This window comes from Homo sapiens, chromosome 5 (assembly GCF_000001405.40).
Source record: "Homo sapiens chromosome 5, GRCh38.p14 Primary Assembly".
Lineage (NCBI taxonomy): Eukaryota > Metazoa > Chordata > Mammalia > Primates > Hominidae > Homo > Homo sapiens.
The window spans coordinates 70,364,925-70,608,717 of NC_000005.10; the positions used below are offsets into that span (position 1 = coordinate 70,364,925).

A 243,793-nucleotide genomic window follows, 5' to 3' on the forward strand; every position below is an offset into this window, starting at 1 on the left:
GTTTTTTGAAATTTGTTCTTATTGAGTACATCAGTGGTCAGCTCCTTATTATTGCTTAGTGTATTTCATTTTAAAAGTATAATTATTACATATTGTGTGGAAAGATTTAAACATTCAGAAAATATAAAACTCAGTGCAACTATTTTTTCCTACTCTTCATGTATTATAATTCAGTCTTTTTGATAATTTTATATATATAGAAGGTATGATATTTATATTACATTTAAAATTTAGTACAACTTTTATTAAAGTGTACATATTATTTATACAATGCTTTTTTCTTTTCTATATCTATACAGCTTACCCATTTTTGAGAAGGCTGCATTTTTTTCTATAACATGTATATGTTGTACTTTACTTGTCTATATCCCCATTAAGAGATATGTTGCTTCCAGGTTTCATTATTATAAATACTGTTTCAGTGAACAGCTTTCAATATACATCTTTGTGCCCATGTGACAATAAAAGTATTTTTGTATGCATCTGCAAGTATAATAGTTATAGTGTCCATGCATTTTCAATTGGGTAGTTGTTTCAAAATAGCCCTACATTTTTCAAATAATTCTAATTCAAAGGACTGCTCCCCTTTCAAACCTGGTAAATATTGAAGTCCTTAATGCTTTTGCCAGAATTAGGCTGAATTGACAGAGCACTGATATGTAGAAGATATATATATATATATATATATATACATGTATATTATATATATATTATAAATATAATATATATATATAAAATTCTTAAAATTTAGCAAGTAACTGAACAACAAAAATGACAGATAAAAGAAGCAGGTCATGCATAGCCTATCTGCCTGAGATTTATTTAACCCTTCTTCAGAAGAGGCTTTGATTCTTGTCTCTCTGTGTCTACCTATAGACAGCATTTCTCCCAGGAAGCTTGCCCTGACCTCCTAGAATTGGTTATGTACCATTTATATATTTTTCATATTCCAATGTACATAACTCATAACAGAAATTATCACAAGGGAACAGCTGTGGTTTTATTGTTATGTCTAGCTATCCAGCTATCATCTTCACCAGACTGTAAGCTCCTTGAAGGCAGAAGCCAGATTTATCTTCATGACCTCTGTGTTTTAGATGAGGTCTCAGAGATAGAGGTCAGAATTTTCCCTCTAGGTAAATTAATTAGATTAACCTCAACTTATACAAAACAGTAGTCATTAAATTTATCCCCAGCCATCAGGAGCTTAACTACTCTGGAGAGAGAGCCAGGTGTTGGAGTAGGCAATTAAGACATCAAGACAAAAGGACATTAACAAACCTTTGAGGTTAAACTGGAAAAAGCCCTGACGGTCCAGTCCCCATCCTTTTTTTCCTTCATGAAACAGCTCTATCAAGGATCACATGGGTCAGCACAGATGTGGAGTTGTCTCACTATCAAAGGAACCCTGAACAACAGGCTCCTGCAGTTTTATGGAAGGTCAGGAAAAGGCTGGGAGCGGAAAAGCACTGAGTATTGAATCAGAAGGAAGACAATTGTCTTCAAGACTCCTCCTCCTCTCCCCATGAAAAGGAGGTCTTGGGCAAACATGCCTGGGGAAGGTCTGCCAAGGTCCCACAGTGGAGAGGCCTCCAGGGGAGGCACCAGTCAAGTGATGCTGATCTGTGTGTGAGCATGGCCCTGCAGCCCTTACTGAAACTGCCATTAGAGGACTATGCACTAGTGTGGGGAGGGCAGCTCTCCCTGTGGGACCCACTTGGTCAAGTCTTTGTCATTGTTTATGGATGGGCCCAAAAATCACATATAGGATTGAGTCTGGGGCTGAACTCTTTACTGCTCTGTCTGTATTCCCTGTCTTGGTTGACACCTAATACATGACTAAGAAACTAAGAAATCATTTTAGACGTCGTTTTTGTGTCTGTGTTTTATGCTTTGTTGGCTTGAAAACTTCATCCAATAAAACTTTAGTTATTTTTATTACCATTTCTTCCTTTATGACCCCACAGCATCCTCCATGTGCCAGGGTCCAAATCATCTTTAACCCGGACTATTGTATCAGTACCCAAATATATTCTTTCATCAAAATATATTCTTTCTCTTCTCTGGCTGTAATCTCATTCATTTCCAGGCTACTTCTTTTCAAACTAAAAAGCAAATATAATCACACTATTCTCTTTCTTCAAACACTTTCCCAATTCCTAGAGTAAAATCCCCCTTTTATAACATATAAGGCCTCAGTGACCTACCCTCAGGACTTCTTTAATTATTCTCCCATATTGTCCTATTATGTACCTGTTCCATCATCCTTACAACCCTCAGAACTCCCTAATCTGTTTTAATGCCACATTGTTATGCTCTTAATTTCCTTTGATAAAATGATTCTTTCCATTCATAAACTAGTTGATTACCACAACTTCTTAAGTATTCTATTGAAGTTTATCTTATTAGTCCATTTCACACTGCTATAAAGATACTACCTGAGAATGGATAATTTATAAACAAAAGAGGCTTACTTGACTCACAATTCCACATGGCTGAACTTATAAGTGAACTTATAATTAAACTTATAATCATGGTGGAAGGTGAAGGGAAAGCAAGGCAAGTCTTACACTGTGGCAGGTAAGAGAGAGAGCATGCAGGGGAAACTGCCACTTATAAAACCATCAGATCTCCTGAGAACCCCCTCACTATCACAAGAACAGCATAGAAAACCACCCTTTTGAGCTAATCACCTCCCACCAGGTCCCTCCCCATGACACATGGGGATTACAATTCGAGTTGAGATTTGGGTGGGGACACAGAGCCAAATCATAACATGTATCTTCTTTGCCAAGATTTTCCTTACAACGCAAAGTAGATTGACATATTTTAATTTCTTCCATCCCACCTCACCATAATATTCTTACCTCTATGACAGTGCTCATCAAAATTTGTAGCTATTATTTGTTTAAATGACTTCATTATGCTTCTTAAGAGGCATAAACTTTCTGCTATATTCATCTTTGTATGCCTGTCACACATTACATTGGCTGAGACAAGGTAAATATTTAATACATATCTATTAAATAAGAAACTTAAAAAAATAAAAGAGTGAATGAATAACTGTATCTAGGAAGTATGAAAGTGACTTATCTTTTAGCATTTTTCATCAAGGAATTAAGAAATGTGTGGGGAAAAAGTTAAGAGGCCCCAGTTAAAATGGCTTTTATCCCAAATTCAGGCAATAACAAAAGTTGGCGAGGATATACAGAAAAAGGAACCCTTGCACACTGTCAGTGGGAATGTACATTAGTATGACCCTTAAGGAGAACAGTCTGGAGGTTTCTCAAAAAGCAAAAATTGAGCTATCATATGATCCAGCAATCCCACTCCTGGGTGTATAACCAAAAGAAAGGACATAGTATATCAGAGAGATATCTGCACTCCATGTTTATTTCAGCACTACTCACAATAGCCAAAATTTGGAATCAACCTAAGTATCCATCAAGAGATGAATGAATGAAGAAAATATAGTACATATACAAAATGGAATACCATTCAGCCATAAAAAACAATGAGTTCCTGTCATCTGCTACAATGTGGATAGAACTGGAGGTCATTATGTTAAGTGAAACAAGCCAGGCGCAGAAAGACAAACTTCGGATGCTCTCACTTATTTGTGGGAGCTAAGGCTTAAAACAATTGAACTCATGGAGATAAACAGTATAAAGGTTAACAGGCTGAGAAGGGTAGTGAGGGTTTGGGAGGAAAGCGGGGCACACTAATAGGTACAAAAACATAGTTAGAAAGAATGAATAAGACCTAGCATTTGCTAGCACAACAGGGTGACTATAGTCAAAAATAATTTAATCGTACATTTAAAAATAACTAGAAGAGTATAATCAGATTGTTTGTAACACAAAGGATAACTGTGTGAAGTGATGCATATTCAATTTACCCTGATGTGATTATTATGCATGTATCAAAACATCTCATGTACTCCATAAATTTTCAAAAGAAGTATGTATAGCATAATGCTTAAAATAATATACTGTAATAGTCTACAACTTGGCAAGAAATTAAGCTTTCGTTTATTTTTGTCACAACAGGTATACTACATGCAGATTAAAATATATATTTTATATATATATATATATACCATTTATCTTTTAAGGGCATTTTTCATAACCTTGAAATATAAACAATAAAAATTATGAAGCAATAATTTATTTTTTTAAAAAAATCCACTTGCCAAACAAACAAGATACTCCTTCCAGGATGTCAGTAATATCAAGATAAAATGCCAGAGAATTTTAGCTGAGTATAGTAAATCAAACAGCTAATTTTTAACTTTGATGGAGGAGAAAATTAGATAAATTCTGAAAATTCATCCATCATTTTTAGAGCACTAACCTTATGTCGCTGCCAACAGAGTTGTAATGGGCTTTCTCGTTCATCTAGTTGGTTTTAGTTTTTTTCTGTTCCAGCAGACCTTCCTCGCTCTAGTCCTATAGGACCCTATCTGTCCCTATCTGTCCCTGTCTGTTCCTCCAAATCTCTCCTAGTCTTTGCTAGTCTCTACTTTTGTACCTCTTTAGGACACAGACCAGTACCTCTTCAGGGCACTGACCTTATATTGCTAGTCTTTATCTATTCCTATCTGTCTCTGTCTGTCCCTATGGTACCTGTTAGTTCCTGCAAGTCCCCGTCTTTCCCTACCTATCTCTACTTTTCTCTACTTACTTATCTCTACTTACTTTTCTGTACTTACCTCCACTTATCTCTGTTTATCCCTGCAGGCCTCTTCAGGTCCCTCCAGGTCCTTTCAGGTCTCTGTATGTCCCTGATAGTCTCTGAAATGTCCCTGTTCAGGCACCATTTGTAGTTGACTGTCACTGCTACTACATGAGACCATCACAAGTATGTTGAATTGAGCCTGGAACTCCTAGATGATAAACATTTTTTTATACCAACCTTCAACTTTTTCATTAAAATTAGATTGGGTAGATACTATAAATAGTGTCCCAAGCACTAGTGGAAAGATTCTACCATGTCTTACACTGGTTACTATGAGTTTGGAGTCAGAGGTATAAGGCTTGAAGAAAAAAGCACAATGAAATACAATTTTATCCACCAATCTGACATTTTTAAGTTTTAGGAAAATTGTGTCTTAATTCAAGCTGCTATAACAACAACAAAAACAACATACACTGACTGGTTTAAACAATAGAAATTTACTTCTCGGAGTTCTGGAGGCTGAGAGTCCAAGATAAAGTTGCCAGTCAATGGTTACAGGTAAAACCTCCATTCCTTGTCATGTCCTCATAAAGAGACAGAGAGAGAGACCAGATAGAGAGAGAGAGAGAGAGAGAGAGAGAAAGAGAGAGAGAGACTCATGACCTAATTATTTCCCAAAGGCCCTGTTTCCAAATATCATCTCAGTGGAATTAGGGTTTTAACATACAAATTTTGGGGGCGACGCAAGTATTTTTAGTCCATACCAAGTTAGATGCAACTTTACCAAAATTATTGTGGGTAATTTGACAAGGTAAGAGAGGTCAGTGAAACGCAAATTATATGATAACTTCTTGGTGCTCAGGCAGTATACCTGCCAGGTTGTCTCCTGGCTAGAGGAATGAAACAAGTAGTATTCAACAAGACTTTGGTAGTGAGTAAAACATGGCATATAAGTTGTTTTTTGTGGGAATGACATAGTCTAAATATTATTTTGATGACATACCTGTGTATTGACCTCTCTTGCATCAAAATGACATAAACATGGAGAAATAATTCTGAAAGTCAGCAGGAACTTGCAACTCACTTCTGGGAGGGGACCACTTAGGGGAACTATGATATTAGACTGTGGCAATGTCGACCTCCACACAGGAGGAAAGAGTAGTCACATACCCTAAATCTTGCGTAACGTGGTGTCTTAAAATTTCAATAAATCTACTGAGTTAAATTAACAGCAAAGCAGAAAAATTTGCCAAAGCTATTTATAGCTCCATTAAAATGGAAGACAAGTTAAGAAAATGTGTGTTCTAAATAATCATGTCAGAAGTTAGTGTTTCCTTCAAATATAATCATAGGCCTAAGAATTTTTATCCAAGATTGATGAAATTTTATTTTACGCAACAATAAATGGAACACAAAGGCTGCACATCATTTTTTTGTCTTCTGTACATATCACTAAAAAAAAAAAGCATCAAACTAAAACAATGAATATAATATTAAATAGGGATTTGTTAATTGCTAATATTTTTAATATAGAGAAAGAATAATGTTTAATGATTAATTACAAAATTGATGAACTAGAATAGTGAGAAATCAAGGAGAGCTGAAATTTATGGAACTTTATGATAAACTAATAAAGGACAATTTTATTCCTAGCATTTTAATTATTTGCTTTATCATTGCATTTTAAATGCAATTATCAAAAATAAAGGTTATAACTAAGAATTTCAAAAATTCTAATTATAGCAGAATTGGTAACAAAGAATTGAATACAGAGGGTGAATCTTATATTGCTTTATTATTATTAAAACTAAGGAAATATTTAGAATTTTGTGTACTAATTTAGCTACGAAGGAAAAGGAGGGCGTCATCATTTTAAAAATGTTTCCACATTGTCTACAGAAGCCTAGATTATTAAAAAAAAGAGTGGCCTCAGATAGATATCTGATTGGAATACACTACAAAATCTAGTAGTCAACTTGTTAAGATATCTGAAGATTCCATTTAAGACAGATTGTGAAAAAATATACTGGAAGAAATAGATTTTATTTAATATCCTTAAACATAAAACTTTGTTACCTTCTAAAACACTATATTTAGTTTTATTTCTATTTTATAATATTGTATATGATGTGCTTTCTTTTCCAGGTAAAACTAACAAAAGACAATAAAATGTTATTAACTTGAGTTATGGTTAAAGTAGAAGAGCTGTGGATATTACACTACATGAAAAAAAATTCTTCCACAGATATTATTTGTGTATGCATACATCGATAGAGATACACATAGATAGATACAGATACAGATAGATATCGATATAGATATAGACTTGGCTATAGAGACTGTGGGTTTTTTAATACAGCAAGAAAAGAGAAATATTTATTTACACTGGATCAACAAAGGAACTAGGCTATTAACTCAGATTGTAATAGTCTAAAATTTTTCCAAAAATTAGGAAAAATAAAATATTTATATGAATTTTACCTGGAAGTGTTTCAAAATAGTTTGCAAAGAGTGAGAATGAATTTCAACTTGTGAGTAAAGGGTAAAACTGAAATGAAAGTTAAAACAAATAGTTTCCCCCTTTCATTATTAGATCATGATTTATTGAAAACAATCTTGATTGTTAAATATTGATTAAAATTAATGAAGGTGCAGAGTTCCTAAGACCTTGTCATTTGAACGTTATGAATATCTTCACAATGAAAACATTATTCGTGTTATTTATGTGAGCTTATATGTACTTTTCCGCATAAATAATTTGTACTCTTAGTTAGAAACAAATGAACTATGGCTTTTGGTTTGGTTTTGTTTATTTATGAATAAACATTAAGAACTGTGCTTATGAAATTTTCAGGAAATATACTGAATGCTTTAATGTACTCTGTAACATTGCAACATATAATTTCCCCTCTTCCCTCACTTTTTGATGTAGCTATCATTGCTTTGAGTTTTTATTTACTGGTTATTTTAAAGAGCTTAATGGTCTCATTTACTTAAAAGTGGAATAATATTGGACTACTATTTTCTTTTTTTAACCTCTCTAGGTCATTCTACAGTCATTACCTTCCAGCCTATTTGTTTCTGCAGAATCTACGTATGTAATACCTATAAATTTTCTTTTCATATTTGTTCACTCATCCACATCATTAATAAAGTTATTAAGTGAAGACGAACCCAGCAGTAGCACTCCCTTACCACCTTGAAATATTGTGCTGATGTAGAGGTTGTATCTGATTTAATTCTTCAAGGATTATTAATGTATGTGGAACTAGCTTTTCAGCCATGGAAATCTTTAGTACGTATTTAAGAAAAAGTGATTTAATGCTCAGTAGGGAAATGTTGTCCAAAACAGTGCCTGAAAAAAGCAGGTATGTGTCCACATTGGGCACACTGCAGGTGGGGTATATTGTTGAGATAGGAAGGAAAAATAAAATGTGAGAAAAGGCAAGAGACAGAAAACAAAGTGCAGGTCGGGAAGAGACAACTTTAACTTCCACCATTTGTTAATCAATTCTGAAATATTTTCATTTTTACAGCCTAAAATTATGCATGTGTTGGCATTTTTTTAAATGGATGATATTACAGTTTTCATTCAAGCATTGGTATAGAGCCTAACCTTTTGTTATGGATGAGATGTTTAGATTGTTAATCTGGAAAATCTATTTTCCTGTTATTGAAGTCACATATATACATATATGTATATATACTTTTATATATGTGTCTATATATAGTAAAAATGTGTATATTTATTTTAAAAAGTATTTTGGTTCATGTTTTTGTTCTTAATGTTGTCCTACTAAAATTACTTAATCATAAATCTTTCTACTAACAGTAAGGCAGAAACAGAGTAACAAGGGATTTTTTTTTTCTATTAAACTGAAGACAGAGAAGTTTGGTATTTATTTTTACCTAATATAGCAAACTTCAAAAAACAATCTATTTCAATAAAAATATTTTCCCCAGCTACAGAAATAAACAAGGGATAATATATAATCTAAAAATGTAATGGAAGAAAAGGCACAGCATTAAGAGATTGCCTTATTTTCCTTTCTAGCACATCTTGCTCTTAAAATATCCATGAGTCTATAAAGGGTGCTATTTACAAGGATCAGTTTCCCTGTATTTCTGGGTTGAATGATCCTCTACTTTTACTATCCTTTGCTAAACATGACAAAATAAGAAAATAAAAGATAAATATGAGATGAAGACCTCAAATGACATCAATTTCATTGCCTCTAAAAAGTTGTGATGATGAATGTTACCACTACTCAACTGAGTTTATGAAAAGGCAAATATACTTTTAAAAATGTAGGGGTGCTTATACAAAGACTTATGTGTTTACGTTTACTTTTTTTATAAAGCTGATTTAATCAAAAGATTTAGTTAAGGCCGGGCGCGGTGGCTCACGCCTGTAATCCCAGCACTTTGGGAGGCCGAGGCGGGCGGATCACGAGGTCAGGAGATCGAGACCATCCCGGCTAAAACAGTGAAACCCCGTCTCTACTAAAAATACAAAAAATTAGCCGGGCGTAGTGGCGGGCGCCTGTAGTCCCAGCTACTTGGGAGGCTGAGGCAGGAGAATGGCGTGAACCCGGGAGGCGGAGCTTGCAGTGAGCCGAGATCCCGCCACTGCACTCCAGCCTGGGCGACAGAGCGAGACTCCGTCTCAAAAAAAAAAAAAAAAAAAAAAAGATTTAGTTAGTAATTTATTGACTCAAATACTTTATGCCTTCTATTTCACATTTTTTACAGGTTTATAAGTCTAGATACCTATGTCAATTAGTGAATTTTCTACCAAGAGTTCATGTTTTGTTGCTTAAAGGCAGATAATTTTTTTATTTAAATAATATTAAAAAGAGGAAAATATTTCAAAATACCAAGATTGGGAGGTGTCTGGGAGATTTATATGTATTGCTTTTATTAACTGTCTAGCACTGGATTTATAAACCAGCTTATTTTTTTAATTTAAAAGCTCTCTGCCTTGCAATTTAATTCACATGATCTGCATTAACCATGCCATATTCAAAATTTCATTGATAAATTCTATCCAGTAGTCAATATCGAATTGTAAACTGATGTAATGTGCTTTAAAATATGAAGATTTAATCTTTAAAATATGAATATTTGATTGAATAATTACTACCACTAAAATCATGTTTACTTATTAGAATTATCATATAGGAATTGTTTTATAATGTATATGTTAATTGAATGTGATTTCTTAATACTTAGGATATACGTTAAGTATACATAAACAAATTGGAAATAAAGTTCTGATATACTGTTCCATGAAAGTTTCAAATCTTTATATTAAAGATTACCATTTGAGTCAGAGGCAATGATAGGATTTTCTGTACTTTATCCACATGTTTATATATACACATATATATATGTTTTCATATAACCTTTCATAAGGATAGAAAAGAACTATGAATGTTTCTCCATCAGGCATCTTTCAAATACAACATAACAATAACTTCCTTAAGTATTTTATTTAGGCAAAAACTATAAAATGATGGAATGGAAAAAGAATTCTCAATGATCAAACCAAAGCAATTATATTTGATTCTGAATTTTAAAAGATTAGTCCATCAATTTATATTTAGAGGTTAGAAAACACATTCTGAGAGACAGAAAATTATATTACTTTTCTAACTTCCTGGAGAATATTGTGCTTTGTCAAATTTTACATTTATGAGAAGTTTTATATTAAAGCTATAAAATCTATCAGGGTAAGTTAATATGAGTATTTGAAAGTTTCACTGTTAAATTTATATTATCACATATTAAATGAAAGAACTGTTAACTGTGTACTGAATTCAAAAGTTAATATAGCTTCTCTCCTTTTTAAGAAATGGGACACAATATTAAAAAATTAAAGAGTTTTCAAATATTTATACTTAAATTTATATCTAAGGAATTATATATAGAATGCATACCTTTCAAGTAGATACTATTGTTGCTGTTAAGATTATTGTCAACAAAATTTAAATACACAGACTATTAAATAAAGAAATTAAAACAACAAAAAATAACCTCTAGGCCAGGTGTCCTGGTTAACCTGTAATCCCAGCACTTTAGAAGCTTGAGGCAAGAGGATTGCTTGAGACCAATAGTTTGAGACCAGCCTGAGCAGCAAACTGAGACTCTATGTGTATCAAAAAATGTTTTAAAAGTAGCCGGGTACTGAGGCAGGCACTTGTAATCCCAGCTACTTGGGAGGCTGAGGTGGGAGGTATGCTTGGGCCCAGGATTTTGAGGCTGCAGTGAGCTGTGATTGCACCACAGCCCTCCAGCCTGGGAGAGAGAGGAGACCTTGTTTCTAAAAACTAACTAAATAAACAATAATGTAAAAAATCTCTCTTTAGGTGTATGCTTCTCTTTGCCAGTGTTTAAGGGTTAAAAAAATCAATATGAGAGATTAACTAAAGTACCAATTTAGAGTTAAATGAGTGCATTTGCCACTTGAGTGCCGATTGCCTCGCATGACAGACAATATTAAGTGCTGATGACTTTAACTTTCACAAGTTTTATGCGATAGTGGGATAAATTTTTACTTAAAATGTGTTAAACTTCGGTTTAATTGCACTAATTAATGTCTCAATAGATATACTGTTGTATCTACCTCAAAATGCAAACACCAATGAAGTAATTCATCAGAAGACTTGATATGAATAAAGAATGGAACAGTAAAGTTGAAGATAAAAAACATAGAAATTGAATAACAAATACAAGTAAGAAACAAGAAGAGTGATAAATAGCAGAACATGGCATCCAAGAGCTGAAGGACAGCTCTGGATGCCTAACTTGAACGGATTCATGAAAGAGAACAAGGATGATAAATACTTAAAAACAAAATGAATGAGAATTTTCCAAAAGAAGTGAAGGCAATCAAATCGTAAATCCAAGAAACATTTCTAGAGATATAGGGGCTACGTAAACAAACTAAAAAAAAGGTAAAAAATTATATGAAGACAAACATAGTTGTGTTGTATGTATTATATAGTTAAATATACGTTATACACAGGCACGAAGAAAAGAAGTACAGGAAACCTGTCCTCAAGAACTATTTAACTGTATACTGGAAATTTTAACCAGTGTACTAAAGTAAGAAAAATAAACAAAAGGCATACAAATTGGATACGAAGAAATAAAACTCTATTTGATTCGTGGATGGTCTATGCACAGTATTCCATTATGTACAAAATAATTAAAATTATTAGCAGTGAAGCTGCTAGAAATAAATTGTGAGTACAAAATAATTAAAATTATTAAAAGTGAAGCTACTAGAAATAAATTGTGAGTTTTGTAATTTCACACTATGCACTATAACACTATAATGTTAATATACAGAATTATTTTTTATATATAATTGTTGCAGGAAAAACCCAGACCTGTGTAGAAGAACATCCTTCTGCCAAAGAGATAGTGCTGAAATAACAAAGAAGGACTCAGACAAGTCCAGCTTCACGAGAAGATGAGTTTATTAGGACTTACGTAAAGGGCAGCGGGATAACTCCAGAGATCCGCCTGCTGCCCACCATCTTCCTCTAAGCTGCTTTTAAGCTTCTTTTCTCTTCTCTTCTCTTCTCTTCTCTTCTCTTCTCTTCTCTTCTCTTCTCTTCTCTTCTCTTCTCTTCTCTTCTCTTTTTTTCTTTTCTTTTCTTTTCTTTTCTTTTCTTGACGGAGTCTCGCTCTGTCGCCCAGGCTGCAGTGCAGTGGCGGGATCTCGGCTCACTGCAAGCTCCGCCTCCCAGGTTCACGCCATTCTCCTGCCTCAGCCTCCCGAGTAGCTGGGACTATAGGCGCCTTCCACCACGCCCGGCTAATCTTTTGTATTTTTAGTAGAGACGGGGTTTCGCCACGTTAGCCAGGATGGTCTTGATTTCCTGACCTCGTGATCCGCCCGCCTTGGCCTCTCAAAGTGCTGGGATTACAGGCATGAGCCACCGCGCCCGGCCAAAGCTACTTTTCTGGCTCTTTGCTTACTACATGTGATGAAACTGTTCTTCTTGGTATGTACCTAGATATGCTCCCGGATGTTTTGGTTTTCAGCGACATCTGCTCCTCGGCTGAGCACCATGAACTTTGCTCACCATCTAGCCTTCAGGACTCAAGCAGTCAACATATGCCCTTAAATTCCCTGGTGGGGGACCCGCTACTTTACAACACTATTAATGAACAATTGGAAATTAGAATTTTTTAAAGTTACATTTAAAGTAGCACAAGAAACATTAAATTCTTAATCTAAAAAAACATGGAGAAAGGGTAACAAAAACTAAAAAAAACACTGGTAAAAGAAATCAAAGAAGAAGTAAATAAGTAAAGAGCTTGGTAGCCAATATTGACAATAAATTAATTCTGTTCAAACCAATCAAAAAATTCAATACAAAAATTCAATCCAGTTAAAATTCCTAACAGGATATTTGCAACTAACAAACAAGCTCATTCTAAAACTTTCAACAGAGAAGCAAAGGAATTATAATGGAAAAATCATTTTGACAATAAAAAAATTGAAGAATCCACTGATTTATATGTATACTATATACATATATGTAATATACATATGTATATCTGTTGGTGACTTTAACCATATGATTCATAATTTCAAAAACTGGTGAATAGTCAAAAAGTTATATACTGTATCTATTTAATATCACGTTAGGAAGAAAAAGAAACAAATCTGATAACATAACAACATGAATGTGTCTCAGATTTATTATGCTATTTAAAAAGCCAGATTTAAAGGCCTATTCAGGATGCTGTTTGCTCCCTTGTGTATGACATTCTAGAAAATATAAAACCATAGGGACAAAGAACAGCGATTTCCAAAGACTGAGGGCAGCAGAAATACTGATTCAAAAGGCACAAAAGGGAATTTTTCTAGGTGATGGTACTGTTCTATATCTTGAGGATGGTATTTGTTATATAACCATCTATGTTTTCAACACACTGCATACTTAAAAAGATGACTTTTGGCATATATAAATTTTAATTCGATAAACCTGAGTTTTTAAAACAAAGATTTTCTGTAACCAGTAGACTCATAACACTGTCTTCCTGCCATTGACTAAGATGGTTTCGATAGTGGATTCCTCTTGTTCATGCCAGCCAATGTGTCTTTTGTTTAACCAAAACCCTTGAAATATCTTTGCCTCAGGCTTTTATTGAAATTTCCTGTAATTTAAAGACTTCACCCTCCTATTCACAGGAGTTAGTATCTTGAAATGGTAATAACTTGAAAACAGCTATGGTGGGAGGACTTACTCTTTGAAGTGTAACTTACATACATGCAGCATACACCATGTATCAAGACTTTCTTTTTTTCTGGTTTTTTTTTTTTTTTTTTTTTTTGAGATGGCGTCTCACTCTGTTGCCCAGTCTGGAGTGCAGTGGTGTGGTCTCAGCTCGCTGCAACCTCCACCTCCCTGGTTCAAGCGATTCTCCTGCCTCAGCCTCCTGAGTAGCTGTGACTACAGGCACCATGCCACCACGCTGGGCTAATTTGTGTATTTTTTATTAGAGACGGGGTTTCACAATATTGGCCGGGCTGGTCTCGAACTCCTGACCTTGTGATCCACCCGCCTTGGCCTCCCAAAGTGCTGGGATTACAGGCGTGAGCCACCGTGCCCAGCCGACTTTCTTTTCATTTGGATCACTAGTTTACCAACATCACTGCCTTTAGATCCCATTGTCAATTTTGGCTTTTGTTGCAATTGCTTTTGGCATTTTTGTCATGAAGTCTTTGCCCACCCTGCCTATGTCCTGAATGTTGTTGCCTAGGTTTTCTTCTAGGGTTTTTACGGTTTGGGGTTTTACATTTAAGTCTTTAATCCATCTTGAGTTAATTTTTGTATAAGGTGTAAGGAAGGGGTCCAGTTTCAGTTTCCTGCATATGGCTAGCCAGATTTCCCACATTATTACTGAATATGAGATCCTTTCCCATTGCTTGTTTTTGTCAGGTTTGTTGAAGATCAGGTGGTTGTAGACGTGTGGTGTATTTCTGAGGTCTATGTTCACCTTCATTGGTCTATATGTCTGTTTTGGTACCAGTTCCATGCTGTTTTGGTTACTGAGGCCCTGCAGTAATGAAGTCAGGTAGTGTGATGCCTCCAGTTTTGTTCTTTATGCTTAGGATTGTCTTGGCTATATGGGGTCTTCTTTGATTCCATATGAAATTTCAAATAGGTTTTTCTAATTCTGTGAAGAATGCCAACGGTAGTTTGATGGGGAACTTCACCTTTTACCCTTAAAAAAGCTTCGGCTCCCCCAGCTTTTTCAAATGTGCCTATGGTTCAGTACGGTACACATATCCCAAATTGCAGTTCATTGCTCTTCCCAGATAAACTATTTTGAAAAGTCAGTCTCTCTGCTGTTTATTTTAATAATTTTTAATAGAAGTACATCTTTCTTAAAAGCATAGCAAAAATTTTAAGTACATTCACAATAATAATAATTAGGAAACAAATGATCATTGCTTTGATTTTAAGAATTATTAATTTCTTTAATTTTTCAAGTTGAAATATAGAACATGTTTTATTTAGTTACCAATTTATTTCTGTATTTTTCATGAAACAATTTACTTTGGTAAGAAATTTCAAGGAATCTGTGGCATAAATACATATTTGGTCAATGTTCCTTGACCCAAAGTATTAAGGCTGGGTTGTATTTAATTCAGTGACTAAGTAATTTAGTCAGGTTATTCAATAAATTAATGAGGTAATAATCTATAAATTGTTATAATCTGTCAATCTATAAATCATATGTAAAATTGTATTATAAAAAGCAAATGAGTCTTTCTAACAATAGCTAGTTCCGACAATAAAATAACTTCACTTTTAGTTAGCAAGCCCGTATTACATTTCTAAATATTGAAGTCTGTGCAGTAGTTAATGAACTTTTAGTCAATTATTGAGAAAAAAACTTTTAGTACAGTAGAAGATATAAAAAACATGATTGAGCTCAATTTCTCTTTTTTAAAAAATCACTGATTTCTTGGTCAAACTTTTGCTTCTTTTGGAACTTTTGAACTTTGTGGCCATGTGAAATGGCACTCTGAAACTTCTAGTAGACTCAAATTGAGGTAACTTTCTTGCTCACGACAATTTTATGTCCAGTTTCTAATATAAGCCATTATTTCTAACACATGCCATGGTTCCATGTTTGAACTAATGTTAATACCACCTGCCCCTACATGACTGAGTCTGAGCACATCCCTGGGCCACATCAAGCACCATGGCAGATTAATCATTCCTTATGGTTTTAACAGGCAAGCTGGGGAAAAAAAATAACTGTCTCCTCCAACTTTGGTTATGAGTGAGTTTCTTACCTTTTAATGGTGAAAAATAAACTTATCTGTCATAGGAGAAAATAACATTACACTCATATGGAAGCAGAGGTGAGAAGTGAAGCCTTAGTAGTGATGTCATCGTTGCCAATTACTGAAGCCAGGAAGTTAGGAATCATCAGTCTTTTTCTTTTGAATTAATGTGACAGTAGTCGAGAGAGAGAAAAAAGTAGGCATGCTGTATGTTATTTAGAGGATAAGATCTATAGATTTGAAATTGATTTGGCATAAACCCACAGGAAAGTGAAGAATCAAGCATGTATTCTAAGCTTCTGGCTTGAGCAAGTGAGCAATCAGCAACATCAGCCCTATGACTTACTAGATTTTTACTGAGGTATACTTTGTAATGTAATAGCTGCGAGAAACTGAATATCATTGAAATTTAGAAAAGGTTATGACAATGTCATTGGGTTAATAGATAGCCTTTTCTTACAAAGATTTGTAAAAAATGAGAGGCCCTAGACATTTGCTGTGTATATTATGCATAAAAATACCACCTCCAGTGAATTCGTTTGGAAAAGAAACTCAAAGCAAGGCCAGACAAAGGAAACAAAAAGAAAAGAAACGAAAGGGAAAGGACAGGGAAGAAAAGGCAAGAAAAAACAAGACAGACAAAAAATTGGAAAAATATGACAGAGAGAGCAAGAATTGTATATATCATAATTTTATAATATTTTAAATTTATAAAATTATTTTTTGACTTTTTTTAATTCAAGAAGACCCTGGATATAAGTCCATCAGTACATAAATAATTGCTAAGAACTGGGACTAAATTTTAAATAAACTACACTGTTGAAAAAGCCAATATTTTCAAGAAAATTGACCAAAAGGTATCCTTGTCTTCATTTCCACTGACATCTTATGACTGCCATATTTTTTCAGCTATGGCTCTTTTTCTACCAATGGCATGTCACAAAAATGTGTGAACCTCTGGTCACTCTAATTAGTCATACCAATATTGCATAATTTTACCTCAGAATGCTTTTTCCAACTACATTCTTTCTCCAGGGGCATTTATATTCAATGTTTTTTCCAGGGGCATTTACATTCTGAATACCGTGCCTCAAAGTCAAACTGGTTAGCATTACAATCTTGTCTGGTATTATATATGCATTTATTAATGTACAAATTGACCTCAGAAATAGAATATATTTGTCAGGAGTTTTAGGTCTTGTGTTCCCAACACCTAACAATAGATACTTGTTGAATAAATTATGAAAGGGAAAAATAATTTTTAAGAAATTTTGAAAAATTAAAAAGGAAACAAAGGTGTCACAATGGAAACAAAATTTCACTTTTTTTCCTCTGAGTTTAGAGTAAATCTCAGATTCAAACACATCTGAGGATGTACAATTATCAATTATGTAATTCCAAGGGAAAGTAATTTGTACTTACAGGTTAGATATGATAATCAATTCACTTAATTCTACTCGTTTCCTTTAAAAAAAAAAAAAAAGAGGCTGTCAGAAATAATACATCACAGTAAAACCTCCTATCAAACAAGAAAAGATTGTATTTGGGAAAACATTTTCATAGACCTAAATTGAGTAACGTTTCCAACTTACATTTCACCAGTTAAGCTTCCCATTAGAAAATGTGTTTGTATGACACCAGTTCCACTTGCATTTTTTTCCCATAGGTTTCCCAGCAGACGTTTACAATCCTTTAGTGATGTTATAGCCAGAATTGTATTAGGTAATAATATAAAATCCCTAAATTTTATGTACAAACCTTCACTGATATTTTTAGTTATCATGAAAGAATCCTTGTATTTATTTCTATTCTAATTCTCCTCATGTCATTGGTATTTTATATGTATTCATTGTAAACATGTGTTGAATGTTCCAAATTTATACAAGCAAAACAATGTACATATTCTAGAGCTTAATATTTTCCCTCTCCCTGTTTTTTTTTCCGTGGCTTTCTCTTGCTTTCACTATTGCAAACTCTGACCCTGAGAGGCAAGAGTCGTGACCATTTAGTAAGATGTATCGTTGAGTATCATAAAATAGTTGGATAGTCTGCTATTTTTTTATAGTAGCAAAAATAGAATGTTCATATGCTTGCCCATGATTTTTATACATTTTTAAATTTGTCTACCACATGCCTAAATTTACCAAATTAAGTCCGTGTATATAAAACATTTGCACAAATGTTACTCAAGTTGTCTGAAATAAAAATACATGTATTTTGCAATTTAGAGCACATGACACTAAAGATGTATAGCTCCGTTAACTCACCTTCTGAACAAATTTCAGCAAGAAATTTCAGAATGAATATAAAAAAGTTAAGAAATATTCTAATATATAGTAGCTGAAAAGTTTACAGAAGTAAAGAAGAAAGACACAAATTAGTAGATTCTGAAGAATTATCTATACGAACCCATAACTATTCTCTTTATTTTGGATATTCTATTGTTTCCTTATAATTTGTTTATAAGTTTCCTTATAAATAAACAAATTATAAGGAAACAGTGGAATATCCAAAACAGAATATGCAAGCCAATTAACAATCACCATTTTTACCAACAAAAATATTGAAAGTCAGAAAATTGTGGAATATCTTTGAAGTGCTAATAAATGATAACGGCAAATCTAGAATTTTATGTCAATTAGATTTAGAATTCAAGAGCAGATCAAAATAGAGACATCTTCAGACAATCCAAAAACTGAGAGTTTACTACCAAGAATAGTAACTTTTACAGTATGTACCATAGAATAAAGGATAATTAACTGGATGTAAATTCCAAAATATTAGAAGAAGAAAGGATGTGAAAAAACATATATAAGCAGTCACAATTTTATTTAACAAACACACCAACAATATGTGATTTGTGGGAATAAGAAAAACAACATGAATATAAAATAATGAACAATTTGTAGCAAATATTTTTAAATAATTGCAATTAAAGAGCCCTAAGACTTTGTATTGTTTGGGCTTGGTGTTAGTAAACTTTATATTTTATGTTAATAATGTTTATTAGAATATCAAAATTGCCTAGCAAAAGAAAACTGATAATGTGAATAATTTCCAAAATAAAAGAGATAAGTTACAAAAAATGTTAAAGTAAACAAATGCAAAACAAGGCAAAAAAAAAAAAATCAAAGTGAGAAAGACCAGCAAAGTGAATAAAAGGAAGAAAATATGACTTTAAATATAAAAAAATAAATAAATGAAAACCTAAAAAATAACATGCAAGTTGCCAAAAGAAAACGATTTACTTGACTGAATAAAGGTCGTTAAAGGATTTCTTCAGCTGGTGAGCACCAGGCAAACCTGAAGACTAGGTGGTTCCAGACTGAAGTAGGATCAGGCGTCTAACAGAAGTCTGTGGAGTATGCCTGGTTTAGGCTGGACAGATATTTTCTGCTTTAACTGAAGTTGAGTTTAGGTTTTTGGGTTCTTTTCTGTTTGTTTTTGTTTTATCTGTTTATGTTCCACTTTCAGAGTCTCATTATCCATCAGAACAATATTATATGAGAACAATCTTTGCAGCTGATGGGCTAACCACGTTCCCTGGGTGGGGCAGGGGAAGTAGACAAGAATAAGAATGAAGTGGATGTAAAGGAAGAAGGCAAGGGGCGGGGGATTATTACCCTCTAGTATGTTTGTTTTAATCGCTTTACACGGTTACTAGTTTTCAAATTTACTAAATATTTTATATGATTCAAATCATTAACTGAGAAATTTCTTTCAAATTCAGTGCTCTTTGCAGAGTACTGGCTAGATGTTGGAATCCAAAAATGAACTGTGAAAAAAGGCCCGTGTCCTCAGGAACTTATGTTCAGAAGAAATGGAAAAACAAAATTAAATAAGTGGATAAATACATGTGTGTTGTTTTACTAAGACCTTATTTATTAAATATTTTGCTAAGCCTATAATATTAAATCAGCTATTTATATATCTCTATATAACAATGGTTCTAGAGTCAGGAGGTTAACCTTGTGGATTCCTCAGTGACCTTGAGTAATCACTCAACCAAAATACATTTGTATTTAAATACGAACATAAGTTCGAACATTACGTTGTTACCCTAGCCACTTCACAAAATACGTTCGAACACTAGGTTGTTACCCTAGACACTTCACAAAATATTTGAAAAACACATGGATAGACAATTTGATGATTCTATAAATCTGGTAAATGAATTAGAAATATTATAAAAGGTTTTTCTGAGAGGATACCATCGAGCAAAAAGAAAATGACTAGCATTTGACACTATGTAACTTTAAATCTATATTTCAGGGACCTCTGTCACTTTCTTGGGGAATTGAATCACCTATTCCTACTTAGCAGCATGAAAATGAGTTGACTCTCCAGGTTATAGCATTTGAAGGCATGCCTGAGAGGAGCAGATTCAAAAATCAACAGGTGGTTGATGTTTTCTGTGGGGAGCATTCCTGCCTCAGTCCTGCTGCTGTGACCCATTCCTAAACAGCTTTGGGGTCTACAGTCCCCCTTGGTACCTGCTGGGGATTTGTTCCAGGACCACCACCAATCCTACCACCATCATCCCTTCATAGCAAAAGCCAGAGATGCTCAAGTTTCTTATATAAAATGGCCTAGTATTTGCATATAACTTACACAACCCTCTTGTATACTTTCTATCATTTCCAGATTATTACTTACATTAATAATACTGAATACAATATAAATGCTATGCACATAATTGTTATAAGGATTGTTTTTTATTTGCATTGTTTTATTGTTGTATTTCTTTTTAAAAATTATTCTTGGTATTTCTTTTAACAAATATGTTTGATTCATGGTTAGTTAAATCCACCCACAATGGGGGTATGGAGGGTCAGCTGTATTCAGGAATTTGCATTAACAGACTTAAGAGCCTAGTAGATTCTTTGCTTAAATGAACTCTGTGCAGACACAGCATTCAACATTTCTATTTTGATACTTTAAGCAGACTGCAGTGTTTGACAAGCTATTTCAGTAATATGCAATAATCTTTACAAAATAGACATAGATGTTCTGTGACCCCAAATTCTCTGAAACTCTAAACTCAATTATTGAATCTATAGTGGTGTTTCTGATCAGATTACAAGATGAAGGAAGCAATGGAACTTGGCCTAATGTAATGAAAAATATTGCTATCTCTCCACTGATTATTTTGGATGATGGGAGAGCTGTATAGCCATTTAACTAAAGAGGAATCCTTTCAGGAACTACTCTGAAGTACTTTAAGAGATGGAGTTGCTGAAGAAAAAAGATTGAAAACAATTGGCTTAGCTGTTCAGAGCATGGCAAGAATGTAACTATAATCTGTCATTGTGTGGGCAGACAGATGGCCTGAAAATTGAATAAATTGGAAATCACTGGAAGGCAGCTATTTTGTCCTTGAGTGCATTAGGTATCTTGGAAAAATGTTATTAAATGGTGAACAATTGCTATCGAAAAGTTTCTAGTTGTTTGGAACATAGAGTTACATAAAGTCAAGATTCTATTATTATTCTAATAATAGATAAAATCCGAATGTAAAGAAAATGTTTCCTATGAACTATGTAATTTAATTCTTATCAGAGCAATACTTTAAACAATTATTTGATTAGCCTGTGTTTGTGAATGTATATAAAGTAAGCAATAACCTTATTTTCTCCTCTTTGTAATTTAATTCATTAGAAATTGAGAATCTCAGACTTCTCTCCAGCCCTATTAAATCTGCATCTTCATTTCCAGGTCACTCATACACTGTTTAACCTTGAGAAGCACTGTTGTATATTGTCTTGAGAGTCCACACTATGAAATAAATTGGCCCTTATTTACTCCTCAATTGAAATTCTTCAGACTTTCTTAAAGTTTCTAAATAAGTCCCAGTTAGTGGAAATGAACTGAATTTAGTTTAATTTTTTTTATCATGCATTGCTGTCCAAAAGAAGAAAGCTTATTTCTGCCAACTTCTTCTTATCCTCAACTTCCAACCACTGTCACGTCTGTCTTCTTTCTTTTTAATATTTTCAGGTGAATTAGAGGTTTGTCAACCGTAAGAATGAAATATATGGTTTATGGCCTATTTTTATGTAACTGGTCATTCTGAGATCTGGAAAACACTACCTGTGTTTATCTGCAACTAAAATCTAGACACCTGAGCCTACACTGCATAGCGAAACAGGTCACTAGAAAAACACAAGCAATTTAGAAAGGCTTTTAATATTGAACAGTTGCATTTTGTTTCTATTCATGTCTATCGCTTTCTCTTTTTTATTCTAAATTGCTTTATTATATTCTATATTTAATATTCTATCATTAACATGTCAATGACAGTCAATAATAATTGAGGACTCAGGTTTTGTCAATACACTGATTTATAATTAGTACAATATGTTATGAGTTTCCTTCGCACATTAATATTATCAGCTCTTCATTTTTTGTTGTTCACAATATATCTTCAACTACCTTTTTATTTTTAGGCAATGTACATATTACAATTTAAGAATAATATCTTCTTTGTTAAATATTTATTTCCACCCCTTTTCAGAAAATTAGATGGTTTACATTTATTGTTAGAAATAATATAAAGCTTTTCTGGTTTTGTGCTTCTAAATAATATTATTAATATATTCTTTTGTAATTACAAAAGCTCCTTGTTTTTGTTTTGTAATTACTTTCTCAATAAAATAGAGCTGCAAATATTTTGTTCCTTTAAATATTTCAAATAAATAATTTTCATTTATAATAAAAAATATAAAATATGCCAAAGAATTTATTATTTCAAAAAATATGTCATTCACCAATTTGCTTTTAGATTTGTGAATACAGTCTCATTTTATTTTAATACTTTAATCATAGATCTTAACTTTTTTATAATTAATTTTAATTTGTATTTAACATGGTAATAACATTTTTACTTAATTTTATATTGTTGGGTTAGTAGTCACTGTTAGTACACATAACTATTTTACTTTTTCAACATGTAATTTTCATTAATCTTATTCAGATAAAGTTCATTTTCACTATTTTTCTTCAATTGGAAATATTTCATATTTTAAAGACTTCCATTCCTAACAAATGTGGAATACAACATTTTTAGCTCAAAATATTTTTCAAAACAAAACAGAATTTTTCCAGTCTTCACATATAAAACTAAAGCAACAAGCTCAAGTCTATCCAGACATTTTATACTTCAGAAACGAAAATACTAATCTTACGTGTTTATGGCGGATGTTTTTCTTATAATTTTAGTTAAAAAATATTTGTAGAAGGTTTTTATAGTAATATAGTCAGAAAATTAGTCTGCATTTTTACCTACAAATTAAGCAGTATTTTAAAAATTAGCTCAGGAAATTTTATTTTATATTGTATTTTAGTCTGTATTTGAATGATATTTAAATTCTTAGATTTTCACTTTAGATGTGGGAACTCAGGTGCTTAATTCTATCCTCTTTAATTTTATATCTGTGATTTCTTCTGCTTTGTTTTCAGTTCTATTTTTTTCCTGCACTGCAAAAGAGTTTCTAAAGATTGTATTTAATATTACAAGCTTCATTTAGTGCTCTATCATTTGGCATTTACATTTTTACATAGTTTTAAAATTATATATATTTCTTTGTATTTTTTATCTAATTTTATACAATTTTAAAAATCATGCACCTCTAATATCTATTGACTAGGTTTAGCTTTCATTTCAGAGATAACATTAATAGTGAAAAATATTATCTTAAATGCAAAGATATTCATTATTTAAAAATTGATCAATGACATTCACTAAATTATCACAGGGACGAAAACATAAAATGATCATCTGTAGAGATGCAGAAAAATAATTTGACAAAATTCAGCACTGATTTATAAGAATTATCAGCAAAATAAGAACAGAAATGAAAATTGACCAACAACCAGAAATGACAGCAACAACAAAATACCAAGTCAGTAAAGATGGAGAGAAATAGGGAAGCAGTGAAGGTAGATGTCATTTCTGTTTTTAGTGGTGGAGTACAAGGTGTTCTTGTGCTTAAAGGTCATGTTCTTGTGATAAAACGCACTGCAGAGACAACACAGTTTAATTGGCTGAGGCAGGTGACTCCCTTTAAGCATCAGGGTGGAACAAACTACACGACAAAATGTAATTTTAAAGACCACTCTCATTCAAATGTAATAATATCAAAGCACCCTTAACTCATTAATGAGTGAAACAATGAGTGTCATGGTCTGAACTGTGTTCCCCTCCCCAAACCCGTATGTTCAAGCCCTAACCCCTAGTTATACACATAAGGTAAATGAAACCTCATTTGGACACAAAGTTTTTGCAGATGTAATCAAGCTAAAATTATGTCTGTAGGTGGGACTTAAAATAACATGGGTTGTCTTTATAAGAAGAGGGAACAGAAACAGATAGGATGTGGAGAGGACCATGTGAAGAGAGAAGCTGAGACTGAAAAGGATTTATGTATTAATATTGACAGAAGCCAAGGAACACCATCTGAAGTTCTGATGGCAACATCAGAAGCTAAGAGAAAGGCATGGAAAAGATTCTCACCTAGAGCATCCAGAGGAGAGGTTGGTCCTGCAGACACCTTGTTTTCTGACCTCTGACCTCCGCAACTGTGAGGGAAGAAATTTCTGTTGCTTAAAGACACACAGCTTGTGGTACTTCATTATAGCAGCCCAAGGTAACTAATATAGATGACAAAATTGGTTCCAAGGGTGTTTGAGGAACTGGACCTTTATAGGCATTATTTTCATAATACTGCATTAAGCTATGATAACTGGACTAGATTCAAAATTGGATAATGCCCTAAATGCAATAAAGCTATAATTTTGAGATAAAATTTTAATAGCTTTATGAGATATAATTAACATCTGGTATACTGCACATTTTTGAGGTGTGAAATTTTTAAACATTAACATACGTATATACTTGTAAAACCATCACACTAGAAAGAGATCTCAAGCCTCTTCTTTTGACTTTCAACACATTGTCAATCCAGTACTAATCTGGTTTTATTACCATATATTAGCTTTTATTTTCTACAATTATATATCAGTAGAATTATAGAGTATGAATTCTTTTTGTCTTTTTTCCTTAAGCATAATATTTTTGAGATTCAACAATTTCTTGCATGTTGAAGTAGCACCTTTTTTTATTGTTACGTATTATTTCATTTCATAGACATACCACTATAATTTATTTACTAAACTCTTGACCAGAGGTTCTCAAATGAGGGACATTTTACCTGCCGGGGACATTTCCAATGTTTGGGGACACTTTTGGTTATCAGAGGTTTGTGGAGGAGGGGATAGAGTGTCCACAGGCCAGGGTTCCACAAAGGATAGCTCCCCACAACAAAGAATTAAGCCACTTCAACAGCTAATAGTGCTGAACTTGAGAACGCCGCTCTTGGTGGACAGTTGCATGGTGTCTGTTTTTGACAATAATGAATAAAGGTACTTGTGCAAGCCTTTTTACAGACTTATGCTTTTCTCCCCCCTAGGATAAATGCCTAGGGGTAGAATTGGTACATGTAAGGTAGATTTAGTTATCCAAAGTAGCTGTACTGTGTTACACTCCCACCGTCGATGTATGCAAACTCTAGAGTCTGGTTTCTTGACATCTATGCCAAATATTGGTAACACAATTTTTAAAATAGTAGCTTTTCTAGTAGATGTGTATAATTATCTCATTTTATTTTTTATTACTAACGATATTAAGAAATTTTTCATTTGCTTATTTGCTATTATATCATTTTTGTGTAGCATCTGTTAGTTTTTATAGCTCTCTTGTTTCTATGTTGTACATTATATTTATATATTCTTGCTCTTATTCATAATAAATAGTATATATAATTGTGTAATTAAAAATAAACATTAAAGTATAAATATATTTACACATTTCTGTAGTTTATCATTATATAATTATTGCTTTCTGAATAAAAAGAAATGTATCCACAGTTTGGATAAAAAGAAGTGCTTTCATGTAGTTTACTAAGACATTTTCTGTGCTTTATATTTGAAGCCTATGCTTTCACTTTTACACATTGTTCCATAATATATTTTGGACTCCTTTAATTTTGAACTCATTCACGCTTTTGTTGTGAGGAAGGACTTGAGGTTTGTTTTCTTCACATTTATCTCGTAGTTCTGCACACTTTGTTAAATAAAATTATCTTTCCCCTTTGAATAACTGCAGTATCTTTGATATTATATTATTCATATAAGCATGGATCTATTTGTGAACTCTATTCCATTCCATTACTCTAATTGTTTATCCATCTACTAATAACACATTCTCTCGATGACTATAGCTTTAAGTTATTGCATGGTGTTAGGAAGTGTGAGTATTCCAACTTTTTTTTCAGCTTTCTATCATTTGTTTTTGCTCTCTTGATGTACATTTTTAAATCAGTGTGTCAATTTATATAAAAATATCTTTTGTGATTATGGTGAGGATTTCTAGAATGATTAATTTGGAAAAACCAAAACCTTTTACACACTAAAATTCACTGAACTTTCAAGCCATGATTATTGTATTAGTTTGTTCCGGCATTGCTATAGAGAAATACAGAAGATTCGACAATTTATGAAGAAAAGAGGTTTAATTGCCCCACTGTTCTGCAGGCTATACAGGAAGGATGATGCTGGCATCTACTTAGCTTCTGGGAAGACTCAGGAAACGCACAATCATGGCAGAAAGCAAAGGGGGACAGGCACGTCACATGGCCAGAACAGCAAGAGAGTGAAAGGGGAAGCTGCTACACACTTTTAAATGACCAGATCTCATGAGAACTCACTCACTCACTATTATGAGAACAGTATCAAGAGGGATGATGCTGAACCACTCATGAGAAATCCACCCCATGATCCAATCACTTCCCATCAGGCCTCACCTCTAACATTGGAGATTACATCATACCAGATTTGGGCAGGGACACACATCAAAACCATCAATTATTGTATGCGACTCCATTTATTTAGAACTTTCCTACATCTCCCAACACTTTTGCTAGTTTCCTATTTAGAGAGATCTTGCATGTAATTTGTTAAAATCATATATACATATTTTATTTTTATTAGTATTTTACATGGATTTGATTTTTATCATTAATTGCTCATTGGAAATATATAGAAATAAGTTAATGGGTTGACTTATTTTTTCTATGATGTGGCTAAAATTACTAGTTTATTCCAGCAGCTGATTTTTACAGTCACTAGAAGTTTATGTGTAGGTAATGGAGTTGTTTAAAAATTTAGAAGTGTATTTTTCATTTCTTAACTGTGTATGTTTTACTTATTTATTTGATTTGTCTCACTGGTTAATTCCTCCCATACAGTAGAGAGAACAATAGTGAAAGAGGACACTTTGTCTTCTTCTGGATCTTAAATGAATAATTTATTAGTTCACACTTCAGTGTGATATTTCCGTAGATGCCTTCTATTTGCTTAAGGATGCTTCTTTGTATTCTATTGGGGCGAGATATTTTTATTATAATTCTATCTTGAAAATGCCAAATGTTTTTTCTGCCTCAGAGGAAGTTTATATATTTTTTTCATTTTACTCAGTTAATGTGGTGAGTTTGAAAATTCAAATACTTGAAAAATCACGTTCCCATCAAACACTGCTTCTTACTGTCCCTTTCTAAGAGGACTACCTTCAACTTGGGCATTTAGAGGATACTTCCCTTCCTATAGCTCAGGGTTTTTTTGTATTTTTTTTATGTTTAAATTTTAGTGATATTTCTTTTATGTGTTTTTAAAATATTTTATGGGCTACTGCATTGACCCATTTGTTTCAACTTTACAGCTCTAGTTAAATATAAAAATTAATAAAATGTCAACACTCAAGTATTACATATATCCCTTGATCTGGTGATTTAGGACTATGAGAAAAATGCTCAATTTCCCTCGATAGAAGGAAGTATGAACTTTTTTATTTATTTATTACTGTAGTCTCACAGCCTAAAAATCAGTAGGTCTCCACTGGTCAGCAAGCAAATGATCATGATTATTTTTCTGAATTTTTGACAATTTCAGAATAGGCAAGAAAGCTAAGTTTTAAAAATAAAATGCCAACATCAAGAATTTAAAATCAAATTCGTCACAGTGAATCCCAACAGGAAATAGTTCTTCATTTTATGATTACTCAGAGATTTTGCTTGTTGTAGTGGTCTTCCTTCTGGCTCATAATTTTTTGCTACTCTGCAGCAGAAATAATAAGAAATATTTTCCCAGTCCACAGCGGTGAAGGAGAAGAAAACTATAAATCAAAAGTAGCATATTCTGTGGATCATTTATTGAAATAAACACAGTGAGTACAAGATGGGTAATCTATTTGCATAATCAAAGACACCCTTCATCTGTGTCTATTTTTCTCTTTTCTTTTCTTTTCTTTTCTTTTTTTTTTTTTTTGAGACAGAGTCTCACTCTGTTACCCAGGTTGGAGTGCAGTGGCATGATCTTGTCTCACTGCAGACTCCGCCTCTCGGGTTCCAGCAATCTTCCTGCCACAGCTTCCTGAGTAGCTGGCATTACAAGGTATGGGCCACCATGCCCGGCTAATTTTTGTATTTTTATTAGAGATGGGGTTTCGCTATGTTGGCCAGACTGGTCTTGAACTCCTGGCCTCAAGTGATCTGCCCGCCTCAGCCTACCAAAGTGCTGGGTTACAGGCATGAGCGACTTGCCTGGCTATGTCTATTTTTAACATAGTTATAGTGAACTATAATTATTTTTACACAAAAACTATTCTTACAAATGTTATATGTATTTTAAGAGCATACAAACTTACAGGTTTTTTTATTTAATAAAAACCAGTGGCAGATTGATAATGCAGAATATATTATTTATAAAAAATCATTTGTTGTCATACAAACATATATTTTATTTGAAAATTATACTTTTGAATAGCTTTTTGGAAAGTTAAAGTATTCTCATTTATTGCATACGTTTGTCACCAAAATTATACGAAAGAGTGTTTGATTCAAAATGTGTGTGTGTGTGTGTTCCTATATAGGACCCAGATAACACATATATATTAAATAAATAAATACATGTATATATATATATCATGCACACACATTTAAATATAATGTAAATGTGTGTGTGTGTGTGTGTGTGTGTGTGTATGTGTATGTGTATGTGTATGCAGATGCCCCTCTGGAAACAAATTTAAAAAGAATCCCCTCTTTTGAGTGTATAAAGAAGTTCCTTTCTTAAGGAATGGATAACAGGGGTTGGTACTTTGGCTGAATTCCTCTTCCTCTTACTTTCATTAGACTTGGCACTGTTGCATAGAACACAATTTTCCAAAATGTAATGTCTGTGTTATGCCTACAAATGTACCATACATAACAATTTGTCATTTTCTGTAATTACATACTGACCTATTTAACATTTATCTAACCACTTATATATCTTAATCAAAATAAATCAACCCATGTAAATTGTTTATTTCTATTGTCTTTCTCAGTATAATGCACAAGATACCTTTCTATCTCTATATGTATTTGTCATTTTCATGTCTGTCCCTACATGAGTTGACTCTATTTTTCTGTTACATAGATATGTGATGTTAGTACAATATATGTTAACTAAAAATGGATGATGCAACCTTTTAAAATTATGACCATCGCAGTGAAAATTATGTCTCTAAAATATCAGGGGCTTAGGTATTTTCAGATTAAATTAGGAAAAATAGAGTATCTTTCCATTTATTTATGTGGGCAAATTTCCCATTTGTTCACATTAAATCTTTTAATGGCATATTGCCTAAATCTTTCTCAGAAAAGCTTAGCCAAATTGCCTAGGATGTTTCCTTTCTCCCATATTACCATCACTGTTTACCATCATATTTCTAATAATTTTAATTTTGGAACATGAAAATGGTATTTCAATTTAAATGCGTATGTTTTTCTATTTGCAAAGAGATTAAACATCTCTTCAAGTTTTTAAACTATATGCAGCCCTTCTTTTCTGCCATACCTGTTCATTTCCTCAAGCTATTTTTCCATCAGACAGTTTCATGTTTTCTCATTGATTTGAAGCTTCTATTAAAGTATTGTATACACATGGGTAAATGCACATAAGTTTAAAGCTTAGTGAGTTTTAAAATACTATGATCATCCAGAATAAGAAAATGTAATAGTCACACACCTGATTTCCACCCATCCCTCCTAACATAACACTATTCTAACTTTTACCAGTAAGGAATCAAATAGTGTGTGTAGTGTTTTGAACCACATTTTTTTGCTTAATATTATATTTGTGAGACGAATTGACTATATGACCTGCAAATGAAACTATTTATATTTATTTCTCTAATATTTTATTAGGTGATCATATTACAACTTATTTGTTTACTGTACTCTTTATAAGTATTTTAGTCCACTTTTGGGCCACAGTTTGGGGTTATTTTGGTGTTATTCTGAAAAGTGTTTTCATGAGTACACATTTTTTTTTAGCTATATATATGCATGCATTTCTGGAGAAACCATCTTTACAAGTAGAATTTTGGGGCCTAATACATATCTTTATCCAAATTATTTGAACTAAGTTATGCCAATAACATCAATTTGAGTGTTCTAATTAGTCAACATTCTCATCAATACTTTGCACTTTCTCTTCAACTTAGAATTCTAAAATATTCCTTTCAAATTCAGGATTCTGAATGACAAGTACTTACATCTCATTGTGGTTTGAATTATTTTTTCAGGTAACCAATATAAATAAAAACCTTTTAATAAGTTCATTGGTTATTTGAATATTTTATTTTTGAAGTGTCTAAAGTATTTTCTTTCTAATCCAGTCCAGTTATTTTTCTGTGGTTTGCTTCTTGTTGTCTTATTGAGTTCATTGCCTTTTTAATATTCTTTTCCGGTTAACATTTCCCCCTCACTGATCTGAAATGTTTTCATTATATACCACCTTTCCATATCTGTCAATGTCTTGATTTTCTATATGATCTTCATCTATCTGTAGTTATAACTCATTTTAATCATAGAAGCTTTAAGAATTGCTTAATATTTTGTATTGACTCCAAATTCCATTGATTTTATAGGATATTTCTAGCTATTCTTGCTTCTTTATTCCTCCAAGTAAATTTGTCTATTTTTCTAAATCTGGAAAAAGAAATTCTAGAAAATGTCGTTTTGTTATGACACAGAAGATATAAGTTTATTTAAAGAACTGGCACATTTATGATTTTAAGGCTTTTTCAAGAGCATGGAATTTCTTTCCCCGTGCTCAAGTCCAAATTTGTGCCATTCAGAAGTGTTTTCTAGTTTTTTTTATATATAGGTTTTAAACATTTCTGGTTAAGTTTATGCCCTCACATTTTATTTTAGTTTGGTTAATGACGTTTTACATGTGTGAGTTCCCTCAATTATTTGTTTTAAATGTTCTGATTCAATAGGAACACTCTCCTTAGTATCCTTAACAGAAATGATTCTTGTTTATAGAATTGCTAAATAAGTAAAGAAATTTTAAGTTAAATCATGGCAAGGAGTTATAATTATACTAAGCTTTTTTGTTCCTAGAGGTTTTGGCTCACTCATATGGTAATCTATATGAAAATTTTTCTGTGATATCTAATATTAGAAAGATCCTCAGTGATAGAATAGTGTTTCTTCCTAGCTGATTCATACATCTTTCTCTGCCAACATTTTGTTTGTTGAAGTGTTCCCCAACATATGACTCATTGCTTACTAAATCCCTATTGAGCAGCCAAAGCCCTGGTGACTAATTATGTCATTAATTTGGGAAAGTCAGAGACAATAAGACTGTCAGTTGAAACTTTGTAGGAGGTAAAAAAGTCACTGCTGTCAGCTGCAAAGATCCTTAAAACGGTCTTCAGTAAAGTCAAATTTTGTGACAAGAATTATTGCATCAAAGTCGGGGAAATACCTCTTAGATCAAATAAGATACATTGAAAAGCCAAAAATTATTTTTATCTCACTTTGGGTTCTCATAAGGTCTACCCACTGTTACTTGGATATGAGACTTAACAAATGGAAAAGAAGACAGGGGTACTGTCACACTGTATTTTCCTACGGCCTAATGACCACAATGGTTGATGAACTGCAGTAAAGTTTCTATAATATTTTCCATCTATTCATTTGCTCAATCACCTTGTAATGGTTATGTTGGTTAATTCCAGTCTTTCATGGGTAAGCAACAAAATGAGACTTAATTTGAAATATCCAGTATTTTTCTATTCTTACAAATAATTTTCAGGATCAATGCACTGAGGATTAGGAATGGCAATGTGTATTACTACTTTGATACCAACTATATCCAATCTAATGTTGGAATTTGTTTGACAAAGTGTTATGTATTTGAAAACAGGCAGCACTGAATAAAAAGAATATGGGCAAAAGAAAAATGGAAGTGTTTTGAATGGAAGTCTAAAATATTTATTGATCAATGCTGAACTGAGTAAGCAGGAGATGCCTGTACATAAATGACATTATCCTGATCTAGTAACAGGGAGAAGCAGAATATCTGAAAGCTGTTTATTAATTTGATAATAATAAGATTAGAAACATGCAAATCAAGATTAATAGTATTCACTTCTAATTGGGTTTAGGTAGACTTTGACTATTTTGCTTCTGATGTTCTTATATTTTTAATTTTCTATAATGATCATATAACATATAATATTTTCATAATATTAAACATTTTAGAATTAAACTCCATTAGAGTGTATCTTTCCTAAAATAATATAAACATCCAATCTTGTCCTTAACAATTCTGTTCTCAAACATTAGCCTATTCCCTCAAGCCAGTGTTGCTTTCGACCCATATTGTCCATCATTTCAATTTATCTCAAAGTTTTTTATTGCAACAATTAAATGCTTTGAATGATACCCAAGGCATAGTTCTATTTCAACAAAATTTCAAAGTTAATAGTTACATCAAATTTTGTTGGTGCTCATTGAATTTGGTTATTAAAACCATAAGTAGTATGTTTTATGCTGACTGAGGGAGATAAAAGTAGTAATGTTTAATATTCAAACTGTGATGACTGAAAAAAAAATGAGGCCTGTAAAATCTTATTTAACGTCAAATTTTAATTAAACAGGCTTAGCAGACCAAAATTAAAATCTCAATTATTTTTAAATTATTAATGACAGACAACTAGATTGAGTGAACACTGGCATCTCTTTTCAAATAACTTAGTTTAGTGGATGAGTTAAACATAAACTAGTTATTATAATGCAGCGAAGTATGTGAAAAATTTAATTTGAACCCTACTTAGCTTAAAATCCTGACATTCTAGGATGCAAGTCCTGCAAACTTTCCATATGTAATCAACAATTTTCTAAACATGCATGCTGTATCTCTCCTGTGTGACTTTGCATACATCATTCCCACATTCTAGATCATCCCGACCCACCTTAAGTGACTGCTTTTGCATAATCTCCCTTAAAATTCTAACTCAAGCACTGCATCTTTTGAGTCCTTCCCTAACATCTTAACATCTTCCTTCTTTCATTCATTATTAACTATAGTTAGTTATTATAGCACCTGTTAGCACTGTAAAATTATGTGTGTTACACAAGTACAACATGCAGACTAAGGTCGTGTATTACCTAGCCTCATACCAGCGTCACCTAGAACAGCAAAAATGTATGCAGATTAATCACAATATATTTGGATGTACAAAATATATTGAGAGCAAAATATGATGGAAATTTAGGTGATGCTCTTTGAGCATTGCTTCCATTTTCCAATAATGTAACCAGGAATCACTGTTCATGTAATTAAAGAACAATAAGTCTATGTGAATCAAAATATACATATACATGCAAATGTTAAACCTCAGCAGGAAGAGGCCCATTCTCTTGCTTGCTGATATATATATATATATATATATATATATATACACACACACACACACACACACACACATATATGTATGTTGTGTGTATATGTATATACACACAACAATCTATAGGCTTGCCTTTTAAAATAGTATAAGCAACAAATTTTAAGAGAAACAATAATGAGTGTGTAAAACATTAGATATGTGTATGTACCTTTGCTATTATTTGTGGAAATGGGGCTATAAAATAAGCTCCTTTATTTTCTTTTGTAAAACATTTCTTTAATATGAAGTAATGCAATACGTATTTATGTTCTAAGTGTTAATTTCCTTGGATATAAAATAATATCTTGTTCCTTTGATTCTCTTACATATAAGTGTATTTACTCAGATATTACTCCAAATACACCAGATATATTCAAAGTTGAAAAAATATATACTTTGGAATGTATTATCACCTTATTTCACATGAAGAAATCAAAATCTCTGGCATCCAAGTGCATTCCAGCCTGAAAAAAATTATGCAATTGTGAATTTAACAGAAAGCAAATTGCTCACATATGGAGTCAACGTGAAGCTATATCAATATTTATTAAAAGTTTATATATTACTTTTGATCCCCTGGAGAGAAATACAAAATTCAAATAATTATTCTATTTTTATATCCCAATTTGTAATTATGAAACTCTAGCATTTTAATTTTTCTCTTTCAAGTTTACCTGAAGCTTCACAAAATTCTGTGAGGAATCTATTATAACAGGTATTTTGCTTATTTCCACACAAACAGAAGGAAATGTGTATTTTCTATGCCCTGAAGAATTTACTCTTTTCTGTAAATGACATATGGTAGTTAATTCTTTTTGGTAATAAAATATTCCTGTTTTTAGGCCGAACAGCCTTTTCTTTAAATTCAGGGCAACATATCAAAGCTTTGCCGTAATAATACAGAGTAATCGACTAAAGTAATATAGAATTTAAATAACAAAGAGTTTAAACAATTTAATATGTCTTCTATTAATTTCAAACTGAAATTTTACAGAAATTATTTGGAATATGCTGCCAGAGTACACACACACACACACACACACACACACACACACAATCACACGCTCACATCACACACTCACACCCAGCTAAAGGAAATTACCACAGCTATAATGATTTCATTAAATATCTGAAATTAAAGTTTCTTTTGGATTTTCAGCTGAAGCTCATAGTAAATAAAAGTAATATGATCATTGTTGCATACTGTGAATCAACAGCACCCAGAAACCTTCGACTTTCTATATTTACACAGCTTAATTATCCGAACTGAAACCTGAGGCCATCTGTGTCAACATGATTTCACAATTCATTCCAGAAAATTATTTTTCAGGAAAGTAAGGCTGCAAACCAATAAATAACTTATTGTTTGCTTCAGGAAATTTCTGCAAATCAATTTATGTCAGTAAGCAACTCTCCTCTGGGCCAACAGATTGCTCACCTGGGCAGGTAGCAGCTTGTGTCAATTAACAGTTTACTTATGAAGACTTCTGTCATGGCCCTTAACTCACAGTGTCCCCCAATCCTAAACTCTATGTCCTGAACATTACCTATTCTTATCAGTCATTGGTCTTGAAAGGCCCCGGGCAACCATTTGAGCCCAGACTTCAATACTCTATCAATACCACCTTATCATCTACTTTTCTAACATGACCCCTCAAGGTGGTGACCCCACTTACAGTCGTCTTTTATTGAATTTAGCTTTCCCTAATCAACATGCTAGTCTATTGGATGCAGTGTCGGAGGCAAAAATCACAGAGGTTCTGAAAGCATCAGCCCATGGTTTTCTAAACATCATGGTTCAAGACCCTTAACACGAAACAGAAAGTTTCCCCGAGGCGCCGTAAACAACCCATTTGGGCGCTTCCCTGATAATTATAGTGAAATCTGGCATCTAATTTTTTTTGGTGGACTCTCAAATTTTATATTTATGTTTTGATTCCTAGAAATAAAAAATGTTTTTATAAGGAATTCTTTGATCGTTTATGTTTTATTCTTGATAGAAACCTACTACTTTATAACTTCGTTTATGTTTTACTCTTGATAGAAACCTACTACTTTATAACTTCGAACATTATTGATGTTCTTCCTGTATTTCTGAGAGGTGACAGCTTGCTGGCATCCCTCGCTGGCTCTCGGCACCTCCTCGGCCTCAGCCCACTCTGGCCGCGCTTGAGGAGCCCTTCAGCCCGCAGCTGCACCGTGGGAGCCCCTCTCTGTGCTGGCTGAGGCCTGAGCGGGCTCCCTCTGCTGGCGGGGAGGTGTGGAGGGAGAGGCGCGGGCCGGAACCTGGGCTGCCTGCGGGGCTCGCCGGTCCAGCGCGACTTCCGGGTGGGCGCGGGCTCGGCGCGACTTCCGGGTGGGCGCGGGCTCGGCGCAACTTCCGGGTGGGCGCGGGCTCGGCGCGCCCCGCACTCTTGAGCGGTCGGCTGGCGCCGCCGGCCCTGGGCAGTGAGAGGCTTAGCACCCGGGCCAGCAGCTGCGGAGGGTGCACTGGGTCCTCCAACAGTGATGGCCCGCCGGCGCCGCGCTCGAATTTTCGCTGGGCCTCAGCCACCTCCCCGCGGGGCAAGGGGGCAGGGCTCGGGACCTGCAGCCTGCCATACTGGAGCCCTCACCCTCCTCCCCGCCCCCGTCCCCTGCCCCCCGCCCCCCGCCCCCCAACCGCAGGCTCCCGCGCACCACCCCGAGGGGACGGGCGCCACCTCCTGCTACGCGGCACCCGGTCCCGTCAACCGCCCAACGGCTGAGGAGTGCGGCAGTGCGCCAGAGACTGGCGGGCAGCTCCGCCCGCGGCCGGGATGCACTAGGCAAAGCCAGCTGGGCTCCTGAGTCCGGTGGGTACTTGGAGAACTTACTGCGTCTAGCTGGAGGATTGTAAATGCACCAATCAGCATGCTGTGTCTAGCTCAAGGTATGTGAACGCACTAATCAGTGCTCTGTGTCTAGCTAATCTGGTGGGGACTTGGAGAACTTTTGTGTCTAGCTAAAGGATTGTAAACAGACCAAGCAGCTCTCTGTAAAATGAACCCATCAGCTCTCTATGAAATGGACCGATCATCAGGATGTGGGTGGGGTGAGATAAGGGAATAAAAGCAGCTGCCAGAGCCAGCAACAGCAACGTGCTAGGGTCCCTTTCCACAGTGTGGAGGCTTTGTTCTTTTGCTCTTTGCAGTCTTGCTGCTGCTCACTGTTTGGCTCTGCGCAGAACTGTAACACTCACCAAGAAGGTCTGCAGCTTCACCCAAAGATATTCCAAAGATACAGAAAACTATATAGAGACATTTTGTATAGTTCTAATAGCATATAATCCACAGGTCCCTGATCTATAATATGGGTTTTTTATAAAATTGTTTTTTTGTATGCTATGAGGAATTTTACTTGTTAAAAAGAAGAGGTGGAAAGGCAGAATATGAAAACTATGAAAATGACATAAGAGACTATGAATTAGGTGAGAAACCAGAGAGGTTTAGAAACCTGTAGACATTGTGCATCCCCCAATGCCTTTCCCCTTAAAAAAATATTATATTCTAATCCAGTCCATCAAATAAAGTCTACATTCATTAGAAACATATTCTCTTGGTTTTTATAATTTCAGTTTTTTCCAGACACAGATAGTGCATATGCAGATTTGTTACTTTTGTACAGTGCACCCTGGTAGTGAGCATAGTACCCAGTAGGTAGTTATTCAGCCCATGCTCCCCTCTCTCCCCCACCCCCATAGCCTGCAGCATGTCTTGTTCCCATGTTAATGTTCCTGTGTGCTCAGTGTTTAGGTTCCACTTATAAGTGAGAATGTGTGGTATCTGGTTTTCTTTTCCAGCACTAATTTGCTTAGGATTATGTCCTTAGCTCCATCCATGTTGCTGCAAAGGACATAATTTCATTCTTTTTTATGGAGGCATAGTATTCCATAGTGTATATGTACCACATTTTCTTTATCCAATCCACCTTTGATGGGCACCTAGGTTCATTCCATGTCTGTGCTATTGTGAATAACATGCTGATGAACGTACGAGTGCATATATATTTTTCTGGTAGAATAATTTATTTTCCTTTGAATATATACCCAGTAATGGGAATGCTGGGTCGAAGGGTATCTCTGTTTTAAGTTCTTAGAGAAATCTCCAAAATACTTTCCACAGTACCTGAACCAGTTTACATTTCCATCAACAGTAGTGTATAAGCATTCCCTTTACTCTGCAGCCTGGCCAACATCTAATTTTTTTACTTTTTAATTATAGCTGTTGTGACTGATGTGAGATGGCATCTTACTGTGGTTTTTGCTTGCATTTATTTATTTGATGATTAGTAAGGATGAGTGTTTTTTCATATACTTGAGTGTCTTCTTTTGAGAAAATATCTGTTCATGTCCTTTGCCTTTTCTTGATTTAAATTTTAAGTTCTGGGGTACATGTGCAGGAAGCGCAGTTTTGTTACATAGATAAACGTGTGTGGTGGTGGTTTGCTGCACCTATCAACCCATCACCTAGGTATTAAGCCCAGCATGCATTAGCTATTTTTCCTGATGCTCTCCCTCTCCTCAACCCCCTACAGAAAATTATAGTGTGTGTTGTGTGTTGTTCCCCATTGTGTGTTGTTCCCCTCCCTGTGTCCATGTGTTCCCATTGTTCAGCTCCCACTTATAAGTGAGAAGATGTGGAGTTTGATTTTCTGCTCCTGTATTAGCTTTGCCCTTTTTAACTGGGGTTGTTTTATGCTTGTCATTTTTTCTTCCTTATGGATTTGTTATATTAGATCTTTATCAGATGCATAGTTTGCAAATATTTTCTCCCATTCTGTAAGTTGTCTGTTTACTCTGTGGATAGTTTCTATTGCTGTGCAGAAGCTTTTTAGTTTGATTGACTTTCACTTGTCAATTTCGTTTTTGTTGCAATTGTTTTTAGAAACTTAGCCAAAAATTATTTGCCAAGGCCAATGTCGAGAAAAATATTTCCTAGGTTTTGTTTTAGAGTTTTCATAATCTGAAGTCTTACATTTTAACCTTTAATCCATCTTGAATTAATTTGTGTGTGTGGTGGAAGGTAAGCATCCAGTTTCACTCTTCTGCTTATGGCTAGCGAATTATCCCAGCACCATTTATTGAATAGGGTGCCTTTTCCCCATTGTTTGTTTTTGTTGGCCTTGTCCACGATCCAGATGGTGGTAAGTGTGCAGCTTTATTTTTGAGTGTTCTATTCTGTTCCATTGGCTTAAGTGTCTGCTTTTGTAACAGTATCATGGTTAGTGTACACTTATAGTATAGCTGGAAATTGGGTAGTATGACGCCTCTCTGGCTTTATTATTTTTGCTCAGAATTGCTTTGGCCATTCTGGCTTTTGGGGGTGTTCCATATAAATTTAGAATAGTTTTTTCTAATTCTGTGAAGAATGATGTTGGTAGTTTCATGGAGATAGCCTTGAATCTACAAGTTGCTTTGGGCAGTGTGGCCATTTTAACAATATTGATTCTTTTAATCTGTAAACATGGAATGTTATTCCATTTATTTGTGTTATCAAAATCTCCTTCCTTCCTTCCTTCCTTCCTTCCTTCCTTCCTTCCTTCCTTCCCTCCCTCCCTCCCTCCCTCCCTCCCTTCCTCCCTTCCTTCCATCGTTCCTTCCTTTTCTTATTTCCTTCCTTTTTTCAGACAGAGTCTCACCCTTTCACCCAGGCTGGAATGCAGTGGAGTTATTATAGCTCACTGCAGGCTTGAACTCCTGGCCTCAAGCCGTCAGGGTAGTTAGGACTACAGGCATGTGCCACCATGCCTCGCTATTTAAAAAAAAAAAAAAAATTTGTATAGATGAGGTTCCACTATGTTGCCTAGGTTGGTCTCAAACTCCTGGGTCCAAGCGATATACCTGCCTCGGCCTCCCAAAGGCATGAACCACTGCATCCAGCTTCAGATTTCAGCTGTGTTTTGTAATTCTCCTTGTGGAGATCGTTCACATCTTAGGTTAGTTGTATTTGCAGGGATTTTATTTTCATCCTAGGTGTTGTAAATATGATTGTGTTCTTAATTTAACTCTCAACCTGGTTGTTGTTGTTGTATAGAAATGCTACTAATTGTTGTACATTGATTTTGTATCCTGAAACCTTGCTAAAATCCTTTATCATTTCTAGTAGACTTCTGTTGAAGTCTTTAAGGTTTTTTAGGTATAGAATGATATTGTTGGGTGAAGACAGATAGTTTGCCTTAATCTTCACTTCCTATTTGGGTGCTTTTCTCTTTTTCTGTTGCAAGATTGCTCTGACTAGGATTTCTGGTACTATGTTGAATAGGAGTGGTAAGAGTGGATGTCCTTGGCTTGTTTCATTTCTAAAGGAGAATGCTTTCAGCTTTTGCCCATTGAGTATTATATTGGCTGTGGGTTTGTTGTAGATAGCTCTTTTTTATTTTGAAGTATGCTTATTTGAAGCCTCAACTGTTGAGGGTTTTTTTTTGTTTTGTTTTTTCATGAAGGGACACTGGATTTAATTGAAAGCTTTTCCGGCATCCATTGAGATGATCATATGGTTTTTGATTTAATTCTGTTTATCTGGTGAATCACATTTATTGATTTGCATATGTTGAACCAGCCATGCATCCCAGGAATAAAGCCTGTATTGTCATAGTAGATTAATTTTTTGATATGCTGCTGATGGATTCAGTTTGCTAGTACTTTGTTGAGAATTTTTGAGTCTATGTTCGTCAACAGTGGTCACCTGAATGTTCTTTTTTTTTGCGTCTCTGCCAGGTTTTGGTATTAAGCTGCTTCTGGCTTCACAGCGTGAGTTAGGAAGGAGTACGTTCTCTTCAACTTTTCTGGAATAGTTTCAGTAGAATTGTACTAGTTCTTCGTTATACTTCCGGTAGAATTTTGCTGTGAATCCATATAGTCCAGGGCTTTTTGGCTTGGTAGATTTTTTATTACTTATTCAATTTCAGAGCTTCATATTGGTCTCTTCAGTATTTCAGTATCTTCCTGATTCAATCTTGGAAGATTGCCTGTTTTCAGAAATTTATCCATTTCCTCTAGATTTTCTAATTTTTGTGTCTAGAGTTATTCCTAGTATTCTCTGAGGATTATTTTGTATGTCTGTGGGACCATTTTTAATGTCGTTTTTGTCATTCTGATTTATATATTTAGATCTTCTCTTTTTTTTCTTTGTTTATCTAGCTAAAGGTCTATCAATCTCTTTTTTTAAATCAACTCTTGGTTTCATTAATCTTTTGTATGGATTTTTGCATCTCAATTTCATTCAGATCTTCTCTATTTTAGTTGTTTCTTTTCATTCCTAGCGTTGATGTAGGGTTGTTCTTTTTTTTTTCTTCCCTAGTTCCTTTAGGTGTAGTGTTAGATTGTTAATTTGAAGTATTTCTAACTTTATGATAAAGGCATTTAAACGTTCCTCTTAACACTGATTTAGCTGCATCCCAGAGATTTTGGTAATTTGTGTTCCCATTTTCATTAATTTCACTTTCTTAAAATTTCTCCCTTAATTTTGATTTTCACACAGAAGTTATTCAGGAGAAAGTTGTTTAATTTTCATCTATTTGTGTAGTGTTGAGAGATGTTGATATTTATTTATATTTTGATTACATTGAGATCTAAGAGTGTGCTTGATATGATTTCATTTTTTAAAATTTATCCAGACTTGCTTTATGACCAAGCATGTGGTCAATGTTAGAATATGTTCCCTGTGCAGATGAGAAGAATGTATATTCTGTGGTTATTGAGTGGAGTGTTCTGTAGATGTCTTATTAGGTCCAAATGGTCAAGTGTGAAGTTTAAGTACACAGTTTCTTTCTTGGTTATCTGCTTTGATGATCCAGTGCTGCCAGCGGGGGTGTTGAAGTCTCCTACAGTTATTGGGTGGTCGTCTGTCTTTTTGTAGTCCAAAAAGAACTTGTTTTATGAATCTGGGTGCTCCATGTTGGGTGCATTTATATTTAGGGTACTTAAGTATTCTTGTTTGATCATATACTTTCTCATGACGTAATGCTCTTCATTCTTCAATTGTTCTTTTTAATTTTGATTAAAGTCTGTTTTATCTGATATAAGAATAGTTACTCCTGCTTTTTTGTTATCATTTGCATGGCAGATTTTCTCCATCCCCTTATTTTGGGCCAGTGGCTGTCATTACATATGAGATGAGTCTCTTGAAGACTACAGATGGTGAGCCTTGCATTTTTATCCAGTTTGCCATTGTATGTCATTTAAGTGGGGGTGTTTAGCCTATTTACATTTATGGTTAATGTTGATACATGAGATTTTGATCCTATCATCACGTTTGTAGCTGGTTTTTAGGTAGACTTGATTGTGTAGATACTTTATAGTGCCTGTGAGCTATGTACTTCAGTGGGTTTTTGTGGTAGCAGGTGTCATTCTTTTTACTCAATGTATAGCACTCCCTTAAGGACCTTTCATAAGGCTGGTCAAGTTGAAATTGATTCCCTCAGTATTTGCTTATCTGAGGAGAAATTTGTTTCTTCTTCACTTAGGAAGTTTAGTTTAGTGAAATATAAAATTATTGCCTGGAATTTATTTTCATTAATGATGTTGGACATAGGCCCTTAATCTCTTCTGGCTTGTAAGGTTTTTGCTGAGATATTTACTACTAGCCTAGTGGAGTTCTTGCTTTATGAAAACATGACCTTTCTCTCTAGCTGCCTTTAAGATTTTTTTTTCTTTTGTATTTACTTTGGTGAATATGATGACTGTGTGCCTTAGGGATAGTCACCTTTTGTAGTGCCTAGCTGGGTTTGCTGTATTTTTTGGATTTACATGTCACTCTCTCTAGCGAGGTTAGGAAGATTTTCATAGACTCTATTCTCAAATCTATTTTCCAAGTTGCCTTTTCTCTTTGTTTCTCTTCTAGGAATGACAATGAGTCGTAGATTTGGTCTCTTTATATAATTCCATATTTCTTAAAGCTTTGGTTCATTTTCTTTTTTTAATTCTTTTTTAAAATTTTCTTTTGACTCAGTTGATTCAACGAACCAGTCTTTGAGCTCTGAGATTCTTTCCTTAGCTTGGCCTACCTTCTGTTAATATTTCTTATTGTATTATAAAATTCTTATACTGAATTTTTTCTGCTCTAGAAATTCAGTGTGGCTGTTGTTTAAAATGGCAATTTCATCTTTCAGCACTTACTTAGATTGCTTTACTGGATTACTTGGCTAGGGTTTCAACTTTCTCCTTAATGTTCATGAGCTTCCCTGCCATCGAGGTTCTGTATTCTATGTCTGTTGCAATTATTTTAGACTGATTAAGAACCATTGCTTGGTAGCTAGTGGGCTAATTTTGAGGTAAGAGGACACTCTAGCTTTTTGAATTGCCAGAGTTCTTGCACTGATTTTTTCTCTTCTGGTAGGGTTAGTGTTCCTTTAACTGTAGTGTATGTTGAGTATAGGCAATTGGTTTTGTTTCTGGATGCTTTCAAAGGGTCAGGGCTTTCTCTGTCCAGGATTTTTATGTATGAGTAATTCTGGTGTTTGGTTTCACAGGTGTATATGTAGCAGGATAAATTTTGATGTTGTAGTTTGGGATGTGATCCAATGCATAGTGCTTAAGAGTGATGGCCAGTGGCTAGCCTAATACCCAGTGGCATGGCTGTTTTATACTTCCTTTTGTTTGCAGGTGTGCTCTATAGTGGGGGTGGGAGAGATGCCTCCATCACCAGATGTGCTCCTGGGCCCTGGGGGAGTCTCCTGCAGTCACTGTGTTTCTTGTGTTAGGTGTTCTAGGCCACAGGTCTCTCTCAGGCAGAGGCCCTTTCCTAGGAGCCATTCTGGGGAACTAGCTGTAGTGTTTGGGTTCCCTGCACAGGCTTCCTCCCTCTTCAGCTCAGCTTCATTGCTGCCTCTGCATCCACTCAGCATTTTCTCTCTCAAGATCTGCCTAAATTACGGTGGTTTACTCCATAATTTGGTATCTCTCAGTGGGGGTGGTGCTTCCTGACCATGTCAAATTGACCATGTATTGTCACAGAATGAAAACCTCTTTGATAGACTTTGTAACATTTTTGAATATTACATTCAGGAGTAAAATCTTACGCAGTGTGATCCCAGCTATCTCTTCACTTTTGAGAATAACCTTAAGTAATTAAAGGATAATTAAATATGTAATTAAAAATTGAAAAATATAACAGCTACACTTCCAGATGTCAACTTCTTTCAGAAAATTTTAAAATCTCTTTAAAGAAAGGTAAATTGAGACCAAAATAGATTAATAGCTTTATAAAAATAAGTGCTCAAGGAGGGTGTTACATGTGAAAATTAAACTTGGAATTTGTCATTTTACCCGTAAAATTACTGAGAGTAATTTCCTTGAAATGGAAATAACTTTACAAATTTTTAATTAACAAAAATGCTGAAATATTACTCCGCTTACCTTTATGTAACCTCTTCCTTGAAAACAACAATTTACTCATCTGGTGTGTGACTCTGATAACCTTCAATCATTCTCTATATCTGACACCATGACTAGTAACTTAGATCTTTAACTAAGCAACCTTTCTTTCCACCTTTGTGATATTATATCTAGTAATTTAATAACAGACAATCTATGTTGCAAATTAAACTTCCAAATTGAATAGTAATTTTCAAATCCCAAGGACCCATTTCTTCTGCCTCAATCTTAATTAGGTCTTAGTTAATAGAAAAATTAACTGGCTGGGTGCGGTGGCTCATGCCTGTAATCCCAGCACTTTGGGAGGCCAAGGTGGGCGGATCACCTGAGGTCTGAAGTTCGAGACCATCCTGGCCAACATGGTGAAACCCCATGTGTACTAAGAACACAAAAAATTGGCCGGGTATGGTGGTGGGTGGGTGCCTGTAATCCCAGCTACTCAGGAGGCTAAGGCAGGAGAATCACTTGAACTGGCGGGGTGGAGGATGCAGTGAACCGAGATCCCAGCACTGCGCTGCAGCCTGGGCAGCAACAGTGAAACTCCTCAGAAAAAAAAAAAAAAAAAAGAAAAAGAAAAAGAAAAAAGAAAATTAACTAAATCAAGCCTAAATAAAACACACTCAGGAGTTGTATCTGTTGTTGTTTATACTCCTTTGGATGCTGTGCTGGTTAGTCGTTTCCCATTCCTTTGGCTGTAAGAATGCTGATATGTCTGGGAATAGAATGCTATACCACGAAATACCAAATAATTTCAAATGGTGCCCTTAAATTGTATCACTTTTTTAAAAATTCAGATTCTTATTAGTAAAATTACTTGATAGCACTGTGCTGACCAAGTTGATTGTGATCATCCCAGCTTAGACTTTTCTAAAAACTTTTTTTTAGAATAATCTATAAACTGAACTTTAGTATGCATTTCAGATATTTAGGTATATAATTTTTTTTTTTTTTTGAGACAGAGTCTCACTCTCACCCAGGCTGGAATGCAGTGGCGCTATCTTGGCTCACTGCAACCTCCACCTCCCGGGTTCAAGCAATTCTCCTGCCTCAGCCTCTCGAGTAGTTGAGACTACAGGTACCCATCACCATGCCTGGCTAATTTTTGTATTTTTAATAGAGACGGGGTTTTACCATATTGGCCAGGTTGGTCTTGAACTCCTGACCTTGTGGTCTGCCTGCCTCGGCCTCCCAAAGTGCTGGGATTACAGGCGTGAGCCACCATGCCTGGCCTAAGTGTGTGTGTGTGTGTGTGTATTTTTTTTTTTTTTTTTTTTTTTGAGATGGAGTTTTGCTCTTGTTGAACAGGCTGGAGTGCAATGTCGCGATCTCAGCTCACCACAACCTCCGCCTCCCAGGTTCAAACAATTCTCCTGCCTCGGCCTCCCGAGTAGCTGGGATTACAGGCATGCGCCACCACACCTGGCTAATTTTTTTTTGTATTTTTAGTAGAGATGGGGTTTCTCCACGTTGGTCAGGCTGGTCTCGAACTCCTGACCTCAGGTGATCCATCCACCTCGGCCTCCCAAAGTGCTGGGATTAGAGGCGTGAGCCACTGCGCCCGGCCTATAATTTTTGATAGATGATTTTGGATTATTTTCCAGAGATAAAATTTTAAATGTTTCCATTATATCACTGATTTATTTCTGCAAATTGAATAAATTCTTAATTTTCTGCATGCACATAATACAAAAGGTATTTTCATAGTTTTGGATTTATACCAAATGAAAAGGACTCTCTTGATGAGCACCTTTAACTGATTTTTCTGTTAAAGTTTTAACAATTTGTTCTTGGAAGTCAGTTCGTGAAGGCAAGTTTGTCAGTATTTTCACAAAACTATTCAGCTGAATCCAGAAAGTGAAACAGCAAGAATTTGCATTGTAAAATTGTGTTATAAAATTGGACTTTGAAATTTCAAAAATAAGAAAAATTTTCATGTGTATTTATACTAAATACCGTTTTAGGAAACTAGGATCAGGGTGTTTCTGTTGGCGTTGGCATTAACTAGCTGGATGTAAATTTGAAAAGCCACTCAAGCAGCTTCCTAGTCTAGAAAGTCAGAGGTTTAGATTAGATTTCCGACATCCCTTCCATTTCTGACCTGTAGTTCTTGTCTGGAATTCTGCTTTGTTATAAACTATTGTTCTAAGGAGTTTGTTGTGATAGCACATAGTTCATTTTGTAAAGATTCCCTGCGTATAAAGTGATGCCCTACATATGTGATTTTGTATTAAAAGTATATAGGATCATTATTTTATTTTGAAAAATTTAAATACAGAAAAGTATAAAATATAAGTACCATCCGCCCAGAAATAACATGTGTTAATGTTTTGTCATATGTGCTTTATATTTTTTGAAATAAAGTGAAGTCAACTAGTATTTATAGTAAATAAGTTACATACACATAAGTACATATATGATATTTAATCCTCACAACGATCTTTTGACATGTGACCATTTCTTATTCTTCTTTTATAGACAAGGAACTAATGATATGATAGATTAACTGGCTGTTGTCACACTAGCAAGTGGCAAAACAAGGGATTAGGATCTTAGTCTCTTCAACTGTTAGATTCTATACTTCCATCCTGTGTTGACTTTGTTAATGGATTGGATAATGTGAGATCACTCTGATGTAAATAAAGTATCCTATATTAATTTCGAGTGCATTTTAAGTACTTGTAACATAAATGCTTCCTGTGAAATATCTGTAAAGACCTGAATGGGTACATGTGTGTAAAGAAGAATCAGGGCAGAAAAGTGCTTTTATCATGGCTCCGGGGACCTTAGCTTCAGTTGGTGTTGTGAGAATTCCTCACACAAGGACATTCTCCTTGCTTCAGCATCAGGATGGAAGTGTTTCTCATCTGGACTTTTTCAAAGACTCAGCTGGAGGAATCAGAATTCATAATTTCCTGGCAGCTCATGATTCTGCTACACTACACCATGCCATCTCTTGTGTGAAAGGACAGATTTGATGGAGGACTATGTCATCCCTCATGCGTTTCTTATTGTCTACATTTATTCTAATGGGAAGAAGTGAGCAAAAACACCTCAATAATTTGGGTAGTTTTTAGAAAACCTTGTTAGTAAATTAGAATAGTGCCACTTTGGCATTATGAGAAAGAAGCATGGATACATAACTAGGGTTTTGTGTATGACTACAACGAAATGCAGAATGGTGTCTCCAAAAGGTTTCCAGTTGCTGCCACAAGAACTGCTTGGTATTGCCTACATGTGTTGTCCTATTTTTGCTTTGCCCTTCTGCAGTTACTTGCTGTGGGACCTTGGAGAAATTAACTTAGCCTCTCTGTACTTCAGTTTTTTGTATTTGTAAAAATATATTTGTAATAATCTCATAGTTAAGAAGGTAGTTAATGTGTGACTCAGTCCTTGTCTAAAAGTAAATATGCCTAGCTACCCCCATCTTCCAAAGCCAGAAGGTGAAACTTTAACAAGTTTTCTAAAAGCAAATTGTGTTTTTTAAAAGTGCATGTGTCATCCAATCCCATATGATTGATCTGTGCTGGGTGCAGCCTTAGAATGTAAATTCTTTTGAATTCTAGGCAGAGAATGCAGGATTGGCATTCTAAATATTTGTACATGATAAACAAATGCTTCTTTAGGTTACAGCAAATAGTTTACTTATCAAGATCACGATTGTTAGATACTGTTGTCAATTACAGAGGTTTTAGATGAGGCTTTCTGGAATGATTTAGTTTCCCTGTAAGGGAGCCTGTCTATTGGAATAGACAGGTTCACTTCTCCCAGTCTTTCAAGTTGCATGCTTTTTATATCTGATTCCACTGGCTGAGCTGATTGTGAATGTCCTAACCCTGTTGATAGTGTCTGGCCACTCATGGGCAAAGAACAGATTATCCATTCTTTATAGTTGTCTTTTAGTTTTACAAGTTGAAAAAACATCTGAGTAGGTTAGATAATTTATTCTACCACTTTGTAAATGATTAGAATATGTCAGTCATAATCATGCCAAGAGATTATGGATTTATGCATATTTTGTTTTGCTGTAGTACCATTCCTAGTTGAATCTTAACATCCATGTCTAAAATCTATACAGAGCAAATATTACAGTTGGGAAAACTGTTTCAGTCTCCTCTCTTCGCAAATATGCTTTATATTTATTGGGGAGTCCTCTATCTTTTTCCTGGTTTTCCTTAAAGCCTTCCCAGGCTGATGGATAACAAACATATGCAAGAAACTTGGGGCTTGGGATTCCTCTAGGCTGTTTGTCCTAGAGGAATGCATCCCGTCTTGCAAATAGGATGGTCAATTAAGATGGAAGGAAGCAAAAGTGTGGATAGGAAGGAAGGGCACAAAAGGAAAAGTGTGGAATTTGTGTGTGAGTCCTCTAATGAGGTCAAAGGTGGGAGGGAGGCAAGCATGGAAGCTTCCTGGCACTGCGATACTAATTTCCCCTCCTCTCCCTTTTAAAATCCTGTCTTCTGGGAGGAAATGAGACTGATTATGGAGTTCCCACTAAGCCCTGCAGGGTTGGTGGAGACAACCCCATTTTACACATTAGTTCATAGACTTGGGTTGTGACTTGCTTGAGGTCACCCAGCCAGTGTGTCAGAGCCTGATTTTAAATCCAGGGCTGTTCTTTCCACTGCTATGCAAGATACCTTCTGTTTATATTTTTGAGGGAGACAACAGAGATGGGAAAAATTTTTAACAATAAAATAAAGGCAGTGGAGGGGATGAGTATGCTGATGGGGAAGGAAAGAGGCCCTAGCTTCTGCAGTTCCTTTGTGTTATTCCTAACCCTTTTCTCATCTGGGGGTGCACTGCCTCTCCATTTCTCAAGTATGGGAAATGCCAGTAATTCCACTTGTGTTAATTGGCAGTCAGACAACTTGTCCAAAACTGAATTGATCTTACCCACCCCGCCAACATTTTAATAATTGCAACCCCAACCTTTCAGTTGCTCAGCTAAAGACTATGGAGGTATCCTTGATTCTTTTCTCATAACACACATCCAGTGTATTGGTAAGATTTAGAATTCAGTCACTTCTCACCAGCTGCTGGTCCAAGCCATCACAATTCCCCCAAAGTTCTTAACAGTGCTCACAGCCTCTCCTCCCCACCTTACCCTTCTGATTGCAGCTGCCACCACTCATCCCCTGCTCACTCCTGCAGTCGTCAAAGACCCCAATGCACTTCTACCTCAGGGCCTTTGCACTTGCAGCTCTCTTTGTCTGAAGAGCTTTTCCCCTAGGTATCAGTAGGGTTAACACCCTTCCTCATTCAGGTCATGGCTTAACTGTCTTCCCAGCGAGGACTCCTCTGGCCACCCTATTTTATTTTTTGAGATGAAGTCTCTGTCACCCAGGCTGGAGTGCAAGGTTGGCTCACTGCAACCTGTGCCTCCTGGATTCAAGCGATTCTCCTGCCTCAGCCTCCCGAGTAGCTGGGATTACAGGCGCCTGCCAGCACGCCCGGCTAATGTTTTTGTATTTTTAGTAGAGACGGAATTCACTATGTTGGCCAGGCTGGTCTCGAACTCCTGCCCTCCGATGATCCACCCCCGCTCGGCCTCCCAAATCACCATGCCTGGGATTACAGGTGTGAACCATCGCACCCGGCCTGGCCACCCTATTTTAAACTGCAAACTTTTCCCCTTCAGTGCTTAGTTTTTCTCCACAGCATTATCACCATTTCATATAGTATATGTTTTTCTTCATACTGACTCCCCTTGGAGAAGGAAAACTCCACGAGAGCAAGGATTTTTGACAGTTTTTCATTGTTATTTCTTCAGTGCTTAGACATGCATCAGGCTCAAAGTAGATGCTCAATGTTTGTTGAATGAACAGCAAGAGCAATGGAGGAGTCCTGAAATACACAGCAAGAAGCAAGGATAATTCTGGCTTTACTTCTGTGGCCAGGGTCCTTCATCCCAACCTTTTAGAAGTAGAAAAACCAGATCGAGCTCCTCAGAACCCAGGTCGATGGCTGCAGAGCCTTCGACCTTCCGAGAGCGAATGGCGATCACTCTTTCCGGTTCTCTGTGAATTCCAGCTGGAACACCGTCCCTTTCCGCGCCCCAACTCAGCGGAGGCCATGCCCTGCACCTGAGCGCCCCGCTCCGGCAGCTGCACTCTGCAGCATCCGGAACGTTTCGGCGTGGCCGCAGGGCGCGGCGGAATGACTTCCGGGGCGCCCCTAAAGCGGCGGAGAGGAGTGTCGGGCGGAGTTTCCGGCTGAGAGTCCTTCTAGCGGCGCCGGTGAGTCCGCGTGTGGAAGTCTGTGAGGCGCAGAGGTGGGGCAGGCCGTCTGGCTAGCTAGGCGGCTGGGAGCGTTTTCGTGGCGGGGAACGGAGGTTGAATTGCCCTGCCTGGGCTCATAGGGAAGGAGGATGTGAAGGAGCTTGTGAAGGCAGAGGAAGGTAACTTTCGTCTGGGGAGCCGCAGAGTAGGGAGGGAAGCTGCAGGCCGTCTCTCCCTAAGTAAAAGCGCGACTTTTAGAAATGATGGTTCAGGGTTCGAGTTTGTGACCCGCTTGAGAAAGTGACCAACCTCTGAGCCTGAATCCCATACCTGAAAAACAAGGACAGTAATCACCCTTGCCAGTTTCACATAGCTTGGTAAGGTGTGAAGAAAAGCTTCTTAAATTGGGATGTTTGGTGCTCTCATTTGTTGGCAGATAGCATTCCGAGCTCATGTAACGGGAATCACACCAGTAGGCTTATGCTGAGGAACGTGGATTGTTTGGGGTTGGATTCCAGGAAACAGATCACTTAAAAATTTTTTTTTTTCTTCGAGACGGAGTCTCGCCCTGTCGCCAGGCTGGAGCGCAGCGGCGCGATCTCGGCTCACTGCAACCTCCACCTCCCGGGTTCAAGCGATTCTCCTTCCTCAGCCTCCCGAGTAGCTGGAACTACAGGCGCGTGCCACCACGCCCAGCTAATTTTTGTATTTTCAGTAGAGACGGGGTTTCACCATGTTGGCTAGGATGGTCTTGATTTCTTGACCCCGTGATCCTCCCGCCTCGGCCTCCCACAGTGCTGGGATTACAGGTGTGAGCCACCCACCTGGCCTCGCTGATATTTTTAAGAAGAAAATGGACTGACGGGAAGTGACAGGCCATTGGAGATCTTTACAAAGTCCATCTTCAGGATGCATGAATCCTTTAAACAGCATGCATGTTTACAATCAGACTTCCCATTGAACGTCTGCAGTTTTAGGGACCTTAATACCTCCTGTCCAGTCGGATTTCCCGTTGCAGGCAGCTCTAATTAAGAAGTCCTTTTAGCCGGGCGTGGTGACTCATGCCTGTAATCCCAACACTTTGGAGGACCGAGGTGGGCGGACCAGTTGTGGTCAGGAATTCGAGACCAGGCCTGGCCAACAGGCTGGTGAAACCCCGTCTCTACTAAAAATAAAAAGGTTAGCTGTGGTGGCGTGTGCCTTAATCTCAGCTATTCGGGAGACAGAAGAGACAGTAGAATCGCTTGAACCCTGGAGGCGGAGGTTGCAGTGAGCCGAGATTGCGTCACTGCACTCCAAGCTTGGGCGACAGAGCAAGACTCTTGTCTCAAAAAAAAAAGAAAAAAAAGAATTCCTTTGATATGGTCAGCCAAAAGTCTCTCAGTTGCTATTTACTTTTATATTTATAATATTTATTATATATTTGTAATTATTTTATTTATTTTGAGATAGGGTCTCACTCTGTCACCCAGTCTGTAGTGCAGTAGTGAACATAGTAGCCTCGACTCTCCTGGGCTCAAGTCATCCTCCCACTTTTGCTTCCCAAGTAGCTGGGACTCAAGTACTCGCCACCTCGCCCAGCTAATTTTTTGATGTTTTGTAGAGACAAGGTTATTGCCCAGGCTGATCTGAGCGCCTGAACTCAAGCAATCCTTTTGCCTTGGCCTCTCAAAGTGCTGGGATTACAGGTTTGAGCCACTGTGTGCCCTGCCAAGAATTTGAGTTTAAAAACGTTGAGAACGTTATGCGAGTTTTTCATTTTTAAAGTTCACAATACGTAACAGAAAACAGGGAGGAGCAAAATGTTCAGTTGAGGCTGGGTGTGGTGACTCACGCCTGTAATCCCAGCACTTTGGGAGGCCGAGGTGAGTGGGTCACCTGAGGTCAGGAGTTCGAGACCAGCCTGGCCACCATGGCAAAACCCCATTTCTACTAAAAACACAAAAGTTAGCCAGGTGTGGTGGCGGGCTCTTGTAATCCCAGCTACTCGGGAGGCTGAGGCAGGAGGATCACTTGAACTCGGAGGCGGAGGTTGCAGTGAGCCGAGATCGCGCCATTGCACTCCAGCCTGGGTGGTGAGTGAAACTCCGTCTTAAAACAAAAAAAGAAACAAAAATATTCTGTTTACAGGCAGATCACTTGAGGTCAGGAGTTTGAGATCAGCCTGGCAAGTCAGGTGAAACCCTGGCTCTACAAAAATATAAAACATGGCAAAACCCTGACTGTACTAAAAATACAAAAATTAGCTGGGCATGGTGGCACGCGCCTGCAATCCCAGCTCCTTGGGAGGCTGAGACAGGAGAATCACTTGAACCCGGGAGGTGGAGGTTGCAGTGAGCCACGAGGTGGTGGAGTTGGGAGGGAGATTGCATTGGGGAGGATGGAGGTGTGATGAGGACATTTATTTGTGCATGAATGAATGAATGACAGAGTCTCGCTCTCTCACCCAGGCTGGAGTGCAGTGGCACAACCTTGGCTCGCTCCAGTGTCTACCTGCCAGGTTCAAGTGATTCTCCTGCCTCAGCCTCCCGAGTAGCTGGGATTACAGGTGTGCACCACTAGGCCCTGCTGATTTTTGTATTTCTAGTGGAGACGGCATTTCACTATGTTGGCCAGCCTGGTCTTGAACTCCTGACCTGAAATGATCTGCTGGCCTCGGCCTCCCAAAGTGCTGGGATTACAGGATGAGCCACCGTGCCCGTTTCTCTCTCTCTCTTTCTTTCCTTTCTTTTCTTTCTTTTTTGAGGCAGGGTCTCATTCTGTTGCCCAGGCTGGAGTGCAGTGACCTGATCTCGGCTCACTGCAGCCTCCGTGCCTCCTGGGTTCAAGCAGTCCTCTTGTCTCAGCCTCCCCAGTAGCTGGGATTACAGGGGCCCGCTCCCACCAACCTCCTAGCTAATTTTCAAACTCCTGACCTCAAGTGATCACCTGCCTTAGTCTCCCAAAGTGCTAGAATTACAGATGTCAGCCATCATACCTGGCCTGGTTTTTTTTTTTTTTTTTTTTTGAGACGGAGTCTTGCTCTGTCACCCAGGCTGGAGTGAAGTGGCGTGACCTTGGCTCATTGCAGCTTCTGCCCTCCAGGTTCAAGGAATTCTCCTGCCTCAGCCTCCCTAGTAGCTGGGATTACAGGCACCTGCCACCATGCCCAACTAATTTATGTATTTTTAGTAGAGACGGGTGTTGCCATGTTGGCCTGACTGGTCTCGAACTCCTGACCTCAGGTGATCCGCACCTTGTCCTCTCAAAAGTGCAGGGATTACAGGGATGGAGCCGCTGCACCTGGCCCTGGCCTGTGTTTGTTTGTTTTGTTTTGTTTTCAACTTTTATTTTCACGGAGTACGTGTGCATGTTGGTTACATGGATAAATTGCTTGTTGTTGAGGTTTGGTATACAAATGATCCCGTCACCCTGGTAGTAAACATAGTACCCGATAGGCAGTTTTTCAACCCTCACTCTCTCCCATCCTTCCCTGTCTAATAGTCTCCAATGTCTGTTGTTCTCATCGTTATGTCCACGTGTACTCAGTGTTTAGTTTCCACTCGTAAATGAGAACATGCCGTCTTTGGTTTTCTGTTGCTGTTTTTTTTTAGGCCAGAGTGCAGTGGCACGATCTCGGCTCACTGCAACCTCTCTGCCTTCCGGGTTCAAGCAATTCTCCTGCCTCAGCCTCCTGAGTAGATGGGATTACAGGTGCTCGCCACCACATCTGGCTAATTTTTTTCTATTTTTAGTAGAGACAGGGTTTCACCATGTTGGCCAGGCTGGTTTCAAACTCCTGACCTCAGGTGATCCACTTGCCTTGGCCTCCCAAGTGCTAGGATTACAGGCGTGAGCCATTGCGTTGGGCCTCTGTTCGTGTTAATTCAATGAGGATAATGGCCTCCAGCTGTATCCATGTTGCTGCAAAAGACAGGATTTCATTGTGTTTTTTTTTTCGTTGTTTTTTTGGCTGCTAGTATTCCATGATATATTACGTACCACATTTTCTTTATCCAGTCCACCATTTATGAGCATCTAAGTTGATTTGATGTCTTTGCTATTTTGGATAGTGCTGTGATTAATATGAGTGCTCTTGTACTTTTGGTAGAATGGTTTTATTTTCCTTTGGGTTTATACCCAGTATTGGGATTGTTGGATCGACATACATGTGTCCAATAAATATATGAAAAAATGTTCAACATCACTGATCATTAGAGAAATGCAAACCAAAACCACAATGTAAATCAAAACCACAAACCCATCTCACCACCAGTTAGAATGGATATTATTAAAAAGTCAAAAAATAACAGATGTTGGCAAGGTTGTGAAGAAAAGGGAATGCTTATCCACTGTTGGTAGGAATGTAAATTAGTTCAGCCACTATGGAAAGCAGTTTGGAGATGTCTCAAAGAACTATGTTTAATTTTGTGTCCTTTTTTTTTGAATTATGAGCTATAGCATTTACCCATTTATAAATAATAAATGTGATTTAAAAACTTTTGATTATGAGAAAATTGAGACATACACAGAGAGATAGTACAATGAATCACATGTCACTCAGCTATAATAGTTCAACTACGCCCATACTGACTCCTCACAAGTCTACAGTTTGTCATGTGACACATCTATAAAGCATTTTTGTTCTTTTACAAATCGTAAAAAGACGCTTATTTTTATTGGTACCAAGTTTGTGTATAAGTTCATATTATTTCTTGGAAATGAGAAATGGAGTTCTATGAAGATTTTTAAGACAATTATTGAGTAAAATACAAAGAATAAGATGACCTGGCATTCCATTTTTTTTTACTTTATATATGTGTCTAATTTTCAAATTTAATTGGATGAATTTTGTAACAAACATCTTTAGATAACTTACATTCTAATGGTTTTTACAGATTATTGAATAATAAAATACAGTTTTGAAAAAAATGGATGAAGAACCTGAAAGAACTAAGCGATGGGAAGGAGGCTATGAAAGAACATGGTAAGGAGAGCTTTATTGCCCTGTCTTTTCTTTTAGACAATGTCTTTTTTTTTCTTTACAACTTTATTAAAGTATATTTTACATATGTTAAAATTCACCCATTTCCAATGTACAATTCAGTGATGTTTTATTAATAATTTACTGAGCTGTGCAGCCATTATCATAAACCAGTTTTAGAATATTGTAACCACTCCAGTAAGATCCTTCACATTCATTTACAATTAATTTAAATCTTAATTTAATTCCACCTGTGGGCAATCATTAGTCTACTTTTTGTCTCCAAATTTTAACCTTTTCTGGACATTTCACAAAAATGTGATCATATACAATCATGTGCCACATAATGATGTTTTGGTCAAAGACAGACTGCATATATGACAATGGTCCCATAATATTATAATACTGTATTTTTACTCTACCTTTTCTATGTATGTTTAGATATACAAATACTGACCATTGTGTTACAGTTGTCTTAAGATATTCAGTATAGTAACGTGCTGTACAGGTTTGTAACCTAGGCGTGGGATAGGCTATACCATCTAGGTTTGTGTAAGTATACCCTGTGATATTCACACAATAATGAAATTGCCTAACAATGCATTTCTCAGAATGTATCCCTGTCAGTAAGCGATGCATGACTATAATAGTTGGTCTGTTGTGGCTGGCTTTCACTTATTTTTAAGACTCATCCATGATGCAGTGTGTATTAATACTTCATTCCTTTTTTATTGCTGAATAGTATTCCCATCTATGGTTATGCCACATTATTGTTTATCCATTCACTAGTCTGTGGATATTTAGGTTCTTTACAGTTTTTGACTGTTAGGAAAATGCAGCCATGAACACTTACATGCAAATCTTTGTGTGGACATATATTTTCATTTCATTTGGGCTAGTAATCATTTTAGCTTGTCTTTTCAAACAAATAATTATGACTTATAGGGAGATTCTTAAAGAAGATGAATCTGGATCACTTAAAGCTACAATAGAAGACATTCTATTCAAGGCAAAGAGAAAAAGGTATGTAACCTTCCTATGTATCTTAAAAAGGTAAAATATATTCATTTTAAGCCTTTCTATCTATAAATACTCCTCAGTACTTCATTTTAGCTGTGTTTCAGGGTAACTGACCTATTGCCTTCTGACTATGGGGAAAGAACTAGCCACCTACCCTTGCCCCAGCAGGAAATGGTCTTTAGAGACTGTCTACAATACCTATAATTGTGTGTATTGTATTCCATAAGTTAATTATTTACTCCACTAAAAATGCACGTTATGACATTCTTACTCAGAATTAGAAAAAAAGAAAAACAAAGGAGGTCAATTGGAAAGTTGTATTTTTTTTGTGGGGGGGGATAGTATATGGAATTACATTAAAATGTTTGTATAATTTTAACAGTATTTGAGCACCATGGACAAGTTCGACTTGGAATGGTATGTCATTATTTTTTCTTTTACTAGTACAGAACTAGTTTAGGTTAGAGAAACATTCTGTCTTGCTAGAAAAAACAATAGCAAAACAACAAAGTTTTTAAAAGAATATGTTAAAAATACGTGCATAGAATATGTAATTATTAAATGCCATTTTTACTAGTCAAAATGGCACTTGAGGCTGGGCACAGTGGCTCATGCCTATAATCCCAGCACTTTGGGAGGCCAAGGCAGGAGGATTGCTTGAGCCCAGGAGTTTGAGACCAACCTGGGCAACAGAACGAGACCCAGTTTCTACAAAACAAAACAAGTACTTGAAATTGGCCCTTTCTTTTTTCCGATAGATGCGCCACCTTTATGTGGTAGTAGATGGATCAAGAACAATGGAAGACCAAGATTTAAAGCCTAATAGACTGACGTGTACTTTAAAGGTAAAATTTAAGTTTATACTAAATCATTTAAATTTGTACCAAAATCACTTAAACTTTTACTAAAAAAGTGGGGAAGAACACTGGATTCTAAAGGATATTTTTAAAGAATGCAATATTTTTTATTTTTTGCCTTGTATTTTTAGTTAATGCTAATGATAGCTAAGTAGAAGTACTGCCAGGTTATTTAGGGAAATTTTAAACCAACATAGCTAATTATTTGTGTTTTTAATTTCTATCCTCCCACCCCACATCAGGATCTTGGTTTATCAGTTACCCCTTTTCTTTCTTGAATCTTCATTCTCCTTTGCCTTACTTAACTCTGTCTCCTCAGATTACAAATATGTTCGTATTCCTAATTTATCAAAACCTATTCTCAATTCTGCTCGTTCTCCCATCTCTCTTCATTGGATCTTTTCCTCATTGAAATTTCTTCTGACACATCCAAATGGTTCCATCTTTTAAAACCTAGCTCAAACCTATCTCATCACCCACCATTTCAAATTAACGTTTTTACTGTTTAATATTTTTATTACTTAACAGTTTTTGAAAATCTGTAAGTTTAAAAGTCATGAGAAGTGACGCTTGATTAACAGGTTTCACAAACATCAGTTGGACGTGTTCTTTATGATTGTTATTTTGCCTTTATCTAGTATGTCTTTTTTTGTTTAAACAGTTGTTGGAATACTTTGTAGAGGAATATTTTGATCAAAATCCTATTAGTCAGGTACGTATCTAAGTGATAGAATTCAGAATTAGATTCCTATTTTGCTTCCAAATGTAATTTATTTTTAAAAATTGGACATGTATTTTGTGAATTACCCAAATTGTTTAACCAGTTTCTGGTATACTTAAAAATGAAAAGCGTAATAACTCTAAAAGTTAAACGTAATGTGAACTCATAGCTAAATTTATTTGCCAAAAACAGCATGAGAAAAAGTTTCTCACCTGTTGCTTCTTTCTTTTGTAATTACTAGTTTATTTTAGCTATATAAATTATTTTTTTTTCTGCTCCAATATCATCTACAGGAATAGTTATATATATTCTTAATGGGAGGAAATAACTTGTTATATTAATAATAATTTTTGTTTTTATTTCAAGATTGGAATAATTGTAACTAAGAGTAAAAGAGCTGAAAAATTGACTGAACTTTCAGGTATGCATAAAATTACCTTTACATGACTCAAGGACTTTGCTTTATTTACCCAACCTCGTAGCCCTGTTTATATGGCTGCTTAATAAGTAACGTGAAGGGTGGTTCCTCTGTCTTCTCTAGGTGAAACAATTTAATAACATCTCCCCCACCATTATATTCTTAGGATACAAGGTTAACTATTCTAAATTGAGTTCTGCGTAGTGGTAAATAATACTACATTGAATATAAATGTTTTTATTTAAAATCTATATGTGCTTATCCTGAAATTTTTTTTCTTTCCTTTTTTTTTTTTTTTTTTTGGAGATGGGAGTCTTGCTCTGTCGCCAGGCTAGAGTGCAGTGGCACAATTTCGGATCACTGCAAAGTCCGCCTCACGGGTTCAAGCGATTCCCTGCCTCAGCCTCCTGAGTAGCTGGAACTACAGATGCCCGCCACCACGCCCTGCTAATTTTTTGTATTTTAGTAGATACGGGGTTTCACCATGTTGGCCAGTATGGTCTCAATCTCTTGACCTTGTGATCAGCCCGCCTCAGCCTCTCAAAGTGCTGGGATTACAGGCTTGAGCCACCGCATCCGGCCTTATCCTGAAAATATTAAAATACAGTTATTGTAATCATTTATAAAATCCAGTTAATCTTAAAATTAAATTCTTATAAAGTTAAGCATCTAATTTAAAAGGGAAAAAGTATAAAAATTAAACTGTAGCTATTGCTAATGAATCAATTTTTCTGCTTCCATGACATACCTAACTGAATTTTAGTTTCAAAACGTAGTAATGGCATTTTTTATTTGCTTTGGTATATATGCTGTTACAAATTTGCATCACTGATTCTATTTTATTTTCTGTGAAATACACTCTCCCTTAAATCTGGTTTTCAACCTTTTATCCTTGCCGGCACACATAAGGGAAATGACATACTTTCTTCATTAGTAGTTTTTCATTAAATGCAGTGAGGAGTGAAATGTACATTGGCCTGGAGTGATTCAAGAAACTCAGTTGTGAGTAACCAAAAGAATGTCACACTAGCTTAAGTGCAGAAGGAAAATTTTGGGCTATGTTCAAAGGTGGGCCAATTCCATATATAGTTGCTGCATATGTTGGGGTCCTGGCTTTGTCTGGCTTCATTCTCTGATAGATTTTCTGGAAGTTGAAAAGATGTCTCTTAATTGTCCCAGTTCTACATTGTACCCGTAGCCTATAGCTTCAGCACACGTCTAGGGAGAACTCTGATTGGCCTGAGTTACGATCTGCCCATCCATGAACAAAGTGGCCAGGAAATGAAGTATTTTGTTTGTACGCTTCGATTGCCTGCTGATGCCCAGAGCAGGATAGAAGTAGGGTCAGCACCACATGAACTAAGCAGGATTATTATATAGTGGAAGAAGGATGGTTCCTCCAAGGTAGGAATATAAGGTCAATATTTTCCTCTCACTTTACCCACCCCGAGTTACCAGCAGTTTTCTATTGCTTCTTTTTTTTTTTTTTTGAGAAGGAGTCTCTCACTCTGTCGCCCAGGCGGTGCTGTCTTGGCTCACTGCAACCTCCGCCTCCCGGGTTCAAGAGATTCTCCTGCCTCCCCCTCCCGAGTAGCTGGGATTACAGGTGTGCGCTGCCACACCTGGCTAATTTTATTTTTAGTAGAGACAGGATTTCACCATGCTGGCCAGGCTGATCTCGAACTCCTGACCTCAGGTGATCTACCCACCTCAGCCTCCCAAAGTGTTGGGATTACAGGCATCAGCCACCATGCCCGGCCCCAGCAGTTTTCTATGGATGTTAGTGAAGTCATGTATAAAGATGAAAAATATTCTGGAGATTCTGACAGGCCTCTTGAAGCCACCATTTTTTCCCTCCAATCAGACCACTGCTGTAAACCACACTGACACTATTGTAGTATGCTTTTTTCCTATACCCATAACACAGTGGGAGATTAAAAATAATTTTGTAGGGTAGGAAGAGAAGTGGATAGAGAGCCAGGAGATCTAGGTTTGGGTGCTGCTGGTCCTGCAGTTAAGCAGGCATATGTCTTTGGGCAAGTCATTTCACTTGTTTTAGATTAATTTTCTCACTTATGAAGTGAGGGATTTGGACTGCTTAGCGAGGTACTTTTCATCTCTAAAATTTATGAATCTAAAATACTTGCAGTAAATATTAAATATTACAAATGGTTAATATTTTAAAACTTACTCAGATGAGTAAAAACTCAAGGGAGCTCCAAGTTGATGAATAGACAAAGAAGACATGATTCACACAGAAAAAACCCAGAAATTAAATCAGGGAAACTAGTAATCCAAAAACACTCTACCCAATTACATAACATTTTATTTTTTAATATATTTTAAATGAGCAAAATTAAGTTTCCAAAGCAATATGTTGCTTGTGGAACCACAGAGAAACTGTTATTTATAGTGCTGATAGTCTTACAAATTAGTTCAATATTTTTTAGAAAAGCATAAAAATTGTTCCTGAAATTATATTTAGGGAATGTTATGGAAGGAGAATGATCACTCTACAAAGATACTCTTTGTAACATTATGTATAATAGTGACAGATTAAAAATTAAATGTTTAATAGTATGCTTTGATGGATTATATTTTATGACAAAATCAATTTAATGATACTTAGGTTATTGATTGATACGAAGACAGTGCTGAAATGGAAAATGTTTACGGAATACTATATTTCATTGAAACTCAGATTCCATCAATTACAAGATACTTTTATAAGCCATTAAGAAGGAAAAGTCCTAGTAGTTAAACTTTGACACAGTATCAAATGATATATGAGTTGGCTATACTAGCTTCTTGGTAATTTGACATGTACAGACATCTCAAATTTGGGGGCCAGGTGTGGTGACTTACACCTGTACTCCCAGCACTTTGAGAGGCTGAGGCGGGAGGATTGCTTGAATCCAGGAGTTCAGGACTAGCCTGGACAACATGGTGAAACCCTGTCTCTACCAAAAATATACAAAAAAATTTAGCCAAGTGTGGTGCTGGGCACTTGTAGTCCCAGCTACTTGGGAGGTTGAGGTGGGAGGATGGTTTGAGCCTGGGAGGTGGAAGTTGCATTGAGCCAAAATTGCCCCATTGCACTCCAGCCTGGCAACAGATATATATATAATCTAAATATAAATAATATAAAAAAATATTATATTAAAAAGAAAAAAAAGGATTTGGCAGCTTCTCCCCCCTTCATTTGAATTGCTTAGCATAAGATAGACAATCTTTTCAGATGCTATTTGGTAAGATAACACAGCTTCGTCTGTTTGTGGGAATATTCGTTTCTTAGGTCTTGTAAAGTTCTTGATTTCTTCCCTCAAGAAAAATACGGAATTGCATGCATTCTTCCATCAATATTTGATTCATTATAATAAATTTATGCCTCACTGCTGTGTTCCACACCTTTCTACATAAAAATATAGCCTTTTGTATTAACAACATTTCTAAAAACATTTTATTGTTTGTTTTTTGAGATGGAGTTTCGCTGTTGTTGCCCAGGCTGGAGTGCGGTGGTGCAATCTCAGCTCACTGCAACCTCCACCTTCTGGGTTTAAGTGATTCTTGTGCCTCAGCCTCCCTAGTGGCTGGGATTACAGGTGTATGCCACCATACCCAGCTAATTTTTGCATTTTTACTACAGATGGGATTTACACCATGTTGACCAGGTGTGTCTTAAACTCCTGACCTCAGGTTATCTGCCTGCCGTGGTCTCCCAGAGTGCTGGGATTACAGGCGTGAGCCACCGCGCCTGGCCTTAAAAACATTTTAAATGGCAGTTAAACTCACCATGAAGAGGACAATGTACATAATGCAATTGAAGCAACAACATATGAAGACCTATTTGTAGGTTCACATATGAACAGGCAAAGACTATGTTACAAGTGCTGCTGGCTACCAGTGATTATTAAACACATGCTGATTTCAGAGATGTTAAATGTGAAAATGTATTGGTCTTAAAAATGATGAAATATGGAAATATTAAGAGTAAAAAAATGCACTCTAGGTTAGCATTATTTTAAAATATGTATGCTAGTCTATAAGGAGATTATTTGTATTCTGTTTTTCAGTATGAAGTGAGAGTGTTTACAAAATATTGCAGATAAAATTCCAACAGAAATATACATTGAAAGGATTCTGTTCTTTAACATCATAGATATGTAAATTTTGAGAGAAACATAAACTTTTTTAATATATAGGATTTTATTTAAAGATCTTATTTCTATTTTAGGAAACCCAAGAAAACATATAACGTCTTTGAAGAAAGCTGTGGATATGACCTGCCATGGAGAGCCATCTCTTTATAATTCCCTAAGCATGGCTATGCAGACTCTAAAGTTAGTATTATACATTATGTATAATTGAATTAGAAGTTTTTTAAATGAGTTAAGTTGAAGTGATGTGTTAATATGGGGCCCATAAACCCAGCTATAACAAAATTGTTAAGTACGAGAATTATGTAGTGTTATTTATGATGTTTAGTGTGGTGTTGGTTAGTAATTTTTATTTTACATTTTAGTAAGATATTGTTAAAGGTTTTATAAAAATATAATTTAAAACTGTCGGCAGTATCAATAGTACAAAAATAGGTTGATGAAAAAATATTTTATTAAAATGAGATTTAATATAGTATAATAATTGTAAGTTGGTTGTACCTTTATTAACATTTATTAATTTATTTTGAAAGTAATGGCCAAAACCACAATTCCTTTTGCACCAATGTCATATATCTGTAAATTAATAGATATGGCAAGTTCAGCTATATGGAATAGAGCTAAGACCCCAAAGGAAATACTTGGTATAGTTAAAGCTTATATATATATATAAGCTTTATATACATATTATATATATAATTTATTATACATATATATATAAAGCTTATATATATGTTAAACTTACATATATAAGTTAAAGCTTATATGTCTATTATACACACACACACACACACACACACACACACACACACACACACACACATATATATTTTTTCGAGACAGAGTCTTGCTCTGTCACCCAGGCTGGCATGCAGTGGCGTGATCTCAGCTCACTACAACCTCCACCTCTGGGTTCAAGTGATTCTTGTGCCTCAGCCTCCCTAGTGCTGGGATTACAGGTGTGTGCCACCATGCCCAGCCAATTTTTGTATTTTTAGTACAGATGGGGTTTCATCATGTTAGCCAGGCTGGTCTTGAACTCCTGGCCTCAAGCGATCCGCCCACCTCAGCCTCCCTAAAGCTTATATATTTTATCTCTGGATAGTCTGCCCTGGCTCAGACTTATACCTTTATATAATAGATATTTTTCTAGTTTTGAAGTGGATGAGAAGGAGGCAACACATGTAATAGAGGTAAGTACAGTAGTAGGGTCTACCAGTGAGAGCTGAGACGATAACAATGAAAATATAAGCAGGAAAGCTATAACTAATTGATAAAATTGCTGCAGAAAGCATAAAAACGTCTATTTAGTGTAGGTGAAAACTGGTCACCACAACTTAAAACTCTACAAGCTATCATTTTAATTAAATGGTATGCAATATTAATGTTCATGATTATTATGACTCTGAATTACTGTGAGGTTAAATTATAGTAATCCCCCCTTATCTGCAGTTTCACTTTCCAGTTTTAGTTACTCTTGGTCTGAAAATATTAAATTGAAAACTTCAGTAATAAATAATTCATAAGATTTAAGTTGTGTGCCATTCTGGGTAGCGTGATGAGATCCTACACCTTCCCTCTCTGTCCTGCCCAGGACGTGAATCATCCCTTGGTCCTGTAGATCCTCACAGTATATGCTGCCCACCCATGTAATGGCCTAAGTCATCAGATTAACTGTTGTTATTGACTGTCAAAACTATTGCAGTGTTTGTGTTATTTTACTTAATAATGACCTCAAAGTGCAGGAGTAGTGATGCCGGCACGTTGTTATAAATGTTCCATTATTAGTTATTGTTGTTAATCTCTTATTGTGCCTAATTTATACATTATTGATCATAGGTGTGTATGTAAGGCACACCTCATTTTGTTGCACTTTTATTGCACTTTTCAGATAACTTTTTTTTTTACAAACTGACAGTTTATGGCAACTCTGTTGAGCAAGTCTGTTGGTGCCATTTTTTTTTTAACAGCATGTGCTCACTTCTTGCCTCTATATCACACTTTGGTAGTTCTTGCAATATTTCAAGCTTTGTAAATTATTGTTATATCTGTTATGGTGATCTGTGATCAGTGATCTTTGATGTTACTATTGTAATTATTTTAGGGCACCACAAACTGCGCCCATATAAGACAACAGACTTAATTGATAAGTGTTACGTGTGTTCTGACTGCTCCACCAACTGGCTGTTTTCCAGTCTCTCTCCCTCTGTTCGGCCCCCCCATCTCCTAAGACACAAAAATATTCAAGTTACACCAATAATAACCCTCCAGTGGCCTCTGAGTGTTCAAGAGTAAGGAGGAGTCGCATGTCTCACTTTAAATCAAAAGCTAGAAATGATTGAGCTTAGTGAGGAAGGCATGTCAAAATGCAAGACTGGCTGAAGGCTAGGTCTCTTGTGCTAAACACTTAGTCACATTGTGAATGCAAAGGTAAAGTTCTTGAAGGAAATTGAAAGTGCTGGGCTGTGCGTGGTGGCTCTTACCTGTAACTGCAACACTTTGGGAGGCTAAGATGGGAGGATCACCTGAGGCCATGAGTTTGAGACCAGTCCTGGTAACATAGCAAGACCTCCATCTCTACAAAAAAAAAAAAAAAAAAAAAAAATTAGCCAGGCACAGTGGCGAGCACCTGTATGTAGTCCCTAACTTCTCAGGAGGCTGAGGCAGGAGGATTGAGCCCAGTAGTTTGAGGCTGCAGTGAGCTACGATTGTGCTACTGTACTCCAGCTTGTATGATAGAGCAAGATCCTGTCTCAAAATAAGAAAAAAATAATGGAAATTCAAAGTGCTGCTTCAGTGGACACATGAATGATAAGAAAGTGAAACAGCTTTATTGCTGATACAGACAAAGTTTTAATGGTCTAGATAGAAGATTAAAGTAGCCACAACAGTCCATTAAGTCAAATCCTAATCCAAAGCAAGGCTCTAATTCTCTTCAATTCTATGAAGGCTGAGAGCAGTGAGGAAGCTGCAGAAGAAAAGTTTGAAGCTAACAGAGCTGAGCTCATGAGGTTAATGAAAGAAGCCATCTCCAAAACATAAAAGTGTAAGAGGGGCTGGGCGCGGTGGCTCACGCCTGTCATCCCAGCACTTTGGGAGGCCAAGGTGGGCAGATCATGAGGTCAGGAGTTCAAGACCAGTCTGGCCAACATAGTGAAACCCTGTCTCTACTAAAAATACAAAAAATTAGCCAGGTGTGGTGGTGTGCGCCTATAATCCCAGCTACTCGGGAGGCTGAGGCAGGAGAATCGCATGAACCCAGGAGGCAGAGGTTGCAGTGAGCCGAGATCGCGCCATTGCACTTTAGCCCAGACGACACTGTGAGACTCCGTCTCAAAATAAAAAAAAAAAAAGTGCAAGAGGAAGCAGCAAGTGCTGATGTAGAAGCTGCAGCAAGTTATCCAGAAGATCTAGCTAAAATAATTGATGAAGGTGACTACACTAAATATCAAATTTTCTTTTTCTTTTTTGTTTTTGAGAGAGGGTCTCGCTCTGTCACCCAGGTTAGAGTGCAGTGGTGCAATCATGGATCACTGCAGCCTCAAACTCCCAGGCTCAAGCTATTCTCCCAGCCCCACAAGTAGCAGGGACTACAGGCATGTGCCACCACACCCAGCTAATTTTTGTTGTTGTTGTTGTTGTAGAGGTAGGGTTTCGCCACATTGCCCAGCTGGTCTTGAACTCCTGGGCTCAAGCAGTCCTCCGCCTCTGCCTCCCAAAGTGCTGGGATTACAAGCATGAGCCACTGCACCTGGCCTCATATTTTCAATGTAAATGAAACAGCCTTCTGTTGGAAGGAGATGCCATCTAGGATTTTCATAGCTAGAAGAAGTGAATGCCTGGTTTCAGAGCTTCATGGGATAGGCTTCTTCTCTTGTTAGGGGCTAATACAGCTGGTGACTTGATGTTGGCACCAATGTTTGTTACCATTCTGAAAATCCTAGAGTCCTTAAGAATTATTCTAAATCTATTCAGTCTGTGCTCTGCAAATGGAATAACAAAGCCCAGATAACAGCACATCTGTTTACAGCATGGGCTTACTGAATATTTTAAGCCCATTGTTGAGATATATCTCAGAAAAAAGATTTATTTCAAAATATTATTGCTCATTGACAATGCACCCAGTCACCCAAGAGCTCTAATTGAGATGTACAAGAAGATTAATGTTATTTTCATATCTACTAACATAGCACTCATTCTGCAACCCTTGGATAAAGGAATACTTTGAACTTTCACGTCTTGATTATTTAAGAAATACATATCATAAGGCTGTGACTGCCATAGATGGATCTGAGCAAAGTACATTGAAAACCTTCTGGAAAGAATTCACCATTCTAAATGCCATTCATAGAAAGAGGTCAAAATATCTACACTGGCTGGGCATGGTGGCTCATGCCTGTAATCCCAGCACATTGGGAGGCCGAGGCGGATGGATCACTTGAGGTCAGGAGTTCAAGACTAGTCTGGCCAACATGGTGAAACCCGTCCTCACTAAAAATACAAAAATTATCTGGGCATGGTGGTGCATGCCTGTAATCCCAGCTACTGGGGAGGCTAAGGCAGGAGAATTGCTTGAACCCAGGAGGCAGAGGTTGCAGTGAGCCGAGATCGCACCACTGCACTCCAGCCTGGGTGTCAGAGCAAGAATCAGTCTCAAAACAAAAAAAGAATAGCCCATAAACTTAGTTGGTAAAGCATCAGTGGGGTTTCAAAGGAATGACTCCCATTTTGAAAGAGGTACTACTATGAATAAAATGCTACCAAACAGCATTTGCATTCCTTTCATGAAAGGAAGAGTTGACCCATGTAACAAACTACTTTGTCTTATTTTAAGAAATTGCCATAGCCACCTCACCCTTCAGAAAGCACCACTCTGATCAGTCAGCAGCCATCAATATCAAGGCAAGACTCTCCTTCAACAAAAAGATATTATTCACTGACAGTTCAGTCGATTTTTAGCAATAAAGTATTTTTCATAAAGGTGTGTACTTTTTTTTTTTAGATATAATGCTGTTGCACACTTACTAGACTACAGTATAGTGTAAACAGAACTTTTCTTTTTCTTTCTTTTTTTTTTTTTTGAGACGGAGTCTCGCTCTGTCGCCCAGGCTGGAGTGCAGTGGCGCAATCTTGGCTCACTGTAAGCTCCGCCTCCTGGGTTCACACCATTCTCCTGCCACCACGTCCGGCTCATTTTTTTGTATTTTTAGTAGAGACGGGGTTTCACCGTGTTAGCCAGGATGGTCTCGATCTCCTGACCTCGTGATGTGCCCGCTTCAGCCTCCCAAAGTGCTGGGAATACAGGCGTGAGTCACCATCCCTGGCCGTAAACAGAACTTTTATATACACTAGGAAACCTGAAAGTTCATGTGACTTGCTTTATTGCAAATATTTATTGTGATATTTGCTTTATTGCTGCGGTCTGGAATCCAACCCTGCAGTATCTCCAAGGTATGCCTGTATAGGGAAAAACATGGTATAATCAGCCCTCTGAATCCTGGGTTCTGCTTCTGTGAATTCGATCAACCACGCATCAAAAATTTTTGGAAAAAAATTGTACCTGTACTGAACAAATAGACATTTTTTCTTGCCATTATCCCCTAAATAATAGAGGATAACAATTACTTACATAGTATACATTGTATTAGGTATTATCAATAATCTAGAGATGACTTAAAATATATGGGAGGATGTACATAGGTTATATGCAAATACTACGCCCTTTTGTATCTGGGACTTGAACATCTGCAGATTTTGGTATCCATAGGAGGGCCTGAAATCAATCCCCCAAGGATACCGAAGAACGACTGTATATATAGGGTTCAGTACTATCCTTGATTTCAGGTATCCACTGGGGGTCTTGGAATGTATCCTCTGCAGATAAGAGGGGACTACTATAGTCTTTGAGAAAGAAGTGTGTGTTACTGTTTTGAAGCCACATCTCTGCACTTTAAAGCTGATCCATATGATATTGCCACATTTTAGTTTAAAGTTTATCCATATATTGTTGTATTTTTTATTGTATACTCTAGACTTTGTATGAAACAAACCTACTAGAATGTAAGCTTAATGATGTCGGGAACATTGTCAGTCTTGTTTATCACTCTACCCCCAGAACTTGAGAGTACTTGGTAAATATTAAATGAATCAATTAACAATTTTTTGAAGTGCATAGCTCATTTTAGAAAAATTTGCATTAAAGTGTTTAAAATATACTCACAACCTTTCTTTGCATTGTTGAAACAAATGAGATATTCTATAGTCTAAATGTGTAATCCTATGTTTACTGTTCTTTCTGGGTAAATTTTTTGGTAGTATAATTTGTTGTACCTAATTGGAGTGTATTTTATCTTTCTTTTAAGACACATGCCTGGACATACAAGTCGAGAAGTACTAATCATCTTTAGCAGCCTTACAACTTGCGATCCATCTAATATTTATGATCTAATCAAGGTAGACCAAAAAATCAAAACCAAAGTTATAACTGTAAAGAGAATTCTGTAGCAAATTGATTTATATATATATGTATTTTTGTATGTGTGATTCATCTTTGTGGTAGATGTATTGAATTTATTACTAGTTTTCAGAGCATTCTTTATTTTTCAAATACATTAAATCTTAAATGTTTTTCTTCTTTCCTAAAACTATCTATCTACTTGGATTTTATGAAGACCCTAAAGGCAGCTAAAATTAGAGTATCTGTTACTGGATTGTCTGCAGAAGTTCGCGTTTGCACTGTACTTGCTCGTGAAACTGGTGGTATATATATAATTTATTTAATATTTGCTTATAATTACTGTGTAGGAAATAATTTATTAATTAAATTAGGATGTTTTAATCTGTTCTGAGCTACTAAACTTAAAGTAGTCTAAAATATGGGCAGTCATCTTAAATATATCATTGATTCCATAAGAAATCATCTCCAAATGCAAAGAGTTTTCAGTACTTATGTCAGTATTTAGAGGAGGTATTATAACTCTTGGAAAGCTGGAAATTTTACTGTATGTAATTCTTTATAAAGATTTTATAACTTGTCTTTAATTAAATTGTAATTACAGGCCAGGCATGATAGCTCATGCCTGTAATCTCAACATTTTGGTAGGCCAAGGCAGGAGAATCACTTGAGGCCAGAAGTTTGAGATCAGTCTGGTTAACATAGTGAGACCTGTCTCTATTTATATGTTAAAATAATAATAGTAGTAATAATAATCAATTGTAATTATAGTTATTCCTAGAGAAGTTGATTTAGATATATTACTTAAATAAGGTTTTAAAAGTGATAATTTAGCTAAAATCATTATTTTAAAAATGTACATTTTCAGATGATACAACTTTTACAGAATTACGTAGAACGTACAGTTCGTTATGTCTATGAAGGTGTTTTTTTTTCCCTTTTCATCTTGTTAGGCACGTACCATGTTATTTTAGATGAAAGCCATTACAAAGAGTTGCTCACACATCATGTTAGTCCTCCTCCTGCTAGCTCAAGTTCTGAATGCTCACTTATTCGTATGGGTAAGTGTTTTTATGTTTTTAAAAAATACATATCTAGGCTCTCTATTTTCATTTGCACAAGTTATTTTAATATTTAAGAATTTTTAAAGAAAAAATATGCTTGTTGAAGCAATTTTGGAAAGTACAGAGAAGTGGAAAAAAAAAATTAAAACTACCAGTAGTCCTGTCACCCAGAAAATACTGTTGGCTTTCTTTATTTTTAAGGCTAGAAAGGTATAAACTGTGTTTATAGAAAAATACTTATATTAAGCCGGGCTCGGTGGCTCACGCCTGTAATCCCAGCACTTTGGGAGGCCGAGGTGGGCGGATCTTGAGGTCAGGAGATCGAGACCATCCTGGCTAACACGGTGAAACCCCATCTCTACTAAAAATACAAAAAATTAGCCAGGCGTGGTGGCGGGCGCCTGTAATCCCAGCTCCTCGGGAGGCTGAGGCAGGAGAATGGCATGAACCCGGGAGGCAGAGCTGGCAATGAGCCGAGATCACACCACTGCACTCTAGCCTGGGCGACAGAGCGAGACTCTGTCTCAAAAAAGAAAACAAAAGAAAAACACTTATATTAAAAATTTTTTAAAATAAGCTACAAAGGCCGGGCGTGGTGGCTCATGCCTGTAATCCTAGCATTTTGGGAGGCCGAGGCTAGCGGATCACCTGAGGTCAGGAGTTTGAGACCACCCTAGCCAACATGGCGAAACCCTGTCTCTACTAAAAATTACCAAAAAATGGCTGGGCATGGTGGCAGACATCTGTAATCCCAGCTACTCAGGAGGTTGAGACAGGAGAATTGCCTGAACTCAGGAAGCGGAGGTTGCCATGAGCTGAGATTGCGCCACTGCACTCCAGTCTGGGTGACAGAGCAAGACTCTGTCTCAAAAAAATAAAATAAAATAAAAATAAAATAAGCTACAAAATTCTCTGTACTGGATGATCAAAGCTGTGTAATGCAAACTGTGCAAAGACAAAGCTTGCAGGGAAGTACACCAAATTGCTCAAAGGAGGGGAAATTATTGGTTTTGGATCACTTTTTTTTTTCTTTTTTTTTTTGAGATGGAGTCTCATTCTATTTCCTAGGCTGGAAGTGCAGTGGTGCGATCTCAGCTCACACTGCAACCTCCGCTTCCCAGGTTCAAGCAATTCTCCTGCCTCAGCCTCCCGAGTAGCTGGGATTACAGGCGGGCACCACCATGCCCAGCTAATTTTTGTATTTTTAGTAGAGACGGGGTTTCACCATGTTGGCCAGGCTTGTCTTGAACTTCTGACCTCATGATCCGCCCGCCTCGGCCTCCCAGAGTGCTGGGATTACAGGCTTGAGCCACTGTGCCCGGCCTTGGATCACTTTTTTAAAATGTTATTTTCTTCTATTTTACAAAAATGTTAAATGTTACAATGAAAATTTATTACATTTATATTGAAAAAAGTATAACTTTTAATAGAAAAATAATCTCCTTATTTAATATGTATGTTTTTAAATGTTAATGAAATAAAATGCTTTTCTACTTTTGGCCTTTTATATTACCAGTCGACCTCTCTTTTCCACGGTCTTCTCATGTGTTTAATGATGTCAGTAACTATCAACCTTATTGTGTGTTTCAAGGATTGAGTTAATACAGATGATGCGTTTAGAATAATGCTTGATGTAAACATTCAATACATTTTAGATCTTATGTTTGGCTAATCTTTTTGATTTACTGATATATTTTCTTATTTCATTTTAAAGTTATTTAAATTTATAATTTATTTATTAGAGTCCTTTAGGAATGTTAACCCTTCTCAGTCACCCGATGCAAATATTTTTCTTGTTGGTTATTTGCCTTTACTTTTATTTATTTGTTTTGATATGTAGATACATTTACATTTTTTATGTAATATATCTTTTTAAAAATGGTTTCTGCTTTTCCTGAACATGTTTTCAGAATTTAAAATTGTATATGGAAAACAAATTACATGAAAGATTTGAGCATTTCAAAATTTTAAACATAAAAGCATAAACGTAGATAAAATGAAGGTGTACTATGATATCTTCAGTTTTATCAGAAATGATGTAAAAATTACAACCTCTTTAAAAAGTAGTGTTAATCATTAAGTTAGAAAATATATAGCTGGGCATGGTGGCAGATGCCTGTAATCCCAGCTACATGGGAAGGTGAGGTGGGAGAATCGCTTGAACCCAGGCAGTGGAGGATGCAGTGAGCCAAGATCATGCCACTGCACCCCAGCCTGGGTGACAGAACAAGACTCCATCTCAAGAAAAAAAAAAAAGAAAAATATATATATGAACTTCAGAATCTGAGGTCATATATAGACAGGTCTTTCCCCCGTTTCCTCTACTTTTTCTTGTAGCTTGGAATTAGTCAGTTTCATCATGCTATAATAAGCTTATCTGAAAGGCAGTAAAGTGATATTTTGTACAACTTCATTGGCTTTTTGAGAAGAACATTTTTAGGTTCTTAGTCCTAGAATTTTGCTGTTTGCTTGGAAAAAGAAAGTAATACATTTTCTTCTATGAAGGATTTCCTCAGCACACCATTGCTTCTTTATCTGACCAGGATGCAAAACCCTCTTTCAGCATGGCGTAAGTAAAGACCTTGAAAATATCAGTGATAATGTTTTTACATTTTTAATTCCTTCTTTTAAGTTATAAATTCAAAAGATAGGCAATGAAGACTATCTCTATATACTTGTATGGAGTGATCTTCAGGATAAATTACTAAGTAAAACAGTAGTTTGAGAGAATTTTGTAGTATGCTGCTAATCACCTAAGAAGAAAGTAGAGATGTAAGTGGATGTATATACTTGTTTATGTTAATAATAAAAACAATAGTATGGAAATAATAAAAACTTAAAAGGGGTGGAGGGGGAAATTTTTTTTTTTAATGTTTACCTCAGTGAGTGTGTAGGGAAAAGCAAAGGGTTAGACCCTAGACTTTTCTGAATGCATCACTTAATGATAGGGATACATTCCGAGAAATGCGTCATTAGGTGATACCATCATTGTGCAAACATCACAGAGTGCACTTACACAAACCTAGATAGTGTAGCCTACTAACATCGCAGTTATATAGTATAGCCTATTGCTCCTAGGCTGCACACCTGTACAGCATATTGTGTACTGAATAATGTAGGCAGTTGTAATGTAACACCTAGTGTTTGTTTAACTAAACACAGAAAAGGTACAACTAAAATGTATTATTTTATGGGACCACTGTCATATATGTGGTTCATCACTGACCAAAATGTTATATAGAATATTACTGTACCTTGTTTTAACTTCAGAGCTTTGTATTTTACATAATTATAAAACAAAATTAAATTTAAGAGAGTAATTCTTAAAAATCACAAACAAGATTTCTGCCTCCAGCCAAAAAGCTGTAACAGGGACTAGATTTACCCTCCTGTCAAAAAAAGCAGACAAAATATATAAAACAGTGGTTTTCAGACGTTGGACAGCAAGCCTTGCTGATAATGATCCCTGAAAGAAAGGAAACAAATGAGATGGGCCCTAAGAGCACTCCACCTTACTGCCTGGATGGAATTTCCAGGCTGCACACAGAGGCTGGAGATGTTGTTGAGTTGAAGAAACAAAGTTCATCTTTCAAGGAGGCTGAGATGGCGATAATTTTGCAGGTCAGAGTACTGGAGAGGAAAGATCTGCACAGAGAGAACTCTCTGGGGAGCTGCATAGACTTGCTCATGAGTCAGCAGCTGAGCGTTGATCAGCCCTTTTGTGTGAGGAGACTACTGGAAGTCAGGGAAAAAATCACTGGAAAGCAGCAGACAGAACAGTTTCCAGAGCTCACACAGAGAACATTCATGTTCTCACCAGTCTGTATGGAAATACCTCTTAACATGACAGGCATTGAATAGAGTCCACAGTAATGGGATCAAATTAATTCTATCACAAGAACTGGAACCAGAGGCAAAAAGAAAAGAAAAGAAAAGAAAAATCTAGACTAACAGCTGTTCTAGACCAGCCTACCAAAGTTTAAAAGCAAATTTTGAAGAGATTAAACTATTTCCAAGTTAATGAAGTATATTTCAGAACAAACCCTTAAATATTTGAGGGAATACAAAAAAAAAAAAAAAAGAAAAAATCCAGCCCCCAAAACAAAGCAAAATTCACAATGTCTGGCAAAGCAAAATTCATAGTCCCTGGCAGAAATTACCAGGGATGCAAAGGAAAATATGACCCATAAAATGGAGAAAAATCACAGAATGGAAACATACCCAGAAATAACCCAGTTGGTAGAATTAATAGACAAAGGGTTGGGTGCGGTAGCTCCTGCCTGTAATGCTAGCACTTTGGGAGGCTCAGGTGGGCAGATCACTTGAGCCCAGGAGTTCGAGATCAGCACAGCCAACATGGCGAAACCCATCTCTACTAAAAACACAAAAATTAGCCAGGCCTGGTGGCACACGCCTGTAATCCCAGCTACTTGGGAGGCTGAGGTACAAGAATGACTTGAACCCAGGAGGTAAAGGTTGCAGCGAGCTGAGATCGTGCCATTTCACTACAGCCTGGGTGACAGAGCGAGACTCTTATCAAAAAAGAAAAAAAAGAATTAGTAGACAAAGATGTTAGGACAACAATTATAAATGTACTCTGTATGTTCAGGATGTTAGAGAACATGAGAATGGTAAGAAGAGATATGGAAGGTATAAAAAAGACCCAAATCAAACTTCTAGTGATGAAGAATACAGTGTTTTAGATGAAAAATATATTGGCTGGGATTAACAGCAGATTAGACACTGCAGAAGAAAAAATTAGTGAATTCAAAGATAGTAATAGAGACTTTAAAAATGAAGAGAAGGGCTGGGTGTAGTGGCTCACATCTGTAATCCCAGCACTTTGGGAGGCCAAGGCAGGCAGATCACTTGAGACCAGGAGTTTGAGACCAGCCTGGCCAACATGATGAAACCCCATCTCTACTAAAAATACAAAAATTAGCTGGGTGTGGTAGCACGTGCCTGTAATCCCAGCTACTCAGGAAGCCAAGGCACGAGAATTGCTTGAACCTGGGAGGCGGAGATTGTAGTGAGTTGAGATTGTGCCACTGCACTCCAGCTTGGGCAACAGAGTGAGAAGCCGTCTCAAAAAAAAAAAAAAAAATGAAGAGGGGGAAAAAAATGAATGTAGCATAATTTAGTTATAAGACATACTCACAGATTTTAAAATAGACTTTTAGACCAGGCATGGTGGCTCACACCTATAATCCCAGCACTTTGGGAAGCTAAGGCAGGTGGATCACTTGAGGCTAGGAATTCAAGACCAGCAATATAGTGAGAGACCCCCATCTCTATATAAGTTATAAATTTTTTTTTAAATATAGACTTCTTTTGTTTTTTTTTTGAGATGGAGTTTCACTCTTGGCACCCGGGCTGGAGTGCAGTGGTGCAATCTCAGCTCACTGCAACCTCTGCCTCCTGGGTTCAAGCAATTCTACTTCAGCCTCCCAAGTAGCTGGGATTACAGGCGCCTGGCTAATTTTTGTATTTTTTAGTAGAGATGGGGCTTCACCGTGTTGGCCAGGCTGGTCTTGAACTCCTGACCTCAGGTGATCCACCCGCCTTGGCCTCCCAAAGTGCTGGGATTACAGGTGTGAGCCTCTGCGCCCGGCCAAAAATACAGACTTTTAAATAGATTTTTAAATAGTGTCAAGATTTTAAGGTCAAGATAGCATGCTTTCCCGCTCTAACTTTTCAGATCATTATATATTACCCTTTTTCCCCCTACAGGCATTTGGATGGCAATACTGAGCCAGGGCTTACATTAGGAGGCTATTTCTGCCCACAGTGTCGGGCAAAGTACTGTGAGCTACCTGTTGAATGTAAAATCTGTGGTAAGAAAACAACTATTCATTATTCAGTAAATCTTGAATGACTTCTTAATCTGTATTGCTGCTAAAATTAATGTAAATGTTAAGTTATTCCTATGTTTCTGGATTTAATCTGTGCAAAGAAAAATAGATTACTTTTTAAATTGAGTGCCCAGTACTCCACTTCCATGTATAAATGTAGCATTCTAGTTTCCTGATCCTCTTTCTGAAAAAAGTATATTCTTTAAAGGCAGTGCAGTAGATGTAGTAGACATTTTTCCATCTCTTACCTTTATAAAGTAAATATATATAAGAATGAAGAATTAAACTAATAGAATTGTCGAATTTTATTTCATTTATAATATAAGTAAGCAAATAGACCGAGACAGGTTGGTTACACACTTAGTGACAGAACTAAGACTCCATCCTACAATCTTCTGTTATAGCCACAGGTAAAATTAATAACTGCCATCCTAAAAGAAACTGAACATATTCTGCTGAAGTTACATCTTTTGGCTTTTCAGCCGTTGTCTTCATGAGGTTTGGACTACTCAACATGTCTCTCTGCTTAATGTGTTAGGTCTTACTTTGGTGTCTGCTCCCCACTTGGCACGGTCTTACCATCATTTGTTTCCTTTGGATGCTTTTCAAGAAATTCCCCTAGAAGAATATAATGGAGAAAGGTATTTCAGTTTGGACTAATTTATATCTGTTATAAGTGGTAAGCTAATGTTTGAATAGATTGTTACTACCTTAAAAAATAATCTGATTAACTTGGACAAGAGTACTTCTAATATGGAAGATGAGATAAAGAATGCCATAGTTATGATTGAAATGACTCGTTGCTAAATAGATCTGAATCTCCAGAAACCAAATAATTTCACTAAACCCACCTATGTATAAATAGGGGTGATGATTGTACTACTAAATCAGTTTTCCAGAAGGAAAAGAAAAAAAGCCCTGATTGGTAGTATTTGCTGATTTCCATGGTTTGAATACTCCCACCATGGCCAATTTTTAGCTACAATTAACAACCAGCTTTCTTGAATACATATTTAACAATATATCCTTTTGATCCAGTACAATCCAGTCCTAGCACACTACTGAAAATAAGAGGCTCATTCAGCACTTTGGGAGGCTGAGGTGGGAGGATCACTTGAGGCCAGGAGTTGAAGACTAGCTGGGGCAACATAGTGAGACACTGTCTCTTAAAAAAGAAAAAAAAAGCTGGACATGGTGGCTCATACCTGTAATCCCAGCACTTTTGGAGGCCAAGGCAGGCAGATCACCTGAGGTCAGGAGTTCAACACCAGCCTGAATGACATGGAGAAACCCCATCTCTACTAAAAATACAAAATTAGCCTAGTGTGGTGGTGCATACCTGTAATCCCAGCTACTCGGGAGGCTGAGGCAGGAGAATCGCTTGAACTCGAGAGGCAGAGGTTGCGGTGAGCCAAGATCGCACCACTGCACTCCAGCCTGGGTAACAAGAGCGAAACTTCGTCTCAAAAAAAAAAAATCTGGCATAACATAATTTATCTAAAATCTTTAAGTATTTTTACGAATGCTATTTGTGTGAAATACAACAAATAAAGTCTGAAATAGAGGTAGTCAATCCTTTATAGAATAGTTTTCAGAAAATAAAGATTTACTACTTTTAAGAACATCTAGGATCGGCTGGCACGGTGGCTCACGCCTGTAATCCCAGCACTTTGGGAGACCGAGGCAGGTGGGTCACCTGAGGTCAGCAGTTCGAGACCAGCCTGGTCAACATGGTGAAACACCATCTCTACTAACAATATAAAAATTAGCCGGGTGTGGTGGGAGGTGCCTGTAATCCCCAGCTACTCAGGAGGCTGAGGCAGGAGAATCCCTTGAACCTGGGAGGTGGAGGTTGCAGTGAGCCAAGATCACACCATTGCACTCCAGCTGGGCGACAAGAGCGAAACTCCATCAAAAAAAAAAAGAACATCCAGGATTTAGGAGTCACATTAAACACTTACTGGCTAGCCGAAAACAATTATGTATCCATCTTGCTTTTCACACTTAAATCATTTAGAAGTCATTCAGTATCACCATATCTAGATCAATGTTGTTTTTGAAATTGTTGCATATTTCAGGTATAATTATGGTTTATATAATCAATTGCTTCCTGTTGGATATTTAAGATTTTTTTTTTTTGCTATTAACAAATAATGCTTATATCTATATTTTTGAACATTTGTACAAGTATAAATGCATGGTAAATTCCTAGAGGTAAAATTACTGAGTCAAGAGTTTTACATGTTTTGTGAATTTTGATAGATATTGTAAAGTTGTTCTTCAAAGAACTTTCATTTATTGTTTTCGCACATTTAGCCAACATTAGGTATTATGAAACTTTTTTATATTGGCCAAAACTCACAGGCAAAAGAAAAAGAAAAAAGTCTCATTGTTTTAGCTTGGTATTTATTTGCTTATGGTTGAGGTTAAATATAGTAAAAATGAAAAACCCAGTACTATAGAAGATAGAGTTGAAGAAATATTCCAGAAAGTACAATAAAAGGAGTAAAATAAAGAGGTTCAAATAGGAGAGTAAAGATAAGAATACTGGTGGAATTATCCAGAAGGTCCAATGAGAATGATACGAGAAAAAAAGAAAAAAAGTAGGATAGAAAATCATCAAAGACATAGTTCAAAGAAATTTTATATTGAAGGACAGAACTTTCTAGATTGAAAGGGCCTGTTGGCTGGGAAGGGTGGCTCATAGCTCTAATCCTTGCACTTTGGGAGGCTGAGACTGGGGGATCACTTGAGGCCAGGAGTTCCAGGCCAGCCTGGGTCACACAGCAAGACCTCATCTCTGCAACGAAGATAAAAGAAAGGGACTGCCAAGTGCCTAACGTATTGAAGGAAGGCAGACCCCATAATTGTGAAATTTCAGAATACACAATAAACCATTAACCCTAAACATTTCCAGAGAGGAAAAACTAGGTCACACACAAAGGATCTGGAATTAAAATTGTTTGGCTTCTCATTAGCAACACCGGATGCAGAGAGGGAGCAGTCACCTTCAAAGTTTGTGGTGAAAATTGTTACCAACTTAGATACCCAGCCAAACTGTCAGTTAAGTGTAGGTAGAATAAAGACATTTTCAGACTTGTAAGGTCTCAAAAAGAGATTTTTCTGGGGAAGGTCTGGAAGAGGTAGGTGATTCAAAGGAACTGAGAAGGAGAATGACATGGGATCTAGTAATATGTATCTAATTCAAAACAGGCTGAAGAACGGCCTAGGATGATGGTAAGGAGAAATTCCAGAATGATACCTGTGTGTCACATATGGGGAACCGTCCAGTTTGGAGACAGTCAGGATGCTCCAGGAGAGAGATCACCAAGGGGATGAAAACTGCAGAACTCCTGATGTATTTGAACATATCGAGAGGACAGTTAGACTATTCCGGAGAAGATTGGGCCTGAATTAGTGTCAATTATATAGGAAACTAACCTTGGGAATAGCAACACAGTATTTCCAGGAAAAAAAAAAATGTTTTAAATAGGGGAAAACTTATGGCTTAGCTGAGAATATTTTTATAGGCATAGTAAACTAAACATTGATTATTGTTCTATCCAAAAGGAAGACTTCACTATGTAGAAAGAATTGAGAATGACACTAGTTAAATATTTATGCATTACTGGGTTCAAGATGATTGAAAGATAATTAAATTCTCTTCTTTCATAGTTGGAGATTTATAGCCAATAACTGTGAAGAATCACAAAGTAGCACTTATTAGAATAAGTGACTATCAAACAAACGTTAGAAAGTGCTTCTGGCTGGGCATGGTGGCTCATGCCTGTAATCCTAACACTTTGGGAAGCCAAGATAGGAGGATTGCTTGAGCCCAGGCATTCGAGACCAGCCTGGGCAATATAGCGAGACCCTGCCTCAATAAAAAATTAGCCAGGCATGGAGATACATGCCTGTAGTCCCAGCTACTCAGGAGGCTGAGGCAGGAGGATCACTTGAGCCCAGGAGGTTGAGGCTGCAGTGAGCTGTGATAGCACCTCAGCACTCCAGCCTTTGAGACAAAGCAAGACCCTGACTCGAAAACAAAGAAAAATAAAGCATGCTCACAGTTAACCTTAATGAAAATAAAAACTAAATTTTGGGCTGTCAGATGACCTTGTATATACTGTGGAATTTTTTTTTAAATTATTGCTATTCTTTTTTTTTTTTTTTTTTTGTGAGTCAGAGTTTTGCTCCCGTTGCTCAGTGTGGAGTGCAATGACACCATCTCGGCTCACTGCAACCTCCGTGTCCTGGGTTCAAGCGATTCTCCTGCGTCAGCCTCCTGAGTAGCTGGGATTATAGGCGCCTGCCATCACGCCCAGCTAATTTTTGTATTTTTAGTAGAGACGGGGTTTCGCCATGTTGGCCAGGCTGGTCACGAACTCCTGACCTGAGGTGATCCACCTGCCTCGGCCTCCCAAAGTGCTGGGATTATAGGCGTGAGCCACTGTGCCTGGCCTATTGGTATTCTTAACTCTTTTTCCTGAAAGTCATGTGTAAAGACAAGTACATATTAATTAAAGGATTCTAGTTAGTGAGATTTTGTTGAACTATTTTAATGAGTAAATTCTAAGAAAAAACATTGTTAAACTTTTTTTTCAGATTTTGTTATGGATGTCAGGGGGAATTGAAAGACCAACATGTAAGTTCTTTGGCTTTCTAAATATTAAGTAATGTACAAGAAATATTGAAATCAATGGTACTATAAGTTTTCAACAGGTTGTTAAAGACCAGGCTCATATCAGTTTATTTCTTGTAAAGATAATGACAATAGGTGAAGGTAAAATAGGAACAAAATAGTTTAAATAGTAGTTTTGTTATTCTGCATTCTAATTTTTGCTATAAAGTATTTTGTAATTCATCTTTTTAAAACTTTTTATTAAAAATTTTTTAATTTTTTTCCTCTTTTTTTAAATTCTTTGATTGTTTTGTCTACTTTGGTACACCCTTGTAAAACATGTAATTTGTCTTTAGCTTTCAAGCTAAACTGCATTTAGTCTGAAAGTATTTAAAATATTTTCTTCATATTATACTTTAAGCTGTGTGATAACACATTGAAATTGTTTAAGGTGGCCACAGATAATAGGTGATTCTTCCATTATGCCAATGAGAAAATACTTTTTTAAATTTTGAAGAGGGCCAACTTTAATAAATAAATTTGTATAGATGTAAATAATATGGATCACTGTCTAGCTTTAATTTTTAATTTAGTTACATGTTCATATTTAAAACTATATATATTATATAAAATAATAATTAGAAGTATTGCTCTTCCACTGTCACAATTTATAAAGTAATTTTATTAAATTTTATATACCTCTTTGACATCAGTAGTTTACTCTTAACTGGAACCACTTTTTGAATCATTTGACAGTTTTTTGGTTTTATTTTCTGAGACAGACTCTTGCTCTGTCACCCAGGTTGTAGTGCAGTGATGCAATCTTGGCTCACTGCAACCTCTGCCTCCCAAGTTCAAGTGATTCTCATGCCTAGCCTCCCAAGCAGCTGGGATTATAGGCGTGCACCACCATGCCCAGCCAATTTTTGTATTTTTAGTAGAGACTGGGTTTCACCATGTTGACCAGCTGGTCTTGAACTCCTGGGCTCAAGCAATCCACCCGCCTTGGCCTCCCAAAGTGCTGGGATTACAGGCGTGAGTCACTACACCCGGCCTCATTTGAGTTTTTAAGAATAGGTCATTGTCTGTGTTGTTTGAAATTTATTTATTCATTCTTTCTTTTTTTTTTTATTCAAAGCCAAATACTTCTGAGATTTAGTGATTTTTGAATCTGTGTATGAAGCTGCCCTGGAAATTCTATCCCAAGGAGCAAGTACTCATATATGTAATGCTGAAAGAACAAATGTAGTTTTTTCCTTTCTGCTTGTCTTATCTGTGTCATTTGACATATTTTTTTAAAGGTTTACTTGAAAGGGAAATATGTTTGCAATTGTGAGGTCATTCCCTAAGAATAATTAAATCGATGTTAAATTTTTATGCTTCTCTTTTTAATTGAATCAATCAGGTGGTCTTGCTAAGCATTCAAAAGTAGCGCTGGTTTGAAGCTCATATGTCTTTCCTAAACCTTAGAATGAAATAATTGAGAGCGAACTGTAATAGAATAGACTTTAAAGACTCAAAAACAAAACCATTCCCTCATTTCTAAGGGATAGTTTTGGGGAAAAAATTAATTGCCTTAGATTTGAGAATATAGAGTACATTGGAAGTAATAAAGTAGGTAGTGGGAAAAAATTGGTAGAGATATAAAAGAGCAAAGCACACCTTGAATGTCATCTAGCTGTGCTGTAATTAACTTTTGGAAACTAGTTTATCACTTTTCTTCTTTTCACTACAGGTTTATGTTTGTGCTGTGTGCCAAAATGTTTTCTGTGTGGACTGTGATGTTTTTGTTCATGATTCTCTACACTGTTGCCCTGGCTGTATTCATAAGATTCCAGCTCCTTCAGGTGTTTGATTCCAGCATGTAGTATACATTGTATGTGTTAAAAAGAAATTTGCAACTGTGAATAAAAGGACTTCTTTAGAAGAAGCTTCATTTAAAACATGAAAGGATAATCTGACTTAAGAAACTTTTTGCTAAGAAAAGGTAATATTTTATTAAATTTTAAATTTGTGTTGTCACAGAAATACCTGAAATTCAGTAGTACTTCATTCAATTAATTTTGTTTTCTATTATTTTGAGTTATACTGTTTTCAAAGTCATTATGCAGTATGTATAAACTTATAAGAATTAAATTGATGTGATAATTTTATGTTTTTATAATTAAATATAGAATCTTTATGATTTATGTTAATTCATTAATTTAGTGTAAGAAGAAAGTTAAGTCTGAATGTAAATTCAGTGTAAGATGAAAATTTATCAATACTTATGAAATTAGGCTGGGCGCTGTGGCTCACACCTGTAATCCCAACACTTTGGGAGGCTGAGGTGGGCAGATCACTTGAGGTCAGGAGTTCGAGACCAGCCTGGCCAACATGGTGAAACCCCGTCACTACTAAAAATACAAAAAATAATTAGCCGGGCATGGTGGTTCACGCCTGGAGTCCCAGCTACTTGGGAGGCTGAGGCAGGAGAATCGCTTGAACCCAGGAGGCGGAGGTTGCAGGGAGCCGAGATTGTGCCACTGCACTCCACCCTAGAGTGAGACTCCCTCTCAAAAAAAAAAAAAGTTATGAAATTAATACATATGAAATGATGTACTGCTACATCCACCAGAGAGGTCTTTTTAGGTTTAACCAAACATCTGGAATATGTTTATCAAGTTAGTACATCTGAAATTATTTGTGGCTATGACCAACAGAAGTCACTTTACATTAAACATTCAAACTCACAAGACTGCCATGGCCATACTTGGTACCCGCTTACTCAGAAGGATATTAAACAGAAACAACAGCCTGCCAGCACAGCATCAAGCAGTCCTCATTAGCAGTGGAAGTCCTTGTAGCAGTCCACTAGTACAATTTGGGTGCAAGGAGATAAGATCCTCCACAGGCATCAAGGAACCAATATCTCTTAACAATTCCATAAACACAGCTTCCAGGTATCCACAAGGGATGTGTCAATTTCAAGAGTCACTACACTCAGGAAAGCCTAAAGCTTGAAGACTCCATTTATTTATAGTGCATCCCAATCCAGATACGTAACAATTAACGAGTTATTTTTACTATAAGCAAAGTTGCCTAAAATCATAGTTGATACTAACCATGGTTAACAGAGCTCTAAAGTTTGACAGAAAGTGAGATTCAAATCCTTTCACTCTCATATGCTAAACCTTTTGCCTTACTCTGGGTCATCAGAGAAATTTAGGTGAGAATGTATGATGAAGTCTGTGTTTTAGATTCAATGCAGATATATCATTGTGGGCAGAACTCTTTCTGGTTATATCCAGTTAAGAGTAAATCAGGCTTTCAGCCGGGCGCGGTGGCTCACGCCTGTAATCCTAGCACTTTGGGAGGCCGAGGCGGGCAGATCACGAGGTCAGGAGATCGAGACCATCCTGGCTAACACGGTGAAACCCCGTCTCTACTAAACATACAAAAAATTAGCTGGGCCTGGTGGCGGGCGCCTGTAGTCCCAGCTATTCGGAAGGCTGGGGCAGGAGAATGGTGTGAACCCAGGAGGCGGAGCTTGCAGTGAACCGAGATCGCTCCACTGCACTCCAGCCTGGGCGACAGAGCTAGACTCTGTCTCAAGAAAAAAAAAAAAAAAAAAGAGTAAATCAGGCTTTCATAGCAAAGGTATGTCTATTTTATGTATATAAACTTCAGGTACTCTAACTTGAGTTTCACTATGAAATTTGTGATTTTTTTTTTTTTTTTTTGAGATGGAGTCTTGCTCCATCGCCCAGGCTGGAGTGCAGTGGCCTGCTGTTGGCTCACTGCAACCTCCGCCTCCCAGGCTCAAGCCATTCTCCTGTCTCAGCCTCCTGAGTAGCTGGGACTACAGGCGCCTGCCACCACGCCTGGCTAATTTTTGCATTTTTGGTAGAGACGGGGTTTCACCTTGTTGATCAGGCTGATCTCCAACTCCTGACCTCAGGTCATCCACCCACCTCCGCCACCGTGCCCGGCCGAAATTTGTGATTTTATAACTAAGAATTTTTAGTTAAGAACATTATCAGTAAAGACAACGTAATCCCACCCTGGAGAGTTTATTGGGAGCCCAGGAATATTCATTTTTAATACACACACACACACACACACACACACACACTGATCAGAGTAACGGGAGTTTCTCTCAGGAGTCATACTCCATGAGCCTGGACCCAGTGGTTCTTTATGTGGAAACAAATTTCACCTATAGGTAACCTGGTAACTGCTATTTTCTTCTGTGTGCTCTGTCAACAAAGGTATCAGTGGCTTGCAGGAGATGCCTTTAATACTCAGAGCATTCTATCTCCCCCTATCTGGTTTAGAAGGAAGGCCTTCATTAGTTACCTTTTGAGAAGTTACTAGAACTCTCTATTAGAGACTTACCCTCCTGACCTGATAAAAAGGGATACCCATGTCTCTATTAACAGCTTTATCTCTTTCTACAGTTTTGGGTATTTGATAAGGTTAAGGCAAAATTTTAGTTATGCTTAAGGAGGAGTTCTTTTTTCACAATTACAGAGAAAATTTTGGTTTGTTGAAGATTGCAGAAACAGCAATGGTAATGTAAGACAGTTTTGGCCTTTAATTTTTTTCTTGAAACTCTACAGTATACTACAATAGTGAAGGAAACTATTATCATGAGAGATCCTTCTGAATAGGATGTCTTTCTGAGTTCCACTATTCAGTTACAAAACTCCTTAATGCTTAAAATTCATTATGAAAATTAGATTTATTTTAAATACTTTCAAGTGTATACATTTTTATTTCATAATTTTTATTGTCTTTTAACTAAAGCATTTAGTTCATTTATATTTACTGTGTACCTTTTATATTTAATAAATATATTTACTTATTAAAAGATTACCACTGATATATTTTATTTATTATAAATATTATATTTATAAATATATTATTTATATTTATATTTATATATTTATATATATTTATATATAATATATATTTTAATATATTATATATTAAAATATATAAATATATCTAATAAATATAAATATTTATTAAAAGATTACCACTGATATATTTGGGTTTAAGTCTATTATCTTTGTGTTATTGGTTCCAACAATTCCATCTTTCGTTTTTTTAAATTTTTTTAACTACATATTTGATACGATCTTTTCCTTCTTGCCTTCTTTTTGATTACTTACTTTCTACCATTCTATGTTTTTCGTCACTAGTTTGAAAATTGTATACTTTGTTTTTATTCTTTCAGTGGTTACCCTAGAAATTACAACAAACAAAAATTGCAACAACAATAAATTACAACAAGAAGAATTTTTTTTTTTTTTTTTGAGACAGAGTCTCGCTCTGTCGCCCAGGCTGGAGTGCAGTGGCGCGATCTCAGCTCACTGCAAGCTCCACCTCCCGGGTTCATGCCATTCTCCTGCCTCAGCCTCCCGAGTAGCTGGGACTGCAGGTGCCTGCCACCACGCCTGGCTAATTTTTTGTATTTTTACTGGAGACGGGGTTTCACTGTGTTAGCCAGGATGGTCTCGATCTCCTGACCTCATGATCCATCTGCCTTGGCCTCCCAAAGTGCTGGGATTACAGGCGTGAGCCACCACGCCTGGTCAACAACAAGAATTTCTTAACTTAGGTCCCCTAGGAAGTAGAACCTGAGGCAAAGATGAAAGTATTGTTACTTTATTAGGGAGGGACAGATCTAGGGGGGTGAGAGTGTGGAAGAAAAGGGAAAGCAAAGCAAGGAAAAACGTGATGCATTGTGTTACTGCAGTGACCAGGCTTCATGACAAGCTGTGACGAGATACAGGAGCCTTCCAGCAAGTGTGTTCACTTAGAGTGTGGGGCTTCTCCAGAAGGTTTATAAGGAGAAACTGCCCCTCTGAGCAGTCCATTGAAGGGAGGAAGGAGAAGTAACTTAGTTTCCTAAGTTCTTCCATTTCCCGTTGATCCTAGTTTGCCCACAGGGCTGTGTCATCTCGTCCTTTGGTAACTGCTCAGGAAGCCAGATCTCGTGCTCAGTGGTGTGGCATTGCATCTACTTCTAGAAGGATTTCTCAATACTTTATAACTTCCTCATGTTTCTGGTCATGTTTGTGTTCAGCTATATCTCTAGAACGGTTGGCCAATTCATAGCATGAAATGATTTCATGAGTGGTGACAAAGAAAGGGTGCAATCAGCCCTTGGGGAGTGGGTTAGTGGAATCCCAGTCCTGAGGCCATTAGTGGGTGGCAGAGTTTAGGAGAAAAGGTAAGAAGTTTCAGTCCTTGGGCCCTGTAGTAAGGAGAAAAAGGGTACAGGAGGTTGTCACACTTCTGAGAAGTAGTCTTAGAGTGCCCTAGTGCCTGCTTTGGATCCAGTTCTGTAAGGGCAGAGGATTCATTATTTCCAGGTAATTTAAGTATGTTCTGGGGAGAAGTGTTACAAGATGGACTGGGGACTCGGCTGGGATCCTGATGGGATCTAAATTATTGATTTCACCTGACTGAATTGCTATTTGCGTCACACCTCAGGACCCTGGAAACAATACACAATTTGCCCATTCATTAATTTATTAATTCACTCAACAAACTTGTACATCTGCCATAAGTCTGACACCATCCTAGTTATCAGGGATGTAGATAGTCAAAAGAAGATGTAAACCTAACCTCATGCATCTGTGAATCTCCCCATCTAAAAAGACACAGCCTTGTAAAGAAGCTTGTGTGAAAGTGCTAACGACAGACATGCCAAGTGTTAAGGGGATGCAGGAGAGGCGTGGTAAAATGGGTTGGGAGGCAGCTCAGATGTCTAAAGGGGTCAGGCAGACAATGCAGATAAGTGAAAGAGGGCCAGTTGATGCAGAGTGGGGACATCTGGAAAGCACCCGCCCCATCTAAAGGAGGCAGCCTCTGAGAGTCTGGGGATCAGGGATAGAAGGGAGATGTACTTTTCACTGTACATCCTTTTGTATTTTTTAAATTTTGTTACTTAATTCAAAAAAATGTAAAAATAAAGTGAGGTAACCATTATTTGGCCCCAGCCTATTTTTTTCTTCTGGGAATGATACTTAAAGAGAAACTAAATCTGGATTTTTTTTTTTTTTTTTTTTTTTTTTTTTTTTTTTGAGACAAAGCCTTGCTCTGTTCCCCAGGCTGGAGTGCATTGGTGCAATCATGGCTCACTGCAGTCTCGACCTTCCAGACTCAAGTGATGGTCCCACTTCAGACTCCCTAGTAGCTGGGACCACAGGTGTGTGCCATTGTGCCTGGCTAATTTTTAAAAAGTTTTTTTTTGTAGAGACAGTGTCTTCCTATGTTGCCTAGGCTGGTCTTGAACTCCTGAGCTTAAGTAATCTGCACACCTCAGTCTTCCAAAGTATTGGAATCACAAGCGTGAGCCACCATGCCCAGCCGTAAAAACTGGATTTTTAAAGTGAATTCTCCCAAGTTTGAGATGTTAGCCTCTAATTTAGAAAAACACAGAGGCTAAATAAAACTTATCTTCAGTCCACCAGTTGACAAACTTTGGCCTGGCCTGTCTCTTTTCTATCGTTTATCATCAGGGCAGATAATCTTTTAAGTTTCAGGTGTTACACTTTCCTGGGATATACTCCTCCTAGGGGGTAATTTATTTACTTTTTGTTTTTGTTTTTGTGACAGAGTCTTGCTCTGTCAACCAGGCTAGAGTGCAGTGGCATGATCTTGGATCACTGCAACATCTGCCTCCCGGGTTCAAGTGATTCTCCTGCCTCAGCCTCCCGAGTAGCTGGGACTACAGTCATGTGCCACCATGCCTGGCTGATTTTTGTATTTTTAGTAGTGACGTGGTTTCACACCATGTTGACCAGGCTGGTCTCGGAACTCCTGACCTCAAGTGATCCACCCACCTTGGCCTTCCAAAGTGCTGGGATTACAGGTGTGAGCCACCGTGGCCAGCCTTAGGGGATAATTTAGGTTTTTTGTGTTTCTGTTTTAAATTTAAATTTTTATTTTTTTGAGGCAGTATCACTCTGTCTCTCAGGCTGGAGTGCAATGGCACAATCAACTCACTGCAGCCTTGAATTCCTGGGCACAAGTGATCCTCCCAATTCAGCTTCTCAAGTAGCTAGGACTACAGGTGTGCACCACCATGCCTGGCTGAATTTTTTTTTTAAGAGATGGACTCTTGCTGTGCTGTCCAGGCTCGTGTCAACTCCTGGCCTCAAATGATCCTCTCTCCTAGGCCTTCCAAAGTGCTGGGATTACAGACGTTAGCCACTGTACCCAGCCTAGTTCAAGTTTTAAGCATTAAGAATTGACTCTTTGGAGGAATAGGGATCTTTTAAGGATCTCTACAGTCAGTGACTCTAAATGTAGTGTTTGGACCAGTAAGTAGCATTAGCATCACCCAAGAAGTCATTAGAAATGCAAATTCTTGGCCAGGCGCGGTGCCTCATGCCTGTAATCCCAGCACTTTGGGAGGCTGAGGTGGGTAGATCACGAGGTCACGAGTTCGAGACCAGCTTGACCAACATGGTGAAACCCTGTCTCTACTAAAAATACAAAAATTAGCCGGCCGTGGTGAAGGGCATCTGTAATCCCAGCTACTCAGGAGGATGAGGCAGGAGAATCACTTGAATCCAGGAGGCGGAGGTTGCTGTGAGCCAAGATCGCACCACTGCACTGCAGCCTGGGCAACAGAATGAGACTCCATCTCAAAAAAAAAAAAAAAAGCAAATTCTTGAGCCCCATCACAGGCCTGTTGAATCAGAAACTCTGAGGATGGGTCTAGCAGTCCGCTTTAACAAATCCTCCAGGTGGTTACCATAAATGTTGAAGTGTGAGAGCTACTGCCTGTAATCCCATTTAGAGAGGTACATAGGTAACTTAAAAACAGGTCCTGATAAAAGAATTCTACTAAACTTAAAAAACAAATTCAGGTAACTTTATAAACAAACAAATCTCGGCCGGGCGCGGTGGCTCACGCCTGTAATCCCAGCACTTTGGGAGGCCGAGGCGGGCGGATCACGAGGTCAGGAGATCGAGACCATCCTGGCTAACACGGTGAAACCCCGTCTCTACTAAAAATACAAAAAATTAGCCGGGCGTGGTGGCGGGCGCCTGTAGTCCCAGCTACTCGGGAGGCTGAGGCAGGAGAATGGCGTGAACCCGGGAGGCAGAAATTTCAGTGAGCCGAGATCGCGCCACTGCACTCCAGCCTGGGTGACAGAGCAAGACTCCGTCTGAAAACAAACAAACAAAAAAAACAAATCTCAAACATGGAATTATTTTTTCACTTCTCTCTTTTGTTTTGTTTTTTTTTTTTTTTGAGACAGAGTCTCGCTCTGTCACCCAGGCTGGAGTGCAGTGGCGCGATCTCGGCTCACACTGCAATTTCTGCCTCCCGGGTTCACACCATTCTCCTGCCTCAGCCTCCCAAGTAGCTGGGACTACAGGTGCCCGCCACCACGCCCGGCTAATTGTTTTTTTGTATTTTTAGTAGAGACGGGGTTTCACCGTGTTAGCCAGGATGGTCTCGATCTCCTGACCTCGTGATCCGCCCGCCTCGGCCTCCCAAAGTGCTGGGATTACAGGCGTGAGCCACTGCGCCCGACCTTTTTCACTTCTCTTAATGCTCTGTAAACATTAATGTATTTATATATGTACTTAGAATTTTAAAAAATCAATTTTATTGAGTTATAATTAACATACAGTAAAAATGCTCCCATCTTGAGTAATTCCATGCCTTTTGACAAGTGTTCTGTACCCATGCCACGACCACCACAATCGAGAGAGAACATCTTCATCACTCCAGAAGGGCTCCTTTGCAGTGAGTACTCCCTAGGAGTTCCAGCGGCCGGTGACATTGATCTGTTTTCTGTCACTGTAGATGAGATTTGTCTGTTATATACAATTTTTAAAAATTAAATGATATGTATGGCTTCTTTTGCTTAGCATAATGTTTTTGAGCTTATTCATTTGTTGCATATATCAATACTTTGCTTCTTTTTACCACCTGTACTTCATTTATGGATACGTTGTTTATCCATGTGTTTATCCCCAATGGACATTGGGTTGTTTCTGATTTTTTGGTTATTATTATGAATAAAGTTGCTATGAACATTATTGTATAAATCTTTGTGTGTTCATGTGTTTTCATTTTTCTTGGGTAAATATGTAGGAATGGAATTGCTAGATTGTATGGCAAGAGTATACTTAGCTTTCCATGACACCAGTGAACTGTTTTTCCAAAGACATTGTATTAATACCATTTTACATTCCCACAACTAATGTATGAGCTTCCAGTTGCTCCATATCCTCAACTAACAGTTGATATTGTACAATACAAATGTTAACTTTTAGAATATCTTCACAACTTTAGAGTAGATAGTGATTTCTTAGGACACAAAAACTATCAATCATAACAAAAATTAAAATTGGACTTCATCAAAATTAAAAACTTCTTTTTGAAAGACACCATTAAGAAAATGAAAAGATGGTTAACAGACTGAGAGAATATATGTGCAATGTAAATATCTAACAAAGGACTAGTATGCAAAATATATAAAGAATCCTTATAATTTAGTAATAAAAAGGAAAACACGCACTTTTTAAATGGGTCAAGAATTTAATTACGGCCAGGTGCAGTGGCTCACACCTGTAATCTCAGCACTTTGGGAGGCCGAGGTGGGTGGATCACGAGGTCAGGGGTTCGAGACCAGCCTGGCTAACATGGTGAAACCCTGTCTCTACTAAAAATACAAAAATTAGCTGGGCGTGGTGGTGGGCGCCTGTAATCCCAGCTACTCGGGAGGCTGAGGCAGGGGAATCGCTTGAACCCAGGAGGCGGAGGTTGCAGTGAGCTGAGATTGTGCCACTGCACTCCAGCCTGGGCGACAGAGCGAGACTCTGTCTTTTAAAAAAAAAGAAAAAAATTTAATTACCTTACCAAAGAAGATACATGAATGACCAATAAGCCATTAAATTAAAACTTCAGTGAGTATACACATATGCCCTGAAGTAGCTAAACTTTAAAACACTGCCCTATGTGTGTGTACTTTTTAGCTAAAAAAGTGTTTGAAAACAGTATTATTTTGAAACTCAAAATTCCAAATCCTCTCTTCAAATTAGGTAGTAGTGTCACTGGAAGTAAAAGAGAAGTTACTTTAACTGCTAAAGAGTATCCACTAAGAATCTACAACAAACATCATGTTTAATGCTCAAACTTTAGAAGAATTTATACCAAAAGTCAAGAATAAGATAGGATATCTATCTTCATTATTAAGCAACATTATATTAGAGGACCTAATCAATGCAACAAGGCAATAAATAAAAGACAAAACTGTCATAATCAGATACTACAAACATCTAAGAAAATTCAGGGGGATTTACAGTCATATATTAAACAGTCCAGAAGGAGTCCTATACATCATCAATGAATATTGAGAATAAAAAATAGTTTTTAAAACCCCTCCAATTTATAAGGGCAACAAAATGTACAAGGTACTAAAATAAATGTAATGTGTATTTGGGTATAAATACAGCAACATAATGAAAAGGTTTATTGGGGAAAAAATTACAGGGAGAAGGGTCAACAACGTGAAGAGGTTCCCCTGCCATCTGGACTTCTGGAAAAAGACCTGCTGGTCTAGGCACAGCTGGATGCACCATGGAAAGTGGTTCCAATAAACACTGGCACTGTAACAATTGTGTATGTTGATACAAAAAGAGGGAGCCAATGAATACTTGGTCGATTATTTAACAATTGCTTCTCTGCTGAAGAAATGGCCTTGTTGGACTAGAGCTTAACTGTGGTTCACATACTAATGCTGCTATAACAGCTAGAAGCCTTACTAAGAAATTTGCTAAACCACCAAAAAGAGGAAATGAACCTTCTAGGACATCTGGATTGCCTTTTCTTAAAAATCTAGTCTTGGCTGGGTGCTGTGGTTCACGCCTGTAATCCCAGCATTTGGTGAGGCCGAAGTGGGCGGATCACGAGGTCAAGAGATCGAGACCATCCTGGTCAACATGGTGAAACCCTGTCTCTACTGAAAATACAAAAATTAGCTGGGCGAGGTGGCATGTGCCTGTAGTCCCAGCTGCTGGGGAGGCTGAGGAAGGAGAATCACTTGAACCCGGGAGGCGGGGTTTGCAGTGAGCTGAGATCACGCCATTGCACTCCAGCCTGGCAACAGAGCAAGACTCAGTCTAAAAAAAAAAAAAAAAAATCTAGTCTGTATGGCAGCACAACATCAGGTAAAAGTACAGACTAGCCAGATCACTGGTTAACCTTAACCCCTATGTGCTTGAGTTTCCTTATCTGTAATATGGAGATGATATAGCAATAGCTGATTTTGGACTGTTAAAGGAATTAAGTGGACACATGTAAAGTGCTTAGAATTGTGCCTGGCAAGTAGTAGGCTGCAATATTGTGATATAATAAATATATATATTTGATCTTCATCCAGTTCCTGGCACAGATCTCCAGAAACCCTTGTAATTTCCTGAGTGACAGGGGTGATAGAAACATCTTTTATTAGAATACTTGGTCTTGGTTCCTGACACAAGAGCTTCTAAGACCTTTGGAATCTCCAAGTGATAAGAGTGTATGACAGTGAGCTAACTGGTGGCTGGGATCCTTTAGACAACTTCAGGATGGGGGCTATCCCCTGAAAGACTAAGGCATGATTAGAGGTCTGGGATTTGCAGCCCCACGCCTCGACCTCCAGAGAGGGTAAAAGGGCTGGCGATTGATTAACCACCAATTGCCAGTGATTTAGCCAATCATGCCTAAGTGATGGCACCTCCATTAAAAAATAAACCACAGGTTTGGAGAGCTTTCGGTTTGGTTAACCCCAACCACATACCAAGAAGGCGATGCACCTCAAACTGCATGAAGACAAAAGGTCCTGTGCTCACCTGGGACCCTTCTGGACGTTGCCCTGTGTACCTCTTCGACTGCCTGTTCATCTGTATCCTTTATAATAAAGCAGTAAACATAAGTAAAGTTTCTGAGTTCTGTGAGCCATTATAAGAAACGATCGAACCTGGGATTTTCCTTTCGGAAGCCGCTCTCTCTCACAAGGGAGAGAGCTGTTCTCCTTTTTCTTTTGCGTGTTAAACCTCCGCTCCTAAACCCACTCTTCGTGTGTATCGTGTCCTTAACCTTGTTGGTGCGAGACGACGAACCCCGGGTATTGACCCCAGACAACAATGCCACTTCATATTGGGGACTTCGTCTGGGATTCCAAGGTGCATTCATTGCAAAGGTGAGTAAAGGGGCGGACCTCAACTCTGTCCTTTGATTTCGAGGCTCTTGGCCTCCATTTTAGAATCAAACCAAACCAAATACTGGGCCCCCTTCTGCTTCTGTGAATGAGAAAACTCTGCCTTCACCAATTAGCCATTTAAAAATTATGAGCGTGGCTGCCAGCCTTACAAGTTTTGGGGGACAGGCTTGCTGGGGAGAACATGGAGAACCCCCCAATACCCACGGGCTGCTGGGCATATTGGCCATGTTTGAACCAGTTTCCTTTCACGGAGGACCAAGCTGTCGTGTGGGGCTGGAAGAGGTCCTGGAGCAACTGAGGATTTCTGGCTGGGGCTACCTCCTGGTGCCATCCGAAGGCTTCTGGACTGACCCCAGCCTCCGACCACCCTAAGGGGTGTCGGCAACAGGACCTCCAACTTTCCTATCATAATTCCCTCATTTCCTATCCACGACCACCATGTCTCCTAACCTCTCTCTGTATGCAGTACTGAGGGAGTTTTACAGTTCAGGGAAGTAATCTTGTTAGGCAAGAACAAAGACTGCTGTAGTAACCAGGGATATAGCACGGGGGCATGCTGTTGTGATTTTCTAGGAACAGAGGGTCTCCTCTCCCACCACAGTGAGCGTCACTCTCTGCCCTTGTTCTGGAAAGCACATGGCATGTCAAGGTCACTCTGCCCTTTGTCACAGTAAGATTAGGGTGGGGCGCCCAACCTTCCCCGCGTGCTATGTAAACGTCACACCTGTTCAAACCAACCTGTGGGCTCTGCGCAAATCAGACGCCGCCTCCTCAGGCCTACCTATAAAATCTGGTGCAGTCCACCGCAGGCCGGATTTTCCTTTCGGAAGCCCCTCACAAGGGAGAGATCTGTTCTCGTTTTTCTTTCTTTTGCCTATTAAACCTCTGCTCCTAAACTCCCCCAACCCCCAAGAAAGAAATTATCGAACCTGAGGGGGTTGCAGATACCCATGATTTGTAGTGAACTCAGACAGAAGTGTGGGTACCCTGAGGTCCTAATAGTTGTGGCTGGCATCTGAAGTAGGGGGCAGTCTTGGGGGCTGAGCCCCTAACCCGTGGGGTCTGCACTAACTCTGGTTAATTAGCATCAGAATTGAGTAAAATTGTAAGACACTCAGCTGCTGTCTGTGGAGAATTGGAGAATTGGTTGGTGGAAAACCCATATATTTGATGTCAGAAATGTGAGTAGAGAAATGGTTTTTCCTTGATAGGCTCTATGTAAATTTTAGTTCATGTTTTTGGTAATAAATACACAATATTACTGATTCTTAAAAGTATAAACCCAGGAAAATTAAGAAAACAAGAATGTCAAGTCCAACAGAGTTTAAAGGTAAAAAAAAATAAAATAGAACAGAAATGGGACCAGTAGCACATAGAATATTTTAACACATTCTTGGAAAGAAGAAACTATATGGACTAGTAGTCAGGAAGGAAGCAGCTCAAGGAAACCGCTTCCTGAATATGGAGTCTCCTATGAGAGACTATCTGCCCTGTGGAGAAGCTTGGAGTAACTGCGGACACAGGATGCCAGATAGGAAGGAGGGCTGGAGTGACATGAAGGGCTGAAAATTGAGGGACTAATTGGAAGCCCGTGCACGGGACAGTCAGCTCTCTCTACCCCATGATCAGAATATTTGACACACAAGTGTTTACCCTGGGGCAAAAAATTACAGGAGTCTTCCCTGCTCCCCCCAAAATTGAACACATTGCTTTCTCTTAGCTGACCTAGAGAACCAGTGTGGGCACTGGCACCCCAAAACTAAGAATCCTTTTAAGAAATGGTGATTTTATGTCCAAGGAACGTTCCAAGTAAGTTTTCGGCTGCTAGCTTTGTCTTTACAAGTAACGGGCCAGGCCCAGTGGCTCATGACTGTAATCCCAGCATTTTGGGGGACTGAGGTGGGCAAATGGCTTGAGGTCAAGAGTTCAAGACCAGCTTGGGCAACATGGCGAAACCCTGTCTCTACTAGAAATACAAAAATTAGCCAGGTGTGGTGGTGCATGCCTGTAGTCCCAGCTATTGTGGGGCTGAGATGAGAGGATCACTTGAGCCTGGGAGGTAGAGGCTGCAGTGAACCGAGATTGTGCCACTGCACTCCAGTCTGGGTGACAAAGTGAGACCCCATCTCCAAAAACAAAACAAAACAAAAAAAACCCCAAGTAACTTGAAATCATTTTCTGAAATCTTTCTCTGACATTCTGACATTAGGGTAATTCTTGTTCTCCATAGAGGGAAAGGCTCAGGTTCAAGTCCCACTCCTGTGGCTCCTGATTTTTTAATGATTAGTTTGACCAATGTGTTTTTAAATGACTTAATTTTTAAACATGAGTTGAAAACCCAGGATCACTACACATTTGAGGAAAGTTGATAATATGAAAAGTAAACACCAAGGTAAGTGGTAAAAACCTTTGAGGAAACATAATTCAGGAAACAGGAACTTAAACATTAGTATCGTACAGCAGATTCAGGAAGATGGCACTGGTTAAAAAAATTGACACTATGAAAATAAGGCACAGAGAAAAGAAAGAGCTGTGGGAAATTATAATTGCTGAAATTTTAAACTAGATTGGAGAACCGGAATATAAAGGAGAGGACAGCTGGGTGCGGTGGCTCACACCTGTCATCCCAGCATTTTGGGAGGCTGAGGCCGGCAGATCACTTGAGCCCGGGAGTTTGAGACCAGCCTGGGCAACAAGGTGAGACCCCCATCTCTACACAAAATAAAATATAAAATCAGCTGTGCATGGTAGCACACGTCTGTAGTCCCAAAACTTGGGAGGCTAGGTGGGAGGATCACTTGAGTCCAGGAGGTGGTGGCTGCAGTGAGCTGTGATTGTGCCATTGCACTCCAGCCTGGATGACAGAGCGAGACCCTTAGAAAGTAGGAAAAGAATATATGAAAAAAAAATAAGTGATCAATTAATTACTCACCTGAATAGTGGGAATACCAAAAGAGTAAAAAGAGAGTAACAGACAGTAGGAAGTTATCAAATAAATAATAGAAGGTAATTTCCCAGGCTTGATGGGAGACCCAAGAGCTCAGATTGAAAATGCCCATTGAATACCCAGCCCAATGAATGTAGAGAGGTCTACACTTAGGAGAAAAGATCCTAAAAGCTACCAGAAAGATAGAAACTGTTACTATAACAGAAATAAGACACTAGCACCTTAACTATTAACCAATCTTAACAAACTAGAATAAAGGCCGGATGTGGTGGTTCATGCCTATAATCCTAGCACTTTGGGAGGTCGAGATGGGAGGATCGCTTCAGCCTGGAAGCTTGAGGCTGCAGTGAGCTAGGATCGTGCCACTGTACTCCAGCCTGGGCGACAGAGTGAGACACTGTCTCAAAAACAACAGAAACAAAAAAACTAGAATAAAATACTTCTGGTGTGAGACTCTGTAGGTTTCATTACTCCTTTTGGGTCCTGATTAAATCCTGTTGACTCAAGACCTTAGAGCATTTACTGGTAAAGTCTCTGACTGCGCGATTTTTTTTTTGCATTTTAGTTCCTTAAATATTTTCTCACTGCTTCCTACTAAAGGACGGACAGAGCATTTGTTCTTCAGCCACATACTTTCCTTCCACTGGCCAGCATTCTCCTCTATTAGACTAGAACTGTGGATAAACCTCAGGTAAGTAAATTACTATCCCTGGCAAAGGTGCTTTTCTTCCACACCTAAACCTATGGTCCCTTCTTTGTCTTGCTATTGTTTCTCTCTTTGGAGGCAGGATGGTATGGAGGAAAGAGGACAGACACTGGAGTCACACAGACTTGGGTTTAAATCCTAGCTCCATGGCACAGTTGCCTCAATGGCACTCTTAGCACTGTAGTCAAAGAATATTAGACCTGGAAAGGGCCTTGGAAATTACTTCTCCTCCCCCAGAAACAGCCTCTAGACTGGCATGATTGACCACCAAACTTCGTTGTGTCAGACAGGATCAATGTCTGCTGGTCTGCTGCAACTCTGTACTCATTTATCTCTGGGGAGGCCTGAAGCCTTGGTGCTGTTCCTTGGCCAAACCTAAATGAAATGTACTAGCCAGTGATTAATAGAGTCCTGTGCTGGGGTGGGAGACAGACCAGGGAGCAGCCTGTTTCTTGCTTCTTTCTTTCTTTTTGGAGATGAAATCTCATTGGCTTTGAACTTCTGGGCTCAAGTGATCCTCCCACTTCAGCCTCCCAAGTAGCTGGGATTACAGGTGCATGTCACTGCCCCAGCTTGACTATACCAGCTTGTTTCTGGTTTTGAGCCCTGGTATGCAAGCTAGTGTTGGCTACCTGATCAGAGGAGTATAAAAGAGCCTCAGATGAGGTTACAGTTCTCTTGAGACCAAGGTGTCTTGCATGTATCATCTAGCTGGTTCATTGCTTAAAGATGAAGCACATCTTCCACATCCTCTGTGGCTGCAAAAGGACCCTAGGAACTGGGTGTGGTGTTTCACTTGCCTTTTGGTTTGTTGGGTTTTTTTTTTTTTTGTATCTATCCTTTACCTTTATTAAAGCCTTATGTGAGGATACTATGCGGAGTCTTCTAAGTCTTTTCAATGATCCAAACCTGTGTAATTGATGAAGAGGGTACTGTGAATAGGATCATTACTTTTTTTTTGTTTTTGAGACAGGGTCTCTCTCAGTCTGTCACCCAAGTTGAGTGCAGTATCTTGATCACAGCTCACTATAGCCTCAACCTCCTGGGCTCAAGAGATCCTCCCACCTCAGCCTCCCGAGTAGCTGGGTCTATAGGCGCACACCATCACGGCTGCCTAACTTTTAAAAAAATTATTTTGTAGAGCTGGAGTCTTACCATGTTGCCCAGGCTGGTCTCGAACTCCTGGGCTCAAGTGATTTGCCTGCCTTGGCCTCCCAAAGTGGTGGGATTACAGGTGTGAGCAACTGCGCCTGGCCCCAGGTTTTTTTTTTTTCTTTTTTTTTTTCGAGACAGGGTCTCACACTGTTGCCCAGGCTGTAGTGCAGTGGCACTGAAGCCTGAAACCTCTGCCTCCTGGGTTCAAACAGTTCTTGTGCCTCAGCCACCCGAGTAGCTGGGATTACAGGCATGCACCACCACGCCCGGCTAATTTGTTTGTATTTTTAGTAGAGATGGGGTTTCGCCATGTTGGCCAGGCTGGTCTTGAACTCCTGAACTCAAGTGATCCGCCCGTCCCAGCCTCCCGAAGTTCTGGGATTACAGGTGTGAGCCACTGCGCCTGGCCCCCCAGTTTTTTACTTTATAATTTAAATGATAGCTAAGGCTTTGTTTGGGAGAAAGATGAAAAGTGGGGAAAGATTTAGAGCCACTGGTGCCAGGCTAGTTGCTGGGGAATCCCTGTTTGAATTTGCTGAAGTGCTACAACTCTCAATGGGAAGAAAGGGATGACAATGGAACTTGAAGGTGGTTGATGCAGAGCAAGAGGAAATCGCTAAATAGATTTAAAAAGAAATCCAGACACAGAGGAAGTCAGCCAAGAATACAGTTCCCTGGCTGGTTAGGCTGCTTTGGCAAAAATGAAAGTAACTAAAAAAGAGCCTGTGTTGCCAAGTCCACCAATTTCCTTCTGTAAAGGGAAGGAACATGATGCCAAAGAGGAGTTGGGCAGATATTTCTTCTGATGGGAATGTGACCCTCATCGGGTAGATAATCACCAACGAAACTACAGTGGGAGGGCATCAAGAGACAACTGAAACAGGGAACTACACAAGAGTGAAGTTGCCTGTGGACTGACAGAGCTTCCTGCAGAACCACTGCTGGGTTGGATATACATGAATGACAAAGGAGCTCTTTTCCTTGTATTAGGTACTGTCAAATGTACCTTCAAATGAAAGGGTGTGTTTGGTCTTAATTAGCTGAATTCGTTGAAGATCTTCAATTAGCTGCAGCTTTTGCCGGAATGTGGTTAGCTGGGCAAATTCCAAATCGGTTGAGCTGCACAAAGGTGGCAGTACATAAAACATATCTTGTAAAGGGGAACTGCCCAATTCCACCCATAATTGTTAGAAGAAATACTCCCTAGAGGTTACTGAAATGTTGAGAATGCAAACAAACACATTTGGACTGGTTCTGTGATGAAACTAAGGTATCCCTTAATTTTATGTCTTTGACTTAAGTGATGATTGTTGCTGTGATAAGAGGGCCTCTACCTTCGTAGACTTTTTGTATGACCCTACTACTGGGGGAGCAGGATGAAGTGAAAGCCTGTTGAAGACTTACTAGTTCCTTTGCTCCAAATTGTGCTGAATGATGAACAGATTAATATCATTCAAAAGAAAGGAGGCCGGGTGTCCTGGCTTACACCTGTAATCCCAGCACTTTGAGAGGCTGAGGCAAGAGGATTGCTTAAGCCCAGGAATCTGAGGCTACAGTGAGCTAGAATCATGCCACTGCACTTGTACTACAGCCTTGGCAACAGAGTGAGCCCTTGTCTCCTATTAAAAAAAAAAAAAAAAAAAGGAAAGGGCTGGGCATGGTGGCTCACACCTGTAATCCTAGCACATTGGGAGGCCGAGGCGGGTGGATCACCTGAGGTCAGGAGTTCGAGACCAGCCTGGCCAACATGGTGAAACCCTGTCTCTACTAAAAATAAAAAAATTAGCCGGGCATGGTGGCACATGCCTGTAATCCCAGCTACTCAGGAGGCTAAGCCAGGAGAATTGCTTGAACCTGGGAAGCAGAGGTTGCGGTGAGTCAAAATTGTGCCACTGCACTCCAGCCTGGGTGAACAGAGCAAGACTCCATCTCACTTTGTTGCCCAGACTGGTTTCAAATTCCTGGGCTCAAGCAATCCTCCCACCTTAGCCTCCCAAAGTGCTGGGATTACAGGTGTGAGCCACTGTGCCCAGTCAAGATTCTAATGTATCCTAGTCTTGATGAATTAAACAAATAAACCTTTAGGATGATGCAAAAGCAGAATCTACAGTCACTTTAAAGCAGTGTGATGTAAAGAAAAGGGTGGCAGAGTCTCTTGGTGCTATGGGACCCAAGGACATTTACATTGGTGTGGATAAAATGCCCGGAGTGGTGAAAAACTTTATTGTCATTGTTGGACCATGGTGCATAATGTATTGTTATACCTGCTAATAAAAAATTAAACAGCAATTAACTTAGTTTAGTATGACAATACAACTGTAAGTTTAAGAGTGAAAAATGGGCCAGGTGTGGTGGCTCAGGCCTGTAATCCCAGCACTTTAGGAGGCTGAGGTGGGAGGATCACTTGAGCCCAGGGGTTTGAGACCAACTTGGCAACATAGTGAGACCCCCCCCACCAACACCCCCAACACGCTTGTCTCTATAAAAAATGGTGGTGTGCTCCTGTAGTACGAGCTGCTTGGGAAGCTGAGGTGGGAGGATCGCTTCAGCCCTTGAGGTTGAGGCTGCAATGGATGGTGATCAAGCCACTGCACTCCAGCCTAGGTGACAGAGCAAGACCCTGTCTCAAGAAAAAAAAAAAGTGAAAAATGTCCATATAAAAACTTGCACACTAATGTGCACAGCGGTATTATTTATAATAGCCAAAAAGCGTAAACAATCCACACATCCATCAACTGGGTTGAGGAATAAAATATGGTATATGTGATAATAAAGTGTGGTATATCCACATAATGAAATATTATTTGACAATGAAAAGGAATATGAAGTACTAAAACAATACAACATGGATGAATTTCGCTTCCTTTTTTTGTTGTTCTTTTTATTTTATTTTTTAAGCACCTCTACCAACATGAACATTTTGCAAAGTGAAAGCAACCAGACACAAAGGACCACGTACTGTATGATTCAATTTATATGAAATGTCCCCAGTAGGCAAATCTATAGAGACAGAAAGTAACATAGTAGTTGCCTAGGGCTAGGAGGGTAATGGGGGACATGGAAAGCAACTGCTAATGGGCACAGCGTTTCTTTCTGGGGGGATGAAAATGTTCTAAAATTGATTGTGGTGGTGGTTGTGCATGTTTATGAATATGCTGATATTTATTGAACTGTACATTTTATTTACTTTTTTTAGAGACAGAGCCTCACTCTGTTGTCCAGGCTGGAGTACAGTACTGCAATCATAGCTCCCCGCAGCTTCATATTCCTGGGCTCAAGAGATCCTTCCACCTCAGCCTCCCACGTAGTTAGGACTACAGGCACATGCCACCATGCCCTGCTAAGTTTTCGTTTTCTTTAAAAAAAAGTTTTTTAGAGACAGGGTCTAGCTATGTTGCCCAGGCTGATCTCAACTCCTGGTCTCAAGCAATCCTCCCGCCTTGGCCTCAAGAGCATTGGGGTTATAGGTATGAGTCACCGCACCCTCAGTTGTTCATTTTAAATGGGTGAATTTTATGATGTGTGAATTATATTTCTTTCTCTTTTTTTGAGATGGAGTTTCACTCTTGTCGCCTAGGCTGGAGTGCAGTGGTGCGATCTCGGCTCACTGCAACCTCTGCCTCGTGGGTTCAAGCAATTCTCCTGCCTCAGCCTCCCGAGTAGCTGAGATTATAGGCATGCGCCACCATGCCCAGCTATTTTTTTTGTATTATTAGTAGAGATGGGGTTTCACCATGTTGGCAAGGCTAGTCTTGAACTCCTGGCCTCAGCCCCCCAAAGTGCTGGGATTATAGGTGTAAGCCACCACAGCCAGCCCCAACTAGCTGGGACTACAAGCACGTGCCACCACACCTGACTAATTTTTTTTTTTTTTTTTTTTTGTATTTTTAGTAGAGATGGGGTTTTGCCATGTTGGCCAGGCTGGTCTCAAACTCCTGACCTCAGGTGATCCACCCACCTCGGCCTCCTAAAGTGCTGAGATTACAGGCATGAGCCACTGCTCCCGATGGATTATATTTCAATATAATTCAATTATGCAATATAATTGCATAATTGTTATCATCTCTCCCTGATATATTATCGGAATGGATGTGACATCTGAATGGGGATGCTGTTGAGGAAAGAGATTTCATGAAATGTACAGTGAGTGGCATAATTGTGGCTCACTGTAACCTTGAATTCTTGGGCTCAAGTGATCCTTCTGCCTCTGCTCCCCGAGTAGCTGGGACTACAGGCATGTGCCACCACATCTGGCTAATTTTTGTAATTTTAGTAGAGATGCGGTTTCATCATGTTGCCCAGGCTGGTCTGAAATTCCTGGCCTCAAGTGATCCACCTTGGATTCCCAAAGTGCTAGGATTACAAGCATGAGCCACCTGTGCCTGACCAAGATTTGTTGTTTTCTTTCTTTTTTTTTTTTTTTTTTTTTGAGAGTGAGTTTTGCTCTGTTGCCCAGACTGGAGCCCAGACTGGAGTTTAGTGGTGCAATCTCAGCTCACTGCAACCTCCACCTCTCAGACTCAAGCAATCCTCCCACCTCAGCGTCCTGAGTAGCTGGGACCACAGGTGCCTACCACCATGCCCAGCTAATTTTCATATCTTTTATAGCGACAAGGTTTCACTTTGTTGCCCAGGCTGGTCTGGAACTCCTGGTTCTACAAACTCCTGGACTCAAGTGATCCTCCCACCTCAGCCTCCCAAAGTGCTGGGATTACAGGCATGAGCCACTGTGCTCAGCCCCTTAAGATTTTTAATTCGTAGATTTCCTCTTTATCCATCTCTTTTTTCTTGTCACTTATTTGTTAAAGAAGCCATGTAATCTGTCCTGTAAAATTCCCTCTACTCTAGATTTGGCAGAATGTGTTCCTCTGGCATAGTCTAACATGTTCCTCTACCTTCTGCATTTCCAGGAACCTGACACTTGGATCTAGCAGTTTGGTCAGGCTCAGATTCTATTTTCTTTCTTTCTTTTTTTTTTTGTGACAGTCTCACTCTGTTGCCCAGGCTTGAGTGCAGTGGTGCAATCTTGGCTCACTGCAACCTCTGCCTCCTGGGTTCAAGCGATTCTCCTGCCTCACCCCACCCAGGTCTGGGATTATAGGTGCGCACTGCCACACCTGACTAGTTTTTGTATTTTTAGTAGAGACGGGGTTTCTCCATATTTGCGAGGCTGGTCTCGAACTCCTGACTTCAGGCAGTCCACCTGCCTCGGCCTCCCAAAGTGCTGGGATTATAGGCATGAGCCACCGTGCCCAGCCTCAGATTCTATTTTCTTTAACAAATATTTGTCACACACCTACTACATGCAAAGTTGTTGGTTGGATACTAAATTAACTACAAAACTGGACACAGTTATTTACATTTATAAGTCATCTTGCACATGGACAGCCATGCCCACAAAAGTGAATGGAGGCCCGGCATGGTGGCTCATGCCTGTAATCCCAGCACTTTGGGAGGCTAAGGTAGGCGGATCATTTGATGTCAGTAGTTCAAGACCAGCCTGGCTAACATGGTAAAACCCTGTCTCTATTAAAAATACAAAAATTGGCCAGGCGTGGTGGCAGGCGCCTGTAATCCCAGCTACTTGGGAGGCTGAGGCAGGAGAATTGCTTGAGCCCGGGAGGCAGAGGTTGCAGTGAGCTGAGATCGCACCACTGCACTCCAGCCTGGTCAACACAGCGAGACTCCATCTCAAAAAAAAAAAAAAAAAAAGGCTGGGCACAGTGGCTCACACCTGTGATCCCAGCACTTTGGGAGGCCAAGGCGGGCAAATCACTTGAGGCCAGGAGTTCATTCAAGTGATGAACTCTCCTCTCCCCTCTTCCCTCTCTCCTCTCTCCTCTCCTATCTCCCCTCTTCCCTGGCCAACATGGTGAAACCCCATCTCTACTAAAAATACAAAAATGAGCCGAGCGTGGTGGTGCGTGCCTATGGTTCCAGCTACTCGGGAGGCTGAGGCAAGAAATTGCTTGAACCTGGGAGGCGGAGGTTGCAGTGAGCCAAGATCACTCCACTGCACAGCAGCCTGGGCAACAGAGTGAGACTCCATCTCAAAAGAAAAAAAAAGTGAATGGATATCTTTGGTATGTTTTGATACGTTGTGTGGGAAAGCAATATGCACAATAAGTGCAGTGTGAGACTTTGAAAATGTTTAAAACCACTCAAACTATATATGGAGTTGCTTGAAAATATATAGAAAACCTTATGAAAATATGTAAACCAAACTGTAGATACTTCTGGATCTGGATTTGTCAGGGGGTGAAGTAGTGATGGATTTTCACATTTATTTTGTTCATTGCTGTCTTGTTTAAATTTTTGGAAACAAGTATATATTACTTTCATAGTTGAAAAGAAAGTGAGGAGATTAGGAGGGAGGAAGTAAACAAGGGAGGAGAGGAGAAAGGCAGGAAGAGGAGAGAGAGAAAGTTAGACAAGTAGATGAGATGGTTATAGGGACGAATGAAGCTAGAATTGAGAAATCATTTGACAGTCACTCTGGCTCCCTGACGAATCAAAACAGCCACCCAGGCAGTCCTTGTCCATGCTGACAGTGCACCATATATGCATATGTAACAGGGAACAGCAGCCCCGGCTGGAGCACAAGCCGCTGCTCGTGGGCACCTGTCTCAGCTCTAGCCTCAGCTCAGGCTTCACTTAGCCTCAGGGTCACTGTGTTTAGTGTCGCTGGGTTATACACTGGACAAGTACCAGTGGCACCACTCACACATGATCACATTATCATGTGACTAGCACCTACTAGAGCCGCACATCCTGTCTGCAGGGGCCTTCATATGCCTTCTCTAACATAGTCAGAGGGTAAGGTAATAAGCACAGGGAGGGGAGACAGCAGTCCAGCAACCACTCCTAGAGAGGAAGGAGTTCAGGCCAGCAAACAAGGGCAGGGGGTAGTGCAGAGGCTTAGGAGATAGAGCCAGGCTTGAATCTGCTGCTACCTGACTACCAGACCCTAGGCAGGTGACTGACCTTGTCTGAATCTCATATGTAAAATGCAGTGTCAACAACAACAAAAAAATTAGAGACAGATATCCCCAAATATGTCAAATTTATTCAGGAATAAGAAAAGAGGGTTATGATTTGGAATGCACTACTGTAAACCACAGGCACGTGCAGTGAGGGAAGAGTAAAGGGAATTTTTCTTGGCAAAAGGGAGAAGTTCACATAAGCTGCTTAGAAACAGAGTTCATAGCTGGGCATGGTAGCTCATACGTGTAATCACAGCTATGTGGGAGGCTGAGGCGGGAGGGTCTTTGGAGGCCAGGAGTTTGAGACCAGCCTGGGCAATGTGATGAGGCTCCAGTTTCTTTAGAGAGAGAGGAGAGAGGGGAGAGGGGAGAGGAGAGAGAAGACAGGGGACGGGGGAGAGGGGAGAGGAGAGAGGGCAGAAGAGAATTCCTTGGTTCTGAAGGCTCAAAGCCAGAGTTCTTGTGTGTTCATTGGTGGAGATGCTGTTCCTGGGCAGGTGTTCTTTTGACAGCATCTCATCTCATGTTATCTTATCTGAATTGCTGCAGTCCAAAAGAATGTGCAGTGATAAACCTTGCCATAGAAATATGTGCGTACATGCAAGCAATGCAAAGCAGGAGATGCGTGACAGGCGTGAAGGGATTTCTTATGGGATTCTTAGAAAGTCTTTGGAACCGTTCCTGTCTTGGACATGAAAGCCTGAACCCCACTCCTTCGTGCCTTCCCAGCCCTATTTTGTGTGGGTCTGATAAAAGTGATTTCATCTTGGTATCTGCGACTTCCACAGCAGATAATAATGTACAGCTTGTCTGGTGGTTGTAAGGATGAGAAACAAAGTATATGGATCAAATGCTTTGTAAAAATTACCATGTATAATGTGAGGATGACAGATGACCAACTGTTTTGCCTTTCATTTGTTTGTCGTCATAAGCACATGGTCAGTCAATAAAATCTAAGAGCTGGAATTAGAGCAAGAATCCCCAAGTTTCTTGTTGGGTTACTCTGTCTTTAGCTTTCTGGACTTCAATTTGTTGCTTCTTTTTATCAACTGTCAACAAAATGAGTATACCCTTACACTTTTTAAAATGTGGCACTCCATAAATGTAAGATGATTTTATGGTAACTTTTTAAGGTACTGAGTTCCTCCTCAATCCATATAAATCATGAGGACAGGGAACCACCCCGTGCATTGTGTGCCATGTAGGTTATGTGCAGACTTACGGCAATCCTTGGAAACATTTATACACCTGAAAACTGGGGACCCTGGCTGCCTATCACATAGAATCATGGCCCTGGGGAAATATGCAGATCATCTGATGGCATCCATGTTCTCCTGTGATTATAAGAGAACATGGCAAGGTTGGTCACATCCCCACTGGTGGAAGAGCGGGTACTAATGCTCCAGCCTTTGGGTTCCCAGCCCATTCTTTGCTACAGCACCATAGAAAGAAAACTTAAATTTGAATTGGAGGGATTTTTATTTTTATTTTTATTTTTTTTGAGACAGAGTCTCTCTCTGTTGCCCAGGCTGGAGTGTAGTGGTACAATCATGACTCACTGCAAACTCTGCTTCCCAGGTTCAAGTGATCCTCCCGCCTCAGCCTCCCAAGCAGCTGGGATTACAGGCACCCGCCACCATGCCTGGCTAATTTTTGTATTTTCAGTAGAGATGGGGTTTCACCATGTTGACCAGGCTGGTCTCAAACTCCAGGCCTCAAGTGATCCACCCGCCTCAGCCTCCAAAAGTGCTGGGATTACAGGCATGATCCCCCATGCCCAGCTGAATTGGAGGAAATTTTAAAAGTTAATTTTAAAACTGCTTCTCTTTTATGGGAAAGGAATATGTTTTTAAATGGTATTCAGTGTGCTCTTTTTTAAAAAAATCAAAAATTATCCATTAACATCCGTTACTTTTTTTGTTTTTGGTTTTTTTTGAGATTGAGTCTTGCTCTGTTGCCCAGGCTAGAGTGCAGTGGCATGATTTCAGCTCACTGCAACCTCCACCTCCCAGGTTCAAGCGATTCTCCTGCCTCAGCCTCCCAAGTAGCTGGGATTACAGGCGCCCGCCACCACACCCAGCTAATTTTTGTACTTTTAGTAGAGACAGGGTTTCACCATCTTGGCCAGGCTGGTCTCGAACTCCTGACCTCGTGATCCACCTGTCTCGGCCTCCCAAAGTGCTGGGATTCCAGGCGTGAGCCATCACGCCTGGCCTAATAGCCATTACTTTTTAATGCATGGTAATTTTTTGTTCAGTAGATAAATATATTGTTATCTTAAAAAGATTTTTTGTATTTACTTTTGAGACTGGGTCTCAGTCTGTTGCCCAGGCTGGAGTGTAGCAGCCTGATCATGGCTCAGTGCAGCCTCTACCTCCCCGGGCTCAGGTGATCCTCCCCCTTCAGCCTCCTGAGTAGCTGGGACTACAGAGGTGTGGCACCATGCCCGGCTAATTTTTGTATTTTTTGTGGAGATGGGGTTTTGCCATGTTGCCCAGGCTAGTCTTGAACTCCTGGATGTGAGCCACTGCGTCTGGCCTATTATTTTAAATATAGTTCTCTTTACTGCCAGTAGCTTTCATATAACCCTAGCGACTAGATTTAGTCACCACTGCTTAATTCCAAAAAACAAAAGCTCCATCCTATATTTACTGTAAATCAGTCTCTTTGATTGTATTGCATGTTTTATTTCAAGAAAAAAGTTAACCTGAAGATTTAATTTTAAATAACTACACATGTTGTCACTAATAGAAATAACAAATAATTATATGAGAATAATGGTAATTCTCCTAAGTTTTGTGGTAAATTTTTTGGCAATTTTATTGAAGTATAATAAAATTCAACAATTCAATACGTCTTTATAAATGTTCATTGTGATATAGGACAGCTCTATCACAGTACTGGGGTAAATTTTAATTATATTTATTAATTACAGATGTGAATTTCTTCGGAGTAAGAAATCCTCAGAGGAAATTACCCAGTATATTCAAAGCTACAAGGGATTTGTTGACATAACGGTAATGTATAACAGCAATTTTTTTCTCAAGTTTTTGGATTACCTGTAAGTGTCTGACTCAGAAGGGCATAGGCATTCTTTTTATGTCATGGGTTTGATTTCTTTCTTCCTTTCTCCTTTCATTCCCCTGGCTCCCATCTTCAAAGTGAAAAATATCACATTCACTTGCTGACCTAGAGCCTTTTTCTTTTTCCAGGGCTGGCTTCTGACGGGCTCTGCTTGCCTTCCTGATAGTCTTCCCCTTTATGAATGAAGCCACTTGCCCCAGCTTCCCTCTGCTGCCCCTATCTGCAGGCTTGCTAAGATCTCCTGACCTAGGCGCTGTCACCCACAGTGGGCTGCAGAGCTGGCTCTTCCTAGCTGGCTAACTATCCTGAATCAGTAAAAATTTCCTAGTGGAGAGTGATGGGAAATCGAATCCAAACTGGCTTAAACAAAAATGAGAATTTATTGATTAACATGACTCAGGAGACCAGAACTCTATAGAGAACATGGCCTGACAGTGGGGGAAGAGAGGTGTTTCCTCAAAAAGAAACTGGGTGCAGCTTTCCCAGAAGAATCAGTTGCTCAATATATAATACCCTGATGAATTTAGTTACCATTCTATGTCTCTTACTTCCTCATTCGTCAAAGTACATCTGTGATATTTAAATGCAGGTCTGTTTTCAAGGTCAGTTTCCGGAAACAGTGACCCTGAGAAGGCTTCCTCCTGAGTATGCATAAACATTCACAGCTTGCATGCGTGTGTGTGTGTGTGTGTGTGTGTGTGTGTGTGTGTGTGTATGTTTGCTTGCACTGCATAAAAACAATTGCAACATCAACAGAAATAAAAATTAAAGGAATAATTCTCCTCCGACTCTGCCGTTCCATCCAGTGAAACTCTTCATTCTGGGGTAAAGTTCCTTCAGTTCTTGTTCATAGATAGGTATATACTTCATAAGTCAAACAATCAGGCTGGGCGCAGTAGCTCATGCCTGTAATCCCAGCCCTTTGGGAGGCCGAGCTGGGCAGATCACTTGAGATCAGGTGTTCGAGACCAGCCTCAAGACCTCCAACATGGGCCGGGTGCAGTGGCTCACGTCTGTAATCCCAGCACTTTGGGAGGCCGAGACGGACGGATGATGAGGTCAGGAGATAGAGACCATCCTGGCTAACATGGTGAAACCCCATCTCTACTAAAAATACAAAAAAAAAAAAAATTAGCCCGGCATGGTGGCAGGCGCCTGTGGTCCCAGCTACTCGGGAGGCTGAGGCAGGAGAATGGCGTGAACCTGGGAGGCAGAGCTTGTAGTGAGCCAAGGTCGTGCCACTGTGCTCCAGCCTGGACGACAGAGCGAGACTCTGTCTCAAAAAAAAAAAAAAAAAAAAAAAAAAAGACCTCCAACATCGTGTCTGTCTCTACTAAAAATACAAAAAAAAAAAAAATTAGCCGGGTGTGGTGGCACATGCCTGTACTACTCGGGAGGCTGAGGCAGGAGAATCACTTGAACCCAGGAGGCGGAGGTTGCAGTGAGACGAGAACCTGCCACTGCACTTCAGCCTGGGCAACAGAGTGAGACTCTGCCTCAAAAAAAAAAAAAAAAAAAAAGTCAGATAATCAACAACTTGAATTTTAATTTCCCTCAGGGAGAACATTTTGTGAATTCCTGGGTCCAGAGAGAATTACCTATGGCATCAGGTAAAAACTCAAACATTTTCCAAAGGCTTTGCTTGTTTATTTCTTCTTTTGATTTTTTGTCCCTATCTCTTTTTGTCGTCCCCCCCGCCCCGCCCCGTTTATTTTGAAGCAAACTCTAGACATCATTCCATCTGTAACTGTGAAGGGACAACTTGAACGCTGATACTTGCAATATCAAAGCCTACTGGTCTCTTTAATTTGTGCAGCAGCAATAAAGATATAGAAAAAAAAAAGACTAAAGCCTGCTGGTCTCACCTTGTGCTTTTTATTCAAGCTTATTGCAATGACAGCATCTTTGCTTACGAAGAACTACGGCTGGACTCTTTTAAGGACTGGCCCCGGGAATCAGCTGTGGGAGTTGCAGCACTGGCCAAAGCAGGTCTTTTCTACACAGGTGAGTCAGTAGGTTGTGCCCACTTGCTTGCTTGACCTTTAATTCCCACATAGACTTTATGCTCCTGGGCTTACGTTTAGCTACACTCAGCAATGTCCACTAGCTTCAGCGTTTCTTTTTCTTTTCTTTTTTTTTCCCCCTTGGAGACAGAGTTGCCCAGGCTGGAATGCAGATCTTGGCTCACTGCAACCTCCACCTCCCGGGTTCAAGAGATTCTCCTTCCTCAGCCTCTGGAGTAGCTGGAACCACAGGCGCCTGCCACCACGCCCAGCTACTTTTTTGTATTTTTAGTAGAGACAGGGTTTCACCATGCTAGTCAGAATGCTCTTGATCTCCTGATCTCGTGATCTGCCCGCCTTGGCCTCCCAAATGCTGGGATTACAGGTGTGAGCCATCGCGCCAGGCCTCTCTTCAGCATTTCTTATAGATTCGTTTTCTTTTCTTTCTATTTTTTTTGAGACATGGTCATCCAGGCTGGAGGGCAGTGGCGAGATCATGGCTCACTGCAGCCTCAACCTCCTGGGCTCAAGTAATCCTCCTGCCTTGGCCTCCCAAAATGCTGGGATTACAGGTGTGAGCCACTGCACCTGGCATACATCTCTTTTCTTTCCTGCATCATAAATCCTCTCCCAGTTTTCTATTCCTCCCTTAGGTGGTAAACCTTCAAATTTGAAACCTTAAGGTCTGGACTAACAATGAATACAAGTATTCTATTTGTGATAATTATCATGTCTTTTCTTTCTACACATTACTCTCCTCACCTCTTGTCCCCTGACAAAGTGCTCCTAGAAACTGTCACAGGACACTTCTGCTTATATTTCTTTAATCAGAACTTAGTTGGATGGGCCGGGCATGGTGGCTCACGCCTGTAATCCCAGCACTTTGGGAGGCCGAGGTGGGTGGATCACCTGAGGTCAGGAGTTTGAGACCAGCCTGGCCAATATGGTGAAACTCTGTCTCTACTAAAAATACAAAGAATTAGCCAGGCATGGTGGCGGGTGCCTGTAATCCCAGCTACTTGGGAGGCTGAGGCAGGAGAATCGCTTGAACCTGGGACGTGGAGGTTGCGGGGAGTCAAGATCATGCTATTGCACTCCAGCCTGGGCAACAAGAGTGAAACTCTGTCTCAAAAATAATAATAATAATAATAATAATAATAATAATTATTATTATTATTATTATTAGTCAGATGACCATACCTAGCTGTAAGAGGAGCTGGGAAACCTAATCTTTTTCCTGGGTGACAATGTGCCCAGCTAAATATTGGGATTTCTATTAGTATGGAAGGATTTGAGATAATAGGAACATGGATAGCAATCTTTGCCACATTCTGCCTGCAGGAGAAAATCAGGAAATTAATTTTCATGATTCCTAAACACGTAGAGCCTTCCACCAGATTGTGGCATTTTCTCTTTAGCTGCTGGTCATTAGGAAGCACCTCTGCAATCTATAAATGATGGGCTGGTTCCTGTCAGCTAAATCTCTGCCTGAAATACAAGATGATCAGGGAAAGGTTCCTAGGTACCTTGCTGGTCTTGCTCAAACCGAACACATGCATAAGTTACAGTGGAGGTTAATGCAGATCTTTAACTGAGAGATCAAGTAGTTGTCACAAATACCATAGAGCAACACAGAGAAGCAGAATATAGTTGTCACTCTACCTAACAGACATGTGCCATTGGAAAAAAAAAATCTGACTGCCTCACAATCTTAAGCCTTTGGAAAGAGTGTTTGCCATTTCTCCCTACTCTACTGTGTCTTCCTCTTGTCAGCCTTCCGCAAGACCCCTCTGACCAGTGTGCTCCCCCTCTTCCTTTCCAATCCTCCACCACTCCACACAAATCCTAATCATCTCTGACTGTTTTCAGATCTTGCAAGCTCTAGGATCTCATATTTCTGGGAGGCTTTCCTCTGCCCCAGCTTTCCCAGAGTGGAAGGAAGATGAGAAATGCTCTGTTTCTAGTTTGATCCTTTTGCAGAGCTAAATACCAATTTCTTTCCAAAGAAATATAATTTCACAAAGAGACTTAATCCTATTTCTGGTGTAATAAACATGGCAATAATGTGGTAAGAGGCAATTAATTCTTCATGCATTCACTTACATAAGGGCTGCTAGATTTGCTGGTATTTTTTTTTCCGTGAGCTCTAAATATATTCTTTCTGATTCATTCATTAAACGAATACTAATTGAGTGCCACATGAGTGTCAAGCACTTTTCTAGGTTCATGTCATTCATTAGTGAGCAAAAACCTCTACCCTCATAGAGCTTATTTTTATTTTTATTTTTTGAGACAGAGTTTCACTCTTGTTGCCCAGGCTGGAGTGCAATGGCGTTATCTTGGTTCACTGCAACCTCCGTCTCCTGGGTTCAAGCGATTCTTGTGCCTCAGCCTCCTGAGTAGCTGGCATTACAGGCATGTGCCACCATGCCCAGCTAATTTTTGTATTTTTAGTAGAGACAGGGTTTCACCGTGTTGGCCAGGCTGGTCTCAGACTCCTGACCTCAGGAGATCCGCTGGCCTTGGCCTCCCAAAGTGCTGGGATTACAGGCATGAGCCACTGCGCCCAGCCCCCTCATGGAGCTTCAATTCCAGATTCTGGTTGCCAATCTGTTTGTTGATCAAAGGAGAATGGGGCAGAGGGATGGTGTGCATCAAAGTGCATGGTGTGTAGGAGCATTCAATGACTACTTGCCAGTTACCCCATTGGTGGACAGAGTCTTATATAGAAAATTGCCTCACTGGTAACCAACTTCTGACTGTCACAAAACCCAACTGGAGACTGAATAGGCTTTCACTATTACAGGTCTGGTGGTTATTATCTGCATGTTAATGGACAGATGCCCATGCCAGTGGCACTGATCAAGTTTCCTTACTTTTAGGTATAAAGGACATCGTCCAGTGCTTTTCCTGTGGAGGGTGTTTAGAGAAATGGCAGGAAGGTGATGACCCATTAGACGATCACACCAGATGTTTTCCCAAGTGAGTGGAATGAATGTTAACCATCTGCAACTTTGGATGCACTTCAACAGTTTTTTTCTTTTTCCTCATTTCCTGCCTTATTTTATCTTTAGATTGAGTCTTTATCCACTCCTCGGATTCAGGCTATGAAGGATGAGTCTTCATGTCTTTCATCCCTTTGCTCCATGACCCCCTTCCTGTACTAGCCTTCCCCTCTTTATAGTTATGGCATAGTTTTGGCTAGATTCATATATTCACATTACATGTTTACATTATCATGACTATACAAATGCTATGTGGAGCTGAAGCTTGTGGTAAATTTTTATTTATTTTTCCCTTCCTGTATATCCTTTTATTTTTTTAGGAAGTAATAACTGTCCTGTTGGTATGTTAGCTTATTTTTTTTTCCTGAGGTAAAATTCAGGTAGTAACCATTTTATTTATTTATTTATTATTTTTTGTGACAGGTTCTCTCTCTTGCCCAGGTTGGAGTGCAGTGGTGCAATCATGGCTCACTGCAGCCTTGACCTCTCTGGCTCAAGCAATCTTCCTCGCTCAGCCTCCCAAGTAGCTGGGACTACAGGCACATGTCTTCACACCCAGCTAATTTTTTTTTTTTTTTTTTTAAGAGACAGGGTCTCTCTATGTTGCCCAGGCTGCTCTCAGACTTCTAGGCTCAAGCAGTCTTCCCATCCTGGCTTCCCAAAGTGCTGGGATTATAGGCGTGAGCCACCATGCACAGCAATTAAACCATTTTAGAGTACACAATTCTGTGGCATTTATTATAGTACATTCACAATGTTGTGCAACCACCCCCTCTATCTAGTTCCAAAACACTTTCATCGCCCCCAAAGAAAACTCTGTATCCATCAAGCAGGCCCCCCTCCTCTCTCCACCCCACTCCATGCCCAGCCCCTGGGATACACCAACCTAATTGGTGTCTATGGATTTATTTGTTCTGACTATTTCCTCTAAATGGAAGCATACCGTTTGACCTTTTGCATTTGGATTCTTTCACTTGGCATATTGTTTTGAAGTTTATCCATGTTGTAGCTTGCATAAGTACTTCCTTCCTTTTGAGACCAAGTAATATTCCATATGGATACACTGCATTTTATTTATCCATTCATCTATTTGTAGATATTTGGGTTGTTTCTACCTTTTGGCTACCATGAGTAATACCGATAGGAACATTTGGGTACAGGTATCTGATGGAGCATGTAACTGTATTCAAGTCTCTGGGGCATATACCTAACAACGATATTGCTAGCTGTATAGTAATTCTATGTTTTTACTTTTTTTTTTTTTTTCTCACACAGAGTCTCACTCTGTCGCTCAGGCTGGAGTGCAGCGGTGCGATCTCAGCTCACTGCAACCTCCGCCTCCCAGGTTCAAGCAATTTTCCTGCCTCAGTCTCCTGAGTAGCTGGGATTACAGGTGTCTGCCACCATGCCCGGCTAATTTTTTGTATTTTTAGGGTTTCACCATGTTGGCTAGGCTGGTCTCAAACTCCTGACCTCAAGTGATCCACCTGGCTTGGCCTCCCAAAGTGCTGGAATTACAAGCGTGAGCCACAGCGCCTGGCCTGTTTTAACTTTTTGAGGAAATGCTAAACTGTTTTTTCCACAGTGCTTGCACCATTTTAAATTCCCACCAACAACAATGTTGTGCAACCACCCCCTCTATCTAGTTCCAAAACACTTTCATCGCCCCCAAAGAAAACTCTGTATCCACTAAGCAGGCCCTCCTTCTCTCTCCACCCCACTCCATGCCCAGCCCCTGGGATACACCAACCTAATTGGTGTCTATGGATTTATTTGTTCTGACTATTTCCTCTAAATGGAAGCATACAGTTTGACCAACAATGTATGAGGTTTCCCATTTCTCATCAACACTTTTCTATTTTTAAAAAAATTATAGCCATCTGCTTAATTTTTTTTTTTTTTTTTTTTTTTTTTTTTTTGAGATGGAGTCTCACTTTGTCGCCCAGGCTGGAGTGCAATGGCGTGATCTCACTCACTGCAACCTCCGCCTCCTGGGTTCATGCCATTCTCCTGCCTCAGCCTCCCGAGTAGCTGGGACTACAGGCACCTGCCATCACGCCCGGCTAATTTATTTTTTATTTATTTTTTTAGTAGAGACGGGGTTTCACCGTGTTAGCCAGGATGGTCTCCATCTCCTGACCTTGTGATCCACCCGCCTCAGCCTCCCAAAGTGCTCTGATTACAGGCGTGAGCCACCGCGCCCGGCCAGCCATCTGCTTAATTTTTATGTACATTGCTTATTTTTGTTTCTTGAGATAAAATTCATGTATTAATAATTTTATTTATTTAAATGAAATAAATGAAGACGAACACCAGCTCATCTTCAACTTATCCCAAATGTTTAAATCTCCTCTTAAGTCATTCAGACCTACCAGATATCTCATCATTTTCATTTCTTGAAAGAGTCATCATTTTTTTTTTCTTTTTCTTTTTTTTTTGAGACGGAGTCTGGCTCTGTCACCCAGGCTGGAGTGCAGTGGCATGATCTCGGCTCACTGCAGACTCTGCCTCCCAGGTTCAAGCAATTCTTCCTGCCTCAGCATCCCAAGTAGCTGGGACTACAGGCATGCACCACTATGCCTGGCTAATTTTTGTATTTTTAATAGAGATGGAGTTTTGCCACGTTGGCCAGGCTAGTTTCAAACTCCTGACCTCAAGTGATCCGCCTGCCTCAGCCTCCCAAAGTGCTGGTATTACAGGCGTGAGCCACTGCGGCTGGTCCATTTTCATCTTGAAATGAGTTTCCCTGGAAGTCTTCTGGCCTGCTGGATTATGAACAACTTGTCCTATAATCATCCTGGGATCCAGGGATCTTTCTTCACAGGCATCCTGGAGATTATCTCCTCTGTTGTATCTCCTGGATCTAATGTCATCCTCTTCTTGGTTCACTCGCTCATTTTGTTGGAACACTTCATCGGAGTTCCCTGGGAAAGACTGCATAAGAAATACACACTTTTAGTTGCATATAATGCATATACAGACATATAGATCTATCTAGATATATGTTTTTCCTGTATTCTCACACTTATTTGATAGTTTAGCTAGGTGTAGAATTATAGGTTGGAAGTCATTTTAATTCTAAATTGTAGAGGCACTGCTACATTTCTACTGGTTCCTAATGTGCTGTCGAGAAGTTCCATGCCTTTCTGCTTGTCAATCCTTTTACTGCAAACAAAATTTTTTTTTTTCCTGTGCTGGAAGCTTTCAGAAAAATATCTGTTCTAAAATTTTATGAAGAAATATTTCTTTTCTATGAATCTTTAAACTTAATTTTTTTTTACCCATCAAACTCTTTAGAAATGTTTAATTGCAAGAAGAAATTTGTGTTTTCACTATGTAATTAGTAAGAGTTTTTTTTTTAGAAATGAATATGAACACATACAGATTTTAAAATGAATGCTTCCTGCTCATTTGTATAGTGGTAAAAACAAAAATAAAACAAAATGAATACTTCTATCTAATTTTATTGCCTTGAAGGTATTTTGATAGCAGTAGTTACCTCATTTTTCTTTCTTATTTGGGCTTAGTGTATAATAAATTATTGAGAACAATGGGGACATTCTACTTAATTCTTGGAAGGATAAGCTAGGATGCAGTCTAGTCTTATTTAGAACTTACTCTGGAATCGATCAACTCCCTTTTATACTATTATTATTATTAGTTTTAGTGTTTTGTTGTTGTTGTTTTTGAGATGGAGTCTCACTCTGTCACCCAGGCTGGAGTGCAGTGGCGTGATCTCGGCTCACTGCAACCTCCGCCTCCCGGGTTCAAGCGATTCTCCTGCCTCAGCCTCCCAAGTAGCTGGGATTACAGGTACCTCCCCACCATGCCTGGCTAATTTTTTGTACTTTTAGTAGAGACGGGGTTTCACCATGTTGGCCAGGCTGGTCTTGAACTCCTGACCTCAAGTGATCCTCCTGCCTCAGCCTCCCAAAGTGCTGGGATTACAGGTGTGAGCCGCCACACCTGGCCTTTAGTGTTTTTTTGTTAAGAGACTGGGTCTCGGCTCTGTCACCCAGGCTGGAGCAAGTGCAGTGGTACAATCCTAGCTGACTGTAGCCTCAAATTCCTGGGCTCAAGTGATCCTCCCACCTCAGCCTCCCAAGTAGCTAGGACTACAAGCATGTGTCACCATGCCCGACTAATTTTTTAAAGTTTTTTTTTGTAGAGATGGGGTCTTGCTTTGTTGCCCAGGCTGGTCTCAAACTCCTGGCTCCAAATGATCCTTCTGCTTCAGCCTCCCAAAGTACTTGGATTACAGGCATGAGCCACTGCTCCCAGCCAACTCCTTTTTGGATTTTTACTCTTCCTTTGCCTCTTAAAAAAACTGCAAACCAGTATGTCTCCAAATGATTACCTAAAATTTTTATGTATGCTTTAAAGAATGAATAAAAAGCAACCTATGAACCTCCTAGTAAAGTCAAGAAATTGGACATTATCAATGCCTTAAAAGACCCCTGCGGCCGGGTGCAGTGACTCACGCCTGTAATCTCAGCACTTTGGGAGGCCGATGTGGGCAGATTGTCTGAGCTCAAGAGTTCGAGACCAGCCTGGGCAACATGGTGAAACCCCATCTCTGTTAAAAAACAGAAAAATTTAACCGGGCCTGGTGACACACGCCTGTAGTCCCAGCTATTAGGGAGGCTGAGGCAGGAGAATGGCTTGAACCTGGGAGGCGGAAGTTGCAGTGAGCCAAGATGGCGCCATTGCACTCCTGGGCGACAGAGCGTGACTCTGTCTCAAAAAAAAAAAAATCAAAAAACAAAAAACAACTCTGCATGCCAACCACCCCCTAATTCTGATTATATCCCTGTCCCTCCAATCCAGAGGTAAATGTGATGCTCAGTTTGGGTTAATTATTCCCCTGCTTCTCTTTGTGGTTTTACCAACTACATATACATCCTTAAACATATTTAGCTTTGTCTATTCTTGAAGTTCAAATAAGAAGCATACTGCATGATTCTTCTTGTAATTGGCTGGTTTTACTCCACGATGTTTTTGAGATTCATCCATATTTATATGTACTACACAGTTGTAGTTCACTTGTTTTCATTGGTAAATAGTGTATTATTTTATGAATATATAATAACTTATTTTACTGTTGATTAACCTCGTGGGTCGTTTTCAGAGTGTTGCAAATTCAAATAATGCCCTATGAACATTCTTGTACATATTTTCCAGTGCTCATGTGTGTTTCTCTAGGATACATAACAAAGTAAAGAATTGCAGAGTCATAGAACTTTGCGGGTGTTCAACTCCACTAGATAATGCAAAGCTTTTTCCCAAGTGGTTGCACTGATTTACATTCCCATTGGCCTAGATGCGTTTCTATTGATTTGCTTCCTCACTAACTTGGTATTGCCCAAATTTTAATTTTTGTCAGTGTAATTACTAATAATGTTAAGCTTATTTTCTTCTTCTTTTTTTCTTTCTTTTTTTTTTTTTGAGACGGGAGTTTCACTCTTGTTGCCCAGGCTGGAGTGCAATGGCACGATCTCGGCTCACCACAACCTCCGCCTCCCAGGTTCAAGTGATTCTCCTGCCTCAGCCTCCCGAGTAGCTGGGATTACAGGCATGTGCCACCACGCCCAGCTAATTTTGTATTTTTAGTAGAGATGGGGTTTCTCCATGTTGGTCAGGCTGGTCTCGGACTCCCAACCTCAGGTGATCCACCCACCTCAGCCTCCCAAAGTGCTGGGATTACAGGTGTGAGCCACCGCGCCTGGCAGTTGAGCTTATTTTCATATTTTCCTGCAGAATAGTCTTGTTCTTTCTCTTCAAGAGTGTGTCTTAGCTATTTTTTTGCCCTTTGGTCTTTCATATTCCAGAGAATATATTAAATATCCCAAGCAGGCATGGTGGTTCACACCTATAATCCCAGCACTTTGGGAGGCTGAGGTGGGAGGAGTGCACAAGGCGAGGAGTTTGAGACTAGCCTTTGCAACATAGCTAGACTCCATTTCTACAAAAAATTTTTAAAACAAACAGGGTGTGGTAGCATGCATCTGTAGTCCCAGCTACCTGGGAGGCAGAGGCAGGAGAATCGCTTGAGCTCAGGAGTATAGGTTGCAATGAGCTATGATTGTGCCACTGTACTGTGGCCTGGGTGACAGAGTAAAACTTTGTCTCTAAAAAACAGAAATATCCCTCTTTATCCTTGATAGTATTTTTTAGGCCTTTATTAGTTTTTTCATGTTACATCTTTTAGATTATTTTCTTTTTAATCTATCTGTGACTATATTTAAAGTCAATTCTTGTTTTTTCCTTTTCCTTTTTGTGGGTAACGGGGTCTCACTATGTTGCCCAGGCAGATCTCAAACTCCTGGGCTCAAGCTGTCCTCCCACCTCTGCCACCCTAAGTGTTGAGATTACAGGCATGAGCCACTGCACCCAGCCTTAAAGTGAATTGTTATAGGCAACAACACAGTGGGGTCTTTTATTTTATTTTTTATTTGTTTATGAGACAGACTCGCTCTGTTGCCTACGCTGGAGTGCAGTGGTGCAGTCTTGACTCACTGCAGCCTGGACTTCCCAGGCTCAAGCAATCCTCCCACCTCAGACTCCTGAGTAGCTGGGACTACAGGCACATGCCACCATGCCAGGCTAATTTTTTTTTTCTGGGCCTAGAGATCTGTGGAACTTTGAACTTGAGAGAGATGATTTAAGGTATCTGACAGAAGAAATTTCTAAGCAGCAAAGCATTCGAGAAGAAGCAGAGCATAAAATTTCAGAAAATTTGTAGCCTGATGATGCAACAGAAAAGAAAAATCTATTTTCTCAGGAGACTGGGTTGTAGAAATTTGCATAAGTAATGAGGAGCCAAATGTTAATCACCAAGACAATGGGGCAAATGTCTCCAGGGCATGTTAGAGACCCTCACAGCAGACCCTCCCATCGCAGGCCAGGAGGCTTAGAAGGAAAAATGGTTTTGTGGGTCCAGAACCCCCTGCTGTGTGCAGCCTAGGAACTTGGGGCCCTGCATCCCAGCTGCTCCTGCCATAGGTAAAAGGGGCCAAGGTACACCTCAGGCCATGGCTTCAGAGGGTGCAAGTTCCAAGCCTTTCAGGTTCTAGGTGGTGTTAAGCCTGCAGATGCACCGAAGTCAAGAATTAACGTTCATGAACCTCCGCCTACATTTCAGAAGATGTATGAAAATGCCTGGAAATCCAGGCAAAAGTTTGCTGTGGGGGGGAGGGGAGGGGGGGGCCCTCATGGATAACCTCTGCTAGGGCAGTGTCAAAGGGAAATATGGGGTTGGAGCTCCCACACAGAGTCCCCACTGGGGTACTGCCAAGCAGAGCTGTGAGAAAAGGGCCACCATCCTCCAGACCCCAGAATGGTAGATCCACTGACAGCTTGCACTGTGTGCCTGGAAAAGCTGCAGACACTCAATGCAGCCAGAAGGGGGGCTGTACCCTGCAAAGCCACAGGGGCGGGGCTGCCCAAGACCCTGGGAACCCACTTCTTGCATCACCTAGATGTGACACATGGAGTCAAAGGAGGTCATTTTGGAGCTTTAAGATTTGCCTGCTGGGTTTTGGACTTGCATGGGGCCTGTAGCTCTTTCGCTTTGGCCAATTTCTCCCATTTGAAACGAGTGTATTTACCCAATGCCTGTATCCCTGTGTATCTAGAAAATAACTAACTTGCTTTTGATTTTACAGGCTCATAGGTGGAAGGGACTTGCCTTGTCTCAGATGAGACTTTGGACTATGGAATTTTGAGTTAATGCTGAAATAAGAGTTTGGGGGACTTAGGGGAAGGCATGATTGCTTTTGAAATATGAGGACATGAGATTTGGGAGGGGCCGGGGAAGAATTATATGGTTTGGCTCTGTCCGCACCCAAATCTCATCTTGAATTGTAACAATTCCCATGTGTCAAGGGTGGGGCCAGGTGGAGATAACTGAATCATGGAGGCAGTTTCCCCCATGCTGTTCTCATGGTAGTGAATAAGTCTCATGAGGTCTGATGGTTTTATAAATGGATGTTCCCCTGCACATGCTCTCTCCTGCCCACCATGTCTGACTAAATTTTGTATTTTTACTAGAGACGGGCTTTCACTATGTTGGCCAGGCTGGCCTCCAACTCCTGATCTCGTGATCCGTCCACCCCGACCTCCCAAAGTGCTAGGATCATAGGCATAAGCCACCACACCCGGCCTCTTTTTTTTCTTTTTCTTTTTTTTATCTGGAGACTGAGTTTTGCACTCGTTGCCCAGGCTGGAGTGCAATGGTGCGATCTCAGCTCACTGCAGTCTCCACCTCAGCAGGAGAGCAGGAATCTTCAGTGATCCACGGGCAAATATGCAGCCATTGTGGGCACCTGTTCCTCCCGCGACCTTTGTGCCCACGTCTCTCCCTCCAGTACCTACTGCACGACCCCCCACGTCCGCCTCCTGCCATTGCCAGCAGGTGCCTTGCGCGGGTACCTGGCTGTGCTTATTCATCCATTATGGTCGCTCTGTCACTGGTGCCATTATGTGCTCACATGCCCACTCCCTCAGGTTTAGAAGTCGCGTTGCCCGGCAACAGAACAATCTGCTGGCTTAGCCTTTGGCCAAGTTGGCAGCTGGACGAGGACGCTCAGAGCCCAGCTCTTGAGAGTTCAAGTATCCGACAGTTCCCCACTGCTCCCAGGAGCGGTTACCCGGGCACTCTGTGCCCCTCATTCCTGTTTGGGCCAAGGCCGAGGACCTGCGAGTAGGGCTCAGTTGCCTGGAGCCCCTTCAGCCCATCCCCCAGTTCACTTTGCTTGTGGGATCTCCCCGTTGCTCCTGCCCCTGGACTGAGTGGCAGGCCATCCTACAAACACCCGGACACTCGACATCACTGGTGTCAAGACAACTCTAAGAAGGTTTTCCGTGATCCTGCAAGACCTGTGTTCCATCCTGGTGATTCCGTCTTCAATTTCACTGCACAGGTACCACAGTAAGCCAGTGCTGTGTGCTCCGAGTTCCAGGGCATCCCCCAGCCCAGCCACTACACTGAGCACAAGGACTCTGTGGGGCCCAGGAGCAGGTAGTCACCCCTTTGGGGTCCACAACACCCGGCTGTCCCCAGACTTGTGTCCAGGGAAGATAGTGTTGAGGGCCCTCAAGGAGAGCGGGGCAGGGATGCCTGAGCAGGACAAGGACCCCAGAGTCCAAGAAAATCCTGATGATCAGAGAACGGTCCCCGAGGTCACCGGGGATGCACGGTCTGCATTTTGGCCCCTGCGGGACAATGGAGGCCCCTCTCCCTTTGTGCCCAGGCCCGGGCCTCTGCAGACAGACCTCCACGCCCAGAGCTCAGAAATCAGATATAACCACACATCCCAGACATCCTGGACGAGCTCGAGCACCAAACGAAATGCCATCTCCAGCTCCTACAGCTCCACGGGAGGCTTGCCGGGGCTAAAGCAGAGGAGGGGGCCAGCCTCATCCCGCTGCCAGCTGACCCTCAGTTACTCAAAGACAGTGAGTGAGGACAGGCCTCAGGCTGTCTCTTCGGGTCACACACGGTGTGAAAAGGGGGCAGATACAGCACCAGGGCAGACAATCGCCCCAACGGGTGGCTCCCCCACATCCCAGGACTCTAGGCCCCGTAGACGCAAGATTCCCCTGCTGCCACGCAGGCGAGGGGAGCCTTTGATGCTGCCACATCGCTTAGAGCTGGGGTACCGGGTCACGGCTGAAGACCTGCACCTGGAAAAAGAGAAGGCATTCCAGCGCATCAACAGTGCACTGCACGTTGAGGACAAGGCCATCTCGGACTGCAGACCCTCACGGCCTTCCCACACTTTGTCCTCACTTGCAACAGGGGCTTCGGGTGGGCCTCCCGTTTCTAAAGCACCCACTATGGATGCACAGCAGGACAGACCCAAGTCCCAAGACTGCCTGGGCCTAGTGGCCCCCCTAGCATCTGCAGCAGAGGTCCCCGCTACAGCTCCCGTGTCTGGGAAAAAGCACAGACCACCAGGACCCCTGTTCTCCAACTCAGATCCCCTTCCGGCCAACTCTTCCCACTCCCGGGACTCAGCCCAGGTCACCTCGATGATTCCTGTCCCCTTGACAGCTGCAAGCAGGGATGCCGGCATGAGAAGAACAAGGTCGGCTCCTGCAGCTGCCGCAGCAGCCCCTCCCCCCTCCACATTGAACCCCACGTCGGGGTCACTACTCAATGCAGTGGATGGAGGCCCCTCACATTTCTTGGCCTCAGCCACAGCTGCAGCACGTGTCCAGAGGTCAGAAGTGAGATATAACCAGAGATCCCAGACCTCCCGGACCAGATCGTGCCTCAAACGAAATGCCAGCTCCAGCTCCCACAGCTCTACGGAAGGCCTCCCGCAACTAAAGCGGAGGAGGGGGCCAGCCTCATCCCACTGCCAGCTGGCCCACAGTTCCTCAAACACAGTGAGTGAGGATGGACCTCAGGCTGTCTCTTCGGGTCACCGCTGTGAAAACAAGGCAGGTACAGCACCAGGGCAGACACTTGCCCCCAGGGGTGGCTCCCCCAGATCCCAGGCCTCTAGGCCCCACATCAACACTGCACTGCACGTTGAGGACAAGGCCATCTCGGACTGCAGACCCTCACGACCTTCCCACACTTTGTCCTCATTTGCAACAGGGGCTTCGGGTGGGCCTCCCGTTTCTAAAGCACCCACTATGGACGCACAGCAGGACAGACCCAAGTCCCAAGACTGCCTGGGCCTAGTGGCCCCCCTAGCATCTGCTGCAGAGGTCCCCTCTACAGCTCCCGTGTCTGGGAAGAAGCACAGACCACCAGGACCCCTGTTCTCCTCCTCAGATCCCCTTCCTGCCACCTCTTCCCACTCCCGGGACTCAGCCCAGGTCACCTCGCTGATTCCTGCCACCTTCACAGCTGCAAGCAGGGATGCCGGCATGAGAAGAACAAGGTCGGCTCCTGCAGCTGCCGCAGCAGCCCCTCCCCCCTCCACATTGAACCCCACGTCGGGGTCACTACTCAATGCAGTGGATGGAGGCCCCTCACATTTCTTGGCCTCAGCCACAGCTGCAGCACGTGCCCAGAGGTCAGAAGTGAGATATAACCAGAGATCCCAGACCTCCCGGACCAGATCCTGCCTCAAACGAAATGCCAGCTCCAGCTCCAGCTCCAGCTCCCACAGCTCTACGGAAGGCCTCCAGGAACTAAAGCGGAGGAGGGGGCCAGCCTCATCCCACTGCCAGCTGGCCCACAGTTCCCCAAACACAGTGAGTGAGGACGGACCTCAGGCTGTCTCTTCGGGTCACCGCTGTGAAAACAAGGCAGGTACAGCACCAGGGCAGACACTCGCCCCCAGGGGTGGCTCCCCCAGATCCCAGGCCTCTAGGCCCCGCATCAACACTGCACTGCACGTTGAGGACAAGGCCATCTCGGACTGCAGACCCTCACGGCCTTCCCACACTTTGTCCTCACTTGCAACAGGGGCTTCGGGTGGGCCTCCCGTTTCTAAAGCACCCACTATGGATGCACAGCAGCACAGACCCAAGTCCCAAGACTGCCTGGGCCTACTGGCCCCCCTAGCATCTGCTGCAGAGGTCCCCTCTACAGCTCCCGTGTCTGGGAAGAAGCACAGACCACCAGGACCCCTGTTCTCCTCCTCAGATCCCCTTCCTGCCACCTCTTACCACTCACGGGACTCAGCCCAGGTCACCTCGCTGATTCCCGCGCCCTTCACAGCTGCAAGCAGCGATGCCGGCATGAGAAGAACAAGGCCTGGCACCTCGGCTCCTGCAGCTGCAGCAGCAGCCCCTCCCCCCTCCACATTGAACCCCACGTCGGGGTCACTACTCAATGCAGTGGATGGAAGCCCCTCACATTTCTTGGCCTCAGCCACAGCTGCAGCACGTGTCCAGAGGTCAGAAGTGAGATATAACCAGAGATCCCAGACCTCCCGGACCAGATCCTGCCTCCAAGGAAATGCCAGCTCCAGCTCCCACAGCTCTACGGAAGGCCTCCCGCAACTAAAGCGGAGGAGGGGGCCAGCCTCATCCCACTGCCAGCTGGCCCACAGTTCCTCAAACACAGTGAGTGAGGACGGACCTCAGGCTGTCTCTTCGGGTCACACCCGCTGTGAGAAGAAGGCAGGTACAGCACCAGGGCAGACACTTGCCCCCAGGGGTGGCTCCCCCAGATCCCAGGCCTCTAGGCCCCGCATCAACACTGCACTGCACGTTGAGGACAAGGCCATCTCGGACTGCAGACCCTCACGGCCTTCCCACACTTTGTCCTCACTTGCAACAGGGGCTTCGGGTGGGCCTCCCGTTTCTAAAGCACCCACTATGGATGCACAGCAGGACAGACCCAAGTCCCAAGACTGCCTGGGCCTACTGGCCCCCCTAGCATCTGCTGCAGAGGTCTCCTCTACAGCTCCCATGTCTGGGAAGAAGCACAGACCACCAGGACCCCTGTTCTCCTCCTCAGATCCCCTTCCTGCCACCTCTTCCCACTCCGGGGACTCAGCCCAGGACACCTCGCTGATTCCTGCCCCCTTCACACCTGCAAGCAGGGATGCCGGCATCAGAAGAATGTTTCGTGTTCGAAATTGTTTGAGGGGTTTGGGTTTATTTTTGTTGGTTTTTTCTTTTTTTTTTTTGCTTACGTGGGCATCCTTCAGCTTTTAATAATCTGAAAAATTCTATTTACCCATTGTCAATGTGTATAAATTAATCTCAGTCAATTTTATACAATAAAAGGTGAACTTTTATCCATCAAACAATAATTTAACAAAAAATGTACCGGAAGAAGAATGTTCATTACAAATATAGGAAACATAAATATTACCAAATATTGGCAAGCACTAAAATGTTCAGAAATATAAGTCTATTACAGTTATAGCTCTCTCAAGCAAAAAAACAGCAGAGAAAAACTTAGTTTTCCTGAGGGGCTATTTATTTACTTAGGGATTTGTTAAAAGGTCAAATGGGGTCACACAGAATACTAAGAAGAGCTGTTCACCCAGGCCTCACTAAGAACTCTTCTTCATGCAGTAGCTATATAGTAATATGACAACTGCTCCTACGACCCAAAGAGGAACTACAGCAACTACTCTTTAGCATCTGTTGCTCCCAACTCTGCTTTGCAATTATATGACTCAAGCATTCTGGCTCCGTTAACTATTACTGCTGTTACTCCCAAGTAAATTCCCTCTAAAAAATAAAAATTTTTAAAGCTGTAATTTAAGCTCTCTGCTGCCTCATGACTTCAATTCCATCAGAGTTACGCATTGTTTCCTCTGTACATCTTTGCTCTGCTTCCATTGCTAATTCCCTAGTAAAGTGTTGTATATTCAAAGTTCCAAAGAAACAGAATATCCAAGACATCACCAATCATCCAAAACACAGTGTAGGAGGCCACAGTTAAGAGAAGCAACACCATTAGCTCTTTTTATAGGCTCGAGAACAACAGGATGCTTTGGTCCTGTATCAGCAGGATGCTTTTTGGGTAGATCCTACTGCCACCCTACTATCGGGTAGATCCTACTGTCACCCTAGCTATGGGCACATGTCAGAGTCCCATGTAATAAAGGAGACAAAAGGAAACCACCACGAGTATAAACTAAGAAAAGTACTCCAAGGTTTCTAAGAATGGAGCTGTATAACTCACTTTGCCCCGTTTGTTACTTCTCCACGGTACTTACCACCACCTATTACATATATTTTGTTTATAGTCAGTCTTCCCCCATTAGAATGAAAGTTCCGTGAGGATAGGACTATACAGTCAGCCCTCAGTATCCATGGGGGACTGGTTTCAGGATCTCCTGAGGGTAACAAAGGATACTCAAGTCCCTGATATAAAATGACATAGTATTTGCACATCACCTTTGCACATCCTCCCATATACTTCATATCAACTCTAGATCACTCATAATATCCGATGTAAATGTCATGCAAATAGTTATTGTACTATATTGTGTAAGGAATAAGGACAAGAAAAAAGTCTGTACATGTTCAGTACAGACGCAATTTTTTTTTCCAATATTTCCAATCCTTGGTTGCCTTAACGGATGTAGAACCCAGGAATAAGTTCTGGTGTCCTATTGCATAGTAGGATGAGTATAGTTAACAATAACATATTATATATTTGAAAATAGCCAGAAGAGTAGATTTTGAATTTTCTCCCTACAGAAAAATCATTATGCAAATTACCCTGATTTGATCATTACACATTGAGTACATGTATTAAAACATCACATTCTACCCCATATATATGTACAGTTATTATGTGTCCATAAAAATTTAATGTCAATGTGTGAAATAAAATGAAAAAATAAAAATTTTTAAAGCTGTAATTATCTCCATCTGGTAGGAATATATACAATCTGAAATAAAAAATATATTTGTAATTGTTAGGACAAAATAGATTATACATTAAGTCTGCAAATTATAAATTATAAAATTCTCACAGAACCTGAAAAATTATTGATACTGTTAAATATTTAAAAAGCTGTCCTTGGAGAGAAAGAAACCTATCAGATTTACATCAACAAGTGTAATATGTCAGCCTATTACCATCTGCTACAGACTGCATGTTTGTGTTCCCTCAAAATTCATATGATAGGCCCGGCGCGGTGGCTCATGCCTGTAATCCCAGCACTTTGGGAGGCCGAGGCGGGTGGATCATGAGGTCAGGAGATCGAGATCATCCTGGCTAACATGGTAAAACCCCGTCTCTACTGAAAATACAAAAAATTAGCCGGGCGCAGTGGCGGGCGCCTTAGTCCCAGCTACTGAGGAGGCTGACGCAGGAGAATGGCGTGAACCCAGGAGGCGGAGCTTGTAGAGAGCCGAGATTGTGCCACTGCACTCCAGCCTGGGTGACAGACAGAGCGAGACTCTGTCTCAAAAAAAAAAAAAAAAAAAAAAAAAATTCATATGATAAAGCCCTAACCCCCAAGGTGAGGATACTGGGAGGCGTGGCCTTTAGGAGAGAATTAGGTTTAGATGAGGTCATGAGAATAGAGCCCCTATGGTGGCATTACTTCCTTTATAAGAAGAGACACTAGAGCTGCTTTTCTCCCTACCATGTGAGGATACCGAGAGAAGATGGCCATTTCCAATCTAGGAAGCAGGCCCTCTTTAAGAAACATAATTTGCCAACACTTTGATCTTGCACTTCCAGTCTGCAGAACTGTGAGAAATATCTGTTTTTTTTTGTTTGTTTGTTTTTGTTTTTTTTGAGACAGAGTCTCATTCTGTCATCCAGGCTGGAGTACAGTGGTGCGATCATGGCTCACTGCAACCTCCGCCTCCCAGGTTCAAGCAATTCTCCCACCTCAGCCTCCCAAGTAGCTCAGACTACAGGCGTGCACCACCACGCCCAGCTAATTTTCGTAGAGACAAGGTTTTGCCATGCTGCCCAGGCTAGTCTCAAACTCCTGAGCTCAAGTTATCCACCTGCCTCGGCCTCCCAAAGTGTTAGGAATACAGGCATAAGCCACCACGCCTGGTCAAAATATCTACTGTTTAAGCTACCTAATTTATGGTATTCTGTTTTAGCAGCTGAAGCAGACTAAGATACCATCCTATAAGCTACAGACCAGCACTATCCAATAGAACTTTATATGACGAGCAAATGTTTTATATCTGTGCTATCCCTTATGTTAGCCACTAGCCACATGTATCCATCAAGTATTTGAAATATGGCTAGTGCAACTAAAGAACTTAATTTTTAATTTTCTTTTTTTTTTTGAGATGGAGTCTCGCTCTGTCCCCCAGGCTGGAGTGCAGTGGCGCCATCTCGGCTCACTGCAAACTCTGCCTCCCAGGTTCACGCCATTCTCCTGCCTCAGCCTCCTGAGTAGCTGGGACTGCAGGCGCCCGCCACCACGCCCGGCTAATTTTTTGTATTTTTAATAGAGATGGGGGTTCACCGTCTTAGTAAGGATGGTCTCGATCTCCTGACCTAATGATCTGCCCGCCTCGGCCTCCCAAAGTGCTGGGATTACCGGCGTGACCCACCATGCCCGGCCAATTTTTATTTTATCTTATTTAAATAACCACATGTGGCTAGTGGCTAATGTATTGAACACTACAGCTGTAGACAATATGAAATAAATATAAAGCAGTCTCAACTTTGGAAAAACAGAAGACTCTTACTGCCTCATAATATAGATGAAAAATGAAATACTAAGATAAGTAAAATGTTCTTTAAAGAACAAAAACAAAAGAAAACCTAATGAAAGCTATAAAAGTCCATTGGATAATAATGCTACCAGTACTAAGGAAGTACAGCCCCTAAGAGTGACTTGCAGTCACAAATATAAAAATGACTATTCAACTGAACTCCTAAGGTGAAAATTTCTTATTCACCATGCTCCAAAATGGTCTGTAATATTCTTCAGAGATGGCATGGTGGGGGAGGCAAGTGGCATCTCTGCCCAGAGAGAATACACAAGCAGAAAGTTCAACACCGCTTACCTGGTGAAACCCTACAAGCGTTTCCACTCCATACGCGCTCTGAATAATGGGATTGTGATGTCTTACACCAATTCTCAAACTGGGCGGCCAGCTGCAGCCGAATCAACTCCAGGTGCCCGTAGTTGCGATACCAAGAGTAGTAGCTGTTCACACGGATCACATCCACATACAGAGCCTAGGACCAGAGCAGCAGAGCCCGTTCAGCAACCACAAGACCGCATGACTCAGTACTCACATGCTGTGGGGGCTCCTCTGACAGAGAAGGTAAGAAGGGGATGTAATCCCAGCACTCTGGGAGGCTGAGGCAGGAGGGTGGCTTGTGGCCAGGAGTTCGAGACCAGCCTGGGCAACACAGCAAGACCCCAGCTCTACAAAAAATAGTATCAAGAAAATCAGCACGGCACAGTGGCTCATGCCTGTAATCCCAGCACATTGGGAGGCCAAGGTGGGAGGATCACTTGAGCCCAGGAGTTTGAGACCAGCCTGGGCAACGTCGTAGGACTCCATTTCTACAAAACAAAACAAAAAGCCTACAACGGGAAGAGCTGCCTCTCGGGGCTGAGAACATCCAACTGCACCAATTTAGATCCTGAAATTACCCTGCCCCACAAGCAACAAACATGGTCACAAAGTGGCCCAAAGGAGGCAGGCCTGTGATTGCACACTGACGCTCACGACGTGTGCAGCTGGGAAGGGCTGTGAGAGGCAGAGCAGCTGCCAACACGCAGTCCTCAGCCAAAACCCAGGGCCCCCGCCACTGGAACTGACTCCTCTCCAGGCAGCACTCCCAGCACTGGGCATCCCCTCACCTTGCCCTGGAGAAGCCCTCCCACCCAAGGGGCCAATGCAGTCATTCTCGCAGATAATCTTTTTCCGCTTTGTTTGGAAGACAGAGTCTCGCTCTGTTGCCCAGGCTAGAATGGAGTGGCACAATAATGCAAGCTCTGCCTCCCACGATCAAGCGCAGGCGTGGTGGCATGTGCCTGTTATCCCAGCTACTTGGGAGGCTGAGGCAGGAGAATTGCTTGAACCTGGGAGGCGGAGGTTGCACTGAGCTGAGACTGTGCCACTGCACTCCAGCCTGGGCAACAGAGCAAGACTCTATCTTAAAAAAATAATAAAAAATAAAAAAGAATGCTAGTATCAGCCAGGCACGGTGGCTCATGCCTGTAATCCCAGCACTTTAGGAGGCTAAGGCAGGAGGATCACTTGAGCTCAAGAGTTTGAGACTGGCCTGGGCAACATAGTGAGATCCCATCTCTACAAAAACATTTAAAATTAGCCGGGCACAGTGGTGTACCCCCGGAGTCCCAGCTACTTGGAAGGCTGAGGCAAGAGGGTTGCTTAGGCCCAGGAATTCAAGGCTGCAGTGAGCTGTGATCACACCACTGCACTCCAGCCAGAGCAACAGAGTAAGACCTTGCCTTCACACACACACACAAAAAAACAAAAAACTCAGGTTCCAACCCTGGAGTTACTAAATCAGGATCTCAGAACGCAGAGATCTGGCATTTCAATAAAACTTCCCCTGGAGATTCTGATCAGCCAGGTTTGGGCCAGATGAACTCTAAGCTCACTTAAACCTTTGACATTTTATGAGTCTATTAAATCGAGTACAAAAAATGCTGAGTCCAAACCGGGCAAACAAATCCCATCTCCCTATGCCCAGCCTCCTTGGATTCAGAAAGCCACACTGCCTGGAGAGTAAGCAGAGAGAGAATTGTCATTAACCCAAAGACCATCTTTGAAAACAGACTGGCCGCGGCTGAGTGCGGTGGCACACGCCTGTAACCCCAGCCCTTTGGAAGGCCGAGGCAGGAGGATCACTTGAGCCCAGGAGTTCGAGACCAGCCTGGGCAACATGGCAAGACCCTGTCTCTATCTTTCTAAGTAAAACAAAATAAAAAGCTCAGACTGGCAGCACATGGTTCTTTCCAGCTGTTCCCATGAGCAGGCTTCAGGACAAGCCCAGGCAAAGGCAGGGAGAAATGGGGTGGGGACCCCCAGGCTCACCGCCTTGTCTGCTGCGTAGGTGGAGTTGGTCCCAAAGGTCACAGGCTGGGAGGGGTCCAAGGCTTTGGTGTGAGCAATCACCATCCTGTCCACAAAAGAGAGAAGACACAGGTTCCGTCAGTCCGGGAAAGGCTCAGACAACCTCCCATCCTCTCTGTCCCATCTTCCCCTGCCAGAACACAACTGGGGGCCAGGCACGATGGCTCACGCCTGTAATCCCAGCACTTCAGGAGGCTGAGGCAGGCAGATCACTGAGGTCAGGGGTTCAAGAACAGCCTGGCCAACATGGCAAAACCCCATTTCTACTAAATATACAAAAATTAGCCAGGCTTAGTGGCACGCATCTGTAACTCCAGCTACTCGGGAGGCTGAGGCACAAGAATTGCTTGAACCCGGGAGGTGGAGGTTGCAGTGAGCCGAAATCACGCTACTGCACTCCAGCCTGGGCCACAGAGCAAGACCCTGCCCCAAAACAAACAAACAAACAAACAAACAAACAAACAAAAAAAAAGAAAGAAAGAAAAGAAAAAAAAAAAAAAAAAACAAAGCACAGAGCCGCTGCTTTCTTCCCTAACTTGAGATGTATTTTACATAAGGGCACGTTCCTCTAGTCCTAGACCGAGCTCTCTAACAACACTCTTTCTCCCCCACCCCTGAATCCAACTCCCCCAGAGGCGTAGCCACCCTGCCGGGTACACAGAGCTGAGGTCACTGGACTGAACACTGCCAGAAATGAGGTTCACTTCCTGAAATAGCTCTTGAACACAGGAGTGAATGGGCTGTGGATTCAGGTGGAATATTTATTAATGCATCAAGCAAACAGGTAGTGCGAGGTGGGAGGGAGGCATGAGGCTGGGTGCTAGGTGCTCAGTAATGACTCAAATCTAAGTCCACAGGTCCTGGGCAGTGGGAGTGGAGATGCATGCACAGAAAAACGGTGCAAGTGCCAGGCGAGGTGGCTCAAGCCTAGAACCCCAGCACTTTGGGAGGCTTACTTGAGACCAGGCGCTTGAGACCAGCCTGGACAACATAGCAAGACCTTGTTTCTACAACAAATTTAAAAATTAGGGCCGGGCATGGTGGCTCAAGCCTGTGAGCACTTTGGGAGGCCAAGGCAGGTGGATCACGAGCTCAAGAGTTCGAGACCAGCCTGGCCAACATGGTGAAACCCCATCTCAACAAAAAATAAAGAAGAAAACTAGCTGGGCATGGTGGCGTGAGCCTGTAATCCCAGCTACTCGGGAGGGTGAGGCAGGAGAACTGTTTGTACCCAGGAGGTAGAGGATGCAGTGAGCCAAGATCGCAACACTGCTCTCCAGCCTGGGAGACAGAGCAAGACTCTGACTCGTGGGGAAAAAAAAATATTAAAATTTAGCCTGGCAAGGCAGCGCACGTCTGTGGTCTCAGCTATTTGGGAGGCTGAGTGGGGAGGATCGCTTAAGCCCAGGAGGTCGAGATGGCAACGAGCTATGATTGCACCACTGCACTCCAGCCTGGGCAACAGAGTGAGACCCTGACTCTGAAAAACAAACAATGAAAGAAATGTTGCGAATGGAAATGACAAGTGGTGGCAGGAATTGGGCACTCTATGAGACAACAGACACATCCCCGATTGGAGAGTCAGGGACAGGCTCTTAGAAGAAATGGCCTTTATGCTGAGTCAAGTTAACCAGGAGGGATGAAGGGAAGAGGCTCCCAACAGAGGGACCAGTCCGTGCTCAGAGCTCCCAGCATCTGCCCAAGGCCTCCACAGAACAGACTGTTGTGTTTTTGTTTTGTTTTGTTTTGTTGAGATACAGAGTCTCATTCTGTAGCCCAGGCTGGAATGCAGTGGCATTATCTCAGCTCATTGCAATCTCTGCCTCCTGGTTCACCTGAGGCGATTCTCCTGCCTCAGCCTACCTGGTAGCTGGGATTACAGACGTCCACCACCATGCCCAGCTAATTTTTGTATTTTTAGTAGAGACAGGATTCACTACCTGTTGACCAGGCTGGTCTCGAACTCCTGACCTCGGGTGATCCACCCACCTCAGCCTCCCAAACTGCTGGGATTACAGGCGTGACCCACCGCATCCGGCCTAGACCGTTGTTGAAGCTGGTTTTCTTCTTCTTTCCTCAGTTCTTTTCTTTTACATCTTCCCCCCATCATTGCTCTGCCCATCCGAAGGCTGTGGCTGGCACAGGACAGAATAGAACCTCCTAGCCTCAAGTTCCAAACCCACACTCTCCAATAGCCAGGCTCTCAGATGGGAAGCTTCAAAGCCTTGTGACAGCCTGGCTGAACCTCTCCAGCCTGGGCCCTCCCTCCATTTCCTGCCCCGGAAACAGGCATCTCCTCTGGCCACCTCCCAAAGCCTGTCTGGAAGCCTCAGGCACCCGCTCCTGGAAGCCTGTACGATTCACAACAAACGGCCTGTCCACCCAGTCGTGCTGAGCACACCCCTATTCCCCCGAGCTCTGAATTGTCCTTTGCCCAGGCTAGGACAACATCTCAGAGCCTTCTGCCTGCTGCAGACTCGGCTCAGCCCAAATCACTCCATGAAATTGGGGTGTGGCATCTGCCTCAAGGAGCATTTCTACAACCTCTGCTGCCTCTACCGCAAATGAAACTGGCTCTCACCCACTGGCTCTCGGTGACGGGCACAGTGCGGAGCCCCACAGGGAGTGTGTAGAAGTCAAAGGCCCCAGTGACTTCTGTGCAGTCAACCGCACCTACGACAGCCAAAGCGCCAGGTGTGAGCGCCCCGACAGCCTGAGCCCCATCTGGCCTGCCCTACAGCAGGAAGACCCCTCGTGCATGCACCCCAGAAGTCGCCACTGGGCCTGCAGAGAAGCAGCAACCAGAGGCTCTGCCCTTCACTGGCTGACCCTGGGACCTGCCCTTCAAAATCAGGCCTTCTCCTTGACCAGACGAGGTGGCTCATGCCTGGAATCCCTACACTTTGGGAGGCTAAGGCAGGAGGATCACCTGAGTCCAGGAGTTCAAGACCAGCCTGGGCAACCTAGTAAGACCCCAACTCTATAAAAAGGAGTTTTTTTTTTTTGAGACAGTCTCACTCTGTCACCCAGGATAGAGTGCTGCGGCATGATCTCAATTCACCGCAGCCCCTGCCTCCTGGGTTCAAGCAATTCCCCTGCCTCAGCCTCCCGAGTAGCTGGGATTACAGACGTGCACCATCATGCCCTGCAAATTTTCATATTTTAGTAGAGACGGGGTTTCACCATGTTGGCCAGGCTGGTCTCCAACTCCTGGCCTAAAGTGATCCGCCCGCGTCAGCCTCCCGAAGTGCTGGGATTACAGGTGTGAGCCACCATGCCCGGCCTACAAAAAAAATTTTTTTAATTAGCCAGGCATGGTGGCATGTGCCTGTAGTCCCAGCTACTCAGGAGGCCAAGGTAGGAGGATTGCAGCTCAAAGCTGCAGTGAGCTGTGATCAGGCCATTGCATTCCAGCCTGGGTGACAGAGTGAGACCATCACAAAAACAAACAAACAAATAAATAAATAAATAAATAAATAAATAAATAAATAAAAAATCTGGGCCTCCCACCAAGGGTGGGAAACATCAGAAAGCTCAGAGGACCACACCTGCCCGTTCACCTGTCCTGGGCTCCTGCTGAAGCCAGGGCTACCAGATGGGGGCAAAAGACCTCCCTTACGCAAGTCCCAAACCACCATTACCTCCCACGAGTACAGGTAGGCGGGGTGTTCGTGCATCAGGTACGGCCACCAGAGGTTGGCACCAGCACCTTCAGCTGGCCCTGGGTCCCAGCCTGGTTGTCCACGACTTTGTTTTCTGCATTCAAAAGACACACTTCCAACTTGAACTGGTTACTGCACTTGACGGAGATCTGGTAATTCACCAGCCCTGCAGGAGGCAAGAGAGACCAGGGCTTAGGGAGGGACATGACCTGGGTCACACAAACGGGAAGGCCCCACAATGACCACTCCCAGGCACTCTCATTTGCTTCTGTTGCTTTTTTTTTTTTTTTTTTTTTGAGATAGAATCTCGCTCTGTCACCCAGGCTGGAGTGCAGTGGCATGATCTGGACTCACTGAAACCTCTGCCTCCCAGGTTCAAGTGATTCTCCTGCCTCAGCCTCTGGAATAGCTGGGATTACAGGCACCTGCCACCACATCCAGCTAATTTTTGTATTGTTAGTAGAGACGGGGTTTCACCACATTAGCCAGGATGGTCTTGATCTCCTGACCTCGTGATCCGCCTGCCTCGGCCTCCCAAAGTGCTGGGATTACAGGCTTGAGCCACCGTGCCCGGCCCTGAACCAATGCACCCAGCCCGCTTTTAATTTAATTTTTTAATTTTTTTTTTTTTTTTTTTTTTTTTTTTTTGAGATGGAGTCTCACTGTCACCCAGGCTGGAGTGTAGTGCTGCGATCCTGACTCGCTGCAACCTCCACCTCTGGAGTTCAGGTGATTCTCCTGCCTCAGCCTTCCGAGTACCTGGGAATACAGGAATGCACCACCATGCCCGGCGAATTTTTCTATTTTCAGTAGAGACGGAGTTTTGCCATGTTGGCCAGGCTGGTCTCGAACTCCTGAACTCAGGTGATCCACCCGCCTCAGTCTCCCAATAGATTACATATATTATTAATGAATTGCTTCCTTTAACACCCTATTCATTGAATTTTCCAGTAAACCACAATTACTAATTACTCCTGAAATCAGAAAAGAGGTTAAAAAGATTTTATAACAGTATCCTATGAAATCTACTACTTTCAAGTAATAGTAGTTGAATTACCAAAACCCGTCACTCAAGCCAATGACTACAATTAAGATATGAGTAACATTTCCTAGATAAATAAAGTCAATTAATTATATTTGCATCTGGGAAATAGAGAAAGTACATATAAGCCATGATTTTGAAGTCAAAAGAGAGAGAATATTTGCCAAGGAGGGGTGAGTTATAGTATGTAATTATAACATACAGAAGTTTTTTGTATGCTGGTAACTAATTTTAATTTCCTACATTTTTATGTAGATTTCTGCTATTCTTGTCCTATTTTCCTAATCATCTTTCTATATGAATGACTACATAATTCTGAGAATACCAAAAGAGACAGACACAGAACCAATCGGATTCCTTTCTTCTTGAAGCTTCTGCACAGCAAAAGAAACTATCAACAGAGTGAACAGACAACCTACAGAATGGGAGAAAATTTTTGCAACAATGCATGTGACAAAGATCTAATGTCCAACACTGATAAGGAACTTAAACAAATTTACAAGAAAAAAAAAAATCTCATTAGAAAGTGGGCACAGGACATAAACAGACACTTCAAAAGAAGACACACATGCGGCCAACAAGCATATGAGAAAAAGCTCAATATCACTGATCATTAGAGAAATGCAAATCAAAACCACAATGGCATACCATCTCACACCAGTCAGTATGGTTATTATTAAGAAGTCAACGCCGGGCATGGTGGCTCACGCCTATAATCCCAGCACTTCAGGAGGCCAAGGCAGGCAGATCGCATGAGGTCAGGAGTTCCAGACCAGCCTGGACAACCTGGCGAAACCCCGTCTCTACTAAAAATACAAAAATTAGCCCAGCGTGGTGGCGGGTGCCTGTAATCCCAGCTACTCAGGATGCTGAGGCAGGAGAATCGCCTGAACCCGGGAGGCAGAGGTTGTAGTGAGCCGAGATCATACCACTGCACTCTCCAGCTTAGGTGACAGAGCGAGACTCTGTCTCAAAAAAAAAAAAAAAAAAATATTTGAATTTTGTTTAAATCGCTAACACATACTGGGCATTTAATAACAAAAAAAAAGGACATGAGATTGTGATCCTTATGAAGGTTTGAGAGGCATTTCACTAGGGTTCAACATACAGCAGTCTGAAACATACTGTAATAATTTAATCCAATGGCTCATCTACAGCACCTAAAAAGATTACAGCAGATTCTCATTATTCAGTGTAGTTACGGTCTAGAAAGTTCCATGAACAAATAAAAAGTTAGGTTTCAGCAAGCTACTGGTCACACTTTTGTAAGCTTACCAACACCTACTTTTGTTGTATGTGTGCTTATTTAATATATATTGTTGGCCAGGCACAGTGGCTAACGCCTGTAATCCCAGCACTTTGGGAAGCCAAGGCGGGCAGATCATTTGAGGTCTGGAGTTCGAGACCAGCCTGGCCAACGTGGTGAAACCCCGTCTCTACTAAAACTACAAAAAAAAAAAAAAAAAATTAGCCAGGCATGGTGGCGCATGCCTGTAGTCTTAGCTACTTGGGAGGCGAAGGCAGGGGAATCGCTTGAACCCAGGAGGCAGAGGTTGCAGTGAGCCAAGACTGCACCACTGCACTCCAGCCTGAGCAACAGAGTGAGACTCTATCTCAAAAAAAATAATAATAATAATTAATTAAATGAAGAATAAATAAATAATATACATTGTTCATTCATTAACATTGAACTCACAGCCAACGGCACTACAGCACTCACGCCTGAATGGAGTTTATTTAATGCATGTATTTTCTCTGTAAGACACATCACAGACTTCTTGGACTTGTGAATGCTAAGCAGCACTTCAGCACTATGCTTGGGGGTTAATTTAAATGGCAAAACAACCAACAAACAGTACAAAAACAGGAAAAGCATGGCATTAAATAGACCACAAAAAGGATACCTGACTATTGTATGAGAGCTGAAAAAGAAGGCAGAATATCATCCTGTTCAAACTCAAATTCTTTGACACTCTGCGCAAACACATGACTATGAAAGTGCTGTGAGTACTGATTTGGGGGTTACAAAAAATAGTAGGTGAGTTCACAAATACAAAAGCTGAAAACAAGGAGGATCGACTGTATTTTCGTAGACAATCTAATCTCAGAAGATTTCAGTTCAGACAAAAATCATAATTACTGTATTACAAAAGGGCACTAGATAGGGGGGAAAGAGTAAAAATCACAATTAAAACAAAGGTTCAAAATTCTGCAGCAACCATATCCAGTTACACTTTAATATGTTTGCGGCAGACTACATTATTGTTCCCAACTCATCACCCCTCCCTATATCTAAAACCTTTCCCCAAGACAATGCAGTTCCTCCTGCTAGAGATCAGGTATATTTATCTATACTATCAATGTTAGCCATGGACAAGGTATGTGCTTTGGCTGACTGAATGTTAGTGGACATGAGAGAAGCAATGGCTTAAAATGTACTTCCAGAACTGGAGTTTCCTTGTGATTCTATCACTGTGACAAAAACACATTCTCAGGTAGTCCACTGATCCAAGGGGGAACAAACACACAGAAAACATACCTAGACTCTATCTGCAGCTTGCAGCCTCACCAAGCCAACAACAGTCAACTCACAGATATGTTAGCAAAAATAAATGTTTTTCGTACCTTAAGTTTTATATAATTATTGACCTGCAGTTAACTGATATACAATATACATTAATCTTAAAATATCAGTATCCCATTAAAAATATTTACATTAAAAACTGAGACCACTTTCTTTCCTCCTTTTTTTTTTTTTTTTTTTAAATTAAGAGACAGGGTGTCTCAATGTTGCCCAAGCTGGAGTTCGGTGGCTAGTGGCTATTCACAAGAACGATCATCGCACACTACCTCAAACTCCTGGGATCAAGCAATCCTCCTGCCTCAGCTTTCCAAGTCGCTGGGACTATAAGTGTGTACCACAGCATGTCAGCTCTCTCTCTCCTTCTTGACCTAAAGCCTAGCATAAAATTAGCTAAGTAGAATGTTTCCAAAGATGCCTGCATCAGTATCTCCCATCCCACATAATTTCTGTTTGATTTTGCCATTCACCCATAAAATGGTGGGATCTACCTCCCCTCCTTGCAAATTTGAGCTGGCCCTCTGATCCTGTCTAAGATCTGAAGCCAGATATTAAGGTACTTCATTAATTTCCATGTTTGTCCTCTATGCAACCTAGCAATCAAGCAAGAAGTCAAAACATACTGACATAGTTTGGATGGGTCCCCACCCAAATCTCACCTTGCATTGTAATAATTCCCACGTGTCAAGGGTGGGGCCGGGTGCAGATAACTGAATCATGGGGATGGTTCCCCCCATACTGTTCTCGCGGTAGTGACTAAGTCTCATGAGATCTGATGGTTTTATAAATGGGAGCTCCCCTGCACATGCTCTCTCCTGCCTGCCACTATGTGAGACATGCTTTTGCACCTCCTTGCCTTCCACCATGATTGTGAGGCCTCCCCAGCCATGCAGAACTGTGAGTCAATTCAACCTCTTTCCTTTATAAATTACCCAGTCTCAGGTATGTCTTTATTTGCAGTGTGAGAACAGACTAATACAATAAGTTGATACCAGTAGAGTGGGGTGCTGCTGTAAAGATACCCGAAAATGTGGAAGCAACTTTGGAAATGGGTAACAGGGAGAGGCTGGAACAGTTTGGAAGGCTCAGAAGAGGATAGGAAAATGTGGGAAAGTTTGGAACTTCCTAGAGACTTGTTGAATGGCTTTGACCAAAATGTTAATAGTGATATGGACAACAAGGTCCAGGCGGAGGTGGTCTCAGAGGCAGATGAGGAATTTGTTGGGAAATGGAGTAAAGTCACTCTTACTATGCAAAGACACTGCAGGCATTGTGCACCTGTATTAGAAACGGGCATAAGATAGGCGGGAAAGAGGGAAAATAAGAATTTTTTTCTAGAGTTCCCTACAGATCTGTGGAACTTTGAACTTGAGAGAGATGATTTAAGGTATCTGACAGAAGAAATTTCTAAGCAGCAAAGCATTCGAGAAGAAGCAGAGCATAAAAGTTCAGAAAATTTGTAGCCTGATGATGCAACAGAAAAGAAAAATCTATTTTCTCAGGAGACTGGGTTGTAGAAATTTGCATAAGTAATGAGGAGCCAAATGTTAATCACCAAGACAATGGGGCAAATGTCTCCAGGGCATGTTAGAGACCCTCACAGCAGACCCTCCCATCGCAGGCCAGGAGGCTTAGAAGGAAAAATGGTTTTGTGGGTCCAGAACCCCCTGCTGTGTGCAGCCTAGGAACTTGGGGCCCTGCATCCCAGCTGCTCCTGCCATAGGTAAAAGGGGCCAAGGTACACCTCAGGCCATGGCTTCAGAGGGTGCAAGTTCCAAGCCTTTCAGGTTCTAGGTGGTGTTAAGCCTGCAGATGCACCGAAGTCAAGAATTAACGGTCATGAACCTCCGCCTTCATTTCAGAAGATGTATGAAAATGCCTGGAAATCCAGGCAAAAGTTTGCTGTGGGGGGGAGGGGAGGGGGGGGCCCTCATGGATAACCTCTGCTAGGGCAGTGTCAAAGGGAAATATGGGGTTGGAGCTCCCACACAGAGTCCCCACTGGGGTACTGCCAAGCAGAGCTGTGAGAAAAGGGCCACCATCCTCCAGACCCCAGAATGGTAGATCCACTGACAGCTTGCACTGTGTGCCTGGAAAAGCTGCAGACACTCAATGCAGCCAGAAGGGGGGCTGTACCCTGCAAAGCCACAGGGGCGGGGCTGCCCAAGACCCTGGGAACCCACTTCTTGCATCACCTAGATGTGACACATGGAGTCAAAGGAGGTCATTTTGGAGCTTTAAGATTTGCCTGCTGGGTTTTGGACTTGCATGGGGCCTGTAGCTCTTTCGCTTTGGCCAATTTCTCCCATTTGAAACGAGTGTATTTACCCAATGCCTGTATCCCTGTGTATCTAGAAAATAACTAACTTGCTTTTGATTTTACAGGCTCATAGGTGGAAGGGACTTGCCTTGTCTCAGATGAGACTTTGGACTATGGAATTTTGAGTTAATGCTGAAATAAGAGTTTGGGGGACTTAGGGGAAGGCATGATTGCTTTTGAAATATGAGGACATGAGATTTGGGAGGGGCCGGGGAAGAATTATATGGTTTGGCTCTGTCCGCACCCAAATCTCATCTTGAATTGTAACAATTCCCATGTGTCAAGGGTGGGGCCAGGTGGAGATAACTGAATCATGGAGGCAGTTTCCCCCATGCTGTTCTCATGGTAGTGAATAAGTCTCATGAGGTCTGATGGTTTTATAAATGGATGTTCCCCTGCACATGCTCTCTCCTGCCCACCATGTCTGACTAAATTTTGTATTTTTACTAGAGACGGGCTTTCACTATGTTGGCCAGGCTGGCCTCCAACTCCTGATCTCGTGATCCGTCCACCCCGACCTCCCAAAGTGCTAGGATCATAGGCATAAGCCACCACACCCGGCCTCTTTTTTTTCTTTTTCTTTTTTTTATCTGGAGACTGAGTTTTGCACTCGTTGCCCAGGCTGGAGTGCAATGGTGCGATCTCAGCTCACTGCAGTCTCCACCTCAGCAGGAGAGCAGGAATCTTCAGTGATCCACGGGCAAATATGCAGCCATTGTGGGCACCTGTTCCTCCCGCGACCTTTGTGCCCACGTCTCTCCCTCCAGTACCTACTGCACGGCCCCCCACGTCCGCCTCCTGCCATTGCCAGCAGGTGCCTTGCGCGGGTACCTGGCTGCGCTTATTCATCCATTATGGTCGCTCTGTCACTGGTGCCATTATGTGCTCACATGCCCACTCCCTCAGGTTTAGAAGTCGCGTTGCCCGGCAACAGAACAATCTGCTGGCTTAGCCTTTGGCCAAGTTGGCAGCTGGACGAGGACGCTCAGAGCCCAGCTCTTGAGAGTTCAAGTATCCGACAGTTCCCCACTGCTCCCAGGAGCGGTTACCCGGGCACTCTGTGCCCCTCATTCCTGTTTGGGCCAAGGCCGAGGACCTGCGAGTAGGGCTCAGTTGCCTGGAGCCCCTTCAGCCCATCCCCCAGTTCACTTTGCTTGTGGGATCTCCCCGTTGCTCCTGCCCCTGGACTGAGTGGCAGGCCATCCTACAAACACCCGCACACTCGACATCAGTGGTGTCAAGACAACTCTAAGAAGGTTTTCCGTGATCCTGCAAGACCTGTGTTCCATCCTGGTGATTCTGTCTTCAATTTCACTGCACAGGTACCACAGTAAGCCAGTGCTGTGTGCTCCGAGTTCCAGGGCATCCCCCAGCCCAGCCACTACACTGAGCACAAGGACTCTGTGGGGCCCAGGAGCAGGTAGTCACCCCTTTGGGGTCCACAACACCCGGCTGTCCCCAGACTTGTGTCCAGGGAAGATAGTGTTGAGGGCCCTCAAGGAGAGCAGGGCAGGGATGCCTGAGCAGGACAAGGACCCCAGAGTCCAAGAAAATCCTGATGATCAGAGAACGGTCCCCGAGGTCACCGGGGATGCACGGTCTGCATTTTGGCCCCTGCGGGACAATGGAGGCCCCTCTCCCTTTGTGCCCAGGCCCGGGCCTCTGCAGACAGACCTCCACGCCCAGAGCTCAGAAATCAGATATAACCACACATCCCAGACATCCTGGACGAGCTCGAGCACCAAACGAAATGCCATCTCCAGCTCCTACAGCTCCACGGGAGGCTTGCCGGGGCTAAAGCAGAGGAGGGGGCCAGCCTCATCCCGCTGCCAGCTGACCCTCAGTTACTCAAAGACAGTGAGTGAGGACAGGCCTCAGGCTGTCTCTTCGGGTCACACACGGTGTGAAAAGGGGGCAGATACATCACCAGGGCAGACAATCGCCCCAACGGGTGGCTCCCCCAGATCCCAGGATTCTAGGCCCCGTAGACGCAAGATTCCCCTGCTGCCACGCAGGCGAGGGGAGCCTTTGATGCTGCCACCTCCCTTAGAGCTGGGGTACCGGGTCACGGCTGAAGACCTGCACCTGGAAAAAGAGACGGCATTCCAGCGCATCAACAGTGCACTGCACGTTGAGGACAAGGCCATCCCGGACTGCAGACCCTCACAGCCTTCCCACACTTTGTCCTCACTTGCAACAGGGGCTTCGGGTGGGCCTCCCGTTTCTAAAGCACACACTATGGATGCACAGCAGGACAGACCCAAGTCCCAAGACTGCCTGGACCTAGTGGCCCCCCTAGCATCTGCTGCAGAGGTCCCCGCTACAGCTCCCGTGTCTGGGAAGAAGCACAGACCACCAGGACCCCTGTTCTCCTCCTCAGATCCCCTTCCGGCCAACTCTTCCCACTCCCGGGACTCAGCCCAGGTCACCTCGATGATTCCTGCCCCCTTGACAGCTGCAAGCAGGGATGCCGGCATGAGAAGAACAAGTTCGGCTCCTGCACCTGCCGCAGCAGCCCCTCCCCCCTCCACATTGAACCCCACGTCGGGGTCACTACTCAATGCAGTGGATGGAGGCCCCTCACATTTCTTGTCCTCAGCCACAGCTGCAGCACGTGTCCAGAGGTCAGAAGTGAGATATAACCAGAGATCCCAGACCTCCCGGACCAGATCGTGCCTCAAACGAAATGCCAGCTCCAGCTCCCACAGCTCTACGGAAGGCCTCCAAGAAGTAAAGCGGAGGAGGGGGCCAGCCTCATCCCACTGCCAGCTGGCCCACAGTTCCTCAAACACAGTGAGTGAGGATGGACCTCAGGCTGTCTCTTCGGGTCACCGCTGTGAAAACAAGGCAGGTACAGCACCAGGGCAGACACTCGCCCCCAGGGGTGGCTCCCCCAGATCCCAGGCCTCTAGGCCCCACATCAACAGTGCACTGCACGTTGAGGACAAGGCCATCTCGGACTGCAGACCCTCACGGCCTTCCCACACTTTGTCCTCACTTGCAACAGGGGCTTCGGGTGGGCCTCCCGTTTCTAAAGCACCCACTATGGATGCACAGCAGGACAGACCCAAGTCCCAAGACTGCCTGGGCCTAGTGGCCCCCCTAGCATCTGCTGCAGAGGTCCCTGCTACAGCTCCCGTGTCTGGGAAGAAGCACAGACCACCAGGACCCCTGTTCTCCTCCTCAGATCCCCTTCCTGCCACCTCTTCCCACTCCCGGGACTCAGCCCAGGTCACCTCGCTGATTCCTGCCACCTTCACAGCTGCAAGCAGGGATGCCGGCATGAGAAGAACAAGGTCGGCTCCTGCAGCTACCGCAGCAGCCCCTCCCCCATCCACATTGAACAACACGTCGGGGTCACTACTCAATGCAGTGGATGGAGGCCCCTCACATTTCTTGGCCTCAGCCACAGCTGCAGCACGTGCCCAGAGGTCAGAAGTGAGATATAACCAGAGATCCCAGACCTCCCGGACCAGATCCTGCCTCAAACGAAATGCCAGCTCCAGCTCCAGCTCCCACAGCTCTACGGAAGGCCTCCAGGAACTAAAGCGGAGGAGGGGGCCAGCCTCATCCTACTGCCAGCTGGCCCACAGTTCCCCAAACACAGTGAGTGAGGACGGACCTCAGGCTGTCTCTTCGGGTCACCGCTGTGAAAACAAGGCAGGTACAGCACCAGGGCACACACTCGCCCCCAGGGGAGGCTCCCCCAGATCCCAGGCCTCTAGGCCCCACATCAACAGTGCACTGCACGTTGAGGACAAGGCCATCTCGGACTGCAGACCCTCACGGCCTTCCCACACTTTGTCCTCACTTGCAACAGGGGCTTCCGGTGGGCCTCCCGTTTCTAAAGCACCCACTATGGACGCACAGCAGGACAGACCCAAGTCCCAAGACTGCCTGGGCCTAGTGGCCCCCCTAGCATCTGCTGCAGAGGTCCCCTCTACAGCTCCCGTGTCTGGGAAGAAGCACAGACCACCAGGACCCCTGTTCTCCTCCTCAGATCCCCTTCCTGCCACCTCTTCCCACTCCCGGGACTCAGCCCAGGTCACCTCGCTGATTCCTGCCACCTTCACAGCTGCAAGCAGGGATGCCGGCATGAGAAGAACAAGGCCTGGCACCTCGGCTCCTGCAGCTGCCGCAGCAGCCCCTCCCCCCTCCACATTGAACCCCACGTCGGGGTCGCTACTCAATGCAGTGGATGGAGGCCCCGCACATTTCTTGGGCTCAGCCACAGCTGCAGCACGTGCCCAGAGGTCAGAAGTGAGATATAACCAGAGATCCCAGACCTCCCGGACCAGATCGTGCCTCAAACGAAATGCCAGCTCCAGCTCCCACAGCTCTACGGAAGGCCTCCACGAAGTAAAGCGGAGGAGGGGGCCAGCCTCATCCCACTGCCAGCTGGCCCACAGTTCCTCAGTGAGTGAGGACGGACCTCAGGCTGTCTCTTCGGGTCACCGCTGTGAAAACAAGGCAGGTACAGCACCAGGGCAGACACTCGCCCCCAGGGGTGGCTCCCCCAGATCCCAGGCCTCTAGGCCCCGCATCAACACTGCACTGCACGTTGAGGACAAGGCCATCTCGGACTGCAGACCCTCACGGCCTTCCCACACTTTGTCCTCACTTGCAACAGGGGCTTCCGGTGGGCCTCCCGTTTCTAAAGCACCCACTATGGATGCACAGCAGGACAGACCCAAGTCCCAAGACTGCCTGGTCCTACTGGCCCCCCTAGCATCTGCTGCAGAGGTCCCCTCTACAGCTCCCGTGTCTGGGAAGAAGCACAGACCACCAGGACCCCTGTTCTCCTCCTCAGATCCCCTTCCTGCCACCTCTTCCCACTCCCGGGACTCAGCCCAGGTCACCTCGCTGATTCCCGCGCCCTTCACAGCTGCAAGCAGCGATGCCGGCATGAGAAGAACAAGGCCTGGCACCTCGGCTCCTGCAGCTGCAGCAGCAGCCCCTCCCCCCTCCACATTGCACCCCACGTCGGGGTCACTACTCAATGCAGTGGATGGAGGCCCCTCACATTTCTTGGCCTCAGCCACAGCTGCAGCACGTGTCCAGAGGTCAGAAGTGAGATATAACCAGAGATCCCAGACCTCCCGGACCAGATCCTGCCTCCAAGGAAATGCCAGCTCCAGCTCCCACAGCTCTACGGAAGGCCTCCCGCAACTAAAGCGGAGGAGGGGGCCAGCCTCATCCCACTGCCAGCTGGCCCACAGTTCCTCAAACACAGTGAGTGAGGACGGACCTCAGGCTGTCTCTTCGGGTCACACCCGCTGTGAGAAGAAGGCAGGTACAGCACCAGGGCAGACACTTGCCCCCAGGGGTGGCTCCCCCAGATCCCAGGCCTCTAGGCCCCGCATCAACACTGCACTGCACGTTGAGGACAAGGCCATCTCGGACTGCAGACCCTCACGGCCTTCCCACACTTTGTCCTCACTTGCAACAGGGGCTTCGGGTGGGCCTCCCGTTTCTAAAGCACCCACTATGGATGCACAGCAGGACAGACCCAAGTCCCAAGACTGCCTGGGCCTACTGGCCCCCCTAGCATCTGCTGCAGAGGTCTCCTCTACAGCTCCCGTGTCTGGGAAGAAGCACAGACCACCAGGACCCCTGTTCTCCTCCTCAGATCCCCTTCCTGCCACCTCTTCCCACTCCGGGGACTCAGCCCAGGACACCTCGCTGATTCCTGCCCCCTTCACACCTGCAAGCAGGGATGCCGGCATCAGAAGAATGTTTCGTGTTCGAAATTGTTTGAGGGGTTTGGGTTTATTTTTGTTGGTTTTTTCTTTTTTTTTTTTGCTTACGTGGGCATCCTTCAGCTTTTAATAATCTGAAAAATTCTATTTACCCATTGTCAATGTGTATAAATTAATCTCAGTCAATTTTATACAATAAAAGGTGAACTTTTATCCATCAAACAATAATTTAACAAAAAATGTACCGGAAGAAGAATGTTCATTACAAATATAGGAAACATAAATATTACCAAATATTGGCAAGCACTAAAATGTTCAGAAATATAAGTCTATTACAGTTATAGCTCTCTCAAGCAAAAAAACAGCAGAGAAAAACTTAGTTTACCTGAGGGGCTATTTATTTACTTAGGGATTTGTTAAAAGGTCAAATGGGGTCACACAGAATACTAAGAAGAGCTGTTCATCCAGGCCTCACTAAGAACTCTTCTTCATGCAGTAGCTATATGGTAATATGACAACTGCTCCTACGACCCAAAGAGGAACTACAGCAACTACTCTTTAGCATCTGTTGCTCCCAACTCTGCTTTGCAATTATATGACTCAAGCATTCTGGCTCCGTTAACTATTACTGCTGTTACTCCCAAGTAAATTCCCTCTAAAAAATAAAAATTTTTAAAGCTGTAATTTAAGCTCTCTGCTGCCTCATGACTTCAATTCCATCAGAGTTACGCATTGTTTCCTCTGTACATCTTTGCTCTGCTTCCATTGCTAATTCCCTAGAAAAGTGTTGTATATTCAAAGTTCCAAAGAAACAGAATATCCAAGACATCACCAATCATCCAAAACATAGTGTAGGAGGCCACAGTTAAGAGAAGCAAGACCATTAGCTCTTTTTATAGGCTCGAGAACAACAGGATGCTTTGGTCCTGTATCAGCAGGACGCTTTTTGGGTAGATCCTACTGCCACCCTACTATCGGGTAGATCCTACTGTCACCCTAGCTATGGGCACATGTCAGAGTCCCATGTAATAAAGGAGACAAAAGGAAACCACCACGAGTATAAACTAAGAAAAGTACTCCAAGGTTTCTAAGAATGGAGCTGTATAACTCACTTTGCCCCGTTTGTTACTTCTCCACGGTACTTACCACCACCTATTACATACATTTTGTTTATAGTCAGTCTTCCCCCATTAGAATGAAAGTTCCGTGAGGATAGGACTATACAGTCAGCCCTCAGTATCCATGGGGGACTGGTTTCAGGATCTCCTGAGGGTAACAAAGGATACTCAAGTCCCTGATATAAAATGACATAGTATTTGCACATCACCTTTGCACATCCTCCCATATACTTCATATCAACTCTAGATCACTCATAATATCCGATGTAAATGTCATGCAAATAGTTATTGTACTATATTGTGTAAGGAATAAGGACAAGAAAAAAGTCTGTACATGTTCAGTACAGACGCAATTTTTTTTTCCAATATTTCCAATCCTTGGTTGCCTTAACGGATGTAGAACCCAGGAATAAGTTCTGGTGTCCTATTGCATAGTAGGATGAGTATAGTTAACAATAACATATTATATATTTGAAAATAGCCAGAAGAGTAGATTTTGAATTTTCTCCCTACAGAAAAATCATTATGCAAATTACCCTGATTTGATCATTACACATTGAGTACATGTATTAAAACATCACATTCTACCCCATATATATGTACAGTTATTATGTGTCCATAAAAATTTAATGTCAATGTGTGAAATAAAATGAAAAAATAAAAATTTTTAAAGCTGTAATTATCTCCATCTGGTAGGAATATATACAATCTGAAATAAAAAATATATTTGTAATTGTTAGGACAAAATAGATTATACATTAAGTCTGCAAATTATAAATTATAAAATTCTCACAGAACCTGAAAAATTATTGATACTGTTAAATATTTAAAAAGCTGTCCTTGGAGAGAAAGAAACCTATCAGATTTACATCAACAAGTGTAATATGTCAGCCTATTACCATCTGCTACAGACTGCATGTTTGTGTTCCCTCAAAATTCATATGATAGGCCCGGCGCGGTGGCTCATGCCTGTAATCCCAGCACTTTGGGAGGCCGAGGCGGGTGGATCATGAGGTCAGGAGATCGAGATCATCCTGGCTAACATGGTAAAACCCCGTCTCTACTAAAACTACAAAAAATTAGCCGGGCGCAGTGGCGGGCGCCTTAGTCCCAGCTACTGAGGAGGCTGACGCAGGAGAATGGCGTGAACCCAGGAGGCGGAGCTTGTAGAGAGCCGAGATTGTGCCACTGCACTCCAGCCTGGGTGACAGACAGAGCGAGACTCTGTCTCAAAAAAAAAAAAAAAAAAAAAAAAAAAATTCATATGATAAAGCCCTAACCCCCAAGGTGAGGATACTGGGAGGCGTGGCCTTTAGGAGAGAATTAGGTTTAGATGAGGTCATGAGAATAGAGCCCCTATGGTGGCATTACTTCCTTTATAAGAAGAGACACTAGAGCTGCTTTTCTCCCTACCATGTGAGGATACCGAGAGAAGATGGCCATTTCCAATCTAGGAAGCAGGCCCTCTTTAAGAAACATAATTTGCCAACACTTTGATCTTGCACTTCCAGTCTGCAGAACTGTGAGAAATATCTGTTTTTTTTTGTTTGTTTGTTTTTGTTTTTTTTGAGACAGAGTCTCATTCTGTCATCCAGGCTGGAGTACAGTGGTGCGATCATGGCTCACTGCAACCTCCGCCTCCCAGGTTCAAGCAATTCTCCCACCTCAGCCTCCCAAGTAGCTCAGACTACAGGCGTGCACGACCACGCCCTGCTAATTTTCGCAGAGACAAGGTTGTGCCATGCTGCCCAGGCTAGTCTCAAACTCCTGAGCTCAAGTTATCCACCTGCCTCGGCCTCCCAAAGTGTTAGGAATACAGGCATAAGCCACCACGCCTGGTCAAAATATCTACTGTTTAAGCTACCTAATTTATGGTATTCTGTTTTAGCAGCTGAAGCAGACTAAGATACTATCCTATAAGCTACAGACCAGCACTATCCAATAGAACTTTATATGACGAGGAAATGTTTTATATCTGTGCTATCCCTTATGTTAGCCACTAGCCACATGTATCCATCAAGTATTTGAAATATGGCTAGTGCAACTAAAGAACTTAATTTTTAATTTTCTTTTTTTTCTTGAGATGGAGTCTCGCTCTGTCCCCCAGGCTGGAGTGCAGTGGCGCCATCTCGGCTCACTGCAAACTCTGCCTCCCAGGTTCACGCCATTCTCCTGCCTCAGCCTCCTGAGTAGCTGGGACTGCAGGCGCCCGCCACCACGCCCGGCTAATTTTTTTGTATTTTTAATAGAGATGGGGGTTCACCGTCTTAGTAAGGATGGTCTCGATCTCCTGACCTAATGATCTGCCCGCCTCGGCCTCCCAAAGTGCTGGGATTACCGGCGTGAGCCACCACGCCCGGCCAATTTTTATTTTATCTTATTTAAATAACCACATGTGGCTAGTGGCTAATGTATTGAACACTACAGCTGTAGACAATACGAAATAAATATAAAGCAGTCTCAACTTTGGAAAAACAGAAGACTCTTACTGCCTCATAATATAGATGAAAAATGAAATACTAAGATAAGTAAAACGTTCTTTAAAGAACAAAAACAAAAGAAAACCTAATGAAAGCTATAAAAGTCCATTGGATAATAATGCTACCAGTACTAAGGAAGTACAGCCCCTAAGAGTGACTTGCAGTCACAAATATAAAAATGACTATTCAACTGAACTCCTAAGGTGAAAATTTCTTATTCACCATGCTCCAAAATGGTCTGTAATATTCTTCAGAGATGGCATGGTGGGGGAGGCAAGTGGCATCTCTGCCCAGAGAGAATACACAAGCAGAAAGTTCAACACCGCTTACCTGGTGAAACCCTACAAGCGTTTCCACTCCATACGCGCTCTGAATAATGGGATTGTGATGTCTTACACCAATTCTCAAACTGGGCGGCCAGCTGCAGCCGAATCAACTCCAGGTGCCCGTAGTTGCGATACCAAGAGTAGTAGCTGTTCACACGGATCACATCCACATACAGAGCCTAGGACCAGAGCAGCAGAGCCCGTTCAGCAACCACAAGACCGCATGACTCAGTACTCACATGCTGTGGGGGCTCCTCTGACAGAGAAGGTAAGAAGGGGATGTAATCCCAGCACTCTGGGAGGCTGAGGCAGGAGGGTGGCTTGTGGCCAGGAGTTCGAGACCAGCCTGGGCAACACAGCAAGACCCCAGCTCTACAAAAAATAGTATCAAGAAAATCAGCACGGCACAGTGGCTCATGCCTGTAATCCCAGCACATTGGGAGGCCAAGGTGGGAGGATCACTTGAGCCCAGGAGTTTGAGACCAGCCTGGGCAACGTCGTAGGACTCCATTTCTACAAAACAAAACAAAAAGCCTACAACGGGAAGAGCTGCCTCTCGGGGCTGAGAACATCCAACTGCACCAATTTAGATCCTGAAATTACCCTGCCCCACAAGCAAAAAACATGGTCACAAAGTGGCCCAAAGGAGGCAGGCCTGTGATTGCACACTGACGCTCACGACGTGTGCAGCTGGGAAGGGCTGTGAGAGGCAGAGCAGCTGCCAACACGCAGTCCTCAGCCAAAACCCAGGGCCCCCGCCACTGGAACTGACTCCTCTCCAGGCAGCACTCCCAGCACTGGGCATCCCCTCACCTTGCCCTGGAGAAGCCCTCCCACCCAAGGGGCCAATGCAGTCATTCTCGCAGATAATCTTTTTCCGCTTTGTTTGGAAGACAGAGTCTCGCTCTGTTGCCCAGGCTAGAATGGAGTGGCACAATAATGCAACCTCTGCCTCCCACGATCAAGCGCAGGCGTGGTGGCATGTGCCTGTTATCCCAGCTACTTGGGAGGCTGAGGCAGGAGAATTGCTTGAACCTGGGAGGCGGAGGTTGCACTGAGCTGAGACTGTGCCACTGCACTCCAGCCTGGGCAACAGAGCAAGACTCTATCTTAAAAAAATAATAAAAAATAAAAAAGAATGCTAGTATCAGCCAGGCACGGTGGCTCATGCCTGTAATCCCAGCACTTTAGGAGGCTAAGGCAGGAGGATCACTTGAGCTCAAGAGTTTGAGACTGGCCTGGGCAACATAGTGAGATCCCATCTCTACAAAAACATTTAAAATTAGCCGGGCACAGTGGTGTACCCCCGGAGTCCCAGCTACTTGGAAGGCTGAGGCAAGAGGGTTGCTTAGGCCCAGGAATTCAAGGCTGCAGTGAGCTGTGATCACACCACTGCACTCCAGCCAGAGCAACAGAGTAAGACCTTGCCTTCACACACACACACAAAAAAACAAAAAACTCAGGTTCCAACCCTGGAGTTACTAAATCAGGATCTCAGAACGCAGAGATCTGGCATTTCAATAAAACTTCCCCTGGAGATTCTGATCAGCCAGGTTTGGGCCAGATGAACTCTAAGCTCACTTAAACCTTTGACATTTTATGAGTCTATTAAATCGAGTACAAAAAATGCTGAGTCCAAACCGGGCAAACAAATCCCATCTCCCTATGCCCAGCCTCCTTGGATTCAGAAAGCCACACTGCCTGGAGAGTAAGCAGAGAGAGAATTGTCATTAACCCAAAGACCATCTTTGAAAACAGACTGGCCGCGGCTGAGTGCGGTGGCACACGCCTGTAACCCCAGCCCTTTGGAAGGCCGAGGCAGGAGGATCACTTGAGCCCAGGAGTTCGAGACCAGCCTGGGCAACATGGCAAGACCCTGTCTCTATCTTTCTAAGTAAAACAAAATAAAAAGCTCAGACTGGCAGCACATGGTTCTTTCCAGCTGTTCCCATGAGCAGGCTTCAGGACAAGCCCAGGCAAAGGCAGGGAGAAATGGGGTGGGGACCCCCAGGCTCACCCCCTTGTCTGCTGCGTAGGTGGAGTTGGTCCCAAAGGTCACAGGCTGGGAGGGGTCCAAGGCTTTGGTGTGAGCAATCACCATCCTGTCCACAAAAGAGAGAAGACACAGGTTCCGTCAGTCCGGGAAAGGCTCAGACAACCTCCCATCCTCTCTGTCCCATCTTCCCCTGCCAGAACACAACTGGGGGCCAGGCACGATGGCTCACGCCTGTAATCCCAGCACTTCAGGAGGCTGAGGCAGGCAGATCACTGAGGTCAGGGGTTCAAGAACAGCCTGGCCAACATGGCAAAACCCCATTTCTACTAAATATACAAAAATTAGCCAGGCTTAGTGGCACGCATCTGTAACTCCAGCTACTCGGGAGGCTGAGGCACAAGAATTGCTTGAACCCGGGAGGTGGAGGTTGCAGTGAGCCGAAATCACGCTACTGCACTCCAGCCTGGGCCACAGAGCAAGACCCTGCCCCAAAACAAACAAACAAACAAACAAACAAACAAACAAACAAACAAAAAAAAAGAAAGAAAGAAAAGAAAAAAAAAAAAAAACAACAAAGCACAGAGCCGCTGCTTTCTTCCCTAACTTGAGATGTATTTTACATAAGGGCACGTTCCTCTAGTCCTAGACCGAGCTCTCTAACAACACTCTTTCTCCCCCACCCCTGAATCCAACTCCCCCAGAGGCGTAGCCACCCTGCCGGGTACACAGAGCTGAGGTCACTGGACTGAACACTGCCAGAAATGAGGTTCACTTCCTGAAATAGCTCTTGAACACAGGAGTGAATGGGCTGTGGATTCAGGTGGAATATTTATTAATGCATCAAGCAAACAGGTAGTGCGAGGTGGGAGGGAGGCATGAGGCTGGGTGCTAGGTGCTCAGTAATGACTCAAATCTAAGTCCACAGGTCCTGGGCAGTGGGAGTGGAGATGCATGCACAGAAAAACGGTGCAAGTGCCAGGCGAGGTGGCTCAAGCCTAGAACCCCAGCACTTTGGGAGGCTTACTTGAGACCAGGCGCTTGAGACCAGCCTGGACAACATAGCAAGACCTTGTTTCTACAACAAATTTAAAAATTAGGGCCGGGCATGGTGGCTCAAGCCTGTGAGCACTTTGGGAGGCCAAGGCAGGTGGATCACGAGCTCAAGAGTTCGAGACCAGCCTGGCCAACATGGTGAAACCCCATCTCAACAAAAAATAAAGAAGAAAACTAGCTGGGCATGGTGGCGTGAGCCTGTAATCCCAGCTACTCGGGAGGGTGAGGCAGGAGAACTGTTTGTACCCAGGAGGTAGAGGATGCAGTGAGCCAAGATCGCAACACTGCTCTCCAGCCTGGGAGACAGAGCAAGACTCTGACTCGTGGGGAAAAAAAAATATTAAAATTTAGCCTGGCAAGGCAGCGCACGTCTGTGGTCCCAGCTATTTGGGAGGCTGAGTGGGGAGGATCGCTTAAGCCCAGGAGGTCGAGATGGCAACGAGCTATGATTGCACCACTGCACTCCAGCCTGGGCAACAGAGTGAGACCCTGACTCTGAAAAACAAACAATGAAAGAAATGTTGCGAATGGAAATGACAAGTGGTGGCAGGAATTGGGCACTCTATGAGACAACAGACACATCCCCGATTGGAGAGTCAGGGACAGGCTCTTAGAAGAAATGGCCTTTATGCTGAGTCAAGTTAACCAGGAGGGATGAAGGGAAGAGGCTCCCAACAGAGGGACCAGTCCGTGCTCAGAGCTCCCAGCATCTGCCCAAGGCCTCCACAGAACAGACTGTTGTGTTTTTGTTTTGTTTTGTTTTGTTGAGATACAGAGTCTCATTCTGTAGCCCAGGCTGGAATGCAGTGGCATTATCTCAGCTCATTGCAATCTCTGCCTCCTGGTTCACCTGAGGCGATTCTCCTGCCTCAGCCTACCTGGTAGCTGGGATTACAGACGTCCACCACCATGCCCAGCTAATTTTTGTATTTTTAGTAGAGACAGGATTCACTACCTGTTGACCAGGCTGGTCTCGAACTCCTGACCTCGGGTGATCCACCCACCTCAGCCTCCCAAACTGCTGGGATTACAGGCGTGACCCACCGCATCCGGCCTAGACCGTTGTTGAAGCTGGTTTTCTTCTTCTTTCCTCAGTTCTTTTCTTTTACATCTTCCCCCCATCATTGCTCTGCCCATCCGAAGGCTGTGGCTGGCACAGGACAGAATAGAACCTCCTAGCCTCAAGTTCCAAACCCACACTCTCCAATAGCCAGGCTCTCAGATGGGAAGCTTCAAAGCCTTGTGACAGCCTGGCTGAACCTCTCCAGCCTGGGCCCTCCCTCCATTTCCTGCCCCGGAAACAGGCATCTCCTCTGGCCACCTCCCAAAGCCTGTCTGGAAGCCTCAGGCACCCGCTCCTGGAAGCCTGTACGATTCACAACAAACGGCCTGTCCACCCAGTCGTGCTGAGCACACCCCTATTCCCCCGAGCTCTGAATTGTCCTTTGCCCAGGCTAGGACAACATCTCAGAGCCTTCTGCCTGCTGCAGACTCGGCTCAGCCCAAATCACTCCATGAAATTGGGGTGTGGCATCTGCCTCAAGGAGCATTTCTACAACCTCTGCTGCCTCTACCGCAAATGAAACTGGCTCTCACCCACTGGCTCTCGGTGACGGGCACAGTGCGGAGCCCCACAGGGAGTGTGTAGAAGTCAAAGGCCCCAGTGACTTCTGTGCAGTCAGCCGCACCTACGACAGCCAAAGCGCCAGGTGTGAGCGCCCCGACAGCCTGAGCCCCATCTGGCCTGCCCTACAGCAGGAAGACCCCTCGTGCATGCACCCCAGAAGTCGCCACTGGGCCTGCAGAGAAGCAGCAACCAGAGGCTCTGCCCTTCACTGGCTGACCCTGGGACCTGCCCTTCAAAATCAGGCCTTCTCCTTGACCAGACGAGGTGGCTCATGCCTGGAATCCCTACACTTTGGGAGGCTAAGGCAGGAGGATCACCTGAGTCCAGGAGTTCAAGACCAGCCTGGGCAACCTAGTAAGACCCCAACTCTATAAAAAGGAGTTTTTTTTTTTTGAGACAGTCTCACTCTGTCACCCAGGATAGAGTGCTGCGGCATGATCTCAATTCACCGCAGCCCCTGCCTCCTGGGTTCAAGCAATTCCCCTGCCTCAGCCTCCCGAGTAGCTGGGATTACAGACGTGCACCATCATGCCCTGCAAATTTTCATATTTTAGTAGAGACGGGGTTTCACCATGTTGGCCAGGCTGGTCTCCAACTCCTGGCCTAAAGTGATCCGCCCGCGTCAGCCTCCCGAAGTGCTGGGATTACAGGTGTGAGCCACCATGCCCGGCCTACAAAAAAAATTTTTTTAATTAGCCAGGCATGGTGGCATGTGCCTGTAGTCCCAGCTACTCAGGAGGCCAAGGTAGGAGGATTGCAGCTCAAAGCTGCAGTGAGCTGTGATCAGGCCATTGCATTCCAGCCTGGGTGACAGAGTGAGACCATCACAAAAACAAACAAACAAATAAATAAATAAATAAATAAATAAATAAAAAATCTGGGCCTCCCACCAAGGGTGGGAAACATCAGAAAGCTCAGAGGACCACACCTGCCCGTTCACCTGTCCTGGGCTCCTGCTGAAGCCAGGGCTACCAGATGGGGGCAAAAGACCTCCCTTACGCAAGTCCCAAACCACCATTACCTCCCACGAGTACAGGTAGGCGGGGTGTTCGTGCATCAGGTACGGCCACCAGAGGTTGGCACCCAGCACCTTCAGCTGGCCCTGGGTCCCAGCCTGGTTGTCCACGACTTTGTTTTCTGCATTCAAAAGACACACTTCCAACTTGAACTGGTTACTGCACTTGACGGAGATCTGGTAATTCACCAGCCCTGCAGGAGGCAAGAGAGACCAGGGCTTAGGGAGGGACATGACCTGGGTCACACAAACGGGAAGGCCCCACAATGACCACTCCCAGGCACTCTCATTTGCTTCTGTTGCTTTTTTTTTTTTTTTTTTTGAGATAGAATCTCGCTCTGTCACCCAGGCTGGAGTGCAGTGGCATGATCTGGACTCACTGAAACCTCTGCCTCCCAGGTTCAAGTGATTCTCCTGCCTCAGCCTCTGGAATAGCTGGGATTACAGGCACCTGCCACCACATCCAGCTAATTTTTGTATTGTTAGTAGAGACGGGGTTTCACCACATTAGCCAGGATGGTCTTGATCTCCTGACCTCGTGATCCGCCTGCCTCGGCCTCCCAAAGTGCTGGGATTACAGGCTTGAGCCACCGTGCCCGGCCCTGAACCAATGCGCCCAGCCCGCTTTTAATTTAATTTTTTAATTTTTTTTTTTTTTTTTTTTTTTTTTTTGAGATGGAGTCTCACTGTCACCCAGGCTGGAGTGTAGTGCTGCGATCCTGACTCGCTGCAACCTCCACCTCTGGAGTTCAGGTGATTCTCCTGCCTCAGCCTTCCGAGTACCTGGGAATACAGGAATGCACCACCATGCCCGGCGAATTTTTCTATTTTCAGTAGAGACGGAGTTTTGCCATGTTGGCCAGGCTGGTCTCGAACTCCTGAACTCAGGTGATCCACCCGCCTCAGTCTCCCAATAGATTACATATATTATTAATGAATTGCTTCCTTTAACACCCTATTCATTGAATTTTCCAGTAAACCACAATTACTAATTACTCCTGAAATCAGAAAAGAGGTTAAAAAGATTTTATAACAGTATCCTATGAAATCTACTACTTTCAAGTAATAGTAGTTGAATTACCAAAACCCGTCACTCAAGCCAATGACTACAATTAAGATATGAGTAACATTTCCTAGATAAATAAAGTCAATTAATTATATTTGCATCTGGGAAATAGAGAAAGTACATATAAGCCATGATTTTGAAGTCAAAAGAGAGAGAATATTTGCCAAGGAGGGGTGAGTTATAGTATGTAATTATAACATACAGAAGTTTTTTGTATGCTGGTAACTAATTTTAATTTCCTACATTTTTATGTAGATTTCTGCTATTCTTGTCCTATTTTCCTAATCATCTTTCTATATGAATGACTACATAATTCTGAGAATACCAAAAGAGACAGACACAGAACCAATCGGATTCCTTTCTTCTTGAAGCTTCTGCACAGCAAAAGAAACTATCAACAGAGTGAACAGACAACCTACAGAATGGGAGAAAATTTTTGCAACAATGCATGTGACAAAGATCTAATGTCCAACACTGATAAGGAACTTAAACAAATTTACAAGAAAAAAAAAAATCTCATTAGAAAGTGGGCACAGGACATAAACAGACACTTCAAAAGAAGACACACATGCGGCCAACAAGCATATGAGAAAAAGCTCAATATCACTGATCATTAGAGAAATGCAAATCAAAACCACAATGGCATACCATCTCACACCAGTCAGTATGGTTATTATTAAGAAGTCAACGCCGGGCATGGTGGCTCACGCCTATAATCCCAGCACTTCAGGAGGCCAAGGCAGGCAGATCGCATGAGGTCAGGAGTTCCAGACCAGCCTGGACAACCTGGCGAAACCCCGTCTCTACTAAAAATACAAAAATTAGCCCAGCGTGGTGGCGGGTGCCTGTAATCCCAGCTACTCAGGATGCTGAGGCAGGAGAATCGCCTGAACCCGGGAGGCAGAGGTTGTAGTGAGCCGAGATCATACCACTGCACTCTCCAGCTTAGGTGACAGAGCGAGACTCTGTCTCAAAAAAAAAAAAAAAAATATTTGAATTTTGTTTAAATCGCTAACACATACTGGGCATTTAATAACAAAAAAAAAGGACATGAGATTGTGATCCTTATGAAGGTTTGAGAGGCATTTCACTAGGGTTCAACATACAGCAGTCTGAAACATACTGTAATAATTTAATCCAATGGCTCATCTACAGCACCTAAAAAGATTACAGCAGATTCTCATTATTCAGTGTAGTTACGGTCTAGAAAGTTCCATGAACAAATAAAAAGTTAGGTTTCAGCAAGCTACTGGTCACACTTTTGTAAGCTTACCAACACCTACTTTTGTTGTATGTGTGCTTATTTAATATATATTGTTGGCCAGGCACAGTGGCTAACGCCTGTAATCCCAGCACTTTGGGAAGCCAAGGCGGGCAGATCATTTGAGGTCTGGAGTTCGAGACCAGCCTGGCCAACGTGGTGAAACCCCGTCTCTACTAAAACTACAAAAAAAAAAAAAAAAAATTAGCCAGGCATGGTGGCGCATGCCTGTAGTCTTAGCTACTTGGGAGGCGAAGGCAGGGGAATCGCTTGAACCCAGGAGGCAGAGGTTGCAGTGAGCCAAGACTGCACCACTGCACTCCAGCCTGAGCAACAGAGTGAGACTCTATCTCAAAAAAAAAATAATAATAATTAATTAAATGAAGAATAAATAAATAATATACATTGTTCATTCATTAACATTGAACTCACAGCCAACGGCACTACAGCACTCACGCCTGAATGGAGTTTATTTAATGCATGTATTTTCTCTGTAAGACACATCACAGACTTCTTGGACTTGTGAATGCTAAGCAGCACTTCAGCACTATGCTTGGGGGTTAATTTAAATGGCAAAACAACCAACAAACAGTACAAAAACAGGAAAAGCATGGCATTAAATAGACCACAAAAAGGATACCTGACTATTGTATGAGAGCTGAAAAAGAAGGCAGAATATCATCCTGTTCAAACTCAAATTCTTTGACACTCTGCGCAAACACATGACTATGAAAGTGCTGTGAGTACTGATTTGGGGGTTACAAAAAATAGTAGGTGAGTTCACAAATACAAAAGCTGAAAACAAGGAGGATCGACTGTATTTTCGTAGACAATCTAATCTCAGAAGATTTCAGTTCAGACAAAAATCATGATAATTACTGTATTACAAAAGGGCACTAGATAGGGGGGAAAGAGTAAAAATCACAATTAAAACAAAGGTTCAAAATTCTGCAGCAACCATATCCAGTTACACTTTAATATGTTTGCGGCAGACTACATTATTGTTCCCAACTCATCACCCCTCCCTATATCTAAAACCTTTCCCCAAGACAATGCAGTTCCTCCTGCTAGAGATCAGGTATATTTATCTATACTATCAATGTTAGCCATGGACAAGGTATGTGCTTTGGCTGACTGAATGTTAGTGGACATGAGAGAAGCAATGGCTTAAAATGTACTTCCAGAACTGGAGTTTCCTTGTGATTCTATCACTGTGACAGAAACACATTCTCAGGTAGTCCACTGATCCAAGGGGGAACAAACACACAGAAAACATACCTAGACTCTATCTGCAGCTTGCAGCCTCACCAAGCCAACAACAGTCAACTCACAGATATGTTAGCAAAAATAAATGTTTTTCGTACCTTAAGTTTTATATAATTATTGACCTGCAGTTAACTGATATACAATATACATTAATCTTAAAATATCAGTATCCCATTAAAAATATTTACATTAAAAACTGAGACCACTTTCTTTCCTCCTTTTTTTTTTTTTTTTTTTTTTTAAATTAAGAGACAGGGTGTCTCAATGTTGCCCAAGCTGGAGTTCAGTGGCTAGTGGCTATTCACAAGAACGATCATCGCACACTACCTCAAACTCCTGGGATCAAGCAATCCTCCTGCCTCAGCTTTCCAAGTCGCTGGGACTATAAGTGTGTACCACAGCATGTCAGCTCTCTCTCTCCTTCTTGACCTAAAGCCTAGCATAAAATTAGCTAAGTAGAATGTTTCCAATGATGGCTGCATCAGTATCTCCCATCCCACATAATTTCTGTTTGATTTTGCCATTCACCCATAAAATGGTGGGATCTACCTCCCCTCCTTGCAAATTTGAGCTGGCCCTCTGATCCTGTCTAAGATCTGAAGCCAGATATTAAGGTACTTCATTAATTTCCATGTTTGTCCTCTATGCAACCTAGCAATCAAGCAAGAAGTCAAAACATACTGACATAGTTTGGATGGGTCCCCACCCAAATCTCACCTTGCATTGTAATAATTCCCACGTGTCAAGGGTGGGGCCGGGTGCAGATAACTGAATCATGGGGATGGTTCCCCCCATACTGTTCTCGCGGTAGTGACTAAGTCTCATGAGATCTGATGGTTTTATAAATGGGAGCTCCCCTGCACATGCTCTCTCCTGCCTGCCACTATGTGAGACATGCTTTTGCACCTCCTTGCCTTCCACCATGATTGTGAGGCCTCCCCAGCCATGCAGAACTGTGAGTCAATTCAACCTCTTTCCTTTATAAATTACCCAGTCTCAGGTATGTCTTTATTTGCAGTGTGAGAACAGACTAATACAATAAGTTGATACCAGTAGAGTGGGGTGCTGCTGTAAAGATACCCGAAAATGTGGAAGCAACTTTGGAAATGGGTAACAGGGAGAGGCTGGAACAGTTTGGAAGGCTCAGAAGAGGATAGGAAAATGTGGGAAAGTTTGGAACTTCCTAGAGACTTGTTGAATGGCTTTGACCAAAATGTTAATAGTGATATGGACAACAAGGTCCAGGCGGAGGTGGTCTCAGAGGCAGATGAGGAATTTGTTGGGAAATGGAGTAAAGTCACTCTTACTATGCAAAGACACTGCAGGCATTGTGCACCTGTATTAGAAACGGGCATAAGATAGGCGGGAAAGAGGGAAAATAAGAATTTTTTTCTAGAGTTCCCTACAGATCTGTGGAACTTTGAACTTGAGAGAGATGATTTAAGGTATCTGACACAAGAAATTTCTAAGCAGCAAAGCATTCGAGAAGAAGCAGAGCATAAAAGTTCAGAAAATTTGTACCCTGATGATGCAACAGAAAAGAAAAATCTATTTTCTCAGGAGACTGGGTTGTAGAAATTTGCATAAGTAATGAGGAGCCAAATGTTAATCACCAAGACAATGGGGCAAATGTCTCCAGGGCATGTTAGAGACCCTCACAGCAGACCCTCCCATCACAGGCCAGGAGGCTTAGAAGGAAAAATGGTTTTGTGGGTCCAGAACCCCCTGCTGTGTGCAGCCTAGGAACTTGGGGCCCTGCATCCCAGCTGCTCCTGCCATAGGTAAAAGGGGCCAAGGTACACCTCAGGCCATGGCTTCAGAGGGTGCAAGTTCCAAGCCTTTCAGGTTCTAGGTGGTGTTAAGCCTGCAGATGCACCGAAGTCAAGAATTAACGTTCATGAACCTCCGCCTACATTTCAGAAGATGTATGAAAATGCCTGGAAATCCAGGCAAAAGTTTGCTGTGGGGGGGAGGGGAGGGGAGGGGGGGCCCTCATGGATAACCTCTGCTAGGGCAGTGTCAAAGGGAAATATGGGGTTGGAGCTTCCACACAGAGTCCCCACTGGGGTACTGCCAAGCAGAGCTGTGAGAAAAGGGCCACCATCCTCCAGACCCCAGAATGGTAGATCCACTGACAGCTTGCACTGTGTGCCTGGAAAAGCTGCAGACACTCAATGCAGCCAGAAGGGGGGCTGTACCCTGCAAAGCCACAGGGGCGGGGCTGCCCAAGACCCTGGGAACCCACTTCTTGCATCACCTAGATGTGACACATGGAGTCAAAGGAGGTCATTTTGGAGCTTTAAGATTTGCCTGCTGGGTTTTGGACTTGCATGGGGCCTGTAGCTCTTTCGCTTTGGCCAATTTCTCCCATTTGAAACGAGTGTATTTACCCAATGCCTGTATCCCTGTGTATCTAGAAAATAACTAACTTGCTTTTGATTTTACAGGCTCATAGGTGGAAGGGACTTGCCTTGTCTCAGATGAGACTTTGGACTATGGAATTTTGAGTTAATGCTGAAATAAGAGTTTGGGGGACTTAGGGGAAGGCATGATTGCTTTTGAAATATGAGGACATGAGATTTGGGAGGGGCCGGGGAAGAATTATATGGTTTGGCTCTGTCCGCACCCAAATCTCATCTTGAATTGTAACAATTCCCATGTGTCAAGGGTGGGGCCAGGTGGAGATAACTGAATCATGGAGGCAGTTTCCCCCATGCTGTTCTCATGGTAGTGAATAAGTCTCATGAGGTCTGATGGTTTTATAAATGGATGTTCCCCTGCACATGCTCTCTCCTGCCCACCATGTCTGACTAAATTTTGTATTTTTACTAGAGACGGGCTTTCACTATGTTGGCCAGGCTGGCCTCCAACTCCTGATCTCGTGATCCGTCCACCCCGACCTCCCAAAGTGCTAGGATCATAGGCATAAGCCACCACACCCGGCCTCTTTTTTTTCTTTTTCTTTTTTTTATCTGGAGACTGAGTTTTGCACTCGTTGCCCAGGCTGGAGTGCAATGGTGCGATCTCAGCTCACTGCAGTCTCCACCTCAGCAGGAGAGCAGGAATCTTCAGTGATCCACGGGCAAATATGCAGCCATTGTGGGCACCTGTTCCTCCCGCGACCTTTGTGCCCACGTCTCTCCCTCCAGTACCTACTGCACGACCCCCCACGTCCGCCTCCTGCCATTGCCAGCAGGTGCCTTGCGCGGGTACCTGGCTGCGCTTATTCATCCATTATGGTCGCTCTGTCACTGGTGCCATTATGTGCTCACATGCCCACTCCCTCAGGTTTAGAAGTCGCGTTGCCCGGCAACAGAACAATCTGCTGGCTTAGCCTTTGGCCAAGTTGGCAGCTGGACGAGGACGCTCAGAGCCCAGCTCTTGAGAGTTCAAGTATCCGACAGTTCCCCACTGCTCCCAGGAGCGGTTACCCGGGCACTCTGTGCCCCTCATTCCTGTTTGGGCCAAGGCCGAGGACCTGCGAGTAGGGCTCAGTTGCCTGGAGCCCCTTCAGCCCATCCCCCAGTTCACTTTGCTTGTGGGATCTCCCCGTTGCTCCTGCCCCTGGACTGAGTGGCAGGCCATCCTACAAACACCCGGACACTCGACATCACTGGTGTCAAGACAACTCTAAGAAGGTTTCAAGTGATCCTGCAAGACCTGTGTTCCATCCTGGTGATTCTGTCTTCAATTTCACTGCACAGGTACCACAGTAAGCCAGTGCTGTGTGCTCCGAGTTCCAGGGCATCCCCCAGCTCAGCCACTACACTGAGCACAAGGACTCTGTGGGGCCCAGGAGCAGGTAGTCACCCCTTTGGGGTCCACAACACCCGGCTGTCCCCAGACTTGTGTCCAGGGAAGATAGTGTTGAGGGCCCTCAAGGAGAGCGGGGCAGGGATGCCTGAGCAGGACAAGGACCCCAGAGTCCAAGAAAATCCTGATGATCAGAGAACGGTCCCCGAGGTCACCGGGGATGCACGGTCTGCATTTTGGCCCCTGCGGGACAATGGAGGCCCCTCTCCCTTTGTGCCCAGGCCCGGGCCTCTGCAGACAGACCTCCACGCCCAGAGCTCAGAAATCAGATATAACCACACATCCCAGACATCCTGGACGAGCTCGAACACCAAACGAAATGCCATCTCCAGCTCCTACAGCTCCACGGGAGGCTTGCCGGGGCTAAAGCAGAGGAGGGGGCCAGCCTCATCCCGCTGCCAGCTGACCCTCAGTTACTCAAAGACAGTGAGTGAGGACAGGCCTCAGGCTGTCTCTTCGGGTCACACACGGTGTGAAAAGGGGGCAGATACAGCACCAGGGCAGACAATCGCCCCAACGGGTGGCTCCCCCAGATCCCAGGACTCTAGGCCCCGTAGACGCAAGATTCCCCTGCTGCCACGCAGGCGAGGGGAGCCTTTGATGCTGCCACCTCCCTTAGAGCTGGGGTACCGGGTCACGGCTGAAGACCTGCACCTGGAAAAAGAGACGGCATTCCAGCGCATCAACAGTGCACTGCACGTTGAGGACAAGGCCATCCCGGACTGCAGACCCTCACGGCCTTCCCACACTTTGTCCTCACTTGCAACAGGGGCTTCGGGTGGGCCTCCCGTTTCTAAAGCACCCACTATGGATGCACAGCAGGACAGACCCAAGTCCCAAGACTGCCTGGGCCTACTGGCCCCCCTAGCATCTGCTGCAGAGGTCTCCTCTACAGCTCCCGTGTCTGGGAAGAAGCACAGACCACCAGGACCCCTGTTCTCCTCCTCAGATCCCCTTCCTGCCACCTCTTCCCACTCCGGGGACTCAGCCCAGGACACCTCGCTGATTCCTGCCCCCTTCACACCTGCAAGCAGGGATGCCGGCATCAGAAGAATGTTTCGTGTTCGAAATTGTTTGAGGGGTTTGGGTTTATTTTTGTTGGTTTTTTCTTTTTTTTTTTTTGCTTACGTGGGCATCCTTCAGCTTTTAATAATCTGAAAAATTCTATTTACCCATTGTCAATGTGTATAAATTAATCTCAGTCAATTTTATACAATAAAAGGTGAACTTTTATCCATCAAACAATAATTTAACAAAAAATGTACCGGAAGAAGAATGTTCATTACAAATATAGGAAACATAAATATTACCAAATATTGGCAAGCACTAAAATGTTCAGAAATATAAGTCTATTACAGTTATAGCTCTCTCAAGCAAAAAAACAGCAGAGAAAAACTTAGTTTTCCTGAGGGGCTATTTATTTACTTAGGGATTTGTTAAAAGGTCAAATGGGGTCACACAGAATACTAAGAAGAGCTGTTCACCCAGGCCTCACTAAGAACTCTTCTTCATGCAGTAGCTATATAGTAATATGACAACTGCTCCTACGACCCACAGAGGAACTACAGCAACTACTCTTTAGCATCTGTTGCTCCCAACTCTGCTTTGCAATTATATGACTCAAGCATTCTGGCTCCGTTAACTATTACTGCTGTTACTCCCAAGTAAATTCCCTCTAAAAAATAAAAATTTTTAAAGCTGTAATTTAAGCTCTCTGCTGCCTCATGACTTCAATTCCATCAGAGTTACGCATTGTTTCCTCTGTACATCTTTGCTCTGCTTCCATTGCTAATTCCCTAGTAAAGTGTTGTATATTCAAAGTTCCAAAGAAACAGAATATCCAAGACATCACCAATCATCCAAAACACAGTGTAGGAGGCCACAGTTAAGAGAAGCAAGACCATTAGCTCTTTTTATAGGCTCGAGAACAACAGGATGCTTTGGTCCTGTATCAGCAGGATGCTTTTTGGGTAGATCCTACTGCCACCCTACTATCGGGTAGATCCTACTGTCACCCTAGCTATGGGCACATGTCAGAGTCCCATGTAATAAAGGAGACAAAAGGAAACCACCACGAGTATAAACTAAGAAAAGTACTCCAAGGTTTCTAAGAATGGAGCTGTATAACTCACTTTGCCCCGTTTGTTACTTCTCCACGGTACTTACCACCACCTATTACATACATTTTGTTTATAGTCAGTCTTCCCCCATTAGAATGAAAGTTCCGTGAGGATAGGACTATACAGTCAGCCCTCAGTATCCATGGGGGACTGGTTTCAGGATCTCCTGAGGGTAACAAAGGATACTCAAGTCCCTGATATAAAATGACATAGTATTTGCACATCACCTTTGCACATCCTCCCATATACTTCATATCAACTCTAGATCACTCATAATATCCGATGTAAATGTCATGCAAATAGTTATTGTACTATATTGTGTAAGGAATAAGGACAAGAAAAAAGTCTGTACATGTTCAGTACAGACGCAATTTTTTTTTCCAATATTTCCAATCCTTGGTTGCCTTAACGGATGTAGAACCCAGGAATAAGTTCTGGTGTCCTATTGCATAGTAGGATGAGTATAGTTAACAATAACATATTATATATTTGAAAATAGCCAGAAGAGTAGATTTTGAATTTTCTCCCTACAGAAAAATCATTATGCAAATTACCCTGATTTGATCATTACACATTGAGTACATGTATTAAAACATCACATTCTACCCCATATATATGTACAGTTATTATGTGTCCATAAAAATTTAATGTCAATGTGTGAAATAAAATGAAAAAATAAAAATTTTTAAAGCTGTAATTATCTCCATCTGGTAGGAATATATACAATCTGAAATAAAAAATATATTTGTAATTGTTAGGACAAAATAGATTATACATTAAGTCTGCAAATTATAAATTATAAAATTCTCACAGAACCTGAAAAATTATTGATACTGTTAAATATTTAAAAAGCTGTCCTTGGAGAGAAAGAAACCTATCAGATTTACATCAACAAGTGTAATATGTCAGCCTATTACCATCTGCTACAGACTGCATGTTTGTGTTCCCTCAAAATTCATATGATAGGCCCGGCGCGGTGGCTCATGCCTGTAATCCCAGCACTTTGGGAGGCCGAGGCGGGTGGATCATGAGGTCAGGAGATCGAGATCATCCTGGCTAACATGGTAAAACCCCGTCTCTACTGAAAATACAAAAAATTAGCCGGGCGCAGTGGCGGGCGCCTTAGTCCCAGCTACTGAGGAGGCTGACGCAGGAGAATGGCGTGAACCCAGGAGGCGGAGCTTGTAGAGAGCCGAGATTGTGCCACTGCACTCCAGCCTGGGTGACAGACAGAGCGAGACTCTGTCTCAAAAAAAAAAAAAAAAAAAAAAAAAAAATTCATATGATAAAGCCCTAACCCCCAAGGTGAGGATACTGGGAGGCGTGGCCTTTAGGAGAGAATTAGGTTTAGATGAGGTCATGAGAATAGAGCCCCTATGGTGGCATTACTTCCTTTATAAGAAGAGACACTAGAGCTGCTTTTCTCCCTACCATGTGAGGATACCGAGAGAAGATGGCCATTTCCAATCTAGGAAGCAGGCCCTCTTTAAGAAACGTAATTTGCCAACACTTTGATCTTGCACTTCCAGTCTGCAGAACTGTGAGAAATATCTGTTTTTTTTTTTTTGTTTGTTTTTGTTTTTTTTGAGACAGAGTCTCATTCTGTCATCCAGGCTGGAGTACAGTGGTGCGATCATGGCTCACTGCAACCTCCGCCTCCCAGGTTCAAGCAATTCTCCCACCTCAGCCTCCCAAGTAGCTCAGACTACAGGCGTGCACCACCACGCCCAGCTAATTTTCGTAGAGACAAGGTTTTGCCATGCTGCCCAGGCTAGTCTCAAACTCCTGAGCTCAAGTTATCCACCTGCCTCGGCCTCCCAAAGTGTTAGGAATACAGGCATAAGCCACCACGCCTGGTCAAAATATCTACTGTTTAAGCTACCTAATTTATGGTATTCTGTTTTAGCAGCTGAAGCAGACTAAGATACCATCCTTATAAGCTACAGACCAGCACTATCCAATAGAACTTTATATGACGAGGAAATGTTTTATATCTGTGCTATCCCTTATGTTAGCCACTAGCCACATGTATCCATCAAGTATTTGAAATATGGCTAGTGCAACTAAAGAACTTAATTTTTAATTTTCTTTTTTTTTTTGAGATGGAGTCTCGCTCTGTCCCCCAGGCTGGAGTGCAGTGGCGCCATCTCGGCTCACTGCAAACTCTGCCTCCCAGGTTCACGCCATTCTCCTGCCTCAGCCTCCTGAGTAGCTGGGACTGCAGGCGCCCGCCACCACGCCCGGCTAATTTTTTGTATTTTTAATAGAGATGGGGGTTCACCGTCTTAGTAAGGATGGTCTCGATCTCCTGACCTAATGATCTGCCCGCCTCGGCCTCCCAAAGTGCTGGGATTACCGGCGTGACCCACCACGCCCGGCCAATTTTTATTTTATCTTATTTAAATAACCACATGTGGCTAGTGGCTAATGTATTGAACACTACAGCTGTAGACAATACGAAATAAATATAAAGCAGTCTCCACTTTGGAAAAACAGAAGACTCTTACTGCCTCATAATATAGATGAAAAATGAAATACTAAGATAAGTAAAACGTTCTTTAAAGAACAAAAACAAAAGAAAACCTAATGAAAGCTATAAAAGTCCATTGGATAATAATGCTACCAGTACTAAGGAAGTACAGCCCCTAAGAGTGATTTGCAGTCACAAATATAAAAATGACTATTCAAGTGAACTCCTAAGGTGAAAATTTCTTATTCACCATGCTCCAAAATGGTCTGTAATATTCTTCAGAGATGGCATGGTAAAGTACGATAAAAGGGTAATATTAACAGTATGCTGTCACAGGTGCCATTCTCTTAAAAAAGAAATCCAAAAATAAATATAAATGGAAAGCAAATAATTAATGGAGTTTTGACGGTCAATCAATGGTAAATATTATTGGCATTAGATTTTTCTATTAATTATAGTTTACCTATGATCATGTATTTTTCCATTTAAAAATTACCCTAAAACTTAATGGCTTAAAATAACAAATATGTATGACACAATTCATAGAAGTCAGGGAAATGATGGATTTGGGTAGGTGGTTCTGACTCAAAGTCTCTCATGAGTAAAGGTTGCTGTCATGTTGTTGACCCAGGCAGCATCCCCTGAAGCCTTTAACTTGTGTTGGAAGGTCCGTGTCTTAGTTTGTTTGCACTGTCGCTACAGAATACCATAGACAGGGTAGCTTATAAACAACAGAAACGTTTCTAATGGTACCGGAGGCTGGATGGTGCAAAATCAAGGTGCTTGCAGATTTGGTGTCTGGTCAGAGCCCATTTTTTAGTTCATAGATTACTGTCCTCTAGCTCACATGGCAGAAGGGGCAAGGACGCTTTTTGGGGTCTCTTTTATAAGGGCACTAATCCCCGGCTGGGCAAGGTGGCTCACATCTGTAATCCCAGTACTTTGGGAGGCTGAGGCAGGCAGATCACGAGGTCAGGAGTTCCAGACCAGCCTGGCCAGTATGGTGAAACCCCGTCTCTACTAAAAATACAAAAATTAGCCAGGTGTGGTGGTGCGTACCTGTAGTCTCAGCTACTCAGCTACTCAGGAGGCTGAGGCAGAAGAAACACTTGAACCCAGGAGGCAGACGTTGCAGTGAGCTGACATGGCACCACTGCACTCCAGCCTGGGTAACAGAGCAAAACTCTGTCTCAAAAATAAATAAATAAATAAATAAAAATAAAAATAAAAACAAAAAATAATAATCAAGGCACTAATCCCCAACATGAAGACAGACTATCATCTACCAAAAGCTCCACCTCCTACTATCATTACACTGGGGGTTAGGATTTCACAAATTCAGTGCATCATAGTCTGCTTCTAGAATGTTTAATCATTTGGCTGGATATCAGATAGGATGCCTCGGTTCTTCATGTGAGCTTTCTAGAAAAGATAGTTTGGAATTATTTGCATGGTGGCTGGGCTCGTAAAGAGTTGAAGGAGAGAAAGAGAGAGAAACACCAGTAAGGAGCAAATTAGTTCACTCAAAATTAAAACCCTAGCCTTTGTGACCTTGTCTCACAAGGTAACATTCCAATCCTGCGGTGTTTTATTTCTTAGATGGGAGTCACTCAGCTTAGCCTGCCTTCAAGGGGAGGAGTATGAAGCTCCACTTCTTAAACTGAGAAGAATCAACAAATATGTAGATATATATATTTTTAATAGTATTACAGCTCATGAACCCATTTAAACCCATTTTAGAACTTTAAAGAAATATTTTAAAACGGAATTTTCAATTAAGCAGAAGAAATTGCCAGCTGTGGAACAGTGAACTTTATCGCTGAAATCACACACATATATACACACACACAGTGCAAACTCATACATGATCAAATCTATAATCTTATTACACAAAGTTTTGTGAGAGGAAAAATGCTTGACTTTTCAAAAGGGCTCATTTATTAAAAATAAAATGACCATTGTGTTCATTTTAGCTGCAACCTTTAAGCAATCAATGACTATATACTTGCTGTAATCATCCTTTAAAATTAGAATTATTGAAAAGCTTTATCACTGATGAATGAAAGAAAGTAATATTGATTTGTGGCCAAGAGAGATAATCTCAGGCAATAAACAGGTGCAGTCTTTGAAGGAATCATTTTATTTTATTACTTTCTGACATTATTGAAGCCAATTTTAAATAAATTCATCATGTTTTTAAATTTAATCACGTATTATTTTATCATACATTAGGTAAAGTTTCAATCTAAGTAACTCCTGGATAAAAAATGAAGTATATCAATTTACAATTACAAATACCCAAATTGTACAGGCATGCATTTTTCAATGACATTTATAAACTGTGTTTTGTTGTTTGTGCCTTGTGTTTGTTTTATTAATCAAATTAATTTATACAGATATATGTATGGAAATGAGACAGATATAACCAGTTCTCTATAAGTAAGCATTATTTAATGGAGTCTTTCCTTTCACTAATGATCATCAGGACAGCTAGGGAAGTGAGTTGAAATTTTCAGGCCATTAGGTTAATAGTTCTAGTAATTCTAGTAATGTTTCGACAGTCATAATATAAATGATACTATGTGGCTTGAATTAATGCATTTTCTTATGTAACAAATAATAAGACAATTTTTAAAAGTGGTAATTACTATTTTTAAATATGACAATTAAAAATAATGAAAGAAAAGAGGTTGTACATTGAGTAGCCATAACATTATCTTTAAACATATTTATTCTTCATTTCCTAACTTTTCCCACCTTTTGGCTAAATCGTATGTTCTTTCTCTAACCTCACTTCTGTTTTATTACTCTCTGGGAAAGATTTTTATATAAAACGTCTAAGCAATCAAACCTAACACAGGATGAATTTCTACACATTACTATACCCTCTGGTCACTATTTTTTTCTTCTCTTTATTGCCCATTTCCCTGTTCTTGAAACATTCCAATTATTTGCCTTCCATGACATTCTACTCTTACTTTTACTTTTCTGTCTCTGATTACTCATTTCCAGTTCCTTTTGTCATCTCCTTGTCTTCCTACACCTGCCAATTAAATTTGAATTTCCTCTGCATTTCATCTTATGTCTCCTTTTCTTCTGCCAAATTCTCTCCTTAGACAAATACAGTCATTCCCATGGTTTTATATCCCACTTATATTCAGGGGCTCTAGAATGTATAGCGCCAGGCCAAATCTATCTTAAGAACTTACTTTACTTAACCAATTACATCTGCATCTGCTCAGGATCATGTAACCCACATCAGCATTTGGCTCTTTTGTAGACCCATTTTTTCTTTTCCTGGAAGTCTATTTTGACACCTACTTTCTGTCACTACCCACGTTTTAGCATTTAGCCTTGTCAATTTACTCTCATCCATATGTAACTCTATCCATTTTCTTCTATTATGAACAGCAGTTTGAGCCATCATGACCAATTTTGCAGTATCCCTTCTTAAATCAGCCTCCTGTTTCGCATTGGACATTTTCACCCCCCAGCAATTCCACCGATTTCATTCTCGGAAAAATATAAATGAAGAGTTACATTTTTCAATAGCCATAATCATTAAATTTCCATGTGTAAGAAAATGTTCAGAACAGTATCAGTGCATTTATAATAAAATTTAAAAACTTGACCCACAAATCTCTACTTGTCCTTCTAGTTTTATTTCATTTGTCTCTCGTCAATCTCTACATTCTGATCACCACAATCTTTTAATTCATCTGAAAGCTAAGCTCTCTCTTAATTTACATTCTCTATACTTGCAATTTTGTCTACCTAGAAGTGTCTTCTTCCATCTTTGGATTGTTATTGCAAATCCATTGAATAGTTCTCATCTGAATTGTTTCTTCCTTGGGATGACTTATAAACACTTCATCCTACAGCCAAATCAGAAGACCAATATCAAAATCTTTCATCACATCCTAAATTTGCTTATATGTAATTATATGGCAAGAATCTCTTTGTCTTTATAATCATTATTCACTTATCTATGTTTTTTAAAAACTCTTCTAGGTGGTGATGCTAAGCTCCGTAATGTTGGGCTTGTTACCTGTCTCAACTATCTTCCACACCTACCACAGTACCTGCTACATAGATGTATTCAATATATATTTTTAGAATTAGTAAATGATGAGCAAGCGTGTACTTTTGTTCTCTTTCATTACAGTGTTAGAAATGCTATTACAGCATTAGAAAAGATAATCAGAAAGAAAATTTAATAGATCATCAGAAAAAATCCCAAGACTTTTAGGCAAATGAGCCTACAAACACAGGTGGAATGGACTTGCAATTTACCAAGAAATAGGTTTGTCATACTTAGAAACCAACTGCATAAACATGTTTTTATCTATTAATAACTTCATTTTCCAAAACGCTCTACTTTATATGAGACGATTCTTGATGGAAATACCATTTGCTTCTAGGCTCGTTGCTTAAACATAAAGTTAAAAATCTTTGTATGACACATAAAATTGTGGTGACTGCTTAACTTTGCAACTATAGTGCTCCTGAAATGCTCATTTAACCAGTCTGTGTTCCAGACCTACAGAACTTAGATGGTGCTAACATTGCGCAAAAATTGTGTATTTCTTCTACAACTAACTTCTGATAAAAAGGGGGCAGAGAAGGTTAACTCTCTCCCCCTTTAGCTTTATTTGCTTAGTGAATTTCTACAAAACATAATTTAAGTGCTATATTTTTCCAAGGTTTTAATAAGGAAATAAAAACCGCAATAGGTATCTTAAGCAGAAAGTGCATTTCATACATATACAATAGGAAGGGCTAAAATAACTAAAGTAGCTGTGGCATGGAGGAAGGTTTTGAGTTCTTGAATTCAAAGGCACGCAATCATTTCTGCAATCCTGGGTCAAAAAGATGCTCCTGCTATTAAAACTTTAAGCCTCTTATGCCCATGAAACTGGGGATTAGGCACAAGGATATTGAATCCTACCACTTCCACTACTTCTGAACTATTGTCCCCATGATTTCACTTGCCAGAATCAACAATAGCAAGACAGGCTTTGATCTCTTCCATTTTTCTAAGTCTGATTCATATGCAAACAATCGGTAAGTGGTCTAAGCTGCATTCATAAAGCTAGCTCAAGGGAAGCTGCATTGCTTGTTTTGTTTTGTTTTAGTTTTCTAACCTCTTCAAAGAGTGGAACGAAAGTTGAGGAAACCTGTCCAACAGTCTACCACACACCTTCCATGAAAGGTTCCCCAACACCTCCAACAAAATAATGTAAACACATGCTGGAACCTGTATTACTCTCGCACCATAACACTTCCCACACTTCCCACGATACTTTTTCTCTTCATGGGAATATCCTTCCAAAACATGCTGATATCTCCTAAGCATTATTCATCTGTCGAATTTTCCCACCTATTGTAAGGTCTTCCAATTGTTAGGTTCTTAATAAATATATTTTAAATTATTAAAATTCTGAACTAATGGGTAATCAACTGTACGACCCGAATTGCTCATTTGCATACAGCTGAAGTCCCTCCTCAAAACTTCTGTAATACATGAAACTTAGGCAAATGGTTGGGTCATTACCATATATTACTTTATATTTTTATTTATCAGTATATGTGATTACAGTTATGCTTATGTTAATTGATATGTATATGTACATTGTATTATTCTGTTACATAGCACAGCATTTTGTACTCAAAAAGTGACCAATAATAATAAGCTACATACTTTGGGAAGCATTGCAGGCTAGTCGTACAGTTTTGTTTTGTTTTTTTCCCTGCAGCCTGACAACCTTTTTAGTCATTCACTAAACCTCTCTCAGCTTCAGTTTCTTCATCTGCAACATATAGCAAATAATAAAACTTAACTCAGATGGTTCTAGTGTGAAATAATACAGAGTAAATGTGCCACCAAATACAAACCAATGGCTTGATTGACATAACTCACTGCTAATTTTCTTGAAATGATTCAAAGTATTTTCCAGACAAGCACACACTGAGGGAATTCGTCACCACCAAACGAGTCCTATGAGAAATACTCAAAGGTGTCCCAAACACAAAAATGAAAGGTCAACATTCATCATCATCATCAAAACACATGAAAGTAGCAAACTCATAGGTCTTGTAAAACAGTCACACAAAGTAGGACGAGCAATCAAATAGCAACACAACAGATTTCCACCAAACCACAAAGACAAAGAGACACACAGAAAGAAAAACAAAAAACAACAACAAAATAACCCCAAAGAACTTATAAAACAAGTAGAAAACAAACAGCAATATGGCAGAAAGAAAACCTCATGTATTAACATTAACCTTGAATGTAAATGAATTAAACGTTCCACTTAAAATATATAGATTGATAGATATTGGGCCAGGTGCAGTTGCTCACACCTGTAATCCCAGCACTTTGGGAGGCCGAGGTGGGTGGATCACGAGGTCAGGAGTTCGAGGCCAGGCTGGCCAACATAGTGAAACCCTATCTCCATTAAAAATACAAAAATTAGCCAGGCGTGGTGGCCGGCACCTGTAATCCCATCTACTTGGGAGGCTGAAGCAGGAGAATCGCTTGAACCTGCAAGACGGAGTTTGCAGTGAGCCAAGATTGCGCCACTGCACTCCACTCTGGATGACAGAGTGAAACTCCATCTAAAAGTAAAAAAAAAAAAAAGAAAGGTAGATTGATGGAACGAACTAAAAAATGATCCAAAAATATTATGCTTACAAGAAACATATAGACACATACAGACTGAAAAGTAAAGACACATACAGATTTAAAGTAAATGGGTGAAAAAAGATACTCCATGTAACGGAGACTAAAAGCAAGCAGGAATAGCTATACTTATATCAAGTAAAACAGAACTTAAATCTAAAACAGTATAACAATGACAAAGGAAGTCATTACATAATGATAAAGGGATCAATTCAGCAAGAGGATATAACAATTCTAAACACATATGCATCCAACACTAGACCACCAAGATTCATCAAATAAATATTACTAGACATAAAAAAGGAATAGACAGCAATACGATAATACTGGGGGACTTTACCATCTCACTCACAGCATTAAATGTTATCATCAAGACAGAAAACAAATAAACCTAAGACTTAAATTCAACCTTAGATGAAATAGACCTAACTGACATTTACAGAAAATACTACCCAGCAACTACAGAATATACATTCTTAATAAAACCGCAATTTCACCCAACAATCCCACTACTGGAGATCTACCCAAAGGAGAACAGATAATTGTATGAAAAAGGTATCTGCACCCATATGTTTATCACAGCACTATTCACAATAGCAATGTGTCCCTCAGTGGATGATTACATTAATAAATCTGGCACATATGCGCTATAGAATACTATTCAGCTATACAAAAGAATAAAATCATGTCTTTTGTAACAACATGGATGTAACTGGTCATTATTTTAAGTGAAACAAATCAGACACAGAAAGACAAATACTGCATGTTCTCACTTATAACTGGAAGCTAAATAATGTATACACATGGACATAGAATGTGGAATGATAGACAACAGAGACTTGGAAATTTCAGGAGGGTGGGAGGAGGGGATGATGAGAAATTATGTAATGAGTACAATGTACATTTTTCAGGTGATGTATATTCTAAAACCCTTACTTCAACACTATGTACTTTATGGAGGTAATAAGATTATATTTGTATCCCATAAATTTACATAAATAAAAAATTGCCTTCTGTACTTACTTTAGCCCAGTTATTGTTAGGTTCAACATTCAGCACTTTACTCAAATTTTCTATAGCTTTCTGGACCTTTTTTTGATATTTATATATAGTAGTGTGGCACAGAAGTGCTAATATTTACCAAAATAAAAGTTATATTTTTAATTAAAAATTAATTAAAAGGTTGTAGAATCTCAGGATGGAATGCAGACTGTTACAAATTTATCTAGCTCTATTATGAACCATACAAAATAACTTCAGTGAGGGACTTAAGGGAAAGGGTGCTAGTCAAAGTGATATTGAAAATGAGTGCAGTCTCTTAAGATGAAAGGCAAAAGAAACTTGTACGAAGGCATTTAATTTAGTTGATAAAGATGTTCTTCTACTAAGGGCAGGTTATCAATTCTGGTACAGCTATATACATATACTGGAAGTGAACAATTAACTAAATAGATGTCACAAAATAAGAGTCAGGATTTTTATTGTTGGAGTGGGGGTTTAGAGATACAGGAAGGCATTGATGCTTGCGGGACTAGGTTAGAGGTAGTGACATCAGTAAGAACCCATGTTTAGCTTAATACAGACATAGATGGTGATATGGTTTACATTTTGTCCCCTCTCAAACCTCTCGTCCAATTGTAATCGCCAGTGTTGAAGGAGGGGTCTAGTGGGAGGGGATTGGATTATGGGGGCAGATTTCCTCCTTGCTGTTCTTGTGATAATGACTTAGTTCTCACACAATCTGGTTGTTTAAAAGTGTGTAGCATCTCCCCCTTAGTTCTCTTCCTCCTTCTCCAGCCATGTAAGATGTGCCTGCTTCCTCTTTGCCTTCTGCTATGACTGTACGTTTTCTGAGGCTTCCCCATCCTTGCTTCCTGTACAGCCTGTGCAACTGTGAGGCAATTAAAGCTCTTTTCTTTATAAATTACCTAGGATCAGGTAGTTCTTTATAACAATGGGATAATGGACTAATATAGATGTTTACATATAGAAATATTTAAAGATATGTGTAAGAATATACACATTGTTTCTTTGCTCTCTCATCTTAGAGAGCTATGAAAAAATTGATACTCCCTTAGCTACAGGCACAGCTAGCACTTAAATATTGATTTCATATATAGAAAGCAGGGCGTCTTTGAAAGTGGCTGATTCTAAGAATGGGGAAGAAAATACACAAGATGAGCCTGGGACATCCTCTAGTGCCAGAAATTATGAAAATACTAACAAAAATCTATTCGTGAGATATGTCAAACAAGCACAGGGGCCAAGTGAAAGGTCTTTCAATTTCTAGAATAATTTTAGCAACACAATACATTAATTGGTAGTATATTTGGATTATACCCAAAAATGTAATTTTCCTTAGTCCATATTGATATCAATAAATGACTGAATAAACAAATGAATGAGATAAAAGAGGTAAATCTCCTCTGCAAATAATTTACATATGTATTCCAACTAAAGGAAGTCAGCTCTTAAAGACATCTTAAGCAATACTGCAACTGAATTAGCTTTCCAAAGATACTGTCACAATTCATCTATTCCAAGACCTATACATTTCATATTTTAATATCTCCTGAAAATATAATGCATTTTACAATTCAGTGGTATGTCTTAGTTTAATTAGCCACAATGCGAATTACTTGCTTAACGGGACATAAAATAGTGCATTATACAATCTATGGGCTCTTGGACTCAAGAAAATACGATAGAAAGGAGTTTATGTTAGAGTCTGCACACTGACTAAAGATCAGAGCAGAAAGCAGATTCTAGGAACAGTCACATTTGTGGCAGTCACTGGTCTCGGCATGCAACAAAATTCAAAGTAAATAGTGGTAAGGTGGGAAATGGACAAAGCTATGTAGCTAGAATCAGAAGTCTTTGAAATCAAAACATCAAGATTCAAACTATTTAGGGGCAGTGGGGCTGACGTGGTGACCGTGGGCCTGATCAGATAAAACCTTTACAAAGAAACAGTAGCTCTCAGACTCACCTCCTGAGACAGAGTTGTTCTGAGGGGAAAATGGGTAAGTTTCTACAGTAACATACAGTACTTAAACATACAGTAAGATACAGTACTTAAAGCCCTGACCTGTCCAGTTCCCAACACATCTTTCTTGATGGGCACCTAAATGTCACCTTTTGGTTTTATTTTTGTGTTTTTCTCATCTAAGCTCGGAGAGCAAAGCCTGACAGGGTGAGCCCCCAAAGTGTGTTCATGTCTTAAGAGTGTCCAGAAGCCACCTAGGGAGTGTGCAAGTTTTTCATTTTCATGCCAGGGACAATGTCTCTCTTTATTGAGCTAATGGCAAGGTATGGGCCTCAGAATATGTACAGTTTGAACATATTTGCATCTTCCCTTTAATTAACTGTGAAATCTGTGAGGCTAATGAGAAGAAAATTGATGGGTAGTCGGTGGAAGAATTTTTTTTTCATTGTCATATCTTCAACTTTCCTGGGGTATAATAAGAGATGCACAGTCAATTCAGTATACTTGAAATGTGTGATGTGGTCAAATTTGAGATAGATATATATATATATGTATATACTTTTGGAAATATCACTACATTCACAACCATCATTATGAAAAGTTTTCTTGTGCACCTCAGTAATCAGTCTCTCCCTCCATGCTGTCTCCAGGCAGCCATTTGATTTTCCATCAGGTAACATGAGTGAGAAGAAAATGTTTGTTGCAAGCTATTGAAATTTTGTGGTTGTTCACTTTTTAGAAACTCTTTGGAATTTTCTTTCTCATATCTTTATTAACATATAAAGTGTCTGTTTGGCATACTTTCAGATAATGTAAATAATATACTCAGCAATTGTTTTGTGCTGGGCTTCCATTTAATCTTTCAAGATCATATGGATTTTTATAGCTTTATATGTTGTGTTTGGCATCTTAAGCTCACTATCTACCTACTGACTCTTAAATCCCAAACTCTAAAGAGGTTCTGAAGATTCCAAACAATGGCTTGATAGCTTAAAGTAAAAAAAGCTCAGGATAACTCAAATTTTGTGACTTAGCATGCTTGAGAAAGTTTTTTTTTTTTTTGAGACAGAGTCTCACTCAGTCACCCTGGCTGGAGTGCAGTGGCGGGATCTCGGCTTACTGCAAACTCCGCCTCCCGGGTTCACGCCATTCTCCTGCCTCAGCCTCCCGAGTAGATGGGACTAAGGCGCCCGCCACCGTGCCCGGCTAATTTTTTTTTGTATTTTTTAGTAGAGACGGGGTTTCACCGTGTTACCCACGATGGTCTCGATCACCTGACCTCGTGATCTGCCCACCTTGGCCTCCCAAAGTGCTGGGATTACAGGCGTGAGCCACCTCGCCCGGCCTTGAGAAAGTGCATTTAAGCTCCTTCCTAAATGAATGATTATTTAGTCTTGCAGTGTCCATAATTTCTTTAGGTCACTTACGGAAGTCTCAAACTTGTCTGTAACACCTGATAATAACTTCCAGTACTATTCTAAAATGTAGATTTACTTTATCACATTTTCTTCTAACTTCTACTTGCCCCTGTTGTAACAATCTTCATTCTTCTTTTGTACTTATATTTTCTCCTTTTAAAACTCAATATCTAGGTCCTCTCTTATAATTGTGCTTAAAATTCATCCTGCAGTAGTGTCAGAGCAGGGTTTCTCAAAGTCATTGTGGGGAACTATCGTGTACATTGTAAGATGATTAGCAACATCCCTAGCCTCGACCACCAGATGCCAGTAGCACACCCTCTCTTTCACAGTTTTTTTTTTTTTTTTAATCAGAAATATCTGCGCACATTGACAAATGTCCACCGGATGGGAAGAAGAATGTGGGGTGTAAAATTCCCATTTTTGAGACCCACTTGCTTAGAATGTATTAAAGACCTATAATTGAAAATACCTTGGCAAAATCTCCCAAAATTGTCTCTCAAAATAACAGTATATACAGTGTAACATACACAACATCCTGTTATACTAATGAAAAAATCTAAGAAAAACTCTATAGGATGATATTTAGATATTACAGTCACTATATTAACTATTAGGATAATGTGCCACTAATTCCCAATCGTCACTGCTTTCATGTAGTGCTTGCTCCATATTGTCTTAATGTTAATCCTTAACATACACAGCCTAACATATTTATTGATGTGAAAGTTTTTGTTTTATTTTCAACAACACGGTCTCAACCAGGGGTGATTTTCACTACCAGGGACAATTTGTCAATGTTTAGAGACAATTTTAGTTTTTACTGCTGTAGGTAGTGGAGTGTGCTATTCACATCCGGTAAGTTTAGGGCAGGAAAACTGGTAAACCTCCTATAACATGAGGCTAGAGCCCACAACAAAATTATCAGGTCCAAAAATGTCAATAGTATTGAAGGTGAGACAATTTCTAGGGAGATATTACACCTTGATATTCTCATTTAATATGCTGGTAATGTAATCCAGCATTTTTCCAAAAATGAGAATAGCCTGGTGGCCTTAAATGTCATTGTTTTACTCTTACTTACATTGGACTAAAGAATGAGATCAAATGCAGCTGAATAATTTGGATATTTAAAGCAATAACATTTTTCACTAACGCGCATAGGCTTAATGCCTGGGTGACAAAATAATCTGTATACCTATTTACCTATAGGTTTACCTATATAACAAACCTGCACATATACCCCTGAACTGAAAATAAAAGTTAATAAATAAAGTAATTACATTTGTTTAGAAATAAAATAAATTTAGAAATGGAAAATATTGTTGAAAATATTCTAAGAATTTTAAATTTATACATCAAAATAAAAATAATCTGAATATTATTACTAACAGAAAATCTTTGTCTTGATCTCAAATTCCAAGTAGAATACCTTTAGACTATCTCTAGCAATAGCTAACAGAATAAGATTTACAAATCTTGATAGATCATTTTTCATGCCTGTGTCATTTTAAAATGAATTGATGGCTGTTAAAACTTAATTTAGTTTGAGTCTCTTCCGGATCATATACATAGTTTTACAGACAGCCATGTTCAATGAAATTATAATATGTAACACAAGAAATATGCCAGATGTAAAGTAAGAATCTCTTTTAAACGCTCTGATATTCAAAACTCTTTATCAGATTTCCTAAACTAACGATTTTAAACAAAACCTTTTAGTTAAGAAAGCATTGGTCTCAATAGTAAATCTGCCAATATGAATTGCTGCATTTTATTTTTGAACTTTCTAAAGGCCATCTGCCAGAGTAATTAGATATAAAATCCTGCATGCAATCTAATATTAGATGAAAAGTTTAAACTACCAATGATACAATATTGATGCACAGAGGAATGAATTGATTTTTTATGTTATTCTCAAATTGAAAGTCAATCTTTTTATAAAATAAATTTATAAATAAATCCAAATATGATATTTTAGCTCACTTTTGACAGTAGGTTTTCAGTTTCTGATGTTAACAATGGCATAATTATGATTTGCTGAATGACTTTAAAGTGATCGGATAAGGAAACAATTAGGGTTTGCAGTAGCTGGAGAAAGAAAAAAAAGAAATATTTAGATATTGCATACTCAATATGGCACATACTACGTCATAGGCTTTAATATCAGTTGACTACTCTCTTTAGAAGGAGTACGGTTTGACCTAGACCAGTTTATTTATTCATTTTTGTAATAATTTTTCCTCATTCTCTTTGACACATTGGTTAACCTAAAATCACTGTGTTGCTTAGGACATTGACTAAAAATCGTAGTCTTTCAGTTTGTGGCTGCTCACAGGATTTTTTTTTTTTTTTTTTGCTTTGGCTTACTAAATAATCTTTTATTGGAGTTAAAACAACAAAGCTAGTAAAGATATATAAATCAATGCCAAAAAAAAGGAGACAGGCCTACTTATATGCCATTATCTTCTGTTATTGCCGTTGGATAGAAGACAGACATTATCATTTTTAATCAATTGTATACTTCATAAATATGATACAACAGATATTTTTACTTCCAAGATTATACATAGAGTTTTTATGATTCCTTTGTGAGTGTGAACTATATAGCTGTCCCTAAAACATAATTGAGAACAGAAAGGTTTTATTTTTAATTATATAATTTTCTTGCCCAAGTTATATGGATTCATAGGTTACAGAATGTATAACAATATACATTTTTTGCATTTTTAAATTTACTGTATAATTTATTTCTAAAACCAAATTTGATATACAACTATGTAAACCATTAAATATGATTTGGATTAAAATAATCTTAACAGACAAATCCAAAAACACTGCATTTTATTATTTCTATTTCTAATGTTACCTCCAGGTTTAAACTCCCCTAAGTAATTGACTCTACCTATTATGTTTGTGTTTTGAAACATCACTCTATATTGTAACAAAAAGAAAAATGACACAATTAGTTTCATATATGTACACAAAAATTTTCAGTTTTAAATAAGGAAATATAGTTTTGAAATTTAAAAAAGTAAATGTTATAATATTTTCTCAAATAATTTACTACTCATATTCCCATTGCTTAGTTTCATTAATTTTTACACTCACATTTTACATATCCAAGATATATTTCCAGCTTTATTTTCAGAATGAACTGCTAGGATCTTAGATGAGTTTATTATTTTGCACGAGGTGCCACTGCTTGACACCTGATTGTGTGTATACCCCCCTTTTTTTTTATATATACTTTTAAGTTTTAGGGTACATGTGCACAATGTGCAGGTTAGTTACATATGTATACATGTGCCATGCTGGTGTGCAGCACCAATTAACTCCTCATTTAGCATTAGGTATATCTCCTAATGCTATCCCTCCCCCCTCCCCCCACCCCATAACAGTCCCCAGAGTGTGATGTTCCCCTTCCTGTGTCCATGTGTTCTCATTGTTCAATTCCCACCTATGAGTGAGAACATCCGGTGTTTGGTTTTTTGTCCTTGCGATAGTTTACTGAGAATGATGATTTCCAATTTCATCCATGTCCCTACAAAGGACATGAACTCATCATTTTTTATGGCTGCATAGTATTGCATGGTGTATATGTGCCACATTTTCTTAATCCAGTCTATCACTGTTGGACATTTGGATTGGTTCCAAGTCTTTGCTGCCCAAGGTAATTTATAGATCCAATGCCATCCCCATCAAGCTACCAATGACTTTCTTCACAGAATTGGAAATAACTACTTTAAAGTTCGTATGGAACCAAAAAAGAGCCCGCGTTGCCAAGTCAATCCTAAGCCAAAAGAACAAAGCTGGAGGCATCACGCTACCTGACTTCAAACTATACTACAAGGCTACAGTAACCAAAACAGCACGGTACTGGTACCAAAACAGAGATATAGATCAATGGGACAGAACAGAGCCCTCAGAAATAACGCCGCATATCTACAACTATCTCATCTTTGACAAACCTGAGAAAAATAAGCAATGGGGAAAGGATTCCCTATTTAATAAATGGTGCTGGGAAAACTGGCTAGCCATATGGAGAAAGCTGAAACTGGATCCCTTCCTTACACCTTATACAAAAATTAATTCAAGATGGATTAAAGACTTAAACGTTAGACCTAAAACCATAAAAACCCTAGAAGAAAACCTACGCATTACCATTCAGGACACAGGCGTGGGCAAGGACTTCATGTCTAAAACACCAAAAGCAATGGCAACAAAAGCCAAAATTGACAAATGGGATCTAATTAAACTAAAGAGCTTCTGCACAGCAAAAGAAACTACCATCACAGTGAACAGGCAACCTACAGAATGGGAGAAAATTTTCGCAACCTACTCATCTGACAAAGGGTTAATATCCAGAATCTACAATGAACTCAAACAAATTTACAAGAAAAAAACAAACAACCCCATCAAAAAGTGGGCGAAGGACATGAACAGACACTTCGCAAAAGAAGACATTTATGCAGCCAAAAAACACATGAAAAAATGCTCACCATCACTGGCCATCAGAGAAATGCAAATCAAAACCACGATGAGATACCATCTCACACCAGTTAGAATGGCAATCATTAAAAAGCCAGGAAACAACAGGTGCTGGAGAGGATGTGGAGAAATAGGAACACTTTTATACTGTTGGTGGGACGGTAAACTAGTTCAACCATTGTCGAAGTCAGTGTGGCGATTCCTCAGGGATCTAGAACTAGAAATACCATTTGACCCAGCCATCCCATTACTGGGTATATACCCAAAGGATTATAAATCATGCTGCTATAAAGACACATGCACACGTATGTTTATTGCGGCACTATTCACAATACCCCATTCTTTAGACTTTTAAAATCAATACCCACTCTTCCCCACGAACAAGAGAAAGTAAAAACAACTAACAGTGGATTTCTGTATCACGATGACTCATTTTCAATAGAACACTACCATAGGTCAAATGGATGAATGCATAAATAATGAATGGATTAATATCTTTTATATAATCATGTGCCACATAACAACGTTTACATCAATAAGAGACAGCATGTAAAACAATGGCTCATTAAGATTATAATAGGGTTGAAAAATTGCTATCACCATTATAGATTGATCACTCTATGAAGTTTGCACAGTAAGATAATCACCTAGCCACACACTTCTCAGAACATATCCTCATTGCTAAGTGACACAAGGCTATATTTCATTTAATGATTGCGTAAATAGTTGTTGAGAAAAATCTGCACTCTAAGTACCAGGATAAAAGAGATTAATAATAAATTAATGATTAAATGCACCATGATCAATCTTATCATTGAGGTCTATATGCTACATTTGGATTACATCGTAAAGGCAGAGGTTAATCATCGCAACTTACACAACAGGATACAGAGTGGATCAGCAGATAATTACATAATAGAATACAGTTTGAAACCTGCAAGATGCATTAGAATTAATTAGAATCAAACCATATGTGTGACTTTGGTTTAAATGTGCAAAACCTATTAATATAGATATAGCCAGGACATTTCTATTGTGTGTGTGTATATATATATATATATATAGTGTGTATATATATATATATATACACACACATATACATTTATATATACATACATACATATATATAATATATAATATATATATATATATATATATATATATTTTTTTTTTTTTTTTGTGATGGAGTTTCGCTCTTGCTGCCCAGGCTGGAGTGCAATGGCATGGTTTCAGCTCACTGCAACCTCCGCTTCCAAGGTTCAAGCAATTCTCCTGCCTCAGCCTCCCAAGTGGCTGGAATTACAGGGGCCAACCACCACACCAGGCATATCTTTGTATTTTTAGTAGAAACTGCTTTCACCATGTTGGCCAGGCTGGTCTCGAACTCCTGACCTCAAGTGATCTACCCCCTCGGCCTCCCAAAGTGCTGGGATTACAGGTGTGAGTCACTGTACCCAGTTTGTCTTTATAAATCTTATAGAAATATTTAACTTTTAAAATCAACCACACACAATTAAGACTTTGATAAAAGTAATTAAGAAGTAAAGCAATGGAAAAAGCAATTTTTAAAAACATATATGAATGATTGAAAGCCAGGAGTAAAATTAAGAATTGTATTAAAATATCACTATTAAAATTAGCTACATAAATATTTAATTAATGCAGCTAAATTGTTAACAAAATTTACAGAAGAAAAGTATGTTAACATTACTGAATCATCTTAAAATCTTATTAAAATTTAAAGTTCTTCTCAACTGAAATTATATCACAGAAAAAAATAATGTCACCTTAAAAAGTTTAGGATTAGAAATACATAATTATTTTTAAATATAGTCTTTATATATTAATTATATTTCATTAATGTCTTATTTCTTGAATAAACTTTTTTCATGATACTATTTAAGTGCCACATTCTACAATAATATGGAAAACAATTCTACAAAATGTGGCATACAGTAATTGATAGGTAGTATAGCACACCTTTTATCTCTTTATAGCAAAAACATAATGTGTAAATTAATATAACACTAAGTCCCATATTGTCATTTTTTGTCAAAGAGCTATCTCCTTGAAAACCATCATCCTCAGATGCATCTCTAACTTCAAAAAGACCTTAGAAACTGTAACAATTGTAAATGCGTTATAACTTAAAGAGATATTATCTTCACATTAGAGGCTAACAGGCTTATACCTACTGATAGCTGACAAGTATTATAGGAATCCTGGCAGGCAAATTGTTGCATAAAAATTATGTAATTTACTAACTGTAAAATAACCTTTAGAGTTTAGAATCAGTCAGATAAGTAGAACAGACAATTGTTATCAAAGCCATATAAATGGCTATTAAAATTATTTTTTGCTACCCTCATTTTATCTCTGAAGAGACATCTTGTTAAAAAATGAATAACAGACACATATAAATACCTAATTACAAGCAGAGTTAAGATTAAAATTCAGCCTCATTAGGGGTGGGATAGAAATCAGTACACTAAAGAATATTTTGGTGCAGGTAGTTTGTTTCAAATGATTCAACCTTCAACATTACTTCACTTAAATTTTAGCAAACTTTCTGCTATAATTTAAGCATACAGACCTATGACACTAGACATATGTCCTGTGTAAGCCTGGGCTAGGGGAGCTCTATTTAATACTTACATAAACCCCAAAGATGTCCTAAGAAATAAAATTTGGAAAAACTTTGATGTGCTACAGCACGGATTTTCTCCTACAGCAACAGAGCAGACACTTGAATGTAGTTATACTCCTGCTTTCCACCTCCCTGTCAAAACAATAAAAAAGGCCACAGGCCTGTGGTTCTGGCCTCCAGGGAACTGGTGGCTTCTTTAACCCACACTGCTGCTGCTGAATCCCATTTAGGTTTAGGGTTTATTTTGTATATGCCTTTGTACAGGCTAAATGCTGGTCTAGTTGAAAATCAACCTAAAACAACCTTAATAGCATCTCATTTTATTGTGACTTTACTTTTTGTGTTGTTTGGTGTTTTACTTTTGGAGACAGAGTCTTAATCTGTCACCAAGGCTGGAGTGCAGTGGCATGATTATGGCTCAACCTCCAGGCTCAAGTGACCCTCCCACTTCAGCCACCTGAGTAGCTGATACCACAGGAACATGCCACCACATAAGGCTAACTTAAAGAACATTTTTTTAGATGGGATCTCACTATGTTGCCCAGGCTGATCTTGAGCTCTTTGCCCCAAGCAATCCTCCCACCTTGGCCTCCCAAAGTGCAGGGATTATAGGTGTGAGCCACTATGCCAGGCCTCTCTCATGACTTTAAACTTGAACATGCTTTTGTGCTGTGGCCGAGTTTAGGATCCCAACCAGCCTGTGATTACTGTGGTCACCACACAGATTCCCTCTTGTTCCATCTTTTATATTCCATCTTCTCACTCTCATAACTGTGTGGATAGGAAAACAATTATCCATACAGGTATGATATTGGCAGAGAAAATCACAAAATGTTTTAATGAGCAAACACTTTGGGGATGGTAATAATCTTTCTACCACCTTCATTGTCTTGTTTAAGTATCTCTACATTCTTCTTTAAAAATTAGGAATATATCTTTCTTGCTCTTTCGTTGTTGTTGAACACCAGAAGGGGATATTCCTTAATTCTCTCTCCATAGCTAAGGACAGTACAGCACAATATTCCATTCAGCAGGTGAAGTCAGTATGAATGAATGCATTTCAATCAGCAAATTGCTGGTTGTGTTGCAACTCCTAGTTATGATGTTTTGTGTACTTTGAAGGGCTCCCATTAATTAAGGTATTTCTTATAAGCATTCAGAAAGTTTCTTTTCTTGGCATGCGACTTGAAAATTTGTCCTGATATTTTCCCTGTGACAATGTTTTGTGAATTGTAACTCAGCCACTTAAGTGGCTCCTCATAATAAAGCCACATGGTATCCATGTACACATATTTAACAAATCAAAGAAGTGGTTCTCAACCTAATCTCTAGAGGAGGTCCTTCTTGTTCACTTTCAATAACTATGTTGAAGAATAGATTCTAAAAAGCTATCACCAAATTTTCGAATATGTTTTGAAATTTGTGTCCACAAAATCTATAAATCAATAAATGTATAGAATAGAGCATAATAATCCAATTAACAAATTTAAGATGTCATCTAAGCAGGAATGAATGCAATAAATAGGCCTTCTTACTTCAAAATCAACTGCAGAGGTAATGCATTGCCACTAGACTTGTGTGCTGTGTTGGTAATAAATTAACAAAAACTTTGGGGATAAGAAAAATCTGCAAATAAAATGGTGTGTCATTTGTGAAATATAATCACAAAAATGTTCAGATTGTTATAATTAACAGAAAAACTATTGTTTTTATTATATCCAGTGTTTAACAGACACTATTCATGTATACATACAACATTCTTATAATAACTCTTGTGTCCATGTAAATAGCAGTCTTGCCAAAAAGAATTGATTATCATGTAGTAGTTTGTAAGTATTTTCATGCATAGGCTGCAACCCTTTAGAGTGCTATTCTAATAAATTATTAATATTAACTTGATGAACACAATTCTAAGACATTTCATTTGAGGATATGTTTATTAACTATTAGGTTGGTACAAAAGGCATTGCGTTTTTTGCCATTACTTTCAATAAAAAATAGAACCAGCATTTAGAAATCTACTTTCAGAAACTTAATAAAATGAGAATTTGTCCTCTTTTACATATAGGAAGCCTGCATAATAAGCATTCTGTTGCTAGTACATAAGCTTCCCATTTTCATCAGGAAACTATACACTTACATTTCACTTTTACTAACTTCAATGCATGACTTCTACCTTCAAGGTGATTTCATGCTTCTAGCCACCATGTCTGTACTCCAGGACAGCAGCACAAAGTGTAGAAAAATAAAAAAGACATACCTCCCTAATGAGTCAACTGCACTTAAGGAGCCATCCCAGAAGTTTCACACGGCTTATTTGAATACAGCTATATCCAGATGCAAGGAATGCTGGGAAATGTGGTATTGTGCGCAGCTAAAGTTGGGATTATGTTAGTGAAAATGAGACCACGAACATTGGAAGGTTAAAAGCAATCTCTCATGACATATACAATTACAGAAATTAAATTAAATCTTTAAGCAATGTGATAAACCTATGGAATGTTAACAGGCAAAAATAGCAACATTAAAAATTACAGTGAGGGAATAAGGTATGATTCGTTTGTAGATGGTTTGTGTGTCATTAATCTAGGCAAAAAGTCATAAACTCCTCTAACAGTGACCACATGTATAAAAGAAATAATAATACACACTATGGCTAACAACATTCCATTTTGGCCTATTTACTGTTGTTAAGTCTCTATGGTTAGCATCAGAAATGTACAGTTTTGATAGCCTATGACCTCAACATGTTCAGTTTGATAGTAGAAAGGACAACATAAAGACAAACCAATCAACAAATAAGAATAAAAACTGTTAAAAAAAGGACAATATTATCATAAGAACATAAGGATGTGATAATGTATTTGACATATCGTTTATTTATTGTTTTATAGTTGGATAATACATATAAATTTACTGCTCCTTCAATGTTAGAATCAATAGAATCATAGCAGAAGTAATTAAGCAGATAAAGATCAAAACGTCACCTTTATTACTTACTGTTTGAAAAATAGTCTAAGGCTGGTTTTACAGGGTTGCTCCTATCCATCACCTGATGTGAAGTTTCTTAGGAAGCTTCAGGACTACACCAAAGAAGCAGAACCTGCTCTTTCACTCTGTTGCATTGTGTGGAGTGCAGGCCATCATGACTGCTCTCTACAAGAAAAAGAAAGGAAATAATTAAGAAACGCACAAAAGTTTGTGAATTGAGAATCCCAAAATAGGTATGAAATTGGTTAGCTTTCTAAATTCACCAATCTCATAACTAACACCTGTCCCCATGCAGTGAATGAGTAAAGGATGGACAGACTCCATAATGATTATTCTAGGGAAAGCCTTCTGAGTAGAAAGAGGAGAGTTTTGCAAACAGTTTTGTAGAGTTTACTCTTGTTTATGCACTGATAATAAATAAGAGTTCCTAAAATTCTCTCTAGAACTCTAGGTAAATGAGATATTTCACTGCTCATGCTGTGTGACCTTCATGTCCCATCTGCCTAGACTGTAAATATGCTTTCTGAAGTTTAAAAGAATTAGTATACTATGCTTACATTAAGCAAAAAAGTACCCTTATTATGCAGGATCAAGTAACACTCTAAAGATTCATGTTTATGAAAAAACACTGATGATTCTATTTTATTATGTGTCTTCTAAAGAGAAAAATACTTGTGCTCTGCAGCATAATTTTACAATGTGCTATTCTAAATACTTTCATTTAAACAAGACCATTATGAAAATGTTTTGCACACAGAAATATATTTTGAATACTTTTTTAAAAAGATCACAAAGTATATGGTCTCTGTACGTGTTCAATTATTTTAATGCTTTCACTATAACAGGAATTCTTAAAGAGGATATGTACTTGCATAATGCTGATAATTCTTTCTCATTTCTGTTTGTGCTTTGGCTGTTGTTACAACCACTGAAAGTAGTAATTACATGAGTGTATTATCCATGATTATCTTTAGATATATGTGCATTTTCTTTAATTAAACTATAAACTCTAAATGAAAAATAAAAAAGAAGTCACCTCTTGTCTCTTTGTACAATATTAAAATTTTTTTCTTGTATCCAGAGTTTCCCAAATGCCTGTTGCAAAATTTTACTTAGGGAGTAGAAAGTGGAGAATCAATATGGTAAAAAAAAACTGTGTTACAGGGAAGGAGACACAGGGTAAGCATTTTCCTTATCTTCTCTCCTGTATCTACGTGCTGCACAAGCATAAATGATAGCAGTCACATGAACGAGTACTTTTCAAGAACGTAGAATATGGTGATGGAAAAAAAAAACCGCTTTGAAACATCGAATAATATAAAAGCCAGAACTACTACAACTATTTTTTACATCCATAGAAGGTAAACTATTTTTAGATATAAAATTCCTTCTGACGGTAGTCCTGATCATTTAACCAATATTTTGATAAATCAAAGAAGGGAAAAATGGACATTCAGTCCAAAGATGGGCATGTATTCCCATGCCCAGTCAGGCAAAATTGTGGATGTTCTTTAAAATAACAATTCATTCAACAAATAATTTTTAAATGGCTACTGAATACCTGGAAAGGTTCTAGACACAGGGGCTATAGTAAGAAACAAGAAGGAACTAATTGACAAGAATGTGCTCACCGACAATGAAACATCTCCTCATGGAGCTTGAGTTCTGTTTGAAAAGACAGAGAACAAAAAAATATTATTGCACAGAGTGTTAGTTATGTGTGAATTAAAAGACTGGTCAGTACTTGAAGGAGAAGGAGTGACAACAAATCTCACTTCCAGTTCTATTTACCTGAACAGATTAATTCTATTTTGTTTCAATGCAACAGTAGTCCTACGGTTAACAAGATGCACTACACAAAGCAAACAACTTATAAAACGCATTTTTTCCTTATATTGCAAATCAATTTTAAGTGGATCTACAAATATACAATAAATAATATAAATTACGGATCGTTTGTTTCTAAGGTAATAAGTACATTTGTTAATTTCACATAAATAATTTCAGAAGGAGAGCAAATGTAAAAATGTGTTTTAGACAGTGGAGATGCCATTTTATTGTAAGACTATTTATACTCAAAGGACAAAGTAATCAGCTTTCTATGTCAATGATCGTCCTTCTCTATTTCACCCAGTTCCAGACAAACCCAAGTCTTCCAAGTCTCTTCATATATCTGATCCAATAAAATCTATAATGAGTTCAGTTAGCATACACACACACACACACACACACACCACACACACACAAGCACACAAACACACACACGACTGCATTGAAATACTTGCTCTAGGGAAGGAACATAGTGTATATGCAACTTGTGTACTTTCTAAGTATGGGAAGACTAATCCTTTAACAACTGCATTTACTTTCTTTCACTTCTATCGTTGCTATCTACTCCTCAGAAATCTACTTAAACAACCAATAAATATATATGATGTTGTTATGAGAGTTTTGGAAATAATTCCTAAAAATTTGCATGGTTGCCTCTTTATATTTGGCAGCTTCTATCACCCATGGGAACAACCCCTACAGAATGATCAGAATATAAAGCATGTGAGCCCTGGGTTTCTCAGGCACTGGAAGGACCTGTCAGAATCCTCTCAGGTGGGTCAAAATGGCCAGGCTTTATAACCTCATCTCCATTCGTGTTTGCATGTCCAGTGCTCCAGGATGCCCTAACATTGAGCCAGACAATGGTTACAGCTGAGGCAAACTTTGAAGGAGCTGAGAGCTGAAGGCTGCTTTGTAATATTGCTCCTAGCAGCCAAGGGGGAAAGAAATCTTTTCTTGAAGAGCGATCTGTGTCCATAGCAAAATGTTTTTTTCTTAGCTCTTGTAAAATCGAAATTGTTTGCTTTTGAATTTTTTTAAATGATTCCTTTAAGATTCTTAATACCAAGATATCACAAGGTCAAGGAATTTTATAAAGAAGTATTTCTATTTATGTAATTTCCTAAATTTATCTATACACAAATCAGCACTAAAACATGCCTTTGATACTAACAACTTGATCGGTTTGTGAACCAAATCTGTCATGCAAATACATACGGCTGTTTTTAGATAAATTCTAAAGGTATTACCAAATCATTTAATTTTATTGTGTATCTCAATATTCTGGTTGATGTATAAGTTTAAATAGAACAAACTATTTGACATTGAAATGTTCTTTATCAAAGGAGAAGGAATACAATTTTAAAGCCACAACGAGTGACACATAGTTCTGAATGATTTATTGGCTGTCTGCCATTCTGAAATGGCTGCCAGTCAATGTTACATGTGACATCTTTCAGATAGTGTGAACTCTTTTATGCAAGCACCTTTCACTATAAAATTACAGCTGGAGATCATGAAGAGAAAAGTGTGGTGTTTATCTTAATGGGCTGAAAGACCTATTTCAACAGTTACAGTAATTCAGAAAAATAGTCTGAAGTCTAGTATTTCAATAATGTTATTTTCATAGATTTTAATCTCTAAAGACAATGCTTCACTTTTGTAGAAAATGACTTTTCTAATCATCCTGGATTTCAAAATTCTTTCCATTACTTAATATTTAAATCACTGGCAGAACTTGGCATGAGGACTAGAGAGCTGTCACCAAGCAGCCAGTCATTTTTCTTGGCTTCCCATATGCCATGCCCAGCAATAGAGCATTTCTTAGTAGCTGAGGAATAGCAGCAGTGCTAAACACAGAGATGACATTAACAGGAATGAGAGGGTCCAAGCTGTTTTCCTAGACTAATTCTCATTCAGCCTGAATTCAAAGCATTTTCCTATCATTATCATAGATATTTCGCTTGTGGTATTATCTATCTTTTGGCAATGTTGATTTTTTTCTGATTATCCAAATAAGTAATGTTAATGGAAAAAATCAGATATTAGGGGAAAAAAAACTCTAGAAATAAATGTTAACCCAAGACAATAACAATTCAATTAATTTATATGATACCTTAGGGATTGTGTCAATTATTTTTTAAATGAAATTCAAAAAATTCAACACCTGTGTTTTCTCCTACGATTACAAATTCAACTAGGGCACAATTGTAAATGGTTGTATTTGGTTGAATTTTTAGATTGTTTATAAGTTTTACTCTTGCAGACAATAATAATGGAGTTTCTTTGAAAATAAATTTAGTTGTTCTATAACCAAGGCATAAATATTCAATTCAATAAAATTAGCAAAAATATTAAATGAAAAGTATATTATATATAAAATGCATAAATAAAATATCCTGCACTGATCATTTTATGTCTATGGTTACCCTACTGATTCTGTGCACATTTGCATATGGGTATATATGCAATTTTATACAATGAAGTATTAATAGTGTACATAAATTTAGTAATTATTTTACCCCTTAAAAGTATATGCAATGAGTGTCACTTATATATAAATTCTGTTAACGTGGAAGAAGAATGTTAGTCAAAAAAACTACGAATTTAACAATTTTCTGGTTAATTCAAAGGGCTTTCCAAAAATGTCTTTTAAAATTCAATTTCATTTATTTTCTCATAGCAGAATATGAGAATGAATCTTTTTTGCTGCAAATTGGCTAGCAATAAATTTTTATTTTTATTATTTTAATTCTGTGAATTTCGGGAATGGAGTCTCATTCAGTATAAATATTATAATACTAATGAGATTGACTCCCTCCTTCTTATTAACAGTGTGCATTTTTACCCTCCGTGATTCAGTGCATGGTGTAGTGCTATAATTAAAAATGAACATTTTTTTTTAAATTTTATTATTATTATATTTCAAGTTTTAGGGTACATGTGCACAATGTGCAGGTTAGTTACATATGTATACATGTGCCATGCTGGTGTGCTGCACCCATTAACTCGTCATTTAGCATTAGATATATCTCCTAATGCTTTCCCTCCCCCCTTCCCCCACCCCACAACAGTCCCCAGCGTGTGGTGTTCCCCTTCCTGTGTCCATGTGTTCTCATTGTTCAATTCCCACCTATGAGTGAGAACATCCGGTGTTTGGTTTTTTGTCCTTGCGATAGTTTACTGAGAATGATGATTTCCAATTTCATCCATGTCCCTACAAAGGACATGAACTCATCATTTTTTATGGCTGCATAGTATTGCATGGTGTATATGTGCCACATTTTCTTAATCCAGTCTATCACTGTTGGACATTTGGATTGGTTCCAAGTCTTTGCTGCCCAAGGTAATTTATAGATCCAATGCCATCCCCATCAAGCTACCAATGACTTTCTTCACAGAATTGGAAATAACTACTTTAAAGTTCGTATGGAACCAAAAAAGAGCCCGCGTTGCCAAGTCAATCCTAAGCCAAAAGAACAAAGCTGGAGGCATCACGCTACCTGACTTCAAACTATACTACAAGGCTACAGTAACCAAAACAGCACGGTACTGGTACCAAAACAGAGATATAGATCAATGGAACAGAACAGAGCCCTCAGAAATAACGCCGCATATCTACAACTATCTCATCTTTGACAAACCTGAGAAAAATAAGCAATGGGGAAAGGATTCCCTATTTAATAAATGGTGCTGGGAAAACTGGCTAGCCATATGGAGAAAGCTGAAACTGGATCCCTTCCTTACACCTTATACAAAAATTAATTCAAGATGGATTAAAGACTTAAACGTTAGACCTAAAACCATAAAAACCCTAGAAGAAAACCTACGCATTACCATTCAGGACACAGGCGTGGGCAAGGACTTCATGTCTAAAACACCAAAAGCAATGGCAACAAAAGCCAAAATTGACAAATGGGATCTAATTAAACTAAAGAGCTTCTGCACAGCAAAAGAAACTACCATCACAGTGAACAGGCAGCCTACAGAATGGGAGAAAATTTTCACAATCTACTCATCTGACAAAGGGCTAATATCCAGAATCTACAATGAACTCAAACAAATTTACAAGAAAAAAACAAACAACCCCATCAAAAAGTGGGCGAAGGACATGAACAGACACTTCTCAAAAGAAGATATTTATGCAGCCAAAAAACACATGAAGAAATGCTCACCATCACTGGCCATCAGAGAAAAACGAACATTTCAAAGATGTGCTTCCAAATGCCAAATCATCACTAAAAAGCTCTGTGGCATAGAGGAAATTTCACAACCTTTTAGTGCCTCAATTTTGTGGAAGAATGGTTAGGAGGCTATTGCAATAACAAAAGAAAATTTGAATAGCTGTATCCAACATGAAAAGATTGCTAGTAGAATTAAATGAGTTACTATAGGTAAAACAATCAGGGAAGTAATTAAAGAGAATCTGCACTAACATTGTTTTATTAATTTAAAATATCTGTACACAATCCTTTGACTCATTTGGAATTAGTTTTAGTGTATTTTAGAAAATAAGGTTTATTTTTTATTTTCTCCCAAAACAATTCTTCAAGACAACTTTTCGAACAGTAAATTCCTTCTTTGTTTATAATATGTATTTTAATAAAGTCACTTATCTTCATGATTTCTAGGACATCGGTTCTATCTAATCTACTGTTCAGCATTCGTCTGAGTATTTTCTGAGCAGCAATTAACCCCTCTGTACCTCTGAGTGCCCACATTTCCTTGATCCATTTCACCTTGCTGATCAATCCTTCTTTACTCATAGTCTAAATTTTTTTTTTAGAACTTCTGAGAGTGCCCCAAACCTTGGTCTTGGGTCTTCCTTCAATCTTATTTGTCTTTCCACCTGATCTTAATTATTTACATCACATTATACCCTATCTTTATGGTGACAAATCTCAAAATTATCTCTCTGACCTAAACTTATCATTAAAGATTTGGTTGCAACTTATTAAGAAGTCAGGTTCAATGTAATACATGCATTGTTGATTTAATAAGCTCATCAAAATACTTAAAATTTTATTTGAATGCAAAAAAATAAAGCTTTTAATTTTATCTCCTATTTAATAATTTTGACAAAAACATTATACCAATCATTACTAATTATTGCTGGCTTTTAAAATATTATCTGATTAAATATTTTTGACTTGGAAAAATGGTAACAAATGCTTCTCTCTTTCTTGTCCCCTTGAACCATACTTGATATTGCTTTTTCCAAATCCGGGCCACAAGTTCAGAATATAACCTGTTAAAATATCTTCTGTGTATAAACTATCTTTAAATTTTCTTGAGAGAATACTGAGTAACCAAAAGCATTGCTCCTTCACCCTACAAAAGAGAGAAAAATTAAAAAATCACATTAATTTGTAATTTTAAATGGTAATTAAAGCTATTGTGAGGGCTCTTTTATCGGCCAAACTTGTGAACAAAAAACAGCTCAAATTTATGTGTAAATAAAATATATTGAGATGAAGCCTTTCATTCAATGTGTGATTTTCAGTTCAAAAAAACACACTGATGTTCAAGAACAAAGACTGGTACAATAACTATCTACAAAATGCTTTTGTTACTAGATTTTAATTCCTTCATCAAACAGACACAGTCAAAGTTGATAGTGTCACTAGATCTAGAGGTCTATCAATATCCTTCCCACCATTTAATATGTTCTTAATCTCAGGGAAATTCTAAATCATATTCTTCTAAACTGTACAGTTGACTCCTGAAAAACACAAGGTTTAGGGCCATCAAACCTCCCTAACCCCTCCCCACCACCCCAGCACAGTCAAAAATTCACATATAACTTTGGACTCCCCAAAACTAAACTAACAGCCTACTGTTGACTGGACAATCCTTAACACATATTTCATACGCTGTATGTATTTTACACCGTAGTTTTACAATGAAGCTAGTTACAGAAAAGAAAGTGTTATTAAGAAAATTATAGGGAAGAAAAAATACGTTTACAGTACTACAGTATATTTATTTCTCTCATAAGTTTACAATCCTGTGTTTACAAGATGGATCCTTCTTCTGAAATGGCAGCACACACAGCTGCAGACCTCAATCTAGGGTACCTATCAAGCAATTCATTGTTTTCCTGTAATGTCAGGACCCTTCTCTGTTTCCTGGAAGAACTTTCAGCATCACTAGCAGCACTTTTTATAGGTCTGAAGGTGTTATTCAAGGTTTATGGTATTGCACTAGACATCATGAATAATACAGGAGAAACATGAGAGAACACTTTTTACTGTGTTAATTTACTGGAGAGACAAGCTACTCACAAGAAGATGATTAGCATTATGTGGCATTTTAAGTGAATACTCACAACACTTGAGTTCACTGCAAGAACAACAGGTGGAGGCTAGGAAATTATCCCAGTAGTACAGTATGTACTACAGTTAATTTTGTGCAGTTATGATTTACTTTTGTATATTTTTGTTTTACTTTTCTCTAAACTTCAATTGGCTGCATGTATGCTCTGTGTTTGCCTACGTCTTGATAAATTTTAACTTTTTATAATAGACGCATATATATTTCATTGTATTAAATGATCACTAGTATCTACATATGATTTATGCATTCATGACATCGTTTTCTTAGTTTTTTAATATTTCTTGTGTAGATGGGTCACCTGTTATCTTTTTCAATTTTTCATAAATCTCCAAAAATTTTCTAATATATTTATAGGAAAAAATCTACATATGAGCAGACCTGCACAGTTCAAACCTGTGTTGTTGAGGAGTCAACTATATATTATAATTTAAGAGAGGATTCAACTCTTTCATTCTACTGGCAATGGGTTAACATAAACTTTAGTCAGAACTGCTGAGCTTTTCTGGCACAATGAGGACAAATTGACCAATGTATTTAACCAATAGCTGGGGGAAAATTTTGCTAAAATTGGTAAGTATATCTTTATATAACTATATCCTTACAACTTGTCTCAACCTTCGTCAGATTAATCCTAACAAAACTGTAAAATGTCTCAGTAAAAATCTAAATGAATTTTTCATAACAAGTGCTGGCAATAGATTTTAAATATGTTCTGATCATTATTTGTCTCTTGTTGGCATGGAGAAAATCCTTTTTTTTTTTTTCAGCCTGGGGAATCCCAAACTATATCTCTAGTAACAAGGAAACCATTTTACCGGAATTTTTATTAACATGGAAAAGTTCTGTCAATTAATCAGACTTCACTGTCCATATCACTTTCAACCTTTTGGGAAGGTAGAAAGATGGAATTCTGAAACTAAAGTTGGTAAAGTTCACAGAGATCGTCAAACTTGCATGGTCTAAGGTATTTCTTCTTTCTGTGGTTCATGAGTTAGTAACAGCTAAACCAAGTGTCTAGGAATATTAGCTCTGATTCTAGAAATCTACACTTATTTAACTAAATGCTGTAAGGACTCAGGAAATCCATTCTTTCAACAAAAGTTACTGAAGACTTTCCCCATTAGTATCCTAAACAATGTCTGCAAAATTGGTTTTCATACCTGGATACCTTGTCTTCTAAGAGACACGGCAGGGAAAGATCATAGGAAAAAAGTCACTATCAGGCACAGCTAACAACTAGCAAACCCATAGTCTTTAAAAGACTGATCCTTTGATTCCTATCTCTCAAGTAAAGAGGTTTAGGTCATCTTCATATTACAGGAAAGTATCCCTACCAAAAACTTCTAACTAATGACTCTTAGGATTCTTCCAAAAGCAAATAGTCTTTGGGAGAAGACAGCTTCCATCAAATGCCTTTGGATCAAGTGAATCACTATATGAGATATCGGTATCTGCAAACCAAGATCCACAAAAAAAGATCCATTGTTTGTCATATTTAATCTGTATATCTTGAGTTTTCATTTTCCTAGTTAACTTTATCTTTTTATGCTTAAGGTTACATTTAATTATTTTACCTATAAAGCTACTATTCCTAATTCCTCTATGCCGTCCTTAGTCACTCTCTAGAAGAGTCCGGAAGCTGGCCGTAATTTGTTCACAATTTGGCTAAACATGCAGTTGAATCAGTGCTAAGCTGCACACATTTTCCTTAGGATGCCAATTAGAGTTTTTTTTTTTTTAACATCGATTCCTAAATATGAAACATCTGGGTTTATCAATAATTGGACTCACTATTTATTGTTATTTTATCTGACAAACAGCAGAGTATTAGATAAATAGAAATCTTAAATCCTAACATGCTGCACCCAGGAAAGAAAGCTTATGCCTACAGCAGAACAGCCCTTAGGGATCTTTAATAGAATGCAACTTCTGTCACTAAACCTTTAGAAAGAAACGTCTTAAAAAGAAGAGAACAAATGGCACATACTTAATTCATTTCTCACATTTACATATCATAAAAAATTCTTATTACATATTCAAGCTCCTATCACATCTACCTCTTCCTCTATGTGATAAGGTCTTCATTTTATATCCCCAAAAGTGATTAATAGCAGAATGGAGCTGAAAGCAATCAATAAACTCAATCAACCTTAATGACTGCTACTGGATTTGTGGTACCAGAACCTATTGATTATTACAGCAATCTTGACATAAACTAACATACTGATGTGGTAGTCAGAATAATGGCTCTTCAGAGATGATGGGGTCCTAATCCAGATAATTTATAAATTTGTTAGCTTACCTGGCAGGACAGACTTTGCAAATGCAATTAGAGTTAAGGATTTTGAAATGGAGAGACTATCATAGATTTTTAGATGGCCAAATGCAATCATAAGATTCTTTACACGTAGAAGAGGGAGATATAAAAGGAGAATGTGAAGACTTGCTCCTTCATTTGTAGCTTTGAAGGTCAAGGAAAGGAACTGTTATGAACTGAATATTTGTGTCTCCCTAAAATTAATCTATTGAAGATGATTGGCATTGTTCAAATATTAATAGATTATTTTCAATGATCTATTAATTGGCAGTGTGATAGTATCTGGAGATGGAGCTTTTGGGAGGAACCTAGGTTGAGATAATGTCCTAAGTGTGGTGTTCTCATGATAATGTTAGTGTTCTTATAAGAAAAGGTGGAGATACTAGACCACCTCCCACCCAACCACCCTTCTCTTTCTCTCTCCGTAAACATGTATCCAGGAAAGGCCATGTGAACACAGAGAGAAGGAGGCCATCTACTAACCAGAGAGGGAGTGGGCCCTCACCACGAACCAAATATACCAGCACCTTAATCTTGGACTTCCCAACTTTCAGAACTCTGAGAAATAAATGTCAGTTGTTTAAGTCACCCGGTCTATGGTATTTTCTTACAGTATTCCAAGCTGCCCAAGACAGGGAACATGCATCAAAGAATGCAGCTGGATTCTAAAGCCTGGGAAAGGCCAGGTCATGGATTATTCCACAGAGCCTATAGAAGGAATGCAGTCTTCCAATGCTTTGATTTTAAATCAGTAAGACCTGTGTTGAACTTCTAACCTGGAATACTGCTAGACCATAAATTTATGTTGTTTTAAACTACTAAGTGTATTGTGATTTTTATAACAGCCACAGGAAAATAATACATTTGGCAAATCAGTGCATGTTTCATGATGGTCAATGATATGCCCCAGGGTCCATCTTAGCCATGATTTCTATCCCTTCAAAAACCAAAACAAAATAAAAAAGTAAAACAAAAAGACCAATTTTACTATACTACTTGATTTTTAACAATATTTTATATGTATTTAATCCAGTATATCCAAAATATTGTCATCTCAGCATAAAACAATATTAAAATTATTCAGTTTTACATTTTTTAAACTAAATCTAGTTTGTATTTTACATATAGCATAAATCAATTCAAATCCACCATATTTCAAGTGTTCAATATCTACATGTCACTAGTAATGACTATAGTGGACAGAATTGATCCAGATTTCCAGGTGTATTGCTATAAAACTAACCATATTTTTATCTTATTAAAACAAAACAAAACTCCTCCATAACTATGTCTATGTTCCTTTTGCTTTTATTAACATTGAACATATTCTTGTTTTTAATCTAATTTTGTCTGTATTTAGGTCTATTTTTTGGTGGTGTTATTTCTTGTATGCTTGGCATCAACTTTTTTTTCAATTTCTTAGACTATCTAAACTATTATGCTCTGAGTTTAGCTCAATTTCAATCAGCTACTCACTTTGAAAGACTCATTTAACTCTCTTAAGCCATTCTCCACAAACATGAAAAATCTTCCTCTCACTCTTCCCTGCTGAAACACTGCAAAAGTATGTCAAAATGGTGTACTTTCTTGGCACAGGGTTTCAATAAACTTAGTTTTGCTTTAATAACAAATTATCTGAATATATTTCAGGGAGTTCCACTGGTAAAAGCATAAAATCATGTTAGTTCAGGTCATCTTTTGTAAAGTTATGACAGTGCCATAGTATCAATTCTTGTCAAAATTTATGACTTCAAAATCAACTTAATATGCATCAACATAGATATTTTTTAGTTAATTCTAGACTCCAGGTGCTCATTTAAATAATATGGGTACATAAGACTGAACAAAACCAGTTGCTATTGAATGTACATTTTAGAGAAATACTTCATACACAGCTGTGTTTTGTTAAATAAGGAACTTGATGACATAATCAATATCACGGCAGCATACAACTGTTTGGTTAGTATGTCTCTTTAAACAAGCACATATGCTCATTCATGGAGTGTGTATTTGTATCTGTGTATGGTCTGTGTGGTGAAGCAGCAAGCAACAGTTGGATGTCTTAATTATCTAACAGGAAAAAACACCTAAATAATCAGAAGAAATTTTGATTTATTTATTAGTTCGACTGAGCTTTTCTCTTGAATGTAACACAGATGGTCCCAGATTTACAATGGTACAACTTTACAGCTTCATCATGGTACAAAAGTGATAAACATTCAGTAGAAACAATGCTTTTATTACCCATATACCCATTCCGTTTTTCACATTCAGTATTTAATAATTTACATGTGATATTCAACACTTTATTTAAAAATAGGCTTTAGGTTAGATTTTTTTTTTGGACTGGCTAATGTAAGTGTTCTGAGCACATTTCTTAAGTGTATTTTTTTTTAATACTTTAAGTTCTAGGGCACATGTGCACAACTTGCAGGTTTGTTACATATGTATACATGTGCCATGTTGGTTTGCTGCACCCATTAACTCATTATCTACATTAGGTATTTCTCCTAATGCTATCCCTACCCATCCCCCCACCCCACAATAGGCCCCAGCATGTGATGTTACCCACTCTGTGTCCAAGTGTTCTCGTTGTTCAATTCCCACCTATGAGTGAGAACACACGGTGTTTGGTTCTCCGTCCTTGCGAAGGTTTGCTCAGAATGATGGTTTCCAGCTTCATCCACGTCACTACAAAGGACATGAACTCATCATTTTTTATGCCAGCATAGTATTCCATGGTGTATGTATGCCACATTTTCTTAATCCAGTCTATCATTGATGGACATTTCGGTTGGTTCCAAGTCTTTGCTATTGTGAAGAGTGCAGCAATAAACATACATGTGCATGTGTCTTTATAGCAGCATGATTTATAATGCTTTGGGTATATACCCAGTAATGGGATCACTGGGTCACATGGTATTTCTAGTTCTAGATACTTGAGGAATTGCCACACTGACTTCCACAATGGTTGAACTAGTTTACACTCCCACAAACAGTGTAAAAGCATTCCTATTTCTCCACATCCTCTCCAGCACCTGTTGTTTCCCGACTTTTTAATGATCGCCATTCTAACTGGTGTGAGATGCTATCTCATTGTGGTTTTGATTTGCATTTCTCTGATGACCAGTAATGATGAGCATTTTTTCATGTGTCTGTTGGCTGCATAAATGTCTTCTTTTGAAAAGTGTCTGTTCATATCCTTTGTCCACTTTTTGATGGCTTTGTTTTTTTCTTGTAAATTGGTTTAAGTTCTTTGTAGATTCTGGATATTAGCTATTTGTCAAATGGGTAGATTGGAAAAATTTTCTCCCATTCTGTAGGTTGCCTGTTCGCTCTGATGGTAGTTTCTTTTGCTGCGCAGAAGCTCTTTAGTTTAATTAGACCCCATTTGTCTATTTTGGCTTTTGTTGCCATTGCTTTTGGTGTTTTACACATGAAGTCCTTGCCCATGCCTATGTCCTGAATGGTATTGCCTAGGTTTTCTTCTAGGGTTTTTATGGTTTTAGGTCTAACATTTAAGTCTTTAATCCATCTTGAATTAATTTTTCTATAAGGTGAAGGAAGGGATCCAGTTTCAGCTTTCTACATATGGCTAGCCAGTACCATTTATTAAATAGGGAATCCTTTTCCCATTTCTTGTTTTTGTCAGGTTTGTCAAACATCAGATGGTTGTAAATGTTTAGCGTTATTTCTGAGGCCTCTGTTCCATTCCATTGGTCTATATCTCTGTTTTGGTACCAGTAAAATGCTGTTTTTGTTACTGTAGCCTTGTAGTATAGTTTGAAGTCAGGTAGCGTGATGCCTCCAGCTTTGTTCTTTTTGCTTAGGATTGTCTTGGCAATATGGGCTTTTTTTTGATTCCATATGAACTTTAGTTTTTTCCAATTCTGTGAAGAAAGTCATTGGTAGCTTGATGGGGATGGCATTGAATCTATAAATTACCTTGGGCAGTATGGCCATTTTCACGATATTGATTCTTCCTACCCATGAGCATGGAATGTTCTTCCATTTGTTTGTGTCCTCTTGTATTTCGTTGAGCAGTGGTTTGTAGTTTTCCTTAAAGAGGTCCTTCACATCCCTTGTAAGTTGGATTCCTAGGTATTTTATTCTCTTTGTAGCAACTGTGAATGGGAGTTCACTCATGATTTGGCTCTCTGATTGTCTGTTATTGGTGTATACAAATGCATGTGATTTTTGCACACTGATTTTGTAACCTGAGACTTTGCTGAAGTTGCTCATCAGCTTAAGGAGATTTTGGGCTGAGATGATGGGGTTTTCTAAATATACAATCATATCACCTGCAAACAGGGACAATTTGACTTCCTCTTTTCCTAATAGAATGCCCTTTATTTCTTTCTCTTGCCTGACTGCCCTGGCCAGAACTTCCAACACTATGTTGAATAGGAGTGGTGAGAGAGGGCATCACTGTCTTCTGCTAGTTTTCAAAGGGAAAGCTTCCAGTTTTTGCCCATTCAGTATGATACTGGCTGCGGGTTTGTCATATATAGCTCTTATTATTTTGAGATATGTTCCATCAATACCTAGTTCATTGAGAGTTTTCAGCATGAAGGGCTATTGAATTTTGTCAAAGACCTTTTCCGCATCTATTGAGATAATCTTGTGGTTTTTGTCTTTGGTTCTCTTTATGTGATGGATTACATCTATTGACTTGCGTATGTTGAACCAGTCTTGCATCCCATGGATGAAGCCAACTTGATCTTGGTGGATAAGCTTTTTGATGTGCTGCTGGACTCGGTTTGCCAGTATTTTTGTTAAATGTACTAAATGCATTTTTTACCTAAAATATTTTCAACTTATGAGTATATCCAGATCCATCATAACACATCTTGGCCTGTGGTTATCAGGATATAACTCATTATAAGTCGAGGTAGATTTGTATTATATCCCATGTACACACACACACACACACACACACACACACACACACACACACACACACACACAGACTTAATCTGTTTACAGAAATAAAAGGAATAAAATACCGTTTCTATTATACACCAAAACTAGCCATCTTGACAGATACTTCACTCTGAAAAATAACGTTTTATAGCTACTTTACAGATTAGTATAATAATTTGGTGTTTCTGTTTCAGAGATTCGATTTCACATTTCAATAAGTAGGCCGCTCCCTCTGCTAAGCCTGGGAATGTAATTCTTTTGAAAAACTATCTGTGCTGTAAAATTACATGTCATATTGGGAAAAGGACAATCGCAAACAGTAGTCACACATAAAATCAAGCAACACAGACATCCTTTTCACATACAGTGAAGACCCTTGTCAATTTTGAGATTACACAGGAAAACAGAATGGGGGACAAGTGTCTCTGACACATAGAAAATCCCGTGAAGAAGAACTCAGCTGACACAATCAAAACATACACAAAACTGAAAGAAACAAGGTGAGTGCTTTTTATATTAGTTCAGCTGTCAAGAAAGTGTAAAATAAACCTAACATTTTTTTACTAAGTGAGGATTTTCTTTTTTGAAACATCATCATTTATATTTATCCAGTTTGCAACTTCATCAGCTGAATCTCAGGATGTGTTCCATGACACTGAAGGACAATTAAATCATATCCATGACAATATATGAGAAGCTGACAGGAGAACATGGTGGCATTTGAATTAATGTCTATCATTAGATAGAATTTCTGATCACATAATTTAAGTTGTAGTTTTCCATACAATTTAATCAAGATAAGCACTTATTAGGTGAGTGATATACTTTGGCTCTGTGTCCCCACACAAATCTCATGTTGAATCGTAATCCCCACGTGTCAGGGGAGGGGTCTGGTAGGAGGTGATTTGATCATGGGGGTGGATTTCCCATACTGTTCTCGTGACAGTCAGTGAGTTCTCACAAGATCTGATGGTTTAAAAGTGTGTGGAACTTCCCCCCGGCTCTTCTCTCTACTGACACCATGTGAAGAAGGCACCTGCTCCCCCTTTACCTTCTGCCATGATTGTTAGTTTCCTGAGGCCTCCCAGTCGTGCTTCCTGTTAAGCTTGCAGAACTGTGAGTCAATTAAACCTCTTTTCCTCATAAATTACCCAGTAGTTCTTTATAGCAGTTTGAGAAGAGATAGATACAGAAAATTGGTACCAGAGAAGTGGGGCATTGCTATAAAAATACCTGAAAATATGGAAGTAACTTTGGAACTGGGTAACAGGCAGAGGTAGGAAACAGTTTGGAGGACTCAGAAGAAGACAGGGAGATATGGGAAAGTTTAAATCTTCCTAGAGACCTGTTGAATGGTTGTGAACAAAATGCTGATAATGATTTGGATAATGAAGTCCAGGCTGAGGGGGTCTCAGATGGAGATGAGGAACTCATTGAGAACTGAAGAAAAAGTTACTCTTGCTATGCTTTAGCAAAGAGACTGACAGCCTTTTGACCCGGCCCTAGAGATCTGTGTAATGTTGAACTTCAGAGAGATGATTTAGGGTATCTGGTGAAACAAATTTCTAAGCAACAGACCTTCCAACATGTGGCCTGGCTGCTTCTAAAAGTTTATGCTCATGTCCATGAAGAAAGAGATGGCTTGAAACTGAAACGTATATTTAAAAGGAAAGCAGACCATAAAAGTTTGGAAAATTTGCAGCCTAACCATATAGTAAAAAAGAAAAACCCACGCTCTTGGGAGAAATTCAAGCAAAAATTTGCATAAGTAAAGAGGAGCCAAATGTTAATGGCAAAGACAATGTGGAATACGTCTCCAGTACATTTCAGAGACCTTTGAGGCAGCCCCTCCCATTATAAGCCTGGAGGCCTAGGAGGGAGAAATTGTTTAGTGGGATGGGCCCAGGGCCCTGCTGCTCTGGGCAGCCTCGGGACATGGTGCCCAGTGTTCCAGCTGCTCAGCTCCAACTGTGGCTAAAAGGGTCCAAGGCACTACTCAGGCCATTGCTTCAGAGAATACAAGCCTCAAGCTTTGGTGGCTTCCACATGAGGCTGGGCCTGTGGTTGTGCAGAAGGGAAGAGGTGAGGTTTGGGAACCTCCATCTAGATTTCAGAGGATGTATGGAAATGCCTGGATGTCTAGGCAAAAGTCTGCTGCAGAAGTGGAGCCCTTATGGAGAACCTCTACTAGGGCAGTGCAGAGGGAAAATGTGGGGTTGGAGCCCCCACACAGATTCCCCACTGGGGCACTCCCTACTGGAGCTTTGAGAAGAGGGTCATAGTGCTTCAGACCCCAGAATGGTAGATCCACTGACAGCTTGCACAGTGTGCCTGGAAAAGTCACAGGCACTCAATCCTAGCCTGTGAAAGCAGCTGTGGGGGCTGTGCCTTGCAGAGCCACAGAGGCAGAGCTGTCAAAGCTCATGGGAGCCCAGATATTGCATCAGTATGCTCTGGACGTGAGAGATGAGGTCAAAGAAGATTGTTTCAGAGCCTTAAGATTTAATGACTGCCTTGTCGGGTTTTGGACTTGCATGGGGCCTGCAGACCCTTTGTTTTGGCTAATTTCTCCCTTATGGAATTGGAGTGTTTATCTGATCCCTGTACCCCCACTGTTGTCTTGAAATTAACTAACTTGTTTTTGATTTTACAGGCTTATAGGCAGAAGCGATTTGCCTTGTCTCAGATGAAACTTTGGACATGGACTTTTGAGTTAATGCTGGAATAAGTTAAGACTTCCAGTCTGTTGGGAAGGCATGATTGGTTTTGAAATGTGAGAAGGACATGATACTTGGGAGGGGCCAGAGGAGAAATAATATGGCTTGGCCCTCTGTCCCCACCCAAATCTCATCTCAAATTGTAATCCTCTCATGTCAAGAGAGGGGCCTGGGTGGAGGTGACTGGATCATGGGAGCAGATTTCCACATGCTATTCTCATGATAGTGAGTGAGTTCCAAGAGATCTGATGGTTTAAAAGTGTGTGGCACTTCCCTCCTTGTGCTCTCTCTCTCCTGGTGCCATGTCAAGAAGAACCTTGTTTCCCCTTTGCCTTCCACCATGATTTTCTGAGTTTCCTGAGTCCTCCCATTCATGCTTCCTGTAAAGCCTGAAGAACTATGAATCAATTAAATCTCTTTTCTTCATAAATTACTCAGTCTCAAGTCATTCTTTATATCATTGTGAAAACTGACTACTACGGTTAGCAATCTTAAAGAATACTTGTGATTTTGAGAATCAGGCACATATTTTTTTAATAATCGGACTGCTTACAATTGTTTAACTCCTTGCAACTTATAGTTAGTGCCTAAAACTTTGATGACTTTCATTACATTTCAATGGCTCTGTTCCCTTATAGCAAACTACCTTTTTTACTGTACTTACTGTAACTACAGTGCATTTATTTTCAGCCCAAATAGTATTCAGTAATAAGCATTTCTTCCCACATAAGAATAAGTTATATTCCTATTCACTATATTCTAGAATTTCTATTTTCCTTCCACAGTGCCAGCTAAAATTAAAGTGGAATAATCTATTGGGGCCCTGTGTATTTAATGTTTGTTTTCTTAGTATATTATAAACACTGTGAAGGAAGGAAATCCTTGCCTCTTGTTTATACTTTTATCTCCATTATAGAAACACTCTGCATTATTTTCTTACTGCTGCTGTAGCCAATTACTACAAAGTTAGTGGTTTAAAATAGCACAAATATAGTGTCAAACAATTGTGTTTCTCAGATGTCTGCAATGCATCTTATGAGGCTAAAATCAAAGAGTGAGAACTGTTGTGTTCCTTTCTGAAGGTTTTAGGGGAAAATCAGTTTCCTTGACTTTTCCAGCCTCCAGAGGCTGTCCTGATTTGTTAGCTTATGGTCTTTCATTTGTTCAAACCAGAAATGCTGTGTCTCTCTGACCATTCTTTTGAAATCATACCACCTTATGTTTCTAGCCAAGAATGTTTCCCTAGTTTAAACCCATTTGATTACACTGAACTCAAAAGGACACTTTTTCATCTTACCATCCTTAACATTATAATACTTGCAAAGCCCCTTTTACCAGATAGTTAACATATTCACAGCTTCCAGAAATCAGGACATGCGTTTTTTTTTTGTTGGTTTGTTTGTTTTGTAAACCATTATTTTGCTTACTATACTGTCTTAATTGGAGGAAGCAACTTCTTCGAATAGGTGAATTAATTTCAAATTGATAATGTGATTCTGAATGAACATTAAAGAAATCAACTATTACACCGAACATTACTTTATTGAGCTAAACAAATATTAACTGACTATATAAAATTCATTACACATTTGGAGATAGAATTTTGTACTCTTTAATAAGACTTTTTACATTTTTTGCAATCCTTTTTCTTATTTAAAAAATCAGTACTGTATTAGTACCCACAATATAAGTTTGTTCTAAGAATCAAATGAGATAAACATTTCAGACACCTATCATAGTATCAAGTTCATATCGTAAGCCTAAAATACCAGATGACTTTTATTATTTTCAGAATGTAGTCAAAATCAACATAAAGTTACATTAACACTTGGTTTACTGTATCATAATGCTAGCTTTGTGTCATATCTATCTAGAGAGTACACTGAATAGCTTAAACCAAGTAGAAGGTGATTTCTTGCTTACATAACAGTTTACCATAAGTAATTTTGGCTAAAGACGCATCTTTCCTGCAAAAAATAATTCAAGTTAACGAAGGATCTACTATTACCAAATTGTATCTTCCCAGATTACTTTGTATATATCACCATTCCAGAAGACAAAAGACTACTCATGAAATACAATTTGCACACTTCTTTATATATGAAAAATTCACTTCTCTTCCCTCTGTAAACAACTTAAAGTTTTGCCCAGTTACTGCCTACAACTTAGAGTTCAGGATGTTTCATGACGTGCAGTTCTCTCCCTCAGGCCACTATATGACTTAACGAGGACTAGTGTCCTATAAAGTCAAAAGACAAATTATCTGTAAAATCTAAGTTACCATGGTGAAGCTCCTATCAGAAGACAAAGAAGTCTGCAGAGCACTGACAAAAATATTTCTGAGCAGTACAAATATTTATTTGATGAAACCATAAACATGTCCTGTGGAAATAACTTTAAGGTCCATTGTCCCTGTGGCTCATAGATTTACTTTCTGAGGTAATTTACATTTTCTCTTATTCTCCATGCCTCCATCTTAAATTAGAACAATGAGTGTTTTCTCAGCATGACTAATCAATTGCACTGATTAGTGCAATTTGGGATGCTTGAGGATATTTTAAGCCTTAATTTTTTTTTCTCACAATAGGCTTATTGTACCTTTGCCAAGTAGTTACGTGGAAACCATTTATTTATTTATTGGATCTAGTTTATAACCAAACATACAGTTCTTTCCTAGGTATAATTCTAAAGTCTGCCTCATTTCCTTCTTTTTTCTCCTCCCCAACACACATATGCTTCTCTGACTGTAAAGATGACCACTTTAAGGTCATTTGAAATCATAGACTTGAAAGAGAAAACAACTTCCCTGATGAGTTCTTTGCTTCAGGGCTGGGTTCCTTGTTTTTTATGAACACAGTAGGATTTAATTTCTGAGCAGCTTTTTCAACCTAATCAGAAAAACCTGAGCTTTTCTGTCACTGTATAATTCCACCATTACTAGACTTTTTGTTTACAAGTGGTTTCCAACAAGGAATGACTTTGTTTCCATAGAACACTTGTCAGTGTCTGGAGACATTTTGAATTATAATGATTAGGTGGTGATGCTACTGGTATGTGGTGGTATAGCCTAAAGATACTATTAATATCCTACAATGCAAAGAATAACCTCCCACAGAATGCAGGAATATCAGGCATAAAATGTCAATAATGCTAAGGTTTAGCAACTCAACTCTATCCACTTTCTTTCCACTCTAAAGACAGGATATTTCTTTTTTCTTTTTTTTTTTTTTTTTTTTTTGCCTGTGTTTATCTATTTCTTGGATTATGGAACAGAACAAACATGAACACATTACCTTTTGCCTTTCCTCATTTCCCACACTCTTTCCTAGAGGTAATATTAAGCTTCCAATTAATTTTAGATGGTAGTTTCAATAATTTTTTTTCACTGGGTATTACAAGTCTTCATTTCAACCCTCTGAGTTTGGTTTACTTGTCCATTTAATACTAATTTAGTGGATACGTTTTAGGTGCTGTTATGGCAGACCCAACTCAAGCTGGTGATTTCTATATTACTTGGAATCGTGCTAGTTGCTTTGACAACTACACTCAACAACATATAATATCTTAAACAGAACAGAAGTTTCATTCATATAAACTGTTTTTTTAAGATAGGAAAAGCATTGCTCCTTTATGTCCGCATTCAAGAACATAGGCTACTAAGGTATTTAATCTGCAGTATGTTGCTTCCAAGACTACTGTAGAATTGGCCGTTCCAGTCAAGCATACTGAAAAACGTATACAGAAGAGTGCATGTTGGGATTTTGGAGACTAAATTGGATATAAAATATGTTATTTCTACTAATTTTCCACTATTTTGACTTTAATCCCATGCCCTAATATAAAGTATATAAGAATGAGAAACATAGTTTATGTATCTATCAAAATAGAACATAAATGTTTGTGAACATTTGAATCTGTCAGCTTCTCTTGCTCACGTGCCTGTAGTGCCTGTACTCAGGATGCTGAGGCAGGAGAATCGCTTGAACCCAGGAGGTGGAGGTTGCAGTGAGCTGAGGTCACACCACTGCACTCCAGCCTGGGCAACAGAGCGAGACTCCATCTCAAAAAAAAAAAGAAGTGACTCAACTGATTGATGTGTAAAACCTCATTGTAAAATAATGTTCTATAAATGAGACATTAATACAGTTAAATTTTTGGATTAAAAAAGTCTGCCACTTTGTGAATATGTTTTATTTAGGCTTGATTTAGTTAATTTTCTTTTTTCTTTTTCTTTTTCTTTTTTTTTTTTTTTTTTTCTGAGGAGTTTCACTGTTGCTGCCCAGGCTGCAGCGCAGTGCTGGGATCTCGGTTCACTGCATCCTCCACCCCGCCAGTTCAAGTGATTCTCCTGCCTTAGCCTCCTGAGTAGCTGGGATTACAGGCACCCACCCACCACCATACCCGGCCAATTTTTTGTGTTCTTAGTACACATGGGGTTTCACCATGTTGGCCAGGATGGTCTCGAACTTCAGACCTCAGGTGATCCACCCACCTTGGCCTCCCAAAGTGCTGGGATTACAGGCATGAGCCACCGCACCCAGCCAGTTAATTTTTCTATTAACTAAGACCTAATTAAGATTGAGGCAGAAGAAATGGGTCCTTGGGATTTGAAAATTACTATTCAATTTGGAAGTTTAATTTGCAACATAGATTGTCTGTTATTAAATTACTAGATATAATATCACAAAGGTGGAAAGAAAGGTTGCTTAGTTAAAGATCTAAGTTACTAGTCATGGTGTCAGATATAGAGAATGATTGAAGGTTATCAGAGTCACACACCAGATGAGTAAATTGTTGTTTTCAAGGAAGAGGTTACATAAAGGTAAGCGGAGTAATATTTCAGCATTTTTGTTAATTAAAAATTTGTAAAGTTATTTCCATTTCAAGGAAATTACTCTCAGTAATTTTACGGGTAAAATGACAAATTCCAAGTTTAATTTTCACATGTAACACCCTCCTTGAGCACTTATTTTTATAAAGCTATTAATCTATTTTGGTCTCAATTTACCTTTCTTTAAAGAGATTTTAAAATTTTCTGAAAGAAGTTGACATCTGGAAGTGTAGCTGTTATATTTTTCAATTTTTAATTACATATTTAATTATCCTTTAATTACTTAAGGTTATTCTCAAAAGTGAAGAGATAGCTGGGATCACACTGCGTAAGATTTTACTCCTGAATGTAATATTCAAAAATGTTACAAAGTCTATCAAAGAGGTTTTCATTCTGTGACAATACATGGTCAATTTGACATGGTCAGGAAGCACCACCCCCACTGAGAGATACCAAATTATGGAGTAAACCACCGTAATTTAGGCAGATCTTGAGAGAGAAAATGCTGAGTGGATGCAGAGGCAGCAATGAAGCTGAGCTGAAGAGGGAGGAAGCCTGTGCAGGGAACCCAAACACTACAGCTAGTTCCCCAGAATGGCTCCTAGGAAAGGGCCTCTGCCTGAGAGAGACCTGTGGCCTAGAACACCTAACACAAGAAACACAGTGATTGCAGGAGACTCCCCCAGGGCCCAGGAGCACATCTGGTGATGGAGGCATCTCTCCCACCCCCACTATAGAGCACACCTGCAAACAAAAGGAAGTATAAAACAGCCATGCCACTGGGTATTAGGCTAGCCACTGGCCATCACTCTTAAGCACTATGCATTGGATCACATCCCAAACTACAACATCAAAATTTATCCTGCTACATATACACCTGTGAAACCAAACACCAGAATTACTCATACATAAAAATCCTGGACAGAGAAAGCCCTGACCCTTTGAAAGCATCCAGAAACAAAACCAATTGCCTATACTCAACATACACTACAGTTAAAGGAACACTAACCCTACCAGAAGAGAAAAAATCAGTGCAAGAACTCTGGCAATTCAAAAAGCTAGAGTGTCCTCTTACCTCAAAATTAGCCCACTAGCTACCAAGCAATGGTTCTTAATCAGTCTAAAATAATTGCAACAGACATAGAATACAGAACCTCGATGGCAGGGAAGCTCATGAACATTAAGGAGAAAGTTGAAACCCTAGCCAAGTAATCCAGTAAAGCAATCTAAGTAAGTGCTGAAAGATGAAATTGCCATTTTAAAGAACAGCCACACTGAATTTCTAGAGCAGAAAAAATTCAGTATAAGAATTTTATAATACAATAAGAAATATTAACAGAAGGTAGGCCAAGCTAAGGAAAGAATCTCAGAGCTCAAAGACTGGTTCGTTGAATCAACTGAGTCAAAAGAAAATTTTAAAAAAGAATTAAAAAAAGAAAATGAACCAAAGCTTTAAGAAATATGGAATTATATAAAGAGACCAAATCTACGACTCATTGTCATTCCTAGAAGAGAAACAAAGAGAAAAGGCAACTTGGAAAATAGATTTGAGAATAGAGTCTATGAAAATCTTCCTAACCTCGCTAGAGAGAGTGACATGTAAATCCAAAAAATACAGCAAACCCAGCTAGGCACTACAAAAGGTGACTATCCCTAAGGCACACAGTCATCATATTCACCAAAGTAAATACAAAAGAAAAAAAAAATCTTAAAGGCAGCTAGAGAGAAAGGTCATGTTTTCATAAAGCAAGAACTCCACTAGGCTAGTAGTAAATATCTCAGCAAAAACCTTACAAGCCAGAAGAGATTAAGGGCCTATGTCCAACATCATTAATGAAAATAAATTCCAGGCAATAATTTTATATTTCACTAAACTAAACTTCCTAAGTGAAGAAGAAACAAATTTCTCCTCAGATAAGCAAATACTGAGGGAATCAATTTCAACTTGACCAGCCTTATGAAAGGTCCTTAAGGGAGTGCTATACATTGAGTAAAAAGAATGACACCTGCTACCACAAAAACCCACTGAAGTACATAGCTCACAGGCACTATAAAGTATCTACACAATCAAGTCTACCTAAAAACCAGCTACAAACGTGATGATAGGATCAAAATCTCATGTATCAACATTAACCATAAATGTAAATAGGCTAAACACCCCCACTTAAATGACATACAATGGCAAACTGGATAAAAATGCAAGGCTCACCATCTGTAGTCTTCAAGAGACTCATCTCATATGTAATGACAGCCACTGGCCCAAAATAAGGGGATGGAGAAAATCTGCCATGCAAATGATAACAAAAAAGCAGGAGTAACTATTCTTATATCAGATAAAACAGACTTTAATCAAAATTAAAAAGAACAATTGAAGAATGAAGAGCATTACGTCATGAGAAAGTATATGATCAAACAAGAATACTTAAGTACCCTAAATATAAATGCACCCAACATGGAGCACCCAGATTCATAAAACAAGTTCTTTTTGGACTACAAAAAGACAGACGACCACCCAATAACTGTAGGAGACTTCAACACCCCCGCTGGCAGCACTGGATCATCAAAGCAGATAACCAAGAAAGAAACTGTGTACTTAAACTTCACACTTGACCATTTGGACCTAATAAGACATCTACAGAACACTCCACTCAATAACCACAGAATATACATTCTTCTCATCTGCACAGGGAACATATTCTAACATTGACCACATGCTTGGTCATAAAGCAAGTCTGGATAAATTTTAAAAAATGAAATCATATCAAGCACACTCTTAGATCTCAATGTAATCAAAATATAAATAAATATCAACATCTCTCAACACTACACAAATAGATGAAAATTAAACAACTTTCTCCTGAATAACTTCTGTGTGAAAATCAAAATTAAGGGAGAAATTTTAAGAAAGTGAAATTAATGAAAATGGGAACACAAATTACCAAAATCTCTGGGATGCAGCTAAATCAGTGTTAAGAGGAACGTTTAAATGCCTTTATCATAAAGTTAGAAATACTTCAAATTAACAATCTAACACTACACCTAAAGGAACTAGGGAAGAAAAAAAAAAGAACAACCCTACATCAACGCTAGGAATGAAAAGAAACAACTAAAATAGAGAAGATCTGAATGAAATTGAGATGCAAAAATCCATACAAAAGATTAATGAAACCAAGAGTTGATTTAAAAAAAGAGATTGATAGACCTTTAGCTAGATAAACAAAGAAAAAAAAGAGAAGATCTAAATATATAAATCAGAATGACAAAAACGACATTAAAAATGGTCCCACAGACATACAAAATAATCCTCAGAGAATACTAGGAATAACTCTAGACACAAAAATTAGAAAATCTAGAGGAAATGGATAAATTTCTGAAAACAGGCAATCTTCCAAGATTGAATCAGGAAGATACTGAAATACTGAAGAGACCAATATGAAGCTCTGAAATTGAATAAGTAATAAAAAATCTACCAAGCCAAAAAGCCCTGGACTATATGGATTCACAGCAAAATTCTACCGGAAGTATAACGAAGAACTAGTACAATTCTACTGAAACTATTCCAGAAAAGTTGAAGAGAACGTACTCCTTCCTAACTCACGCTGTGAAGCCAGAAGCAGCTTAATACCAAAACCTGGCAGAGACGCAAAAAAAAAGAACATTCAGGTGACCACTGTTGACGAACATAGACTCAAAAATTCTCAACAAAGTACTAGCAAACTGAATCCATCAGCAGCATATCAAAAAATTAATCTACTATGACAATACAGGCTTTATTCCTGGGATGCATGGCTGGTTCAACATATGCAAATCAATAAATGTGATTCACCAGATAAACAGAATTAAATCAAAAACCATATGATCATCTCAATGGATGCCGGAAAAGCTTTCAATTAAATCCAGTGTCCCTTCATGAAAAAACAAAACAAAAAAAAACCCTCAACAGTTGAGGCTTCAAATAAGCATACTTCAAAATAAAAAAGAGCTATCTACAACAAACCCACAGCCAATATAATACTCAATGGGCAAAAGCTGAAAGCATTCTCCTTTAGAAATGAAACAAGCCAAGGACATCCACTCTTACCACTCCTATTCAACATAGTACCAGAAATCCTAGTCAGAGCAATCTTGCAACAGAAAAAGAGAAAAGCACCCAAATAGGAAGTGAAGATTAAGGCAAACTATCTGTCTTCACCCAACAATATCATTCTATACCTAAAAAACCTTAAAGACTTCAACAGAAGTCTACTAGAAATGATAAAGGATTTTAGCAAGGTTTCAGGATACAAAATCAATGTACAACAATTAGTAGCATTTCTATACAACAACAACATCCAGGTTGAGAGTTAAATTAAGAACACAATCATATTTACAACACCTAGGATGAAAATAAAATCCCTGCAAATACAACTAACCTAAGATGTGAACGATCTCCACAAGGAGAATTACAAAACACAGCTGAAATCTGAAGCTGGATGCAGTGGTTCATGCCTTTGGGAGGCCGAGGCAGGTATATCGCTTGGACCCAGGAGTTTGAGACCAACCTAGGCAACATAGTGGAACCTCATCTATACAAATTTTTTTTTTTTTTTTAAATAGCGAGGCATGGTGGCACATGCCTGTAGTCCTAACTACCCTGACGGCTTGAGGCCAGGAGTTCAAGCCTGCAGTGAGCTATAATGACTCCACTGCATTCCAGCCTGGGTGAAAGGGTGAGACTCTGTCTCAAAAAAGGAAGGAAATAAGAAAAGGAAGGAAGGATGGAAGGGAGGGAGGAAGGGAGGGAGGGAGGGAGGGAGGGAGGGAAGGAAGGAAGGAAGGAAGGAAGGAAGGAAGGAAGGAAGGAAGGAAGGAGATTTTGATAACACAAATAAATGGAATAACATTCCATGTTTACAGATTAAAAGAATCAATATTGTTAAAATGGCCACACTGCCCAAAGCAACTTGTAGATTCAAGGCTATCTCCATGAAACTACCAACATCATTCTTCACAGAATTAGAAAAAACTATTCTAAATTTATATGGAACACCCCCAAAAGCCAGAATGGCCAAAGCAATTCTGAGCAAAAATAATAAAGCCAGAGAGGCGTCATACTACCCAATTTCCAGCTATACTATAAGTGTACACTAACCATGATACTGTTACAAAAGCAGACACTTAAGCCAATGGAACAGAATAGAACACTCAAAAATAAAGCTGCACACTTACCACCATCTGGATCGTGGACAAGGCCAACAAAAACAAACAATGGGGAAAAGGCACCCTATTCAATAAATGGTGCTGGGATAATTCGCTAGCCATAAGCAGAAGAGTGAAACTGGATGCTTACCTTCCACCATACACACAAATTAATTCAAGATGGATTAAAGGTTAAAATGTAAGACTTCAGATTATGAAAACTCTAAAACAAAACCTAGGAAATATTTTTCTCGACATTGGCCTTGGCAAATAATTTTTGGCTAAGTTTCTAAAAACAATTGCAACAAAAACGAAATTGACAAGTGAAAGTCAATCAAACTAAAAAGCTTCTGCACAGCAATAGAAACTATCCACAGAGTAAACAGACAACTTACAGAATGGGAGAAAATATTTGCAAACTATGCATCTGATAAAGATCTAATATAACAAATCCATAAGGAAGAAAAAATGACAAGCATAAAACAACCCCAGTTAAAAAGGGCAAAGCTAATACAGGAGCAGAAAATCAAACTCCGCATCTTCTCACTTATAAGTGGGAGCTGAACAATGGGAACACATGGACACAGGGAGGGGAACAACACACAATGGGGAACAACACACAACACACACTATAATTTTCTGTAGGGGGTTGAGGAGAGGGAGAGCATCAGGAAAAATAGCTAATGCATGCTGGGCTTAATACCTAGGTGATGGGTTGATAGGTGCAGCAAACCACCACCACACACGTTTATCTATGTAACAAAACTGCGCTTCCTGCACATGTACCCCAGAACTTAAAATTTAAATCAAGAAAAGGCAAAGGACATGAACAGATATTTTCTCAAAAGAAGACACTCAAGTATATGAAAAAACACTCATCCTTACTAATCATCAAATAAATAAATGCAAGCAAAAACCACAGTAAGATGCCATCTCACATCAGTCACAACAGCTATAATTAAAAAGTAAAAAAATTAGATGTTGGCCAGGCTGCAGAGTAAAGGGAATGCTTATACACTACTGTTGATGGAAATGTAAACTGGTTCAGGTACTGTGGAAAGTATTTTGGAGATTTCTCTAAGAACTTAAAACAGAGATACCCTTCGACCCAGCATTCCCATTACTGGGTATATATTCAAAGGAAAATAAATTATTCTACCAGAAAAATATATATGCACTCGTACGTTCATCAGCATGTTATTCACAATAGCACAGACATGGAATGAACCTAGGTGCCCATCAAAGGTGGATTGGATAAAGAAAATGTGGTACATATACACTATGGAATACTATGCCTCCATAAAAAAGAATGAAATTATGTCCTTTGCAGCAACATGGATGGAGCTAAGGACATAATCCTAAGCAAATTAGTGCTGGAAAAGAAAACCAGATACCACACATTCTCACTTATAAGTGGAACCTAAACACTGAGCACACAGGAACATTAACATGGGAACAAGACATGCTGCAGGCTATGGGGGTGGGGGAGAGAGGGGAGCATGGGCTGAATAACTACCTACTGGGTACTATGCTCACTACCAGGGTGCACTGTACAAAAGTAACAAATCTGCATATGCACTGTGTCTGGAAAAAACTGAAATTATAAAAACCAAGAGAATATGTTTCTAATGAATGTAGACTTTATTTGATGGACTGGACTAGAATATAATATTTTTTTAAGGGGAAAGGCATTGGGGGATGCACAATGTCTACAGGTTTCTAAACCTCTCTGGTTTCTCACCTAATTCATAGTCTCTTATGTCATTTTCATAGTTTTCATATTCTGCCTTTCCACCTCTTCTTTTTAACAAGTAAAATTCCTCATAGCATACAAAAAAACAATTTTATAAAAAACCCATATTATAGATCAGGGACCTGTGGATTATATGCTATTAGAACTATACAAAATGTCTCTATATAGTTTTCTGTATCTTTGGAATATCTTTGGGTGAAGCTGCAGACCTTCTTGGTGAGTGTTACAGCTCTGCGCAGAGCCAAACAGTGAGCAGCAGCAAGACTGCAAAGAGCAAAAGAACAAAGCCTCCACACTGTGGAAAGGGACCCTAGCACGTTGCTGTTGCTGGCTCTGGCAGCTGCTTTTATTCCCTTATCTCACCCCACCCACATCCTGATGATCGGTCCATTTCATAGAGAGCTGATGGGTTCATTTTACAGAGAGCTGCTTGGTCTGTTTACAATCCTTTAGCTAGACACAAAAGTTCTCCAAGTCCCCACCAGATTAGCTAGACACAGAGCACTGATTAGTGCGTTCACATACCTTGAGCTAGACACAGCATGCTGATTGGTGCATTTACAATCCTCCAGCTAGACGTAGTAAGTTCTCCAAGTACCCACCGGACTCAGGAGCCCAGCTGGCTTTGCCTAGTGCATCCCGGCCGCGGGCGGAGCTGCCCGCCAGTCTCTGGCGCGCTGCCGCACTCCTCAGCCGTTGGGCGGTTGACGGGACCGGGTGCCGCGTAGCAGGAGGTGGCGCCCGTCCCCTCGGGGTGGCGCGCGGGAGCCTGCGGTTGGGGGGCGGGGGGCGGGGGGCAGGGGACGGGGGCGGGGAGGAGGGTGAGGGCTCCAGCATGGCAGGCTGCAGGTCCCGAGCCCTGCCCCCTTGCCCCGCGGGGAGGTGGCTGAGGCCCAGCGAAAATTCGAGCGCGGCGCCGGCGGGCCATCACTGTTGGAGGACCCAGTGCACCCTCCGCAGCTGCTGGCCCGGGTGCTAAGCCTCTCACTGCCCAGGGCCGGCGGCGCCAGCCGACCGCTCAAGAGTGCGGGGCGCGCCGAGCCCGCGCCCACCCGGAAGTCGCGCCGAGCCCGCGCCCACCCGGAAGTCGCGCTGGACCTGCGAGCCCCGCAGGCAGCCCAGGTTCCGGCCCGCGCCTCTCCCTCCACACCTCCCCGCCAGCAGAGGGAGCCCGCTCAGGCCTCAGCCAGCACAGAGAGGGGCTCCCACGGTGCAGCTGCGGGCTGAAGGGCTCCTCAAGCGCGGCCAGAGTGGGCTGAGGCCGAGGAGGTGCCGAGAGCCAGCGAGGGATGCCAGCAAGCTGTCACCTCTCAGAAATACAGGAAGAACATCAATAATGTTCGAAGTTATAAAGTAGTAGGTTTCTATCAAGAGTAAAACATAAACGAAGTTATAAAGTAGTAGGTTTCTATCAAGAATAAAACATAAACGATCAAAGAATTCCTTATAAAAACATTTTTTATTTCTAGGAATCAAAACATAAATATAAAATTTGAGAGTCCACCAAAAAAAATTAGATGCCAGATTTCACTATAATTATCAGGGAAGCGCCCAAATGGGTTGTTTACGGCGCCTCGGGGAAACTTTCTGTTTCGTGTTAAGGGTCTTGAACCATGATGTTTAGAAAACCATGGGCTGATGCTTTCAGAACCTCTGTGATTTTTGCCTCCGACACTGCATCCAATAGACTAGCATGTTGATTAGGGAAAGCTAAATTCAATAAAAGACGACTGTAGGTGGGGTCACCACCTTGAGGGGTCATGTTAGAAAAGTAGATGATAAGGTGGTATTGATAGAGTATTGAAGTCTGGGCTCAAATGGTTGCCCGGGGCCTTTCAAGACCAATGACTGATAAGAATAGGTAATGTTCAGGACATAGAGTTTAGGATTGGGGGACACTGTGAGTTAAGGGCCATGACAGAAGTCTTCATAAGTAAACTGTTAATTGACACAAGCTGCTACCTGCCCAGGTGAGCAATCTGTTGGCCCAGAGGAGAGTTGCTTACTGACATAAATTGATTTGCAGAAATTTCCTGAAGCAAACAATAAGTTATTTATTGGTTTGCAGCCTTACTTTCCTGAAAAATAATTTTCTGGAATGAATTGTGAAATCATGTTGACACAGATGGCCTCAGGTTTCAGTTCGGATAATTAAGCTGTGTAAATATAGAAAGTCGAAGGTTTCTGGGTGCTGTTGATTCACAGTATGCAACAATGATCATATTACTTTTATTTACTATGAGCTTCAGCTGAAAATCCAAAAGAAACTTTAATTTCAGATATTTAATGAAATCATTATAGCTGTGGTAATTTCCTTTAGCTGGGTGTGAGTGTGTGATGTGAGCGTGTGATTGTGTGTGTGTGTGTGTGTGTGTGTGTGTGTACTCTGGCAGCATATTCCAAATAATTTCTGTAAAATTTCAGTTTGAAATTAATAGAAGACATATTAAATTGTTTAAACTCTTTGTTATTTAAATTCTATATTACTTTAGTCGATTACTCTGTATTATTACGGCAAAGCTTTGATATGTTGCCCTGAATTTAAAGAAAAGGCTGTTCGGCCTAAAAACAGGAATATTTTATTACCAAAAAGAATTAACTACCATATGTCATTTACAGAAAAGAGTAAATTCTTCAGGGCATAGAAAATACACATTTCCTTCTGTTTGTGTGGAAATAAGCAAAATACCTGTTATAATAGATTCCTCACAGAATTTTGTGAAGCTTCAGGTAAACTTGAAAGAGAAAAATTAAAATGCTAGAGTTTCATAATTACAAATTGGGATATAAAAATAGAATAATTATTTGAATTTTGTATTTCTCTCCAGGGGATCAAAAGTAATATATAAACTTTTAATAAATATTGATATAGCTTCACGTTGACTCCATATGTGAGCAATTTGCTTTCTGTTAAATTCACAATTGCATAATTTTTTTCAGGCTGGAATGCACTTGGATGCCAGAGATTTTGATTTCTTCATGTGAAATAAGGTGATAATACATTCCAAAGTATATATTTTTTCAACTTTGAATATATCTGGTGTATTTGGAGTAATATCTGAGTAAATACACTTATATGTAAGAGAATCAAAGGAACAAGATATTATTTTATATCCAAGGAAATTAACACTTAGAACATAAATACGTATTGCATTACTTCATATTAAAGAAATGTTTTACAAAAGAAAATAAAGGAGCTTATTTTATAGCCCCATTTCCACAAATAATAGCAAAGGTACATACACATATCTAATGTTTTACACACTCATTATTGTTTCTCTTAAAATTTGTTGCTTATACTATTTTAAAAGGCAAGCCTATAGATTGTTGTGTGTATATACATATACACACAACATACATATATGTGTGTGTGTGTGTGTGTGTGTGTATATATATATATATATATATATATATATATCAGCAAGCAAGAGAATGGGCCTCTTCCTGCTGAGGTTTAACATTTGCATGTATATGTATATTTTGATTCACATAGACTTATTGTTCTTTAATTACATGAACAGTGATTCCTGGTTACATTATTGGAAAATGGAAGCAATGCTCAAAGAGCATCACCTAAATTTCCATCATATTTTGCTCTCAATATATTTTGTACATCCAAATATATTGTGATTAATCTGCATACATTTTTGCTGTTCTAGGTGACGCTGGTATGAGGCTAGGTAATACACGACCTTAGTCTGCATGTTGTACTTGTGTAACACACATAATTTTACAGTGCTAACAGGTGCTATAATAACTAACTATAGTTAATGATGAATGAAAGAAGGAAGATGTTAAGATGTTAGGGAAGGACTCAAAAGATGCAGTGCTTGAGTTAGAATTTTAAGGGAGATTATGCAAAAGCAGTCACTTAAGGTGGGTCGGGATGATCTAGAATGTGGGAATGATGTATGCAAAGTCACACAGGAGAGATACAGCATGCATGTTTAGAAAATTGTTGATTACATATGGAAAGTTTGCAGGACTTGCATCCTAGAATGTCAGGATTTTAAGCTAAGTAGGGTTCAAATTAAATTTTTCACATACTTCGCTGCATTATAATAACTAGTTTATGTTTAACTCATCCACTAAACTAAGTTATTTGAAAAGAGATGCCAGTGTTCACTCAATCTAGTTGTCTGTCATTAATAATTTAAAAATAATTGAGATTTTAATTTTGGTCTGCTAAGCCTGTTTAATTAAAATTTGACGTTAAATAAGATTTTACAGGCCTCATTTTTTTTTCAGTCATCACAGTTTGAATATTAAACATTACTACTTTTATCTCCCTCAGTCAGCATAAAACATACTACTTATGGTTTTAATAACCAAATTCAATGAGCACCAACAAAATTTGATGTAACTATTAACTTTGAAATTTTGTTGAAATAGAACTATGCCTTGGGTATCATTCAAAGCATTTAATTGTTGCAATAAAAAACTTTGAGATAAATTGAAATGATGGACAATATGGGTCGAAAGCAACACTGGCTTGAGGGAATAGGCTAATGTTTGAGAACAGAATTGTTAAGGACAAGATTGGATGTTTATATTATTTTAGGAAAGATACACTCTAATGGAGTTTAATTCTAAAATGTTTAATATTATGAAAATATTATATGTTATATGATCATTATAGAAAATTAAAAATATAAGAACATCAGAAGCAAAATAGTCAAAGTCTACCTAAACCCAATTAGAAGTGAATACTATTAATCTTGATTTGCATGTTTCTAATCTTATTATTATCAAATTAATAAACAGCTTTCAGATATTCTGCTTCTCCCTGTTACTAGATCAGGATAATGTCATTTATGTACAGGCATCTCCTGCTTACTCAGTTCAGCATTGATCAATAAATATTTTAGACTTCCATTCAAAACACTTCCATTTTTCTTTTGCCCATATTCTTTTTATTCAGTGCTGCCTGTTTTCAAATACATAACACTTTGTCAAACAAATTCCAACATTAGATTGGATATAGTTGGTATCAAAGTAGTAATACACATTGCCATTCCTAATCCTCAGTGCATTGATCCTGAAAATTATTTGTAAGAATAGAAAAATACTGGATATTTCAAATTAAGTCTCATTTTGTTGCTTACCCATGAAAGACTGGAATTAACCAACATAACCATTACAAGGTGATTGAGCAAATGAATAGATGGAAAATATTATAGAAACTTTACTGCAGTTCATCAACCATTGTGGTCATTAGGCCGTAGGAAAATACAGTGTGACAGTACCCCTGTCTTCTTTTCCATTTGTTAAGTCTCATATCCAAGTAACAGTGGGTAGACCTTATGAGAACCCAAAGTGAGATAAAAATAATTTTTGGCTTTTCAATGTATCTTATTTGATCTAAGAGGTATTTCCCCGACTTTGATGCAATAATTCTTGTCACAAAATTTGACTTTACTGAAGACCGTTTTAAGGATCTTTGCAGCTGACAGCAGTGACTTTTTTACCTCCTACAAAGTTTCAACTGACAGTCTTATTGTCTCTGACTTTCCCAAATTAATGACATAATTAGTCACCAGGGCTTTGGCTGCTCAATAGGGATTTAGTAAGCAATGAGTCATATGTTGGGGAACACTTCAACAAACAAAATGTTGGCAGAGAAAGATGTATGAATCAGCTAGGAAGAAACACTATTCTATCACTGAGGATCTTTCTAATATTAGATATCACAGAAAAATTTTCATATAGATTACCATACGAGTGAGCCAAAACCTCTAGGAACAAAAAAGCTTAGTATAATTATAACTCCTTGCCATGATTTAACTTAAAATTTCTTTACTTATTTAGCAATTCTATAAACAAGAATCATTTCTGTTAAGGATACTAAGGAGAGTGTTCCTATTGAATCAGAACATTTAAAACAAATAATTGAGGGAACTCACACATGTAAAACGTCATTAACCAAACTAAAATAAAATGTGAGGGCATAAACTTAACCAGAAATGTTTAAAACCTATATATAAAAAAAACTAGAAAACACTTCTGAATGGCACAAATTTGGACTTGAGCACGGGGAAAGAAATTCCATGCTCTTGAAAAAGCCTTAAAATCATAAATGTGCCAGTTCTTTAAATAAACTTATATCTTCTGTGTCATAACAAAACGACATTTTCTAGAATTTCTTTTTCCAGATTTAGAAAAATAGACAAATTTACTTGGAGGAATAAAGAAGCAAGAATAGCTAGAAATATCCTATAAAATCAATGGAATTTGGAGTCAATACAAAATATTAAGCAATTCTTAAAGCTTCTATGATTAAAATGAGTTATAACTACAGATAGATGAAGATCATATAGAAAATCAAGACATTGACAGATATGGAAAGGTGGTATATAATGAAAACATTTCAGATCAATGAGGGGGAAATGTTAACCGGAAAAGAATATTAAAAAGGCAATGAACTCAATAAGACAACAAGAAGCAAACCACAGAAAAATAACTGGACTGGATTAGAAAGAAAATATCTTAGACACTTCAAAAATAAAATATTCAAATAACCAATGAACTTATTAAAAGGTTTTTATTTATATTGGTTACCTGAAAAAATAATTCAAACCACAATGAGATGTAAGTACTTGTCATTCAGAATCCTGAATTTGAAAGGAATATTTTAGAATTCTAAGTTGAAGAGAAAGTGCAAAGTATTGATGAGAATGTTGACTAATTAGAACACTCAAATTGATGTTATTGGCATAACTTAGTTCAAATAATTTGGATAAAGATATGTATTAGGCCCCAAAATTCTACTTGTAAAGATGGTTTCTCCAGAAATGCATGCATATATATAGCTAAAAAAAAATGTGTACTCATGAAAACACTTTTCAGAATAACACCAAAATAACCCCAAACTGTGGCCCAAAAGTGGACTAAAATACTTATAAAGAGTACAGTAAACAAATAAGTTGTAATATGATCACCTAATAAAATATTAGAGAAATAAATATAAATAGTTTCATTTGCAGGTCATATAGTCAATTCGTCTCACAAATATAATATTAAGCAAAAAAATGTGGTTCAAAACACTACACACACTATTTGATTCCTTACTGGTAAAAGTTAGAATAGTGTTATGTTAGGAGGGATGGGTGGAAATCAGGTGTGTGACTATTACATTTTCTTATTCTGGATGATCATAGTATTTTAAAACTCACTAAGCTTTAAACTTATGTGCATTTACCCATGTGTATACAATACTTTAATAGAAGCTTCAAATCAATGAGAAAACATGAAACTGTCTGATGGAAAAATAGCTTGAGGAAATGAACAGGTATGGCAGAAAAGAAGGGCTGCATATAGTTTAAAAACTTGAAGAGATGTTTAATCTCTTTGCAAATAGAAAAACATACGCATTTAAATTGAAATACCATTTTCATGTTCCAAAATTAAAATTATTAGAAATATGATGGTAAACAGTGATGGTAATATGGGAGAAAGGAAACATCCTAGGCAATTTGGCTAAGCTTTTCTGAGAAAGATTTAGGCAATATGCCATTAAAAGATTTAATGTGAACAAATGGGAAATTTGCCCACATAAATAAATGGAAAGATACTCTATTTTTCCTAATTTAATCTGAAAATACCTAAGCCCCTGATATTTTTCTAAAAACTGGAATGTCCCTGTGGTCATTGGGTTTTAGAGACATAATTTTCACTGCGATGGTCATAATTTTAAAAGGTTGCATCATCCATTTTTAGTTAACATATATTGTACTAACATCACATATCTATGTAACAGAAAAATAGAGTCAACTCATGTAGGGACAGACATGAAAATGACAAATACATATAGAGATAGAAAGGTATCTTGTGCATTATACTGAGAAAGACAATAGAAATAAACAATTTACATGGGTTGATTTATTTTGATTAAGATATATAAGTGGTTAGATAAATGTTAAATAGGTCAGTATGTAATTACAGAAAATGACAAATTGTTATGTATGGTACATTTGTAGGCATAACACAGACATTACATTTTGGAAAATTGTGTTCTATGCAACAGTGCCAAGTCTAATGAAAGTAAGAGGAAGAGGAATTCAGCCAAAGTACCAACCCCTGTTATCCATTCCTTAAGAAAGGAACTTCTTTATACACTCAAAAGAGGGGATTCTTTTTAAATTTGTTTCCAGAGGGGCATCTGCATACACATACACATACACATACACACACACACACACACACACACACACATTTACATTATATTTAAATGTGTGTGCATGATATATATATATACATGTATTTATTTATTTAATATATATGTGTTATCTGGGTCCTATATAGGAACACACACACACACACACACACATTTTGAATCAAACACTCTTTCGTATAATTTTGGTGACAAACGTATGCAATAAATGAGAATACTTTAACTTTCCAAAAAGCTATTCAAAAGTATAATTTTCAAATAAAATATATGTTTGTATGACAACAAATGATTTTTTACAAATAATATATTCTGCATTATCAATCTGCCACTGGTTTTTATTAAATAAAAAAACCTGTAAGTTTGTATGCTCTTAAAATACATATAACATTTGTAAGAATAGTTTTTGTGTAAAAATAATTATAGTTCACTATAACTATGTTAAAAATAGACATAGCCAGGCAAGTCGCTCATGCCTGTAACCCAGCACTTTGGTAGGCTGAGGCGGGCAGATCACTTGAGGCCAGGAGTTCAAGACCAGTCTGGCCAACATAGCGAAACCCCATCTCTAATAAAAATACAAAAATTAGCCGGGCATGGTGGCCCATACCTTGTAATGCCAGCTACTCAGGAAGCTGTGGCAGGAAGATTGCTGGAACCCGAGAGGCGGAGTCTGCAGTGAGACAAGATCATGCCACTGCACTCCAACCTGGGTAACAGAGTGAGACTCTGTCTCAAAAAAAAAAAAAAAGAAAAGAAAAGAAAAGAAAAGAGAAAAATAGACACAGATGAAGGGTGTCTTTGATTATGCAAATAGATTACCCATCTTGTACTCACTGTGTTTATTTCAATAAATGATCCACAGAATATGCTACTTTTGATTTATAGTTTTCTTCTCCTTCACCGCTGTGGACTGGGAAAATATTTCTTATTATTTCTGCTGCAGAGTAGCAAAAAATTATGAGCCAGAAGGAAGACCACTACAACAAGCAAAATCTCTGAGTAATCATAAAATGAAGAACTATTTCCTGTTGGGATTCACTGTGACGAATTTGATTTTAAATTCTTGATGTTGGCATTTTATTTTTAAAACTTAGCTTTCTTGCCTATTCTGAAATTGTCAAAAATTCAGAAAAACAATCATGATCATTTGCTTGCTGACCAGTGGAGACCTACTGATTTTTAGGCTGTGAGACTACAGTAATAAATAAATAAAAAAGTTCATACTTCCTTCTATCGAGGGAAATTGAGCATTTTTCTCATAGTCCTAAATCACCAGATCAAGGGATATATGTAATACTTGAGTGTTGACATTTTATTAATTTTTATATTTAACTAGAGCTGTAAAGTTGAAACAAATGGGTCAATGCAGTAGCCCATAAAATATTTTAAAAACACATAAAAGAAATATCACTAAAATTTAAACATAAAAAAAATACAAAAAAACCCTGAGCTATAGGAAGGGAAGTATCCTCTAAATGCCCAAGTTGAAGGTAGTCCTCTTAGAAAGGCACAGTAAGAAGCAGTGTTTGATGGGAACGTGATTTTTCAAGTATTTGAATTTTCAAACTCACCACATTAACTGAGTAAAATGAAAAAAATATATAAACTTCCTCTGAGGCAGAAAAAACATTTGGCATTTTCAAGATAGAATTATAATAAAAATATCTCGCCCCAATAGAATACAAAGAAGCATCCTTAAGCAAATAGAAGGCATCTACGGAAATATCACACTGAAGTGTGAACTAATAAATTATTCATTTAAGATCCAGAAGAAGACAAAGTGTCCTCTTTCACTATTGTTCTCTCTACTGTATGGGAGGAATTAACCAGTGAGACAAATCAAATAAATAAGTAAAACATACACAGTTAAGAAATGAAAAATACACTTCTAAATTTTTAAACAACTCCATTACCTACACATAAACTTCTAGTGACTGTAAAAATCAGCTGCTGGAATAAACTAGTAATTTTAGCCACATCATAGAAAAAATAAGTCAACCCATTAACTTATTTCTATATATTTCCAATGAGCAATTAATGATAAAAATCAAATCCATGTAAAATACTAATAAAAATAAAATATGTATATATGATTTTAACAAATTACATGCAAGATCTCTCTAAATAGGAAACTAGCAAAAGTGTTGGGAGATGTAGGAAAGTTCTAAATAAATGGAGTCACATACAATAATTGATGGTTTTGATGTGTGTCCCTGCCCAAATCTGGTATGATGTAATCTCCAATGTTAGAGGTGAGGCCTGATGGGAAGTGATTGGATCATGGGGTGGATTTCTCATGAGTGGTTCAGCATCATCCCTCTTGATACTGTTCTCATAATAGTGAGTGAGTGAGTTCTCATGAGATCTGGTCATTTAAAAGTGTGTAGCAGCTTCCCCTTTCACTCTCTTGCTGTTCTGGCCATGTGACGTGCCTGTCCCCCTTTGCTTTCTGCCATGATTGTGCGTTTCCTGAGTCTTCCCAGAAGCTAAGTAGATGCCAGCATCATCCTTCCTGTATAGCCTGCAGAACAGTGGGGCAATTAAACCTCTTTTCTTCATAAATTGTCGAATCTTCTGTATTTCTCTATAGCAATGCCGGAACAAACTAATACAATAATCATGGCTTGAAAGTTCAGTGAATTTTAGTGTGTAAAAGGTTTTGGTTTTTCCAAATTAATCATTCTAGAAATCCTCACCATAATCACAAAAGATATTTTTATATAAATTGACACACTGATTTAAAAATGTACATCAAGAGAGCAAAAACAAATGATAGAAAGCTGAAAAAAAAGTTGGAATACTCACACTTCCTAACACCATGCAATAACTTAAAGCTATAGTCATCGAGAGAATGTGTTATTAGTAGATGGATAAACAATTAGAGTAATGGAATGGAATAGAGTTCACAAATAGATCCATGCTTATATGAATAATATAATATCAAAGATACTGCAGTTATTCAAAGGGGAAAGATAATTTTATTTAACAAAGTGTGCAGAACTACGAGATAAATGTGAAGAAAACAAACCTCAAGTCCTTCCTCACAACAAAAGCGTGAATGAGTTCAAAATTAAAGGAGTCCAAAATATATTATGGAACAATGTGTAAAAGTGAAAGCATAGGCTTCAAATATAAAGCACAGAAAATGTCTTAGTAAACTACATGAAAGCACTTCTTTTTATCCAAACTGTGGATACATTTCTTTTTATTCAGAAAGCAATAATTATATAATGATAAACTACAGAAATGTGTAAATATATTTATACTTTAATGTTTATTTTTAATTACACAATTATATATACTATTTATTATGAATAAGAGCAAGAATATATAAATATAATGTACAACATAGAAACAAGAGAGCTATAAAAACTAACAGATGCTACACAAAAATGATATAATAGCAAATAAGCAAAGGAAAAATTTCTTAATATCGTTAGTAATAAAAAATAAAATGAGATAATTATACACATCTACTAGAAAAGCTACTATTTTAAAAATTGTGTTACCAATATTTGGCATAGATGTCAAGAAACCAGACTCTAGAGTTTGCATACATCGACGGTGGGAGTGTAACACAGTACAGCTACTTTGGATAACTAAATCTACCTTACATGTACCAATTCTACCCCTAGGCATTTATCCTAGGGGGGAGAAAAGCATAAGTCTGTAAAAAGGCTTGCACAAGTACCTTTATTCATTATTGTCAAAAACAGACACCATGCAACTGTCCACCAAGAGCGGCGTTCTCAAGTTCAGCACTATTAGCTGTTGAAGTGGCTTAATTCTTTGTTGTGGGGAGCTATCCTTTGTGGAACCCTGGCCTGTGGACACTCTATCCCCTCCTCCACAAACCTCTGATAACCAAAAGTGTCCCCAAACATTGGAAATGTCCCCGGCAGGTAAAATGTCCCTCATTTGAGAACCTCTGGTCAAGAGTTTAGTAAATAAATTATAGTGGTATGTCTATGAAATGAAATAATACGTAACAATAAAAAAAGGTGCTACTTCAACATGCAAGAAATTGTTGAATCTCAAAAATATTATGCTTAAGGAAAAAAGACAAAAAGAATTCATACTCTATAATTCTACTGATATATAATTGTAGAAAATAAAAGCTAATATATGGTAATAAAACCAGATTAGTACTGGATTGACAATGTGTTGAAAGTCAAAAGAAGAGGCTTGAGATCTCTTTCTAGTGTGATGGTTTTACAAGTATATACGTATGTTAATGTTTAAAAATTTCACACCTCAAAAATGTGCAGTATACCAGATGTTAATTATATCTCATAAAGCTATTAAAATTTTATCTCAAAATTATAGCTTTATTGCATTTAGGGCATTATCCAATTTTGAATCTAGTCCAGTTATCATAGCTTAATGCAGTATTATGAAAATAATGCCTATAAAGGTCCAGTTCCTCAAACACCCTTGGAACCAATTTTGTCATCTATATTAGTTACCTTGGGCTGCTATAATGAAGTACCACAAGCTGTGTGTCTTTAAGCAACAGAAATTTCTTCCCTCACAGTTGCGGAGGTCAGAGGTCAGAAAACAAGGTGTCTGCAGGACCAACCTCTCCTCTGGATGCTCTAGGTGAGAATCTTTTCCATGCCTTTCTCTTAGCTTCTGATGTTGCCATCAGAACTTCAGATGGTGTTCCTTGGCTTCTGTCAATATTAATACATAAATCCTTTTCAGTCTCAGCTTCTCTCTTCACATGGTCCTCTCCACATCCTATCTGTTTCTGTTCCCTCTTCTTATAAAGACAACCCATGTTATTTTAAGTCCCACCTACAGACATAATTTTAGCTTGATTACATCTGCAAAAACTTTGTGTCCAAATGAGGTTTCATTTACCTTATGTGTATAACTAGGGGTTAGGGCTTGAACATACGGGTTTGGGGAGGGGAACACAGTTCAGACCATGACACTCATTGTTTCACTCATTAATGAGTTAAGGGTGCTTTGATATTATTACATTTGAATGAGAGTGGTCTTTAAAATTACATTTTGTCGTGTAGTTTGTTCCACCCTGATGCTTAAAGGGAGTCACCTGCCTCAGCCAATTAAACTGTGTTGTCTCTGCAGTGCGTTTTATCACAAGAACATGACCTTCAAGCACAAGAACACCTTGTACTCCACCACTAAAAACAGAAATGACATCTACCTTCACTGCTTCCCTATTTCTCTCCATCTTTACTGACTTGGTATTTTGTTGTTGCTGTCATTTCTGGTTGTTGGTCAATTTTCATTTCTGTTCTTATTTTGCTGATAATTCTTATAAATCAGTGCTGAATTTTGTCAAATTATTTTTCTGCATCTCTACAGATGATCATTTTATGTTTTCGTCCCTGTGATAATTTAGTGAATGTCATTGATCAATTTTTAAATAATGAATATCTTTGCATTTAAGATAATATTTTTCACTATTAATGTTATCTCTGAAATGAAAGCTAAACCTAGTCAATAGATATTAGAGGTGCATGATTTTTAAAATTGTATAAAATTAGATAAAAAATACAAAGAAATATATATAATTTTAAAACTATGTAAAAATGTAAATGCCAAATGATAGAGCACTAAATGAAGCTTGTAATATTAAATACAATCTTTAGAAACTCTTTTGCAGTGCAGGAAAAAAATAGAACTGAAAACAAAGCAGAAGAAATCACAGATATAAAATTAAAGAGGATAGAATTAAGCACCTGAGTTCCCACATCTAAAGTGAAAATCTAAGAATTTAAATATCATTCAAATACAGACTAAAATACAATATAAAATAAAATTTCCTGAGCTAATTTTTAAAATACTGCTTAATTTGTAGGTAAAAATGCAGACTAATTTTCTGACTATATTACTATAAAAACCTTCTACAAATATTTTTTAACTAAAATTATAAGAAAAACATCCGCCATAAACACGTAAGATTAGTATTTTCGTTTCTGAAGTATAAAATGTCTGGATAGACTTGAGCTTGTTGCTTTAGTTTTATATGTGAAGACTGGAAAAATTCTGTTTTGTTTTGAAAAATATTTTGAGCTAAAAATGTTGTATTCCACATTTGTTAGGAATGGAAGTCTTTAAAATATGAAATATTTCCAATTGAAGAAAAATAGTGAAAATGAACTTTATCTGAATAAGATTAATGAAAATTACATGTTGAAAAAGTAAAATAGTTATGTGTACTAACAGTGACTACTAACCCAACAATATAAAATTAAGTAAAAATGTTATTACCATGTTAAATACAAATTAAAATTAATTATAAAAAAGTTAAGATCTATGATTAAAGTATTAAAATAAAATGAGACTGTATTCACAAATCTAAAAGCAAATTGGTGAATGACATATTTTTTGAAATAATAAATTCTTTGGCATATTTTATATTTTTTATTATAAATGAAAATTATTTATTTGAAATATTTAAAGGAACAAAATATTTGCAGCTCTATTTTATTGAGAAAGTAATTACAAAACAAAAACAAGGAGCTTTTGTAATTACAAAAGAATATATTAATAATATTATTTAGAAGCACAAAACCAGAAAAGCTTTATATTATTTCTAACAATAAATGTAAACCATCTAATTTTCTGAAAAGGGGTGGAAATAAATATTTAACAAAGAAGATATTATTCTTAAATTGTAATATGTACATTGCCTAAAAATAAAAAGGTAGTTGAAGATATATTGTGAACAACAAAAAATGAAGAGCTGATAATATTAATGTGCGAAGGAAACTCATAACATATTGTACTAATTATAAATCAGTGTATTGACAAAACCTGAGTCCTCAATTATTATTGACTGTCATTGACATGTTAATGATAGAATATTAAATATAGAATATAATAAAGCAATTTAGAATAAAAAAGAGAAAGCGATAGACATGAATAGAAACAAAATGCAACTGTTCAATATTAAAAGCCTTTCTAAATTGCTTGTGTTTTTCTAGTGACCTGTTTCGCTATGCAGTGTAGGCTCAGGTGTCTAGATTTTAGTTGCAGATAAACACAGGTAGTGTTTTCCAGATCTCAGAATGACCAGTTACATAAAAATAGGCCATAAACCATATATTTCATTCTTACGGTTGACAAACCTCTAATTCACCTGAAAATATTAAAAAGAAAGAAGACAGACGTGACAGTGGTTGGAAGTTGAGGATAAGAAGAAGTTGGCAGAAATAAGCTTTCTTCTTTTGGACAGCAATGCATGATAAAAAAAATTAAACTAAATTCAGTTCATTTCCACTAACTGGGACTTATTTAGAAACTTTAAGAAAGTCTGAAGAATTTCAATTGAGGAGTAAATAAGGGCCAATTTATTTCATAGTGTGGACTCTCAAGACAATATACAACAGTGCTTCTCAAGGTTAAACAGTGTATGAGTGACCTGGAAATGAAGATGCAGATTTAATAGGGCTGGAGAGAAGTCTGAGATTCTCAATTTCTAATGAATTAAATTACAAAGAGGAGAAAATAAGGTTATTGCTTACTTTATATACATTCACAAACACAGGCTAATCAAATAATTGTTTAAAGTATTGCTCTGATAAGAATTAAATTACATAGTTCATAGGAAACATTTTCTTTACATTCGGATTTTATCTATTATTAGAATAATAATAGAATCTTGACTTTATGTAACTCTATGTTCCAAACAACTAGAAACTTTTCGATAGCAATTGTTCACCATTTAATAACATTTTTCCAAGATACCTAATGCACTCAAGGACAAAATAGCTGCCTTCCAGTGATTTCCAATTTATTCAATTTTCAGGCCATCTGTCTGCCCACACAATGACAGATTATAGTTACATTCTTGCCATGCTCTGAACAGCTAAGCCAATTGTTTTCAATCTTTTTTCTTCAGCAACTCCATCTCTTAAAGTACTTCAGAGTAGTTCCTGAAAGGATTCCTCTTTAGTTAAATGGCTATACAGCTCTCCCATCATCCAAAATAATCAGTGGAGAGATAGCAATATTTTTCATTACATTAGGCCAAGTTCCATTGCTTCCTTCATCTTGTAATCTGATCAGAAACACCACTATAGATTCAATAATTGAGTTTAGAGTTTCAGAGAATTTGGGGTCACAGAACATCTATGTCTATTTTGTAAAGATTATTGCATATTACTGAAATAGCTTGTCAAACACTGCAGTCTGCTTAAAGTATCAAAATAGAAATGTTGAATGCTGTGTCTGCACAGAGTTCATTTAAGCAAAGAATCTACTAGGCTCTTAAGTCTGTTAATGCAAATTCCTGAATACAGCTGACCCTCCATACCCCCATTGTGGGTGGATTTAACTAACCATGAATCAAACATATTTGTTAAAAGAAATACCAAGAATAATTTTTAAAAAGAAATACAACAATAAAACAATGCAAATAAAAAACAATCCTTATAACAATTATGTGCATAGCATTTATATTGTATTCAGTATTATTAATGTAAGTAATAATCTGGAAATGATAGAAAGTATACAAGAGGGTTGTGTAAGTTATATGCAAATACTAGGCCATTTTATATAAGAAACTTGAGCATCTCTGGCTTTTGCTATGAAGGGATGATGGTGGTAGGATTGGTGGTGGTCCTGGAACAAATCCCCAGCAGGTACCAAGGGGGACTGTAGACCCCAAAGCTGTTTAGGAATGGGTCACAGCAGCAGGACTGAGGCAGGAATGCTCCCCACAGAAAACATCAACCACCTGTTGATTTTTGAATCTGCTCCTCTCAGGCATGCCTTCAAATGCTATAACCTGGAGAGTCAACTCATTTTCATGCTGCTAAGTAGGAATAGGTGATTCAATTCCCCAAGAAAGTGACAGAGGTCCCTGAAATATAGATTTAAAGTTACATAGTGTCAAATGCTAGTCATTTTCTTTTTGCTCGATGGTATCCTCTCAGAAAAACCTTTTATAATATTTCTAATTCATTTACCAGATTTATAGAATCATCAAATTGTCTATCCATGTGTTTTTCAAATATTTTGTGAAGTGTCTAGGGTAACAACCTAGTGTTCGAACGTATTTTGTGAAGTGGCTAGGGTAACAACGTAATGTTCGAACTTATGTTCGTATTTAAATACAAATGTATTTTGGTTGAGTGATTACTCAAGGTCACTGAGGAATCCACAAGGTTAACCTCCTGACTCTAGAACCATTGTTATATAGAGATATATAAATAGCTGATTTAATATTATAGGCTTAGCAAAATATTTAATAAATAAGGTCTTAGTAAAACAACACACATGTATTTATCCACTTATTTAATTTTGTTTTTCCATTTCTTCTGAACATAAGTTCCTGAGGACACGGGCCTTTTTTCACAGTTCATTTTTGGATTCCAACATCTAGCCAGTACTCTGCAAAGAGCACTGAATTTGAAAGAAATTTCTCAGTTAATGATTTGAATCATATAAAATATTTAGTAAATTTGAAAACTAGTAACCGTGTAAAGCGATTAAAACAAACATACTAGAGGGTAATAATCCCCCGCCCCTTGCCTTCTTCCTTTACATCCACTTCATTCTTATTCTTGTCTACTTCCCCTGCCCCACCCAGGGAACGTGGTTAGCCCATCAGCTGCAAAGATTGTTCTCATATAATATTGTTCTGATGGATAATGAGACTCTGAAAGTGGAACATAAACAGATAAAACAAAAACAAACAGAAAAGAACCCAAAAACCTAAACTCAACTTCAGTTAAAGCAGAAAATATCTGTCCAGCCTAAACCAGGCATACTCCACAGACTTCTGTTAGACGCCTGATCCTACTTCAGTCTGGAACCACCTAGTCTTCAGGTTTGCCTGGTGCTCACCAGCTGAAGAAATCCTTTAACGACCTTTATTCAGTCAAGTAAATCGTTTTCTTTTGGCAACTTGCATGTTATTTTTTAGGTTTTCATTTATTTATTTTTTTATATTTAAAGTCATATTTTCTTCCTTTTATTCACTTTGCTGGTCTTTCTCACTTTGATTTTTTTTTTTTTGCCTTGTTTTGCATTTGTTTACTTTAACATTTTTTGTAACTTATCTCTTTTATTTTGGAAATTATTCACATTATCAGTTTTCTTTTGCTAGGCAATTTTGATATTCTAATAAACATTATTAACATAAAATATAAAGTTTACTAACACCAAGCCCAAACAATACAAAGTCTTAGGGCTCTTTAATTGCAATTATTTAAAAATATTTGCTACAAATTGTTCATTATTTTATATTCATGTTGTTTTTCTTATTCCCACAAATCACATATTGTTGGTGTGTTTGTTAAATAAAATTGTGACTGCTTATATATGTTTTTTCACATCCTTTCTTCTTCTAATATTTTGGAATTTACATCCAGTTAATTATCCTTTATTCTATGGTACATACTGTAAAAGTTACTATTCTTGGTAGTAAACTCTCAGTTTTTGGATTGTCTGAAGATGTCTCTATTTTGATCTGCTCTTGAATTCTAAATCTAATTGACATAAAATTCTAGATTTGCCGTTATCATTTATTAGCACTTCAAAGATATTCCACAATTTTCTGACTTTCAATATTTTTGTTGGTAAAAATGGTGATTGTTAATTGGCTTGCATATTCTGTTTTGGATATTCCACTGTTTCCTTATAATTTGTTTATTTATAAGGAAACTTATAAACAAATTATAAGGAAACAATAGAATATCCAAAATAAAGAGAATAGTTATGGGTTCGTATAGATAATTCTTCAGAATCTACTAATTTGTGTCTTTCTTCTTTACTTCTGTAAACTTTTCAGCTACTATATATTAGAATATTTCTTAACTTTTTTATATTCATTCTGAAATTTCTTGCTGAAATTTGTTCAGAAGGTGAGTTAACGGAGCTATACATCTTTAGTGTCATGTGCTCTAAATTGCAAAATACATGTATTTTTATTTCAGACAACTTGAGTAACATTTGTGCAAATGTTTTATATACACGGACTTAATTTGGTAAATTTAGGCATGTGGTAGACAAATTTAAAAATGTATAAAAATCATGGGCAAGCATATGAACATTCTATTTTTGCTACTATAAAAAAATAGCAGACTATCCAACTATTTTATGATACTCAACGATACATCTTACTAAATGGTCACGACTCTTGCCTCTCAGGGTCAGAGTTTGCAATAGTGAAAGCAAGAGAAAGCCACGGAAAAAAAAACAGGGAGAGGGAAAATATTAAGCTCTAGAATATGTACATTGTTTTGCTTGTATAAATTTGGAACATTCAACACATGTTTACAATGAATACATATAAAATACCAATGACATGAGGAGAATTAGAATAGAAATAAATACAAGGATTCTTTCATGATAACTAAAAATATCAGTGAAGGTTTGTACATAAAATTTAGGGATTTTATATTATTACCTAATACAATTCTGGCTATAACATCACTAAAGGATTGTAAACGTCTGCTGGGAAACCTATGGGAAAAAAATGCAAGTGGAACTGGTGTCATACAAACACATTTTCTAATGGGAAGCTTAACTGGTGAAATGTAAGTTGGAAACGTTACTCAATTTAGGTCTATGAAAATGTTTTCCCAAATACAATCTTTTCTTGTTTGATAGGAGGTTTTACTGTGATGTATTATTTCTGACAGCCTCTTTTTTTTTTTTAAAAGCAAACGAGTAGAATTAAGTGAATTAATTATCATATCTAACCTGTAAGTACAAATTACTTTCCCTTGGAATTACATAATTGATAATTGTACATCCTCAGATGTGTTTGAATCTGAGATTTACTCTAAACTCAGAGGAAAAAAAGTGAAATTTTGTTTCCATTGTGACACCTTTGTTTCCTTTTTAAGTTTTCAAAATTTCTTAAAAATTATTTTTCCCTTTCATAATTTATTCAACAAGTATCTATTGTTAGGTGTTGGGAACACAAGACCTAAAACTCCTGACAAATATATTCTATTTCTGAGGTCAATTTGTACATTAATAAATGCATATATAATACCAGACAAGATTGTAATGCTAACCAGTTTGACTTTGAGGCACGGTATTCAGAATGTAAATGCCCCTGGAAAAAACATTGAATATAAATGCCCCTGGAGAAAGAATGTAGTTGGAAAAAACATTCTGAGGTAAAATTATGCAATATTGGTATGACTAATTAGAGTGACCAGAGGTTCACACATTTTTGTGACATGCCATTGGTAGAAAAAGAGCCATAGCTGAAAAAATATGGCAGTCATAAGATGTCAGTGGAAATGAAGACAAGGATACCTTTTGGTCAATTTTCTTGAAAATATTGGCTTTTTCAACAGTGTAGTTTATTTAAAATTTAGTCCCAGTTCTTAGCAATTATTTATATACTGATGGACTTATATCCAGGGTCTTCTTGAATTAAAAAAAGTCAAAAAATAATTTTATAAATTTAAAATATTATAAAATTATGATATATACAATTCTTGCTCTCTCTGTCATATTTTTCCAATTTTTTGTCTGTCTTGTTTTTTCTTGCCTTTTCTTCCCTGTCCTTTCCCTTTCGTTTCTTTTCTTTTTGTTTCCTTTGTCTGGCCTTGCTTTGAGTTTCTTTTCCAAACGAATTCACTGGAGGTGGTATTTTTATGCATAATATACACAGCAAATGTCTAGGGCCTCTCATTTTTTACAAATCTTTGTAAGAAAAGGCTATCTATTAACCCAATGACATTGTCATAACCTTTTCTAAATTTCAATGATATTCAGTTTCTCGCAGCTATTACATTACAAAGTATACCTCAGTAAAAATCTAGTAAGTCATAGGGCTGATGTTGCTGATTGCTCACTTGCTCAAGCCAGAAGCTTAGAATACATGCTTGATTCTTCACTTTCCTGTGGGTTTATGCCAAATCAATTTCAAATCTATAGATCTTATCCTCTAAATAACATACAGCATGCCTACTTTTTTCTCTCTCTCGACTACTGTCACATTAATTCAAAAGAAAAAGACTGATGATTCCTAACTTCCTGGCTTCAGTAATTGGCAACGATGACATCACTACTAAGGCTTCACTTCTCACCTCTGCTTCCATATGAGTGTAATGTTATTTTCTCCTATGACAGATAAGTTTATTTTTCACCATTAAAAGGTAAGAAACTCACTCATAACCAAAGTTGGAGGAGACAGTTATTTTTTTTCCCCAGCTTGCCTGTTAAAACCATAAGGAATGATTAATCTGCCATGGTGCTTGATGTGGCCCAGGGATGTGCTCAGACTCAGTCATGTAGGGGCAGGTGGTATTAACATTAGTTCAAACATGGAACCATGGCATGTGTTAGAAATAATGGCTTATATTAGAAACTGGACATAAAATTGTCGTGAGCAAGAAAGTTACCTCAATTTGAGTCTACTAGAAGTTTCAGAGTGCCATTTCACATGGCCACAAAGTTCAAAAGTTCCAAAAGAAGCAAAAGTTTGACCAAGAAATCAGTGATTTTTTAAAAAAGAGAAATTGAGCTCAATCATGTTTTTTATATCTTCTACTGTACTAAAAGTTTTTTTCTCAATAATTGACTAAAAGTTCATTAACTACTGCACAGACTTCAATATTTAGAAATGTAATACGGGCTTGCTAACTAAAAGTGAAGTTATTTTATTGTCGGAACTAGCTATTGTTAGAAAGACTCATTTGCTTTTTATAATACAATTTTACATATGATTTATAGATTGACAGATTATAACAATTTATAGATTATTACCTCATTAATTTATTGAATAACCTGACTAAATTACTTAGTCACTGAATTAAATACAACCCAGCCTTAATACTTTGGGTCAAGGAACATTGACCAAATATGTATTTATGCCACAGATTCCTTGAAATTTCTTACCAAAGTAAATTGTTTCATGAAAAATACAGAAATAAATTGGTAACTAAATAAAACATGTTCTATATTTCAACTTGAAAAATTAAAGAAATTAATAATTCTTAAAATCAAAGCAATGATCATTTGTTTCCTAATTATTATTATTGTGAATGTACTTAAAATTTTTGCTATGCTTTTAAGAAAGATGTACTTCTATTAAAAATTATTAAAATAAACAGCAGAGAGACTGACTTTTCAAAATAGTTTATCTGGGAAGAGCAATGAACTGCAATTTGGGATATGTGTACCGTACTGAACCATAGGCACATTTGAAAAAGCTGGGGGAGCCGAAGCTTTTTTAAGGGTAAAAGGTGAAGTTCCCCATCAAACTACCGTTGGCATTCTTCACAGAATTAGAAAAACCTATTTGAAATTTCATATGGAATCAAAGAAGACCCCATATAGCCAAGACAATCCTAAGCATAAAGAACAAAACTGGAGGCATCACACTACCTGACTTCATTACTGCAGGGCCTCAGTAACCAAAACAGCATGGAACTGGTACCAAAACACACATATAGACCAATGAAGGTGAACATAGACCTCAGAAATACACCACACGTCTACAACCACCTGATCTTCAACAAACCTGACAAAAACAAGCAATGGGAAAGGATCTCATATTCAGTAATAATGTGGGAAATCTGGCTAGCCATATGCAGGAAACTGAAACTGGACCCCTTCCTTACACCTTATACAAAAATTAACTCAAGATGGATTAAAGACTTAAATGTAAAACCCCAAACCATAAAAACCCTAGAAGAAAACCTAGGCAACAACATTCAGGACATAGGCATGGTGGGCAAAGAGTTCATGACAAAAATGCCAAAAGCAATTGCAACAAAAGCCAAAATTGACAATGGGATCTAATTAAACTAAAGAGCTTCTGCACAGCAAAAAAAAAAAAAAAAAAAAAAAAAAAACTATCATCAAAGTGAACAAGCAACCTACAGACTGGGAAAAAATTTTTGCAATCTACCCATCTGACAATGATCGAATATCCAGAATTTACAAGGGACTTAAACATGCTTACAAGAAAAAGACAAACAACGCTATCAAAAAGTGGGCAAAGGATATGAACAGACACGTCTCAAAAAAAGACATTTACGTGGCCAAAAAACATACAAAAGAAGCTCAACATCACTGATCACCAGAGAAATGCAAATCAAAACCACAATGAGATGCCATTTCACGCCAATTAGAATGGAGATTATTAAAAAGTCAGGAAACAATAAATACTGGAGAGGATGTGGAGAAATGGGAATGCTCTTACACTGTTGGTGGGAAAGTGAATTAATTCAACCATTGTGGAAGACAGTATGGGCATTCCTCAAGGATCTAGAACTAGAAATACCTTTTGACCCAGCAATCCCATTACTAGGTATATACCCAAAGGAATATAAATCATTCTACTGTAAGGGAACATACGTATATATATTTATTGCAGCACTATTTACAATAGCAAAGACATGGACCCAACCCAAATGCCCATCACTGATAGACTGGATAAAGAAAATGTGGTACACATACACCATGGAATACTACGCAGCTATAAAAAAGGAATGAGAGCATGTCC

At 39.4% G+C, this 243,793-nt stretch overlaps 2 protein-coding genes, 2 long non-coding RNA genes and 6 pseudogenes across 8 annotated transcripts, besides 9 other annotated features; 7 read left to right on the top strand and 3 right to left on the bottom strand.

Annotated features, from left to right (window-relative positions):
- Positions 1–17,385: 17,385 nt before the first annotated feature.
- LOC105379021 (uncharacterized) lies at positions 17,386–36,167 on the bottom strand. Of its 2 annotated transcripts, none has more exons than XR_948438.3 (4): positions 35,886–36,167; positions 34,247–34,297; positions 24,510–24,574; positions 17,386–17,461 (listed from the first exon to the last, which is right to left on the bottom strand). It is a non-coding gene; the product is annotated as an uncharacterized LOC105379021 (long non-coding RNA). The 2 variants fall into 2 exon arrangements; XR_948436.3 differs by having other exon boundaries at positions 35,272–36,160.
- Positions 35,783–36,589: an enhancer, noted in NCBI's record as "H3K27ac hESC enhancer chr5:69696534-69697340 (GRCh37/hg19 assembly coordinates)". NCBI's record gives its function as "activates a minimal SCP1, AML or CMV promoter by ChIP-STARR-seq in primed H9 embryonic stem cells {active_cell/tissue: H9 hESC(primed)}" and the evidence as "EXISTENCE:reporter gene assay evidence [ECO:0000049][PMID:30033119]".
- Positions 35,998–36,292: an enhancer, noted in NCBI's record as "tiled region #3898; HepG2 Activating DNase matched - State 24:Quies, and K562 Activating non-DNase unmatched - State 9:DNaseU". NCBI's record gives its function as "activates a minimal TATA promoter and a strong SV40 promoter by Sharpr-MPRA in HepG2 and K562 cells {active_cell/tissue: HepG2 | K562}" and the evidence as "EXISTENCE:reporter gene assay evidence [ECO:0000049][PMID:27701403]".
- Positions 36,590–37,394: an enhancer, noted in NCBI's record as "H3K27ac hESC enhancer chr5:69697341-69698145 (GRCh37/hg19 assembly coordinates)". NCBI's record gives its function as "activates a minimal SCP1, AML or CMV promoter by ChIP-STARR-seq in primed H9 embryonic stem cells {active_cell/tissue: H9 hESC(primed)}" and the evidence as "EXISTENCE:reporter gene assay evidence [ECO:0000049][PMID:30033119]".
- Positions 50,421–51,051: an enhancer, noted in NCBI's record as "OCT4-H3K27ac hESC enhancer chr5:69711172-69711802 (GRCh37/hg19 assembly coordinates)". NCBI's record gives its function as "activates a minimal SCP1, AML or CMV promoter by ChIP-STARR-seq in naive and primed H9 embryonic stem cells {active_cell/tissue: H9 hESC(naive and primed)}" and the evidence as "EXISTENCE:reporter gene assay evidence [ECO:0000049][PMID:30033119]".
- Positions 50,446–85,438, top strand: GTF2H2B (general transcription factor IIH subunit 2B (pseudogene); annotated as a pseudogene). Its single transcript, NR_033417.1, has 15 exons — positions 50,446–50,626; positions 55,325–55,413; positions 56,356–56,433; positions 57,189–57,275; positions 57,949–57,999; positions 58,375–58,429; positions 62,661–62,766; positions 68,946–69,036; positions 69,255–69,342; positions 69,991–70,098; positions 72,607–72,670; positions 75,832–75,935; positions 76,492–76,594; positions 80,559–80,598; positions 82,310–85,438. The product of NR_033417.1 is annotated as a general transcription factor IIH subunit 2B (pseudogene) (transcript).
- Positions 51,052–51,680: an enhancer, noted in NCBI's record as "H3K27ac hESC enhancer chr5:69711803-69712431 (GRCh37/hg19 assembly coordinates)". NCBI's record gives its function as "activates a minimal SCP1, AML or CMV promoter by ChIP-STARR-seq in naive and primed H9 embryonic stem cells {active_cell/tissue: H9 hESC(naive and primed)}" and the evidence as "EXISTENCE:reporter gene assay evidence [ECO:0000049][PMID:30033119]".
- Positions 51,951–52,451: an enhancer, noted in NCBI's record as "H3K4me1 hESC enhancer chr5:69712702-69713202 (GRCh37/hg19 assembly coordinates)". NCBI's record gives its function as "activates a minimal SCP1, AML or CMV promoter by ChIP-STARR-seq in primed H9 embryonic stem cells {active_cell/tissue: H9 hESC(primed)}" and the evidence as "EXISTENCE:reporter gene assay evidence [ECO:0000049][PMID:30033119]".
- NAIPP1 (NAIP pseudogene 1) lies at positions 94,549–113,660 on the top strand (annotated as a pseudogene).
- Positions 116,119–220,798, bottom strand: GUSBP15 (GUSB pseudogene 15; annotated as a pseudogene). The gene is made up of 11 exons (NR_034021.1): positions 220,695–220,798; positions 215,448–215,521; positions 191,916–191,949; positions 190,294–190,449; positions 157,077–157,264; positions 153,397–153,481; positions 151,384–151,558; positions 135,793–135,979; positions 132,113–132,197; positions 130,100–130,274; positions 116,119–116,614 (listed from the first exon to the last, which is right to left on the bottom strand). The product of NR_034021.1 is annotated as a GUSB pseudogene 15 (transcript).
- LOC441081 (POM121 membrane glycoprotein (rat) pseudogene) lies at positions 121,577–126,863 on the top strand (annotated as a pseudogene). Its single transcript, NR_073404.1, has one exon. The product of NR_073404.1 is annotated as a POM121 membrane glycoprotein (rat) pseudogene (transcript).
- On the top strand, positions 143,212–143,901 carry LOC340089 (POM121 membrane glycoprotein (rat) pseudogene; annotated as a pseudogene).
- LOC124900992 (putative POM121-like protein 1-like) lies at positions 145,349–148,139 on the top strand. The gene has a single exon (XM_047417971.1). The coding sequence runs from the start codon at positions 145,615–145,617 to the stop codon at positions 147,583–147,585; it is 1,971 nt and encodes a 656-aa protein (XP_047273927.1). The 5' UTR covers positions 145,349–145,614; the 3' UTR covers positions 147,586–148,139.
- LOC124900995 (uncharacterized) lies at positions 159,813–167,133 on the bottom strand. The gene has a single exon (XM_047417974.1). The coding sequence runs from the start codon at positions 165,520–165,522 to the stop codon at positions 164,938–164,940; it is 585 nt and encodes a 194-aa protein (XP_047273930.1). The 5' UTR covers positions 165,523–167,133; the 3' UTR covers positions 159,813–164,937.
- On the top strand, positions 164,501–165,190 carry LOC728540 (POM121 membrane glycoprotein (rat) pseudogene; annotated as a pseudogene).
- Positions 168,295–168,795: an enhancer, noted in NCBI's record as "H3K4me1 hESC enhancer chr5:69829046-69829546 (GRCh37/hg19 assembly coordinates)". NCBI's record gives its function as "activates a minimal SCP1, AML or CMV promoter by ChIP-STARR-seq in primed H9 embryonic stem cells {active_cell/tissue: H9 hESC(primed)}" and the evidence as "EXISTENCE:reporter gene assay evidence [ECO:0000049][PMID:30033119]".
- Positions 173,718–174,219: an enhancer, noted in NCBI's record as "OCT4-NANOG-H3K27ac hESC enhancer chr5:69834469-69834970 (GRCh37/hg19 assembly coordinates)". NCBI's record gives its function as "activates a minimal SCP1, AML or CMV promoter by ChIP-STARR-seq in naive H9 embryonic stem cells {active_cell/tissue: H9 hESC(naive)}" and the evidence as "EXISTENCE:reporter gene assay evidence [ECO:0000049][PMID:30033119]".
- Positions 174,220–174,719: an enhancer, noted in NCBI's record as "OCT4-NANOG-H3K27ac hESC enhancer chr5:69834971-69835470 (GRCh37/hg19 assembly coordinates)". NCBI's record gives its function as "activates a minimal SCP1, AML or CMV promoter by ChIP-STARR-seq in naive H9 embryonic stem cells {active_cell/tissue: H9 hESC(naive)}" and the evidence as "EXISTENCE:reporter gene assay evidence [ECO:0000049][PMID:30033119]".
- Positions 220,799–221,255: 457 nt separating the features above from the next.
- Positions 221,256–233,240, top strand: LOC105379020 (uncharacterized). Its single transcript, XR_948429.3, has 3 exons — positions 221,256–221,525; positions 223,110–223,160; positions 232,874–233,240. It is a non-coding gene; the product is annotated as an uncharacterized LOC105379020 (long non-coding RNA).
- The last annotated feature ends 10,553 nt before the right edge of the window (positions 233,241–243,793 follow it).

What these genes read in the sequence shown, in the direction of transcription:
- LOC124900992 (XM_047417971.1), top strand. Translation starts at nt 145,615, where the DNA reads ATGGACGCACAGCAGGACAGACCCAAGTCCCAAGACTGCCTGGGCCTA.
- LOC124900995 (XM_047417974.1), bottom strand. Translation starts at nt 165,522, where the DNA reads ATGCCGGCATCCCTGCTTGCAGGTGTGAAGGGGGCAGGAATCAGCGAG.